The sequence below is a fragment of the Lactuca saligna genome, chromosome 7 (assembly GCF_052625555.1).
Source record: "Lactuca saligna cultivar CGN05327 chromosome 7, ASM5262555v1, whole genome shotgun sequence".
In the NCBI taxonomy this organism is placed as follows: Eukaryota; Viridiplantae; Streptophyta; class Magnoliopsida; order Asterales; family Asteraceae; genus Lactuca; species Lactuca saligna.
In genome coordinates, this window is record NC_136423.1 from 87,254,373 (window position 1) to 87,542,730 (window position 288,358).

The window sequence follows — 288,358 nt, forward strand, 5'->3', positions numbered from 1 at the left end:
GATGAGGACGTCCAGAAGACAGCGTTTAGGACGCGGTATGGGCATTACGAGTTCGTGGTGATGCCTTTCGGGCTCACCAATGCCCCGGCAGTGTTCATGGACCTCATGAACAGGGTATGCAGGCCGATGCTGGATCGGTCTGTGATCGTATTTATCGACGACATCCTAGTGTATTCTCGAACTAGAGAGCAGCATGAGGGACATTTGAGGGAGGTCCTTGAGGTACTGAGGTCGGAGAAGCTATATGCAAAATTCTCCAAATGTGACTTCTGGTTGCGGGAGGTCCAATTTCTTGGACATGTTGTTAATCAGGCAGGGATATTGGTCGATCCGGCCAAGGTGGAAGCGGTGATGAGTTGGGAGGCACCGAAGTCACCTTCCGAGATCAGGAGTTTCCTTGGGTTGGCGGGGTACTATCGGAGGTTTATTAGGGACTTCTCCAAGATCGCGGTACCGCTCACCAGGTTCACCCGGAAGGGTGTTACATTCTCATGGGGATCCGAGCAGCAAACTTCCTTCGAGACACTTCGTCAGAGACTGTGCGAAGCCCCGGTATTAGCTCTCCCGGAAGGGATGGAGGATTTTGTCGTATATTGCGACGCGTCGATTTCGGGACTGGGTGCAGTGTTGATGCAGAAGGGCCATGTGATAGCTTATGCATCAAGGTAGCTAAAGCCTCACGAGGCGAGGTATCCCACTCATGACTTAGAGTTGGGGGCAGTAGTGTTCGCTCTCAAAATTTGGCGTCACTACCTGTACGGGGTTCGTTGTACTATATACACGGACCATAAGAGTTTGAAGTATTTGATGGATCAACCCAACCTAAATATGCGTCAGAGGAGATGGTTGGACGTGGTTAAGGATTATGACTATGAGATCCTATACCACCCAGGCAAGGCTAATGTGGTAGCCGATGCATTGAGTCGTAGGGCGGAGAGCACTCCATTGCGAGACGTATGTCTGAGACGGTGATGGCTCCGGTATTGGATGCTATTCGGGGGGGCACAGGCCGAGGTTGTGAGATCCGAAATACAGAAGAAAGAGCGGGTCGCTGGGTTAGTTTTGGAGTTCGTTAAGGATGGACGAGGACTTCTGACGTTTCAGGGCCGGATTTGGGTACCATTCGTGGGCGGTATGCGTGCTACTTTGATGGAGGAGGCTCATAGATCGAAATTCTCGATCCATCCCGGTGCTACGAAGATGTATTTGGACTTGAGAAAGGAATATTGGTGGCCTTGCATGAAGAGAGACGTCGCTTGGTTCGTTGAGAGGTGTTTGACCTGCCGTAGGGTTAAGGCCGAGCACCAGAGACCGCATGGTAAGTTGCAGCCCTTGGAGATTCCTGAGTGGAAGTAGGAACATATTACGATGGATTTCATCACCAAATTGCCGAGAACTGCCAGAGGAGTCGATGCAATTTGGGTGATTGTGGATAGGTTGACGAAGAGTGCACACTTCCTTGCCGTTAGCGAGAGTTCATCAGCGGAGAAGTTGGCGGAGTTATACGTGAGAGAGATAGTATCTCGGCATGGAGTGCCGATCTCGATTGTTTCAGACCGTGATGTAAGCTTCACTTCCAGGTTCTGGAAGAAATTCCATGAGGAGCTGGGTACTAAACTGCATTTTAGTACCGCATACCATCCCCAGACAGAAGGTCAGAGCGAGCGGACGATTCAGACATTGGAAGACATGCTTAGAGCGTGTGTGTTAGACTTCGGGGGTAGCTGGGATGCGCCTTTGCCTTTGGCTGAGTTTTCCTACAACAACAACCATCATTCGAGCATTGGTATGCCACCTTTTGAGTTGTTGTTGTTGGATTAATGTCTAAGTCCATAAGTATAATTGGTAAGACTTGACCCGACCCGGCATGGTCCATTTGGGTTGCATGGCATCATGCACTTGGATAGACTATAATGAGAGAAATAAGACACTTACGGTTATTAATATATTATAAGTTCTAGTATATTAATAATAAGAATAATGAGATTATTTAATTAGTATTGATCAAGAATTAATCTAGAATTAATTAAGTGATCAAAAGAAGACTAATTAAATATATGGGTTGATTGTGTAAATCATTCATTCTTATATATGTAGGCTTGTGATCCAAGATTCCTTATGTTGGACTAAGTCCATGGGGTGACCCATGGATACTCCATGGAGGTTAAAATCCATGGAGCATAAGGAATGGGTAAAGTCATGAGTTACATGGTGTAACCCTAATAGCCACCGTATAAAAGAAACCCATGGCTCAAGAAATCGTTACACTATGTGTATGTATGAGGGCTACACGATTTCATGAAGTGTTCTAATTTCTCTCTAAGTTATTCCAAGTGCTTATGGTGTTGTGTGAACCATTTGAGCTGTCATACTTGGGGCACTAAGCACTCAAGCTTCATGAAGACAAGCACTATCAAAGAGGTATGTATTCTATCTTGTTATATCCATTATTTTGTATGCTAGATTAGGATAATACCTTGGATGTTCATATTTGCATGTATAATAGAGAAAACATAGATCCAAGGTATTTAGGGTTGCATGTACACTTAGGAGTGTTAGAATGCTCATAACCCAATAGTGGTATCAGAGACTAGGCTTGTTTTCTTGTTATACCTGCAATAGAAGCTGAAAAATCGAGTTTTGATGCTGTCAGCCCAGCTGACTCGCCGAGTCCATGAAGGGACTCGACGAGTCCAAGGCAAAATGCATCCAACTCGCCGAGTTGTGTTCATGCACTCGACGAGTTGGACCCCAGACAGCATATCTTCGAGGTTTTTGGCTAGAAATGGACTAGGAACATTACCCTAAGTTGTTTTGAACTTATAAACTTGTTTTTTAATGTGGTAATGTTCATGCTAATCCATTTTCAAAGATAATTGTCAATAGATTCATGTTTTGTATTAGTTTAAAGGTTAAACTAATTACATGAAAAAGTTTGATTTGAATTATCTTGTTCTTATGAGTTGCTTAGATTAATAGAAAAGTTGAGTGAAAAAGTTGTTTTCAATCCAAATTAATCTAAGAGTTGATTCTAAAATGTGTTTTTGTAACTTGTCCTCAAGTTATATGAAAAGTCACATTTAAGTTTCATAAAAACTCATAAAAGTTGGCAATGGTTACAAAAGATGAAGAGTCTTCTCCTTAAGTTATGGAGGTTCAAGAGTCACTTCATTAATAAATAAATAAATAAAATTTGTAACCTTAATTAATTCCATAAGTTATAAAATAAAGAAAAAGTTAATTCCTTATTAGTTTAAAGTCTTCCATAATTTGTCCACAAGTTATGGAACTTGAAGAGTTTTTGGATTAAAACTACTTTAAATACATAAGTTATGGAATTAATTAGTTTTGAATAGTTTCAAAACTTGCCCTCAAGTTTTGGAATTTGTAAAGTTTTCTCTTATGAATACTTTAATTCCAAGTTAGCCCTTAGAATTTTAAAAGTTAAAATTCAACCCTTATACTTTATAATATTATAAGTTAATAATATTTATATGTATAAGAGTAAAGTCGGTCTTACCGCTAGTACGCCTCATTCACGAAGCCGGTCTATAAGGTGGGTATAAGGTTGTTGCCTATAAAATGGCAACTTAATGGGTGTTCACTCTCACCCACCGCTCGCTTGACTGGTGGAGGGTCGTTAGCCGAACGGGTTTGACATGACTATAATTCTCCCTTCATTAAAAGTATTAATGATAAATAATAAGTAACTAAACTTTTAATAATACCCAATCTTAGTTACTTAGAAAAATGTGAATAAGGTGCTAATCCACGAAATTACAATTTGCACTTTGTTTGAGTCGGTTAGTGGAGCGCGTGTGGTTAACCGGCACACTAACTCGTATTTAACAAGGTAGGCAAAGGGTAACTTAATGTTTATCATAGTATCGATGGAGCGTGTGTGGTTAACCGGCACATCGATTGAGGGATAAACACTTAAGGGTACCCAGTAATTTGCATGGTTACTTCACACCTTGTTTTGTGATCCTCGGCATCCCAGTCACAAAACCTGAAGGGCACACTCGAGATTGAAACATGCCATTGAATAGTTCAATGAATCTCAAAAGATCTAGGAGTTTCAAAACCAATTAAAACCTAATAATACATTTCGTTTATCTTGGTGGAAATTGGTGAATCGTCATTCACCTACCTTCAAATTGTTTTACAGCTTGGATTACGGCATACCTCTTCTAAGTTATAAAATAGTTTGTTGGGTCCTAGCCTTAATATTTTCATATTGGGTGTCATATTAAGGACTCAAAGATCAACTATCTTGAATATCTCCCAAAACATGTCTGGTTTAGACATTTATGATCTTCCCAAATCTCTTGAAACAAGCATTCCTAATGAAGATGATGTCCCATGGATACCATACTTCTTTCTCCTCCTCCAATTATTCTCCCTACCCCACAAGTTCTTAAAAAGTTTAAGGTCACTCAAGCCCTAATGGCAAGGCAAGGTCTAGGTGTGATCACATCTTGGAGATGTAGTCACATATTGACAAGCCGGGAGAGTTGGGTGTCAAAGTCTTGAGAAAGTTAGTGGCTCAATTACTTTCTAAGTCACATAGTGAGTTCTTTTGGAACACCTATGAAACAGACTATGATAAGACCCTTAATGATCTTATCTATTTGCTAAGATCAACTTCCTGAAACTTTATGGACATTGACAATGGTGACACTGGAAATACAGAAAAAACATTCTCTTCCCAAGGAAAGGGATTGACCATAGTCAACTAGGTTGACCAAATGGTAAAGAGGAAAAAAGGCTAAGTCTGTAATAGTCTTGTGTACCATTATCAAAGGGTCCATATGTTTATATTACCAAAGGAAGGGTCATTAGTTGCGAAGCTGCCAAGTTTACCTAAGGATGTTAAAGTCAATAAGATTGACTCTACTTCAGGTAAAGTCCACTAATCTAACTCTGTTAAGTTTCTATTATGAGATTCTGGATACATGATGTGACTGGGTCACATGGTAATGTTTTAAGAATCAAAGAAAAGTAAAGGAACTTAAAGAAAGAATAGGTTGAATCTGATCGCATAGATGGATTTCTATCGCGTAGTTTGAAGATCGGATTCTTGAGCTACTTCTTAGGAGTTATGAGATATTGCTAAGGAATAGACAACAACAAGTTTTCGTATGGATTGTAAGGATAAGTTTTTCCGCATAGTTTTTAAAATAAAAGAAAATTTTGATTATTTTAAAAAAAATATCCTTACAATGGCATTTGAGGAAAAATTGTTGCTTATATGATTCCATTAATAGCAAGAGTGGAAATATGAAATTGATTCTTTCATTTGTGGTAATGTCTAAATTTATCAAATAAAGGAAAGATTCTCATCACCCAAGTTTTCAGTTGGACCGGAACTTGGAATCATGCAAGTTGTATAACATGATGGATGAGAACTTTCAAGTATTGAAAAAATTAAGACTAATTACTTATTCACATGGATGTGTGAGTCAAGTAATGGACTAAGGGATCGAGTACATAGTCATGTGCACTGATTAAGTCCACCAGAAAAGATATAAGGCTATTCGTCATATTTTACTAGAGTTCAGTAAATATGATTATACTTACAAGGTTAAGTGTAACTCTGAGACATTGGAAAAGGTTTCAATGCATAGCAAAGAGAATAAGAAGAATCAAATTAGGCAGAAGAATAAAAGTTTCTCAAATCTGAAAAGATGGGAGAGTACTTTAGTATCAGCTTTGTGATCATCTTAATGATTAAGAAACCATATCAAAATTTGTTCTCTAAGGAAGTCTTAGTGCATTCTTATGACTAAGAAGAAGGGATCTTGAAATTGTTGAAATGGTTAAATCAAGAAGATGAGTCATACTTTGTTCCAATACAAGTCTTAGAGTCATACTCCGAGATTGTAATTTGAGTGACATGTCTTAAAGAAGGTTTAAAACACTTGACAAATGTAAGAGTAAAAGTTTTCTACTCTTGTACATTTGAAATTGGTAAGTTGTGATGTTTTGGATAAAACAAAGACCAATTTCGGCCAATTGTGTGAAGTGTTTGTCATGATTAGAATCCACACTATCTCTTGGATGTTTGACAAGGGAGTCTTATAGGTCAAGAGGACAGTGGGAGTCTTAAAGGTCTTGAAAGTCTCAAGAACTAATCAAGAATAAAACCTAAAGTTCTTCACTAGCACACGACTTAAGGTTTATAACCTGTCGTGTTGACATATTCTGTGCCCATTCCAGTTAGAGTTGGCTTAGCATATGAGTTCTTAGAGTTCTCAATGTGTTGCACAACAACTTGGAATCAATGGTAGGCCCTTGAGCTACCAGGTGGCAAGAAATTAAGATTGAGTTCAGTCTATATGAGTTTGGATTTGTCATTATCCTTGTCTTGTGACTATGGTTTTGACAATTCACATGGATATGAACACATACACCATTAAATCTAAGTGTCATAAAGTTTCTCTCCGATTCATGAAAATGATGGTGAGGAAACACTTTCACTAAGTAGATTTTAGTTAGATAGCAATTGTGATATTTGCATTCTCAAAGTCGTTAGTGGAGCGTGTGTGTGTTTACCGACACACTAACCTGGACTTGTGAGAAATGGCAAAGGTCAAAATAATCAAGACTGTGATTACGGCATCCCTTTTCATAGTTCTTAAAATTGTTTTGACACACCCATGAGCTATCTAAGGGAAGGTGTATGTTTTTGATAAAGTCTTATCAAAACAATCTAGTATCAGAAATCTGAACTTTGGTAAGAAAGTCAATAAAGTATTGATTTCTAGAAGTCGAGCTTTCTGAGTATATGTCAAAGCTAGTGGGAGCATAAGTGTTATGCTAATAATCATCATGTTAGTGGGAGCATGATAATTACGATAAGTATTGCAAGCTAGCAATGTTAATTATAGAAAACAAAAGGTTTCAATTGGGAAAAAGTTGTTTTGCTATAACTAAGGGAGAGGAAATTATACTTCATCTCAAATCTATAAGCTTAGATCGTGAGGTTTTAATCATTTAGTCAAGGATATATATGAATTTCATGTTGGAATGGCTCAACATAAGGAAATTCTGTATGTGGGTCCATTATTTGCGTTCTTAAATTCGATTATGATTACGGCATCCCTTTTCATAATCTGAATTATGAGAACTTGGCAAATTGAAATGGAAATGTTATAGCAAAAGACTGGTTTAGTCTTTATGTGAGACATCATGAATCGTGTCCCATATGCTTCGGATATAGGACCGATTACATGTGCTATATTCATCCTTTCTAAAATTTTCCGAATGCCTGGGGCATTAAGAGTGGAAAAGGTTTAGAACTGGATATGACTAAAAAGGATTAAACAATTGTCGAGGACAATATAAGGTTTACCAAAGACTGGTTTCTCAAGGACAATTGGAAGTTTAGTGATAATTCTGGAAGGACCATATTGATATAATCTGTAAGGAGGCAACTCTTGTTCAGAAGTGATAGTCAAAATGAATTCGAAAATGTTTCAAAGTTAGAATTTTCAATCTGTGTAAGATTAAGGAAACTTAATGCAAGAAGGATGGTTCCAAGGACTTGATCTCCTTTGGAATGCTCTGTAATGATTGTTGTTAAGTCTTTCTAACTTTGTGCATAATCATTACAAGAGGATCGATGCATATAAGTTTAGAATCTAACAGATTTCAGGAAATGACATGAATTTGGAATTCTTGCATTTGCAGTAAGGATTTGGGAGTGTGAAAAGAGAATCATTGAAGTTATGTTCATTTGATCTAGTTCACAAAATAAAGATCATAGACAAACATATTATGCATACTTGGTGTATGGCATGACTATTGTTTAGAAAACATAGTGTGCATGCTTGGAGCATGGGACAACTATTGTTTTAAATTCAAGAATAATGTTGATAGTTGAAACAATATACAATGAATAATGTGTAATCATATGGTGATAAATAAAAGGAGTTTTATTTATATTCATAAGTTCTGAGACCATATTGGATTCAATTATTATTGTGTTTCACTTTCCATGTTTTGACTTCCCGAATAAACTAGGTTATTCTTCCGGAATGACTAAGTTATTCAAACCATCCACAGTCGGTCATATGTTGGAAGTAGATACCAAATTGCCGAGAACTGCCAGAGGAGTCGATGCAATTTGGGTGATTGTGGATAGGTTGACGAAGAGTGCACACTTCCTTGCCGTTAGCGAGAGTTCATCAGCGGAGAAGTTGGCGGAGTTATACGTGAGAGAGATAGTATCTCGGCATGGAGTGCCGATCTCGATTGTTTCAGACCGTGATGTAAGCTTCACTTCCAGGTTCTGGAAGAAATTCCATGAGGAGCTGGGTACTAAACTGCATTTTAGTACCGCATACCATCCCCAGACAGACGGTCAGAGCGAGCGGACGATTCAGACATTGGTAGACATGCTTAGAGCGTGTGTGTTAGACTTCGGGGGTAGCTGGGATGTGCCTTTGCCTTTGGCTGAGTTTTCCTACAACAACAGCCATCATTCGAGCATTGGTATGCCACCTTTTGAGTTGTTGTTGTTGGATTAATGTCTAATTCCATAACTATAATTGGTAAGACTTGACCCGACCCGGCATGGTCCATTTGGGTTGCATGGCATCATGCACGTGGATAGACTATAATGAGAGAAATAAGACACTTACGGTTATTAATATATTATAAGTTCTAGTATATTAATAATAAGAATAATGAGATTATTTAATTAGTATTGATCAAGAATTAATCTAGAATTAATTAAGTGATCAAAAGAAGACTAATTAAATATATGGGTTGATTGTGTAAATCATTCATTCTTATATATGTGGGCTTGTGATCCAAGATTCCTTATGTTGGACTAAGTCCATGGGGTGACCCATGGATACTCCATGGAGGTTAAAATCCATGGAGCATAAGGAATGGGTAAATTCACGAGTTACATGGTGTAACCCTAATAGCCACCATATAAAAGAAACCCATGGCTCAAGAAATCGTTACACTATGTGTATGTATGAGGGCTACACGATTTCATGAAGTGTTCTAATTTCTCTCTAAGTTATTCCAAGTGCTTATGGTGTTGTGTGAACCATTTGAGGTGTCACACTTGGGGCACTAAGCACTCAAGCTTCATGAAGACAAGCACTATCAAAGAGGTATGTATTCTATCTTGTTTTATCCATTATTTTGTATGCTAGATTAGGATAATACCTTGGATGTTCATATTTGCATGTATAATAGAGAAAACATAGATCCAAGGTATTTAGGGTTGCATGTACACTTAGGAGTGTTAGAATGCTCATAACCCAACAGTTGTATGGTAGGAGGTGTCGGACTCCCATTTGCTGGGGAGAGGTGGGACAGAGAGTGATGGGCAGTACCGAGATCGTACTCCAGACGACAAAGCAGATTCAGCAGGTTAGGCAGAGGTTATTGACCGCCCAGAGCCGACAGAAGAGTTATGCGGACAGACGCCGGTCCGAGCTAGAATTCCAGGTTGGCGACTTCGTTTTCCTAAAGGTTTCTCCTTGGAAGGGAGTGATCCGGTACAGAAAGAGGGGCAAGTTGGGGCCCCGGTTCATAGGCCCATTTCGTGTAATTGTAAGGGTAGGTCGGGTAGCTTATCGGTTGGAGTTGCCAGCAGAGTTGGGACAGATTCACAATACCTTTCACGTATCATAGTTGAGGAAGTGTATAGCCGATGAATCGGCAGTGGTTCCGTTAGAGGATATTCAGGTGGATGCGAGCCTGAATTACGCCGAGAGACCGGTAGCTATCAGGGATCGGAAGATCAAGGTTCTGCGGAACAAGGAGGTACCTCTGGTGTTGGTTCAGTGGCAACACCGGAAGGGATCGGAGATGACTTGGGAGCCAGAGCGTGAAATGCGGGAGCAACATCCGGAGTTATTCGCAGAGTGAGACTTCGTGGGCGAAGTCTAGTTCTAGTGGGGGAGAGTTGTAACAGCCCGGAATTTCAGGTATTGTTTTAAAACTATTTTTGGGACATTTTAGGAAGGGACTCGGCGAGTGCAAGCCTGACTCGCCGAGTAGGACCACAGGCTTGGTCGCGGATGCGCGACTGGACTCGACGAGTCCAGATATGGACTCGGCGAATCGACGCTGTTCAGCAGAAACCCTAGCCGTTTAGTTTGGAACATATTTAATGCCTCTTAGGCCGTCATTGTACGTTTTTTTTGGCCGATTGTGAAGAACCTAATCATCTGTGGACGACTAGAGGAGAAAGGAAGGCTATTGGGACCTTGAGGAGATTGTTAGGCAAGAAGAGGCAAGGTTTTGGTCAAAGGAAGATCAAGAGGATTGAGTTCTGAAGGTTGGGGACACAGAGAACACGTTTTTCAGGTAATACTCGGACCATTTCTGTTGTTTTGGTGGTGTACACGAATCCAGGGTTTATGAGACCCATTTGGGGATTAGATAGATTATTATGTTTTTACCAAATCGTTTATACCCCAGTAATAGGATGCTTAGAGGTCCAGAAAGTCCCATGATTGCATGTCTCGGGACCATGCGTATTCAGGAGGCAGATGATCGACTGCATGGCATGGACTCGCCGAGTCCAATGATCAGACTCGGCGAGTAGCTTGAAGATTTACTAGGACTCGCCGAGTTGTTCTTCAGACTCGGTGAGTAGCTTGAGGATTCATTGGAACTCGTCGAGTTGTTCTTCAGACTCGGCGAGTGGAGTCGGGGTGGCCCCGCGATTCTTCCACGGGGATCTCGTCGAGTCAGGAGGGATACTCGACGAGTAGAAAGGGGAACAACAGGGAAGTTGGGGAGGACGTCTAGACTCGTTGAGTCGCCTTTGCACTCGACGAGTCCGGTCAAGTTGACCGTTGACTAGAGTTGACCTGCATGTAATTTCGTAGGGTCAGTTGTCTTGTTTGATAAGATTATTAATAAGGGTATATGGTATTATAGGGACTCTGCAGATCGGCGGACCGAGTGCGAGTGGTTTCAAGAGTTTATAGTTTACATACTACGAGGTGAGTCTTCTCACTATACTGCACCCGGAAGGGTATCTATGTGTGACCGGAAGGTCGAATATGTTATGTGTTATATATATGCTATAATTGAAAAGGTAGTTGCTATGCATGCTATGTATGTTCTATGGGCCGGAAGGCAAAGTATTATGTGACAGAAAGGTCAGGTATGATATATGATATATGTGCTATATGTGTTTAAGTAATTGTACTATGTGTTGCATATGTTCATGGGCCGGAAGGCAATATGTTACGGGCCGGAAGGCAATATGTTACGGGCCGGAAGGCAATATGTTACGGGCCGGAAGGCAATATGTTACAGGTCGGAAGGCGTTGTACTGTGGACCGTAAGGTTCGGGCCTGGAAAGGCGTATATGTGTAGTGGTATACTGGGGAACTCACTAAGCATTTATGCTTACAAGTTGTTATGTATGTGTTTCAGGTACTAGCGAGGACCGTGGGAAGGCGCCGGCATGATGCATACACACTGCTGCTAATTGAGATCTTGGGGATTTTATATTTGTATTTGATATGAAACATGAAATGAATACTATTGGTTGAATGAAATCACTTTGTTTTAAATGAAAATTTTATTTGAAAATTTTGCGTTGTTACATAAACCCACTACTTAGCGATAAAGTATAAACTCCAATCTTGGTAACAGGTAAAACATTCCTATTCCCCATGATCAAGTTTATTCTTCCTTGCTCCACATTCTCACTTCTTCTTAGTCCCTGCAAGTCACAACAAATATGAATACCACAACCGGTATCAAGGACCCAAGATTTAGAATGGGGTGAGTTATTAGAAATGATAGTGTAAATACCTGCATGGTTGGGTTTAACTTTCCCATCCTTCACATCTTGCTGGTATTTTGGGCAGTTCCGCTTCCAATGTGATTTTTCATGGCAATAGAAGCATTCAGCCTCTTTTGGGTCAGAAGAAGGAGTGATGTAACCTCTCTTGGTTCCACTTGAAGAAGAGCCATCAAGGGTCCGAGCCTTGGTACCCTTCGAAGAGCTCTTTCTTTTCTTCCCTCGATTTTTCCCGATTGCCAAAACCGAAGTAGAGTTTGGAGTAGGAGTGTTAACAACCGATTTCCCCTTAAGACCTGTTTCTGCGGTCTTGAGAAGTCCCTGAAGTTTTCTGAGTGTGACCTCTTCCTTATTCATGTGATATGTTATGCGGAATTGATCATAGCACGATGGTAAGGAGTGCAAAATGATATCTATTACAAGCTCCTCCGGGAAGTTCACATTAAGTTTCAGCAAACAATCCACATACCTTTGCATTTTCTGCATGTGGCTCGTGACGGATTCCCCGTCCTTCATCATGGCTGTTATCATGGAGCAGATGATTTCATACCTCTCTTGTCGTGCACTTTGATGGTATCTTTCCATCAAATCTTGGTGCATTTCATAAGGGTAGAACTCCTCATAAGACTTTTGGAGTTCCGCTGTCAACGTGGCCATCATGATGCATGCCACTTTTGTAGCATCCCTTTCATGTGCCTGAAAGTCAGCGATCTCCTGAGGAGTTGCAGTGGTCTCATTAATCTCCTTAAGCTCCTTGTCAAGGACATATTCTTTGTCCTCGTAGCGGGTAATCATCCTGATGTTTCTGATCCACTCATTGAAGTTGGATCCATCAAAGGTGACTTTCCCACACAAGTTCATAAGGGTAAAGGAGATATTAGGGTTTGAGCCAAAAGCAGCATTGTTTGAAGACATCTGAAAGAAGAGGACAAGATTAGTTTACATATTAAGAGAGTCCTTAATAAAACACCCAAATGTAATATTAAGGCTAGGATCCAATCACAATATATTATAACTTGGAAGAGGTATGCCGTAATCCAAGCTATAACATATTTGAAAGGTAGGTGAATGACGATTCACCAATTTCCACCACGAAAAACGAAATATTAAATATTAGGTTTTTGATTGGTTCTTAGAAATTGCTAAATTCTTTGAGATTCAATGAACTTTTCAAAGGCATGTTTCAATTTCGAGTGTGCCCTCCAAGTTTTGTGACTGGGATACCGAGGATCACAAAACGAGGTGTGAAGTAACCATGCAAATCACTTGGTACCCTTAAAATTTATCACTCAATCGATGTGCCGGTAAACCACACACGCTCCATCGATACTATAATAAACCTTAAGTCACCCTTTACCTTCCTTGTTAAGTCCAAGTTAGTGTGCCGGTTAACCACACACGCTCCACCAATGACTTAAACAAAGTGTAAAGTGTAATTTCATGGATTAGCACCTTATTCACATTTTTCCTAAAGTAACTAAGATTGGGAATTTAATAAAACATTTAGTTACTTTATAATATTCATCATACTTTTAATGAGAATTTATAAGTCCTTGTCTTACCCGTTCGGCTAACGACCCTCCACCGATCAAGCAAGCGGTGGGTGAGAGTGGACACCCATTAAGTTGCCATTTTATAGGCAACAACCTTATACCCACCTTATAGACCGGTTTCGTGAATGAGGGAATTAGCGGTAAGACGACTTTGTTCTTATACATATATATATATATATATATATATATATATATATATATATATATATATATATATATATATATATATATAATTATTAAATCATAATAATATAAGTATAAGGATTGAATTTTAACTTTTAAAATTCTAAGGGTTGGAACTAAAGTGTTAAATTGACTTTACTTGTTCCAAAACTTGAGGGCAAGTTTTGTAAACTTTCAAAACTTTTAATTTCTTGTAACTTATGAGTTTAATAGAGTAATAAAATGAAGACTCTTCATTTTTTCTAACTCTTGTGTTCTTTTAATGGTTTTTAACTCAAGTGACTTTTGGTTTTCCATAATTTGAGGACAAGTTATGGACTCCATTAAAACACATTATGATCAAGAATTAAACTACCACATAGGTTACAAATAATTCCTATGATCATCTAAACATCATAAGATCAACAACATGAACATAAGCACTTTCATGAATCAAAACTACACTTAAAACTTTGTAATTTTGATAACTAGTTGTTGTAAATGAATTAGCAAGACATTACACCATCTAAAACAAGTTTTCAAGTACCAAAACAGTTTAGGGTAATGTTTCTAATCCATTTCCAGCAACTAAAGTCGAAAATCTGCACTCTGTCGACCCTACTCGCCGAGTGCATGAACCTACTCGACGAGTAGGTTGAAGATACAAGTGAACTCGACGAGTCCCCCCATGGACTCGATGAGTCCAACAGTCAGACAGTAAGTTTTTCGACTTTCTTCAACTTTTAAGCACAAATAACAAACAAACAAGCCTAGGCTCTGATACCACTGATGGGTTTTGAGCATTCTAACACTTCCTAAGTGTACATGCAACCCTAATAACCTTGGATCTATGTTTGTCTAGTTATCATGCAAAGTTGAATTTCCAAGGTTATATTCCTATCTAGCATACATCGGGAACAATTTTAACTTGAATGAAAGATAGAATAACTTACCTTGTTGTTGCTTATGTTCCTTGAAACCTTGTGAGCCTAGCACCCCAAGTGTGATGCGTCAAATGCTTCACACAACACCAAATGCTCTTGGAAAGACTCTTGAGATAATACACACTTCTTCAAATCGGCCAAGCCCTCTAGTTTCTTATGTCTAGCCGATTTTAGTGGAGAATGGGATCCTTATATAGTGTTGACACATCTGGGGTTACACCATGTAAACCCTAATGTGTCATGACTCTTCATTTCCATGACCCATGGGTTTGTAACTCCCATGGAGCATCCATGGAGCATCCTATGGGTAGAACCCAACTTGATAATCCATGGAGCCTCTTAGCCCACTATACAAGATATGAATGATTTACATAATCAACCCATATATTTAATTACTTATCTTTTGACCACTTAATTAATTCCAAATTAATTCTTTGATCAAACTAATCAAATAATATTATTAATATATTAGAACTTATAATATATTAATAATCTCCAAGTGTTATTTCTCTCATTTAGTCTATCCAATTGCATGGTGCCATGCAACCCAAATGGACCATACTGGGTCGGGTCAAGTACACACCCGAAATAGTTATGGACTTAGACACCTTATCCAACACATCCCTCTTCATAATTCAAATTATAAAAATATAGCACATAAAATATTATGGCAGAAGATTGATAAAGTATTAAATCTTCATGTAAGACATTATGCATCGTGTTCAATACGCTTCGGGTATAGGATCGATTGCAAATGCTATAATATTTGACCATTCTAAAATTTTCCAAATGTCTAGCAGATTTAGAGGGAAAAAGAACAAGAATCGATTTTGACTAAGATAATGAAACAACTATCAAAGGACGATCCAAAGCTTGCTAAGGATTGGTCGCTTGTGAGTAGTTGGAAGTATGATATTGGATGGAGCATATCGACATTATTATGAATAGATAAGATTCTATTAATAATGAGTTGTCATATGGTAAGTATGGAATGGTTTCCATATTGGGAGTTAGATATTGAGAATCAATGTCTAGATTAGAAACTTTTACGCAAAAGGATGTTCAAAGGAATGTACTTTGAGTGAGAGACATCACATCTATGGAATTGTCTTGTAACAATTTCTGATAGAGGACTTTGTAATTTCATTGGCAATAGTCCTTGTGACTTTAGTGGAGTAGTATTACGAAAGGATCATTGCATAAAACGTTAGAATCTAGCATTGTAACAACGCAAATTTTCAAATAAAATTTTCATTTAAAATAAAGTGATTTCATTCAACCAATGATATTTATTCCATGTTTCATATCAAATACATATATAAAATCCCCAAGATCTCAAATAGCAGCAGTGTGTATGCATCATGCTGGCGCCTTCCCACGGTCCTCGCTAGTACATGAAACACATACATAACAACTTGTAAGCATAAATGCTTAGTGAGTTCCCCAGTATACGACTTACACATATGCGCCTTTCCAGGCCCTGACCTTCCGGTCCACAACACTTCGCCTTCCGGCTCGTAACATAATCGCCTTCCGGCCCATAACATATTGCCTTCCGGCCCGTATCATATTGCCTTCCAGCCCATAGCATTTACAACACATAATACATTTAATCTAACACACATAGCACATATATCATACATCATACCTGACCTTTCTGTCACATAACATATCGCCTTCCGGCCCGTATAAACATACATATCATGCATAGCAACTACCTTTCTATTTGTAGCATAAATAACACATATCATATACGACCTTCCGGTCTCGCAGTCAAACCCTTCCGGGTGTAGTATAGTGAGAAGACTCACTTCGTGGTAATGTAAACTATTAACTCTTGAAACCACTCGCACTCGATCCGCCAATCTGCAGACTCCCTATAATACCATATACCCTTATTAATACTCTTATCATTCAAGACAACTGACCCTAAGCAAATACATGCAGGTCAACTCTGGTCAACGGTCAACTGGACCGGACTCGTCGAGTGCAAAGGTGACTCGACGAGTCGAGACGTCCTTTCCAACTTCCCTGATGTTCCCTTTCTACTCGTCGAGTATCCCCCTTGACTCGACGAGATCCACGTGGAAGAATCGCGGGGCCACCCCGACTCCACTCGCCGAGTCTGAAGAACAACTCGGCGAGTCCCAGTGAATCTTCAAGCTACTCGCCGAGTCTGTTCATTGGACTCGGTGAGTCCATGCCATGCAGTCGATCAACTGCTTCCTGAAATACGTATGGTCCCGAGATATACAATCATGGGACTTTCTGGACTTCTAAACATCTTATTACTGGGGTATAAACGTCTGGGTAATAACATAATAACCCATCTAATCACCAAATGGGTTTCATAAACCCTGGATTCGTGTACACATCAAAATAACAGGAATGGTCCAAGTATTACCTGAAAACGCTCTCTCTGTGTCCCCAAACCTCAGGACTTGATCCTCCTTGATATTCCTTTGGCCAAAACCCTCTTCTTCTTGCCTAACAATTCCTCAAAGTTCCAATAGCTTTCCCCTCCTGCTCTAGACGTCCACAAACGCTTAGGGTTCTTCTCAATCGGCCAAAAGACGGACAATGACGGCCTAAAAGGCGTTATATACGATCCAAAACCAAACGGCTAAGGTTTCTACTGAACATCGTCGACTCGCCGAGTCCATATCTGGACTCGCCGAGTCCAGTCGCGAACCCGCGACCAAGTCTGCGGTCCTACTCGGCGAGTCTGGCTCCAACTCGCCGAGTCCCTTCCTAAAATGCCCCAAAAATAGTTTTAAAGCAATACCTGAAATTCCGGGCTGTTATAACTCTCCCCCACTAGAACTAGACTTTGCCCTCGAAGTCTCACTCTGCGAATAACTCCGGATGTTGCTCCCGCATCGCCCACTCCGGCTCCCAAGTCATCTCCGATCCTTTCCGATGTTGCCACTGAACCAACACCAGAGGTACTTCCTTGTTCCGCAGAACCTTGATCTTCCGATCCCTGATAGCTACCGGTCTCTCAGCGTAATTCAGGCTCGCATCCACCTGAATATCCTCTAACGGAAACACTGCCGATTCATCGGCTATACACTTCCTCAACTGTGATACATGAAAGGTATTGTGAATCTGTCCCAACTCTGCTGGCAACTCCAACCGATAAGCTACCCGACCTACCCTTGCAATTACACGAAATGGACCTATGAACCGGGGCCCCAACTTGCCCCTCTTTCTGAACCGGATCACTCCCTTCCAAGGAGAAACCTTCAGGAGAACAAAGTCACCAACCTGGAATTCCAGCTCGGACCAGCGTCTGTCCGCATAACTCTTCTGTCGGCTCTGGGCGGTCAATAACATCTATCTAACCTGCTGAATCGGCTATGTCGTCTGGAGTATGATCTCTGTACTGCCCATCACTCTCTGTCCCACCTCCCCCCAGCAAATGGGAGTCCGACACCTCCTACCATACAACAACTCAAAAGGTGGCATACCAATGCTCGAATGATGGCCGTTGTTGTAGGAAAACTCAGCCAAAGGCAAATGCGCATCCGAACTACCCCTGAAGTCTAACACACACGCTCTAAGCGTGTCTTCTAATGTCTGAATCATCCGCTCGCTCTGACCGTCTGTCTGGGGATGGTATGCGGTACTAAAATGCAGTTTAGTACCCAGCTCCTCATGGAATTTTTTCCAGAACCTGGAAGTGAAGCGTACATCACGGTCTGAAACAATCGAGATCAGCACTCCATGCCGAGATACTACCTCTCTCACGTATAACTCCGCCAACTTCTCCGCTGATGAACTCTCGCTAATGGCAAGGAAGTGTGCACTCTTCGTCAATCTATCCACAATCACCCAAATTGCATCGACTCCTCTGGCAGTTCTCGGAAATTTGGTGATGAAATCCATAGTAATTTGTTCCCACTTCCACTCAGGAATCTCCAAGGGCTGCAACTTACCATGCGGCCTCTGGTGCTCGGCCTTAACCCTACGGCAGGTCAAACACCTCTCAACGAACCATGCGACGTCTCTCTTCATACAAGGCCACCAATATTCCTTCCTCAAATCCAAATACATCTTCGTAGCACCGGGATGGATCGAGAATTTCGATCTATGAGCCTCCGCCATCAAAGTAGCACGCGCACCGCCCACGAATGGTACCCAAATCCGACCCTGAAACGTCAGAAATCCTCGTCCATCCTTAACGAACTCTGAAATTAACCCAACGACCCGCTCTTTCTTCTGCATCTCGGATCTCATAACCTCGGCCTGTGCCCCACGAATAACATCCAATACCGGAGTCATCACCGTCAGTCTCAGACATACGTCTCGCAATGGAGTGCTCTCCGCCCTACGACTCAATGCATCGGCTACCACATTAGCCTTGCCTGGGTGGTATAGGATCTCACAGTCATAATCCTTAACCACGTCCAACCATCTCCTCGGACGCATATTTAGGTTGGGTTGATCCATCAAATACTTCAAACTCTTATGGTCCGTGTATATAGTACAACAAACCCCGTACAGGTAGTGCCGCCAAATCTTGAGAGCGAACACTACTGCCCCCAGCTCTAAGTCATGCGTGGGATATCTCTCCTCGTGAGGCTTTAATTGCCTCGATGCATAAGCTATCACATGGCCTCTCTGCATCAACACTGCACCCAGTCCCGAAATCGATGCGTCGCAATATACGACAAAATCCTCCATCCCCTCCGGGAGGGCTAATACCGGGGCTTCGCACAGTCTCTGACGTAGTGTCTCGAAGGAAGTCTGTTGCTCGGGTCCCCATGAGAATGTAACACCCTTCCGGGTCAATCTGGTGAGCTGTACCGCGATCTTGGAGAAGTCCCTAATAAACCTCCGATAGTACCCCGCCAACCCAAGGAAACTCCTGATCTCGGAAGGTGACTTCGGTGCCTCCCAACTCATCACTGCTTCCACCTTGGCCGGATCGACCAATATCCCTACCTTATTAACAACATGTCCAAGAAATTGGACCTCCCGCAACCAGAAGTCACATTTGGAAAATTTTGCATATAGCTTCTCCGACCTCAATACCTCAAGGACCTCCCTCAAATGTCCCTCATGCTGCTCTCTAGTTCGCGAATACACTAGGATGTCGTCGATAAATACGATCACAGACCGATCCAGCATCGGCCTGCTTACCCTGTTCATGAGGTCCATGAACACTGCCGGGGCATTGGTGAGCCCGAAAGGCATCACCACGAACTCGTAATGCCCATACCGCGTCCTGAATGCTGTCTTCTGGACGTCCCCATCCCGCACTCTTACCTGATGGTACCCTGATCTCAGATCGATCTTGGAAAACCAAGATGCCCCTTGCAACTGATCAAATAAATCATCGATCCTCGGTAACGGATAGCGGTTCTTGACCGTTATCTTGTTCAACTCCCGGTAATCAATGCACATCCGGTGTGAACCATCCTTCTTCTTGACGAACAGAATCGGTGCTCCCCACGGCAAGCTACTTGGCCGAATAAATCCCTTCCCCAGCAACTCCTGGAGTTGCGAGGACAACTCTTGCATCTCTGGAGGTGCAAGACGATAAGGCACCTTCGCAATAGGCGCAGCCCCCGGAATCAGATCGATACCAAACTCTACTTGCCTCGCAGGAGGTACTCCCGGCAACTCCTCGGGAAAAACATCTGGAAACTCGCGCACCACTGGAACCTCCTCCACTGTTCTCGGTCTCTCGGAAGCCTCCCGCGTATCCATCACATACGCCACAAAACCTTTACATCCCTGCTGTAGGCATTGCCTCGCCCTAGCGGCCGAACAAAAAGCTGATCCCGAACGGGTACCCTCGCCATATACCGTAAGAACTCCCCCACTAGGGTCTCATACAGTCACCAGTTGGCGCTCACAGTCGATGACAGCGCTGAATCGGCTCAACCAGTCCATGCCCACGATGACACAGACATCCCCCATCGCAATAGGAATTAGGTCAATCGGAAGCGCAACCCCGAAAATCTCTAGTACGCATCCCCGAAGAACCTCCGTGGCACAAACCATCCTCTCGGCCGCTATAGAAACGCTCAGAGGCCGACTTAACGGCTCACGGCTAATGCTGATATGCTGACTAAAAGCTAAAGATACAAAGGATCTACTCGCACCCGAATCAAATAACACTATAGCAGGCATAGAGTTCACAAGAAAAGTACCTACACATACATTAACATAAGCATAACATTTCGACTTTAAAGTAAATACGTGAATTACAGCATACCTGCCACAACATCGGGCGCAGCGCGGACCTCCTCCGCAGTCAGCTGAAAGGCTCTCCCTCGAGTGTAACACCGTGATTTTCAAGGCAAAATTTTCATTTAATTAATCAAATTAATATTAAATCACTTGTTTAAAATCTCATACACATTTGAATTACAAAAACATAGTTCCATTTTCACTTAGTAGAAAACCAGGATCCTCCAGAATACAACTATTTCTTTGGTGTGTACAATCGAGCCGGTGCCATCCCGCGTTACTGAAAGAACCTGAAACAACATACATAAAACACTGTAAGCACGAAGCTTAGTGAGTTCCCCAATATACACCTTACGCACATACGCCTTTCCAGGCCCTGACCTTCCGGTCCACTGCACAATGCCTTCCGGCCCATGAGATAATCGCCTTCCGGCCCATAACGTGTTGCCTTCCGGCCCATAGTACATTGCCTTCCGGTCCATAACATATTGCCTTCCGGCCCATAACATATTGCCTTCCGGCCCAAAAACATATATGGCACATAATACATTTACTCTAACACATAAAGCACATATATCATATATCATACCTGACCTTTCTGTCACATAACACTTTGCCTTCCGGCCCATATAAACATGCATATCACACGTAGCAACTAACTTTCCATTTATAGCATATATGCATAACACATAACATACTCGACCTTCTGGTCACACCATCAAACCCATCCGGGTACAGTATAGTGAGAAGACTCACCTCGTGGATGCTGGAAGTTAGCAACCCCTGAAATCACTTGCACCTGATCTGCCGAGCTACAAGCTCCCTATAACAATATATCTCTTATTAATACTTTTATCTTCCACGTTAACTGACCCTAAGAAATCACACACACAGGTCAACTCTGGACAACGGTCATCTCGACTGGACTCGGCGAGTACCCTAGCGACTCGGCGAGTCTAGTCGTCCTCACAAATTCCTGGATATTCCCTTTCTACTCGTCGAGTATCTCTCTTGACTCGACGAGTTCCTCGTGGAAGAATCGCGGGGCCACCCCGACTCCACTCGCCGAGTCTGAAGAACAACTCGACGAGTCCCAGCTATTCTTCAAGCTACTCGCCGAGTCTGCTCATCCGACTCGGCGAGTCCATGCCATGCAGTCGATCAAACTACTTCCTAAGATCAGAATCGTCCCGACCAATCATAGGTCTGGTCCTCCTAAGCTGGTCCATCACAAAAGGCCTTCATTTAGGTGCTCATGCTACACCCCAAGACTCATAATTCCCATGTTAACCTAAGGCATAAGGATTTCAATCCAAAACCTTCACCAATTCCCGAAATGCACAGACCTGGGATCTTCTGGACCTCCAAGGGTCCCAACACAGGGTTACAATCGTTTGGGGGACAAGGGTAACCATTAATCTAATCACAAAAGGGTTCCTTAAACCCTAATCCATGCACACATTCACATAACAGAATATAATCCGGAATGTTACCTGAATAATGCCCTCTCTGTGTCCCCAAGCCTCAGAACATGATTCCCTTGTTGTTCCTTTACCCAAAACCTTCCCCTTCTTGAACAATAACTTGTTCAATATCACCAATAGCCTTCAATCCTTGCTCTAGATGCCCCCAACCGATTTAGGGTTCTTCTCAGCAGCTAAAAGGGAACAACGACGGCCAATGATCCCATTTATACGTCCCCAAACCTGAACGGCTAGGGTTTACGCTAAACAGCGCAGACTCGCCGAGTCCCTATCTGGACTCGTCGAGTCCAGTCGCGAACCCGCGACCAAATCTGCGATCCTACTAGGCGAGTCAGGCTCGAACTCGCCGAGTCCCCCCTTTAAAACACCCCAAAATGTGATTTAACAATACTTTGAGATTTCGGGCTGTTACATCGAGCCCTCGGGGTCTCGACCTTCACCGGTCGGGCCTCAGTAGTCCTGGTAGTCGGTGTAGATCCCTGACGAAGCTGCGGGCACTCGGCCTTCCGATGGCCTGTCTGGTTGCAGTGAAAGCAAACCATAAACCCCTTAGGACAATCCCTGGCAATGTGTCCCTCCTTGCCACACTTGTAGCAACCACCAGCTCGACACGCCCCCTCATGACCCTTGCCCCACTTTCCACAAGTGCGGCCCTTCGGACCTCCCATCCTCGAATCAGCGGACTTGATCCGCTTGGCTGCCGGCTGAGACTGAGCCGACCGCTGATCCACCTGCCGAGACTCGGCCTCTTCCCTGGCCTGGGTCTCCAACTCGATCTCGCGCTTCCAGGCGTTCGCCTGAAGCTCGGTGAAGGTACGATAGGTGGAGTTTGACACAAACTCCCGGATATCCCTCCTCAAAACGCCTAAATACCGGCTCATCTATGACTGCTCTGTAGACACCAGCTCGGGGCAGAACATCGCCCTATCATGAAACTTCCGTGTGACCACCGCAACGGAATCAGTACCCTGCTTGAGGGTCAAGAACTCATGAATCAATCATTCCCTCTCCACTGGGGGAACGTACTCATCCCTGAACATCTCCGTAAATCTCTCCCATGTCACCGCTCTAATCTCTGCCAGAGTGAAGTTCGCCGTCACGAACTTCCACCAATCCTTTGCTCCCAGATGGAGCTGGTTCAAGGCGAACCGTACCCTCAGGTGCTCCGGGCATGAGAAAGTGTAGAAGCACCCCTCAATGTCGACGATCCACCTCATCGCAGCAATCGGATCCTGCGTCCCATTGAACTCAGGGGGTTTCGTGTTGCTGAATTCCCGGAACAGCAACGAATCGCCCCCTTGCGGCCTGGCAGCGGCCACGGTTGTGGTAGCGGCAGCGGTTGCAGCCTCAGTCAGTGCAGTGTACCGCTCCTCGAACATCTCCATCAGTGTGGTCTTAATAGACCCAAACATCTCCGGGATCTCAGCTCGGATCGCTGCAGCTACCTCCTCCTGAATCATCTGACGGATATCCTCGTCGCTCACACTGCTCGAATTCGCCCCATGACGTGTGGTAACCATGATGTCTCTGAGATACAACATAAAATTATCAGAGACTCCATCAAGTACAATTGTACTCGATGACGCAAACCTACTCAGTCTCCGATATCCAGGGATTCTTACTTGGGTCTCCCACCGACCCGGTGTCTTCGGTAGTACGGGCCCAATACTACCGACCACACCGTATCAGTATTCGTCCCAAATCTTCCTCCCCAAACCCCGAATAGTGAGTACTCTACTTCTAGTATGCACTATCTACCTGCACGCTACCGAACATCTCATATAAGCAAACTCCCTAGACTAAGGCATCACAAAACAGGCCATTCTAGTCCTATCATGAATACCTAGTCTTCTAGCATGCATAACAATTCATAATTCAGTGTAGAACATAACATTGTAAGGTATTCTGGGGATCTTTACCGTTCGGGCGCTGGCTGATCGTACACACTGCTCCGTTCTTGTTTACCACTTTACCATTTATAAAAATTTATGTCATTGTTATTTTTTTAAAAGATTTTTCCTCAAATCCTTAGTTTGAGTTCAGTTACACCCGAAGGTACACCTGAATCCCTCAAACCAAGGCTCTGATACCAATTGTAACAACGCAAATTTTCAAATAAAATTTTCATTTAAAATAAAGTGATTTCATTCAACCAATGATATTTATTCCATGTTTCATATCAAATACATATATAAAATCCCCAAGATCTCAAATAGCAGCAGTGTGTATGCATCATGCCGGCGCCTTCCCACGGTCCTCGCTAGTACCTGAAACACATACATAACAACTTGTAAGCATAAATGCTTAGTCAGTTCCCCAGTATACGACTTACACATATGCGCCTTTCCAGGCCCTGACCTTCCGGTCCACAACACTTCGCCTTCCGGCCCGTAACATAATCGCCTTCCGGCCCATAACATATTGCCTTCTGGCCCGTATCATATTGCCTTCCGGCCCATAGCATTTACAACACATAATACATTTAATCTAACACACATAGCACATATATCATACATCATACCTGACCTTTCTGTCACATAACATATCGCCTTCCGGCCCGTATAAACATACATATCATGCATAGCAACTACCTTTCTATTTGTAGCATAAATAACACACATCATATACGACCTTCCGGTCTCGCAGTCAAACCCTTCCGGGTGTAGTATAGTGAGAAGACTCACCTCGTGGTAATGTAAACTATTAACTCTTGAAACCACTCACACTCGATCCGCCAATCTGTAGACTCCCAATAATACCATATACCCTTATTAATACTCTTATCATTCAAGACAACTGACCCTAAGCAAATACATGCAGGTCAACTCTGGTCAACGGTCAACTGGACCGGACTCGTCGAGTGCAAAGGTGACTTGACGAGTCGAGACGTCCTTTCCAACTTCCCTGATGTTCCCTTTCTACTCGTCGAGTATCCCCCTTGACTCGACGAGATCCACGTGGAAGAATCGCGGGGCCACCCCGACTCCACTCGCCGAGTCTGAAGAACAACTCAGCGAGTCCCAGTGAATCTTCAAGCTACTCGCCGAGTCTGTTCATTGGACTCGGCGAGTCCATGCCATGCAGTCGATCAACTGCTTCCTGAAATACGTATGGTCCTGAGATATACAATCATGGGACTTTCTGGACTTCTAAACATCTTATTACTAGGGTATAAACGTCTGGGTAATAACATAATAACCCATCTAATCACCAAATGGGTTTCATAAACCCTAGATTCGTGTACACATCCAAATAACAGGAATGGTCCGAGTATTACCTGAAAACGCTCTCTCTGTGTCCCCAAACCTCAGGACTCGATCCTCCTTGGTATTCCTTTGGATAAAACCCTCTTCTTCTTGCCTAACAATTCCTCAAAGTTCCAATCGCTTTCCCCTCCTGCTCTAGACGTCCACAAACGCTTAGGGTTCTTCTCAATCGGCCAAAAGACAGACAATGACGGCCTAAAAGGTGTTATATATGATCCAAAACCAAACGGCTAGGGTTTTTGCTGAACAGCGTCGACTCGCCGAGTCCATATCTGGACTCGTCGAGTCCAGTCGCGAACCCGCGACCAAGTCTGCGGTCCTACTCGGCGAGTCTGGCTCCAACTCGCCGAGTCCCTTCCTAAAATGCCCCAAAAATAGTTTTAAAGCAATACCTGAAATTCCGGGCTGTTACAAGCATATTCTATAAGTGGCAAGAATTGATATTCTTTCACTTGTAGAAAGGATTGGGAGTTCTGAAATGAGTATGATTGGTAATGTGTTCATTTGATCTATTTCACAAAGTAAGAACCATAGGAAAACATTGTGTGCATGCTAAGAGCATGGGACAAGTATAGTTATAATTCAAGTAAGAAGTTGATTACCCGAAACAACAAATAATGAGTAATCAATATGGTGATAAATAAAAGGTGTTTTATTTATACTCAAAGGTTTGAGACCATATGGGATTAGTATTATTCTTGAGTTTCACTTTGCATGTTTTGACTTCCTGAATAATTTAATTGGTTAACAACAATCAAATTATTCGAACGGACCACAATCGTTCATATGTTGGAAGTAGGTATGAATAAAGATTGTCGTGAATTGGTGTGTGGATTGTCTAAAGTGTATTAGACATAAGCAATTGTTTGCTGCAACGTTCACGAGTGCTTATGAATATGATTTGAGCATTGGATTAAACCCATGCTCATTTGGATCACTTCATGGATTTTATCACGAGTGATTGGTGAGACGATAACATCTTATATTCTTGAAACAGAGATGTGTGAGTTGTATCTTGCGAGTCGGTTGCACATTGATAATATGTAAACTGTCGGGCTGAAGATTATTTTGATGTTGCGTCTTTTGGGCTCGTTAGTTTAGCCTTGTACAATCCGGTTTGGGCCTGTCCAACCGTGATCCTTTTATGCATTGTATATAAGTTAATGCTTGCATGCATATTAGGTAAACGATTATAGAGATTATCGATATAGCGATTCATCTAGAGTACAACAGTTTTCTTTAATCGTTCTTGTAATCTTCTAATCCTCTACAGTTGATGTTCTTAATCAAGCTCTTCTGAGGATTTTGTTTAATCATTCGACATGTTTGATTCAATCTTTTCTTGTTCTTATCATTGTGTTCTTACTATTTTATATTCATATACTTGTTCAAGATCTAATCGATCTTCATAGATTAAAGGTTTTAATCACAACAATTGGTATCAGAGCAGTAGGCTGTGTAATCGATACACATCTTTTCTGTGAAAAAGATTTCCATTAGGGTTTTCCGCAACTATCGATATTTATTGAGCCGTCATCTAATTATTGACGTATCTTGATATTTATTGTTTTTCCCTAATCTGCTTTATTACAAGTCTGATCTTTGAACAGGTTTTTACGATCATAATGGACGCGACGCAATCAAACCCTATTAATATTTCCAACAGCATCAGTTCGACGACAAAGATTCCAATCTTATACACCCATGACTATGAAGTATGGGCGCATCACTTTGAAGACTACGTGATTGGATCGGAGGATAATGGATACCTCATATGGGAAGCCATCATCAATGGACCGTTTTCTCATTCTGCTACATCTAGAATCATTAAGACACAAAAGGAGTACAATGATCTGCTAAAGGACGTGAAGGACATTGCATAAGATGAAAAGGACAAATTCCAGTGCAATATTAAGGCGTTAAGGTTGATAAGATTCGCCCTTCAGTCCGACACATTCAGATTGGTCAGCTCATGCACGATGGTGAAGGAAGTTTGGGATAGACTTCATGAACTATATTCTACAGACGAGGATCTTGAACATTCTATCCAAACTTTGCTTCTATCTGAGTTTGGAGAATTCAGGCAAGGGGCCGAAGAAACGGTGACCCAGACATTTGATCGCTTCAATCATCTTCTCAGCAAGATGATCAAACACGATATTGAAAGGAAGCTTATCGAATAGAAGGTTACTTTCTTGAATGGACTGAGGTCAGAATGGAGAGCAATGGTTTCCACAGTCAAAGCCCATGAGCAGTTTAAATCATACTCTTTGGCGAAACTGGTGGGTATTCTAAAGTCCCAAGAGAAGATCGTGGTACAAGAGAAGGATTCCGTTTCTAGTCTTGCTTCGTTGGCCCTCCTATCCAAAAGTAAAGCTGTGATGGAGGATAAAGACCTCAACCTGGAGGAGTATGACCTCACATCTGAGAATTATGCCATGATGGTGTCCAATCCTAAGAGGTTCATAAAGAAGAGATTCCCCAGCAACAAAAACCGAAACTGGCAGGGGAGTTACAGCTCTGAAAAAGTGAACTATGAACCGAAGGCTGAGGAGCCCAAAAAGGAACCGAAGGTGGATGGCGATTCCGGAGTAAGCTGTTTCTACTGTGGTGGGAAGAACCACTATGCTAAGGTTTGTGTTCTTAAGAAGATGGCTGAAAAGGATGATGGAAATGATGAGGAAGCTGTGTTGCAGAAGAGACTGGATGAGTTGAGAAAGAAGAAGTCTACCGCTAACCCTTCTATTAATGCTCTTATTGTGCAGGGTTCGGTTAATGATGACGAGTTCGGTAGCACAGAAGTTTGGTCTACTGACTTAGAAGACGATGAAGTGAGGAAGCCTACCCATGGAAAGGCTTATGTGGCTAAGGAGGAAAGCAGTGGAGGAAAATGCTTCATGGTGACTGATGTATCTCAAATGAGAGGATACAACACCGATGGTGGAAGCGATGGACCAAAGGTGCAGGAAGACATGTGCTTTACGGCAAAACCCCTCAGCCAGCAGTTCAATGAGCTCGATGAACTCATAAAGAAGGTACAATCGGTTTTTATTTCATCTAAAGTACCACCATCCTCATATGAGAAAGAACTAAAAAACGTTAATACAAGAATTTCTCATCTAGATATTAGCTTAACTCAAACTCGAGTCACCAATTCTAACCTAACTGATCAATTAAGCAGGGTGGCGTCGAAGAGTGAGGAGCGGAGAATGTGGATCGAGTTAAAAGAGTCGGAATTAGTTAAAGTTAAAGACGAAAACATTTATTTGCAAAGAGACAATTTAAAATTGTTCAAACAACGGAATGTTTTTTGTTTAATTGCTAAACGTCTGTATTCTAATATTACTCAGCTTCACCTAGATTGTGAAATAAGCCAAAAGATCCATCGCATGATTTTGCCCTTCCTAGAGTTTAAGGAGGATGAAATCGATGTAGAAGCCTACAATTGTGAGAGTGTGATATCGTCTGATGATGTCAATCCGACCTATATGTATGGACTGGACAAAATTGAGTCCTTCATTAAATCCAAGGACCACAAGGACATGCTCAAAAATCTTTTAGATGAAAATGACAGACTCAAACTGAGAACCGAAACCATGCAAAAATTTGACTCCTTAAACGCCAACGTAAGCTCAGAAAACAAAATCAATGTTGAAAATTCATCTAAGCTTAACGAGGACGACAACATGAGTGAAATTTCTGTAGAGGACACGGTTGACTGCTCAGAATTTGTTAAAAGCAAACCTGAAATGTAACAGCCTGGAATTTCAGGTATTGTTTTAAAACCATTTTTGGGGACATTTTAGGAAGGGACTCGGCGAGTTGGTGCCTGACTCGCCGAGTAGGACCACAGGCTTGGTCGCGGATGCGCGACTGGACTCGACGAGTCCAGATATGGACTCGGCGAGTCGACGCTGTTCAGCAGAAACCCTAGCCGTTTAGTTGGAACGTATATAATGCCTCTTAGGCCGTCACTATGCGTTTTTTTGGCCGATTGTGAAGAACCTAGCATCTGTGGACGACTAGAGGAGAAGGGAAGGCTATTGGGACTTTGAGGAGATTGTTAGGCAAGAAGAGGCAAGGTTTTAGTCAAAGGAAGATCAAGAGGATTGAGTTCTGAAGGTTGGGGACACAGAGATCACGTTTTCTAGGTAATACTCGGTCCATTTCTGTTGTTTTGGTGGTGAGCACGAATCTAGGATTTATGAAACCCATTTAGTGATTAGATAGATTATAATGTTGTTACCAAGCGTTTAAATCCCAGTAATAGTAATTTTAGAGGTCCAGGAAGTCCCATGTTTATATATTCGGAACCATGCGGATTACAGGAGGCAATTGATCGACTGGATGGCACGGACTCGCCGAGTCCAATGATCGGACTCGGCGAGTAGCTTGAAGATCCGCTGGGACTCGTCGAGTTGTTCTTCAGACTCGGCGAGTAGCTTGAAGGTTCACTGGGACTCGCCGAGTTGTTCCTCAGACTCGGCGATTAGCTTGAAGGTTCACTGGTACTCGCCGAGTTGTTCTTTAGACTCGGCGAGTGGAGTCGGGGTGGCCCCGCGATTCTTCCACGAGGATCTCGTCGAGTCAGGAGGGATACTCGACGGGTAGAAAGGGGAACAACAGGGAAGTTGGGGAGGACGTCTAGACTCGCCGAGTCGCCTTTGCACTCGACGAGTCCGGTCAAGTTGACTGTTGACCAGAGTTGACCTGCATGTAATTTCGTAGGGTCAGTTGTCTTGTTTGATAAGATTATTGATAAGGGTATATGGTATTATAGGGAGTCTGCAGATTGGCGGATCGAGTGCGAGTGGTTTCAAGAGTTTATAGTTTACATACTATGAGGTGAGTTTTCTCACTATACTTCACCCGGAAGGGTTTGACTATGAGACCGGAAGGTCGTATATGATATGTGTTATTTATGCTATAAATAGAAAGATAGATGCTATGCATGATATGTATGTTTATACGGGCCAGAAGGCGATATATTATGTGACAGAAAGGTCAGGTATGATGTATGATGTATGTGCTATGTGTGTTATGTTATATGTATTATGTGTTGTAAATATTATGGGCCGGAAGGCAATATACTATGGGCCGGAAGGCAATATGATACGGGCCGGAAGGCGATATGTTATGGGCCGGAAGGCGATTATGTTACGGGCCGGAAGGCAATGTATTGTGGACCGGAAGGTCAGGGCCTGGAAAGGCGTATGTGTGTAAGTCGTATACTGGGGAACTCACTAACCATCTATGCTTACAACCTGTATGTATGTGTTTCAGGTACTAGCGAGGACCGTGGGAAGGTGCCGGCGTGACGCGTACACACTACCATTGTTGGAGATCTTGGGGATTCTTTTAATTGTATTTTGAAATGAAACTTGGAATAAATACTTTTGCTTGAATGAAATTGTTTTATTTTAAATGAAAAATTTATTTGAAAATTTGAGCTGTTACAATTGGTATCAGAGCCTTGGTTTGAGGGATTTGGGTGTACCTTCGGGTGCAACTGAACTCAAACCAAGGATTTGAGGAAAAATCTTTTAAAAATAATAAAGACATAAAATTTTATAAATGGTAAATCGGTAAACAAGAACGGAGCAGTGTGTACGATCAGCCAGCACCCGAACGGTAAAGATCCCTAGAATACCTTACAATGTTATGTTATGCACTGAATTATGAATTGTTATGCATGCTAGAAGACTAGGTATACATGATAGGACTAGAATGGCCTGTTTTGTGATGCCTTAGTCTAGGGAGATTGCTTATATGAGATATTTGGTAGCGTGCAAGTAGATAGTGCATACTAGAGGTAGAGTACTCATTATTCGGGGTTTGGGGAGGAAGATTTGGGACGAATACTGATACGGTGTGGTCGGTAGTATTGGGCCCGTACTACCGAAGACACCGGGTCGGTGGAAGACCCAAGTAAGAATCCCTGGATATCGGAGACTGAGTAGGGTGCGTTATCGAGTACAATTGTACTTGGTGGAGTCTCTGATAATTTTATGTTGTATTTCAGAGACATCATGGTTATCACACGCAATGGGGCGAGTTCGAGCACTGTGATGATCCAGGAGGAGGTGGCTGCAGCGATCCGGGCCGAGATCCCGGAGATGTTTGGGTCTATTAAGACCACGCTGATGGAGACATTCGAGGAGCGGTACGCCGCACTGACTAAGGCTGCAGCTGCTGCCGCTACCGCTGCCAGGCCGCAAGGGGGCGATTCGTTGCTCTTCCGAGAATTCAGCAACACGAAACCCCCTGAGTTCGATGGGACACAGGATCCGATTGCGGCGATGAGGTGGATCGCCGATATTGAGGGGTGCTTCTATACTTGCTCATGCCCGGAGCACCTGAGGGTACGGTTCGCCTTGAACCAGCTCCGACTGGGAGCGAAGGATTGGTGGAAGTTCGTGATGGCGAACTTCACTCTGGCGGAGATTATAGCGGTGACATGGGAGAGGTTTACTGAGATATTTAGGGACGAGTACGTTCCCCCGGTGGAGAGGGAACGATTGATTCAGGAGTTCTTGACCCTTAAACAGGGTACTGATTCCGTTGCAGTGATCACACGGAAGTTTAATGAGAGGGCGATGTTCTGCCCCGAGCTGGTATCTACAGAGCAGTCACGGATGAGCCGGTATTTGGGCGTTCTGAAGAGGGATATCCGGGAGTTTGTGTCAAACTCCACCTATCGTACTTTCACTGAGCTTCAGGCGAACGCCAGGAAGCGCGAGATCGAGTTGGAGACTCAGGCGAGGGAGGAGGCCGAGTCTCGGCAGGTGGATCAATGGCCGGCTCAGTCTCAGCTGGTAGCCAAGCGGATCAAGTCCGCTGATTCGAGGATGGGAGGTCCGAAGGGCCGCACTTGCGCGAAGTGCGGCAAGGGTCATGAGGGGGCGTGTCGAGCTGGTGGTTGCTACAAGTGTGGTAAGGAGGGACACATTGCCAGGGATTGACCTAAGGGGTTTATGGTTTGCTTTCACTGCAACCAGACAAGCCATCGGAAGGCCGAGTGCCCGCAGCTTCGTCAGGGAGCTACACCTACTACCAGGACTACTGAGATCCGACCGGCGAAGGTCGAGGCCCCGAGGGCTCGCGGGAGAGCCTTTCAGCTGACTGCGGAGGAGGTCCGTGCTGCGCCCGGTGTTGTGGTAGGTATGTTATCATTCACGTATTTACTTTAAAGTCGAAATGTTATGCTTATGTTAATGTATGTGTAGATACTTTTCTTGTGAACTCTATGCCTGCTCTAGTGTTATTTGATTCGGGTGTGAGTCGATCTTTTGTATCGTTAGCTTTTAGTCAGCATATCGGCATTAGTCGTGAGCCGTTAAGTCGGCCTTTGAGCGTTTCTATTGCGGCCGAGAGGGTGGTTTGTGCTACGAAGGTTCTTCGGGGATGCGTGCTAGAGATTTTCGGGGTTGCGTTTCTGATTGACCTAACTCCTATTGCGATGGGGGATGTCTGTGTCATCGTAGGCATGGACTGGTTGAGCCGATTCAGCGCCGTCATTGACTGCGAGCGTCAGCTGGTGACTATACGAGACCCTAGTGGGGGAGTTCTTACGGTATACGGCGAGGGTACCCGTTCGGGATCAGCTTTTTGTTCGGCCGCTAGGGCGAGCCAATGCCTACAGCAGGGATGTAAAGGTTTTGTGGCGTATGTGATGGATACGCGGGAGACTTCCGAGAGACCGAAGACAGTGGAGGAGATTCCAGTGGTGCGCGAGTTTCCAGATGTTTTTCCCGAGGATTTGCCGGGAGTACCTCCTGCGAGACAAGTAGAGTTTGGTATCGATCTGGTTCTGGGGGCTGCGCCTATTGCGAAGGTGCCTTATCGTCTTGCACCTCCAGAGATGCAAGAGTTGTCCTCGCAACTCCAGGAGTTGCTGGGAAAGGGATTTATTCGGCCGAGTAGCTCGCCGTGGGGAGCACCGATTCTGTTCGTCAAGAAGAAGGATGGTTCACACCGGATGTGTATCGATTACCGGGAGTTGAACAAGGTGACGGTCAAGAACCGCTATTCGTTACCGAGGATCGATGATCTATTCGATCAGTTGCAAGGGGCATCTTGGTTTTCCAAGATCGATTTGAGATCAGGGTACCATCAGGTAAGAGTGCGGGATGAGGACGTCCAGAAGACAGCATTTAGGATGCGGTATGGGCATTACGAGTTCGTGGTGATGCCTTTTGGGCTCACCAATGCCCCGACAGTGTTCATGGACCTCATGAACAGGGTATGCAGGCCGATGCTAGATCGGTCTGTGATTGTATTTATCGACAATATACTGGTGTATTCGCGGTCTAGAGAACAGCATGAGGGACATTTGATGGAGGTCCTTGAGGTACTGAGGTTGGAGAAGCTATATGCAAAATTCTCCAAATGTGACTTCTGGTTGCGGGAGGTCCAATTTATGGGACATGTTGTTAATTAGGCAGGGATATTGGTTGATCCGGCCAAGGTGGAAGCAGTGATGAGTTGGGAGGCACCGAAGTCACCTTCCGTGATCAGGAGTTTCCTTGGGTTGGCGGGGTACTATTGGAGGTTTATTATGGATTTCTCCAAGATCACAGTACCACTCACCAGATTGACCCGGAAGGGTGTTACATTTTCATGGGAACCCGAGCAGCAGACTTCCTTCGAGACACTTCGTCAGAGACTGTGCGAAGCCCCGGTATTAGCTCTCCCGGAAGGGATGGAGGACTTTGTCGTATATTGCGACACATCGATTTTGGGATTGGGTGCAGTGTTGATGTAGAGGGGCCATGTGATAGCTTATGCATCGAGGCAGCTGAAGCCTCACGAGGCGAGGTATCCCACGCATGACTTAGAGTTGGGGGCAGTGGTGTTCGCTCTCAAAATTTGGCATCACTACCTGTACGGGGTTCGTTGTACTATATACACGGACCATAAGAGTTTGAAGTATTTGATGGATCAACCCAACCTAAATATGCGTCAGAGGAGATGGTTGGACGTGGTTAAGGATTATGACTGTGAGATCCTATACCACCCAGGCAAGGCTAATGTGGTAGCCGATGCATTGAGTCGTAGGGCGGAGAGCACTCCATTGCGGGACGTATATCTGAGGTTGACGGTGATGACTCCGGTATTAGATGCTATTCGTGGGGCACAGGCCGAAGTTGTGAAATCCGAGATGCAGAAGAAGGAGTGGGTTGTCGGGTTAATTTCAGAGTTCGTTAAGGATGGACGAGGACTTCTGACGTTTCAGGGTCGGATTTGGGTACCATTCGTGGGCGGTACGCGTGCTACTTTGATGGAGGAGGCTCATAGATCGAAATTCTCGATCCATCCCGGTGCTACGAAGATGTATTTGGATTTGAGAAAGGAATATTGGTGGCCTTGCATGAAGAGAGACGTCGCTTGGTTCGTTGAGAGGTGTTTGACCTGCCGTAGGGTTAAGGCCGAGCACCAGAGACCGCATGGTAAGTTGCAGCCCTTGGAGATTCCTGAGTGGAAGTGGGAACAGATTACGATGGATTTCATCACCAAATTGCCGAGAACTGCCAGAGGAGTCGATGCAATTTGGGTGATTGTGGATAGGTTGACAAAGAGTGCACACTTCCTTGCCATTAGCGAAAGTTCATCAGCAGAGAAGTTGGCGGAGTTATACATGAGAGAGATAGTACCTCGACATGGAGTGCCGATCTCCATTGTTTCGGACCGCGATGTACGTTTCACTTCCAGGTTCTGGAAGAAATTCCATGAGGAGCTGGGTACTAAACTGCATTTTAGTACCGCATACCATCCCCAGACAGACGGTCAGAGCAAGCGGACGATTCAGACATTGGAAGACATGCTTAGAGCGTGTGTGTTAGACTTCGGGGGTAGCTGGGATGCGCATTTGTCTTTGGCTGAGTTTTCCTATAACAACAGCCATCATTCGAGCATTGGTATGCCACCTTTTGAGTTGTTGTATGGTAGGAGGTGTCGGACTCCCATTTGCTGGGGAGAGGTGGGACAGAGAGTGATGGGCAGTACAGAGATCGTACTTCAGACGACCGAGCAGATTCAGCAGGTTAGGCAGAGGTTATTGACCGCCCAGAGCCGACAGAAGAGTTATGCGGACAGACGCCGGTCCGAGCTCGAATTCCAGGTTGGCGACTTCGTTCTCCTAAAGGTTTCTCCTTGGAAAGGAGTGATCCGGTTCAGAAAGAGGGGCAAGTTGGGGCCCCGGTTCATAGGTCCATTTCGTGTAATTGCAAGGGTAGGTCAGGTAGCTTATCGGTTGGAGTTGCCAGCAGAGTTGGGTCAGGTTCACAATACCTTTCACGTATCACAGTTGAGGAAGTGTATAGCCGATGAATCGGCAGTGGTTCCGTTAGAGGATATTCAGGTGGATGCGAGCCTGAATTACGCCGAGATACCAGTAGCTATCAGAGATCGGAAGATCAAGGTTCTGCGGAACAAGGAGATACCTCTGGTGTTGGTTCAGTGGCAACATCGGAAGGGATCGGAGATGACTTGGGAGCCGGAGCGTGAAATGCGGGAGCAACATCCGGAGTTATTTGCAAAGTGAGACTTCGAGGGCGAAGTCTAGTTCTAGTGGGGGAGAGTTGTAACAGCCCGGAATTTCAGGTATTGTTTTAAAACCATTTTTGGGGACATTTTAGGAAGGGACTCGGCGAGTTGGTGCCTGACTCGCCGAGTAGGACCACAGGCTTGGTCGCGGATGCGCGACTGGACTCGACGAGTCCAGATATGGACTCGGCGAGTCGACGCTGTTCAGCAGAAACCCTACCCGTTTAGTTGGAACATATATAATGCCTCTTAGGCCGTCACTGTGCGTTTTTTTGGCCGATTGTGAAGAACCTAGCATCTGTGGACGACTAGAGGAGAAGGGAAGGCTATTGGGACTTTGAGGATATTGTTAGGCAAGAAGAGGCAAGGTTTTAGTCAAAGGAAGATCAAGAGGATTGAGTTCTGAAGGTTGGGGACACAGAGATCACGTTTTCCAGGTAATACTCGGTCCATTTCTGTTGTTTTGGTGGTGAGCACGAATCTAGGGTTTATGAAACCCATTTAGTGATTAGATAGATTATAATGTTGTTACCAAGCGTTTAAATCCCAGTAATAGTATGTTTAGAGGTCCAGGAAGTCCCATGTTTATATATTCGGAACCATGCGGATTACAGGAGGCAGTTGATCGACTGCATGGCATGGACTCGCAGAGTCCAATGATAAGACTCGGCGAGTAGCTTGAAGATCCGCTGGGACTCGCCGAGTTGTTCTTCAGACTCGGCGAGTAGCTTGAAGGTTCACTGGGACTCGCCGATTTGTTCTTTAGACTCGGCGAGTGGAGTCGGGGTGGCCCCGCGATTCTTCCACGAGGATCTCATCGAGTCAGGAGGGATACTCGACGGGTAGAAAGGGGAACAACAGGGAAGTTGGGGAGGACGTCTAGACTCGCCGAGTCGCCTTTGCACTCGACGAGTCCGGTCAAGTTGACCGTTGACCAGAGTTGACCTGAATGTAATTTCGTAGGGTCAGTTGTCTTGTTTGATAAGATTATTAATAAGGGTATATGGTATTATAGGGAGTCTGCAGATTGGCGGATCGAGTGCGAGTGGTTTCAAGAGTTTATAGTTTACATACTACGAGGTGAGTTTTCTCACTATACTTCACCCGGAAGGGTTTGACTGTGAGACCGGAAGGTCGTATATGATATGTGTTATTTATGCTATAAATAGAAAGATAGATGCTATGCATGATATGTATGTTTATACGGGCCGGAAGGCGATATATTATGTGACAGAAAGGTCAGGTATGATGTATGATGTATGTGCTATGTGTGTTATGTTATATGTATTATGTGTTGTAAATGTTATGGGCCGGAAGGCAATATACTATGGGCCGGAAGGCAATATACTATGGGCCGGAAGGCAATATGATACGGGCCGGAAGGCGATATGTTATAGGCCGGAAGGCGATTATGTTACTGGCCGGAAGGCAATGTATTGTGGACCGGAAGGTCAGGGCCTGGAAAGGCGTATGTGTGTAAGTCGTATACTGGGGAACTCACTAAACATTTATGCTTACAAGTTGTATGTATGTGTTTCAGGTACTAGCGAGGACCGTGGGAAGGCGCCGGCATGACGCGTACACACTGCCATTGTTGGAGATCTTGGGGATTCTTTTAATTGTATTTTGAAATGAAACTTGGAATAAATACTTTTGTTTGAATGAAATTGTTTTATTTTAAATGAAAATTTTATTTGAAAATTTGAGCTGTTACATGAAAACCACAAAAATCTCATTTCTGAAAATTCTGTGGACTTCGCTCGATTGTCCCAACAAAAGTCCTCGAAACTAGTAGAGAAAGCCATTGTGTATCAAAAGGTCAGGACCACTCCGAATCAAGTATTCAAGGTGATTGGAGTAACCGAACATCAAACAGCCGAACTCACAGCTATTGTGAACGAAGACAATGTTGATGGCTGTGATGAGTACTTTTGGGAAGCTCCAATAGATAATGCAAACGAAACTGTTGGCTTATCTGAAAGAACCTCCTGGATGAGTAAAGGAAGATACATACCTGAACCCTTGAATAAACCGGATAACTTCAATGAGCCTAGCACCAGTGGTACGAAAGACATTCCTCAAGGGGATGATAGTTCGACAAAAGAAGACACTCCCTCTACTCCCTCTGCTCCTTCGGCTCAAGGTAAAATTCCTTTAGTTCAAAAGGAACCAGCCAAAGAAAAACCGAAAACGAATGCTAACGTTCATCATCAACCAAAGCAGATGAGGAATAAGAAGAGAGAAAGGAACCAAAGATACAGGAAGAACCTCTCTGAAAGGAAACAATTCTGGCAATCCCAGAATGCATACTTCTCACACCAAGATAAAAATCTGAAGTATGAAAACAATCCTGTTGGAAAGCCTGAAAATCACAATAACCGAAAGCCAAGGTTCGGTTCACAAGCAAACACCAACCGAAAACAAACGTTCGGTTCTGAGAAAGACTTCAACCGAAAGCCAAGGTTTGGTTCACAAGACGATTCCAACCGAAAGCAAAGGCTCGGTTCTGAAGTCAAAAATGATCAAAACTCTAAGGTCAGTCCTTCCAACGATCAAAAGCAAAAGGATCACCTAGAGTCTGCAGCCAAGAAGTCTTCTTCATCTAAACCCACTTCTTCTACTTCTTCTAATTCATCAACTGAACCATCTTCTTATAATTCTTCTGATTCTTCTACTTCCACCAATTCTTCTCCATCTAGCTCTAAAGCTAATTCTGTTCGTTCTCAAAAATCTCATCCATCCGCTGAACAAAAGTGCAAACAGAAGATCAATGAATCTAAACCAGAGTCCAAACCAAACACATCCAATCCTAATAAGATAAAAGTGTTTACAATTCAAAGGAAAGATGAAACAACTCTTATAAAACGAACATATCTAGTTGACATCACTCTTACTGTTCCTGTTCCCATGAAAAGCTCACGTGGACCCAAGAAACTTTGGGTTCCTAAATCTGCTTAATTTTTGCAGGTTATAAGTGACGAGCAGTTCGACGAAGAATGGTACATCGATAGTGGCTGCTCACGTCACATGACAGGGAGGAAAGAGGAGCTTAGGGAATACCGATCTCTTGCAAATGGTGGCAACGTCAAGTTTGGAAATAATTCTTTCGACACCATAAAGGGATACGGGATGATAACAAATGGTGACTTTACAATAAGGAAGGTTGCCTATGTGGAAGGACTACAACACAACCTCATCAGTGTATCTCAGCTTGTTGGAGGTACAGGTCTCAAAGTCTCATTTGCTGATGAAGGTTCTGAAATCATAGAGAAAAAGACAAAGAAAGTGATTCTCAAGTCAGAGCGAAAGGGTGAAATGTTTCCTCTAAACATGAAACCTATAAAAGGAAACCCAACCATATGCCTGTTATCTAAAGCTCAATCCGACGAAAGCTGGTTGTGGCACCAAAGACTCTCTCATCTCAACTTTAAAGATATCAACCGATTTGTCACTAGAGGTCACGTTAGGGGTCTTCCATTGCTCAAGTTCGACAGAGAGCATTTGTGTGCTGCATGCGAAATGGGGAAGCAGAGTCGTCAAAGTCACCCATCTGTAATCAACACAAAATTTGTTGAACCACTCGAATTACTTCATATCGATTTGTGTGGTCCTTCATCTATCAAAAGCATCGGTGGTAGCAAGTACATTCTTGTTATTGTTGATGACTTTTCACGATTTACATGGGTGTTCTTTCTACAGCTCAAATTTGAAGCGACTCAAAAGCTGAAAGTGTTTATCAAGCAAATTGAAGTACAACTCAAGAAGGTTGTTCGCAACATCAGGAGTGACAATGGTCTTGAATTCAAGAATAGGGAGTTTGAAGAGTTTCTTGCAGAAAAGGGAATTAGTCACAATTTCTCAGCTCCCTACACACCACAACAGAACGGAATAGTCGAAAGACGAAACCGATCGTTGTGTGAAGCTGCCCGAACTATGCTAAGTTTCGCTTCCTTACCTCTTTATTTTTGGGCTGACGCTAGTTCTGCTGCTTGTTTTACACAGAACAGGTCCTATCTGAACAAGCGATTCACGCTCACACCATATGAGATACTAAACAACAGAAAGCCCAATGTGAAATTTTTCCATGTGTTCGGCTCAAGGTGTTTCATCTTTAACTCTAAAGAACACCGCAACAAGTTTGATGTCAAAGCCGACGAGGGAATTTTTCTGGGTTACTCGCTCACATCCAAGGCGTACAGGGTTCTAAACAAGCGTTCGAGAAAGATTGAAGAGACATACTATGTGACCTTTGACGATAACTATGTCAAGAAGCTACAGGCCAAAGAAGACACTGCCGGGGAAATCTTTCCTCAAACTGGCCAAGTCACAGTCTCGATCGCCAATTTGTATGAGAAATTTCTGGAACTCTTTGATGAACCGGAAAAAGCTTCTCTCTCAGAAGCAAGTGCAGCTGACAACAAAGTTGATCATATGAAGCGAATTGTCGAAGATGCTGCAAGAAGAATGCATGAAGGAGAATCGCCCACCGATGACTCTCCATCCAACAATGCTTCCGTCGAGGGGGAGCCAAGTTCTCATGTCGAGGGGGAGCCAAGCTCACAAGTCCAAGGGGAGCCAAGTTCCACCTCTCCAACCGAAGGTGCTTCTCCAACCGAAGATACCTCTTCATCCGAAGGTGCTTCATCGCCTGAAAGTCCAGCACCACAAGACACCCCTGAACCTCAAGTTACTCAAAGCTCATCAATTGAGGGGGAGCATGATGATATGACGCTTGATTACGATAGCAAATCTGAACTAGAAGAGATGATCAATGCTGAACTGGATCCAACCTTTGATCCGAATTACCCTCCTCTTACAAAATGGACCAGAGATCATCCTATCTCTCAAGTAGTTGGTGAAGTATCAGAAAAGGTTCTGACCCGATCACAACTGAAGGCAAAACAGACATCCTTATTTTCAAAGGTTGAGTTTTGTATGTTTAACTCATTCGTATCAAAAGTTGAACCGAAGACAGTTAACACTGCCCTCGATCACTCAGATTGGGTTCAAGCAATGCAAGACGAACTGAACGAATTTGAAAGGAACCAAGTCTAGCGCCTCATTCCAACTCCACCAGATGCTTCGGTTGTTGGTCTCAAGTGGGTCTTCAGGAACAAAGTGGAGAAGGAAGGCAATGTAATAAGGAACAAGGCTCGTCTGGTTGTAAAGGGATACTATCAGGAGGAAGGGATAGATTACGACGAGATGTTCGCTCCAGTAGCTAGGCTAGAATCTGTTAGAATATTTCTGGCCTATGCTGCTCACAAAAACTTTGAGGTTTTCCAAATGGACGTCAAGTGTGCATTTCTCAATGGAGAACTCGAAGAAACTGTGTATGTGGAGCAACCACCGGGCTTCGTGAACGAAAAGTATCCAAATCATTGCTATATTCTGGATAAAGCTGTGTACGGCCTCAAACAAGCTCCGAGAGCCTGGTATGAAACGCTTACAAAATTTTTAAAGATGTCCAAATTTAAACAAGGTTCGGTTGACCCAACCTTCTTTCGCAAAAAGGAAGGTAACCACCTTATGATAGTTCAAATTTATGTCGATGACATCATCTTTGGCTCCACGAATCCCAGCTTAACAGCTGAATTCAGAAAGTTGATGGAGACTAAGTTTGAAATGAGCTCAATGGGTCCTATTAACTTTCTCCTTGGTTTAAACATAAGACAGGGACCCGAAGGCATCTTTATCAATCAGGAAGCTTACACGAAGACTCTCCTAGCGAAGTTTGGAATGATGGGAGACTCAAAAGTCAAAGTCCCAATGGCATTTGGCACCAAGCTTAACCCTTCTCTAGACAAACCGACTGTCGATATCACGCTCTATCGTCAAATAATAGTTTCACTGATGTATCTAACTGCTAGCAGGCCTGATATCATGTTCTCTGTGTGTTATTGTGCTCGATTTCAGGCTAAGCCACGCGAACCTCATATGCTGGCAGTAAAGAACATCTTACGCTATCTCAAGCGAACCACCTCCTTAGGTCTATGGTACCCATCCAACTCAGGCTTCTTCGTTCAAGCCTATTCTGATGCTGACCTTGGAGGATGTGGACTCGACAGAAAAAGCACAACTGGTGGCTGTCAATTCCTTGATGGGAAGTTGGTCAGCTGGCAATCCAAGAAACAAACGTGTGTGTCGTTGTCTACTACCAAAGCGGAATACATTGACGCTGCATCCTGCACATCACAAGTGATTTGGATCCAGAGTCAACTTCGAGACTATGGACTCAATATGAAGAAGATCCCTCTATATTGTGAGTCTGAAAGTGCAATTAGGATCTGTCATAACCCAGTGCAACACTCTAAAACCAAACACATAGCACTGAGGTATCACTACATCAATGATCATGTGGAAGATGGAAATGTTGAAGTTCACTTCGTAAGAACCACTGATCAACTGGCTAACGTCTTTACCAAAGCTCTTCCAGAAGCTTCATTCAATAAAATATTGCAAGGGCTAGGTATGATGGAATCAGAGTCAGTGCCTCACACTACCTCTCCACCTCAAACGTAAGATTCAGGTTCGGGTCAACCATCTGACTCGCTCATTACTTCAAAGGTAGTTTTTATATGTTGTATATTTCTTGTACAAAATTGTTTTTCTTTGTGTAAAAAGTTTTTCCAAATTGCATGTCTAAAGTTCTTGGTTTCTTAAAATTTTTCAAAACCGAAACCTAACGAAGGTTCGGGTTCGGTTTTCCAAAATTTTGTTGAACCGAAACCAACAGAAGGTTCGGGTTCGGTTTTTCAAAATTTTCCTGAACCGAAACCAACCGAACGCTCGGGTTCGGTTTTTCAAAATTTTCTGGAACCGAGACCAACCGAACGTTCGGGTTCGGTTTTTCAATTTTTTTCCCAAAGTTTTTTTTACGTGTTTTTTTTTCTTTTTCTTTCTACTTGTTTTTAACTTGTTTTAATTTTTTTAATTTCTTTCATATTTCAAAAACTCCAAAAATATTTTTTTACTTTTTCTTGTGTGTTTGTTTGATTATGGGGATATCATTGATGAATTACTAAAGTGTCCTTAGAAGCATGCTGCTATATGCGTCCCAAGCCTCATAAGATTTTGAATAATAGCCTTCATGACCTGGTATACACAAACCTTGTCTTCCCAATAAGGCTAACACATTAATTCTAATCGCGAGCTACCTCACTCTCTTCTCACATGAGTTAAGAGTTTCCTGCTTGGTCCTTACTTTCGCAGCAGAGGTACCATGTTTTCTTACACCATCCCCATTACACTTCTCCATTACATTCGTTTCATCAACGTAACCCTTGAGACTCTCAGACACTACCACTGAGGTTTATGGTTACACAACATCTGTGTTTATGATCTTAGTTTCGTGTCACTACGAGCTGAGTGAAACCCAAAATTCAACACCAAAGAATTGACGGTGAACAATTAATTTGCTCAAGTTTTCACCAAAGAATTAACGAATGTACCCTTATAAAATCTCAAAGGGATCCAATTTTTAATTTTTGACATCACAGACTATCCTTAAAAGAGTTGCTTTATTTCCTTTTCTTTTACACTCTTTGCATGAAGATCCTTGATTTTCCAAAAATCCGTTACTAATTATTTATAGGCTGTAATTATGGTGTTGTGGTCAGAAATAATCCACGTGGGTGTTTTTATTCAAAAAGATGCCGTTTAAAAAGGATAAGACGAAAGGTTGCTGACTCGGCGGGAGTTAAAGAGATAGAAATTCAAACGACAGTAAAAAGGAAGGCGTGTGTGAATTTGAAACGGCCGCGCTTTTACTGACACTTATGGACGCGTGTGCGAAATCCAAGCGTCATCTCTCTGGCAATTAATGGCGCGTGCGGATTTGAAGCGATTTTCTTCTGAAACGGCGCTTGTTGGGTAGCGTGATCCTTGGATTCTGATAATCTCTCTCCTACATGATCATCGCATAGAAGATATGAAACGATCTTTCTCTCTCCAATCCCTCACTATAAAAGGCAGTCCACAAAACCTTTTACCTCTTTACTGCCTCCGAAATTTCTCAAGAGCAAAAACTCATAAACCGTCTACTATTCATCCTCTTCTCCAACCTGCAACAATGGCTGAATCTTCTTCCGTTCATGCTACTTCTCAGATCCTCCCCATCCGTCCTCAGCAATGTCTGGTCATTGATCTCAACCCACTGGCGTACGACTCCTACATGTCGCCGGTCATTGAATGCTTGAAGTACTCCCAGCTTGCTCCTGCTCTCTCAAGAATTGAAACTGTACCGATGGTGGCCCTATCGCAGGTTTATGCGACTGCTTACTATGACAAGGCAGTCGACCGGGTGTTCTTCGAAGTTGCAGAACACAAGACTTCCATATCTCGCCCCCGTTTCTGCACTATGCTAGGGTTTGATGCTGACCCATCGAGAGTTAACCCTGAGACTATTCCGGTTGGTTTTCTGTATACTATGTTTTACAACATGGGATATACAGAGGCTCTCATCTCTGTCGCTAATTTTAAGAAGTCTTGCATGCCGCCATAGTGGAATGGCCTCTTTACAGTCCTTTTCAAGGGCTTGTCAGAAAGGAGCTCATGGTCTGACGGTGCCAGTCGTCTTTTCCTGTCGATAATGTACGGGGTCTACAACGGGATTAACTTGGATTATGGGTTGGTCCTATGGCAACAGCTCATCCAGAGCCTCTCTTCATCATCACGACACTCTGAGGTGTCGTTGGCCCGGTTCTGGATCTTGATTACAAGATGGGCCATGGACAAGTTCAATGTTCCCACTGCTGATGGTGCATCGATGTCTTCTGTTGGTACGTTCCATACCAAGAAGATCATCGTCTCAGATGCATCGAAATTTTCCTTCATTGGCTCCATCCCGGAGACAATGTATGCAGACGTGCCCTCTGACAGCAGACTGATCCGAACGATCAAGGAGTTCAGGCCAACTGGTCCCAGGGAACTGACACCGGATATGCTCAGATCGATCCATGATGCTGACAAACCGACCAACAGGGGCAAAAAGGGTGACAAAGGGAAGCAAGCGGCCAAAGCACCAAAGGGCCTTTCTCCTAAAAAGAGGAAACAACCGAAGGCTGCACAGTCCCCACAGCCGAAGAGGAGGAAGACACAACCAAAGCGCAAGCTTCTAATTCCCTCTTCTTCAAGCGATTCTGAGGGAGGGAGTTCAGATTCTGAAGGTTCTCAAGGAGACGAATCTCCTCAACGAGGCAACACACCACCTCGATCCCCAACCCCAGAGATGGAACTTCACCAATCCCCGGTTCCTTCACCTCCACCAACCATTCCTACTTCCATTCCGACCATAATCCCCAACACCACTATTCCCCCAACCTCTTTCCCTATACCACCACCCATTTTCACCACCTCAACCGAAACACCACCAATTACCGAAACCCCACCTATAACCGAACCACAAACTGAAACCCATACAACCGAACCTACCCATACTCAACCACCACCCGAAACTAATCCCACACCCACACAACCTGAACCTACAAACCCCACAACACCCCCAGCTTCACCACCCCCTCCGATGGCGAAAACCAATACCTTGATGGTGATCACATGAACTTCGATTCGGTCTACTATAGTCTGTTTCAGGTTCAGAGTGATGAGGAGGATGATGCTCCAGTGACAAAGAAGCATCTCAAAGAGCTTCACGAGAAGGTTGACCTACTTCTCGCCTCCTCTTCCAACCAGCAGTCCTCTCTTTCTGAAGCTGCCCTTCAAAAAATTGTTGATGCCTTCTCCAGGGCTCAACACGATTCGGTGGCCTCAGCAACTGCTGCGATTGATGCCTCCACTAGAGCCTGTGAGGCTGCGACCGCAAAAGTCGATAAACTATTCTCCGACGCTTCTGTCCTACTGAAGTCCTTGCAGGAAAGCGCCGATGCCACCAAGACAACTCTGGAACCAATTGTTCAACAATTGGCCAAGTTCGTCTCAACGGAGTTGAATTCGTTCGCTACCCTCCGCCAACATATAAGCGATGACAACTCGGCACTTCGTGCCTCCATCGATGCCCGCCTAGCTAAACTACAAGAGGATCTTGCAGCTGAGAATTCTCTGATGGTCGACTTGGCGAGTAAAACAACCGCCCTAAAGGTCAAGAGCACACAACTATCCAATTCTCAAGAACAACTGGAAGCTCTTCGATCCGAAAGGGAAGTGATCAAGACGTGTGTTTCGGATGTCCACGCAACATTATCAAACATCCTGGAAGCACACGACCCCATCCTAAACCATTCAGTGAGGCGCACCCTCGCAAAAAGCTCTCTCCGGCCATGGCCCTTCTCAGCAAAATCGAAGGCCTACCGAGTTTCGTGTCCATTCCGAAACAAGGGGGAGATGAGCAAACCGGATCGAAACCACCTCCTTCCTCCAAAGCTACTCACACAACCGAACCACCTCCAACTGGCCATTCTTCGGGTTCGGGTGTGAAGAACAAGGGCAAAAACATAGCTGAGGGAGGAGAAGATGATGAAGATGAAGATGAAGACAAGGAGACCATTGCTGACATGTTAAAGCAAAAGAACAGTCGCAATGCTGACGATGATGCCAGTCGTGTGGCGCGAGAGGCTGAAGAAGCCGAACGCAAGCAAAAGGAAGCCCACGATCTCCTTGAGAGCCGAAAGACGCTCTTCCCTGCCTGGACCAGGGAACGTATGATTAAAGAGGCCATAGAAACTCCAAGCATATTATGGCTCGAGCCGGTTATATCATTTGACTGCAACAACACTATCGATTCGCAGTTTGATATGCCGCTGACTCGAAAGGCATTCATCTTCCACGCCTTCTCTAACATATTCGAAATCCCGCATCCGAACGATCAGCTTGATAGGGAGCTCATTGACTTCTATCTGGAGGCTGCTCGCCCTCAAAACCTCACTTGGGGCGCCCAGAAGATTGTTAACGTTCGGGTGCTGAAGCCTTATGCCGTGGGGAGATTCACAAACATTAAGTTCAAGCTCATTCGTGGATCAGCAAGAACTGCTCATCTTATCTCCCTGGCAGATCTGCCAAATCTAAATCCTCATGACTGGATTGTCCTGTACAATATCCTTCTGACAGATGAAGCCGAATATGGTCCCATCATAGACCATGTCAAAAGGATGTTGGCCTGCTACATCATGGAGGTTGCCCTAATGGATCAGGAGGTCGCCACAGTTTTTAAGAAGAAACCAAAGATAGTGTTGGGTTATGAGCATTCTAACACTCCTAAGTGTACATGCAACCCTAAATACCTTGGATCTATGTTTTCTCTATTATACATGCAAATATGAACATCCAAGGTATTATCCTAATCTAGCATACAAAATAATGGATATAACAAGATAGAAAACATACCTCTTTGATAGTGCTTGTCTTCATGAAGCTTGAGTGCTTAGTGCCCCAAGTGTGACACCTCAAATGGTTCACACAACACCAAATACACTTGGAATAACTTGAGAGAAACTAGAACACTTCATGAAATCGGTTAGCCCTCCCTAGAATAATCTAGTGACCGATTTTGGGAAGAATAATATCTTTATATAGTGTTACAATTAGGGTAAACCCTAATTGTCATGACTTTCCATTTCCTTGGATCCATGGGTTCAAATACTCCATGGAGCATCCATGGAGCATCATATGGGTTTTGGCCCAACTAGATAATCCATGGAGCATTAGCCCACTATATAAGTATGGATGATTTACACAATCAACCCATATATTTAATTAGTCTTCTTTTGATCACTTAATTAATCCTAGATTAATTCTTGATCAATACTAATTAAATAATCTTATTATTCTTATTATTAATATACTAGAACTTATAATATATTAATAACCATAAGTGTCTTATTTCTCTCATTATAGTCTATCCAAGTGCATGATGCCATGCAACCCAAATGGACCATGCCGGGTCGGGTCAAGTCTTACCAATTATAGTTATGGACTTAGACATTAATCCAACAGTCTCCCACTTGGATAAGTCTAAAACTATTATTGCGTATGACTTCAGGAACCAACTGGCAATCGTAGCTCTCAAAAGCTTCTGTCGAACTCTGACCTTGTAGATGAACTCTGATCTTTGTCAACGACTTGTCCATTTAGATAAGGGATCATCTATTCCTCCATTCTAGATATCATATGGACTGAGACATGGATTATAATCATTCTCTCTGTCCATTTGTTGTTTCCCGATTTCCGATTTATGATGACTGACTAATTGAACAAATCAAATCAGTCCTGGCCCGGCCGAGCACTTCCATTTGTCATCATCAAATCATCGAGGGGCCCACAGATATCGCTTTCATCCCGAAGGTAAAAGGAATGGATAAACTTCGACTCATATGGCTTGTTCTACTACTTGTTGAATCATACACAAAGGCACGTTTTATAGCACCGAGTTACCAAATGCAGTTTCGTGCAATCAATGTACAACCAACTCATAGTAACAACTCATATCTCTAGGTTTGAAGAATATAAGATATTATCGTCTCATGATCACTCGTGATAAAATCCATGAAGTGATTCCAATGAGCACGGGTTGAATCCAATACTCAGAACTTATGAGCACTCATGAGTGTTGTAGCCCTTTGTCCAACAACTTAGACCTCTACAAGCCAACCCATGACAGTCTTAATTCATATCTACTTCCAACATATGACCGACTGTGGATGGTTTGAATAACTTAGTCATTCCGGAAGAATAACCTAGTTTATTCGGGAAGTCAAAACATGCAAAGTGAAACACAATAATAATTGAATCCAATATGGTCTCAGAACTTATGAATATAAATAAAACTCCTTTTATTTATCACCATGTGATTACACATTATTCATTGTATATTGTTTCAGCTATCAACATGATTCTTGAATTTAAAACAATAGTTGTCCCATGCTCCAAGCATGCACACTATGTTTTTTCTAAACAATAGTCATTCCATACACCAAGTATGCATAATATGTTTGACTATGATCTTTATTTTGTGAACTAGATCAAATGAACATAACTTCAATGATTCTCTTTTCACACTCCCAAATCCTTACTGCAAATGCAAGAATTCCAAATTCATGCCATTTATTGAAATCTGTTAGATTCTAAACTTATATGCATCGATCCTCTTGTAATGATTATGCACAAAGTCAGAAAGACTTAACGACAATCATTACAGAGCATTCCAAAAGAGATCAAGTCCTTGGAACCATCCTTCTTGCATTAAGTTTCCTTAATCTTAAACAGATTGAAAATTCTAACTTTGAAACATTTCCAGATTCCATTTCGACTATCACTTCTGAACAAGAGTTGCCTCCTTACAGATTATGTCAATATGGTCCTTCCAGAATTATCACTATACTTCCAATTTTCCTTGAGAAACTAGTCTTTGGTAAACCTTAGATTGTCCTCGACAATTGTTTAATCCTTTTTAGTCATATCCAGTTCTAAACCTTTTCCATTCTTAACGCCCTAGGCATTTGGAAAATTTTAGAAAGGATGAATATAGCACATGTAATCGATCCTATATCCGAAGCATATGGGACACGATTCATGATGTCTCACATAAAGACTACACCAGTCTTTTGCTATAACATTTCCATTTCAATTTGCCAAGTTCTCATAATTCAGATTATGAAAAGGGATGCCGTAATCATAATTGAATTTAAGAACGCAAATAATGGACCCATATACAGAATTTCCTTATGTTGAGCCATTCCAACATGAAATTCATATATATCCTTGACTAAATGATTAAAACCTCACGATCTAAGCTTATAGATTTGAGATGAAGTATAATTTCCTCTCCCTTAATTATAGCAAAACAACTTTTTCCCAATTGAAACCTTTTGTTTTCTATAATTAACATTGCTAGCTTGCAATACTTATTGTAATTATCATGCTCCCACTAACATGATGATTATTAGCATAACACTTATGCTCCCACTAGCTTTGACATATACTCAGAAAGCTCGACTTCTAGAAATCAATACTTTATTGACTTTCTTACCAAAGTTCAGATTTCTGATACTAGATTGTTTTGATAAGACTTTATCAAAAACATACACCTTCCCTTAGATAGCTCATGGGTGTGTCAAAACAATTTTAAGAACTATGAAAAGGGATGCCGTAATCATAGTCTTGATCGTTTTGACCTTTGCCATTTCTCACAAGTCCAAGTTAGTGTGCCGGTAAACCACACACGCTCCACTAACGACTTTGAGAATGCAAATATCACAATTGTTATCTAACTAAAATCTACATAGTCAAAGTGTTTCCTCACCATCATTTTCATGAATCGGAGAGAAACCTTATGACACTTAGATTTAATGGTGTATGTGTTCTTATCCATGTGAATTGTCATAACCATAGTCACAAGACAAGGATAATGACAAATCCAAACTCATATGGACTGAACTCAATCTTAATTTCTTGCCACCTGGCAGCTCAAGGGCCTACCATTGCTTCCAAGTTATTGTGCAACACATTGAGAACTCTAAGAACTCATATGCAAAGCCAACTTTAACTAGAATGGGCACAGAATATGTCAACACGATAGGTTATAAACCTCAAGTCGTGTGCTAGTGAAGAACTTCAGGTTTTATTCTTGATTAGTTCTTGAGACTTTCAAGACCTTTAAGACTCCCACTGTCCTCTTGACATATAAGACTTCTCTTGTCAGATATTCAAGAGATAGTGTGGATTCTAATCAAGACAAACACTTCATACAATTGGCCTTAGTTGGTCTTTGTTTTATCCAAAACATCACAACTTACCAATTTCAAATGTACAAGAGTAGAAAACTTTTACTCTTACATTTGATAAGTGTTTTAAACCTTCTTAAAGACATGTCACTCAAATTACAATCTTGGAGTATGACTCTAAGACTTGTATTGGAACGAAGTATGACTCATCTTCTTGATTTAACCATTTCAACAATTCAAGATCCCTTCTTCTTAGTCATAAAAATGAACTAAGACTTCCTTAGAGAACAAATTTTGATATGGTTTCTTAATCATTAAGATAATCACAAAGCTGATACTAAAGTACTCTCCCATCTTTTCAGATTTGAGAAACTTTTATCCTTCTGCCTAATTTGATTCTTCTTATCCGCTCTGCTATGCATTGAAACTTTTCCAATGTCTCAGAGTTACACTTAAGCTTGTAAGTATAATCATTTTTACTGAGCTTTAGTAAACTATGACGAATAGCCTTACATCTTGTGTGGTGGACTTAATCAGTGCACATGACTATGTGCTCGATCCCTTAGTCCATTACTTGACTCACACATCCATGTGAACAAGTAATTAGTCTTAATTTTTCCAATACTTGAAAGTTCTCATTCATCATGCTATACAACTTGCATGATTCCAAGTCCCGGTCCAATTGAGACTTGGGTGATGAGAATCTTTCCTTATTTGGTAAATTTAGACATTACCACAAATGAAGGAATCAATTTCATATTTCCACTCTTGCTATTAATGGAATCATATAAGCAACAATTTGTCCTCAAATGCCATTGTAAGGATATTTTTAAAATAAATAAAATCAAAAATTTTCTTTTATTTTAAAACTATGCGGAAAACTTATCCTTACAATCCATATGAAAACTTGTTGCTATCTATTCCTAAGCAATACCTCATAACTCCTAAGAAGTAGCTCAAGAATCCGATCTTCAAACTATGCGATAGAAATCCATCTACGTGATCAGATTCAGCATATTGTTTCTTTAAGTTTCTTTACTTTTCTTTGATTCTTAAAACATTACCATGTGACCCAGTCACATCATGTATCCGGAATCTCAGAATAGAAACTTAACAGAGTTAGATTAGTGGACTTTACCTGAAGTAGAGTCAATCTTATTGACTTTAACATCCTTAGGTAAACTTGGCAACTTCGCAACTAATGACCCTTACTTTGGCAATATAAACATATGGAACCTTTGATAATGGTACATAGGACTATCACAGACTTAGCTTTTCTCTTTACCATTTGTTCAACCGAGTTGACTATGGCCGATCCCTTTCCATTGGGAAGAGAATGCTTTTCTGGATTTCCTATGTCACTATTGTCAATGTCCATCAAGTTTTTGAGGAAGTTGATCTTAACAAATAGATAAGATCATTAAGGGTCTTGTCATAGTCTGTTTCATAGGTGTTCCAAAAGAACTCACTATGTGACTTAGAAAGTAGTTGAACCACCATCTTTCTCAAGACTTTGACACCCAACTCTCCCGGCTTGTCAATATGTGACTACATCTCCAAGATGTGATCACACCTAGACCTTGTCTTGCCAATAGGGCTCGAGTGACTTTAAACTTTTAAAGAACTTGTGGGTTAGGGAGAATAATTGGAAGAGGAGAGAGAAGTATGATATCCATGGGACATCATCTTCATTTAGGAAAGCTTGTTTCAAGAGATTTGGGAAGATCATAAATGTCTAATCCATACATGTTATGGGAGATATTCAAGATAGTTGATCTTTGAGTCCTTAATATGACACCCAATATGAAAATATTAAGGCTAGGACCCAACAAACTATTTTATAACTTAGAAGAGGTATGCCGTAATCCAAGCTATAAAACAATTTGAAGGTAGGTGAATGACGATTCACCAATTTCCACCAAGATAAACGAAATGTATTATTAGGTTTTAATTGGTTTTGAAACTCCTAGATCTTTTGAGATTCATTGAACTGTTCAATGGCATGTTTCAATCTCGAGTGTGCCCTTCAGGTTTTGTGACTGGGATGCCGAGGATCACAAAACAAGGTGTGAAGTAACCATGCAAATTACTGGGTACCCTTAAGTGTTTATCCCTCAATCGATGTGCCGGTTAACCACACACGCTCCATCGATACTATGATAAACATTAAGTTACCCTTTGCCTACCTTGTTAAATACGAGTTAGTGTGCCGGTTAACCACACGCGCTCCACTAACTGACTCAAACAAAGTGCAAAGTGTAATTTCGTGGATTAGCACCTTATTCACATTTTTCTAAGTAACTAAGATTGGGTATTATTAAAAGTTTAGTTACTTAGTATTTATCATTAATACTTTTAATGAAGGGAGAATTATAGTCATGTCAAACCCGTTCGGCTAACGACCCTCCACCAGTCAAGCGAGCGGTGGGTGAGAGTGAACACCCATTAAGTTGCCATTTTATAGGCAACAACCTTATACCCACCATATAGACCGGCTTCGTGAATGAGGCGTACTAGCGGTAAGACCGACTTTACTCTTATACATATAAATATTATTAACTTATAATATTATAAAGTATAAGGGTTGAATTTTTACTTTTAAAATTCTAAGGGCTAACTTGGAATTAAAGTATTCATAAGAGAAAACTTTACAAATTCCAAAACTTGAGGGCAAGTTTTGAAACTATTCAAAACTAATTAATTCCATAACTTATGTATTTAAAGTAGTTTTAATCCAAAAACTCTTCAAGTTCCATAACTTGTGGACAAATTATGGAAGACTTTAAACTAATAAAGAATTAATCTTTTCTTTATTTTATAACTTATGGAATTAATTAAGGTTACATATTTTATTTATTTATTTATTAATGAAGTGACTCTTGAACCTCCATAACTTAAGGACAAGACTCTTCATCTTTTTTGTAACCTTTGCCAACTTTATGAGTTTTATGAGTCTTTAATGTGACTATTCATGTAACTTAAGGATAAGTTACACAAACACATTTTATACTCAACTCTTAGATTAATTTGGATTGAAAACAACTTTTTCACTCAACTTTTCTATTAATCTAAGCAACTCATAAGAACAAGATAATTCAAATCAAACTTTTTCATGTAATTAGTCTAACCTTTAAACTAATACAAAACATGAATCTATTGACAATTATCTTGAAAATGGATTAGCATGAACATTACCACATTTAAAAACAAGTTTATAAGTTCAAAACAACTTAGGGTAATGTTCCTAGTCCATTTCTAGCCAAAAACCTCGAAGATATGCTGTCTGGGGTCCAACTCGTCGAGTGCATGAACTCAACTCGGCGAGTTGGATGCATTTTGCCTTGGACTCGTCGAGTCCCTTCATGGACTCGGCGAGTCAGCTGGGCTGACAGCATCAAAACTCGATTTTTCAGCTTCTATTGCAGGTATAACAAGAAAACAAGCCTAGGCTCTGATACCACTGTTGGGTTATGAGCATTCTAACACTCCTAAGTGTACATGCAACCCTAAATACCTTGGATCTATGTTTTCTCTATTATACATGCAAATATGAACATCCAAGGTATTATCCTAATCTAGCATACAAAATAATGGATATAACAAGATAGAAAACATACCTCTTTGATAGTGCTTGTCTTCATGAAGCTTGAGTGCTTAGTGCCCCAAGTGTGACACCTCAAATGGTTCACACAACACCAAATACACTTGGAATAACTTGATAGAAACTAGAACACTTCATGAAATCGGTTAGCCCTCCCTAGAATAATCTAGTGACCGATTTTGGGAAGAATAATATCTTTATATAGTGTTACAATTAGGGTAAACCCTAATTGTCATGACTTTCCATTTCCTTGGATCCATGGGTTCAAATACACCATGGAGCATCCATGGAGCATCATATGGGTTTTGGCCCAACTAGATAATCCATGGAGCATTAGCCCACTATATAAGTATGGATGATTTACACAATCAACCCATATATTTAATTAGTCTTCTTTTGATCACTTAATTAATCCTAGATTAATTCTTGATCAATACTAATTAAATAATCTTATTATTCTTATTATTAATATACTAGAACTTATAATATATTAATAACCATAAGTGTCTTATTTCTCTCATTATAGTCTATCCAAGTGCATGATGCCATGCAACCCAAATGGACCATGCTGGGTCGGGTCAAGTCTTACCAATTATAGTTATGGACTTAGACATTAATCCAACAGATAGCACCTGTGGGATCGGCCAGTGATCTAAACCAAATGCAAATGGGCAAGATTGATCCATGGCGAAACTCTGTAATGTTCACTAGAGCCGAAGGACAGAAATGTCTCTTCGCTTTAGCTGACAAGCATCTTTACACCACAGCTTGCTTGGAGCACATCTTATCAATTATCAAGCGGTGTAAAGAGAACTCGGCTGATGACATCAAGTACTTCAATGATATGATCAATTGGTACATCCGGTTTAGACAGACCATTCTTTCCATAACCAAATGTCTGTTTAACACCGTAAAGAAGAAGGTACCAGCTTCAGCTGCCGGCCCAAGTAAAAAATGAAGGTCTCGCTCCAAATTGATGCAAAGGGGGAGATTGTTGGGCTGAAGATTATTTTGATGTTGCGTCTTTTGGGCTCGTTAGTTTAGCCTTGTACAATCTGGTTTGGGCCTGTCCAACCGTGATCCTTTTATGCATTGTATATAAGTTAATGCTTGCATGCATATTAGGTAAACGATTATAGAGATTATCGATATAGCGATTCATCTAGAGTACAACAGTTTTCTTTAATTGTTCTTGTAATCTTCTAATCCTCTACAGTTGATGTTCTTAATCGAGCTCTTCTGAGGATTTTGTTTAATCATTCGACACGTTTAATTCAATCTTTTCTTGTTCTTATCATTGTGTTGTTACTGTTTTATATTCATATACTTGTTCAAGATCTAATCGATCTTCATAGATTAAAGGTTTTAATCACAACATAAACGTACCAGTAACTTGGTGTTATAAAACATATTATTGTGTGTGATTTGGTGAGTGAGTGCAAGCGAGCATTGATTCAAAGTTTATCCGTTCCTTTTATCCAAAGTAGGATAAAAGTGATATATGTGGGCCCCTCGTTGATTTAGTGATGGCACCTAAGCGCTTGGCCAAGCCAGGACTAAATTGATGTGTTCAATTGTAGTCTGTTGTCAGTCGTCATAAATCTGAATTCGGGAAACAGCACATAGACAGAGAGAATGATTTAGATCCATGTCTCAGTCTATAAGATAATATCTAGAATTGAGGAATATATGATTCCTTGTCTAAAGGACACACGTATCTGATAAGATCAGAGTTGACAGTGGCTTTAGAAAGCTACGATTGCAGATCAGGATCTGAAGTCGTACGCAGAATAGTTATTATACTTATCCAAGTGGGAGACTATTGGATTAGTGTCTAAGTCCATAACTATTTTGGTATGTACTTGACCCGATGGTGCATGGTCCTTTTGGGTTGCCATCACCAAAGCAACTTGATAGGATGAATTATGGAGAGAAAGGATTAAATATGATTTATTAATATATTATGAGAATAATATATTAAAGGAGAAATCATATTTTTTTAATTAATATTAGTCAATAGAGGAACTTGGCGAGTTCGAGCGTTAGAAGGAGGCAGTTTCAGGATTTCTTGTTGTTTTACTCAAAGTATACTTGCCTTAACTGTTTTGGGTCATTAAAATCCGATTTTAAACATATTTTTTGAGTATATCCTTGATTAAACAAAAGATAATTAGCAATTGATTAGATAATAACTTCCTTATATGATTAAAGTTTGATTATTTGTATTAATTGGGTAACTTATCTTGCAAGAAATTGATTTTAGGTCAAATTTAGATAATCATTAAATTAATTGCTTAATTTAAATTATTTTCTATTTGATCCTGTGTGTTTTGAAAAGTTTCGAAACTTGCCCTCAAGTCTTGGAATATAAATTTTTGATTAAAAAATATTTTTTTTGAAATGTGAAATTCTAAAACCCTAGTATTGTTTTGAAAAGTTCAAATCACACCCTTATGGCTTTATTAATTAATTAAGGTGTATAATTAAAAGAGATTTAATAAACCCATAAAGTTTTGATTTACATTTAAATCAAATTAAAGGTATAATTTATTAAATTAGACCAACTAGTATTTTAAAAGTGTAAAATATACCCTATACTATATATAACATTGAAAGTCTAATCTTATATATATATATATATATATATATATATATATATATATATATATATATATATATATATATATATGAGTAAAAGTCAGACTTGCCGTTAGTAGGCCTCATTCACGAAGCTGGTCTATAAGGGGTGTTTAAGGAAATTGCCTATAAAATGGCGATTGAATGGGTATCCACTCTTACCCACCGCACTCTTGTCGAGTGGAGGGTCGTTAGCCGAACGGGTAGGATAGGACAGAATCATTTCCATTAAAAGTATACTGAAGTACAAAAGTAACTAAATTCTTTTACAAAAATCCCAATCTTAGTTACTTTAGGCAAAAGTGAATTGATGCAATTCCATGAAATTACACTTTGTGCCCTTGCAAAGTCGTTAGTGGAGCATGTGTGGTTAACCGGCACACTAAATGGTTGTAAGCAAAGGTTGCAAAGGGTGATTCATTTTTTATCATAGTTCGGTGGAGCGTGTGTGGTTTACCGGCACATCAAATAGGTGATTATCACAATGAAGGCACCAAGTAGATTTGCATGGTTATACACACCCACTTTGTGATCCTTGGCATCCCAGTCACAAACTAGAGGGGTATATCGACATTTAAACATGCCATTGAAAAGTTCAGTGAATCTCAAAGGATCTAGGAGTTTTCAATACTTTTAAAACTTAATCTGTTTTTCGTTTTTCATGGTGGAAAATTAGTGAATCGTCATTAACTTACCTTCAGATGCTCTGCAATTTGGGATACGGCATCCCTCTCCCGAGTTGTAGAATATTGTGTTGGGTCCTAGCCTTAGTATCTCATTTGGGTGATTTACTAAGGACTCAATCAATCAACTAACTTGAATTTATTTTTCTCCCGTTTTGTAGATGCCAAAGTATGACAATCATGGTCTTCCCAAATTTCAAGGAAAAGGTGTTCCTGCTGAAAATAACATGTTCCGCTATTCAAGTGAAGAATCAAGGTGGACTAGCTTGATTTCACTTCCTCCTCCTCCTCCTCCTCCTGTTGTTCTCCCTAACCCACAAGATCGAAGAATTGAAAGGTTCAATGTCACTAAAGCCCTGTTGGCAATGAAACATTAAGATGGTAAACCCGTGTGTGCCCACGTTCTAGGAATGAAATCACACATCGATAGGTTGATATTGTTGGGTGCATCATTCCCTGATAAGTTGGCTGTAGACTGGGTTCTGCAGTCACTCCCTGAATCATATAATGAGTTCAAAAGAAAGTATTATATGACGGATCATGACACAAGCCTCATTGACTTAAATTACACGCTCATTGTTGCTTAATCATAAATGATTTGGCAAAGAAATGAAGCATATTTGTTGGGGAAAGTCAACCAACCCTGCTTCCGAGGATGTTCTAGGAGAACCCACCTGCATTTGCTGCCAAGAGAAAGGGCGTTGGATACAAGTCTGCCCTAACAACCTGAAGAGTCCAGAAGATAGGATAGTCAAAGAGTATGGTTGTGCTTCAGGTAAAATCCACTATCTAACTCCATTAAGTTCCTATTCGTTGATTCTTGATACATAATGTGATAAGATTGCATTTGAATGTTTTGCAGGATCAGTGAAAACAGAGGAAGCTTGATGAAAGAGCAAGATGAGTCTAATCACGAAGAAATGGATCTCGATCGCATGGATTTGAAGATTAGATTTTGAGCTTAGAAAGTTATGATAGAGTTGTTAGGAATATTTGACTACATAGTTTTCAGTTGATTTTGCATTGTAAGGACAAATGTTTTCCGCTGCTTTTATGAATAAAATAAATTTTGGTTTGACTTATTTATTTATTTATTTATTTCCTTGCAATGAAATCATTATGAAAATATTGATGTTCGCATATTTCTACAATGAATGGATGTGATTCTTAATTATGTTATTTCTGGAAATGTCAAGAATTTACGAAACAGGGAGAGTTTCACATCGCCCAATTTTCAATTGGACAGAAATTGGAATTATGGAACTTAGTTACATGATGAATGAGAAATTTCATATTTAGAAATTAGACTAACTTGTTGACAAAGTGTCAAGTGAAAGGACTAAGAGATTAAGTACACAAAGTTGTGTGTTGATCAAGTCCACCACAAGAGTGACAAAGATATTCGTCATAATTTACTAAAAATTTAGTAAATATGATTATACTTATAAGATTAAGTGTAATTCTGAATTGATTGAAAGAGTTTCAATCACTAGCAGAACGAATCAGAAGAATCAAGTAGGCAGAAAGATAAAAGTTTCTCTATTCTAAGAAGAAGAGAGAGTACCTTTTATTATGTGTTATGATAGGTCTTAATGATTAAGAACCATATCTCAATTGATCCTCTAAGTGAGTCTTAGTGCAATTGTATGTCTGAGAAGAGGAATCAAGAATTGAAGAAATGGTTAAATAAAAAAGTCAATCATACTTCGTTCCAAAACAAGTCTTAGAGTTAAGATTATGACATTGAGTGACAAGTCTTAAGAAGGTTTATAACATTCATCAAATGTAGAATTTAGAAAAAGTTTTTCTTATTCTTGCACATTTGGAATTGGTAAGTTATGATGTCTTGGATAAGACAAAGACCAACTATGACCAATTTTGTGAAGTGTTTTGTCTTGATAAAAACTACACTAACTCTTGAATATTTGTTTGTCGAGAAATGTTTATTGACAAGAGAATCTTATATGTTAAGGAGTCAGTGGGAGTCTTAATGGTCTTGAAAAGTTTTAAGAGGTAATCAAGAATAAACCTTATCGATCATCACTAGCACACGAGTTGAGGTTTACGACCTATCGTGTTGACACTATCTTGTTTCTGTGCCATTCCAATTGAGTTAATTATGCATATGAGTTCTATGAATTCTCATTTGAATGAATAAAAGGCAAGCTCCTTGATCAATGAAAAGTACATTGATAGGAAAGGGTGAGCTGCTTAACTGCTTGGAAGACATGGTGGGCACTCATGTTACCATAAGGCAAAAAATCAAGATTGAGAAAGTTCGGTCCATATGAGTTTGGATTTGTTGCAAACTTTGGTTTCGACAAATTCACATGGATAGGAACACATACACCATTAAAATCTAAGTTTCATAAGATTACCTCCATCATGAAAATGATTGTGAGGAAATGCTTTCACTAAGAGAGATTTTAAGAAGATAGTGATTGTAAAATTGTATTCTCGAATTCGATTATGGTTACGATATCCCTTTCCATAATTTGAATTGTGAGATTTGGCAATTAGTCTGAATTGTTTAGACACACATATGAGCTATCTAAAGCAAAGGTGTATAAGTTTGAGAAGCTTAGATAAAGGATTATCAAAGCAATAGGTATTAGAAATATGAACTTAAGAAATTTAATAGGTATTGTTCTTCTAGAAGTTAAGTTGTTTTCTGAATACATCTCAAAGCTACTGGGAGCATAAGTGTTATGCTTATATGATAATAATCATCCTGATAGTGGGAGCATAAATGTCGTGCTTGTATGATTATTAAGGAAAGTATTGTAAGTTAGCAATATTAATTATAGAAAACAAGAGTCTTGCTTTGCAAAGTTGTAAAGGTTGAATAGTTGTTTTGCTATAATTAAGGGATATAATATTATGCTTCATTTCAAATCTAAAGGCTTAGGTTGTGGAGTGTTAATAAATTTAGTCAAGGATACATAGTGTGTTCTTAAATTTCGATTATGATTACGCCTTTCCTCTTCATAGTTCGAATTGTAAGAACGTAACACATAAAATATTATGGCAAAAGATTGATAAAGTATCAAATTGTTATGTAAAGACATTATGCATCGTGTCCCATGCACTTCGGGTACAGGATCGATTGCGGATGCTATAATATTTGACCATTCTAAAATTTTCCAAATGTCTGGCGCATTTAGAAGGAAAAAGGACAAGAATCGCTTTTTGAGTAACATAATTAAACAGACTATCAAAGGACGATCCAAAGCTTGCTGAGAATTGGTCACTTGTGAATAGTTGGAGGTATGATATTGGATGGAGCATATCAACATTATTATGAATAGATAAGATTCTATTAAGAATGAGGTGTCATATGGTAAGTATGGAAAGGTTTCCATATTGGGAGTTGGATATTGAGAATATATGTCTAGATTAGAAACTTTTATGTAAAAGGATGTTCAAAGGAATGTACTCTGAGTGAGAGACATCACATCTATGGAATTATCTTGTAACAATCTCTGATAGAGGACTTTGTAAATTCATTGGGAATAGTCATTTTGACTTTAGTGCAATGACATTACGAAAGGATCATTACATAAAATGTTAGAATCTAGCATATTCTATAAGTGGCAAGAATTTCATATTCTTACACTTGTGATAAGGATTAGGAGTTGTGAAATGAGTATGACTGGAAATGTGTTCATTTGATCTATTTCACAAAGTAAGGACTGTAGGTTAACATTGTGTGCATGCTGAGAGCATGGGACAAGTGTAGTTATAATTCAAGTAATAAGTTGATTACTCGAAACAACAAATAATGAGTAATCGATATGATGATAAATAAAAGATGTTTTATTTATACTCAAAGGTTTGAGGCCATATGGGATTAGTATGATTCTTGTGTTTCAATTAGCATGTTTTGACTTCCTGGATAATTTAATTGGTTCAGAATAGTCAAATTATTCGAATGGGCCATAGTCGTTCATATGTTGGAAGTAGGTATGAATGAAGACTGTCGTGAATTGGTGTGTGGATTGTCTAATGAGTATTTGACATAAGCAAATTTTTGCTGCAACGTTCATGAGTGCTTATGAATATTATTTGAGCATTGGATTAAACCTAGGTTCTAAATGGCGTGAGGCGTGGCGTGGCGGCAAGGCCAAGCCTCAAGCTTAACGAGCCATGGCGAGCCATGGCGTTTTTCAAGGCGTGATGTAAGGCGGCGATTTTGTATTAATTTAAAATTATATTACCACATAAATATAAATTTATATTAAATATAACTACTTTTTAGAAGTGTTAGATCAATAACTAATAACAAAAAGTTAACAAAAACCACAATACTAGTATCTCCGATTTGAAAAGACATAACAAAGAGCAAAAAACTGTGTCTCAAACGAAAAAACATGTGCCATAACACGCCATAACGCGCCATGGCGCGCCATATCACGACTTGCCACGCGTCACGCCTAACAGCAACGTTATGAAGCTTTATGTAACGGCGAAGCCACGCCTCACGCCATGGCGCGCCATGGCGTGCCTTTTAGAACACTGGATTAAACCCACGCTCACTTGGATCACTTCATGGATTTTATCAAGAGTGATTAGTGAGACGATAGCATCTTATATTCTTGAAACCGAGATGTGTGAGTTGTATCCAAGGACGTAAAGTCATGAATGAGGTCCTTTTTCATAGATTAAACTCAGATTTTAAGGCTAATGATGCTATACTATGAGTTAGGGAAGTTACCTTAATGATTTGATGCCTTAAATTGATGTTTTTGGACCTTAAGTTGGATTGAGGAGAGAGGTTAGAGAGAGAGTAGTGAGAGAGAGAAAAAGCTTTAAATGGGAGCGTAAACCACTTTAAATAGGGTTCAAGATTTGTACACAGTGGAATTCTGCCCGATACCGACGTTAAACGCGGCTTTTGGTCACACCCAATCAAGTTGCCGTAACCCGATATGGTTGATTCTAAAAATCTTTCGATTACTAAAATGGGGTGTTAATATGAGTTCTAATCACGTTGGGACACCCATTAAGTCATAATAGCAAATCTCAATTTAATGACTTAATTAAATGACGTAAACGGAAACGAAATTTGTCACACCCCAGAACCAAGAACGACGGAAACGTTCTGGGGCGGAGGACGTCATGTATAATATCAACAACAGTGTAAAGTAGTAAACAAGCAACAACATCATCCATTGCATTAATAATATAATTATTATACAAATATGTTCTGTCAAATTTTGATAAACACTAAAGCATAAATCAAAATGAAAGATAAGTCTTGAACAAGCTCCATCTTCCTTTCTCCTTGCATCAGTACCTATCTATGATGACCTGAGGATACAAGTAATTTTGAAAGTGAGTATCAACTTTGAAGCTGGTGAGATCATAAGTATTTAGTGTCTTAATTTGAATGTAAGTATTTGTATGTCTATGTATTGTAAGTATTGAAAGTGTATATGAACTACAAGTGTTTAAAAAACCCTAGAATCCCTATGATTCCTACTAGTATATGAAAGTATCTTCTACCAAGACCTAACAGTTCTGAATGTTCGTTTCTTGTAAGAGTGTGTAATTTTCCCAAGTGTAACTATTATTAACAAAATATAGTTTGTACATTAATGTTTAAGTGAGGTTATCACTAAAAATATGTAATGGGTAAATCATTGTAGTACTAAAACGTAGCTCTAAAAGGACTATTACCGTACTAACTACCTTAAACCGAATTTTAGGCTAAGGCATTATGTGATAAATTGTACCATACTATCGACTGGTAACAACGACATACGAATGGTCGTAATAAAGAATGACGTTTGGCACCCGCAAATCTGTAGATCCCACTATAGCTAGCAGTAAGGTGTAGGATAGTCAATCCAGTATAGATCTATACACAAACTCATACTATAGACTGGTTACAATGACATAAGAATGGTCGAAAATAATGTATGACGTTTGGCACCCGCAGACCTGCAGGTCCCACTGTAGCTAGCAGCAAGGTGTAGGATAGTCAATCCATTATAGAATCTATACGCAAACTCACGCTCTCCCTTCAAGAGACTCTGGCTACAACTCGGGCCATGTCATTTAAGTCATGCTCTGATTTAAATCACAATAATTAACGTATTCTTGTATATGTAATGTAATGTTTCTCGTTCTAGTATAGTTTTATATGTTCTCCTCCTAGTATAGTTGTATATGTTCTCTTTCTAGTATAGTTGTATATGTTCTCCTCCTAGTATAGTTGTATATGTTCTCTTTCTAATATAGTTGTATATGTTCTCCTCCTAGTATAGTTGTATATGTAATGTACTGTAATGTTCTAGAAAGTATTGACTCATGAATGAACTGACTCATTGTATGATATCGCGTTCTATTAATGGTTCTAGTATCTTCCTAAACTACCCACATGTTAGTTTACTAGTAATCTAACTGGTACGTATGGTCATGGATGTATACCCTTGCTACCCAAGGGCATGGGATGAACTGGAAGGACCTTTTATGACTATATATGTACACATGATATATAACTAATATTTAAACGACCTTCGGACGAGTACCTGATATCCCACCAGACCACATCTCAAGCGCGAAAAGGAAATAGGGTGGATAGCCTTCCTAAGTCTTTTAAGCATTTCCTATATAACTATACATTTAGAGGCATGTAATTTATAATATAAAAGCATAAATAAGTTTTGTAAGACATGTGAAACAGAAATATTATTTTAAGAAAGATCGACTTGATGTCAATCTATAAAACAATTTGAAGGCATAAGTTTGATAAAACAGTTTAAGTATAAGGAAACATTTGTTTGAAACACAGTTGTAAATAAGTTTGAAAGGTAATGTACAGAGTAAGATGTACAGTGTAATAAGGAGTTTAAAACATATAAAATGTTTATAAAAATCATTTGAAGGAAACTGTTTGGTAAAATGGCTAATGAGTAGCCAAATCATTTGAATGTTGTGTATTAATCACATGTGATTGATATAATGACTAGCGTAATTCTACTTATTAATCGCATGTGATTGATATAATAACTAGCATGATTCTACTTGTATCCCCCCATAAAACATTTAAAAGTAGTTTAAAACATTAGTTAAGGGTATGAACTCACCTGCAGTAAGTGACTGGAATTGAACGGACTGTTATCGTACGGAAGGATCAGACAAGTGCTTGGTGTCAAGTGAAGACTTAGACACACACAATGATCCTAAATACATATGAAAACATATGTATATAAATAATTAGTGATTAAAACACTAATTATACAAGTAATAACATTTAAGCGCGAGGAAAACACTTTTGGTCAAGTGCTAGGAGGCTAATGGGTTGCAACAAAGGAGTGCAAAGCCCTAATGGGAGTTTAAGGTCTAATGACCATATTCATTGGATTTTACGGCCCAGGGGAGTAAACTCCTGGCCGTAAACTCTCAACCAATGCTCTAAATGGTGCTTAGAATTACTACAACTCTAGTGGTGAATTGTTTCATGGCTATACAAGTGTTTGGGCACCATATTGACTCCTTTGGGGAGTTTACGGCCCATAGACCATATTCCCTTGGAGTTTATGGCTGTAAACTCCCTTGAGAGGGTGATTATGGTGTTTTCTAACCTCTAAATTAACTAGGAACAAATCTAGGCTTTGGTACTTGGCTTTAGAAGAGTTTATGGCACATTTGGCACCATTTTATGGAGTTCACGGCCCTAGAACCTTTCGGGCTGTAAAATCCCTTACTATTGGAGTTCTAGGTGTTTTAATTAGTCCAAAACTCATTTAGGTACATGCCCAAATTGTCTCTTGGATTAAGGAAGGATTTAGGGTGTCCTTTGACCCCTTTAAAGGTGTTTACGGCCCAAGAGTTTGTCTTGGCCGTAAACTCCTTTTTCCTTGTGATTTCTTGTGTTTGCTAGGCTATAAACACTTTAGGGTACTTTTCCTAATTTAATATAAGCCTTAGGAAGTGTTTCAAAGCATTTTGGCACTTAAAACTTCGAGTTTACGGCCTAAGAAGCTTCTTGGCCGTAAACTCCCTTCTAGCCATGATTCCTAATTGTTTTGTGGTATAAGGCATGAATTGGAGGCCTCTAGTTCGAGTTCTAAAGCTTTGAGGGTCATTGGAACCCTTTAGGACCTTAAAATGGAGTTTACTCCCCAAGAACGTTCTTGGGCGGTAAACTCCCGGATCTCACATATTTGGCATGTAATCTATGTTATTAAGCTTATAACAAGTATTATAAAACAACTAGAGAAGTATACTCATGATTTGGGATAAAAACCCGAAGATCCGTGAGAGAGAATTTGGCTTTTCTCTAATTGGAATTCAACTAATGAACCAATTTGGTTCAGAATTCTATTTATAGTCCTGAGATTTTTGGCAGAAAATATTTCTATTCTCAGAATGAATTCTAATGTCCTAGAGTATTGGAATTATAGTGTTTCACAAAACCTTAGTGCATCCACTCTCCTAATATATCCTTAGGTGTAAAACCCTGAAAACTGCCAAACTTATACTCGAAATCTGAATTTTCACTGTAACTGCTCTACTTCTATTGGCTTGGTGTGGTTTGTTCAGAATGGAACTTTTGGGTTGTTACAAAATTGAAAACGACGAATGGATTAACGAAAAGGGTTATGAAAAGGATTACAAATGATTGTACGAACTTCGGGTTGTTACATTATCCCCCCGTTATAGGGAATTTCGTCCCGAAATTCATAATTAAGATACAAAGCATGGATCTGGAAAGAGATGCGGATACTTCTGCTTCATTGAGTCTTCACGCTCCCAAATGAATTCCGGTCCCCGCTTGGCATTCCAGCGAACCTTCACTATCGGGATGCGGCTTTGTTTCGTACATTTGATCCCTCGATCCATGATTTCGATTAATTCCTCCACGAAGTTCAGGTTTTCATTCATCTCGATCTCGTCTAAGGGAATCACTAGGGTTTCATCGGATAAGCACTTCTTGAGATTTGAAACATGGAAGACGGGATGGATGTTGCTGAGTTCATGGGGTAATCGAAGTTTATAGGCCACAGGACCTATCCTGGCGAGGATCTCGAAGGGTCCAATGTACCTCGAATTAAGTTTCCCATGCTTTCCGAAGCGTACCATGCCTTTCAACAGTGAGACCTTCAACAGGACACGATCTCCAACCTGGAACTCCAGAGGTTTCCGTCTGTTATCAGCGTAACTCTTTTGGTGATCTTGTGAAGCTTTCAATCGTTCCCGAATTTGGATGATCTTCTCGGTGGTTTCACGAATGATTTCAGAACCAGTGAGGGTGCTACCGGGGAATCGACTCTTGGCTAGGTACGTGTCTGTCACACCCCAAAACCAAGAACGGCGGAAACATTCTGGGGCAGAGGACGTCATGTACAGTATCACAACAATGAAAAGTAGTAAACAAGCAACAACATCATCCATTGCATTAATAATATAATTATTATACAAGTGTGTTCTGTCAAATTTTGATAAACACTAAAGCATAAATCAAAATAAAAGATGAGTCTTGAACGAGCTCCGTCTTCTCTAAACCTTGCATCGGTACCTATCTATGTTTGACTGAGGATACAAGTTATTTTAAAAGAGAGTATCAGCTTTAAAGCTGGTGAGATCTTAAGTATTTTAGTGGCTTAATTTGTATGTATATGAATTGTAAGTATTGAAAATGTTTGTAAAACAACTGTAAACATTTGAAAAACCCTAGAAATCCCTATGATTCCTACTATCATTAACCAAAAATATAGTTTCTACATTTCCGTGCGTCGTGTGTGTGTTCACGAAGTGAATGTAATGGGAAAATGAAATAGTACTATGGTGTAGTGCCGAACTACAGCCATACCAATTACCTTAAGTCTAGGGTAATTCTTCTAAGTACTGTAGCATTTGAAATAAATAACTACATCGGTACTCAACTGCCTTATTTGAGGGATAAGGTATAATGTGATGTCTAGATCCCAGGCTATACGCTCCCCTGTCAAAGGGATTTTGAGACCTACCCACGACGCCTGCATGTATGCAAGCCGTGAGCATCCACATTACTATGATCATGTATACCCGATATGACTATCACAATGTGTTGCGATTCATCGCTATAGGTAGATCCTGAACTTGTTCTATGCTACAGCACCTAATGATGTTTGTCCTATCAAAGTATATGTAACCGCACTCATGTAAATGAATATATGTAACGTACTCATGTAAGCATAATCATGTAAAACATATCTATGTAATAGTATAGTAATGTATTGTAATGTTTTGTGTGTGCTAGCTGTAACGTGTGTTCTCTCTCTGTCTAGCATGTATAGTAATGTATTGTGTGTACTAGCTGTAATGTATGTTCTCTCTATCTAGCAAGTATTGACTCATGAATGAACTGACTCACTGTATGATATCGTGTTCTAATAATAGTTCTAGTATTTTCCTAAACTACCCCTATGGTAGCTTACTAGTAATATAACTGGTACATATGAACATGGGCGTATACCCTTGCTACCCAAGGGTATTGAATGAACTGGAAGAACCTTTATGACTATATATGTACACATGAGATATAAATAATATTTAAACGACCTTCGGACGGGTACCCAATATCCCACCAGACCACATCTCAAGCGCGAAAAGGAAATAGGGTTGATAGCCTTCCTAAGTCTTTTAAACATTTCTTATATAACTATACATATATAGGCATGCAATTGATAATATAAAAGCATAAAATAAGTTTAGTAAAACCTTTGAACATGATTATTATCTAAGAAATGATCAACTTGATGTCAATCTATAAAATGGTTTGAAAGCGTGGGTTTGATAAAACAGTTTAACTATAAAAGAACATTTGTTTAAAACACAATTATAAATGAGTTTGAAATGAAGCGTAAAGAGTAAAGTGTACAACTTAATAAGGAGTTTTAACCATATAAAATGTTTAGGAAAATCATTTGAAGGAAACTTGTTACACCCCCAAACCAGACGGCGGAAATGTCCGGGGGTGGAGGACTTCATTTGTAGTATCACAACACATGCATCATAGTAATCAAAGTACAAACAACCATTGTATTTAAAAGTATAATATTTACATGTGTTCAATCATTGTATATTGAAACCAAACTAGTTATACAAAAGAAGAAGATAAAACTCATAATGGCTCCATCTTCTCAAAAAGCTCGGGGAGTACCTGTTATTATTTCCCTGAGAATACAAGTAATTTGAAAAGAGAGTATCAACAATAAGTTGAGTGAGTACACAAGTCTTTATGTTTGAATGGGTGTATTTGTATTTTGAATATGAAAACACTCCTAGAAAATCCCATATTTTCTGTGGTGTGTGAAAAGTAGTTTTATTCCCATAAAACCGTCTTATTTGTAAACCATTGTATTTGTAAAACTTGTATCTGAGAGTGTACCTGGCTTCACCAGCTATTATTGAAAACTATAGTATAGCATTGTACTTTGCATTTTGTAAACTGGTACTTTGAAGATATACTTACGTTTAGTTGTTTATACACTAACGTGTTGTTAATATCTTTTTAATGAGTTATTATAACCATACTCAGACATGAACGCCTGAAACAAACACCTGATGAGCGCTTAAACTGTTGATAACAATTGCCACTCATTGGCGTGTATGCCTGACTGTAGCTAGCAGTCTGAGTGCGGGGTTGCCAATCCCGATATAGATCTACACACAACTTGTTTCGATCCCCGGACGGGAGATTCTGGTTATAATGTCAGGGCTTTACCTTGGTTGTCTAAACTGAATCTAAACAACCTGAATTGAATGTCTCATAAAAAGCATATAAACGTTACATGTATATTAGTTATGAAAACCCAATCATTCTGAAATAAATGATTGACAGTATGTTCTTGACTTAGTATCCTGAACATGTATTTGATAAGTGTAAACCCTTGATTTGTTTTGAATTAAAACCCTTGTTGCATGTAAAATAGTGTATTCATATGAATTATCGCTCTATGTATCATAAATTATACCCATTATAATTTATATGTACTTTATGAATTGGTAACTAACTATTTTTGCATGTAATCCTTTGCTCAACATGTTACAAAGGGTGATTAAGCTGATGAAATAACTTTTAATTTTATATACATATACAATTTTAAATATAAGTAAAATTTGAACGACCTTCGGACAAATAACTGGTACTACAAGTCCACATCCAAACAAGGAAAAGGACCTAGAATGAATTATTAGTCCTAAGGCTTTTAAATCTTATTTATATTAAATTATATATACAAATATGTATATTTGGGAAAAATATAAGTTTATAAAAGAGTTCAATATTTGAAGTATTTTTGATGCCTTAAAATCATTTTATCGTGATTTGAAATCATTTATTTATAACACAAAGTTGTTGTGTTATACTTGTATTTCCCCCCTTAAAACAGTAGAAATTATGAAAATACGGGGGTATGAACTCACTTGGTAGGTGGTTATTCGGACAGGGTTTCGTTTCACGAAAAGGAGTTTATTTGTCGAGAAACCGGCTCAAATCGGGCAGAGTTTTGACAGGAGAGAGGATGAATTCTCGAGAATTCCGGGGCTTCACGGCTTACTTCGGGCTCGAGTCTTGATATCGGGGCTTTAAGGGTTGTATATAAGCTTAAGGGTGTGGAAAAAGTGAAAGAGAGTAAAATTTGGGGTGAAAAGTGTAAAAAATTCGGAAACCCTCGCATGCCTTATATAGGCCGAAGCCTCGGATCCGAAGCTTGTGCGAGGCTATGCGAGGTTGATATTCTGTGAAGGGAAGCAGCTTTGGTTCGGAGGTGTAGGCTCGGATTGGTCTAGCCCTCGGTCCAATGCAAAGAAGCCACGTGCGAAGGGGTGTCCGAGGGTGGTGCGAGGAGCATCCCCGGTGTGTCTCCTTGCGAGGTTGTCCGAGTGGGATTGGACCACAGAGGTGGCCGAATCAGGAGGTGACACGCGAGATTCGGTCCACTCAGCAGCCGACACGTGGAGGCTCGCATGCGAGGGGTGAGGTGGTGCTACTGTTCATGCGAATTTTCCCGGGTATTTCTATTTTTCTTTATTTTTTTGCCAAAACATGTAAAATTCATAACTTTTGCATACAAACTCCGTTTTTGACGTTCTTTATATGCACGCGTAGCTAAAATTATACTCTACGACTTTCGTTTTGACTTCGTCGGCTAATTTTGAATTTATTTTTAATATTATTATTTTAAACAGACCGGGACGTGAATCCGTTATAAATTCATAACTTCTTCATACGACGTCCGTTTTTGTCTGTCTTTTTACCGTTGTACTACTAATGACGAGACCTTCAATTCTCGTTTAGGTCGTGTTGGCTAAAAACCACTCGATCTTTATTTCGAGTTTTTAGCTGTACACTGCTATACTGAAACTTCGAAAAATCATAACTTCCTGATATGAAGTCAAATTTTGGCGTTCTTTTTAAGAAAGTTCTTGGTTTAACATAAACTATAACTTTCATTTAGATTGTTAAGGCTAGAAAGCCTTTTATCAAAAATTCAGTTTTTACACTGAACAATGTTTTGCCGGTTTTGTCGCAGATTTTCGATTGGTCATAACTTCTTCGTTATAACTCGGATTTTAGTGTTCCTTATATTTTTGGAAACCTTGTTACAATCTCTATCACTTGGTTCAACCCAATTGAGATTATTTAATAATTTATTTTTGAGGGTCAATTATGTAAATATACATAGTATGCCAAAATTTCTCTTTATTTAATTAAAAAGAAGAACAATTTGACCTACACTATTACATAAGTTTGAAATAACGGTTTGTTACATTATCCCCCCGTTAGATAGAATTTCGTCCCGAAATTTACTTTACAGATAGACTAGGGAAAAAGATGTGGGTATTTTTGTTGCATTTGATCCTCCCGCCCCCAAGTGAATTCAGGTCCTCGTCTTGCATTCCAGCGAACCTTCACTATCGGGATGCAGCTTTGTTTGGTTTTCTTAACTTCCCTGTCTAGTATCTCTATGGGTTCTTCCACAAAATTGAGGCTCTTGTTTAACTCGATTTCCTCGAGTGGTATCACAAGAGTCTCGTCGGAAAGACACTTTTTCAAGTTCGAAACGTGGAAGGTAGAATGAATGTTACTTAGTTCTTCGGGTAATCGAAGTTTGTAAGCTACAGGGCTGATTCGGGCAAGAATCTCAAATGGTCCTATATACCTTGGGTTCAGTTTGCCACGCTTTCCAAAGCGTATGATGCCTTTCCAGGGTGAGACCTTTAACAAAGCTCGGTCGCCAACCTGGAATTCCAAGGGTTTTCTCCTTTTGTGTGCGTAGCTTTTCTGTCTATCTCTGGAAGCTTTAAGTCATTCCCGAATTTGTACGATCTTTTCGGTAGTTTCTCGAATAATTTCTGGACCAGTGAGAGCACTGTCAGGAGTTTGACCTCTAGCTAGCTGCGTGTCACCCACTTCAGCCCAGCACAGAGGGGATCTGCACTTACGACCATAGAGGGCTTCGAATGGAGCAGCTTTTATGCTAGTGTGATAACTGTTGTTATAAGAGAACTCAGCAAGGGGTAAATGAATATCCCATGCTTTTCCAAAGTCTATCACGCAAGCTCGTAACATATCTTCTAACGTTTGAATGGTCCTTTCACTTTGTCCATCAGTTTGCGGATGGTAGGCTGTGCTCATGTCTAGCCTAGTTCCCAGAGCGTTTTGTAAAGATTGCCAAAAACGAGAGGTGAATCTACTATCTCGGTCTGAAATAATAAATATTGGTACACCATGTAATCCTTGAGGTACAATCTGGTTAGCTTTTCCATCTTGTCGGTCTCCTTGATTGGTAAGAAGTGTGCGGATTTGGTTAATCTATCGACGATTACCCAAATAGTATCATAACCACTTGATGTCTTGGGTAACTTGGTTATGAAATCCGTTGTAATCCGCTACCACTTCCATTCAGGGATTTCAGGTTGTTGTAATAAGCCTGAAGGTTTCTGGTACTCTACCTTAATTTTGGCGCAAGTAAGGCACTTGCCCACAAAGGTAGCGATTTCGGCCTTCATGTTAGGCCACCAATATAACTTCTTAAGGTCCAGATACATCTTGTCTGAACCTGGGTGGATGGAGTATCGGGTTTTGTGTGCTTCATTCATAACCACATCTCTATAACCACCAAACTTTGGTGTCCACATCCGGTTCATGAAATAATAGACTCCGTCATCCCTAACTTCGAAGTTCTTATCCATTCCTCTTAGAGTTTCACCTGCTACGTTTTCGGGTTTCAAGGCTTCAAGTTGAGCTTCCTTGATCTGCGTGGACAGATGCGAATGGATTGTCATGGTCAACGACTTTACTCGGCGTCTCGAGTATTCTTTTCTACTAAGGGCGTCAGCTACTACGTTTGCTTTACCAGTGTGATAACGAATTTCACACTCGTAATCGTTCAGTAGCTCCACCCATCGTCGTTGTCTCATATTCAGCTCTTTCTGGTCGAAGATGTGTTGGAGACTTTTATGGTCCGTGAATATTGTGCATTTCGTGCCATATAAGTAATGTCTCCAAATCTTCAGAGCAAACACCACTGCTCCTAGTTCAAGGTCATGTGTTGTATAGTTGACTTCATGTGTCTTTAGCTGTCTTGAGGCGTAGGATATAACCTTTCCTCTTTGCATAAGAACACATCCAAGCCCTTGATTAGAAGCATCACAGTACACTACGAAATCCTCTGTCCCTTCAGGGAGAGACAGGATTGGTGCACTACACAAGGCTCGCTTTAGCATTTGGAATGCTATTTCTTGCTTTTCTCCCCAGCTAAAAGTTGCACCCTTTTGGGTCAGAGTAGTAAGAGGCTTAGCTATTCGAGAGAAATTTTGAATGAATCTGCGATAATAGCCAGCAAGACCTAAGAATTGACGTATTTCTGTAGGTGTTTTGGGTGCTGACCAGTTTTCAATTGCCTTTATTTTGGAAGGTTCGACGTGTATTCCTTCTGAACTAACCACGTGACCTAGGAAATCTACCTTCCTGATCCAAAATTCACACTTTGAAAACTTCGCATAGAGCTTCTCCAACCTAAGTGTTTGTAATATTTGACGAAGATGTTGGCCATGTTCCTCTCTGCTCTTTGAGTAGATGAGGATATCGTCAATGAAGACTATAACGAATTTGTCCAAGAATGGACGACACACTCTGTTCATTAGGTACATGAACACTGCCGGTGCATTCGTCAATCGGAATGGCATCACTATAAACTCGTAATGACCGTAACAAGTTTTGAACGCGGTTTTGGGAACGTCTTCCTCCAAAATTCGTAACTGGTGATACCCGGATCTTAAGTCTATCTTTGAGAAGTAGTTCGCCCCTTGAAGTTTGTCAAACAGATCGTCAATGCGAGGCAGAGGGTATCGATTCTTAATGGTAAGTTTATTCAGCTCGCGGTAGTCTATACACATGCGAAATGATCCATCCTTCTTCTTTACTAACAAAACCGGTGCTCCCCAAGGTGAGAAGCTCGGTCTTATGAAACATTTGCATAGGAGTTCGTTAAGTTGGCTGGATAATTCCTGCATTTCAGAAGGTGCAAGACGATAGGGGGATTTGGCTACAGGGGTAGCTCCAGGGATTAAGTCGATTCGGAATTCGACTTGTCGTTCGGGAGGCACTCCTCAAAGATCATCGGGAAATACATCGGGAAAGTTGCAGACTTTAGGAATGCTTGCGATGTCTTTCACTTCTTGCTTTTTATCTACCACATGAGCTAGGAATGCATAATACTCCTTGCGAAGGTATTTCTGTGCCTTGATGCTTGAAATGATCTGAAGGTTTGTTCCGGGTTTGTCACCATAGATAATAAGAGTTTCGTTAGTTGGTAAGTTCAAACGAATACCTCTTTCATAGCATAGGATGTCGGCATGGTTGGGGCACAACCAATCCATACCTATTATGATGTCAAAACTTTTGATAGAGACCGGCATAAGGTCTATTGGGAAACACAAGTCATTTAACATAAGGGTACATCCTATGTATATATCATTGGTGGATTCGGATTTCCCGTTAGCCATTTCTACTGTGAAGGTTTTATTTAGTGGTTGGGAGTTCTGATTTAGTAGATGTTTAAAGTTATGGCTCACGAAGATCCTCTCGGCACCACAATCAAAAAGAATGCATGCATAAGTATTGTTGAGAAGGAACGTACCCGTGACCACAGTAGGGTCTGCCACCGCTTCTTCGTGACCTAGTGCTAGAATTCTCCCAACCCCACCGGCATTTCCAGCTTTTGGACAATCTTTCTTGAAATGCCCCACATCACCGCATTGGTAGCATGCTCGACTTACTCCAGCGGCAGGTACTTAGTTAAGGGGTTGAGGCGGTGTTCTACAGAATCGGGTAGTATTCCCTTTCCTGTTGCAGTTACGGCACTGCATTTCAGGGCAATTTCCGGTATGGTGAAAATTACACTTGTTGCATTTGGGGAGGCTACCGGCATAGGGCTTAGTTGGTGCTGAGTAGTTAAGGGCAACAGCAGGTGTAATAGTAGGTATGGTAGCAGGCACAGTAGTAGCATGGATTGCCACTATTTGTTGCTTCTTTGAAGGTTCCGGAGGAGATTTTCCCTTCCTTTTGTTCCAACCCTTCTTCTTGTTGTTGTTGTTGTTCTCCCTAGGTTGTTCTGGGGCGGTAACCACAGAGTTTTGACGGTTTCCGTGGTCAATAAGTGACTGTGCCAGTTCCTTGGCACTGTCAAAGGTGACAGGTTTTGATGCAATGACACTTGCTTGTATCTGGGGCGACAGTCCCCAAATATACCTTTCAATCTTTTTGCTCTCTGGAGCAACCTTATCCGGACACAGAATCGCCAAGTCACAGAATCGATTCGTGTAAGTCGTTATGTCGGCACCGGCCATAGTAATACTCCAGAGTTCTTGTTCCAGTTTCTGGATTTCCCCTCGCGGGCAGTATTCACGCATCAACATGGTTTTTAGGTTCTCCCAGCTTATAGTATTAGCCACCACCAAAGTTAGTGACTTAACATTGCCATTCCACCATGTTAGTGCCCTATCTAAGAAAGTAAAGGCAGCAAATTTAACTTTGCTACCCTCTGGATAGGAGCAGATTTCAAAGACTGCTTCTATCTTCTCAATCCACTGCCTTAAAACCATCACTCCTCCAGTTCCATTAAAGGTCCTGGGTTTGGCATTCGAGAAGTCTTTATAAGTGCACTCCCTCGAGCGCTCATGACCCTCGACAAGGTTAGAAGGACGTGGATCAGCTCCCGACCCACTAGTACCGCCAGCATTGATATGAGATAAGGCAGCCGCTACAGCTGCCATGACTGCCGCTTGGAACATGGCAGCATCGAATTGAGGGGGTGGTGGTGGAGGTGGTGTCGTTGCTTCCATTTCATTGTTACGTCTAGGATTCCTACGAGGAGGCATCTTTTTCTATAAAAGTCAATAGATAAAAAGATAGTGAGATATCAAGAATGAATATGAATTTGATATCTCTGAACTTAAACACTTAATTCAACAAGAATCTTGTAAAGAATTGAAAATAGATGTCCACTGCAAGTATAACTTGCAATAGGATAATATAAATTGGAGTGGTTATTTTTCGAAGAATATCTAAATACATGTCGATTGTGTTGATATCTATGTAATCTGTATATGTGACCTTCAAGTAGGTCCATAATACTATGAAAGTATTGACATTAAACCGACCTACCGAAAATAAAATTTTTCGCGGCCGTATCAAAAAGTATGAAAAACAACACTGGAACATATCCTTAATCCCAAAACTTTGGAATGGAATGTTTGTGAAAATTGTAATAGCTCTTGTTGAAGTAAGGTGCTTATTATTTTATTGATACTTAATTTTGTACATGTCCTGAAAGTAGTCTATACATTCAGTATATTAAACTAGAAAAGTAGTGTAAACACTACTTGCGACGGTTGCTTCGACGGTTACTGGGTTCCGCTTCGTCTTGCGATTTCCAGCGCCTTTCTTGGGCAGCTTGATGCTCCCTCAGTCCTCTGATCTCTGATTCGGCAGCATTAAGTTGCCTTTGAAGGGCTTCAGTATGGTGTTGGGTATCATCTTGCATCTCGTCAAGACGAAGGATATCGGCAGCGTTAGCCTGTGCAGCCGCATTCACTTCTAGGATACGATTGATTGACATCCTTGATTGATCGAATTGTCGGGCAATTTGATTCACTATAACTGGAAGAGCTCTATCGGCTGCTCCTCCTTCTGAGACGTTATAGAAACCCTGTTGCATTCTGTAGGGAGGGTGTTGGTCGCCTTGTCGACTCCAATGGTTTATGTATTGGCCCCACTCGGGTATAGGTATTGCTTCCTCTTGTCTCAGGGGACGTATCCCCGGGTTGCAGACTTGTGGCTCTGTATCGGTACCGCTTGATTCGCTGTCCTCAAATGGTTCTACATCTGAGTCTTCTTCTGGATCTTCCACTATCCATTCCTGATTGCCATGATTTGGAAAACAAGGGTCCCCTGGTGGATGATGTCCTGCCATTGTGTCTGTACAAGAATAAGGTTATGAGAAATGCTTGAAAAGAAAACTAAAGCATATCGATGTTTATAATATTCTTATAGTATTTTATGTTCTGTTCTTAGAGTTTCTTTGGTAGTTGGTAAGTTTTAGATACGTCACAACACTACTATCACTCCCAAACACATGTTGGTCATGTCTAAAATCAATATAGTTGATCAGGCTATATTAATTCTAGACATGATTACATAACTGCCCGGGTTTAACTGTAATGTTCAACATCCAAATACTTTTAAGTTCTTATGACTATGTACTTGTAGGGATGAGGGTTAGTATATTTATTGTAAAAATACTTAAAATTCTTAAAAGTATACTTGTAGTCAGAGCTCTTAGCCCCAATGTATTTATAGTTTGTATATCTTTTATGGATTGATATACTAAGTTCACTATAAACAATGCTCTGATACCAATCTGTCACACCCCCAAACCAGACGGCGGAAACGTCCAGGGGTGGAGGACTTCATTTGTGGTATCACAACACATGCATCATAGTAATCAAAGTACAAACAACCATTGTATTTAAAAGTATAATATTTACATGTGTACAATCATTGTTTATTGAAACCAAACTAGTTATACAAAAGAAGAAGATAAGACTCATAATGGCTCCATCTTCTCAAAAAGCTCGGGGAGTACGTGTTATTATTTCCCTGAGAATACAAGTAATTTGAAAAGAGAGTATCAACAATAAGTTGAGTGAGTACATAAGTCTTTATGTTTGAATGCGTGTATTTGTATTTTGAATACGAAAACACTCCTAGAAAATCCCATATTTTCTGTGGTGTGTGAAAAGTAGTTTTATTCCCATAAAACCGTCTTATTTGTAAACCATTGTGTTTGTAAAACTATTATTTGAGAGTGTACCTGGCTTCACCAACTATTATTGAAAACTATAGTATAGCATTGTACTTTGCATTTTGTAAACTGGTACTTTGAAGATATACTTACGTTTAGTTGTTTATTCACTAACGTGTTATTAATATCTTTTTAATGAGTTATTATAACCATACTAAGACATGAACGCTTGAAACAAACGCCTGATGAGCGCTTAAAATGTTGATAACAATTGCCACTCATTGGCGTGTATGCCTGACTGTAGCTAGCAGTCTGAGTGCGGGGTTGTCAATCCCGATATAGATCTACACACAACTTGTTTCGATCCCCAGACTGGAGATTCTGGTTATAATGTCAGGGCTTTACCTTAGTTGTCTAAACTGAATCTAAACAACCTGAATTGAATGTCTCATCAAAAGCATATAAACGTTACATGTATATTAGTTATGAAAACCCAATCATTCTGAAATAAATGATTGACAGTATGTTCTTGACTTAGTATTCTGAACATGTATTTGATAAGTGTAAACCCTTGATTTGTTTTGAATTAAAACCCTTGTTGCATGTAAAACAGTGTATTCATATGAATTATTGCTCTATGTATCATAAATTATACCTATTATAATTTATATGTACTTTATGAATTGGTAACTAACTATTTTTGCATGTAATCCTTTGCTCAACATGTTACAAAGGGTGATTAAGATGATGAAATAACTTTTAATTTTATATACATATACAATTTTAAATATAAGTAAAATTTGAACGACCTTCGGACAAATAACTGGTACTACAAGTCCACATCCAAACAAGGAAAAGGACCTAGAATGAATTATTAGTCCTAAGGCTTTTAAATCTTATTTATATTAAATTATATATACAAATATGTATATTTGGGAAAAATATAAGTTTATAAAAGAGTTCAATATTTGAAGTATTCTTGATGCCTTAAAATCATTTTATCATGATTTCAAATCATTTATTTATAACACAAAGTTGGTGTGTTATACTTGTATTTCCCCCCTTAAAACAGTAGAAATTATGAAAATACGGGGGTATGAACTCACTTGGTAGGTGGTAATTCGGACAGGGTTTCGTTTCACGAAACGGAGTTTACTTGTCGAGAAACCGGCTCAAATCGGGCAGAGTTTTGACAGGAGAGAGGATGAATTCTCGAGAATTTCGGGGCTTCACGGCTTACTTGGGCTCGAGTCTTGATACCGGGGCTTTAAGGGTTGTATATAAGCTTAAGGGTGTGGAAAAAGTGAAAGAGAGTAAAATTTGGGGTGAAAAGTGTAAAAAATCCGGAAACCCTCGCATGCCTTATATAGGCCGAAGCCTCAGATCCGAAGCTTGTGCGAGGCTACGCGAGGCTGACATTCTGCGAAGGGAAGCAGCTTTGGTTCAGAGGTGGTAGGCTCGGATTGGTCTAGCCCACGGTCCAATGCAAAGAAGCCACGTGCGAAGGGGTGTCCGAGGGTGGTGCGAGGCGTGTGCGAGGAGCATCCCCGGTGTGTCTCTTTGCGAGGTTGTCCGAGTGGGATTGGAAGAGGTGGCCGAATCAGGAGGTGACACGCGAGATTTGGTCCCCTCAGCAGCCGACACGTGGAGGCTTGCATGCGAGGGGTGAGGTGGTGCTACTGTTCATGCGAATTTTCCCGGGTATTTCTATTTTTCTTTATTTTTTTGCCAAAACTTGTAAAATTCATAACTTTTGCATAAGAACTCCGTTTTTGACGTTCTTTATATGCACGCGTAGCAAAAATTATACTCTACGACTTTCGTTTTGACTTCGTCGGCTAATTTTGAATTTATTTTTAATATTCTTATTTTAAATAGACCGGGACGTGAATCCGTTATAAATTCATAACTTCTTCATACGACGTCCGTTTTTGTCTGTCTTTTTACCGTTGTACTACTAATGACAAGACCTTCAATTCTCGTTTAGGTCGTGTTGGCTAAAAACCACTCGATCTTTATTTTGAGTTTTTAGCTGTACACTGCTATACTGAAACTTCGAAAAATCATAACTTCCTCATACGAAGTCAGATTTTGGCGTTCTTTTTAAGAAAGTTCTCGGTTTAACATAAACTATAACTTTCATTTAGATTCTTAAGGCTAGAAATCCTTTTATCAAAATTCAGTTTTTACACTGAACAATGTTTTGCCGGTTTTGTCGCGGATTTTCGATTGGTCATAACTTCTTCGTTATAACTCGGATTTTAGTGTTCGTTCTATTTTTGGAAACCTTGTTACAATATCTATCACTTGGTTCAACCCAATTGAGATTATTTAATAATTTATTTTTGAGGGTCAATTATGTAAATATACATAGTATGCCAAAATTTCTCTTTAGTTAATTAAAAAGAAGAACAATTTGACCTACACTATTACATAAGTTTGAAATAATGGTTTGTCACAAAACTATTTGGTAAAATGGCTAATGAGTAGCCAATCATTTGAATGTTACTTACTAATCACATGTGATTGATATTGTAACTAGCATAATTCTACTTGTATCCCCCCATAAAACATTTAAAAATAGTTAAAACTTTGATTAACAGGTATGAATTCACCTGTTGTGGGTGATACGGATGAACTGCAGAGATAGGACTCCTAGGTGTCAACTAAAGACTTTAGACACACACAATGATCCTAATTATATATGAAGACATATGCATATAAACAATTAGTGATTATGACACTAATTAAAGATGTATAAACATCCTAATGCGAGAAAAAAACTTTTGGTCAAGTGCTAGGAGGCTAATGGGTTGCAACAAAGGAGTGCAAGACCTCATATGGAATTTTATGGTCAAATGACCATGTGTGTTGGAGTTAACGGCCCAGGGGAGTAAACTCTTGGCCGTAATCTCTCAATAGAGTCACTAAATGAAGCCTAACTTGATTACAACTCAAGTGGTGAAGTGCTTCAAGGCTTAAACAAGTGTTTGGGTGGGTTTAAGGCCTTAAAATGGCCTTGCTTGATGTTCACGGCCCTGAGACCATATCCCTTGGAGATTACGACCGTAATCTCCATTGGGGGGATGTTTATGGTGTTTTGAGGTTCCTAGCTCATTGGTGATTTGTTCTAGGATAAGTTCTAGCCATGTGGAAACATTAGGGGCACAATATCACCCCTTTATAGAGTTTTCAGCCTAAGGACCAATCCTTATGAGCTTACGGCCGTAAACTCTATGGGAACATGGTTTCTTGGGAGCTTTAGGTCCTTAACATTTCAAGGATATTATCCAAGCTAGGTTCTAGGCATAAGGAAGGAGTTAGGGTGTCATTTGCCCCATTTATAGGGGTTTACGACCCAAGAACTTGTCTTGGCCATAAACTCCTTTTTCCTTGTGTTTCCTTATGATTTCTAGGCAATTAGGGTACTTGCCAAAATTAGTCCCTTGGCTTAAGAAATGCTTTTATGGTATTTTGGCACAAAAACATGGAGTTCACGGCCCAAGAACTTCCTTGGCCGTGAACTCACTTCTATCTTTGATTCTAAATTGTTTTGTGGTCTAAAACATGTAATGGTGGCTTCTAGTTTGAGTTCCAAGGCTTTGATGGACATTGGGCACTCTTTTAGCCTTTAAAGAGGACTTTACTCTTCAAGTGTTCTTGGGCGGTAAACTCACGAATCTTGGGGTTTTGATCCAATTTTGATGTTATAAACTACATTCTAAGCTATATAATATAACTAGATAGAAGTACTCACGATTTGGGATAAAAACCCGAAGATCCGTGAGAGAGAATTCGACTCTTCTCTAGTTGGAAATGCAACTAATGAATGAATATGGTTCAGATTTCTATATATAGTCCTAAGATTTTTGGCAGAAAATATTTTATTTCTGAAATGAACTCTCATATCATAGAGTATTGGAATAACAGTGTTGCACAAAACCCTAGTCCATCCACTCTCCTGATATCTCCTTAAGTGCTAAACCTGAGATACTCAAACTTATACCCAAAGTCTGGAATTTCACTGTAACTGTTCTAACTTCTATTGGCTTGATATGGTTTGTTCATAATGGAAATTTATGGTTTTCACATCATCCCCCTGTTAAAGGGAATTTGGTCCCGAAATTAGAATTTAGATAAGGAAGTAGGTATGAATGATCGAGTCATGAGGAGGAAACTTCCTAATCGATTGGTTCTAGCGCTCCTTAGTGAAATCGGGTTCCCGGTTGGTATCCCAACGAACCTTCATTAACTGGCGATGACGTTGCTTCGTCCGCTTGACCTCTCGATCGAGGGTCACTACGGTTCTAATACACAGGCGAGGATCTCGACAAGTGGACTTACAAGAGTCCTAACGGAAAGGTATGGTTTCACGAGCGAAACGCGAAGAGTACAATGTGCGTTACTGAGTTCGCGGAGTAGGTCTAGTCTGTGAGATACAGGACCGATTCTGGTAAGAATCTAGGAGGTCCTATCTATCTTGGATTTAGCTTTCCACGCAATACGAAGCATATTAAGCCATTCACAAAGTGAGTTCTCCTATAGAACTTGGTCACTCATTTAGAATCTCCAAGGTTTCTTTTTCTTGTTTAACTTCCCAGTCAAGGACCACCCCTTGCTGGGTCAGAGTCATAAAGGTTTTTGTATTTCGTGAGGGGTTCTAAATGAACTATGACAGTAGGTCGGTAAGACGTAGAATTTGGCAAATGACTGTAGGCGTCTCTGGTGTCGACAAATTCTCAACGGTTTTGACAAATTGTAAGAGTACTCAAAATTTCCCACATCACTAACAGTGTGTCATATAAATTTGACTCTTCAATTTCAAAACTCGTGCCTAGGGAACTTCGCGAAAAGTATCTCTAAAGGTAATGTTCCCATGGTTTTCTTCTTACTATGAGGGTAGATAAGTAGGTCGTTACATGGAGTAATGACGAACTAATCCAAGTAACAAACACGTTCCCTACTAATTTAGCTCATGAATACTATGGGCATATTGGTCCTATCCGAGGGGTATCACTACGGACTCGAAGTGTCCGCATCGAGTTCGGAAGGTAGTCTTCCGGACATCCTACCCTAACACTCAAACTGGTGATATTCGGATCTTAGATCCATTTCTGAAAGTAATTATCTCCCTGCGTTTGCTCAACCGCTTCATCTATGCGTGGCAGAGACAATGATTTCTAATGGAAAAATCTTGACGGAGTCCTCGATGTCTGAGGTACATATGATGCAATCCGTCGTTCTCTGGAAGAATAAGATCAGCTTTATCAAGGGTGAGAAGCCTAGTCTTCTAATTCGATTCCTGTGTAGTTCGCTAAGTTGTCCGGGCTGTACTTGTATCTTCGTAGATGTTTAGACCGTAGGGTGATCGGTTTACAGGAGTCGTGATGGGTTCTAAGTTTGTTCACATGCCGATGCGATTACTCGTACTCTTGGGCAGTCTCCGTCCTGAAGTTCATATTTAGAATTCATACATGTTTTCACCATCACAATATCATGTATACGAGTCATATATAATTAAGACTAAAAAGGTAGTCGAATAACTGATTCTTCTTTAAGCTCACATCTTATCGAGGAAAAAGAAGTTAAAGCGGAATCATCAATTCTAAACCTGTAGAACCTTGATTACATATCGCCCCTATGTATACATTCTTCATCGATAGATTTACCGTATGGATCTTTGGATTGAACTTGACGTACTGTACGAGTGGTACTTCGGGGATTTCTTTGGAAAAAGAAAAGAACTATGAGGTACTCCATGCATGCGTACTTCGGTGTTCTGATATGATGGCTACGCTAAAACGACGTTTACTGACAACGAGATGTACGTATGAAGCTGTTTTCGTGAGGATCAAATTGAATCGAGTCGTATGATAATGTCGGAATCATACAGAAACTTCAAGACATTAGATTTGAACACAAGGCGCTTACAGACAAAACACAACCGTGCAACCATGAACAGAGTTACAGTGCTTTAGACTTACTACAAGACTATTGCTACGAATAAGGTATACTACAAAAGACAAGTATCCGCAGCACGAGCATCCCTATACAGATAGGATATCGCAAAAGGTAAGACTCTAGTTGCACTAGTTTCGGATAGTTTATAAGTCTGTTACAACGAAACGCCTAAATTACATTAACGTGGGTTCTGGAGCAGGTTCTCCTGCAGCTGTGATCCTGAGAATCTTCCCATCTGCGCCAGAGTTCCTTGTTATAGGGAAATCCTTCTGGAAGTGCCCTATCTCACTGCATTGGTGGCATGACTGGCTAGTACTGGCATTGTTGGTGGGAGTGCGGTATTTAGCCAGTGTTATGTGGACACAAGTGCCTTCCTCATTACTCCACCTTGGAAATTGCTTTTTAAAGCGTTCTGCAGGAGTTGCCACTTGTGGCTGTGGCATGGCAAGTCTTTGGGCTCTCTTGCGCTCCTTTAGGGCTTTATGATATCGTCTCTTCCTTTCGGTCTTACGGCTTCGAAAGTCCATGACTATTGCCATTTGTTGGTTTCCCGGTTTGGCATTACCATCGGAAATCTCGACTCCTTTGTCAGTCTTGCTTGTCTTGCCTGAGTTGATGTGCGTAAGGAAAGTTGTCACAGCAGCTGCTACTGCAGCTTGTAATGTAGCGGCGTCGATATGGAGGATAGGGGTTTTGTTGTTCGACGGATTGTTTCCGGATGACAACATGATTCTGTATCACGAAAGATAAGGGTTTTGTGAGCGATTCTGGTTGACCCTAGATGTACTTCGATTGTCTAAGTAAAGAGCAAGACTATGTTCTCGAAAGTTTGACCTACATCCCTAAGACACAGTCTTAGTGCGGATTGGAAGTATGTTCACGATGGTTTGACCTACATCTCTACGATGCAATCCTAGTACTGAGTGGAGGTGTGTTCATGCAGTCCGAGTACAATTTCTCTCTCTAGTCTAACACTCCAAAATGGACTCTTACATAATGGGAGTCACTGACTTCCTATTTATAGGAAAGACTCGACCCATTTACACATACAAAGAGGAAAGCCTAAACACTACATCCAAGCATGACTTTGCACCCTAACATTCTCCCCCTCAAAGTTAGGATTGGATGTCCGGCTTTAATCTCCAACGAGCTAGCGCGATCAAGACCAAACTCCCCCTCGAAGTAACACCGATCTTCAAATCCGTAAATGAATATTCGATAAACCCGAGAAGCTTCGAATACCCATCATTCTCCCCCTTTTTATAATCAGAAAAATGATTATAAAACCCACTAAGGATGAGAAGCGCCCGAGGAATAGTCTTCACGATACTCCCCCTTGATGTGTACCAAAAATGAATCACCAAAAATCTTGCACGGAAAAACAATCACGAAAAAGCCACAAAAATTTTCCAATTTATGAAAATTTTTGACTTTTTGAGTGAAAGTTGCAAGATTTTTCAAAAATCGGGTAGAAATTGTCACTTTCTGAAACTTGCAGGGACTCGTTGCGCCAAAAACAGTCAAATATGCGAAACTCTAGCCCATTTGCGAAACCGGGTATAAAGCGTAAATTCGCACAAACTACAGGGACCAGAACAGAAAATTCTGCAATTTCTCAGTTTTTATTACTCATATTTCGAAGTTGGGTATAAACTGTCAAAAATGCGAAACTGCAGGTACTCATTTTGAAATTTTCTACATTTTCTTCAAACTTGCGAAGCTGGGCTACTTTTGTCATTTCGTGAAAATATAAGGGACCAATTCTGAAACTATTTGCTTTCTTCTTTCCCAATTCACGTTATACTGTAAAAGACTTCGCACGTTCCTTACTTTGCATGTGAAACATGAATGCGAATCATTATCTCCTTCGCATTCTATAGATGCGAACACAATCAAAATCTTCAACTCCAAAATTGAACACAACACCAAATGTGAATTCTATTCACACAAATGCGAATTGAACAAACATGGCAGATGCGAACCCAAACAAGATCAATATGCGAACTTAATTTTTTTTCATTACATCAACTCGATTCCCAAATCATTCTTCACAATATCGGCTCCCAGTAAACCCAAAATCACAAAATCGAACTTGTTATCCATCGACCTTTCGCTTTTCAATTATGATCGACTCCAAACTTGCGAAATCAAAATCAATTAACCAGATGAGAACACATGATAAACTGTAATCGATGAACACCAAATCGATTTTGAATCCATTCACTATTACCAACCCTTCGATTGTTCGCATTTCATTCCCAATCTAAGTTTTCTTCGTCCCCAGATTATCAAAAATTAATGCATCACAGACTTTGTTTTCGTGTAACCCAACTCATCAAACTATCGACTATGTAATCAAATCGATAACTTCAAAATTGACATCACAATCCGCTTAACTGTTCGAACATTAACACCAAAATCGATTTTAATATCAACCCAATAACAAGACGTCGTTCTTTGACATTCGAATCATCCAATATTTAGAGTTCGCATTTATCATTCAAATCACGAACGCAGCTAATAATCGACTCCAAACATCACAAATCCACAAGTATCGACCATCACCAGTTCGACTATCGAAACCATCGATTCATCGCAAATCATCGATTATCCATTCCAAGCATACCCTTCGAATTCAAATCCTTCAATCATCGATTCATCTCCTAAACTCCATTTTGTTCACAGTTTGACTTTTTAGAGTCAACGATCCATAAACACAAAATCGATGAATCTGATGTTCTATTTCAGATCAAAAAGTGTTTTTCAATTGCTCTTCATCGATTTCAGTTGTTCTTTGTACAAGTTCATCAAAATCAAGATCCAATTTGATGATTCCTTCACATGAACTTGTATAGAATCGATTTCATCATGTTCCAAATCACACGAAATCAAAACATATTAATAGATTATCAATCGACATGAACCAAAAGAAAGAGAGCAAAAAAAACTTTCGAGAAAACGAGATGAACAATCAGATGCGATCGATTAAGGAGAAATAATAGATTCGTATGAGTTCTATGGTACAACCATTGGAAGCGAATGAGAAAATCAGTGACAAATTCAATGAATCATTCATTGTAAACGATTTTGGGCTTGAATTCAATGAACAATATTCGAATCTTATGTTTGGACTCAATCGATTTTGTGGATGAATAGCAGCATTCGACATTTTGCGCTTCTAATTATGAGTTAGATGAACAACAATGGATTATGTGATTTGGGCCCAGGTTAAATCAAAAAAAAATTCATGTTTGTCTTGTGCTTGATCTAAACAAATAATAATTGGATCAACAATGGGTTTGAAACGGATTAGATCCGATGAGGCAAATCGATCAAAAATGAAAAACGAAAAACACGAATCGAAATTATGGACGTTTTGGAATCCATTTGAGAATTTGAGATACCTTTTTGACGAATCGAATTCCATTTTCAACGAACGAATCAAATTTGGAAGATCTTGGTTCTTTTGTCGAAATGAGAAAATCTCCAAATCGAACATTGTACCACCCACCATGCGAGATGTACAACTCGTTCTTCGTGTTCTTCGTGTTCTTCAATGATCCAAGAACAACTTGAAAAGAACCACCAACACTTTTGGGTTTTGACTTCAAATTCAATGCAACCTTTGGAGATTGTTGCTTTGGAACCCAAATTTGCTTCACGGATTTTGGCTTCACAACATTTGACGATTTTTGTGAGTAAACCCGCTTATTCTTCCGATTCATCTTCTTCTTCTTTTTCTTTCTCATATTTTTGCATCTTGAAGACTTGACTTCATGAACAAACCCACTTTCAACAACATAAACATTTTGAGTTTGAATCAAATCTTTTGGAGTTTGATACTTGTGATTTTCTTGGATCACCGGCTTCCGATAAGGAATCATTCCTTCAAACGAATCACAAGAACACAAAACATCATCGGTTTGAACTCCAATTGAGCAAAAAACTTTTTCATCTTGAAAATCAACTTGAACTCCTTTTTCGTGAACATCATCATCATCAAGAACACCATCCCGAGCTTCACGATAATCTGCATAAAATTCAAGTTTATTTCTTCCATATTTGCATTCAGCACGAGAAATCCCTTTTATGACTTCTCCATCTCTTCTATTTCTTCGTCTCTTTTGATATGTTGTAACCAAACGATCAAACAAATGTTTGGTTCGAAAAATTGGACAACTAATTAATTCTCCAACTTCATTCTTTTCTCCATTTACAACCATATCATATTCACTTTTCAATCCAACAGTTAAACTATAAAGAAGATATTCAAATGAGCATTCAATTTGAACATCTTCACTACGTATCATCCATTTCTCCATGATTACAAGAACATGAAATTTTCTAGAGAGAGAAAGTGATTTTGAATGGGTTTTCTAGAAAGAGAAAGTGATACAAACAAGTATTCTAGAGAGAGAAAGTCGAATTATGGATCAAATAAAAAAAAAATCGACTTCAAGAACACAAAAACACTCTAATCACGAAGATCCATGATCAAAAATGAATCACTAATCAAAATAGACATCAAGGATAAATTCTTGATGAAAATCAAGAACACCCGCTCTGATACAAATAGTAAAGGTGTTGATTATGATGGCATGTGCGGAATTAGAAAGATCTAGTGATTCATCATACAAAATCAAGAACACAAGGAGTAAATAAATCTTTGTAAGCTCTTATTAGATCTAGAAAGATTATACAAATAGGTTTGCATACAATTTCTCTCTCTAGTCTAACACTCCAAAATGGACTCTTACATAATGGGAGTCACTCACTTCCTATTTATAGGAAAGACTCAACCCTGTTACACATACAAAGAGGAAAGCCTAAACACTACATCCAAGCATGAATTTGCACCCTAACATTCTCCCCCTCAAAGTTAGGATTAGATGTCCGGCTTTAATCTCCAACGAGCTAGCGCGATCAAGACCAAACTCCCCCTCGAAGTAATGGAATGGAAGGGTTGACCTACATCCCTATGATGCAGTCCTAGTAATGGAATGGAAGTGAGTTTGTAGAATGTTCTTAAGACGTTTGTCGTTCAAGCCAAGGTATTGTTGGTTGGTGAATAGCATGATCTAACCATTAAAAGAGACTTGGAGATGTCTCCAGAGCTAAATTACTATAGTCCAATGACTTTGACTAAAGCATGAATTCAGATAGACTCCAATGAAAGTATGATAAAAGTACTTGAATGAAGAATGACATAGAAGTTAGCCGACTGTCAAAATCATTGGTATTCATGACGTAATATTTTGGGAAAACGACCTTGTAAAGGTCTTACATCATATCCAGAGAAGATAGTTCTTGACAGCATAAAGACCTAACCAAAAGTATTTACAGTACAAGGTAATTTCACAGAAAATGCCACATCGGGCATAGACAGAAAAACGATTCCTTTTTAACAAGGAAAATAAAGTAAAGCGTCTACTACCGGCGACGGTCATCCCTCTGGTGAACTCTCATTTCAGCCAGTTGACGTTCCATATCAAGAAGGTATCTTTCGTATACCCTCTGACGTACTCGGAGCTCAATGACTTTGGCTCGAGTTTCAGCTAGTGCTTGTAGTAGGGTTTCGTGGTTTCTATAAGATCTCTCGCGAGCATGTTCAAGGCTGTTGGTGCGAAGGATATGCATCCCTCCATTGGTGTCAATTTCCGCGATCCGACGTAGAGCTGTCCTGCCCTGAATTTCGTTTCGGGCAACTCTACGGATCAGGATTGGTAGAACTCTATCTGTTGTGCTACCTTCATTTACGTTGTAGAAGATTCGGTCGCCATTAAACGGCATAGTTTGGTCTTGATCTTCGCCCCATGCTTCCAAACATTCAACCCATGGAGGCGTTGGGCCATGAAAAGTCGGACGAGGGTTAGGAATTGGAACGGGAGCTGCCTTGGGTAGGTTCTCGACCTCGGGTTCAGAGTTAGCATCATCTGAAAGGTCTTCATCATGGTGATCATTCAAAGGAATCAGATGATCATTCTCTGGTTCTACTCCAAATCATCCAGCAATGACTACGTTCGGAAGGTACTGGTTGTCGTGGGGATGGAGTCCAGCCATGTTATCTACGCGATAATTGGGGTAAGAAAATGATTATTAAATGAAACTATCTAGATAATTATTTAGAAAATCATCATTAGTTACATCGCTATTTGTGAAGTGCATACCAGTTATATGTAATCGAAACAGGATAGGCCTTCAAATAAGTGATATTAACTCCAAATTCACACAGAATAAGGATAAAGTAAAAATTTCACAGATTCTAAGTCTATAACATCCTAACTACATATAGCCTTAGTGTATCCACTTAGAAACTATCAACTTAGTAATGAAGAATCTCGGTTTAGTTCTCAAGTATAAAGTACTTATAGTAACACCAAATACTCCTATAGTATTTTAAGTTTAATGTTATTTTCTACTGTTCTCATTGTGGTAGGGTTGGTAAGATTTTAGACTTGTTGCAACCACACAACTACACTTAGGCACATGCTAGTCAACCCTCGGATAATATAGGTGATCAGGCTATATCTTCCCAGTTTTGACTATATGTCTCTAAGTCCACCTGTGTTGCCCAACAATCGTAATTCTTTTGTACTGTCCTAGTGACATGGATTTTAGTATGAATGCAGGCACGTATACTTAATTAAATATTTTATTATTTAAATTATAAACTTTTGTTCAGAGTATTTTTAATCCCTTATGTATTTATAGTTAGTATATCCTTTATGGGTTGATATACTTAATTCACTATAAACAATGCTTTGATACCAATCTGTCACACCCCAAAACCAAGAACGGCGGAAACATTCTGGGGCGGAGGACGTCATGTACAGTATCACAACAATGAAAAGCAGTAAACAAGCAACAACATCATCCATTGAATTAATAATATAATTATTATACAAGTGTGTTCTGTCAAATTTTGATAAACACTAAAGCATAAATCAAAATGAAAGATGAGTCTTGAACGAGGAATAGTCTTCACGATACTCCCCCTTGATGTGTACCAAAAATGAATCACCAAAAATCTTGCACGGAAAAACAATCACGAAAAATCCACAAAAATTTTCCAATTTATGAAAATTGTTGACTTTTTGAGTGAAAGTTGCAAGATTTTTCAAAAACCGGGTAGAAATTGTCACTTTCTGAAACTTGCAGGGACCCGTTGCGCCAAAAACAGTCAAATATGTGAAACTCTAGCCCATTTGCGAAACCTGGTATAAAGCGTAAATTCGCACAAACTACAGGGACCATAACTGAAAATTCTACAATTTCTCAGTTTTTATTACCCATATTGCGAAGTTGGGTATAAACTGTCAAAAATGCGAAACTGCAGGTACTCATTTTGAAATTTTCTACATTTTCTTCAAACTTGCGAAGTTGGGCTACTTTTGTCATTTCGTGAAAATATAAGGGACCAATTTTGAAACTATTTGCTTTCTTCTTTCCCAATTCATGTTATACTGTAAAAGACTTCGCACGTTCCTTACTTCGCACGTGAAACATGAATGCGAATCATTATCTCCTTCGCATTCTATAGATGCGAACACAATCAAAATCTTCAACTCCAAAATTGAACAAAACACCAAATGCGAATTCTATTCACACAAATGCGAATTGAACAAACATGGCAGATGCGAACCCAAAGAAGATCAATATGCGAACTTAATGTTTTATTTTCATTACAGCAACTCGATTCCCAAATCATTCTTCGCAATATCGACTCCTAGTAAACCCAAAATCACAAAATCGAACTTGTTATCCGTCGACCTTTCGCTTTTCAATTATGATCGACTCCAAACTTGCGAAATCAAAATCAATTAACCAGATGCGAACACATGATAAACTGTAATCGATGAACACCAAATCGATTTTGAATCCATTCACTATTACCAACCCTTCGATTGTTCGCATTTCATTCCCAATCTAAGTTTTCTTCGTCCCCAGATTATCAAAAATTAATGCATCACAGACTTTGTTTTCGTGTAACCCAACTCATCAAACTATCGACTATGTAATCAAATCGATAACTTCAAAATTGACATCAAAATCTGCTTAACTGTTCGAACATTAACACCAAAATCGATTTTAATATCAACCTAATAACAAGATGTCGTTCTTTGACATTCGAATCATCCAATATTTAGAGTTCGCATTTATCATTCAAATCACGAACGCAGCCAATAATCGACTCCAAACGTCACAAATCCACAAGTGTCGACCATCACCAGTTCGACTATCGAAACCATCGATTCATCGCAAATCATCGATTATCCATTCCAAGCATACCCTTCGAATTCAAATCCTTCAATCATCGATCCATCTCCTAAACTCCATTTTGTTCACAGTTTGACTTTTTAGAGTCAACGATCCATAAACACAAAATCGATGAATCTGATGTTCTATTTCAGATCAAAAAGTGTTTTTCAACTGCTCTTCATCGATTTCAGTTGTTCTTTGTACAAGTTCATCAAAATCAAGAACCAATTTAATGATTTCTTCACATGAACTTGTATAGAATCGATTTCATCATGTTCCAAATCACACGAAATCAAAACATATTAACAGATTATCAATCGACATGAACCGAAAGAAAGAGAGAAAAAATAACTTTCGAGAAAACGAGATGAACAATCAGATGCGATCGATTAAGGAGAAATAATAGATTCGTATGAGTTCTATGGTACAACCATTGGAAGCGAATGAGAAAATCAGTGACAAATTCAATGAATTATTCATTGTAAATGATTTTCGGCTTGAATTCAATGAACAATATTCGAATCTTATGTTTGGACTCAATCAATTTTGTGGATGAATAGCAGCATTCGACATTTTGGGCTTCTAATTATGAGTTAGATGAACAACAATGGATTATGTGATTTGGGCCCAGGTTAAATCAAAACAAAATTCATGTTTGTATTGTGCTTGATCTAAACAAATAATAATTGGATCAACAATGGGTTTGAAACGGATTAGATCCAATGAGGCAAATCGATCAAAAATGAAAAACGAAAAACACGAATCGAAATTATGGACGTTTTGGAATCCATTTGAGAATTTGAGATACCTTTTTGACGAATCGAGTTCCGTTTTCAACGAACGAATCAAATTTGGAAGATCTTGGTTCTTTTTTCGGAATGAGAAAATCTCCAAATCAAACATTGTACCACCCACCATGTGAGATGTACAACTCGTTCTTCGTGTTCTTCAACGATCCAAGAACATCTTCAAAAGAACCACCAACACTTTTGGGTTTTGACTTCAAATTCAATGCAACCTTTGGAGATTGTTGCTTTGGAACCCAAATTTACTTCACGGATTTTGGCTTCACAACATTTGATGATTTTTGTGAGTAAACCCGCTTATTCTTTTGATTCATCTTCTTCTTCTTTTTCTTTCTCATCTTTTTGCATCTTGAAGACTTGACTTCATGAACAAACCCACTTTCAACAACATGAACATTTTGAGTTTGAATCAAATCTTTTGGAGTTTGATAGTTGTGATTTTCTTGGATCACCGGCTTCCGATAAGGAATCATTCCTTCAAACGAATCACAAGAACACAAAACATCATCGGTTTGAACTCCAATTGAGCAAAAAACTTTTTCATCTTGAAAATCAACTTGAACTCCTTTTTCTTGAACATCATCATCATCAAGAACACCATCCCGAGCTTCACAATAATCTGCATAAAATTCAAGTTTATTTCTTCCATATTTGCATTCAGCACGAGAAATTCCTTTTATGACTTATCCATCTCTTCTATTTCTTCGTCTCTTTTGATATGTTGTAACCAAACGATCAAACAAATGTTTGGTTCGAAAAATTGGACAACTAATTAATTCTCCAACTTCATTCTTTTCTCCATTTACAACAATATCATATTCACTTTTCAATCCAACAGTTAAGCTATAAAGAAGATATTCAAATGAGCATTCAATTTGAACATCTTCACTACGTATTATCCATTTCTCCATGATTACAAGAACTTGAAATTTTCTAGAGAGAGAAAGAGGTTTTGAATGGGTTTTCTAGAAAGAGAAAGTGATACAAACAAGTATTCTAGAGAGAGAAAGTTGAATTATGGATCAAATCAAAAAAAATCAACTTCAAGAACACAAAAACACTCTAATCACGAAGATCCATGATCAAAAATGAATCACTAATCAAAATAGCCATCAAGGATCAATTCTTGATGAAAATCAAGAACACCTTCTCTGATACCAATTGTAGAGGTGTTGATTATGATGACATGTGCGGAATTAGAAAGATCTAGTGATTCATCATACAAACTCAAGAACACAAGGGGTAAATAAATCTCTGTAAGCTCTTATTAGATCTAGAAATGTTATACAAATGGGTTTGTATACAATTTCTCTCTCTAGTCTAACACTCCAAAATGGACTCTTACATAATGGGAGTCACTCACTTCCTATTTATAGGAAAGACTCAACCCATTTACACATACAAAGAGGAAAGCCTAAGCACTACATCCAAGCATGACTTTGCACCCTAACATACCTATATCCCTATGATGCAGTCCTAGTAATGGAATGGAAGTGAGTTTTTAGAACGGTCTTAAGATGTTTGTCGTTCAAGCCGAGGTATTGTTGGTTGGTGAATAATATGATCTAACCATTAAAAGAGACTTGGAGATATCCCTGGAGCTAAATTACTATAGTCCAAGTATGACTATCATTAACCAAAAATATAGTTTCTACATTGTCGTGCATCGTGTGTGTGTTCACGAAGTGAATGTAATGGGAAAATGAAATAGTACTATGGTGTAGTGCCGAACTACAGTCGTACCAATTACATTAAGTCTAGGGTAATTCTTCTAAGTACTATAGCATTTGAAATAAATAACTACATCGGTACTCAACTGCTTTATTTGAGGGATAAGGTATAATGTGATGTCTAGATCCCAAGCTATACGCTCCCCTGTCAAAGGGATTTTGAGACCTACCCACAACGCCTGCATGTATGGAAGCCGTGAGCATCCACATTACTATGATCATGTATACCCGATATAACTATCACAATGCGTTGCGATTCATCGGTATAGTTAGATCCTGAACTTGTTCTATGCTATAGCACCTAATGATGTCTGTCCTATCAAAGTATATGTAACCGCACTCATGTAAACGCATATATGTAAAAGTACTCATGTAAGGGTAATCATGTAAAACATATCTATGTAATAGTATAGTTATATACTGTAATGTTTTGCGTGTGCTAGCTGTAACGTGTGTTCTCTCTCTATCTAGCATGTATAGTAATGTATTGTGTGTACTAGCTGTAATGTATGTTCTTTCTATCTAGCAACTATTGACTCATGAATGAACTGACTCATTGTATGATATCGTGTTCTAATAATAGTTCTAGTATCTTCCTAAACTACCCCTATGCTAGCTTACTAGTAATATAACTGGTACGTATGAACATGGGTGTATACCCTTGCTACCCAAGGGTATTGAATGAATTGGAAGAACCTTTATGACTATATACGTACACATGAGATATAACTAATATTTAAACGACCTTCGGACGGGTACCCGATATCCCACCAGACCACATCTCAAGCACGAAAAGAAAATAGGGTGGATAGCCTTCCTAAGTCTTTTAAACATTTCTTATATAACTATACATATATAGGCATGCAATTGATAATATAAAAGCATAAAATAAGTTTGGTAAAACCTTTGAACATGATTATTATCTAAGAAATGATCAACTTGATGTCAATCTGTAAAATGGTTTGAAAGCGTGGGTTTGATAAAACAGTTTAAGTATAAAAGAACATTTGTTTGAAACACAATTATAAATGAGTTTGAAATGAAGCGTACAGAGTAAAGTGTACAACTTAATAAGGAGTTTTAATCATATAAAATGTTTATGAAAATCATTTGAAGGAAACTGTTTGGTAAAATGGCTAATGAGTAGCCAATCATTTGAATGCTGCTTACTAATCACATGTGATTGATATAGTAACTAGCATAATTCTACTTGTACCCCCCCCCCGGTAAAACATTTAAAAACAGTTAAAACATTGATTAAGGGGTATGAACTCACCTGTTGTGGGTGATACAGATGAACTGCAGAGGTAGGACTGCTAGGTGTCAAGTGAAGACTTTAGACACACACAATGATCCTAATTACATATGAAGACATATGCATATAAACAATTAGTGATTATAACACTAATTAAAGATGTATAAACATCCTAATGCGAGAAAAAAACTTTTGGTCAAGTGCTAGGAGGCTAATGGGTTGCAACAAAGGAGTGCAAGACCTCATATGGAATTTTATTGTCAAATGACCATGTGTGTTGGAGTTAACGGCCCAGGGGAGTAAAATCCTGGCCGTAAACTCTCAATAGAGTCACTAAATGAAGCCTAACTTGATTACAACTCAAGTGGTGAAGCGCTTCAAGGCTTAAACATGTGTTTGGGTGGGTTTAAGGCCTTAAAATGGCCTTGCTTGATGTTCACGGGCCTGAGACCATATCCCTTGGAGATTACGACCATAATCTCCATTGGGGGAATGTTTATGGTGTTTTGAGCTTCCTAGCTCATTGGTGATTTATTCTAGGATAAGTTCTAACCATGTGGAAACATTAGGGGCACAATATCACCCCTTTATAGAGTTTTCAGCCTAAGGACCAATCCTTATGAGCTTACGGCCGTAAACTCTATGGGAACATGGTTTCTTGGGAGCTTTAGGTCCTTAACATTTCAAGGATATTATCCAAGCTAGGTTCTAGGCATAAGGAAGGAGTTAGGGTGTCATTTGCCCCATTTATAGGGGTTTACGACCCAAGAACTTGTCTTGGCCATAAACTCCTTTTTCCTTGTGTTTCCTTATGATTTCTAGGCTATAAACCCATTAGGTTACTTGCCAAAATTATTCCCTTGGCTTAAGAAAGGCTTTTAGGGCATTTTGGCACAAAAACATGGAGTTCACGGCCCAAGAACTTCCTTGGCCGTGAACTCACTTCTAGCTTTGATTCTAAATTGTTTTGTGGTCTAAAACATGTAATGGTGGCTTCTAGTTTGAGTTCCAAGGGTTTGAGGGACATTGGGCACTCTTTTGGCCTTTAAAAAGGAGTTTACTCTCCAAGTGTTCTTGGGCGGTAAACTCCCGAATCTTGGGGTTTTGATCCGATTTTGATGTTATAAACTACAATCTAAGCTATATAATATAACTAGATAGAAGTACTCACGATTTGGGATAAAAACCCGAAGATCCGTGAGAGAGAATTCGGCTTTTCTCTAGTTGGAAATGCAACTAATGAATGAATATGGTTCAGATTTCTATATCTCGCAAAAGGTAAGACTCTAGTTGCACTAGCTAGCAGCCAGGTGTGGGGAAGTCAGCCCCGTATAGATCTATACACTCAAGTCATGCTCCCTTTCTAAGAGATTCTGGTTACGGGTGTGGTCCTCCACTCGCGTATCTATGTGGAGTGTTCACCGAGAACGTGTCTCCAATTTATAGGAATAACAAATTTACTAGTAATAATACAGAAAGTTCCTGTTATAAACAGTAATCCTCCACTCGCGTATCTCTGTGGAGTGTTACCGTGGATAAAACAGTGTACTAAGTTTCATGTTCAAAGTTCAAATGTCATGCTTTTAACTGATATAATGTGGGAAAACCATTTGTGAAATATAAAACATAACAGTTTATAAAGTATTTCACAAATAATGGGTATAAGTGTTCTGCAAGTTCAAACGGTTGTTTGTTACGATCATCAGTATTAAAAGCATATGTAATATGAAACACAACACATGTAAAACAAGTTTTGAGTACAAGTATCCCTTATACTTTTCTTGTATTCCCCCCCCCCCCCCTGAAAACAGTGAAAAACAATGAAAAATGGTAGGGGTATGAACTCACCAGACGAGAAAATGTGACGGTTTGGATGCTAAGCATCGGTTCGGGGCTTGATAACATGCGAGGTTCCTATGTAATATGAAATGATATCCAAATCTATCTAATTAGACTTTAAAACACTAATTAGATATGATAATACACTCTAATAAGCAAAAACACTTCAAATCAAGTGTTTGGAGTGACCCGGGTGACATCTACGGACATATATGGCTTAGGAATGGAGTTTACTCTTCAAGAGTAAACTCTTAGAAGATTTTACAGCCATAAGACTATGACCACATGAGTTCACGGTCGTGAACTCATTGTTGATGGGTTTTAAGGTGCTAAATGGTCAAATATCACTTGATGAATATTAGTATGGTTTAATCTAAGGCATGGAAATGAATTAAACCACCAATGGAACCATCAAAGGGATTTTACGGCCCTACACTAGGATTTTACGGCCGTAAGCTCCTATACCTTCTTAAATTGGTACTTTAGTGGCCTTAGATTAATCACATGTGATTCAAACAATTTTTACAAGCCTTAGAATGAATTTAAAGCACCATTTGACTAGTTTATGTGAGTTTATGGCCCTGGAACCCATCCTTGGGGGTTATGGCCGTGAACTCTCAAATGGAGGGTTTTCATCATGTTTAAGGTCCCCAAATCGATTTTGGTTGGTTCTAGAATTTATTCCAAGGCTATTGGTGTGTTTAAATGGCTTTTAAACACTTGATTTTGAGTTTACTCCTCATGAAGGTGAGTTTACGGCCCAAGCATGTTCTTGGGCAGTAAACTCATGTTTACTCCTCAAAAATTATGTTTAAGGTGTTCTAAGTCCGAATTGGCAAGCCATAAAGTCATATCTAAGTCCCAAAGGTGATTTGGAGGGGTTTTAAGGCTCAAAAACACTCTTAATATGTGTTTACGGCCCAAGCATGCTCCAGGACTGTAAACTCGTGAATGAGGTCCTTTTTCATAGATTAAACTCAGATTTGAAGGCTAATGATGCTATACTATGAGTTAGGGAAGTTACCTTAATGATTTGAAGCCTTAAATTGATGTTTTTGGACCTTAAGTTGGATTGAGGAGAGAGGTTAGAGAGAGAGTCATGAGAGAGAGCAAAAGCTTCAAATGGGAGCTTAAATCACTTTAAATAGGGTTCAAGATTTTGACACGGTGGAATTCTACCCGATACCGACGTTAAACGTGGCTTTTGGTCACACCCGATCAAGTTGCCGTAACCCGATATGGTTGATTCTAAAAATCTTCCGATTACTAAAATGGGGTGTTAATATGAGTTCTAATCGCGTTGGGACACCCATTAAGTCATAATAGCAAATCTCAATTTAATGACTTAATTAAATGATGTAAACAGAAACGAAATTGAAAACGACGAATAGATTAACGAAAAGGGTTACGAAAAGGATTACAAATGATTGTACAAACTTCAGGTTGTTACAATGTTAAATTCTAAAACCCTAGTATTGTTTTGATAAATCCATAAAGTTTTATTAATTAATTAAGGTGTATAATTAAAAGAGATTTAATAAATCCATAAAGTTTTGGTTTACATTTAAATTAAATTAAAGGTATAATTTATTAAATTAGACCAACTAGTATTTTAAAAGTGTAAAATATACCCTATACTATATATAACATTGAAAGTCTAATCTTATATATATATATATATATATATATATATATATATATATATATGAGTAAAAGTCAGTTTTACCGTTAGTAGGCCTCATTTACGAAGCTGGTCTATAAGGGGTGTTTAAGGAAATCGCCTATAAAATGGCGATTGAATGGGTATCCAATCTTACCCACCGCACTCTTGACTAGTGGAGGGTCGTTAGCCGAACGGGTAGGATAGGACAGAATCCTTTCCATTAAAAGTATAATGAAGTACAAAAGTAACTAAATGCTTTTACAAAATTCCCAATCTTAGTTACTTTAGGAAAAAGTGAATTGATGCAATTCCATGAAATTCCACTTTGCGCCCTTGCAAAGACGTTAGTGGAGCGTGTGTGGTTAACCGGAACACTAAATGGTTCTAAGCAAAGGTTGAAAAGGGTGATTCATTGTTTGTCATAGTTCGGTGGAGCGTGTGTGGTTTACCGGCACAGCGAATAGGTGATTGTAACAATGAAGGCACCATGTAGATTTGCATGGTTATTCACACTCGCTTTGTGATCCTCGGTATCCCAGTCACAAACTAGAGGGGCATATTGACATTTAAACGTGCCATTGAAAAGTTCAATGAATCTCAAAGGATCTAGGAGTTTTCAATACTTTTAAAACTTAATCTATTTTTCGTTTTTCATGGTGGAAAATTAGTGAATCGTCATTCACTTACCTTCAAATGCTCTGCAATTTGGGTTACGACATCCCTCTCCCGAGTTGTAGAATATTGTGTTGGGTCCTAGCCTTAGTATCTCATTTGGGTGATTTACTAAGGACTCAATCAATCAACTAACTTGAATTTATTTTTCTCCTGTTTTGTAGATGCCAAAGTATGACAATCATGGTCTTCCCAAATTTCAAGGGAAAGGTGTTCCTGCTGAAAATAGCCTGTTCTGCTATTCAAGAGAAGAATCAAGGTGGACTAGCTTGATTTCACTTCCTCCTCCTCCTCCTCCCGTTGTTCTCCCTAACCCACAAGATCGAAGAATTGAAAGGCTCAATGTCCCTAAAGCCCTGTTGGCAATGAAACATGAAGATGGTAAACCCGTGTGTGCCCACGTTCTAGGATTGAAATCACACATCGATAGGTTGATAATGTTAGGTGCGTCATTCCCTGATAAGTTGGCTGTAGACTGGGTTCTGCAGTCACTCCCTGAATCATATATTGAGTTCAAAAGAAAGTATTATATGATGGATCATGACGCAAGCCTCATTGACTTAACTTACATGATCATTGCTGCTGAATCAGAAATGATTTGGCAAAGCAATGGAGCATATTTGTTGGGAAAGTCAACAAACCATGCTTCCGAGGACGTTCTAGGAGAACCCACCTGCATTTGTTGCCAAGAGAAAGGGCGTTGGATACAAGTCTGCCCTAAGAGCCTGAAGAGTCTAAAAGATGGGAGATTCAATGAGTATGGCTGTGCTTCAGGTAAAATCCACTATCTAACTCTATTAAGTTCCTATTCGTTGATTCTTGATACATAATGTGATAAGATTGCATTTGAATGTTTTGTAGGATCAGTGAAAACAGAGGAAGCTTGATGAAAGAGCAAGATGAGTGTAATCACGAAGAAATGGATCTCGATCGCATAGATTTGAAGATTAGATTTTGAGCTTAGAAAGTTATGATAGTGTTGTTAGGAATATTTGACTACATAGTTTTCAGTTGATTTTGCATTGTAAGGACAAATGTTTTCCGTTGCTTTTATGAATAAAATAAATTTTGGTTTGACTTATTTATTTATTTATTTCCTTGCAATGAAATCGTTATGAAAATATTGATATTCGCATATTTCTACAACGAATGGATGTGATTCTTAATTATGTTATTTGTGGAAATGTCAAAGTTTCACATCGTCCAAGTTTCAATTGGACAGAAACTTGGAATCATAGAACTTAGTTACATGATGAATGAGAAATTTCATATTTACAAATTAGACTAACCTGTTGACAAAGTGTCAACTGAAAGGACTAAGAGATCGAGTACACAAAGTTATGTGTTGATCAAGTCCACCACAAGAGTGACAATGATATTCGTCATAATTTACTAAAAGTTTAGTAAATATGATTATACTTATAAGATTAATTGTAATTCTGAATTGATTGAAAGAGTTTCAATCACTAGCAGAACGAATAAGAAGAATCAAGTAAGCAGAAAGATAAAAGTTTCTCTATTCTAAGAAGAAGGGAGAGTACCTTTTATTACGTGTTATGATAGGTGTTAATGATTAAGAACCATATCTCAATTGATCCTCTAAGTGAGTCTTAGTGCGATTGTATGTCTAAGAAGAGGAATCAAGAATTGAAGAAATGGTTAAATCAAAAAGTCAATCATACTTCGTTCCAAAACAAGTCTTAGAGTTAAGATTATGACATTGAGTGACATGTCTTAAGAAGGTTTATAACATTCATCAAATGTAGAATTTAGAAAAAGTTTTTCTTATTCTTGCACATTTGGAATTGGTAAGTTGTGATGTCTTGGATAAGACAAAGACCAACTATGACCAATTTTTTGAAGTGTTTTGTCTTGATAAAACCTACACTAACTCTTGAATATTTGTTTCTCGAGAAATGTTTATTGACAAGAGAATCTTATATGTCAAGAAGTCAGTGGGAGTCTTAACGGTGTTGAAAAGTTTTAAGAACTAATCAAGAATAAACCATATCGATCATCACTAGCACACGAGTTGAGGTTTACGACCTATCGTGTTGACACTGTCTTGTTTCTGTGTCATTCCAATTGAGTTAATTATGCATATGAGTTCTATGAGTTCTCATTTGAATGCATAAAAGGCAAGCACCTTGATCAATGAAAAGTACATTGATAGGAAAGGGTGAGCTGTTGTGACAACCGTCAAAATTCGAGTCGGTTCAAGATTTGACTAGACTTAGTTGCACATATAGGCACTACACGTACTAGACTTAGTAACTAGAAGCTAAGTTATAACCTACTAGAAACTTGGAAACAATTAGAATCAATGGATAGTGTACCGAAATTTCACATTGATATGTGAATTTTACTACTACTTAACTTTAGTGACTATCTATATTAGGGTCACTCTTTGACTTGAACACCATTTCATGAATCATATACACACATCATTTACTTGACCTAGAAGTAAAAGTTAGGTCAGAGTCTCATAGAAACTTAAGTCAAAGTTGAAGAGTATGACTAGTATACTTGATTCCTCAATTTCGCTTGAATCTCGGAATCACTACATAGAATGCCAATAAACCGATAAAAAAATATTACAAACATTATTTCTATCTTGAATAAGAGTTATGAAACTCTAAAATAGTTTGAAGTCTCAAAATTTAATTACTTTTGATATCCAAAGACTTACAAACTCTCAAAAACCCTAAATGCCCTAAAACTCAAATTTATAAACTTTAACACCTAAAAATCCATAAATTTGGTATGGACTATAACATATCAACTTAAAATAACTCAATTTAGTAAAATATAACCAAGGAAAAAAAAATTAAGTCATTAGTATTTAACCTTATTTTCTATGCCAAAAATCAAGGTTTTGTGAAGGAAAATTTAGAATAAGGTGCATGTTTTATAAAAACTTGATATTTTTATAAAATAAAGTTATATTTTATAAAATTTAAAAGAGGGAGACCCTCTCTTCATTAAAAGTCGGATCTCTCCTCTCTCTCCTCTTCCCAACACATAATCAATTCACTCTACCACTCCATCTTCTCTCTCTCACTCTACCCCTCATTCTCTCTCACACTCCACCATTTACCACACTCAAACTCTCTCTTTCCCTCTCTAAAACCACGAAATTATCCAGACAAGAACAACTCTTAAACTTCAAATCTTCATCTTCTAGTGTTCTTCTCCATGGTAATCACGAAAATCCATCAATCTCCTTCACTTTTCTTTCTAGTTTTAAAGGTTTTTCTTGCATTTTCTTATTCTTCTACACCATTCTCTTAGAAAATTTGTGTGAATGTTCATTCACTTAAGTTTTGATGATGATGGTGATAGATTTTCACCAAAAGCATCTTGCATGTTACAAAATGGTGAAGATCCATGACCTAAACCTAAGTCAAAACCATGAAAATGCACTTTTCTACACATTTTGGTAGAAAATCACCACATGCATCCAAAGTTTTCTATCAAAAACTATTTTTGAACATTTTAAACCCATTAATGGTCTTCAAAACAACATGCATGTGATACTCTTCAAGCTTAGATGCTTGATGATCAAAGTTGTTGTTAAAAAGCTTTCAAATATGTTAATGAAAGATTTATTTCAAAATAAATATCTAAAAATAATTTTCTGACCAAATCCGATTTTTCCCAGATTCTCATCAACAAAATAAGATACTCTGTAAATTTCCAGAAGATAATTCATTTTTCTCGAATTATTATAATTAATGCAACAAAATAGGGCAATAAATCATATAGAATAATTCCAGAGGCCTATAAATCTGTAATAAATTCTTGAATTACCCCTATGGTGAATAATGACCTCGGAATAAATTTCATTGATTTATGTTTCTGTTTAGTATGATTTTCCATTTTCTTTTTGTTTGGGTATAATAAATCACAAAACCACTTTAGGAAGTATGAAAATTGTATCTAACAATTTTCACATCTTTTACCTATCGTGGGAGACTCAGAAAAATAAGTTCAGAATCTTTCATGATGCCTTCCTATTTTTCCCAATTTTTGGTAAATATAATGGCCTAAAAATAGGAAAAATAGTTCTGATTATCCAAAATTCATGAAATTTTACCATAGCATCATGTTGTAGAGTAGCAGGTTACAGAAAAATATTGATTATTTTTATCTACTGTACACTATTTTTCACCTATTTTCTAAGGTTAAATACACTTAAATACACTTAAATACACATAAATACCCAAAACCGGATTATAAAATATGAAAACCACTTTTGGTATTTTTTCCAGATTATTTACACTGTAAATGATGTTACAAAAATTTTTGGTAATTTATTTTAACATTTTATTATTTATTCTTCAATTAATGATTATTTAAGGGGATAAAACATGGAAAAATAGAAATACCCAATGAAAAATATCTTTTATATTTTTCCCAGCCTAGATATGTATAATAAAAGTTAAATAAAAAGTTTCGATAATTTTGAAAACTTTTTACTATTTATTTCAATTTTTATTAGAATAAATGCTCAAAAATCATAAAATTGGGTTAAACAGTTTAGAAATAGATTTTTATATTTTTCCCAGCTCAAAAATATCTAATAACAGTAATAAAAAAATTGTGGGTAATTTTGGAAACTTTTTTCTATTTATTTCTACTTTTATTAGAATAAATGCATTAAAATCATAAAAATTGGTTAAACAGTTTAGAAACCCATTTTTATATTTTTCAAAGATTAAGTATGTGCAATGAATTTACTATAAAAAGTTTGGGGCATTTTATTAACCGATTTATATTTTTCATGAATTTTTATATATTTAGAGAATTAAATATATGAAAAATGGTTATGCATATCCATAATCTATGAAAAATTATCTAGTAGTCTTTTAACACATTTAGAACCAAAATCTAAATTTTGGTAATTTTTATTAACTGTTTATTATTTTTCATAATTTTATGGTTATTCAAGAAACTAAAGTGGTGAAAAATAGTTAGACAAATAAAAAATTCAAGAAAATTTATCTTGAGGTCTTTGACTTCAATTAAAACTAAAATGCAAAGTTTGGGAAATTTTAGAACTAAATTGATTTAGTTTTGAATATTTAATCAATTGAACACCTCTAAAATGTTAAATATTAACATTTCAATAATGGAAATTTTCCACTTAAATTGTTATATAACAATTGATTCTTTGAAACCTAATTTCCATAGAAAAATATTTATAATTTATCAATATTCAATTGTGACTCAGTATTGGCATAATTCTATTGTAGTAGTAAGTATACTAGTGTTACATTTCGATTAGAGACTCACTAGTGAATACCAATATTGTAGGAATCGGTAGTGGTACACGTGGAACATAGTCAAGGCACCATTTGCATCATCTCAATGTATTGTGAGTATTCATGCACTCCCCTATTTTCAGTTTTTATGTTTTGGGGTGGAAAAGAATGTCCAGAAAAACTATTATTTGCATGTTGTATTTAAATTGATTTGTATCAAACATGATTGCTATTGTATTGCTATGTCTCTCTATGTATGTCTATGCAACACGGAACATGAGAACTTATCGTACTAAGGCCCTTCCCTTATCTCTAACCATTAACTCTTTGAGCCAATGGTCATTATGGATAGCGCTATTAGGAATTGACAACTCCTCACTCGCCTATTGCTAGAGGGCATGATACCATATTCATCTATGGAACGATAATCATAGATCTTGATAGGGATTCAGTCATAGGTTTGGTTGAGAACTCATTGTTTGCTTATACACATACAAACTCGTTACTCATTATAGCAATAAACTTGTTATTTATTATGGCAATAAACTTGTTTATCAAATATACCAATCAAGTTTGTTTCTCATTATAGCAATGAACTCTATTTCTCATTACAACAATGAACTTTTACTAGTGGAAACTTATATACATGTTTTAGCAATGAAATTTTTTCTCCTTGTAGCAACGAAATTGAAAGCTCATTTTAGCAATGAAACTTGTTTACTCGTTTGAGTAACGAACTTTATCTTCCATGTGAATATGAATATCGCATCTTATTCGGGCAATATACTTTATCTCTCATGATGAGAAAGAACTTTGCTTTTACAAACTTATTTACTCATTTTAACAATATACTTGTATTATTGGAAACTTTTATCAAAACTTTGATTTCAACCCATAGAACCAAGATTATTTTGTTTATTTGTGAGTACTCACCAACTATTTTTATAGTTGACGCTCGTTTTACATGCTTTTTCAGGAATTATCGAGTAAGTGGCACTTAGGGACACTTCACTTTTAGGAGCATTCGCATGTGTTGTATTTCTATTTTCATTGTAATTTCTTGTAAAAGTTGTTCAAACCCATTGTAAATTTGTAATGATTTTTAATACTATGGTTGGTGTTGTCTTTTAACGTTTGCTATAAAACCCTTTATACTGCCACACCTCGTGTTTCCGCTTTAGCGGGGTGTGACAGCTGCTTAACTGCTTGGAAGACATGGTGGGCACTCATGTTACCATAAGGCAAGAAATCAAGATTGAGAAAGTTCGGTCCATATGAGTTTGGATTTGTCGCAAACTTTGGTTTAGACAAATTCGCATGGATAGGAACATATACACCATTAAAATCTAAGTGTCATGAGATTACCTCCTTCATGAAAATGACTGTGAGGAAATGCTTTCACTAAGAGAGATTTTAAGAAGATAGTGATCGTAAAATTGTATTCTCGAATTCGATTATGGTTACGATATCCCTTTCCATAATTCGAATTGTGAGATTTGGCAATTAGTCTGAATTGTTTAGACACACATATGAGCTATCTAAAGAAAACGTGTATAAGTTTGAGAAGCTTAGATAAAGGATTATCAAAGCAATAGGTATTAGAAATATGAACTTAAGAAATTCAATAGGTATTGTTCTTCTAGAAGTTAAGCTGTTTTCTGAATACATGTCAAAGCTAGTGGGAGCATAAGTGTTATGCTTATATGATAATAATCATCATGATAGTGGGAGCATAAATGTTGTTCTTGTATGATTATTATGGCAAGTATTGTAAGTTAGCAATATTAATTATAGAAAACAAGAGTCTTGCTTCGCAAAGTTGTAAAGGTTGAATAGTTGTTTTGCTATAATTAAGGGAAAGAATATTATGCTTCATTTCAAATGTAAAGGCTTAGGTTGTGGAATGTTAATAAATTTAGTCAAGGATACATAGTGTGTTCTTAAATTTCGATTATGATTATGGCTTTCCTCTTCATAGTTCGAATTGTAAGAACATAACACATAAAATATTATGGCAGAAGATTGATAAAGTATCAAATCGTTATGTAAAGACATTATGCATCGTGTCCCATACGCTTTGGGTAAAGGATCGATTGCGGATGCTATAATATTTGACCATTCTAAAATTTTCCAAGTGTCTGGTGCATTTAGAAGGAAAAAGGACAAGAATCGGTTTTTGACTAAGATAATTAAACAGACTATCAAAGGACGATCCAAAGCTCGCTGAGAATTGGTCACTTGTGAATAGTTGGAAGTATGATATTGGATGGAGCATATCAACATTATTATGAATAGATAAGATTCTATTAAGAATGATTTGTCATATGGTAAGTATGGCAAGGTTTCCATATTGGGAGTTGGATATTAAGAATATATGTCTAGATTAGAAACTTTTATGCAAAAGGATGTTCAAAGGAATGTACTTTGAGTGAGAGACATCACATTTATGGAATTGTCATGTAACAATCTCTGATAGAGGACTTTGTAATTTCATTGGGAATAGTCATTTTGACTTTAGTGCAGTGACATTACGAAAGGATCGTTACATGAAATGTTAGAATCTAGCATATTCTATAAGTGGCAAGAATTTGATATTCTTACACATGTGATAAGGATTGGGAGTTGTGAAATGAGTATGATTGGAAATGTGTTCATTTGATCTATTTCACAAAGTAAGGACCATAGGTTAACATTGTATGCATGCTGAGAGCATGGGACAAGTGTAGTTATAATTCAAGTAATAAGTTGATTACCCAAAACAACAAATAATGAGTAATCGATATGGTGATAAATAAAAGGTGTTTTATTTATACTCAAAGGTTTGAGGCCATATAGGATTAGTATTATTCTTGTGTTTCAATTTGCATGTTTTGACTTCCTGAATAATTTAATTGGTTCAGAACAGTCAAATTATCCGAACGGGCCACAGTCGTTCATATGTTGGAAGTAGGTATGAATGAAGACTGTCGTGAATTGGTGTGTGGATTGTCTAAAGAGTATTTGACATAAGCAAATGTTTGCTCCAACGTTCATGAGTGCTTATGAATATGATTTGAGCATTGGATTAAACCCACGCTCACTTGGATCACTTCATGGATTTTATCACGAGTGATTAGTGAGACGATAACATTTTATATTCTTGAAACCGAGATGTGTGAGTAGTATCTGGCAAGTCGGTTGCAAATTGATAATATGTAAACACACCAGTAATTTGGTGTTATAAAACATATTGTTGTGTGTGATTCGGTGAGTGAGTGCAAGCGAGCATTGAATCAATGTTTATCCATTCCTTTTATCCAAATTAGGATAAAAGCGATATCTTTGGGCCCCTCGATGATTTAGTGATGGCACCTAAGCGCTTGGCCAAGCCGAGACTAGTTTGATGTGATCAATTGTAGTCTGATGTCAGTCGTCATAAATCGGAAGTCGGGAAATAGTATAGAGAGAATGATTAAAATTCATGAACAATATCTATACGATATCTAGAATGGAGGAATATATGATCCCTTATCTAAAGGATACGCTTCTGATAGGACCAGAGTTGACAGCGGCTTTTGGAAGCTACGATTGTAGATCAGGATCTGAAGTCATACGCATAATAGTTATTAGACTTATCCAAGTGGGAGACTGTTGGATTAGTGTCTAAGTCCATAACTATTTTGGTATGTACTTGACCCGATGGTGCATGGTCCTTTTGGGTTGCCTTCACCAAAGCAACTTGATAGGATGAATTATGGAGAGAAAGGATTAATTACGATTTATGAAATATTATGAGAATAATATATTAAAGGAGAAATCATATTGTTTAATTAATATTAGTCAAGAATTATTTGATAATTAATTTTGTGGCTAAAGGAGATTAATTAAACTTAAGGGACTAGAACTGTAATTATAAGATAATTGCAATTGCTCTATGGATTACCTTATAATATAAAGGTTGGACGAATTCTATGGGGAAACCCATTAGAAATCGTCCAAGGGTTATTCAAGAGGGGTCCATGGGCTGCTTAGGGATTAAGCAGTTATTTTAGGGTTTCCTAGTTCAAAACCATAATAGCCTACATGTATATATAGTGTCCCTAAGCCCCAAAAACGTAAGGAAGGTATTCCTTAGGGTTTTCACACGTTTTGGGCAGCCTCGACTCTCATTATTCTTCATCCTCTTGCTCTTGGTGTTTGTGAGCCATTAGAGGAGTGACACTTGTGACTCTAAGCTTTCTAAAGTCAATACAAGAAGGATTTGATATTGTTATTGCTACATAACAATCAAGGTAAGATCTAAACCCTATTATTATGTTAATATGATTAATGGTGTGCTAGATCTAGGGTTGAAAGTCTTGGATGAATTGCATGTACAATAGAGAAACCTGATGGGTTTTAGCCATAAGAACTTTCCTATGTACGCATGCAAAACCCTATTGCTTGGATCTAGGCTTTCTAATAAACATGCTTTTGAATCCAAGACTTCTAATGGCTAATTAGATTAAACAACAATATTAAAACAGATCTAGAATCATACCTTTGAATTCCTTGTTGATCTTGTTTGTCTTGGAGCTTCTAGAGTCAGAATTGTCACTCCTCTAATGGCTTACAAACACCAATAGCAAGCAAGATGATTTAGGAGAGAGGAGAGGGGAGGAGTTCGACCAGAGGTTCCTTGCTTAAGGTTGTGTGTCGAATTCCCTCATCCATAGGGTCTATTTATACTATTAGACTCCTTAAGGGTTTCACCCTAAACCCTAATTGGATAATCTTCTCTTAAGGCTATCCAAATCCATTCCATAGATAACCCTATGGACGATTTGAGCTATGCTAAAGCTCTTAGAATCCGTCCAAGGTATATCCTAATGGATTTACAGTCTAAAGTCTAACTATCAAACAATTGACAATTTATACCCTCTTATTTAATTAATCTCTTTAAGTCACCAAATTAATACCAATTAATTTATGACTTATATTAATCAAATAGCTAAATATTATTCCTTATAATATTTACTCTCTCTTAGTAAATCATACTTCAAGTTTCTATGGTGAAGGCAACCCAAAAGGACCATGCACCACCGAATATAGTTATAGCCTTAGACACTATTCCAACAGTCTCCCACTTGGATAAGTCTAGTAACTATACAAGTACAATACGGTTTGCAATCGTAGCTCTCAAAGACGCTGTCAACTCTGATCTAATCAATCTTGTCCTTTAGATAAGGGATCGTACAGTCCTCTGTTAGATATCATGCTGACAATCCTATGGAATGGTTAGTCTAGCATTTAGATTTCTCGATCTCCGATTTATTTGACATAGAACTTAATCGAACACATCAATTCAGTTCTGACCGGGCCCGGCACATAAGTCAAATCAAATCATCGAGTGGCCAAGATATCTCTTCTATCCTCTTAGGATAAAATTACAGATAAACTTCGACTTATATGCATTTACTTATTCATTAATCAACTATACACAACAATGCGTTTTATAACATCAAGTTACTGATGCGTTTTCGCATTATCAATGCACAATCAACTAAAAAATAATAAACCATATATCTAGGTTTTAAGACCATATGATATTATCGTCTTGCGATCACCTTTTTATATGGTATTCCATAAGGTGATTCCAGCAAGCACGGGTTTATTCCAATGCTCAAAACCAGTTCATAAGCACTCATGAACGTTGCAGCAACTCTTGCTATGTCTAACACCATTTAGACATTCTACACACCAATTCATGACAATCTTCATTCATATCTACTCCCAACATATGAACGATTGTGGACCATTTGAATAATTCGATTATTCCTAATAAACTCACTTATTCTGGAAGTCAAAACATGCAAAGTGAAACAATAGTTAAACAACTAACATGTGACAGTAACTTTACTCATAAATAAAACTCCTTTATTTAATCATCAAATGTTAATTACATTTATCTATTATACGTTTCTAATACTATCTAATCTATACTAATATCATCCTTCAGCCCAATACTCCTAGCATGCTGCAAGTGCTTAACCCTACTCAGTCCCTTCGTAAGCGGATCTGCTGGGTTATCTTCTGATGATATCCTCTTCACTACGAGTTGTCCTTCTTCTACACGATGTCTAATGAAGTGATATTTTCTGTCGATATGTCGAGATCTACCATGATCCCTCGGTTCATTGGTCAAGGCAACCGCACCTTCGTTATCACAGAAAATCTCCATGGGCTCCTTTATGGCCGGCACAACTCCAAGATCACCGATGAAGTTCTTCAGCCATATTGCCTCCTTCGACGCTTCGCTCGCTGCGATGTACTCTAATTCGCACGTTGAATCAGCTACAGTTTCCTGCTTGGAACTTTTCCATGTCACTGCTCCTCCATTTAGGGTAAAGACCCAGCCCGACTGCGAACGGTAGTTGTCCCTGTCGGTCTGAAAGCTGGCGTCACTATACCCTCGCACCTTCAAGTCATCACTCCCTCCAAGGACTAAGAACCATTCTTTCATCCTCCGAAGGTACTTAAGGATGTTCTTCACCGCAATCCAATGTGCTTTGCCAGGGTTCCCTTGATATCTGCTAACCATGCTCAAAGGGAAGGCTACATCAGGGCGAGTACAAGTCATAGCGTACATGATTGAGCCAACTGCGGAAGCGTATGGTACTCGGCTCATTTCTGCTATCTCAGCTTCGGTACTCGGACTTTGAGTCTTACTCAACTTGGCATTTCCTTGTATCGGTAGTTCTCCCTTCTTTGAGTTTTCCATACTAAAACGTTTTAGTACCTTCTCCAAGTAAGTATTCTGACTAAGTCCAATTAGTCTCTTACTTCTTTCTCTTACTATCCTTATTCCCAAAATGTAAGAAGCCTCTCCGAGGTCCTTCATAGCGAAGCACTTCTCGATCCAGGACTTAACCTCCTGCAGAGTCGGGATGTCGTTTCCTATGAGTAATATGTCATCGACATATAGAACGAGGAAGCTTACTATACTCCCACTGGCTTTGACATATACACAAGATTCGTCTTCGCTTCGTACAAATCCAAACTCTTTGAATTTCTCATCGAAGCAAAGATTCCATCTGCGAGACGCTTGCTTAAGTCCATAAATGGACTTCTCAAGCATACACACTCTATTCGGATGCTTCGGATCCACAAACCCCTCTGGCTGAGCCATGTAAACATCCTCAGCCAACTTTCCGTTAAGGAAAGCGGTCTTGACATCCATTTGCCAAATCTCATAATCATGAAATGCGGCAATTGCTAGCATCACTCTAATAGATTTAATCTTCGCAACTGGTGAGAAGTCTCATCATAGTCAACTCCGGGAGTTTGAGTAAAGCCCTTTGCAACCAATCGCGCTTTATATGTGTGTACGTTCCCATCCACGTCGGTCTTCTTCTTGAAGATCCACTTGCACCCTACGGTCTTACGTTCGGGCACGTAATCAACCAAGTTCCAAACTTGGTTATCGTACATGGATTGGATCTCGCTATCCATCGCCTCTTTCCATTTCGCAGACTCCGGGCCTGCCATGGCTTCCTTATAGCTATTAGGTTCATCAAGATTTACTAGTGTACCATCACTAATATATGTGTCCCCTTCGGTGGTAATATGAAAACCATAAAACTGGGGTTGAACTCTAATTCTATCGGAACGTCTAAGAGGTAAGGATTCGTCAATCGGTTCAACCGGAGTTTCCTCCTCGGGTTGAATGCCAGCAGTAGAGGTTTAGACTAATTACATGAAAAAATTGTCAATCCAATTTCAAAGATAATTGTCAATAGATTCATGTTTATGTATTAGTTTAAGGTTTAGACTAATTACATGAAAAAATTTGATTTGAATTATCTTATTCCTATGAGGTTCTTAGATTAATAGAAATGTTGAGTGAAATAGTTGTTTTCAATCCAAATTAATCTAAGAGTTGATTCTAAAATGTGTTTTTGTAACTTGTCCTCAAGTTATATGAAAAGTGACATTTAAGATTCATAAAACTCATAAAAGTTGGCAAAAGGTTACAAAATGAAGAGTCTTGTGTCATTGAATAGTTTTATGACTCCATAACTTGTCTTCAAGTTATAGAAGTTCAAGAGTCACTTCATTAAGTAATAAAAGTGTAACCTTAATTAATTCCATAAGTTATAAAATAAAGAATAGTTAATTCTTTTATTAGTTTAAAGTCTTCCTTAACTTGTCCTCAAGTTATGGAACTTGAAGAGTTTTTTGGATTAAAACTACTTTAAACACATAAGTTATGGAATTAATTAGTTTTGAATAGTTTCAAAACTTGCCCTCAAGTTTTGGAATTTGAAAAGTTTTCACTTATGAATACTTTAATTCCAAGTTACCCCTTACAATTTTAAAAGTTAAAATTAAACCCTTATACTTTATAATATTATAAGTTAATAATATTTATATATATGTATAAGAGTAAAGCCAGTCTTACCGTTAGTATGCCTCATTCACGAAGTCGGTCTATAAGGGGGGTATAAGGTTACTGCCTATAAAATGGCAGTTTAATGGGTGTCCACTCTCACCGACCGCTTCCTTGACTGGTGGAGGGTCGTTAGCTGAACGGGTAGGACAAGGACTAGAATTCTCCCTTCATTAAAAGTATTAATGATAAATACTAAGTACCTAAACCATTTTAAATACCCAATCTTAGTTACTTAAGAAAATGTGAATAAGGTGCTAATCCATGAAATTACACTTTGCACTTTGTTTAAGTTGGTTAGTGGAGCGTGTGTGGTTAACCAACACACTAACTCGTATTTAACAAGGTAGGCAAAGGGTAACTTAATGTTTGTCATAGTATCGATGGAGCATGTGTGGTTAACCGTCACATCGATTGAGGGGTAAACACTTAAGGGTACCAAGTAATTTGCATGGTTACTTCACACCTTGTTTTGTGATCCTCGGCATCCCAGTCACAAAACCTGAAGGGCACACTCGAGATTGAAACATGCCATTGAACAATTCAATGAATCTCAAAGATCTAGGAGTTTCAAAACCAATTAAAACCTAATAATACATTTCGTTTATCTTGGTGGAAATTGGTGAATCGTCATTCACCTACCTTCAAATATTTTATAGCTTGGATTACGGCATCCCTCTTCTAAGTTATAAAATAGTTTGTTGGGTCCTAGCCTTAATATTTCATATTGGGTGTCATATTAAGGACTTAAAATCAACTATCTTGAATATCTCCCAAAAGATGTCTAGTTTAGACATCTATGATCTTCCCAAATCTCTTGAAATAAGCTTTCCTAAATGAAGATGATGTCCCATGGATATCAAACTTCTTTCACCTCCTCTAATTATTCTCCCTAACCCATAAGTTCCTGAAAAGTTTAAGGTCACTCAAGCCCTATTGGCAAGAAAAGGTCTATGTGTGATCACATCTTGGAGATGTAGTCACATATTGACAAGCCGGGAGAGTTGGGTGTCAAAGTTTTGAGAAAGTTGGTGGTTCAATCACTTTCTAAGTCACATAATGAGCTCCTTTGGGACTCTTATGAACTAGACTATGACAAGACCCTTAGTGATCTTATCTATTTACTAACATCAACTTCCTAAAAATTTATGGACATTGACAATGGTGACATTGGATATCCAGTAAAGCTCTCTCTTCCCAATGGAAAGGGATTGGCCATAGTCAACTGGGTTGACCAAATGGTAAAGAGAAAGGCTAAGTCTGTGACAATCCCATGTATCATTACCAAAGTGTCCATATGTTCAATTGCCAAAGTAAGGGGCATTGGTTGCGAAGCGGCCAAATTTACCTAAGGATGTTAAAGTCAATAAGTTTGGCTCTACTTTAGGTAAAGTCCATTGTCTAACTCTATTAAGTGCATGTTGATTCTAATCGCGAACATGGATTTCAATCGCATGGTTCGGTGATCAGAATTTTGGGCTATTACTTAAGAGTTATGATATTTATATTGCTTAGCAATAGATAACAACAAGGTTTTCATATGGATTTTAAGGATAAGTTTTTCGCAAAGTTTTAAAATAAAAGAAAAAGGTTTTGATTTTATTATTTTAAGTATCTTTACAATGGCATTTGTGAAAAGTTGTTGCTTATAAGATTCCACTGATAGCAATATTGGAAAGTGAATTTGATTCTTTCATTTGTGGTAGTGTCTAAATTTACCAAATAAGCAAAGATTCTCATCACCCAAGTTTCAGTTGGATATAAACTTGGAATCATGCAAGTTGTATAGCATGATGAATGAGAACTTTCAAGCAATGAAAAAAATTAAGACTAACTACTTGTTCACATGGATGTGTGAGTCAAGTGAAGGACTAAGGGATCGAGTACACATTCTTGTGCACTGGTCAAGTCCACCACAAAAGATCGATAAGACTATTCGTCATGGTTTACTAAAGCTCAGTAAATATGATTATACTTACAAGCTTAAGTGTAACTCTAAGACATTGGAAAAGGTTCCAAGGTATGGCAGAGCGAATAAGAAGAATCAACTTAGGCAGAAAGATAAAAGTTTCTCAAATCTGAAAAGATGGGAGAGTACTTTAATATCAGTTTTGTGATCATCTTAAGGACGCGTCAGAGCTCAACAACGGCTTTTAAGAGCTACGATTTCTAGTCGGGATTTGAAGTCGTACTTACAGTTATAGCTATTAGACATATCCAAGTGAGAGGCTGTTGGATTAGGTGTCTAAGCCCATAACTATAATTGTTATGTACTTAACTCGAGAGTAGCATGGTCCTTTTGGGTTGCATTCACCAGGGTAATTTGATAGGATGCATATTTGAGAAAGAGGTTATTTGTTATTTATTAATATATTATATGTATAATATATTAATTGAGAAATCATATTATTTAATTAGTATTGATCAAGAATTAATTTGGAACTAATTTAGTGATGAAAAGAGACTAATTAAATCAATGGGGACTGATTATGTAAATTAGTGATACATATGGTTTGGGCTATTGATCCATGATGGACCAAGTTTATGTGAGAGTCCATGAAGAGTTAGTCCATATAAGTTACTGGATCATAAGCCTAAGTGTAAGAATTAGGGTTTACATATGACTCTTGGAATTCTACAATATATATGTATTCCCTAAACCCTAAATCATGACTAGGGTATTCCATGGAGGATATAGCCGATATTTGGTGTGCCTAACCTCTCTCTCAAAGTCCTCCATTTGTTCATGGTGTGTTGTGATTCCATTAGAGGTGCAACATTTGAGGCACTAAGCTCTTGAAGGGCCAAATTCTACATGCTACAACTAAGAGGTATTCTTCTAACTAGTTTATATGTTTCAAGTATCAAAGTTGTATGCTAGTTATAGGTTTCATGCTTTGGATAATTTTTGTTGCATGTATAACTAGAGAAAACTTAGATCCAAATCATTAGGGTTGTATGTGCACCATAGGAGTGTTATAGTACATAAAAACCAACAAAAAGATCTAACAGATCACTAAGCATAGCAACATCCTATCTACCAGGATACAGATCTAACAGATCATGACAACATAGCAATATCCTATCTACCAGGATACCGAACTAACAGATCATGACAGCATAACAACATCCTATCTACCAGGATATCGATCTAATAGATCATAACAATACTCAATCATATGATAAATCAATATAAGAATCCAAAGGGCCGGCCTTGGTGCCTTAAACTCTTAAGTACAGTGAGGAAAACTCACCTCACAAGCTGAACAAAACTGATAAGGCCGGACTCCAATATTATCGTCTCACAGTCACTCGTGATAAATTCCATGAAGTGATTCTGTGAGCGTGGGTTTAATCCAATACTCAAATCTTATTTCAAGAGCACTCATGACCATTGTAGCAAACACTTGCTATGTCTAACACCTTAGACCAATCTACAAACTAATTCATGACAGTCTAGCCTCATTACCTACTTCCAAAGTATGATTGATTGTGGATAATTTGAATACTCCTATTATTCTGGAAGTCAAAACATGCAAAAGTGAAACAATATTAAACAATTGACACAAGATAGTAACTTTACTCATAAATAAAACTCCTTTATTCAATCATCAAATGTCGATTACATTTTATCTATTACAAGTTTCTAAATAACTATCTAATCACTAAAACTAATATCGTCTTTCAACCTGATACTCCTAGCATGCTACAAGTGCTTAACCCTACTCAGACCCTTCGTAAGGGGATCCGTTGGGTTCTCCTCTGACGATACCCTATTCACTACGAGGAGTGCTTCTTCTACTCGATGTCTTATGAAGTGATATTTTCTATCGATGTGCTTGGATCTGACATGATCCCTTGGTTCGTTGGTTAAGGCGACCGCACCCTCGTTATCATAAAAAATCTCCATAGGCTCCTTTATAGCTGCTAAAACTCCAAGGTCTCCAATGAATTTCTTTAGCCATATTACCTCCTTCGATGCTTCGCTCGCTTCTATGTACTCTGATTCGCATGTTGAATCATCTACGGTCTCCTGCTTGGAACTTTTCCAAGTCACTGCTCCTCCATTCAGGGTAAACGCGGAAATTATCTCGGTCGGTTTGAAAGCTAGCGTCACTATACCCTGTCACTCTCAAGTCATCACTCTCACCAAGGGTAAGGAACCGGTCCTTAGTCCTTTGTACGTACTTAAGAATGTTCTTTACTGCAATCCAGTGAGCTTTACCATGATTCCCTTGATATCGACTAACCATGCTCAAAGCCAAAGCCACATCAGGGCAAGTACATGTCATAGCATACATGATCGAGCCAGCGGCAGAATCATATGGCAATCAACTTAAATCTACTATCTCATCATTTGTATTCGGACTCTGAGTCTTACTCGGTTTCGTAATGCTCTAGATAGGCAATTCTCCTTTCTTGGAATTCTCCATGTTGAAACATTTCAACATCTTGTCCAAGTAGGTACTTTGACTAAGTCCTATTAGTCTCTTACTCCTATTTCTCAATATCCTTATCCCCAGAATGTAAGCAGCTTCCCTGAGGTCCTTCATAGTGAAACACTTCCCAAGCCATGACTTAACCTCCTACAAGGTTGGAACGTCGTTTCCTATGAGAAGTATGTCATTCATATACAACACTAGAAACCTAACTATACTCCCACTAGATTTGACATATATGCAGGACTCATCCTCGCTTCTCGAAAAACCAAACTCTTTGACTATCTCATCGAAATAAAGATTCCATCTGCGAGACGCTTGCTTCAAACCATAAATGGATTTCTCAAGCTTACACACTCTATTAGGGTATTTCGCATCTATAGACACCCTTTGGCTGACTCATGTAAACATCATCAGCCAACTTCCCATTAAGGAAAGTAATTTTGACATCCATCTGCCATATTTCATAATCATGAAACGCAGCTATGACTAGCATAACCCTTATAGACTTGATCTTCACTACTGGTGCGATGGTCTCGTCATAGTCAACTCCATGAGTTTGAGTAAAACCCTTTGCAACCAATCGCGCCTTATAAGTGTGTACTTTCCCATCCATGTCGGTCTTCTTCTTGAAGATGCATTTGCACCCGACCGTCTTACGACCTGGTACATTTTCAACCAAGTTCCAAACTTGATTGTAGTACATGGACAGAATCTCACTGTCCATCACCTCTTTCCACTTTGCAGACTCTTGGCCCGCCATGGATTCCTTGTAGTTGTTAGGTTCATCCAAATTTACCAGTGTACTATCACTAATAAATGTATCACCTTCAGTTTTTATATGGAAACCATACAACACAAGTGGAACACTAACCCTACTGTAACGTCTTAGAGGTAAGGACTCGTCAACTGGTGCAATATGAGTCTTATCCTAAGGTTGAGTGCTAGTGTTATAGGTTCCTTCATCACTTAATTCTTGAAGCTCTTCATGGTCAATTTGCCTCCCACTGTCCTCTTGGCATATGATTTCTCTCCCTCGGAAAACTCCTTTCCTTGCAACGAAGACAACATTGTTACTCAGTCTGTAGAAGAGATATCCAAAAGACTTCTATGGATAGCCGATGTGTCACACCCCGAAAACCGAAGGCGGAAACATTTTCGGGGCGGACTCCACGTTGAGTATCAAATCCAATGTACATGGTAAAACAGTAAACACAAAACATTACATTACATAGAATTGTTTACATCTGTTTGAAAGAAAAGTTATACAAGTGTTATACATATATATCATATGAACAAAAGCAAAGACGAGTCTTCTAACGCCCCGTCTTCTCCAAAAGATGGAGGTGTACCTGTCTAATGCTGACCTGAGAATACAAGCAGTTTGAAAATCAGCATAAAGCTGGTGAGTTCATAAGCGGTTTAGTTTTGAAAAGAATGAGTTTCCTTTGGTTTTTTTGAAAAAGTTGTGAATCAAGAAAATCCCATATTTCTTATGAAAACAATTTAGTTATCTTTTGTTACCAATTTGATTACGAGTTGTTAGGTTATCCCAGGAAAATCCCATATTTTCCTAAGTGTTTAATTGTCCATTCGTTACTTAATTGGTTTACAAGTTGTTACGTTCTCCTAGGAAAATCCTATGTTTTCCTGATAGTTTAGTCATCCATTTGTTACTTTATTCGTTTACGAGTTGTTATGTTATCCCAGAAAAATCCCATATTTTCCTAAGTGTTTAGCTGTCCATTCGTTCCTTAATTCGTTTACAAGTTGTTACGTTATCCCAGGAAAATCCCATATTTTCCTATGTGTTGTGGTTAGTTCTTAGTTTAGATTTCGATGTACTAGTAACTACCATACTTATAGTATTAGTTAAGTATTCTGATATCTTAGTTATCCTACATTCGAATGTCAATTATCTGCTATACTTAGTTGTATTTTCGGATATTTGGATTCACTTAGAAACGTACATTAACAGTATTTTTGATGTTCTGGTGATTTCCAAAAGAGTACATTAGACGTATCTTCGAAACTCTGTCGACATCCTAAGGCGTATGTATTCGAAACTCAGTCGATGTCCATAGGCGTACTTTCGAATTATTTTTGAAACTCTGGTGACACTCAAGGCGTACATTAACTGTATATTCGAAGTCTTGGCAGCATCCAAAGGCATGCTTTCGTATTCGTATTCGTATTCCTATTCCTATTCGCATTCTCATTCGTATTCGTATTAGTATACCTATTCCTATTTGAATTCGTATTCATATTCGTATTCGTATTCGTATACCTATTCCTATTTGTATTCATATTCGTATTCGTATTAGTATACCTATTCCTATTTGTATTCGTATTCGTATTCGTATTCACATTCGTATTCGTATTCGTACTCGTATTCATATTCACATTTGTATTCGTATTCGTATTCGTATTCACATTCGTATTCGTATTCGTTCTATTCTATTGCTTATCTTCGTATTCGTATTCGTATTCACATTCATATTAGTATTCGTATTCGTTTTTGTATTTTATTAGTATTAATCTTAGTTTATGATTAGTATGATTTCTTTTGCAAAAATGTAATATAGTTTATAACACTTTTTAAAGAAATCTGCATTTAATATGACAATTTACTCTGCAATTCGAACCATCGATTAGTAAAATTTTCGGTATTAAAAGCATACATAATATAAAACATTTGAAATGAAAATAACAAGTTTAAGTACAAGATTTCCTTGTACTTTTTGCTTATATTCCCCCCTGAAAACATTTGAAAAACACGGAAAAAGGGTAGGGGTATGAACTCACCGGTTGAGGAACGCATCGGTTTGGATCCTAAATGTCAGATCAGGGCTTGCAAACACACAAGATTCCTATGTTTTATGAAAAGATACACATTTGTATCTAATTAGGACTTGAATTATTTATTAGTTAGGGACAAACACTTCAAGTTGCGAAAACACTCCATTACAAGTGTTTGGAAGGATCCAGGTGACACCTATGGACACATAAAGCTTGGATATGGAGTTTACTCTTCAAGAGTAAACTAACACAAGAGTTTTCGGACCTAATGTCCTATTACCCATGAGTTTACGGCCGTAAACTCATGGTGGAGTGTTCTATGGTGCAAAATGGCTTTAAGGAGTTTACGGCAGTAAACTATGAGTTTATGGTTGTAGGCTCATGAATACATAACCAATATGTGTTTTGGTGGTCCTTAATTAATCACATGTGATTTCAAGCCATTTTACAAGCCAAGGGGTAAAGTTTGGCACCATTTGACATTGTTTTAGGAGCTTACGGCCCAGGACCCCATCTTTGGAGGGTTTACGGCCATGAACTCCTTAGGGGGTTTTTTTCCTCTTGTTTAAGGTCGTTAAATCGATTGTGGTTGCTTCTAGATTTTTGTTCAAGGCTTAGGAGGTGTGTAAATGGCAATTTAACACCTTAGAAGGAGTTTACTCCCCATGAAGATGAGTTTATGGCCCAATCATGTTCTTGGGCAGTAAACTCATGTTTACTCCTAAAAAATGATGTTCAAGGTGTTCTAAGTCCAATCCCATAAGTCTATAAGCCATATCTAAGCTTCAATGGTGTTTTGGAAGGGTTTTAAGGCACAAAAACCCACTTTATGTGTGTTTACGGCCCAAGCATGTTCCAGGGCCGTAAACACATGAACATGGTCCTAAATCATAAATAAATCACGAATTTGAAGGCTAAGGATGATATACTAGGAGTTAGGGTAGTTACCTTGTTGATTTGAAGCCTTAATATGGTGATTTTGGACCCTTAGATTTGATTTGAGGAGAGAGGTTAGAGAGAGAGTAGTGAGAGAGAGCAAAAGCTTCAAATGGAAGCTTAATCCCCTTTAAATAGGTTCCAAGATTGGGACACGGTGGAATTCTACCCGATACCGACGTTAAACGGGGCTTTTGGTCGCACCCGATTAAATTATCGTAATCCGGCGAGATTGAATTTAGAAATTTTCAAATTAATGATTTGGGCCATTTTCATGAGTTTCTAAGGGATTTGAACACTCATGAGATTAAAATAAACTTATGAATTCAAATAATCTTAGCCCAAAAATGAAATTGGAACGAATTGCTAAAGACGGTTTTTACGGACGAAATGGGTTTCGGCGATGGACAACTTCGGGTTGTCACACGATGAAAATACACCGCTCACTACAAGGTTCAGTCTTGTCGTGAGTCTCTCTTCTGACGAAAGTCTCTTATCCCAGACCTTGATATGTGCTAACAAGGGAACTTCCCTGACCACATCTCGATAGGTGTTTTGGAAACCTTCTTAGTTGGGACTAGATTAAGGATATGGGTGGCAGTCTCTAAGGCATACCCCCAGAATGAGATAGGTAATTAAGCACGACTCATCATGGAATGAACCATGTCCAACAAGGTTCGATTGTGCCTCTCAGCTACACCATTAAGTTGTGGTGTCCTAGGTGGCGTCAATTGTGAAACAATTCCACATTCCTTAAGATACTCGTGGAAGTCGATACTAAGATACTCACCACCTCTATCGGATCTGAGTATTTTTATCTTCCTGCCCAATTGATTCTCTACTTCTTGTTTAAACTCTTTGAACTTTTCAAAGGTTTCTAATGTATGCTTGATTAAGTAGATATACTCATATCTGCTATAGTCATCAGTAAAAGTCACGTAGAAGCGATTCACGTCCCTTGTGGTGGATCTAAAGGGCCCAGATACATCAGTATGTATGAGATCCAACAAATCCTCACCTCTTTCATAAGAACCAGTGAAGGGTGACTAGGTCATCTTTCCAAGCAAACAAGATTGCATGTGTCATCTGACCTAAGGTCAAATGACTCCAACACTCCATCCTTTTGGAGTTGGGCTATGTGACAACCCAAGATTTTTATCATGTGCAATAGATCAACTCAATCAAAGTTAGACTCGTTCTGCTACCTTTTAGCATTGTACAGGGTCTAATGGAGTGTTCTAAACATAGTACAATCAAGGTAGGATCCTAGAAATGGGATAATTCGATGCATATCAAGCAAAATCGAGTCAAACACTCCAACATATGGAGTGTGCGGCCACACACACATCCCAACCGCACACTCCCACCTATTTAAGTGATACTTAGTTATTTTGAACACTTTTTCCACTTCTTCAAGCTAGAACTCAAAATCCTCTCAAGTATCATCCAACCTTTCTCTTCAAATCTTCAAATCAAGTAAGTTTTGCTTCTTTGAATCGTTAATACAAGGCCTTAACTAGCCTTTCCCTTTAAATCTATCCATGAAGACATGCATTTAGAGCAAAGAACACCAAGAACACACACTAAGTTTTGGACCATAATCACCCCTTTCAAGCCTCTATAACGTGTATATAGTAATCACAATTTGCTATATGCTAAGAGCACTTGAAATTATACATGAAAAACATCATTTACGTATGATCTTCAAGTGTGTGCGGCCACACACACCCTTTTTAGGTCCCATAATAGCGACAAACTTCATATTAGGCTAAGGCATGAAGTAAGAAACATTCCTAGATGAGTCCTATAGCTTGAAATCATGTTTTAGCACATTCCATAAGGAGTGTGTGGCTGCACACACATCCTGGCCGCACACCCTGGTCGTACACACACAAAGGTAGTGCATTTTGACCATACACTACCTTGTATAGCCATACACCCCTCATATACAATCCTATATGATTGTAACACTTCAATATAAGTGTTTTCTAGTCCCTAAGGTGGTCCCAAGTCAATAATTAGTAGTTATATACACTAATTGTGTACATATATATGTCATCATATCTTAAATAGGATTCATTTGTGTGCAAGTCTTCAATTGACATTCAACTTCCTATATCGATCTTTCTTTCGGCTTACTCACAAACAGGTGAGTTCATACCCCTTAATCTACCTTTTAAATAATTTTAAATGCTTTTATGGGGGGATACAAGTAGAACACATATAGTTATACAATCAATCACATGTGATTTATAACTATATTTCAAACAAAGGACTTCATTTACTTCAAACTATGTTTTAAACAAAAGGATTTTATTATACTTTACATCGAGTTATTAAACAAACTGTTTTCAAACTGTTTTACAAACTAACATCAAGTCATCTATGTTTATTATTAAACCCTTTAAATGTTTTACAAACTGACATCAAGTCATCTATGTTTATTATTAAACCCTTTAAATGTTTTACAAACTGACATCAAGTCATCTATGTTTATTATTAAGCCCATTAAATGTTTTACAAAAACTTCCTTTTAAACTTATATATATTGTTAATTGCATGTCTATATATGTATAGTCATATAAATAATGTTTGAAGGACTTAGAACTGCTAACTCACTTTATTTTCTTTTCCTTGTTTGGATGTGTACTTAGGGTAATCGGTTAGTTGTTCGAAGGTCTTCTAAACATTAGTTATATATTATTTATACATATGTAGATATAAAAGTACCATTCAATCATTCAAATACTACAAGAAGATTACTATAAAAGAAATTACTAATAAGCTATTATAGGTATAGCTTAGGGGAATACTATCATATACAAATACTATTATGAGAAACAAAGAGAACTACGAAAACAATAACATAAAGAACATAATAAGATGTTATAGCATGTAACGGATCTAATTATACCAATGATCACTAACACAATGTTTTAAACAAAAGGTGATAACATATTGGGTATACATGATTACATAACTATAATGTGGATTATTCGACCTAGAAATTCGTTGCGGAAGTCACCTTTCGCTCCCAGAATCTCTTATATGGAGAACGTTTAGTATGGGGACTATCAATCACATTATGATCTTACTTTCAGCGGGTCTCGTTAGAAGACTACATTCTTACTTTCATTCGGGTCTCGGTAGAAGACTCCTTTTTATACAAATAGAAAAGATAATATTTTCTAAGAAGTTCAAACGTTCAAAATTACTTACAAACATTTTTCATTCAAACTTATACAAACATTTTGATTCAAATACTTTCAAACAATGACATTAAGTACTTATGAACTCACCAGCTTAAATGCTGATCTACGCTTTGAAAATAACTTGTATTCTCATGTCACCAGTAGATAGGTACGATGACCAGGTTTTGAGAAGACGGAGCGTTCAAGACTCGTCTTTTATTTTGATTCATGTTTTGGTGTCATATTACTTTTAAAGAACACACATGTATTAAACTATACTATTAATGCAACAGATGATGTTGTTGCTTGTTTATTGCATTGGACTGTTGTGATACTACATATGACGTCCTCCACCCCAGAACGTTTCCGCCGTTCCAGTTTTGGGGTCTGACAGATTGGTACCAAAGCATTGTTTATAGTGAATCGAGTGTATCAAGCCATAAAAGATATACAAACTATAAACATATTGGGATTAAAATATTCTGACTAGGAGTTTATACTTTATAAGTACTAAAATACTTAAACTAAAAGTATACATAATCACATACCTACATACTTACTACAATACAATGTTATACTAAGAACATAATAAAAGTATTTAATTGTTGGACACAACAGTCAAACCAGGGCAGTTATGTAATCGTATATGGGACGAATATAGCATGATCAACTATATTTGTTCGAGATACGATGAACGTGTGTTCGGGAGTGATAGTGGTGTTGCAACAAACCTAAAACTTACCAAATACTAGTTCCAAATATATCGTTAGAACAAAACTTAAAGTAAAATACTATATGAGTATTTTAGATACTATCCATTCAAAGAACGAACTTAATAAGAATAGAAGACTTTTGCTGATAGTTCTATGAGTACTAAGTGCATGCTTATTGGTTATATATTATTAAGTTGCATAGACTGAGAATGAGTGATCTAAGCTTTATTTCCTTTTCCTTGTTTGGATGTGGGCTTAGAGTAGGATCACTTATTCGAAGGTCCATTCAACTCAAGTGATATATAATTAGTATGCACTATGTTCGCATAGAAGGAACCAGCCAGAGTCTTATTGACATATATGTAAGTTTCTCTTATAGAAACTTTTTAGTTGTTTATCGCTTTAATTTAGAATTGCTAATTTCTTCATTCCATTATTTTTCGCTTAGATATAAAAATGGTTGGATTCCATTTCCCCGGTGACCCTTACTTTCCCGGCCAAGAGAATGAAGGAGGGCTAAATGTAGAACCAAAAGCAGAACCTGCAATACCCCTTAATGTTGAACTTGCTGAAGACATCCCAGAGGATCTTGAACCCGAAACTGAAGTCGAGGATTTACCTCTAGAAGCCCCAATCCCAACGCAGAACCCTCTTCAAGACTTTCATGGCCCGACACCTCTATGGGTGGAAAGCTTAGAGAGATGGAGTCAAAAACAAGATCAACCTATACCGTACAATGGAGACAGAAGCTTCTACAATGTAAACGAAGGGGGCACTACGGATAGAGTCCTGCCAATCATGGTCTGTAGGATTGATCGCAATGAAATACAAGGTAGGACAGCCATCAACCGAATCGCAAAACTCGATGCCAATACTAGGATGAATACACTTCACATCCGTCGACTGGAAGATGCCCGTGACCAAGCATTGAGAGACAACAAAACTTTACTACAAGGATTATTTGAATATCAAGCTAAAGTTATAGAACTCCGAGTACGTTTAACAGTGTACGAGAGACATCTACTCCCAGTAGAATGTCGGCTGGCTGAACTTAAAGCTTGTCCGAATGATACCTGTCGTCAATAAAAAGATGCTTTATCTTTCCTCCTTTGGTTAAAGGAATAGTTTTCTAACCTATGCTCTAAGTAGCACTTTAAAATGTAACTATTCCAGTACTGTAGGTACTATTTCACTTAGACTTTATGCTGTCAAAGTTTTCCTACTCTTGATATGATGTAAAACCTACTCCTAGGTCAAATTTTCCCGAACTTATTACATCTTGAATATCAAGGATATTGACGGTTGGATAGTTCCCAGCAATACTTGTCCAAATACTTTCATTCTACTATCGTTTGGACTTTATCTAAATCTCACCCTAGTCAAGATTATTGATCTATGGTAACTTAGCTCATGGATCACTTCTAATTCTTTTCGAAAGTTGGATCATATTATCCACCAACCAATGATAGCCTTGTTTGGACGGAAATCGTCTTGTAACCATTCTATGAACCTTATTCTACCCCTTTACCAGTACTGCATCATAGGGATGTAGGTCAAACCATCGAGAACAGATTAACAAAGCGAAAAAGTCAGCCAAACGACGAAACCCCAATTCTACACATAGATGCCGCTACATTCCAAGCCGCGGTACCAGCTGTCGTGACAGTTGTACTAGCACAATTTCACACTAGTAACACGAACAAATATTGAAACGGAGTCGAAAATTCAAATCGCTGTGAAAATATGGGAAATCAACAAATGATAACAGTCGTGAACACCCAAAGCCACAACTCTGAATTTAAGAAACGAAAGCGTCAAGCCCAAAAGGAGTGCAAGCGATTTCAAAGGCTTGCCATGCAACAGCAACAGATGGCGACCGCTGCCACCTCAGCACCGATCAAACGATATGACAGAACACTCCCGAAGTGTGACAAGTGTAACTATCATCATATAGGAGCTTGTCGTGAATTGCAATGTAGCAATTGCAACAAAATGGGGCACACTGCTCGTGTCTGTAGAACCACCCCCACCACCGGAGCCAGCCAGACTTGATATAGTTGTGGCGAAACCAGACACTATTATAGGGATTGTCCAAAAGGGAAGAACAATGAACGTGCTCATATCCACATGAATCGGCACCTCACTTCCACCACCGACGTAGGTATGAGCCAGATATGTCATATATGTGGAGAGATAGGACATCTCAAGGAGGATTGTTCGATAACAATGAACACTGGCGCTGACGGAAAGATACTTAGGATCACCGCCGCAGGAGAGACTACTCCGGATCCATGTTGAAATTCTTGTACGTTCCGTAGCGTTAATGTTGACTTTTAAACTTCTAAAAACTAGTGCAACTAGAGTCATACCCTTTTTGCGATATCCCATCTATTCTAGGGATTTTCATACTGCTTGTACTTGCTTTTTACAATATACCTTGTTCACAGCAGTAATATCATAGATGAAACTAAATTACTGAAACTATTTCAAAGGTTGCACCGTTGTGTTTTGTAACACCTTTTGATCTAGTCTAACGCCAGTTAATCCAAGTAGTTCGACATTGTCATTTGACTTGAGTCGATTTGATCCACACAGTGCAAGTTTCGTGCGAAAATTCTTTTCCTCGTAATCGACCTTCTAGCGAATCCGTCTTTCTAGAACTCCGAGGCATTCATGTGAAGATTGTCTTATGCTTCGTAGATTTCCTGAAGTAACCTCAGCAAACCTCCCCGGAATACCACTCGTACAGTACGTCAAGTTTGATACCAAAGACCCATACGGTTAATCCATCTCTGAGTAATGTATACACAAGGGTGGTACATAATCAAGGTTCTACAGGCTTAGAATTGATGATTCCGCTCTAACTTCTTTTCCTTGTTTGGATGTGAGCTTAGAGAAGAATCATTTATTCGACTTCCTTTTCAATCTTAATTATATACGAATCGTATACCCAAGACTGTGATTGATGAACCAAGTATGAGTTCTATTACGAACTTTAGGACGGAGACTGTCCCAAGACAACGAGTGATCGTGCTACCATACGAATAAACTTAGAAGCCAAACTAAGACCTTCCCACCGATCAGGACAAGAGATGAAGATGGAAAAAAGGTACCTATCCTTCCCATAATTCATGAGTGTTCACTTTCGAATCTGAATTTCGGGACAAAATTCTATCTAACGGGGGGATGATGTGACAACCTGAAATTTTTATCATGTGCAATAGATTAATTCAATCAAAGCTAGACTCGTTTTGCTACCTTTTATGTAACAACCCGAATATTTCCCGAGAATTCTTTCCAAACGTCTAGTCAAGTCTCGTCTCAACCTAATCCTTGGAATTACCTCGTAGCCAAACCTCAGTGAGGATGATGTGTCCAAAACAGGGACCAGGGCTTGATATGATCACTACGAGTTAGTAGTGGTGCCCTTCGGTCAAATCATTTTCCTTAGTCATGTAGATAAGCAAAGCAGTCATACCCGTGGACCTTTCCAAAAAAAACTAAGGCGATAGAGAATTAGTCGACATCGGAGATACCTATAGAAACCTGTCAATTCTTGGGTCCCGCCGGCTATTATCGCAGACCCACCTAGAAATTTCCTTTAGAATCATCAAACCCTTAGCTACTTTGCCACATGAGGATGTACCTTCCTATTGAATACCTTATCCCAGAAAAGCATGATATGCTTTGGGAAACTCAAAATACTTCACCCGTGATACATCGTACTTTTCGAAATCCCCACCAGAATCGGAACCGTGAACTACAAACTTCGACTATCTCAAGGACATGGTAGTAGTATCCATCTTGTCTTTTCTGCCTCGAATCTTTAGAAGCGCCTGCCAAACGAAACCTTAGAAATTCCTTTGATGAGACTGAAATCAGCGATAGACCGAACCTCCATGGAAGAACCAATTGAGATCATGGATTGATAGGTTAAACGTACGAAACAAAGCCGCATCCCGGTAGTGAGGGTTCGCTGGAATGTCAAGCGGAGACCCGATTCCACTTAGGAGCGTGAAGACCCGAAGTAGTAGAATTATCCTCATCTCTCTTTTCATTTCATGATCTGTATCTTAATCTTTGAATTTCGGGACGAAATTCCCTATAACGGGGGGATAATGTAACAACCCGAAGTTGTCCATCGCCGAAACCCATTTCGTCCGTAAAACCCGTCTATAGCGATTCGTTCCGATTTCGTTTTTGGGTTAAATTAATTAAATTTATATGTTTATTTTAATCTCATGAGTGTCCAAACAGCTTAGGAAATCATGGAACTGACCCAAATTGTTTATTTTAAAGTTTTAAAATCGTTCCCGCCGAGTTACGACAATTTAATCGGGTGCGACCAAAAGCACCGTTTAACGTCGGTATCGGGTAGAATTCCACCGTGTCCCGAACTTGGACCCTATTTTAAGAGGATTAAGCTTCCATTTGAAGCTTTTTCCCTCTCTCACTACTCTCTCTCTAACCTCTCTCCTCAAATCCAAACATAAGGTCCAAGATTATGAACACTTTACACTTAATTATTAGTTTTATATATGTAATGTAATGGTTGTTTACTTTGCTTACTATGTGCATTGGATTTGATACTCAACGTGGAGTCAACCCCGGAAATCTTTCCGCCTTCGGTTTTCGGGGTGTGTCAGGTTGGTATCAGAGCCCTTGTTTATAGTGAATAAAGTATACCAAACCTTACATGGTATAAGACTATAAACATTAAGGGGCCTAAGTGCTCTGATACCAATCTGTCAGACCTCGAAAACCGAAGGTGGAAACATTTCTGGGGTTGACTCCACGTTGAGTATCAAATCCAATGCACATAGTAAGCAAAGTAAACAACCATTACATTACATATATAAAAGTTTACATTTGTTTGAAAGTAAAATTGTACAGGTGTGATACATATATATATATATATATATATATATATATATATATATGGACAAAAGTAAGACGTGTCTTCAACGCACTCCGTCTTCGACAAAAGGGATCATCGGGTACCTGTCTAATGTGGACCTGAGAATACAAGCAGTTTGAAAATCAGCATAAATTTGGTGAGTTCATAAGCGGTTTGTTTTGTGAAAATGAACAAGATTCCTTTAGTTTTCTGAAAAAGTGGTTATCCAAGAAAATCCCATATTTTCTTAAAAGTTGGTTATCAAATCCAAAATGTAATGTAAAAGATGTACACTGCAAACATAATTGCCCCTGTGAAATGTAAAGTTTAGTTATCTAAATTGTTACACGTTTCTGGTTATGTACAGATGTTATCCCAGGAAAATCCTATATTTTCCTAAAAAGTTGGTTACCAATCTGAAATGTAATGTAAACGATGTATACTGAAAACCTGATTATCCTTGTTAAGTGTATGTTAGTTTTAACACATATATAAAACTATCAACATAGTAAACTAATTTGAAAGGTTATTAATTTACTATATTCATTATTACTAACAAGTAAAATTCTATTATCCAAATTGTGAGTTCCATAACCATACGATAGACTAGATATGGCAATAAGAAGTCCAAATCATTTTATGACTTTCGTCACCCTTGAACCTTTCGGTTCGGCTGTATCTAGCAGCCAAGTGCGGGGTAGTTAGCCCCGTATAGATCTATACACTTAAGTCACGCTCCATATCTAAGAGATTCTGGTTACGGAGGCGGTCCTCCACTCGCGTATCTCAGTGGAGTGTTCTCCGAGGACGTGTCTCCAATTTATAGGAATAACAAATCTACAAGTAATAATGCGGAAAATCCTGTTTTAAGTTCTACTTACAAAGACAATCCTCCACTCGCGTATCTTTGTGGAGTGTTACCGAGGACAAAACAAATATACTAATCTAAAGCTTTTAACAATAATGATATGGAACAAATCTTTTGTATAATATATAATATAACATTATATAATAAAATATGAACTTGGTTTGTAACTGATTCTGCAAGTCAAACAGTTGGTTAATATGGTTTCAATTGTTAAAAGCAAGTGAAATATGAAACATTTCAAATGAAATAATAATCTTTAAGCACAAGATATTCTTATACTTTTGCTTGTATTCCCCCCCCCCCCCTGAAAACATTGAAAAACCATTGAAAAAGGGTAGGGGTATGAACTCACCGGACGCAGAATGTGTCGACTAGGATGCTAAACGTCGAATCGAGGCTTGAATACGTGCGAGGTTCCTATGTAATATTAAATAATACAAAAATATATCTAATTAGATTTTAATTCACTGATTAGATACGATTTTACACTCCAAGATGCGAAAACACTTCAAATCAAGTGTTTGGAGTGACCCGGATGACATCTAATGAAGTATAATGCTTGGATATGGAGTTTACTCTTCAAGAGTAAACTCCCAAAGGAGTTCACGGCCCTATTGACCATTCCCCATTAGTTTACCTAGGGTCGTAAACTCATATAAAATGGGTTTTTGAGCCATAACCCTTCCAAACCTCATTTGGAGCATAGATATTAGGGAATTACCAAATTGGACTTAGAACACCTTGAACATCATTTTTGAGGAGTAAACATGATTTTACTGCCCAAGAACATGCTTGGGCCGTAAACTCATGTTTACTCCTCAAAAATGATGTTCAAGGTGTTCTAAGTCCAATTTGGTAATTCCCTAAGTCATATCTAAGCTCCAAATGAGGTTTGGAAGGGTTTTATGGCTCAAAAACCCATTTTATATGACTTCACGGCCTAGGACTGTTCTAGGTCGTAACCTCATGATAATGGTCCTATTCCTCATATAATTCACGAATTTGAAGGCCAAAGGTGATATACTAGGAGCTAAGATAGTTACCTTGATGATTTGAAGCTTGAAATGAGTGATTTTGGATCAACAAGTTTGATTTGAGGAGAGAGGTTAGAGAGAGAGTGAAAAAGGCTTCAAATGAGGCTTAAACAACTTTAAATATGGTTTGAAATTTAGGCACGGTGGAATTCTACCGGATACCGACGTTAACCGAGGCTTTTGGTCGCACCCGATTAAGTTGTCGTAATCCCGATATGGTCAAAACTAAAATTTTTCTAATTATTAGTTTGAGGTGTTTACTTGAGTTTCAAATGTGTTTTTGAACTTACGAGGTCAAAATAAATTCCTTAAATTAATTGACCTAATAAAAAATGAACTTGGAACAAATTGCTACCGGCGAGTTTTATTGATGAAACAATTACGGTGATGGAACAATTTCGGGTTGTTACATTATCCCCCCGTTAGAGGGAATTTCGTCCCAAAATTCACAAATTAAGGTACAAATTATGGATACAGGTGCGTATATATCTACTACATCGACTCTTCCATGATCCCAAGTGATTTCAGGTCTCCGCATGTCATTCCAGCGAACCTTCACTATCGGGATGCGGCTTGGTTTCATACGTTTGATTACTTGGTCTATGATCTTAGTTTGTTCGTCCGGAATGTTTAGGTATATCATGGTTCTTGGTCACATCAGGATAGATTTCTATGGTTTTATCAGACAGGTATTCATTAAGAATAGAGGCGCAAGGTACAGGATGAACGTTGCTAAGTACTGAAGGTACTCGGAGTTTGAAGGCTATGGAATCAATCCTAACAGGGATCTCGAAGGGTCTAATGTACCACGAGTTAAGTTCTCCATGCTTTCCAAAGTGTAGTATGTCTTTCCAGGGTGAGACCATTAGCAGGACACAATCTCCAGCCCTGAATTCTAGAGGTTTACGTTGTATATCAGCGCAACTCTTCTATCGATCTAATGAAGTTTTCAATCGATCTCGGGTCTGGATGATCTTCTCAATGGTTTCGTGGGTGATTTCAAAACCAGAGAGGGTACTACCAGGGAATCGAATCTTGTCTAACTGCATTTCTCCTACCTCGGCCTAATACGAAGGAATCTGTACTTTTGACTGTAGAAGGTTCCCAAATGGTGCAGTCTGGATACTGCTACGATAATTGGTGTTATACAAAGGCTCGATCATAGGTAAGTGGGTATCCCAAGTCGCTCGGCAATTTATGACACATACTCCCAGTATGTTTCCATGATCTGAATAACTTTCTCACTCTATCCAATTGTCTGAGGATGATAAGTTGTACTCATGATCAGCTTGGTTCCGTGAGTTTTCTGGAGGGACTTGCCAAGACCTTGACGTAAACTTGCTATCTCAACAAAAGATAATGGACGTAGATATACTATGCAGTCGGACTACTTCTTGGATGGGGGTTCACGTGAGTATTTTCATCATGAATGATTCTTTGATCGGAAGGAAGTGAGCGGATTTTTATCGAAGGATCGACAATTATCCTAAATGGTATCGTACTCATTCGGGAAAACTGGGTAACTTGATGGTGAATCCATGTTGGCTATTTACCATTTCCAGTCGGGTATCTAGGTTTCTGGAGTAGTCCTAGGGGTTTCTGACTAGGCTTCTCAGGTCTGAGCGAGTAAACGGGGACAGGTGGTCATTGCCAATGTCTTAGTCTTGCTGTCTAAGTTTTCCTATCGGTTAAGGGCTCCTCATGTTTATGTCTTTCTGATCGAAGATATGCTGTAGTCTCTTATGGTCTATGAAATTTGCGTGCTCGATTCCATTGAGATCATGTCTCTCATTCTTCAGTGCAGGAATTGCTGCTCCAAATTCCAAGTCATGAGTTGTGTAGTTAACTTCGTGTGCCTTTTGTTTGTCTCAAAGCGTGAACGATAACTTTTCCTTCCTGCCTAAGCACATAATCTAAAATCTGATTGGATGTACTGCAAAGGACAACGAAGTCCTCTGTTTCTTCTGGAAGGGACAAGATAGGTGTGATGCATAAGTCTTACTTCAATGCTTGGAATAATGTATCTCGCTTTTCACTCCAATGAAAAAGGGTAAGCCTTTCTGTGTCGGAGTGGTTAAGGGTTTGGTGGTTTTGGAAAAAATTTCGGAATGGTTCTTCGGTAATAGCAGGCGAAACCCAAGAATTGATGGGTTTTCTATGGATGTCTTCAGTACCGACCAATTATCTGCTTCGACCTAATCCCTGGAATTACCTCGTAGCCAAAACTCAGTGAGGATGATGTTTCCAAAAAATTTTACCAGGGCTTGATATGATCACTAAGAGTTCATATTGATACCCTTCGGTCAAATCATTTTTCCCTGGTCATGTAGTAGGCAATAAAGACATACGTGTAAATACGGCAGTAAACTATGTGTTTACAGCCGTAAACTCTAGAGTACCATTCACAAAATGTTTTGGTGGTTCTAATTCAATCACATGTGATTCCAATTCATTTTACAAGCCAAGGAGTGAATTTTGGGCATCATTTGATCCATGTATATGAGTTTACGGCCCAGGAACCCATTCTTGGGGGGGTTATGGCCGTAAACACTCAAATGGAGGGTTTTCATCATGTTTAAGGTCCCCAAATCGATTGTGGTTGGTTCCAATCTGTCACACCCCGAAAATCGAAGGCGGAAACATTTCCGGGGTGGACTCCATGTTGAGTATCAAATCCAATGTACATAGTAAGCAAAGTAAACAACCATTACATTACATATAAAAGTTTACATTTGTTCAGAAGTAAATTGTACAAGTGTGATACATATGTATTTATGAACAAAAGTAAGATGTGTCTTCTACGCACTCTGTCTTCGCCAAAAGGGATCATTGGGTACCTGTCTAATGCGTACCTGAGAATACAAGCAGACACATTCCTCGTCCGGTGAGTTCATACCCCTACCCTTTTTCAATGGTTTTTCAATGGTTTCAGGGGGGAATACAAGCAAAATAGAAATGTTTTCAAAACCTAAAATTGATGTATTTCAATAAATATCTGGCAAACTTATAGATATCTTTACCCCTTATGTATTATGCTGAGCATAAGGGATGTTTTATCAATCATAACTATATGGATTTCAGTAAAGGAAATAATCAAATCAATCAAATTATTATGGGAATAATTTGGGATCTTTAGTTCTTGTTTAACGCGTACTGATGTATGTAAAGTTATTAGATAAACTATGTCTGATTCAGTTTATCTCTGTTTAATTTAGAATATATTGCCAGAAAATTCCATTGTATTTAACTGTTTTTCACTGTATTATGTTTCATAACGATTAGTATGTTTGATAACGTCTGAAAACACCGTGAATGATTTAATACTAGCTTGTGAGATTCGTCATTACCCTTTGGGTTATCAGTAAATCCTCCCCAGAAGTGTAACTAGAGTCTCTTGGAGGGAGAGCGTGGAAATTGTGAATAGATCTATTCGGGACTGACAATCCCACACCTTAACTGCTAGCTACAATTAGGCGGGCACTGGGGTGACAAATTCTGGATATCGTCCGACGTCTGACGAATGTCAAGGAGGTCTCGTTGTCATATCATCATGGTTACCCGACTCACAATTCTTGTACTTTTGCTTGTAGTGCCCCCTGAAAACATTGAAAAACCATTGAAAAAGGGTAGGGGTATGAACTCACCAAACGAGAAAACGTGTTGGTTCGGATGCTGAGTTTCGGTTCGGGGCTTGATAGCGTGCGAGGTTCCTATGTAATATGAAATGATAGACAAATATATCTAATTAGATTATAAATCACTAATTAGATATGATAATACACTCCAAGGTGCGAAAACACTTCAAATCAAGTGTTTGGAGTGACCCGGTGACATCTAAGGACGTGTATGGCTTAGGAATGGAGTTTACTCTTCAAGAGTAAACTCCTAGAGGATTTTTTGGCCCTAAACACCATATACACATGAGTTCACGACCGTGAACTCATTGGTGGTGCTTTTGGGTGCTAAATGGCCTTGAAACACTTGGGGATTTAATTCTAGATTTGAGTTTAGGGCATGGGGAAAATGATTTGAGGAATTTTAAGGACTTTTGAGGAGTTTATGGCAGTAAACTATGTGTTTGCGGCCGTAAACTCTAGAGTACCATTCACAAAATGTTTTGGTGGTCCTAATTCAATCACATGTGATTCCAATTAATTTTACAAGCCAAGGAGTGAATTTTGGGCATCATTTGATCCATGTATATGAGTTTACGGACCAGAAACCCATTCTTGGGGGGGTTATGGTTGTAAACACTCAAATGGAGGGTTTTCATCATGTTTAAGGTCCCCAAATTGATTGTGGTTGGTTCTAGAATTTATTCCAAGGCTATTGGTGTGTTTAAGTGGCATCTTAACACATTAAAATGAGTTTACTCCCCATGAATATGATTTTACGGCCCAAGCATGTTCTTGGGCAGTAAACTCATGTTTACTCCTCAAAAATGATGTTCAAGGTGTTCTAAGTCCAATTTGGTAATTCCCTAAGTCATATCTAAGCTCCAAATGAGGTTTGGAAGAGTTTTATGGCTCAAAAACCCATTTTATATGAGTTCACGGCCTAGGACTGTTCTAGGGCCGTAAACTCATGATAATGGTCGTATTCCTCATATAATTCACGAATTTGAAGGCCAAAGGTCATATACTAGGAGCTAAGTGTTGGGTAGCAGATTTGTTTTGTATTACGTCATTGGGCTCGGTTAATAGTCCAAGTTTTGTACTCCGGTTTGGGCCTGTCCAACCGTGAGCTGATAGGGTTTAGTATATAATAATGTGCTTGCATGCATATTAGGTTAACGATTGATTGATAGAGTAACAATTGATAGCTTTACAGATTTCCTTCATCATTCTTGTAAACCTTAATCCTCTACAGTAGAAGTTCTTTATCGAGCTCTTCTGAGGATTGTTTATTAATCATTCGACATCTTTGATCCATTATTGTGTTCTTGCTGTTTACTCATTTATTTCTTTACCTATTTTATAGATCTAATCGATCTTCAAGTTAATTTTTAACTTATCAATTGGTATCAGAACAGGAGGCTGTGTAATCGATACACTTCTTTTCTGTGAAAAAGGTTTCGATTAGGGTTATTCCGCATTTATTGATATTTATTGAGCCGTCATCTCATAATTGACGTATCTCGATATTTATTGTTTTGCCCTAATTTGATATATTACAAGTCTGATCTTTGAACAGGTTATTCGATCAATTATGGACGAGTCGCAATCCAATCCCATTAATATTTCAAATAGCATTGGATCAACAACGAAGATTCCCATCCTGTACACCCATGATTATGAAGTCTGGGCGCATCACTTTGAAGATTATGTTATAGGATCTGAGGATAATGGATACCTCATCTGGGAAGCAATCGTTTCTGGACCCTTTTCTCATTCAGCAACTTCAAGGGTTATTAAAACTCAAAAGGAGTACAATGATCTTCTGAAAGACGTTAAAGATATTGCGCAACACGAAAAAGATAAATTTCAGTGCAATATCAAAGCGTTAAGGTTGATCAGATTCGCTCTTCAATTCGATACTTTCAGGCTGGTGAGTTCATGCACGACTGCTAAAGAGATATGGGACAGGCTACGTGAATTGTACTCTACAGACGAAGATCTTGAACACTCCATTCAAACCTTACTCTTGTCTGAGTTTGGTGAATTCAAGAAAGGAGCCGAAGAAACTGTGACCCAAACGTTCGATCGCTTCAATCATCTTCTTAGCAAGATGATCAAACACGACATCGAAAGAAAGCTTATTAAGCAGAAGGTTACGTTTTTGAATGGTCTCAGATCTGAGTGGAGAGAAGTTGTGTCCACAGTCAAAGCACACGAGCAATTTAAAACCTACTCTTTGGCGAAAATGGTGGGCATCCTAAAGTCTCAAGAAAAGATCGTGCTACAGGAGAAAAATGTGGTTTCAAGCCTAGGTTCGTTGGCTCTCCTGTCCAAAAAGAAAGCGGTGATGGAGGACGAAGACCTCAACTTGGATGACTATGACCTCACTTCTGAGGACTATGCTATGATGGTGTCAAACCCCAAGAGGTTCATCAAGAAGAGATTCCCCACTAATAAGAACCGAAACTGGCACGGGAATTACAGTTCTGAAAAGGTCAAAGATGAACCGAAGGCTGAAGAATCAAAGAAGGAACCGAAGGCTGAAAGAGATTCGGGAGTGAGCTGGTATTATTGTGGTGGAAAGAACCACTATGCAAAGGATCGTGTCCTCAAAAAGATGGCAGAAAAGGATGAGGAAAAGGATGAAGAAGCTTTGTTGCAGAAAAAGCTAGATGAAATCAGGAAGAAGAAATCTACTGCTAACCCTTCTATGAATGCGTTAATTGTGCAGGGTTCAGTTGCTGATGATGAGTTCGGTGGCGTGGAGGTTTGGTCAACCGACTCTGAAGATGATGAAGTGAGGAAGCCTTCTCATGGAAAGGCTTATGTGGCGAAAGAAGAAAGCAGTGATGGTGGGAATACAACACTGATGGTGGGAATGATGACACGAAGGAGCAACAGAACTTGTGCTTTACAGCCAAACCGCTCAGCGTGCAGTTCAACGAGCTCGATGAACTGATCAAGAAGGTACAATCAGTTTTTCTCTCATTTAAAGTCCCACAATGCTCATATGAAAAAGAATTAAAAAGTGTTAATTCAAGAATCTCTCATCTAGATAGTAGTCTAACTATAACTCGAGTCACCAATTCTAACCTAACTGACCAATTAAGCAGGGTGTCTTCGAAGAGTGAGGAACGGCGGATGTGGATCGAACTGAAGGAGTCGGAATTAATCAAAATAAAAGATGAAAACATTTATTTGCAAAGAGACAATTTAAAGCTTTTGAAACAGCGAAATGTCTTTTGTTTGATTGCCAAACGTCTTTACTCTAATATTACTCAGCTTCATTTGAATTGTGAAATAGGACAAAAGATTCATCGTATGATTTTGCCCTTCCTTGAGTTTAAGGAGGATGAAATTGATGCTGAAGCGTATAATTGTGAAAGTATTATTTCATCTGAGGAAGTTAATCCGACGTACATGTATGGACTGGACAAAATCGAATCTTTTATTAAGTCCAAGGACCATAAGGACATGCTTAAAAACCTTTTGGATGAGAATGATAAACTGAAACTGAGAACCGAAACCATACAAAAATTTGACTCTTTAAACGCCAACTTGAGCTCAGAAAATAAAATTGATGTTGAAAATGCATCTGAGCTTAATGAGGACGACAACATGAGTGAAATTTCTGTAGAGGATACAGTTGACTGTTCAGAATTTGTCAAGAGTGAACCCAAAAACCACAAGAATCTTATTTCAGAAAATTCAGTGGAGTTCGCTCGTATGTCCCAACAAAAGTCCCCGACTTGCTATTGTAAACGAAGACAATGCTGATGGCTGTGATGAATTCTTCTGGTCAGCTCCCATTGACAATGCTGATGAAACAGTAGGTTTGTCTGAAAGAACTTCATGGAAAAGCAAAGGCAGATATGTGCCAGAACCTTTAAATAAACCTGATAGTTTCGATGTGCCAAGTACTAGTGGTACGAAAGAGGTTCCTCAGGAAAATGAAACTCCTACAAAAGAAGTCACATCCCCAAGTGAAACTTCATCCGTTCAGAGTGAACTAGCTAAAGAAAAACAGAAACCGAAAGCTAACATCCATCATCAACCGAAGCAGATGAGAAATCAAAAACGTCAAAGGAATCAGAGATACAGGAAGAATCTCTCTGAAAGAAAACAGTTTTGGCAATCTCAGAATGCCTATTTCTCACATCAAGACAAGAACTTAAAGTCAAAGAAAAGTCCTGTTGGATCGAAAGAGAGCAACAACAACCGAAAGCAGAGGTTCGGTTCGAAGAAAAACATCAACCGAAAGCAAGGGTTCGGTTCAGAAAATGATTCCAACCGAAAGCAAAGGTTTGGTTCTGAGAATGATTATAACCGAAAGCAGAAGTTCGGTTCAGAGAACTACATCAACCAAAAACAAAGGCTCGGCTCGGAAATCAAAAGAGATCAAAACTCTAAGGTCGGTCCCACTGATGATCAAAAGCAAAAGGGTCACCTAGAGTCTCCAGCCAAGAAGTCATCTCAATCTAAGCTCTCTCATTCTAATTCTTCAAACCTTTCTAACTCTTCTCCACCTCGTTCTAAATTCCATTCTGTTTCCTCTCAAAAATCTCAATCATCAGCTGAACAAAAAGGAAAACAGAAGGTTTCATCAGTTAAACCTGAATCTGAACCGAAAGCATCAAAAAGAATGATGAAACAACACTAATAAAAAGAACATATTGAGTTGACATCTCTATTACTATTGATAGTACATTGATAGTGGCTGCTCGCGTCACATGACAGGAAGGAAGGAAGAGCTAAGGGAATACAGGTCTCTTTCAAATGGTGGAAACGTCAAGTTCGGGAACAACTCCTTCGGCACCATAAAAGGCTATGGAATGATTACAAATGGTGATTTCACGATAAGGAAGGTTGCATACGTGGAAGGGCTACAACACAACCTCATCAGTGTATCTCAGCTTGTTGGAGGTACCGGTCTCAAAGTCTGATTCGACGATGAGGGTTCTGAAATAATTGAGAAGAAGACGAAAAGAGTTATTCTCAAATCGGAGCGTAAAGGTGAAATGCTTCCTCTAAACCTCAAACCCATCAAAGGAAACCCAGCTATCTGCTTGTTATCAAAAGCACAATCTGACGAAAGCTGGTTGTGGCACCGAAGGCTCTCTCATCTCAACTTTAAAGATATCAACAAACTTGTTACTGGAGGTCATGTTCGAGGTCTTCCATTGCTCAAGTACGATAAAGATCATTTGTGTGCTGCATGTGAAATGGGGAAGCAGAGTCGTTAAAGTCATCCATCTATAATAAACACTAAAGTTATTGAACCACTAGAATTACTTCATATTAATCTGTGTGGTCCATCATCTATCGAAAGCATCGGTGGTAGCAAGTATATTCTTGTTATTGTTGATGACTTTTCGCGTTTTACATGGGTGTTCTTTCTGAAGCTTAAATCTGAAGCGACTCATAAGCTAAAGGTGTTCATCAAGCAGATTGAAGTACAGCTGAAGAAGGTCGTTCGCAACATCAGGAGCGACAATGTTCTGGAATTCAAAAGTAGAGAATTTGAAGAATTTCTGGCAGAAAAGTGAATTAGTCACAACTTCTCAGCTCCCTACACACCTCAACAAAACGGGATTGTCGAAAGACGAAACCGATCTTTGTGTGAAGCATCCCGAACCATGCTAAGTTTCGCTTCCTTACCTCTTTATTTTTGGGCTGATACTATTTCTACTGCTTGTTTGACACAGAACAGGTCATATCTCAACAAACGCTTCTCTCTCACTCCTTATGAGATCATCAACAACAGGAAGCCAAACGTGAAGTTTTTCCATGTGTTCGGTTCACGATGTTTTATCTTCAATTCTAAAGAAAACTGCAACAAGTTCGATGTCAAAGCTGACGAAGGGATATTTTTGGGCTATTCTCTCACTTCTAAAGCCTACAGGGTATTAAACAAGCGTTCGAGGAGAATAGAAGAAACTTACTACATGACTTTTGATGATAGCTATGTCAAAAAGCTAAAGGCCAAAGAAGACACAGCTGGGGAAATCCTTCCTCAAACTGGCCAAGTCACAGCCTCGATCGCTAATCTATTCGAGCAGTTCATGGAGCTATTCGATGAACCAGAGAAGGCCATTCTCTCTGAAGCCAGTGCAGCAGACAACAAGGTAGATCACATGAAACAAATTGTTGAAGACGCTGCAAGCAGAATGAATGAAGGAGGATCAAGCTCTGACGAGCCTCAATCACCCAATGCTTCAGTCGAGGGGGAGGATCCACCATCATCATCCCAGCCGAGCTCACAAGTTGAGGGGGAGCTAAGGTCTCAAACTACAACCGAAAGCACTTTGCCAACCGAAAGCACTTCGCCAACCGAAAGTGCCTCACCATCCGAAGGTGCATCAACACCCGAAAGCTCAACACCACAAGAAACCACTGTAGCTCAAGATTCTCAAGACATTCTTGTAAGATCATCTATCGAGGGGGAGCATGCTAATATGTCTTACGACTACGAAAGCCAGTCATAACCAAAAGAAATGATAAACGCTGAATTAGATCCAACCTTTGATCCTAACTACCCTCCTCTCACCAAATGGACAAGAGATCATCCTGTCTCTCAAGTTGTTGGTGATGTATCTGAAAAAGTTCTGACTCGATCACAACTTAAGGCAAAACAGACTTCCTTGTTCTCTAAAGTCGAATTCTGCATGTTTAACTCATTCGTATTAAAAGTTGAACCAAAGACAGTTAACACTGCTCTTGATCACTCCGATTGGGTTCAAGCTATGCAAGACGGACTGAATGAATTTGAAAGGAACAAAGTTTGGCGACTTATTCCAACTCCTCCAGATGCCTCGGTTGTTGGTCTCAAACGGGTCTTTAGGAACAAAATGGACAAGGAAGGGAACATTATAAGGAACAAAGCACGTCTAGTAGTGAAAGGATACTGTCAGGAGGAAGGCATTGACTATGAAGAAACTTTCGCTCCTGTAGCTAGGCTGGAATCTGTTAGAATATTTCTAGCCTATGCTGCCCACAAAAACTTTGAAGTTTACCAAATGGACGTCAAGTGTGCATTCCTCAATGGTGAACTCGAAGAAACAGTGTACGTGGAGCAACCTCCTGGATTCGTGAATGAAAAATACCCAAATCATTATTACATTTTGGATAAAGCCGTGTATGGACTGAAACAAGCTCCGAGAGCCTGCTATGAAACGCTGACTAAATTCTTAAAGATGTCCAAATTCAAACAAGGTTCGGTTGACCCAACCTTCTTTCTCAAGAAGGAAGGTAACCACCTTATGATCGTTCAAATTTATGTCGATGATATCATCTTTGGCTCAACGAATCCTAGCCTAACAGCTGAATTCAGAAAGCTGATGGAGACTAAATTTGAAATGAGCTCAATAGGTCCTATTAACTTTTTCCTTGGTTTAAATATTACACAGGGACCCGAAGGCATCTTTATTAATCAGGAAGCTTACACGAAGACTCTCCTAGCAAAATTTGGCATGATGGGAGATTCCAAAGTCAAAGTTCCAATGGCGTTCGGCACCAAGCTCACCCCATCCTTGGATAAACCGGCTGTTGATATTACGCTTTATCGTCAGATGATAGGCTCACTGATGTATCTCACTGCTAGCAGACCTGACATAATGTTTTCTATTTGTTACTGTGCTAGATTTCAGGCAAACCCATGCGAACCTCACATGCTTGCAGTCAAGAACATTCTACGATATATCAAGCGAACTACCTCTTTAGGTCTATGGTATCCTTCCAACTCAGGCTTCTTCGTTCAAGCCTACTCAGATGCAGACCTTGGAGGTTGTGGACTCAACAGAAAAAAGCACCACTGGTGGCTGCCAATTCCTTGACGGGAAGTTGGTTAGCTGGCAGTCAAAGAAACAAACGTGCGTGTGTTTGTCTACTGCTAAAGCAGAATATATTGCAGCTGCATCTTGCACCTCTCAAGTGATTTGGATCCAGAGTCAACTCCGAGACTATGGACTCAATATGAAAAAGATCCCACTATATTGTGACTCTGAAAGTGCAATTAGGATCTGTCATAACCCAGTGCAACACTCCAAGACCAAGCACATAGCACTGAGGTATCACTTCATCAAAGATCATGTAGAAGATGGAAACGTTGAAGTACACTTTGTTAGAACCACTGATCAACTAGCTGATGTCTTTACCAAAGCTCTTCCTGAAGCATCATTCAACAAAATTTTACAAGGGCTAGGTATGATGGAATCAGAGTCAGTACCACAAACAACCTCTCAACCTCAAACATTAGAAGCGAAATAGACCGAACGTTCGGGTTCGGTTGAATCATCTGCACTCGCTCATCATTTCAAAGGTAGTTTTCTTGGTTGTAAATTTCATGTACAAAGTTGTTTTTCTTATTGTCAAAAATATTTCCTTTTTGAAAGTCTAAAATTCCTTGGTTTTTCAAAATTTTTCAAAACCGAAATCAACCGTAGGTTCGGGTTCGGTTTTTCAAAATTTTTCAAAACCGAAACCAACCGAAGGTTCGGGTTCGGTTTTTCAAAATTTTTCAAAAACGAAACCATCCGAACGCTCCGGTTCGGATTTTCAAAATTTTTCAAAACCGAAATCAACCAAGGGTTCGGGTTCGGTTTTTCAAAATTTTTCAAAACCGAAACCATCCGAACGCTCGGGTTCGGTTTTTCAAAAATTTTCAAAACCGAAACCAACCGAACGCTCGGGTTCGGTTTTTCAAAATTTTTCAAAACCAAAACCAACCGAACGCTCGGGTTCGGTTCCAAAGTTTTTTTCTCCAATGTTTTTCTTCTCTTTTCCAAAGTTTTTTTTACTCTTTTTATTTTCTTTCTGAGTTATTTTTTTTACTTTCTTATTTTTATTTATTTATTTTTATATCAAAAACTCCAAAAATATTTTTTCTTCTATTTATTTACTTTTTGTCTTTCATTTTATTTGTTTGTTCGTTCGTTTATGGGGAAATTGTTGAATTAGTTAAGTGTCCCTAGAAGCATGCTGCTGTATGTGCCCAAAGCCTCATCGGATTCTGAATAATAGCCTTAATGACTTGGTATACACAAACCTTGTCTTCCCAATTAGGCTACTACTCTCTTATTCTAATCGTGAGCTACCTAACTCTCTTCTCACATGAGATAAGAGTTTTCTGCTTGGTCCTACTTTTCACAGCAGAGGTACTTTTTCTTCTTACACCGTCACCATTACATTTCTCCATTAAATTCGTTTCATCAACGTAACCCTTGAGACTCTCAGAAATTACCACTGAGGTTTATGGTTACTCAAAAATTGTGTTTATGATCTTAGTTTCATGCCACTACGAGCTGAGTGAAACCCAAAATTCAATACCAAATCTGAATTGACGGTGAACAATTAATTTGCTCAAGTTTTCACTAATGAATTGACGGATGTACCCTAATGAAATCTCAAGTTTTTATTTTGTGTGATTCCTATGAAATTGTTAAACACCATAACATTTCTTCCCTTGGGATCCAGTTTTATTTTTTTTGAGATTTTATATTTTCCAAGCCACCTTAAAATCATTTTCTACCTACTTGTTCAACAGACTACACCGGTCTCACAAGTACTTTGTTCACTTTCTATCTTATTTCAAGATTAGGACTGTTGAATCAAAGCTAAAGCCACCCTAAGGAGCCTAATTAAAAGAAGCCTTTCAACACTTCTTAATAAGTGTTTGATCGTTATTCAACGGGAAACCACACTAACACTTTAAGGTCTCTCTTGACTTTGAAGGAAGAGATTCGTGCCCGGGATCATTTGTTTCATGTCTTTATTGACATCACATTTATTCCTAAAAAGATTTGTTTTATTTCTTTTTTTTTACACTCTTAGCACGAAAATCTTTGATTTTCCAAAATTCTGGTACTAATAATTACATGCTATTTCTTTGGATCGGTGATTAATTATAAAGATGTGGTCAAAAATTAATCCATGTGGGTGTGTTATTCAAAACATGCCGTTACACATTAAAGGGATAAGATGAAGCGTTACTGACTCAGGCGGGAGTTAATTGATTTGATTTCAAACGGTGGGACAGGGAAAGCATGCGAATTTGAAGCGTCTAATCTTTAATTGACGTCGCAGACGCGTGTGCGAATTTGAAACGATTCCTCTCTGGCACAGAAAGGCACGTGTGAATTTGAAACGGTTTAGCAGAAACGCCGCTTGATGGGAGTCGTGTTCTCCGGAATCTGACACTCTCTCTTATGCGTGATCATCGGTTCCCTAACTGTCACGCATCAGTCACCTTCGGAAAACCCTTGGTATTTCGATAGAAGATTTGGGCAGATCTTTCTCTCTCCTTAAACCCCAGTATAAAAGGACGTTAGCATCCACCATTTACCTCTTTACTGCAATCAAAATTCCCATAGCAAAAGACTTTCCTGCAACCTTAATGTTCATCATCTTCTTCCCATCTTCTCCAATGGCAGATTCATCCTCCGTTCACGCTACTTCTCACATCCTTCCCATTCGCCCTCAACAGTGTCTCGTAATCGATTTAACCCCTCAGGCATATGACTCCTACATGTTCCCAATCATCGAGTGCCTGAAGTATTTGCCCATAGCTCCTGCACTTTCGAGGGTGGAATCAGTGCCCATGGAGCTCTTATCGCAGATTTATGCGACTGCACATTATGATAAAGCGGTCGATAGGATCTTCTTCGAGGTTTCTGATCACAAAGCCTCTATTTCCAAGCAATGATTTGGCTCACTGCTAGGGTTTGCAGCTGACCCTTCAAGGGTTAATCCGGAGACTATTCCGATGGGGCATCTCTTCAGTATGTTCTACAATATGGGGTACACGGAGGCGCTCACCTCCGTCGCAAAGTTCAAAAAGTCTTGTTTACCACCACAGTGGAACGGAATGTTCACTGTGCTTTTCAAGGGTCTCTCAGAAAGGAGCTCAGGTTCAGATGGCTCCAGTCGACTCTTCCTGTGCATCATGTACGGAGTTTACAACGGCGTCAACGTCGACTATGGGTTGGTTCTCTGGCATCAACTCATCCAGAGTTTATCTTCTTCTTCACGACATTCTGAGGTGTCGTATGCCAGGTTTTGGACCTTAACCACTAAGTGGGCGATGGATAAGCACGATGTCCCCACTGTTGCCGGCGCATCGATGTCTTCGATTGGTACATTCCATACCACGAAGATTATCGTCTCAGATGCATTGAAATTTCCTTTCAATGGTTCCATCCCGGAAACCATGTACGCTGATGTTCCAGCTGACAGTAGGATCATCCGGACCTACAAGGAGTTCAAGCAGTCTGGTCCAAGGGATCTCACGTCGGAGATGCTCAAGTCCATTCATGATGCCGATAAGCCTGCTTCGAGAGGCAAAAAGGCAGACAAAGGGAAGCAAGTGGCGAAAGGGGCTAAAGGCCCTTCTCCTAAAAAGCGGAAAGCTACTAAAGCTGCTCAGTCCCCGCAACAGAAGAGGCAAAAGACTCAACCAAAGCGAAAGCTCATTATCGCTTCCTCTTCAGGTGAGTCGGAGGGTGTGAGTTCGGATTCGGACGACTCTCCAAGAGGCAACACACCTCCAAGGGGCAACACACCACCCAGATCACCTACCCCTGATATGCGAATCCATACCTCTCTACTTCCCTCTCCTACTCAAACAATTCCTACTTCCATTCCCACCATAAACCCCACTACCCATATTCCCAAAACCTCATTCCCTATACCACCACCCATTTTCACCAATGCAACAACAACATCTACTGCAAAAGTTACAACCAACGTATCTGATACGGGGGTTCATACCGATGCAACCGAACCACCGCCAGCAACCGAACCCATACACACAACCGAAACCCAACAACCACCCGAACCTACACCCAATCAAACATAACCCGAACCTACCCCTGCTCAGACTCAACCTGAGCCTACTCATACCACAACACCACCAGCTTCACCACCACCACCATCTCCCGGTCATGCCTCTGACGGAGATAACCCTTTCCTTGGCAGGGAGAACATGACATTTGATTCGGTCTATTACAGTCCGTTTCAGGTGCAAAGCGACGATGATGAGGATGCTCCGGTAACAAAGAAGCACCTTAAGGAGCTGCATGAGAAGGTAGACTTGCTCATTGCTTCCTCCTCTAATTCTCAATCATCTCTCTCTGAAGCTGCTCTTCAGAAGATTGTTGATGCCTTCTCCAGGGCTCAGCAAGACTCGGTCGCTTCTGCCACCGCCGCCATAGAAGCCTCGACGAAAGCTTGTGAGGCTGCAACCAAAAAAGTCAATAAACTATTCTCTGACGCCTCTACCCTGTTACAATCTTTACAGGAGAGTGCCACTGCTACCAAGACAACGTTGGAACCAATTGTTCAACAGTTGGCCACGTTTGTCTCCACGGAGCTGAAGTCCTTTGCTGCACTTCGCCAATCGCTCAGTGATGACAATTCAGCCCTCCATACTTCCATTGACGAGCGCCTCTCTAAACTCCAAGAGGATCTGGCCGCTGAAAACTCGTTGATGGACGTTCTAGGAAGAAAGACCACTGCCCTCAAGGTCAAGAGTGCTCAGCTTTCCAACTCTCAGCAACAAATTGACGCTCTTCAATCCGAACGGGAGGTCATCAAGACGTGTGTTTCGGGTGTACACTCAGCTATATCCAACATCCTTGAAGCGCACGATCCGATCCTGAACCACTCTATGAGGCATACCCTTGCAGAGAAACTTGCTCCTGCCCTGGATCTGCTAAGTAAAATTGAAGGGCTACCCAGTTTCGTGTCCTCTCCTAAACAAGGGGGAGAAAAGGAGTCCGGATCGCAACCTCCTCATTCCTCAAAAGCTGCTCACACAACCGAACCTCCTCCTACAGGTCAAGCCTCTGGTTCGGGTGTGAAGGATAAAGGAAAGAAGATAGCTGAGGATGAAGAGGAAGATGATCAAGAAACCATTACCGACTTGCTTAAACGCAAAAGTCATTGCAATGTTGAAGATGATAATGTTCGTGTGGCGCGAGAAGCTGAAGAAGTTGAACGCAAACAGAAGGAAGCCCACGACCTTCTCGAGAGCAGGAAGACTCTTTTCCCTGCTTGGACTCTCGAAAGAATGATAAAGGAGGAAATGGATACTCCGAGTATCTTATGGCTACAACTCCGTCGACTCTCAGTTCGACATGCCCTTAACCCGAAAGGCGTTCATCTTTCACGCCTTCGCTAACGTTGCTGAGTTCCCTCATCTTCATCCGGAGGTTGATCGGGAATTGATTGAGTTCTATCTGAAGGCCGCTCAACCCCAGTATCAAACCTGGAGCGCTCAGAAGATCATCAACGTTCGGGTTCTGAAGCCATATACTGAAGGGAGATTTATCAACGTTCGGTTCAAAGTGCTCAGAGGGTCTGCAAAAACCGAACATGCCATATCCTTAGCAGATTTACCGAACCTCAACCCCCATGACTGGATCTTTCTACACAACATCCTTCTGACTAATGAAGCTGAATATGGTCCGATCATTGACCATCTCAAAAGGATGTTGGTGTGCTATATCATGGAGGTCGCCCTGATGGATCAGGAGATTGCAACTGTCTTCAAGAAGAAACCGAAGATCTCTCCTGTTGGCTCGGCCAGTGATCTAAACCAGATGAAGATGGGAAAGATTGACCCAAGGCGAAACTCAGTCATGTTCATTAGGAGTGAAGGACAGAAATGTCTCTTTGCCTTAGCGGATAAACATCTTTATACCACTGCTAGTCTTTAGCATGTGCTGGGGATCATCCACAGGTGCAAAGAAAATACAGCGGATGATATCAAATACTTTGACGACATGATTCAGTGGTACATCCGATTCAGAAAGACGATCCTCGCCCTTATCTCGCGTCTGTTTGAGACCGTAAAGAAGAAGGTTCCTGCTGCTGCTGGCCCAAGCAAGAAGACAAAGTGATCTCGCTCCAATTTGATGCAAAGGGGGAGATTGTTGGGTAGCAGATTTGTTTTGTATTGCGTCATTTGGCTCGGTTAATAATCCAAGTTGTGTACTCCGGTTTGGGCCTGTCCAACCGTGAGCTGATAGGGTTTAGTATATAATAATGTGCTTGCATGCATATTAGGTTAATGATTGATTGATAGAGTAACGATTGATTGATAGAGTAACAATTGATAGCTTTACAGATTTCCTTCATCGTTCTTGTAAACCCTAATCCTCTACAGTAGAATTTCTTTATCGAGCTCTTCTGAGGATTGTTTATTAATCATTCGACATCTTTGATCCATTATTGTGTTCTGGCTGTTTACTCGTTTATTTCTTTACCTGTTTTATAGATCTAATCGATCTTCAAGTTAATTTTTAACTTATCACTAAGATAGTTACCTTGATGATTTGAAGCTTGTTTTGGATGATTTTGGACCATAAGTTTGGATTTGAGGAGAGAGGTTAGAGAGAGAGTAGTGAGAGAGGGCAAAAGCTTCAAATGGAAGCTTAATCCTCTTAAAATAGGGTCCAAGTTGGGGACACGATGGAATTCTACCCGATACAGACGTTAAACGGGGCTTTTGGTCGCACCCGATTAAATTGTCGTAACTCGGCGGGAACGATTTTAAAACTTTAAAATAAAAAATTTGGGTCAGTTCCATTATTTCCTAAGGGGTTTGGACACTCATGAGATTAAAATAAACATATACATTTAACTAATTTAACCCAAAAACGAAATCGGAACGAATCGCTATAGACGGGTTTTACGGACGAAATGGGTTTCGGCGATGGACAACTTCGGGTTGTTACATTAATCTGTCACACCCTGAAAACCGAAGGTGGAAACATTTCCGGGGCAGACTCCTCGTTGAGTATCAAATCCAATGTACATAGTAAGCAAAGTAAACAATCATTACATTACATATAAAAGTTTACATTTGTTTGAAAGTAAAGTTGTACAAGTGTGAAACTATATATATATATATATATATATATATATATATATATATATATATATATATATATATATATATATATATATATATATATATATGTGAACAAAAGTAAGACGTGTCTTCAACGCACTCCGTCTTCGACAAAAGGGATCATCGGGTACGTGTCTAATGCGGACCTGAGAATACAAGCAGTTTCAAAATCAGCATAAAGCTGGTGAGTTCATAAGAGGTTTTGTTTTTTGAAAATGATCAAGTTTCCTTCCGGTTTTCTGAAAAAGTTACGAACCTAAGAAAATCCCATATTTTTTTAAAAGTAATGTTTAGTTATCTGTTATATTACAATTCTGGTTATGAACAGTTGTTACACCAGGAAAATCCTATATTTTCCTAAAAGTTGGTTACCAAATCCGAAATGTAATGTAAAAGATGTATACTGAAAACATGTTTACCCTTGTGTATTGTATAGTTTAGTTATCCGAATTGTTACACGTTTCTGATTATGTACAAATGTTATCCCAGTAAAAACCCTTATTTTCCTAAAATGTTTGTGAAGTGTTACCGAACCTGAAAATAATGTAGAAGTATCTACCATACTTAAAGTGTGTGTGTGGAGTCTCCTGAAAGTCTGATTATCCTTAAAATTACATTAGTTTTACACACATATATAAAACTAATAATTAAGTGTAAAGTGTTCATAATCTTGATTGCGAGTCCTTAACCATACTTCAGACTAGATATGACTCGGATCGGGGCCAGTATCTTTTTATGACTTTCGTCACCCTTGAACCTTTCGGTTCGGCTGTAGCTAGCAGCCAGGTGCGGGATAGTCAGTCCCGTATAGATCTATACACTCAAGTCATGCTCTCCCTTTTCGGAGATTCTAGTTATAGGGCTAGTCCTCCACTCTCATGCCTAGGGGAAGTGTTACAAAGGACGTGTCTCCAATCATAAGATTAGTGAATTTAAAACTGAAATTATCAATATGGAAACCCTGTTTTTATTAGTCCTTTACTCACGTATCTAGGAGGAGTACTATCAAGGATCTTACTAAACTTCTAATGATACCCGTCTTTCACACTCGAATCTAGGGGGCGTTTAATTAAGGACAATACTAAAGATCTATGATTTCAACTGTAAAAGTGTGAACAATCAATTGTGAAGTACAAAGTATAACACTATATAATAAGAATTGAAATCGGTTTGAACAACAACTCTGCAAGTCAAAACAGTTTGTTAATATCTTTTTAATTCTTAAAAGTGTAAGAATTATGAAACCATTTAAATCAAATAATGAATTTAAGTACAAATATTCTTGTACTTTTGCTTGTATTCCCCCCCCCCCCCCCCCACCCCCTGAAAACAGTGAAAAACCATTGAAAAAGGGTAGGGGTTTGAAGTCACCAGATGAGAAAACGTGTTGGTTCGGATGCTAAGTGTCGGTTCGGGGCTTGATAACGCGCGAGGTTCCTATGTAATATTTAATGATATACAAATATATCGAATTATATTATAAATCACTAATTAGATATGATAATACACTCCAAGGCGCGAAAACACTTCAAATCAAGAGTTTGGAGTGACCCGGTGACATCTAAGGACGTGTATGGCTTAGGAAAGGAGTTTACTCTTCAAGAGTAAACTCTTAGAGGATTTTTCGGCCCTAAACACCATATACACATGAGTTCACGGCCGTGAACTCATTGGTGGTGCTTTTGGGTGCTAAATGGCCTTGAAACACTTGGGGATTTAATTCTAGATTTGAGTTTAGGGCATGGGGAAAATGATTTGAGGAATTTTAAGGACTTTTGAGGAGTTTACAGTAGTAAACTATGTGTTTGAGGCCGTAAACTCTAGAGTACCATTCACAAAATGTTTTGGTGGTCCTAATTCAATCACATGTGATTCCAATTAATTTTACATGCCAAGGAGTGAATTTTGGGCATCATTTGATCCATGTATATGAGTTTACGGCCCAGGAACCCATTCTTGGGGGGTTATGGCCGTAAACACTGAAATGGAGGGTTTTCATCATGTTTAATGTCCCCAAATCGATTGTGGTTGGTTCTAGAATTTATTTCAAGGCTATTGGTGTGTTTAAGTGGCATCTTAACACATTAAAATGAGTTTACTCCCCATTAATATGAGTTTACAGCCCAAGCATGTTCTTGGGCAGTAAACTCATGTTTACGCCTCAAAAATGATGTTCAAGGTGTTCTAAGTCCAATTTGGTAATTCCCTAAGTCATATCTTAGCTCCAATTGAGGTTTGGAAGGGTTTTATGGCTCAAAAACCCATTTTATATGAGATCAAGGCCTAGCACTGTTCTAGGGCCATAAACTCATGATAATGGTCCTATTCCTCATATAATTCACAAATTTGAAGGCCAAAGGTGATATACTAGGAGCTAAGATAGTTACCTTGATGATTTGAAGCTTGTTTTGGATGATTTTGGACCTTAAGTTTGGATTTGAGGAGAGAGGTTGGAGAAAGAGTAGCGAGAGAGGGCAAAAGCTTCAAATGGAAGCTTAATCCTCTTAAAATAGGGTCCAAGTTCGGGACACGGTGGAATTCAACCCGACACCGACGTTAAACGAGGCTTTTGATCGCACCCTATTAAATTGTCGTAACTCGGCGGGAACGATTTTAAAACTTTAAAATAAACAATTTGGGTCAGTTCCATGATTTCCTAAGGGGTTTGGACACTCATGAGATTAAAATAAACATATAAATTTAATTAATTTAACCCAAAAACGAAATCGGAACGAATCACTATAGACGGGTTTTACGGACGAAATGGGTTTCCGCGATGGACAACTTCGGGTTGTTACATTAATCTGTCACACCCCAAAAACCGAAGGCGGAAACATTTCCAGGGCGGACTCCACGTTGAGTATCAAATCCAATGTACATAGTAAGCAAAGTAAACAACCATTACACTACATATAAAAGTTTACATTTGTTTGAGAGTAAAGTTGTACAAGTGTGATACAATACATATATATATATATATATATATATATATATATATATATATATATATGTATATATGAACAAAAGTAAGACGTGTCTTCAACGCACTCCGTCTTTGACAAAAGGGATCATCGGGTACCTTTCTAATGCGGACCTGAGAATACAAGCAGTTTGAAAATCAGCATAAAGCTGGTAAGTTCATAAGCGGTTTTGTTTTTTGAAAATGATCAAATTTCCTTCCGGTTTTCTGAAAAAGTTACGAACCCAAGAAAATCCCATATTTTCTTAAAAGTAATGTTTAGTTATCTGTTATATTACAATTTTGTTTATGAACAGTTGTTACACCAGGAAAATCCTATATTTTCCTAAAAGTTGGTTACCAAATCCGAAATGTAACGTAAAAGATGTATACTGAAAACATGTTTACCCTTGTGTATTGTATAGTTTAATTATCCGAATTGTTACACGTTTCTGATTATGTACAAATGTTATCCCAGTAAAAACCCTTATTTTCCTAAAATGTTTGTTAAGTGTTACCGAACCTGAAAATAATGTACAAGTATCTACCATACTTAAAGCGTGTGTGTGGAGTCTCCTGAAAGTCTAATTATCCTTAAAATTACATTAGTTTTAACACATATATAAAACTAATAATTAAGTGTAAAGTGTTCATAATCTTGATTGCGAGTCCTTAACCATAATTCAGACTAGATATGACTCGGATCGGGGCCAGTATCTTTGTATGACTTTCGTCACCCTTGAGCCTTTCGGTTCGGCTGTAGCTAGCAGCCAGGTGCGGGATAGTCAGTCACGTATAGATCTATACACTCAAGTCACGCTCTCCCTTTTCGGAGATTCTGGTTATAGGGTTAGTCCTCCATTCTCGTTCCTAGGGGAAGTGTTACAAAGGACGTGTCTCCAATCATAAGATTAATGAATTTAAAACTGAAATTATCAATATGGAAACCCTGTTTTTATTAGTCCTTTACTCTCATATCTAGGAAGAGTACTATTAAGGACCTGACTAAACTTCTAATGATACCCGTCCCTCACACTCGAATCTAGGGGGTGTTTTATTAAGGACAATACTAAAGATCTATGATTTCAACTGTAAAAGTGTGAACAATCAATTGTGAGGTACAAAGTATAACACTATATAATAAGAATTGAAATCGGTTTGAACAACAACTCTGCAAGTCAAAACAGTTTGTTAATATGTTTTCAATTCATAAAAGTGTAAGAATTATGAAACCATTTAAATGAAATAATGAATTTAAGTACAAGATATTCTTGTACTTTTGCTTGTATTTCCCCCCCGAAAATATTGAAAAACCATTGAAAAAGGGTAGGGGTATGAACTCACCAGATGAGAAAACGTGTTGGTTCGGATACTAAGTGTAGGTTCGGGGCTTGATAACGCGCGAGGTTCCTATGTAATATTTAATAATATACAAATATATATATATATATATATATAATTAGATTATAAATCACTAATTAGATATGATAATACACTCCAAGGCGCGAAAACACTTCAAATCAAGTGTGTGGAGTGACCCGGTGACATCTAAGGACGTGTATGGCTTAGGAATGGAGTTTACTCTTCAAGAGTAAACTCTTAGAGGAGTTTTCGTCCCTAAACACCATATACACATGAGTTCACGGCTGTGAACTCATTGGTGGTGCTTTTGGGTGCTAAATGGCCTTGAAACACTTGGGGATTTAATTCTAGATTTGAGTTTAGGGCATGGGGAAAATGATTTGAGGAATTTTAAGGACTTTTGAGGCGTTTACGGTAGTAAACTATGTGTTTACGGCCTTAAACTCTAGAGTACCATTCACAAAATGTTGTGGTGGTCCTAATTCAATCACATGTGATTCCAATTAATTTTACAAGCCAAATAGTGAATTTTGGGCATCATTTGATCCATGTATATGAGTTTACGGCCCAAGAACCCATTCTTGGGGGGATATGGCTGTAAACACTCAAATAGAGGGTTTTCATCATGTTTAAGGTCCCCAAATCGATTTTGGTTGGTTCTAGAATTTATTCCAAGGCTATTGGTGTGTTTAAGTGGCGTCTTAACACATTAAAATGAGTTTACTCCCCATGAATATGAGTTTATGGCCCAAGCATGTACTTAGGTAGTAAATTCATGTTTACTCCTCAAAAATGATGTTCAAGGTGTTCTAAGTCCAATTTGGTAATTCCCTAAGTCATATCTAAGCTCCAAATGAGGTTTGGAAGGGTTTTATGGCTCAAAAACCCATTTTATATGAGTTCACGGCCTAGGACTGTTCTAAGGCCGTAAGCTCATGATAATGGTCCTATTCCTCATATAATTCACGAAATTGATGGCCAAAGGTGATATACTAGGAGCTAATATATTTACCTTGATGATTTGAAGCTTGTTTTGGTTGATTTTGGACCTTAAGTTTAGATTTGAGGAGAGAGGTTGGAGAAAGAGTAGTGAGAGAGGGCAAAGGCTTCAAATGGAAGCTTAATCCTCTTAAAATAGGGTCCAAGTTCGGGACACGGTGGAATTCTACCCGATACCGACGTTAAACGGGGCTTTTGATCGCACCCGATTATATTGTCGTAACTCAGCGGGAACGATTTTAAACATTAAAATAAACAATTTGGGCCAGTTCCATGATTTCCTAAGGGGTTTGGACACTCATGAGATTAAAATAAACATATAAATTTATTTAATTTAACCCAAAAATGAAATCGGAACTAATTGCTATAGATGGGTTTTACGGACGAAATGGGTTTCGGTGATGGACAACTTCGGGTTGTAACATTAATCTGTCACACCCCGAAAACCGAAGGCGGAATCATTTCCGGGGCGGACTCCACGTTGAGTATCAAATCCAATGTACAAAGTAAGCAAAGTAAACAACCATTACATTACATATAAAAGTTTACATTTGTTTCAAAGTAAAGTTGTACAAGTGTGATACAATATATATATATATATATATATATATATATATATATATATATATATATATATGAACAAAAGTAAGACGTGTCTTCAACGCACTCCGTCAACGACAAAAGCGATCATCGGGTACCTGTCTAATGCGGACCAGAGAATACAAGCAGTTTGAAAATCAACGTAAAGCTGGTGAGTTCATACGCGGTTTTGTTTTTTGAAAATGATCAAGTTTCCCTCCGGTTTTCTGAAAAAGTTACGAACCCAAGAAAATCTCATATTTTCTTAAAAGTAATGTTTAGTTATCTGTTATATTACAATTCTGGTTATGAACAGTTGTTACACCAGGAAAATCCTATATTTTCCTAACAGTTGGTTACCAAATCCGAAATGTAATGTAAAAGATGTATACTGAAAACATGTTTACCCTTGTGTATTGTATAGTTTAGTTATCCGAATTGTTACACGTTTCTGATTATGTACAAATGTTATCCTAGTAAAAACCCTTATTTTCCTAAAATGTTTGTGAAGTGTTACCGAACCTGGAAATAATGTACAAGTATCTACCATACTTAACGTGTGTGTGGAGTCTCCTGAAAGTCTGATTATCCTTAAAAGTACATTAGTTTTAACACATATATAAAAATAATAATTAAGTGTAAAGTCTTCATAATCTTGATTGCGAGTCCTTACCCATACTTCAGACTAGATATGACTCGGATCGGGGCCAGTATCTTTTTATGACTTTCGTCACCCTTGAACCTTTCGGTTCGGCTGTAGCTAGTAGCCAGGTGCGGGATAGTCAGTCTCGTATAGATCTATACACTCAAGTCCCCCTCTCCCTTTCCGGAGATTCTGGTTATAGGGCTAGTCCTCCACTCTCGTGTCTAGGGGAAGTGTTACAAAGGACGTGTCTCCAATATTAAGATTAATGAATTTAAAACTGAAATTATCAATATGGAAACCCTGTTTTTATTAGTCCTTTACTCTCGTATCTAGGAGGAGTACTATCAAGGACTTGACTAAACTTGTAATGATACTCGTCCTTCACACTCGAATCTAGGGGGTGTTTTATTAAGGACAATACTAAAGATCTAAGATTTCAACTGTAAAAGTGTGAACAATCAATTGTGAAGTACAAAGTATAACACTATATAATAAGAATTGAAATCGGTTTGAACAACAACTCTGCAAGTCAAAACAGTTTGTTAATATCTTTTCAATTCTTAAAAGTGTAAAAATTATGAAACCATTTAAATGAAATAATGAATTTAAGTACAAGATATTCTTGTACTTTTGCTTGTATTCCCCCCCCCCCCTTGAAAACATTGAAAAACCATTGAAAAAGGGTAGGGGTATGTAGTCACCAGACGAGAAAACGTGTTGGTTCGGATGCTAAGTGTCGGTTCGGGGCTTGATAACGCACGAGGTTCCAATGTAATATTTAATGATATACAAATATATCTAATTATATTATAAATCACTAATTAGATATGATAATACACTCCAAGGTGCGAAAACACTTCAAATCAAGAGTTTGGAGTGACCCGGTGACATCTAAGGACATGTATGGCTTAGGAATGGAGTTTACTCTTCAAGAGTAAACTCTTAGAGGATTTTTCAGCCCTAAACACCATATACACATGAGTTCACGGCCGTGAACTCATTGGTGGTGCTTTTGGGTGCTAAATGGCCTTGAAACACTTGGGGATTTAATTCTAGATTTGAGTTTAGGGCATAGGGAAAATGATTTGAGGAATTTTAAGGACTTTTGAGGAGTCTTATTCCTCATATAATTCATGAAATTGATCGCCTGTTTTAAGGACTGTTCTAAGGCTGTAAACTCATGATAATGGTCCTATTCCTCATATAATTCACGAAATTGATGGCCAAAGGTGATATACTAGGAGCTAAGATAGTTACCTTGATGATTTGAAGCTTGTTTTGGATGATTTTGGACCTTAAGTTTGGATTTGAGGAGAGAGGTTGGAGAAAGAGTAGTGAGAGAGGGCACAGGCTTCAAATGGAAGCTTAATCCTCTTAAAATAGGGTCTAAGTTCGGGACACGGTGGAATTCTACCCGATACCGACGTTAAACGGGGCTTTTGATCGCACCCGATTATATTGTCGTAACTCGGCGGGAACGATTTGAAACATTAAAATAAACAATTTGGGCCAGTTCCATGATTTCCTAAGGGGTTTGGACACTCATGAGATTAAAATAAACATATAAATTTAATTAGTTTAACCCAAAACCAAAATCGGAACGAATCACTATAGATGGGTTTTACGGACGAAATGGGTTTCGGTGATGGACAACTTCGGGTTGTTACATTAATCTGTCACACCCCGAAAACCGAAGGCGGAAACATTTCCAGGGCGGACTCCACGTTGAGTATCAAATCCAATGTACATAGTAAGCAAAGTAAACAACCATTACATTACATATAAAAGTTTACATTTGTTTGAAAGTAAAGTTGTACAAGTGTGATACAATATATATATATATATATATATATATATATATATATATATATATATATATATATATATATATACGAAAAAAAGTAAGACGTGTCTTCAACGCACTCCGTCTTCGACAAAAGGGATCATCGGGTACCTGTCTAATGCGGACCTGAGAATACAAGCAGTTTGAAAATCAGCATAAAGCTGGTGAGTTCATACGCGGTTTTGTTTTTTGAAAATGATCAAGTTTCCTTCCGGTTTTCTGAAAAAGTTACGAACCCAAGAAAATCCCATATTTTCTTAAAAGTAATGTTTAGTTATCTGTTATATTAAAATTCTAGTTATGAACAGTTGTTACACCAGGAAAATCCTATATTTTCCTAAATGTTGGTTACCAAATCCGAAATGTAATGTAAAAGATGTATACTGAAAACATGTTTACCCTTGTGTATTGTATAGTTTAGTTATCTGAATTGTTATACGTTTCTGATTATGTACAAATGTTATCCTAGGTAAAACCGTTATTTTCCTAAAATGTTTGTGAAGTGTTACCGAACCTGAAAATAATGTACAAGTATCTATTATACTTAAAGTGTGTGTGTGTGGAGACGCTGAAAGTCTGATTATCCTTAAAATTACAATAGTTTTAACACATATATAAAACTAATAATTAAGTGTAAAGTGTTCATATTCTATATTGCGAGTCCTTAACCATACTTCAGAGTAGATATGACTCGGATCGGGGCCAGTATCTTTTTATGACTTTCGTCACCCTTGAACCTTTCGTTTCGGCTGTAGCTAGCAGCCTGGTGCGGGATAGTCAGTCCCGTATAGATCTATACACTCAAGTCACCCTCTCCCTTTCTGGAGATTTTGGTTATAGGGCTAGTCCTCCACTCTCGTGTCTAGGGGAAGTGTTACAAACGACGTATCTCCAATCTTAAGATTAATGAATTTAAAACTGAAATTATCAATATGGAAACCCTGTTTTTATTAGTCCTTTACTCTCGTATCTAGGAGGAGTACTATCAAGGAACTGACTAAGCTTCTAATGATACCCGTCCTTCACACTCGAATCTAGGGGGTGTTTTATTAAGGACAATACTAAAGATCTATGATTTCAACTGTAAAAGTGTGAACAATCAATTGTGAAGTACAAAGTATAACACTATAGAATAAGAATTGAAATCGGTTTGAACAACAACTCTGCAAGTCAAAACAGTTTGTTAATATGTTTTCAATTCTTAAAAGTGTAAGAATTATGAAACCATTTAAAAGAAATAATGAATTTAAGTACAAGATATTCTTGTACTTTTGCTTGTATTCCCCCCCACTGAAAACATTGAAAAACCATTGAAAAAGGGTAGGGGTATGAAGTCACCAGACGAGAAAACGTGTTGTTTCGGATGCTAAGTGTCGGTTCGGGGCTTGATAACGTGCGAGGTTCATATGTAATATTTAATGATATACAAATATATCTAATTAGATTATAAATCACTAATTAGATATGATAATCCACTCCAAGGCGCAAAAACACTTCAAATCAAGTGTTTGGAGTGACCCGGTGACATCTAAGGACGTGTATGACTTAGGAATGGAGTTTACTCTTCAAGAGTAAACTCTTAGAGGACTTTTCAGCCCCAAACACCATATACACATGAGTTCACGGCCGTGAACTCATTGGTGCTGCTTTTGGGTGCTAAATGGCCTTGAAACACTTGGGGATTTAATTCTAGATTTGAGTTTAGGGCATGGGGAAAATCATTTGAGGAATTTTAAGGAATTTTGAGGAGTTTACGGCAGTAAACTATGTGTTTACGGCCGTAAACTCTAGATTACCATTCACAAAATGTTTTGGTGGTCGTAATTCAATCACATGTGATTCTAATTAATTTTACAAGCCAAAGAGTGAATTTTGGGCATCATTTGATCCATGTATATGAGTTTACGGCCCAGGAACCCATTCTTGGGGGGGTTATGGCCGTAAACACTCAAATAGAGGGTTTTCATCATTTTTAAGGTCCCCAAATCGATTGTGGTTGGTTCTAGAATTTATTCCAACGCTATTGGTGTGTCTAAGTGGCATCTTAACACATTAAAATGAGTTTACTCCCCATGAATATGAGTTTACGGCCCAAGCATGTTCTTGGGCAGTAAATTCATGTTTACTCCTCAAAAATGATGTTCAATGTGTTCTAAGTCCAATTTGGTAATTCCCTAAGTCATATCTAAGCTCCAAATGAGGTTTGGAAGGGTTTTATGGCTCAAAAACTTCAAATGGAAGCTTAATCCTCTTAAAATAGGGTCCAAGTTCGGGACACGGTGGAATTCTACCTGTTACCGACGTTAAACGGGGCTTTTGGTCGCACCCGATTAAATTGTCGTAACTCGGCGGGAACGATTTTAAAACTTTAAAATAAACAATTTAAGCCAGTTTCATGATTTCCTAAGGGGTTTGGACTCTCATGAGATTAAAATAAACATATAAATTTAATTAATTTAACCCAAAAACGAAATCGGAACGAATCGCTATAGACGGGTTTTACGGACGAAATGGGTTTCGGCGATGGACAACTTGGGGTTGTTACATTAATTTGTTTCCATCTAAAAAATATTACAAAACCAAAAACAAATCATTTTGAACCTTTCAAATCTAAAAAGCAATGTCATGCATATTTACAACCATTCATCAAATTATTTAAACTTTGCTAATTATACTTATAAAAATAAATTAGGAACATATATGTATAATAAAAATAAATTAGGAACATATAGTATCATTGGTGGTATCTTTTGGAATAATTTTATATTTTAACTAAAAAGCACAAAATTTAAATAATTATATAGTTTTGACATATGCACATTAAACAAAACCGAAAATAATCAACATAAACATTCTTCTATATCTTCTTAGACTCTTAATATCTTCTGCAAAATGGCTTTTGCAGATCTACCTACTTACACAAACGTACAAGCATATATAGCTGTTAGAAAAACCAAAAAAAAACAATATGAAAAAAGCAAAACCATTATTGTTCTCAATGACGTACATGATCTGATTAATGTTGTTGGAAGACTCGAAATCGATTCACCTTCATGTTTATTTATCCGTCTCTCACTCTTACTTTTTCTCAAGTTTGACACCAGTATGATATTCGATAGTGGTGGTGAACAAAAACACCAAGATCTATCATCCTTAGTATCTAAACCTGTGAGGAAACAAACCGGAATTCAAACATACAAACTGAAAACCTGTTGAGAAACTGTAAGATAAATAGCCAACAGTGATGGAGGTGACAATATACAAACCCATGAAACCCATCAAACATACAAACCGAAAATCAGGGTATAGATTTGGATACAAACCCCTAAAATCGACACATGGATGCAATGTCCGATCATTCTAGAGATATCTAGAAAGAGAGTGAATGATGAGGAAACAGGAGTTGTTGATGGTAGAAGGAGGCGGTGACAATTATAGATCGAGGGTTTGGTGGAAGGCAGAGGTAATGAAGGCTGAGGTGGCAGAGTTGGTAGCGCAGTGGTGTAAGTGGTGTTGGTGCGACGATTGAGGTGTCGCAGAGGATTGCTTGGTTGTGATATTGGGAGTTCGACGAAGGTGCACTAGTGGCAGCTCGACGAATATGTGCTGGTGTTAGTCGATGTAAAATAGTTGGTGTTGTGTGTATCTTTTCTTAAGAAGAAAAATGAGGAGTTAAAAGAAAAAACCAAATGACTTTAAAATCTTTGGCATTCCTATTATATATATATATATATATATATATATATATATATATATATATATATATATATATATATATATATATATATATAAGGTTAGGTTCATGTGAGACGGCCTAATTTTGTGAGACCGTGAAAACGCAATCCTAGCCACACATTTAGTAGATAAAACAAAAACATTTTTAAAATGCAAAATAATTGAAATTTTTCGAATTTTTTTTTTTCCAATATTATTTTCGAAATATATATTTCCAAAAAAAAAATACCAAAAAAAAATTTTAAAAAAATACATTTTTTACATATTCTAGTAATATTCTATTAGAATATTTCACGTATTTTTCAAAAAAAAAAAAACATGATTTTTTATTTATTTTTTTTATTTTTTTAGTTAATTAAAGTTCTAAAAATAATATTAAAAAAAAAGAATTTTTGGATTTTTCTATTTATTTTGCATTTTAAAATTATTTTTTAGAATATGTACAGTGTAATATTCTATTAGAATATTTCACGTATTTAAAAAAAAACGAGATTTTTTTTATTTTTTTTAATTTATTTATTTATTTTTATTTTTTTTAGTTAATTCAAGTTCCGAAAATAATATTTAAAAAAAAAAGAATTTTTGGATTTTTCCATTTATTTTTTGCATTTTAAAATTATTTTTAGATTTGCTTTCACAGTCTCACAAAATTAACATGGTCTCAAATGAACCTGAACCTATATATATATATATATATATATATATATATATATATATATATATATACATATATATATATATATATATATATATATATATATATATATATATATATATGATTATAAGTTTAATATATTATCTATATTAGACAAATTCAGTCAAATCAATAGCAGGCCTCATTCACGAAGTCATACTTTAAGGGGAGTTTGAGGAAGCGGCCTATAAAATGATCGACATTGGATGTCCACTTTCACTCACCGCTCTCTTGTATGGTGGGGGGTTATTAGCCGAACGGATTTGATAGGATATATTATCATTAATAAGTATAATGATATAAAGTAACTAAACGTTTTTTAAAAATCCCACTCATAGTTACTTTAGGAAAAATATGAAAAGTATGCTAATCCATGAAAACACATATCATGTTTTATATGTCGTTTGTGTAGCGTGTGAGGTTAACCGATACACTAGTAGGGAATATAAAGAGATATGATAGGCATCTTCAAAATTAGCATTGTTGATGAAGCGTGTGTGGTTAACTGACACATCAATGTGAGATGATAAATGACATCAAGGTTGTCAAGTGGGTTTGCATGGTTATTTACATCTCGTTTGTGATCCTCGGCATCCCAGTCACAAAAGTGAAAGCATGATCCAAGATTAAAAATGCCATTGATAAGATTCAATGAATCTCAAAAGATATACGAGTTTCATAAGATTAGAATTGGTAAAATCCTTACCTACCTAAAATAAATTCAAATTTGATTATGACACCCCTCTTCAAAGTTCGAATCAAAAATATGGATTCTAGCCTTAATTTAAATTTACGGGTTAATAATTAAGGGTTTAAATCAAGTAACTTGAATTCTCCTTTCGCCTATTTTTGTTTTAAATATCTTATGAAGATAGAAATGGTCTTCCTCATTCTTATGGAAATGGTTTTCCTCAATCTTCTAGAGATGGTCTTCCAATTTAAAGTCAAGGTAAAATTGTTTTCCATTCCTTAGGAAATGATGGAACTAGACATCATCTTTCTTCCACCTCCTCCTCCCGTAACTCTCCCAACGTCATGCTTTCTCTAAGTTGAATGATATGAGACTACTTAATCCCTATTGGCATGTAAACATCAAGATGAAAACTTTGTATGTACGCATGTTCTGAAAAGAAATCATACATTGACAAGTTGGATAGACTGGGTGTTGTTTTTCCAAGGGAGCAAAATATTGACTTGGTTCTTCTCTTCGCTTCCAAAGTCATATGATTAGTTCATTGAGAACTTTTATATGAGGAATATTGACATGACCTTAATTGATCTGACTAATAGTTGCTAAAGAAGAAATGCTTAAGAGCACATCTAAAGCAAAAATGGTTATTGGGTCTATTTCTAAGGTTTCCATGGATATTGATGATGGGTTTTATGCATAAGAAACAATCCTATGTGCTCATACAAACCCTAATGCTTGGATCTAGGTTTCTCTATTGTACATGCTTTGAATCCAAGACTAATAAACTTAGATCTAACATGTTATAAACTGAATTAGGGTTTAGAGAATTACCTTTGATTGTTATATAGCAATAACAATCAATTCCTTGCTTGGATTGGCTTCAAAAGCTTAGTGCCTCAAGTGCTGCACCTCTAATGGAGTCACAAACACCATATACAACTTGGATGAAGAGGAGAAGGAAAGAGGCTGCCCAAAAATGACTAGAAACCCTAGAGAATCAGTTGTCCACGTTTTGAGAGCCTAAGGGGTCCTTTATATACTTGTGTGGGCTGCTAGGGTTTCTGTCAAAACCCTAATGGACAGCTTAAACTCTAAGCAGCCCATGGAACCTTCTGGACAAGGCCATGGACGAAAATATGATGGGCTTCCATCATAATTTTGTTCACCCCTTATTCCTTTAGCATTCCTTAGCCCAATAACTCAATTATCCAATAATTGCAGTCCAGTCCCCTAAATTTAATTAATCTCTTTTAGCCACAAAATAAATTCATAATTAATTATTGACTAATATTAATTAAACAATATGATTTCTCCTTTAATATATTATTCTCATAATATATTAATAAATCATATTTAAACCTTTCTCTCCTTAATTCATCCTACATATTGCTATGGTGAAGGCAACCCAAAAGGATCATGCTCATAATTGGGTCAAGTACATACCAAAATAGTTATGGACTTAGACACTAATCCAACAGTCTCCCACTTGGATAAGGCTAATAACTATTTTCCGTATGACTTCAGAACCTTATCAGCAATCGTAGCTTTCAAAAGCCGCTGTCAACTCTGATCTTATCAGATAGCGTGTCCTCTAGATAAGGGATTATATATTCCTCCATTCTCAAGATATCGTATAGACAAAAGACATGAATTTCAATCATTCTCTCTATACTGTTTCCCGACTTCCGATTTATGACGACTGACAACAGACTACAATTGAACACATCAACTTAGTCCCGGCTTGGCCAAGCTCTTAGGTGTCATCACTAAATCATCGAGAGGCCCACATATATCGCTTTTATCTAACTTTGAGTAAAAGGAATGGATAAACTTTGACTCATATGCTTGCTTGCATTTACTGATCAAATCATACACAACAATAAGTTTTATAACACCAAGTTACTGGTGCGTTTACTTATTATCAATGTGCAACCGACCAACAAATAACAACTCACATGTCTCGGTTTCAAGAATATACAATATTATCGTCTCACTAATCACTCGTGATAAATCTATGAAGTGATCCAAGTGAGCGTGGGTTTAATCCAATACTCTAATCTTATCAAAGCACTCATGAACTCTGCAGCAAACTTGTGCTATGTCTAAACACTTTAGACAATCTACAGACAGATTCATGACAGTCTTTATTCATACCTACTCCCAACGTATGACCGACTGTGGATGTTTGAATAACCTAGTTATTATGGAAGTCAAAACATGCAAATTGAAACATAACAATAATACTTAATCCTATATGGCCTCAAACTTGTGAGAGTAAATAAAACACTTCTATTTAACCACCATATTGATTACTCATTATTATCATTTACTGTTTCAGAAAATCAACTTATTACTTAAATTACAACAATAGCTGTCCCATGAATAAAGCATGCACACTATGTTTCCTATGGTCCTTACTTTGTGAAATAGATCAATTGAAAAACCTTTTCAATGATGCTCATTTCACAATTCCCAATCCTTATCATTAGTGTAAGAACACAAGGTTCTTTGCTACTATTAGAATATGCTAGATTCTAACATCTTATGCAACGATCCTTTCATAAAGTCATAGCACAAAAGTCACCAAGACTTGGCTAATGAAATTTTGAAGTACTCTATCGGACATTGTTACAAGACAATTCCATAGACGTGAAGTCTCACATTCAAAGTACATTCATTTGAACATCCTTCCTGCATAAAAACATTCAACATACAATCGACCAAGAAGAGTTATCACCCCAGAAAAGTCAAACGACAGAAGCAAAGTCGTATCCCGATAGTGAAAGATTCACTGGAATGCCAAGCAAGGACCAGAGTTCACCTGAGAATACGAGGATCAAATAAAACTTCTATCCGTAGCATGATCATAAATCAAGCTTAAACTCGAATTTCGGGACGAAATTCCCTCTAACAGGGGGATGATGTGACAACCCGACATTTTGAGTCAATATAACGAAACACCAGTCAAACTTAAGCCAAAATTTAACTTTCCTAAAATCATATCTGGGTTAAATAAAGTGGTAGGAATCGTCTCAAGGTTTTCGTACATATAAAGAACACTAAAATCCGAGTTATAACGGAGAAGCTATGACCAACTGAAGATTCTCGGCAAAACTAGGCAACACCGATTAAGCGAAAAACGCGAAGTTTCAGTACAATAACATTTAGCCTTAGGTATCTAAACGATAGTCGTAGATTACGTTAAACCATGATCATGCATAAAAAGAACGCCCAAATCTGACTTCGTATGAGGAAGTTATGATTTTTCGAAGTTTCTAACCTAGCAGTAGACAACTAAAAACTCGAAATAGAGATCGAGCGATCTTTAGCCGACACAACCTAAACAAAAGTTGGAGAGCCTGACAATAGGAGTATAACAATAAAAAGTCTGACGAAAACGGACGTCGGATGAAGAAATTATGGATTTTTAACGAGGATATCGTGTCCCGACCTATTAATTAAAATATAATTAAAAATAAAGTCAAAATTAGCCGACGGAGTCTAAATGAAAGTTGTAGAGTATTTCTCACCTTCGCGTGGATATAAAGAACGTCAAAAACGGAGCTCGTATGCGAAAGTTACACATTTTAGAAGTTCTTGGCATGCACTTCAAAGCCTTATCCGAAGGAGTACGCCCTGTGTACCCTCGTACGCCCCGCGTACTCGGATACTAGGCTCCGGATAGTCCACGTCGACCAGACACTTCGCCCGAGGATGTGGTAAGCAGTGACGCAAGAGAACATCCTGCGTACCTTCGGAGTACGCCCCGCGTAAGTTCGAAGTACGCCCAGCGTACCGAGGACCTCCAGATTCTATAAATAGATTGCGAGGGTGCCGGCTGTTTTCACTAAATTCCCTCATTTCTCTCACATTTTCGCCTCGTTTTTCGTACCGACAACATCCCGACTTCCCGGTTTCATATCCAAGCCCCGACGAAAGTCCGAAGCCCCGAGATTCCCGAGAATCTCCTCACTTTCTGCTCGAGGTGCCGCACGGGAAAATCTCGTTTTCTTCAAATCACGCACTTTCTTCGATGAGTTCATACCCCTATAATCTACATTTTTAAATGTGTTATCAATACTTTTTATATACACTTTTAAGGGGGGGGGGGGGGGGGATACATGTAAACACACGATTATTATCGTGTGTAACTCAAAGTTTCACTAAATAATCATTTTTATCAAGTAAATCATAACCATTATATGGAATCCTTCGTACGGAAAACATAACACGATATCATCTTATCTGTTGAAATTAAATATGTTGTTATACTCATACGAATCAAACAGTTTATTTATACCTTGAGTACAGGTGTTCATTTATGTCACCACAAAAAGTTACACATTTCATAACAAGTGAGCATTACACTAGGATTACTATACAAACGAAACGAACTTTTGGAAAAACTATAATAGTTTACGACAAATATTTTTACATGTTAAAAACTCTTTATCAAACTGTCTTACATACTTTATGTTTCCTTTCAAACACCGTTAGAATCGTATTTCAAACAAAGGTCTTCTTATACTTAAAATTGTTTTTATCAAACAAACTACTTTCCAACCATTTTATAAACTGACATCAAGTCATCACTTCTTATTATTTATTAAACTTCTCAAAGGTTATACAAAACTTCTTTTATATTTTATTTGTCAAATGCACGCCTAAACATGTATGGTTATATATATATATATATATATATATATATATATATATATATATATATATATATATATATATATAACATGTATATAGGTATAGACATAAAAGTTTTCTATTCAGTTGGTTCAGTACCTTTGGTAGCAAAGGCATATTTCGATTATACACACACACACTACTAGTAACTATAATAGGTATAGTTAAGATATACTATTTACCATTCCAAGTACCAAGAATCATACAAGATTCAGTCTATTCATGAGTCCATATAAATACATTACATACTATGCGAAGAGATACAATTATATACAATTAAAAGGCATACAATCTTAAGACATACAATCACAAAAGCATACAACTTCAAGATGTACCATTTCAAGGAATACAATTACATGAGATAGTATACTAAATATTCATATACTACAAGTACCATATCAAGAAGGTATTTTCATATAAAAACAAATGGACATTTTCATATGTAAATCTGTTTTATACTAGGTTGTGAGACGCTTCACGTACTTTCGAGTATGCATTATTAAGTCCTGTATTATATACCATAATCCCTTGTAGGGGGAGCGTGATACTTGTGTATAGATCTATACGGGATTGACAATCCCGCACCTAAACTGTTAGCTACAGTTGGACCGGCAAGTCTGGGGTGACAAATGTCATAACATTCCAACGCCTGAAGAACGTTGTTACAGGCCATCAGTGTCAATAGCATGGTTATAAAAATCACATGGAGTATTAAAAACACGTTGATTTACGGAGTTATCATATACCTTAGCAGTTATAACTGTACACAAATCTACTGTTTTAGACATGAAAAAATATCATGGTAGTACGTCTTTGGGTCTTTTAAACTACCACCCACTTATAAACAAATATGGGATTTCTGAAGCAAACATTCAAAACAGTCGAGTCTTGGTAGAAGACTATAATTTATACTAGTAGAAAATATGGGATTTTCTAGGGTTTTCAAACGTTTACAATTACTTACAAACATGTTCGTTGGTACAAACTTTCCTTCATATATTTATAGGTCTTTCTTTACAGCTTTACAAATCAAAGTCACATAAATACTTATGAACTCACCAGCATTATTGTTGATACTTGCTTTCAAAATAACTTGTATTCCCAGGATACGGATAGACAGGTACGACTACCAGGTTCTGTGAAGACGGAGCGATCAAGACTTGTCTTTTATTTTTGAATATTCATTTTTGTAGAATTTTACTATGAAAGAACTCAAATGTAATTAAAATTATACTATTAATGCAATGGATGATGTTGTTGCTTGTTTACTACTTTACATTTGTTGTGATACAAACATGACGTCCTCCGCCCCAGAACATTTCCGCCGTTCTCGGTTTTAGGGTGTGACAGATTGGTATCAGAGCATTGTTTATAGTGAATTAAGTATATCAACCCATAAAAGATATACAAACTATAAATACAATAGGGATTAAAATACTCTGATAAAGAGTCTATACTTTTAAAATATTTAAGTAAGTATACATGTCTGCATTCATACTAAAATCAGTGTCACTAAGACAGAACAAAAGTATTACGATTGTTGGGCAGCACAAGTAGACTTAGAGACATATAGTCAAAACTGGGATGATATAGCCTGATCAACTATATTTTCCAAGGGTTGACTAGCATGTGCCTAAGTGTGGTTGTGGGTTGCAACAAGTCTAAAAACTTACCCACAATACCACAATGGGAACAATAGAACGTAAACCTAAAATACTATAGGAGTATTTTGTGTATTCTATAAACTACTTATGTGTTAGATTCTTATACCCCAAATTACCGTATAGATAACATAGCTAGACCCCATCCCCACGACGACCCGTACTTCCCGAACAAAGGCAATGCTGGATGGTTCAGAGAAGAACCAGAGAATGATCATCCAATCCCTTTTGAATGACCGCCATACTGAATACCTTTCGGATGATGATAACTCCGAACCTGAGGAGGAGAACCTACCCTCGGTAACTCCCAATTCAAATACTAACCCTCGTCTAGATCTCCATAGCTCGACGCTTCCTTGGGTAGAATACCTAGAAGCATGGAGTGAATAGCAAGATCAACCTATGTCGTTTAAAGGAGACCGAAGCTGCTACAATGTAAGGGAGCTCAGCAGACAAAGTTCTACAAATCCTAATCCGTAGAGTTGCTCGAAACGAAATTCAGGGCAGGACGGCTCTCCATTGTATCAAAGAGGTTAAATACCAATGCAAGGATGCACGCCGTCTACACCAATCATCTTGAAAACACTCGTGAGAGATCTGAGAAAGACCATGAGACCCTGCTGCAAGCATTAGCTAAAACACGAGCCAAAGTCATAAAGATACAAGTACGCCAGAGAGCTTAAGAAAGACACCTTCTTCATAATGGAACGCTAATTGGCTGAACTGAGAGTTCACCGGAAGGATGACCGCCGCCAGAAAGAAAGGCTTTATTTCCCTTCCTTGTTTAAAGGAATTGTTGTTCTTGTGTATGTCCTATATAGCATTTTCTGTGTAACTATCTTGTACTGCAAGTACTGATTAGTTAGGCCTTTATGCGGCCAAAACCTTTCTACTCATGATATGATGTAAGACCGTCTTCAAGATAAAATTTTCCTAAACTTATTCCATCTTAAACATCGATGATATTGACAATCAGCTAACTCCCGTGTTGCTCTTTGTTCAAAACCCCCATCATACCTTCGTTAGAGCCTATCCGAAAACATGCTTTAGTCAAGTCATCAGACTATAGTAATTTAACTCCAAAAAAATTTCCAAGTCTCTGTAGTGGTAAGATCATGTTATTCACCAACTAACGATACCTCGGCTTGAACAACAAACATACTTCTACACTATACTAGGACTGCATCATAGGTATGTAGGTCAAACTTTCGAGAACATACTCTTACTCTTTACTTAAAGCGATCGAAATACATCTAGGTTCAACCATAATATCTCACGAACTCCTTTTTCCTTCGTATTACAGAATCATGTCGCCAATGAAAAGTAATCAACTCATCAGCCCCACACCAACACTGCTAGTATTCCAATTATCCCTAACCCGGCCAGACAGTATGCTGGAAACCTACCAAAGTGCAATAAGTGCAACTTCCATCACTTAGGTAGTTGTCGTCTGTTACACTGCAAGACCTGCAACAAGAACGGACACACTACCCGCTTCTGCAGGACTCGGGTCAAACACATTACTTCAACCACCAATGTCAAAACTTCTCCGATATGCCATCTATGTGGTTTAATGGGACACTTCAAGAGGGATTGCCCAACAGAGAAGAACGACAGTAGAACAGGGGGAGTTTGACCTCAGAATGGAAAAAGGCAATGAAGGACCCGACTATAATAGGGGCTCACTTCCAATCGTCAGCATTAAGTATGTCGTTAAACTCGCTTAAAACTAGTGCAACTCGAGTCTTACTTTCGAGAGATCCCGTCAGTATAAGGGACCCTCGTGTGGCGTATACTTGCCTTTTTGTAGTATACCTTGTTCGCAACAATAGTCTAGTAGTAAAACCAAAGTACAGTAACTCTATTAAAAGTTGCACGGTTGTGTTTTGTCTGTAACACCCTTATGATCAAATATAATACTTTATTCCCAAGTAAGTCCGATATCATCATACAATTTGACTCAATACGATCCTCGCAATATCAGTTTCGTGCGTACTTCTCCTTCTCCGAAAACGTCTTTCTAGCGAAACCGTCATTCCAGAACACCGAATTACTCATGCATGGAGTACCTCATGTTTCTTATCCTTTCCAAAGAAACCCCAGAAAACCTCCCCCAAAGTGTCACTCGTACAGTACGTCAAGTTCAATCTAAAGACCCATACGGTCGATCTATCGCTGAAGAATCTATACATAGGGGTGGTATATAATCAAGGTGCTACAGGTTTAGAATTGATGATTCCACTTTAACTTCTTTTCCTCGTTGGGATGTGGGCTTAAAGAAGAATCATTTATTCGACTACCTTTTCAATATTAATTATAAACGACTCGTATGCCCGAGACTGTGATAGATGAACTAGGTATGAGTTCTACTATGAACTTCAGGACGAAGACTGCCCAAGACTGCGAGTGATCGTGCTTCCGTGAGAATAAACTTAGAAATACCAATCCTTTTCCCAAATTCATGAGTAGTCATACTATCTTTTAAACCTTCACGACAGCTAATAAACCCCCAGGTTTTGACATCATAACCAGTAGGAGTTGATTCAGTCTACATCGAGCCAACATCAGGTGCTTTGATAAAGCAGTTCGTCCTAACCTCCCTAAACAACAAAGCCCTAGTTATTTACAGCCACGAACCAAGTACGAACCCTCTCATCTTTTCGTGAATGCAAGCTTAGAAATAGCTTACGAAAGGAATATCATGAATTCCTTGCACACATCGCCGAGACGTTCCGAAAAGTGAAGGACATTCAGAACATCCAAGAAGTACGCGGCTTTTTCCGAAACCTTTCCGGAAGGACATCCGAGACTACCACCACAGCGTCAAGTCGAATCCAGAATCGACTTAATTCCACGGGCTACCCCAGTAGCCAAAATCACCTTACTGTATAGCTACAACCGAGATGCAAGAATTTCCTAGCAAGATTAACAAACTCCTCAAAAGGGGATTCTTTAGGACAAGTTTCTCACTTGGAAGAGCACCGGATTTGTTTGTAAACAAGAAAGAGCGTTCCAAACGCTAAAATAAGTCTGATGCATCGCACCAATATTATCCCTCCCAAAAAGGGAATAGAATATTGCATGGTGTAATGCAATACATCCAACCAAGGGCTTGGCTGCGTTCTTAAGCAAGAAGAAAAGTCACTACCTATACCTCAAGACAGCTTAAGACACAAGAATTTGACTGTTCAACACATAACCCTAATTCAGGAGCAGCGGGGATTGCTATGAAGATCTAGAGACACTATTTGTAGAGTACAAGGTATACTATGTTCACAGACCACAAAAACATTCAACATACATTCGACCAAGAAGAGTTATCACCCCAGAAAAGTCAAACGACAGAAGCAAAGTCGTATCCCGATAGTGAAAGATTCGCTTGAATGCCAAGCAAGGACCAGAGTTCACCTGAGAACATGAGGATCAAATAAAACTTCTATCCGTAGCATGATCATAAATCAAGCATAAACTCGAATTTCGGGACGAAATTCCCTCTAACAGGGGGATGATGTGACAACCCGACATTTTGAGTCAATATAACGAAACACCAATCAAACTTAAGCCAAAATTTAACTTTCCTAAAATCGTATCTGGGTTAAATAAAGTGGTAGGAATCGTATCAAGGTTTTCGTACATATAAAGAACACTAAAATCCGAGTTATAACGGAGAAGTTATGACCAACCGAAGATTCTCGGCAAAACCAGGCAACACCGATTAAGCGAAAAACGCAAAGTTTCAATACAATAACATTTAGCCTTAGGTATCTAAACGATAGTCGTAGATTACGTTAAACGATGATCATGCATAAAAAGAACGCCCAAATCTGACTTCGTATGAGGAAGTTATGATTTTTCGAAGTTTCTAACCTAGCAGTAGACAGCTAAAAACTCGAAATAGAGATCGAGCGATCTTTAGCCGACACAACCTAAACCAAAGTTGGAGAGCCTGACAATAGGAGTATAACAATAAAAAGTCTGACGAAAACAGATGTCGGATGAAGAAATTATGGATTTCTAACGAGGATATCGTGTCCCGACCTATTAATTAAAATATAATTAAAAATAAAGTCAAAATCAGCCGACGGAGTCTAAATTAAAGTTGTAGAGTATATTCTCACCTTCGCGTGGATATAAAGAACGTCAAAAACGGAGCTCGTATGCGAAAGTTACGCATTTTAGAAGTTCTTGGCACGCACTTCAAAGCCTTATCCGAAGGAGTACGCCCTGCGTACCCTCGTACGCCCCGCGTACTCGGATACTAGGCTCCGGATAGTCCACGGCGACCAGACACTTCGCTCGAGGATGCGGTAAGCAGTAACGCAAGAGAACGTCCTGCGTACCTTCGGAGTACGCCCCGCGTAAGTCCGAAGTACGCCCAGCGTACGGAGGACCTCCAGCTTCTATAAATAGATTGCGAGGGTGCCGGCTGTTTTCACTAAATTCCCTCATTTCTCTCACATTTTCGCCTTGTTTTTCGTGCCGACAACATCCCGACTTCCCGGTTTCATATCCAAGCCCCGACGAAAGTCCGAAGCCCCGAGATTCCCGAGAATCTCGTCACTTTCCGCTCGAGGTGCCGCACGGGAAAATCTCGTTTTCTTCAAATCACGCCCTTTCTTTGGTGAGTTCATACCTCTATAATCTACATTTTTAAATGTGTTATCAATACTTTTTATATACACTTTTAGGGGGGGGGGGATACAAGTAAACACACGATTATTATCGTGTGTAACTCAAAGTTTCACTAAATGAGATACGAGCCCACACTCACCTTTCTCCTATCTTGGGCCTCGCCCCTGTTCTGCTACTAATGAGATACGAAACCCCGTCCATACTCTACTAGTGGTGAGATACTGGACCTCGGCCACACTCACCCACCTACGAGGCACATACAAGTATCACGTGGACAATAAATATAATCTAACATGCAATCATTCCCCGGGATCTCACCCGACATCGAAACTTGGTCCGGAATAACATACTAGCATACAGTGCCTAGGGCTAACCCCCGACCGGCATTATGGCCTTAGACCCATTCACACAGTGAGGAGACTCACCTTGCACTGCTGAAGCCTTGTTGATATCCCTCTGGCTGCTATTTGATAAATTCCTGAACTGTTGATCCTTCGACTCCCCGAGCTACTAATACCAAAACATCACTTAGCCCAATTCAATAATCCTTCTTAGGGTAGAATGACCATTCTACCCCTCCTAGTCCAACTTGATACATATCCAAGGTCCACTACGATGATATACAAGGCCCAATACTAAGTAAGCTTCCCAAGCCCATTAGTGGTCCACCCATGGCTCAATTTGCTACATTGGGCCCAATCCTTTTATTGGTCTTACCCCGCGTAAGTCCGAAGTACGCCCAGCGTACCCAGGACCTCCAGCTTCTATAAATAGATTGCGAGGGTGCCGGCTGTTTTCACTAAATTCCATCATTTCTCTCACATTTTCGCCTCGTTTTTCGTGCCGACAACATCCCGACTTCCCGGTTTCATATCCAAGCCCCGACGAAAGTCCGAAGCCCCGAGATTCCCGAGAATCTCGTCACTTTCCGGTCGAGGTGCCGCACGGGAAAATCTCATTTTCTTCAAATCACGCACTTTCTTCGGATTAGTTCATACCCTTATAATCTACATTTTTAAATGTGTTATCAATACTTTTTATATACACTTTTAAGGGGGGGGGGGGTGGGATACATGTAAACACACGATTATTATCGTGTGTAACTCAAAGTTTCACTAAATACTCATTTTTATCAAGTAAATCATATGTGATTCATAACCATTATATGGAATCCTTCGTACAGAAAACATAACACGATATCATCTTATCTGTTGAAATTAAATATGTTGTTATACTCATACGAATCAAACAGTTTATTTATACCTTGAGTACAGGTGTTCATTTATGTCACCACAAAAAGTTACACATTTCATAACAAGTGAACATTACACTAGGATTACTATACAAATGAAACGAACTTTTGGAAAAACTATAATAGTTTACGACAAATATTTTTACATGTTAAAAACTCTTTATCAAACTGTCTTAAATACTTTATGTTTCCTTTCAAACACCATTAGAATCGTATTTCAAACAAAGGTCTTCTTATACTTAAAATTGTTTTTATCAAACAAACTACTTTCCAACCATTTTATAAACTGACATCAAGTCATCACTTCTTATTATTTATTAAACTTCTCAAAGGTTATACAAAACTTCTTTTTATATTTTATTTTTCAAATGCACGCCTAAACATGTATGGGTATATATATATATATATATATATATATATATATATATATAACATGTATATAGGTATAGACATAAAAGTTTTCTATTCAGTTGGTTCAGTACCTTTGGTAGCAAAGGCATATTTCAATTATACACACACACACTACTAGTAACTATAATAGGTATAGTTAAGATATACTATTTACCATTCCAAGTACCAAGAATCATACAAGATTCAGTCTATTCATGAGTCCATATAAATACATTACATACTATGCGAAGAGATACAATTATATACAATTAAAAGGCATACAATCTTAAGACATACAATCACAAAAGCATACAACTTTAAGACGTACCATTTCAAGGAATACAATTACATGAGATAGTATAATAAATATTCATATACTACAAGTACCATATCAAGAAGGTATTTTCATATAAAAACAAATGGACATTTTCATACGTAAATCTGTTTTATACTAGGTTGTGAGACGTTTCACGTACTTTCGAGTATGCATTATTAAGTCCTGTATTATATACCATAATCCCTTGTAGGGGGAGCGTGATACTTGTGTATAGATCTATACGGGATTGACAATCCCGCACCTAAACTGTTAGCTACAGTTAGACCGGCAGGTCTGGGGTGACAAATGTCATAACATTCCAACGCCTGAAGAACGTTGTTACAGGCCATCATTGTCAATAGCATGGTTATAAAACTCACATGGAGTATTAAAAACACGTTGATTTACGGAGTTATCATATACCTTAGCAGTTATAACTGTACACAAATCTACTGTTTTAGACATGAAAAAATATCATGGTAGTACGTCTTTGGGTCTTTTAAACTACCACCCACTTATAAACAAATATGGGATTTCTGAAGCAAACATTCAAAACAGTCGAGTTTTGGTAGAAGACTACAATTTATACTAGTAGAAAATATGGGATTTTCTAGGGTTTTCAAACGTTTACAATTACTTACAAACATGTTCGTTGGTACAAACTTTCCTTCATATATTTACAGGTCTTTCTTTACAGCTTTACAAATCAAAGTCACATAAATACTTATGAACTCACTAGCATTATTGCTGATACTCGCTTTCAAAATAACTTGTATTCCCAGGATACGGATAGACAGGTACGACTACCAGGTTCTGTGAAGATGGAGCGATCAAGACTCGTCTTTTATTTTTGAATATTCATTTTTGTAGAATTTTACTATGAAAGAACTCAAATGTAATTAAAATTATACTATTAATGCAATGGATGATGTTGTTGCTTGTTTACTACTTTACATTTGTTGTGATACATACATGACGTCCTCCGCCCCAGAACGTTTCCGCCGTTCTCGGTTTTGGGGTGTGACAGATTGGTATGAGAGCATTGTTTATAGTGAATTAAGTATATCAACCCATAAAAGATATACAAACTATAAATACAATAGGGATTAAAATACTCTGATAAAGAGTCTATACTTTTAAAATATTTAAGTAAGTATACATGTCTGCATTCATACTAAAATCAGTGTCACTAAGACAGAACAAAAGTATTACGATTGTTGGGCAGCACAAGTAGACTTAGAGACATATAGTCAAAACTGGGATGATATAGCCTGATCAACTATATTTTCCAAGGGTTGACTAGCATGTGCCTAAGTGTGGTTGTGGGTTGCAACAAGTCTAAAAACTTACCCACAATACCACAATGGGAACAATAGAACGTAAACCTAAAATACTATAGGAGTATTTTGTGTATTCTATAAACTACTTATGTGTTAGATTCTTATACCCCAAATTACCGTATAGATAACATAGCTAGACCCCATCCCCACGACGACCCGTACTTCCCGAACAAAGGCAATGCTGGATGGTTCAGAGAAGAACCAGAGAATGATCATCCAATCCCTTTTGAATGACCGCCATACTGAATACCTTTCGGATGATGATAACTCCGAACCTGAGGAGGAGAACCTACCCTCGGTAACTCCCAATTCAAATACTAACCCTCGTCTAGATCTCCATAGCTCGACGCTTCCTTGGGTAGAATACCTGGAAGCATGGAGTGAATAGCAAGATCAACCTATGTCGTTTAAAGGAGACCGAAGCTGCTACAATGTAAGGGAGCTCAGCAGACAAAGTTCTACAAATCCTAATCCGTAGAGTTGCTCGAAACGAAATTCAGGGCAGGACGGCTCTCCATTGTATCAAAGAGGTTAAATACCAATGCAAGGATGCACGCCGTCTACACCAATCATCTTGAAAACACTCGTGAGAGATCTGAGAAAGACCATGAGACCCTGCTGCAAGCATTAGCTAAAACACGAGCCAAAGTCATAAAGATACAAGTACGCCAGAGAGCTTAAGAAAGACACCTTCTTCATAATGGAACGCTAATTGGCTGAACTGAGAGTTCACCGGAAGGATGACCGCCGCCAGAAAGAAAGGCTTTATTTCCCTTCCTTGTTTAAAGGAATCGTTGTTCCTGTGTATGTCCTATATAGCATTTTCTGTGTAACTATTTTGTACTGCAAGTACTGATTAGTTAGGCCTTTATGCGGCCAAAACCTTTCTACTCATGATATGATGTAAGACCGTCTTCAAGATAAAATTTTCCTAAACTTATTCCATCTTAAACATCGATGATATTGACAATCAGCTAACTCCCGTGTCGCTCTTTGTTCAAAACCCCCATCATACCTTCGTTAGAGCCTATCCGAAAACATGCTTTAGTCAAGTCATCAGACTATAGTAATTTAACTCCAAAAACATTTCCAAGTCTCTGTAGTGGTAAGATCATGTTATTCACCAACTAACGATACCTCGGCTTGAACAACAAACATACTTCTACACTATACTAGGACTGCATCATAGGTATGTAGGTCAAACTTTCGAGAACATACTCTTACTCTTTACTTAAAGCGATCGAAATACATCTAGGTTCAACCATAATATCTCACGAACTCCTTTTTCCTTCGTATTACAGAATCATGTCGCCAATGAAAAGTAATCAACTCATCAGCCCCACACCAACACTGCTAGTATTCCAATTATCCCTAACCCGGCCAGACAGTATGCTGGAAACCTACCGAAGTGCAATAAGTGCAACTTCCATCACTTAGGTAGTTGTCGTCTGTTACACTGCAAGACCTGCAACAAGAACGGACACACTACCCGCTTCTGCAGGACTCGGGTCAAACACATTACTTCAACCACCAATGTCGAAACTTCTCCGATATACCATCTATGTGGTTTAATGGGACACTTCAAGAGGGATTGCCCAACAGAGAAGAACGACAGTAGAACAGGGGGAGTTTGACCTCAGAATGGAAAAAGGCAATGAAGGACCCGACTATAATAGGGGCTCACTTCTAATCGTCAGCATTAAGTATGTCGTTAAACTCGCTTAAAACTAGTGCAAGTCGAGTCTTACTTTCGATAGATCCCGTCAGTATAAGGGACCCTCGTGTGGCGTATACTTGCCTTTTTGTAGTATACCGTGTTCGCAACAATAGTCTAGTAGTAAAACCAAAGTACAGTAACTCTATTAAAAGTTGCACTGTTGTGTTTTGTCTGTAACACCCTTATGATCAAATATAATACTTTATTCCCAAGTAAGTCCGATATCATCATACAATTTGACTCAATACGATCCTCGCAATATCAGTTTCGTGCGTACTTCTCCTTCTCCGAAAACGTCTTTCTAGCGAAACCGTCATTCCAGAACACCGAATTACTCATGCATGGAGTACCTCATGTTTCTTATCCTTTCTAAAGAAACCCTAGAAAACCTCCCCCAAAGTGTCACTCGTACAGTACGTCAAGTTCAATCTAAAGACCCATACGGTCGATCTATCGCTGAAGAATGTATACATAGGGGTGGTATATAATCAAGGTGCTACAGGTTTAGAATTGATGATTCCACTTTAACTTCTTTTCCTCGTTGGGATGTGGGCTTAAAGAAGAATCATTTATTCGACTACCTTTTCAATATTAATTATAAACGACTCGTATGCCCGAGACTGTGATAGACGAACCAGGTATGAGTTCTACTATGAACTTCAGGACGAAGACTGCCCAAGACTGCGAGTGATCGTGCTTCCGTGAGAATAAACTTAGAAATACCAATCCTTTTCCCAAATTCATGAGTAGTCATACTATCTTTTAAACCTTCACGACAGCTAATAAACCCCCAGGTTTTGACATCATAACCAGTAGGAGTTGATTCAGTCTACATCGAGCCAACATCAGGTGCTTTGATAAAGCAGTTCGTCCTAACCTCCCTAAACAACAAAGCCCTACTTATTTACAGCCACGAACCAAGTACGAACCCTCTCATCTTTTCGTGAATGCAAGCTTAGAAATAGCTTACGAAAGGAATATCATGAATTCCTTGTACACATCGCCGAGACGTTCCGAAAAGTGAAGGACATTCAGAACATCCAAGAAGTACGCGGCTTTTTCCGACACCTTTTCGGAAGGACATCCGAGACTACCACCACAGCGTCAAGTCGAATCCAGAATCGACTTAATTCCACGGGCTACCCTAGTAGCCAAAATCACCTTACTGTATAGCTACAACCGAGATGCAAGAATTTCCTAGCAAGATTAACAAACTCCTCAGAAGGGGATTCTTTAGGACAAGTTTCTCACTTGGAAGAGCACCGGATTTGTTTGTAAACAAGAAAGAGCGTTCCAAACGCTAAAATAAGTCTGATGCATCGCACCAATATTATCCCTCCCAAAAAGGGAATAGAATATTGCATGGTGTAATGCAATACATCCAACCAAGGGCTTGGCTGCGTTCTTAAGCAAGAAGAAAAGTCACTACCTATACCTCAAGACAGCTTAAGACACAAGAATTTGACTGTTCAACACATAACCCTAATTCAGGAGCAGCGGGGATTGCTATGAAGATCTAGACACAGTATTTGTAGAGTACAAGGTATACTATGTTCACAGACCACAAAAACATTCAACATACATTCGACCAAGAAGAGTTATCACCCCAGAAAAGTCAAACGACAGAAGCAAAGTCGTATCCCGATAGTGAAAGATTCGCTTGAATGCCAAGCAAGGACCAGAGTTCACCTGAGAACACGAGGATCAACTAAAAACTTCTATCCGTAGCATGATCATAAATCAAGCTTAAACTTGAATTTCGGGACGAAATTCCCTCTAACAGGGGGATGATGTGACAACCCGACATTTTGAGTCAATATAACGAAACACCAGTCAAACTTAAGCCAAAATTTAACTTTCCTAAAATCGTATATGGGTTAAATAAAGTGGTAGGAATCGTATCAAGGTTTTCGTACATATAAAGAACACTAAAATCCGAGTTATAACGGAGAAGTTATGACCAACCGAAGATTCTCGGCAAAACCAGGCAACACCGATTAAGAGAAAAACGCAAAGTTTCAATACAATAACATTTAGCCTTAGGTATCTAAACGATAGTCGTAGATTACGTTAAACGATGATCATGCATAAAAAGAACGCCCAAATGTGACTTCGTATGAGGAAGTTATGATTTTTCGAAGTTTCTAACCTAGCAGTACACAGCTAAAAACTCGAAATAGAGATCGAGCGATCTTTAGCCGACACAACCTAAACAAAAGTTGGAGAGCCTGACAATAGGAGTATAACAATAAAAAGTCTGACGAAAACGGACGTCGGATGAAGAAATTATGGATTTTTAACGAGGATATCGTGTCCCGACCTATTAATTAAAATATAATTAAAAATAAAGTCAAAATCAGCCGACGGAGTCTAAATTAAAGTTGTAGAGTATATTCTCACCTTCGCGTGGATATAAAGAACGTCAAAAACGGAGCTCGTATGCGAAAGTTACGCATTTTAGAAGTTCTCGGCACGCACTTCAAAGCCTTATCCGAAGGAGTACGCCCTGCGTACCCTCGTACGCCCCGCGTACTCGGATACTAGGCTCCGGATAGTCCACGTCGACCAGACACTTCGCTCGAGGATGCAGTAAGCAGTAACGCAAGCGAACGTCCTGCGTACCTTCGGAGTACGCCCCGCGTAAGTCCGAAGTACGCCCAGCGTACCGAGGACCTCCAGCTTCTATAAATAGATTGCGAGGGTGCCGGCTGTTTTCACTAAATTCCCTCATTTCTCTCACATTTTCGCCTTGTTTTTCGTGCCGACAACATCCCGACTTCCCGGTTTCATATCCAAGCCCCGACGAAAGTCCGAAGCCCCGAGATTCCTGAGAATCTCGTCACTTTCTGCTCGAGGTGCCGCACGGGAAAATCTCGTTTTCTTCAAATCACGCCCTTTCTTTGGTGAGTTCATACCCCTATAATCTACATTTTTAAATGTGGTATCAATACTTTTTATATACACTTTTAAGGGGGGGGGGGGGATACAAGTAAACACACGATTATTATCGTGTGTAACTCAAAGTTTCACTAAATGAGATACGAGCCCACACTCACCTTTCTCCTATCTTGGGCCTCGCCCCTGTTCTGCTACTAATGAGATACGAAACCCCGTCCATACTCTACTAGTGGTGAGATACTGGACCTCGGCCACACTCACCCACCTACGAGGCACATACAAGTATCACGTGGACAATAAATATAATCTAACATGCAATCATTCCCCGGGATCTCACCCGACATCGAAACTTGGTCCGGAATAACATAGTAGCATACAGTGCCTAGGGCTAACCCCCGACCGGCATTATGGCCTTAGACCCATTCACACAGTGAGGAGACTCACCTTGCACTGCTGAAGCCTTGTTGATATCCCTCTGGCTGCTATTTGATAAATTCCTGAACTGTTGATCCTTCGACTCCCCGAGCTACTAATACCAAAACATCACTTAGCCCAATTCAATAATCCTTCTTAGGGTAGAATGACCATTCTACCCCTCCTAGTCCAACTTGATACATATCCAAGGTCCAGTACGATGATATACAAGGCCCAATACTAAGTAAGCTTCCCAAGCCCATTAGTGGCCCACCCATGGCTCAATTTGCTACATTGGGCCCAATCCTTTTATTGGTCTTACCCTATGCCCCAAAACATATTCATTGGCCTAAACAATCTGACTTCTGGTAACCCACTAAGACCTAAAGACCCGAAGTTCAACGCTTGGCCCAAACCGAGGCCCAAAATGCACAAGGCCTAACTCTGCTCAGTACGTTGGGCGTACTCTTATGTATGCTATGCGTACATGATAGCTGATGTGTATGCTGGGCGTACCTGCACGTACGCTCAGCGTAATACCTCTTTTAAGTTCTTTTTCCCATTAAGTGCTTAATACTCTGATCTAGAAGCTACCATTGCAGATCCTGGTCCTTTTCGACATCTTAACCCATTATGTCACTAACTTGGTGACTTGAAACCCACCAATTAAGCCGAACTCAAAAAGGTGACAACATACTTCCATAACAAGGGTTAGATCTCATGCATGAGCTTATTAGGACCATCAAGACTGAAACTTTACTACTTATGGGACACTTTTAGCTCTGAGGGTGGCAATCCCAAGCTCAAAGACGAAGTTGTATCATAAAGGTCCATGCTTTGGACCCAAAAAGGCCCAAGCTCCATAAACCTAGATCTAAGCTTCTATGAGGAGAGTTGGAAACTTTATACCTTCAAAGTGTCTCAAATGATGATTCTATCCTAGATCTATGAGCTCCATCCACCAAAATCCTTCCTTGCCAACTACTTCTTTCTTCTTCTAAGCTCTTCTTTGCCAAACTAAGCTTCACAAGGTTAAACACACCCAACAATGAAGGAAAGGATGGCTATCTAGGGTTTCTAAGGGTAAGGTACGGATAAGGAGGCTAGGGTTTGAGCCATTATGTTCCTTATATAGTGGCATGCCCTAAAAATTAGGGTTTTGAGGCTCTGAGCGAGAGCTGGGCGTACGCCCTTCCGCACCCGCGACCAGTCTTCTTCATACGCTGGGCGTACCCAGCCAAACACGTGCATGCATCCCTTGCATGCATGGGACTTACTTACCAAATATTTCCTTTAAGGACCATTTATGTCAATAGCTTCAAAGTGATATAACTCATTCATTCTAAGTCCGTTTCCGATGAACTTTATACTCATGAAAAGGTGGCGAGAAGCCTTACGCTTCGATTAACACACCTCGACCCAAAACTTCTCAAATAACAACTTCAAGACCCATAAAAGACCGAAACGCCCCTAGCCATGGACTCTGAAATCCATATACAAATACTTTTAAGAACATGGTGTTACAGACTAGGCCGCGTTTTGCAACATGGATCATAACTTTCTCACCTGATCATCAACAGATGCACCATTTCTTCTCAGCATCGGTGCACTCCTGCTCCATCTTATCCGTTTTCTATGGACGGCTAAAAGTCTCAATCAGTTAAAAAAAACCTTTTATTTATTCTCCTTTTGATCTTCTTATTCCAACAGAAACCTTCCCACCAGATGTTAAGTTGATCGAAATAGAAATATCCTTTTTTAAACCACAAAAGACCAAATTGCCCTTTACCAATTTTACTGCTCCAATCCCAGGTAAAACTAAGCCACAATCTTATACTTTCATGTCTAGAATTATTTTTAGCCTCCAGAAGAATCACCATAAAATCACAGATCATAAGACACACAAAAGACCAAAATGCCCCTCTTTTTTGGCCGAGGCGTTCAATTGTTGGAAAATGGTACTATAAAGACTTATACTTCAAATTCAATTGCACATTCGCTTTTCAATGCAAGAATTAGAAATGCACTTTATATTCTAAAAAAATTGCATAATCTACTCAATTATGGCAATGTATTTAATTTTTTTCCTATTTAGACAATGTACTTCTTCAATGATTTTATAAGAAGAGATGAAAGTAACAAATAAATGGAAGTACATTGATATTCCTTACATTTAACCCTTTCTTATCAACAGGCAAATAAGCAGGATGACCATTTCTTTACCCGAAGTACATTGATATTCCTTACATGTAACCCTTTCTTATCAACAACTATTGAAATAGATGGATGAGTATCATCAGCCATTCCCATAAACATTTCATCAGAGTCAAAGCACAAGAGAAAATGATAACACATATCAAGTCTTTTTTGTATGCCCAATCACTCGACATGTTTTCAAAAATCTTGCATCTTTCTCCTACAATCTTGAATTTGTCTTCAATTTTTCATTGACTGGTTTGTTGTTTGCTTTAATGAGGCCTCTAATGTGTTATGCATCCTTGTAGGAGAAATCAATTTCTTATAGTTGAAGATGAAGAACAGGGCTTGGAAAAAAGGCAAAAAGATAAAGGTTTTTGTTTTAACTATTCATGATATTCCTTACCGTATGAATTTATAATTCCGTTTTTAACAATATAACAAATGGATTGTTATACCCTTTTTACAAAGAGTTCCTTGACTTTCTTATCTGCATTAGAGCAGAACTTGAACTTGATATAGAATCATAATTTCATCTGAAATTAAACATTTTTAAAGGCTACATGTTCTTTATAAACAAAATGAATGCTTATTCACGATAGAAAATCATATACTATGTTCCAAAAAGTTCATCACTTACTTAAATATCAAACATATAAATGACCTTTCTGTCCTTGATCAACTTCTTTTCTAGCTCTGCTTTTGCATGTGATTGTCTTCTATTGTTTGGCATTCACAGAAACATTCTCTTGTGTGTCATTTATAAGGGTAAAGGAATCCTTGCTTGGTGCATATCAAGAAATTAAGGATGAACCTACAAAACACACATCATTGACTTGGAAGGACATTTGGTAAGTTTTTGATATTAAACCATCCAAAAATACTTGTATATTTTTATGATAAAGTAAACCATATAATTATACTTATAATATTCAATATCCATGTTTCATTTAAGTTTCTGATCATATTTTGATTCAATACAATTCTATTTGTATTATTATTAGAAGAAAAATAACCTATGATTTATAACAGTTATTACTAGGGATGAGAGTGGGTCCAAACCCGGACTGTTAGACCCGGACCCGGAAAACCTGGGAACCGGTTAACGAGATTTTTTAGGACCGGAAATCGGACCGGTATATAGGAACCGGTTCCGGTTCGGTTCCGGGTATGTACCGGGTAAAGTGGGTGTAGAACCTGAAAACCCGGAAATATCAAAGTGGGTCGAGTGGAACCGGATAAAGTGGGTCTAAAACCGAAAAACCCGGAGAACCGCATAAAGTGGGTCGAATGCATGTTTTAAATTTTCACAAAATACAAAAATAAAGCTGAGAAAAAAATCATAGCTTTGATATCCCAACTTTGGGAGACTATAAATCAATGAATATGAAAACAAAAATGACAAAATTATAGTCTGAAATCATTTACAAACTCTATACTACACTTTGGAAAAACCGCATGCTAGACTTCAAACGAATTAGATATGCATGTTTTAAATCTATCAAAAAATACAAAGGAAAGCTAAAAAAGCATAAAATTTTCAGCTTTAAAATAACAAAATTATAGTTTAAAATCATGTACAAACTAAAAAATACACTCTGGAAAAAACCTCATGCCAATATGACTTCAAACGAATGAGATATTCATGTTTTAAAACTATCACATAATATAAAAAAAGTTGAAAAATCATTGATATCCCGGCTTTGAGAGACTATAAGTCAAAGAGTATAAACCCAAAAATGACAAAATTATAGTCTAAAATCATGTAAAAACTATAAAATATACAATGGAAAAAACCTCATGCCAATCCGACTTTAAACGAATGCGATATGCATGTTTTAAAACTATCACAGAATACAAAAAAAAGCTGAAAAATATATAATTTCCAGCTTTGATATCCCGACTTTGAGAGACTATAAGTCAATGAATATAAACCCAAAAACTGACAAAATTATAGTCTAAAATCATGTAAAAACTATAAACTATACTATGGAAAAAACCTCATGCCAAACCGACTTCAAACGAATGAGATATGCATGTCTTAAACTTTCCATAGAAACCAGTTTCGGCCCCTAAAACCGGTTCCGTTTCCTAACACGATTATGGTTCTTAAACTTGGTTTACTCAGACCCAAAGGACCCGAAACCCGGATAGAGCCATTATTTAAACCTAGGACCCGTACCAGTTTTACATATTCCGGTTCTAACAGTTCCAGTTCTGATCCGGTTTTGCGGTTCTAAATCTCATCCCTAGTTCTTACATTAACTGCATTTTGTTATTGACCATCATTTTGATACACACGGGTAAAATGGTCATTTATGTTGGGTAATATATGCATCGACTACACTCTATAGCTAGGTAGCAGAAGAATCGAAACAACAAACGATATACCTAAGTGTACATGCAACCTATGGATCTATGATTTCATACTATTACTTCTACCCTATGAAATCCGAAATTACAAGGAAGAAAACTAACCTCTTTAGCAGCTAATGATCTTCGAGCTTGACTCCTTGTGCATGCTACCTTGTTTGGATGATAAGGATCCAAACTAGAATCCCTTTCTTGGTTCACACCCAATGAACTCAAAGGAGTAGAATCAAAAATATTAAACTAGGAGGGACAAACTATATGGAAAGTTCATCCACAATGAGGGAGAAAGAAGGTGGCGAATACTCCTAGGGTTTAATCCTCCAACCCATGTGGGATGGGATAGGCTAAGAACGAAATTCCCTTTATCTAAAGGGAAATTCCGTCCATCCCCCTTCCTTCTAGGGTTCTGGAATGATCCTGATTAACCAATTATTGATTAACTCACATTCAACCCTTCTATGAATTAAACTATTAATTAATTCTCAAATTGTTTTCCAAATAGTTTCTAATTAATTATTAAACCATAATAATTAATTAACTAATTTGTCCTATTATTTATTCTATTCATTTTGAGTCTTGAGGGAAACCCACGAGGACCCTGCTATTATTAGAAATATCACCAATTAGTTAATGACCTTGGACACACTTCCAACAGTCTCCCACTTGGACAAGTCATCAACTATATATATGGTCCTATATATGTCTAATAATCAGCAGAGAGAATGTCATCCAATGCATCTGCCAAACTCTGATCTAATCAGTTTCAGCCCTCAGATAAGCGATCAACTATTCCTTCATCCTCATGATATCTATATGAATTTGAGACATGGATGATGGTCAATCTCAAAATTCAAGATTATGTTTCCCGATAAAGACTTGTGATGACTACATCTGACTATTAAATCGGACACATCAATTCTAGTCAGCACCCACCCGACCATGTATTTAAGATGTCAGCACCAAATCATCGAGGGGCCCATATATATCGCTTCTTATTTTAAGGCAGAAGGGACGAATAAACTTTGACTATATAGTCTTTGTCTATTTCATCATGTCACACATGAATATACCCGTTATATCCACTAGTTACAGATAGCGTTGGAGTACACCAATGCATAACAAAATCTTAGAGAAAAGCTCCACATGTATCTCGGTTTGAAGAACAGAAGATATTGTCATCTTAGAATTACTTGTGACTTAATCAATGAAGTAATCTCTAAGTGTGGGTTGTTCCAATACTTAAATCACTATTAAGCACTCACAAGTGTTGACACAATCACTATGTTATGGCCAATCAAAATGGTCAATCCACCAAAAACTCATGACAATCTTGAATCACTACTCACTTCCAAGAGTATGACCGATTGTGGAGGTCTAAGTAAATTAATACTCGGGAAGTGGGTTCTAAACATGCAAGAGTGAAACACAGTAATAAATTAATATAAATGATAGCAACACCAGCACTTTATTAAGTCTCCACAAAATAAACATCAATTCTATTACAAATTTATACTGCTAAATGTTTCAAAAATTTATCAAACTAAATAACTACACCATATCTTTAGCAAATCTAATGCCTATAGATCTAGTATGACTATCATGCTTGATCCTTGATAATGTTTTAGTGAACGGATTGGTTGGATTCTCTTCCGATAACACTCTGCTCACGCCAATATCCCCATCCTCGACTTGATGTCTCACATAGTGGAACTTTTTAAGTATATGTCTTGAGTTACCATGGTCTTTGGGTTCTTTAGTCAAAGAGACTACAACCTCATTATCACAGAAGATTTCCAAAGGATCCTTGATGCTCGGAATAACACCAAGATCATCAATGAAATGCTTTAGCCATGTACCTTCTTTCACAGCTTCACTAGCCGCTATATACTCTGAATCGCACGTAGAGTCTGCCACTGTCGGCTGCTTGGAACTTTTCCAAGTGACCGCTCCTCCATTGAGCAAGAATACCCATCCTGATTGTGAACATGAGTTGTCTCTATCAGTCTGGAAATTGGCATCTATATAACCTGTGACTCTCAACTCATCTTTACCCCCATGTACCAAGAAGATATCCTTTGTTCTTCTTAGGTATTTCAAAATCTTCTTTACTACCATCCAATGACTTTCCCCTAGGTTGTCTTGAAAACGACTCACCATGCTCAAAGCAAATGAGACGTCAGGACAAGTACATGTCATGGGATACATGATTGATCCTATAGCAGAAGCATATAGGACTCGAATCATGCTTTCATGTTCATCACTAGAACTAGGACATTGAGTCTTACTCAATTTCATGCCATGTTGCATAGGTAGATAACCTTTCTTGGACTCTTGCATCTTGAATTTCTTCAAGATCTTATCCAAGTATGTACTTTGGCTTAGTCCTATCAGACGTTTCGATCTATCTCTATAGATCCTTATGCCAAGTATGTATGCAGCCTCTCCCAGATCCTTCATCGAGAAACAACTTCCTAGCCAAATTTTAACACCTTGCAACGTCCAAATATCTTTTCCTATAAGGAGTATGTCATCCACATACAACACTAGGAAGACTACATTACTCCCACTAGCTTTGATATATACGTAGGACTCACCTTCACTTCTTGAAAAAGCAAACTCTTTGATCTTTTCGTGAAAGCAAAGGTTCCAACTGCGAGACGCTTGTTTAGTCCATATATTGACCTTTCAAGCTTACACACTCTATTTGGATATTTTGGATCTATAAAACCCTCATGTTGTGCTATATACACTTCCTCTGTGAGTTTTCCATTAAGGAAAGCGGTTTTCACATCCATTTGCCATACTTCATAATCATGAAAATTTGCTATGGAAGGTAATAAGCTAATAGACTTGATCTTGGCTACTGGTGAAAAAGTTTCCTCATAATCAACTCCTTGAGTTTGAGTGTAACCCTTTGCAACCAACCTATCCTTGAACGTGTACCCAACATTTTTAGTGGCATGTGCAGGATCAACCAAATTCCAAGCTTGGTTGTCATGCATGGACTGAATCTTGCTCTCCATACTTTCCTTCCACTTAGCAGCCTCTGTGTCTGCCGTCGCTTCCTTATATTTGGATGGCTCATCCATATCAACCAGTGTACGATCATTGATCAATTCGTCTCCTTCGATGCTCACATGGAAACCATAGAACTCAGGAGGAAGACGAACTCTACTGAATCTACGAAGGGGAGGTGGAGATATATCATTTTGCTCAACAGCTGGCTCTGCCAAAGGTTGTGGCTCCTCACCAGTTTGAGGCACCTTAGGTTGAGTGCTAGTGTCTACTAAAGGTTCTTCTTCATTTGAATCTTGAAGCTCTTCAAGGTCAATATGGCTCCCACTGTCCTCTTTGGAAATGAGATCCTTCTCAAGGAATAATCCCCTTCGAGCAACAAACACTTTATTTTCAAAAGGCTTGTAGAACAAGTATCCAAATGACTTTTGTGGATAACCAATGAAGTAACACTTCTTTAGCACATATAAAGGTTTGGGGATGCAAAGCTTTTGTTCGTTGCGAGGCGAATGAAAAGCTCGAACCCCGATCTTCCGCCTCGCGACGAACAAAATCTTCGCATCCCCAAACCTTTATATATGCTAAAGAAGGACGTGTCCCACTCCACATTACAGAGGGTGTTTTAGCAACCTTCTTAGTAGTTATGAGGTTTAGGATGTGGGCGGATGTCTCTAAGGCATACCCCCCAAAAGATATCAGAAGTGTAGCTCGACTCATCATAGATCGAACCATGTCCAAAATGGTTCGATTTCTTCTTTCAGCCACACCATTCAACTGCGGTGTTCTGGGAGGAGACAGTTGTGAAACCATTCCACAATTCTTTAGATGATCGTAGAGTTCAAGACTTAAATATTGTCCACCCCTATCGGACCGGAGCATCTTGATCTTTCCGCCTAATTGCTTCTTTACTTCGTTTTGAAACTCTTTGAGCACTTCAAAAGTTTTTGACATATGCTTGATCAGATAGATATATCCATATCTACTAAAATCGTCAGTAAAAGTCACAAAGTATCTTTCTCCATGTCTTGTGGCAGATTTGAAGGGTCCACAAACATCTGTGTGGATAAGGTCCAACAAATCCTTGCCTCTTTCACAGAGGCTTGTGATTGGCGCTTTTGTCATCTTGCCTAGTAAGCAAGATTCACATACATCATCCGACTTGAGGTCAAATGATTCCAAGATTCCATCAGATTGGAACTTGGCAATGTGTTTCTTGTTTATATGGCCAAGTCGACAATGCCACAAACATGATTTATATAATTCACTATTAGACGAACCAACATTCATTATTAGTTTATCAACATAACCATCACAAACAACACTTTCATACACACCTTTACAAGGACTAGCTTTAAAAATAAAACAACCATTCTTATAAACCAAAATGTCACCATTATCATTATCAAAAGAAAAACGACAACCATCCTTATAAAGTGCATGAAAAGAAATAATGTTTCATGCCATATCAGGCAAGTAGCAACAATTTAATAAACTAAGATAAACACCACCACTAAGCATGAGCTCATAGTTCCCAATCCTAGTAACAGCTGACTTGTGCCTGTTTCTTATGATTAGGTTTAGCTCACCATGATTCAACTTCCTACTTTGTCTTAGTCCCTGCATATCAGAGCAAATGTGACTACCACACCCTGTATCAAGAATCCTAGAATTAGAAGTAGACGTTCTATGGAGTTCTATCATGAACATACCTAAGGTGCTAGCCACTTTAACTTTTCCCTTCTTAAGGTCCTCGAGGCATTTAGGGCAGCTACGCTTTCACTCCCCCTTTTCCTGGCAGTAAAAACAAATGGCTTCACTTAGATCAGCAGAAGGAGCTATTTTAGCTTGGGCCCTTTTCTTAGGAGCAGGATCAGACTGTCCAATCTTTCCTTTACCCTTTCCTTTGGGATGAGGGGGCCTTTTCCTTTTAGCAGAACTACGATCAACATCTAATACTGGAGCAGTAGGGTTAGAGTTGTTGGGCTTCTTCATGCTCGCTTCAGCAGTTTTGAGCATGCCATGCAACTCCATCAAGGTCTTGTCAAGGCTGTTCATATTGAAGTTCATGATAAACTTCGAATATGAACTGGTAAGCGAGTTCAAGACCATGTCAATGGCCAACTCCTTAGGTAGCTCGACACCTAGATTCCTAAGTCTGTCTATGTAAGACTTCATCTTTTGGACGTGTGCACACACAGAAGCTCCCTCTTATAGTTTACATACCATGAGGGATTTAACAATCTCGAATCGTTCTTGCCTAGCTTGCTCTTGGAACATTTCCTCGAGCTGCTGGTTTATGTCAAATGTGCCCCATGTTTTAAAGCTCTTCTGGAGACCAGAAGCCATGGTCGCTAACATAAGGCAAGCCACTTTGGTAGATTCATCGTAATGCTTGTTGTAGGCAGTAACTTCATCTAGGGTAGGGTTCTCTCCAAGTACGGGAACATCTTCGTCGAGAACATACTCTTTGTTCTCATATCTTATCATGATTCTCAAGGTCGATCCTGATCCAATCAAGATAGTTGGATCAATCCTCCTTGAGTTTCTCCTTATTAAGAACCGACATTAGAAAGAAGCTTGAGTTTTAAGTTAGAGGAGGAGGAGGAGGAAGAGGAAGATTGTTGTTGTTGTTGTTGTTGTTGGCTTGGTTCGACATCTACAAAAGATGAGATTCCAATTAGTTTGATACAAATCCTTAATTAGTAAACACCCTAACACAAATTACTAGAATAAGGCTAGGATCCATATTTTGCTTCATGATGTGTAAAGGGATGCCGTAAAAACACCAGGAAGTTATTTAAGTAGACAAATGTCACACCCCTAAACCTGAATGACGAAAACGTTCGGGGGCGGAGGACGTCATGTGCAGTACCATAACAATTGAATAGTAAAGAAAGTACACACCACCATAACATATATTTGAAAAGTTTACATGATTGTATTTATTACATGTTTAAATTCAAATACAGTATGATGAATTCCAAAAGATGATATTAACGCCAGAGCGTTAATCCTCAAAAGTAGTTGCTAACCTTGTTTAGTGGTTTCCTAAGAATACAAGTTATTTCAAGAAAAAGTGTCAACAATTAAGTTAGTGAGTCATAAGTAGTGATTTGAGTAAATGTATGCCATTCGAAAGTTCACGTTAGTTTTCTAGAAAATCCGATATTTTCTTTATAAAGTGTGTTATGAATTGTTGTTGTATAAAGCGAATGCATTGTAACAGGAAAATCCTATATTTTCCTAAAAGTGAAAAGCAGTCTTAAATGCCCAAGACTGTAGCTTGTAAGCGAATACGCCATGCTTAAATTGGAGATGTAAAATTTTATTATTATAATTCTAGCACCTGGTTCCTGGTATGTATTTTTATTTAAGTAATTGCATTTTTGTCCTGAGACTCGGCGAGTTGAAGGCCCAACTCATCGAGTAGGAGCGGGATTGGACATGGGATTTAAGTGATGGACTCGTCGAGTCGGCGACCAGACTCAACAAGTAGACTCTGACTTGACAAAACCCTAATCTAAGGGTTTGCACCCTATTTAATCATCTCATTCAGCCTCCACTAGTCCCTATTGCTTCCAGAGAACCCCCATAGCAAACCCTAATCGTGTGAGTGAAGAGCTAAGGCCTTTTGAGTGAGTTTGGTGCTTTTGTGTTCTAAGAAAGGAAGGAAAAGCTTGAAGAAACAAGAAGAGGCTAGAGGGATCCGAGTTTGAGCATCTTCCACAGTCCATTTGAGGTATAAAATCTATACCTTGCTCCTTCTTGTATTAGATACATTCTTGGAGAGATTTAGGGCTTGTATAAGCCATTTTTGGCAACCAGCCATGATTGCAAGCATGGTTGGGGACTAAGCGGAGGTTTCGGATCCAGGGTCTTTAAAGGATCATAAGGCAAAAAGCAATTGTTTTAGAACCTATGGAAAGCCTCATGCATGTTAGGAGCCCCCTTTTGAGCCATTTGAGCTCATTCTTTGATACATGCACGTAAAGTTTGTAAATTTACGTGCTATATCGAGCTTAGGGACCTAGATCTACCATTTGGGAAAGGATTGGACATCAGAAATCGAAGAAATAGACTTGGACATTATCGACTCGACGAGTTCGAGGTTAGACTCCCCTTTTCTGTTATGGGTCAAAGAGACTCAGTTGAATGTTGGAAAGGTTTTAGAGGGTCCAGGGGAGTGACCCAACGTACTGGGCTAAGCCATATTTCCTGGAGTTCATGGGAATCGACGAGTGTTAGAACAGACTCGACGAGTCCAAGGCAATCTCCCAACATATGAGGATGAACGAGTGGTTCATACAACTCGGCGAGTCAAGGACAGGACGTGCTCATCAGATGAAGATGAACTCGACGAGTTGTTCATACAACTCGACGAGTCGGATGAAGGATCATTGGATGTTCGTTTAAAAGGAGAACACGTCGAGTCATTGCCTCTCTCGACGAGTAAGGACGGGAATGAGGACAATCGAATAGATATGGACTCGACGAGTTGACGGCCCAACTCGGCGAGTCAGGTCAACTGGAAGTTGACTTTGACTTTGAGTTGGACTTGATCAGGGGTAAAATGGTCATTTTACCCAAAGAGTAGATATCAGTTTATGATTAAGTGTTTTGTGGGAATTATAGCTGGAGGATTTTCGGTGCAGCAGCAACAGACAGAGGATTCCCGCACAGATCAACAGCTACTATGAGGTGTGTTACCTTCCAGTAGCCGTGGGTCTAGGGCCACAATGCCGGCCCACCAGTAGGGATCGTATGATAGATGTTTGTCTTTGTGATATTCATCTGTGTTTGTTACTACCTGATATGTTATATGCTAGCATGATATGATATGATAGTGGTAGAGTTCGGTTGTTAGGACCGAAGGGTAGGTTAGGCACCCCAAATATGCCTAACAGTATGTTATTATATGTTTAGCTGCTAGCATGATATGTTATATGAGATAAAGGTAGTAGGAGGGGGAATAGTCCCAGAGATTCAGTCGTTAGGACCGAAGGGTAGGTCCGACACCCTAGATATGTCTGACAATAGATTATGCTATGATATATGCAATAGTAGTAGTAGGGGTGAAATAGTCCCCGAGGTTCGGTTGTTAGGACCGAAGGGTAGTCAGCACCCCAGAATGGCTTGACATGGGTAGGTCAGCACCCCACAATGGCTTGACACGGGTAGGACGGCACCCCAGAATGGCCGCATGGGTAGGTCGGTACCCCAAAATGGCCGTACGGGTAGGTCGGCACCCCAGAATGGCCGTACCGGGTAGGCCGGGCACCCAAGAAATGCCTGGCAGTATGTATGTTATATGATTGTATGGTATGTGGACAATGGGGGAAATCACTAAGCTTCGTGCTTACAGTTTACAGTTTTGGTTTTAGGTACCTCTTCAACGAAGGAGAAGGAGCTGGCGCGGTAGCGGCACATCATACACACATTCATTGTTTTCTGCACTAGGAGTTATTCTTGGATTTGTACTCTGACATGATATTGTTTTTATGATTGGGTTTTCAGACACGAGATATATTTTTATGATATGATATGGTCGGATGATTTTTTACTATAAATGTTTTATAAATCAATTAATCAAAAAGGAAATTTTTGGACGTGAAAATTGGGTCGTTACAAGTTGGTATCAGAGCCTTGGTTTGAGGGTTTCGGACACACCTTCGGGGGTGTCTGGACTCAAATCGAGGGATTAAAAGATTTTTATAAAGAAAATGATTTTCTAAAAGCCAAGTAAAAGAGTTTTGAGAAAGAACAAGGTGTATGATGTGTGCAACCGGCCGAGCTCTAGTAAGTATTCCTCAGAGTACCCATTCAAGTTTATTTTATGTTTATCAGTTTTAGTAGAACAACATGATAGAATAGGACTATGGATCGAGGAATGATGCCTTATGTGCTTGCTTTATGTGTTTCAGCTTATGAGAACTACAAGCTAGAATTGAGTAGACAACAGTAGGATAGCCTGTTTAGGTTATGCCTCATAGTATGAGCTTAGCATCGTATGCTAGCACAGTTTCTTGTTATGAGGATAAAGTTGCTTGAGATTGTTCCTTTTTGTCTGAATGCTGCTTGCTTTGTGCTTTGTGGACCTTGAGTGATGGGAGTTAGCTATTAGGTGAATAAGTTAAAGTCACATGTGATCAGGGTTGAATAATCTTAGAGGATTGGATTTGACCCTATTGCGTAGCTCTTGTCTGAGTCCTAACCATTGTAGGGATGAGTCCCTTACTTGAAGGATTATCCGAGCCTTGTTGCATGTGATTGTATTCAGATAATAGCTAATTGGCATTACAAAGAGACCTTCAGCAGCTGAGGACTGGTTTGGGTAGGGTCAGATGTTCCCTAGGGTAAGCCTGGGATGAGAGTAGCAGAGATCAGTAGTAGTAGAAGTGACTTGGTGGAGTCAAGAAAGTTCTCGAGGAAAGTACGAATAGATGTGGAAGGCAGTATGGGCCCGTACTACTGAAAGCAGAGGATCCGTACTTGAATCGAGGAAGGCTAAGACGAGACTAGGGAACTTGTGGTAGAGGTGAACCCTCTAGATGTATCAGTATCACTGACAGTTGTCATTATGCATTGCAGAATGGTGGTACTACATTCGAGGCCAGCAGTTGGCAGCTCAGGAGAGGTATCGGGTTCGGGATCAGGTTCCGAGCTAGTAGATGAGAGGCTACGTGAGTTCATCGCGTCAGAGATCACCAGTGGCATCCTTGATGCAACCCCGGTTATCTTCGGGTCGATCAAGGAAGGGATTATGGAGTTGATGGAGGATCGCCTCCGGGCGTTCAGGAGTGACATGGAGGCCAGCCAGTCAGGTTCACGCACACTGTCCCTTAAGGACTTCAAGAGCAGTGGTGAGCTAGATTTTCATGGGGAGAAGGACCCCATAGCCGCCAGGAGATGGATCGCAGACATTGAGTCTGCGCAGTTGACTAGCTTCTGCCCTGCGGGGTAGATGGTGAGATATGTAGCGGGATGTTTGAGAGACTGGACTAGGGATTGGTGGGAGTCTGTTGGTGACTCATTGGGAGCCTCGACTGTTGAGGCTGTGACATAGCCGGACTTTGTGACCCAGTTCAGAACGGAGTTCGCACCTGCGGTGGAGCTCTAGTAGTTAGCCAGAGAGTTCTTGGACATGAGACAGACGACGAAGACTGTGGCAGAGATCACCACCAAGTTCCGGGAGAGGGCGTTACTGGTGCCCCAGTATGTGGGTGATGGGGATATAAGGAGGACCCGATATCATGACATGCTGTGAGCCGACATTCGGGAGTATGTCAGTTTTTCGGCTTGCCCTACTCTGGATTCTATGATTGCCAAGGCGAGGGAGGGGGAGATTGATCTGGAGCACATCCGGAAGAGGAAGGCAGAGGAGGAACAGATGATGGGGGCTTCGGGGAAGAAATCCAAGGGATCTGATGGTAGGCCAAAAGGCCAGTCAGGACAGGGCCGCTGCAGGAAATGCGGTCGGCCACATGAAGGGGAATGTAGATTGGGATCGTCAGGCTGCTACAAGTGCGGCAAGATGGGGCACTTCAGCAGGGATTTTACCATCCCTGCACCCGTTATTCAGACGTCTGAGTTGCTGTGTTTCCACTGCAACCAGATGGGCCACAAGAAGGCCAACTGCCCCCAGTTGACAGCAGCAGCGCCTATGAAGGCGCTAGCCCCAGCGACCCTACGGATTACTGATGGCTGACAGGGCAAGTCAGAGGCTCCAGTGGTGAGGAGTCGGGCCTTCCAGTTGACTACTGAGGAGGCACGCGCCGCACCCGATGTGATGACGGGTATGATTCTTTCCCTCTGATAATTTATATGATGCTTATGATATTGATATGTGCTCTGTGTATATACGTTTAGGATCGTTCCATGTGAATGGTATCCCAATACAGGTGTTGTTTGACTCGGGTGCCACCCGATCGTTTGTTTCCCTTGCGCTTAGCAAGAGGTTCGCTGAGTCTTCGGGCATGTTGGATTGCCCTTTAGAGGTGGAGATTGTCGATGATCGATCGGTGCGAGCATCAAAAGTGTACAGAGATTGCATCCTGAGGTTATTTGAGGAGCGCTACCTGGTAGAATTGGTTCCCATTCCGTTGCGTGGGAACAAGGTGATTATAGGCATGGATTGGCTCAGTCCCAACAGGGTGGTGTTAGATTGTGCATAACAGCTAGTGTGAGTCAGGACCTAGGTGGGGCAGAGTTGGTGATCCATGGCGAGAGGCCACAGTGTGGACCCACAATATGTTCAGCAGCGAGGGCTAGGCGCTACCTTCAGCAGGGCGGCGTCGGGTATGTCGCGTATGTTATGGATACCCGAGAGGCGGGTAAGGTGACTGTGAGAGAGGTTCTGGTAGTGCGAAACTACGCAGATGTGTTCCCAGAGGAGCTTCCTGGGATATCTCCGGAGCGACATGTAGAGTTCAGGATCGACCTAGTTCCTGGTGCGGCTTCGATAGCCAAGGCACCATATCGGTTGGCTCCTCCCAAGATGCAGGAGTTGTCTACGCAACTGCAGGAGCTGATAGACAAGGGATTTATCAGGCCAAGTAGTTTGCCTTGGGAAGCCCCAATTCTTTTTGTCAGGAAGAAGGACGGGTCGCATCGTATGTGTATAGACTACCGGTAGCTGAACAAGGTAACGGTGAAGAACCGTTACCCACTCCCGAGGATTGACGACCTCTTTGACCAGCTACAGGGAGAATCATGGTTCTCCAAGATCGATTTGCGCTCGGGTTATCATCAGATGAGGGTTAGAGAGGAGGATGTGCAGAAGACTGCGTTTCGGACCCACTATGGCCACTACGAGTTCGTGGTGATGCCCTTCGGGCTCACCAATGCTCCTACCGCGTTCATGGACCTCATGAACCGCTTGTGTAGACCGATGTTAGACCAGTCAGTGATAGTGTTTATTGATGACATATTGGTTTACTCCAACACACAGGAGGAGCACGAGGAGCATTTGTGAGAGGTGTTGGATATCCTGAGGAGGGAGAGCTTGTACGCCATGTTCTACAAGTGCGAGTTCTGGTTGCGCGAGGTGTAGTTTCTTAGGCACCTTGTCAACCAGAATGGAATTATGGTCGACCCGGCCAAGGTAGAGGCCGTGATGAGATGGGAGGTTCCGAAGTCTCCATATGAGATTCGGAGTTTCCTGGGATTAGCAGGCTATTATCAGAGATTCGTTCAGGATTTCTCCAAGATAGTCGTACCCTTGACGCGAATGAAAAAGAAGGTCGTAGTCTTTTGATGGGGGCCTGAGCAGCAGGCAACATTTGAGACATTGAGGCAGAGACTGTGTGAGGCGCCGATTCTCGCCCTGCCTGAGGGCGTGGAGGATTTTGTAGTGTACTGTGACGCGTCCATTTTAGGTTTGGGCGCGGTGCTGATGCAGAGAGGGCATGTCGTCGCCTACGCTTCAAGGCAGCTGAAGCCTCACAAGGAGAACTACCCAACGTACGATTTAGAGTTGGGGCGGTCGTCTTCACTCTCAAGATTTGGCAGCATTACCTCTATGCGGTCCGCTATACCATTTACACGGACCATAAAAGTTTGAGGTACCTCATGGATCAGCCGAATATGAACATGAGGCAGCGTTGGTGGTTGGACATGGTGAAAGATTATGATTGCAAGATCCTTTACCACCCGGGAAAAGCCAATGTGGTGGCCGATACACTTAGCCGCAAGGCAGCGCCGATCAGAGACGTGTACATGAGGATGACAGTGGTGACTCCACTGTTGGAGCAGATTCGAGAGGCTATGAAGGAGGAACATCGGACGAGCGAGCGTATAGTGGGTCAGGTTTCCTCCTTCGATTATGATACCCGAGGGTTATTAACACTACACCGTAGGGTGTGGGTACTGTACCACGGGGGTGTGTGCCAAGTTCGGATGGAGGAAACGCACAAGTCCCGATTCTCCATTCATTTCGGGGCGACGAAGATGTATAGAGATCTTCGTCTAGACTATTGGTGGCCCTGCATGAAGCAGGATGTAGCATGGTACGTGGAGTGGTGCTTGACATGCAGGAAGGTCAAGGCCAAGCACTAGAGGCCACACGGAAAGATGCAGCCGTTGGATATTCCCCTGTGGAAGTGGGAAGATATTACTATGGACTTCATCACTAAACTTCCCAGGACTGCACTATATGGGTCATCGTGGATCGGCCGACCAAGAGCACCCACTTCATACCGATCCAGGAGAGTATCTCGGTCGAGAAATTGGCCGACATCTACATTTGAGAGGTGGTGGCACGACACGGAGTGCCAGTCTCCGTGATTTCAGACAGAGATGTACGGTTCACTTCCAGGTTTTGGAAGAAGTTTCATGATGAGCTGGGTACTCGTCTACATTTTAGCACCTCCTTTCACCCGCAGATAGATGGTCATAGCGAGCGAACCATCCAAAATCTGGAGGATATGCTGCGGGCGTGCGTGTTGGACTTCGGTGGTAGCTGGGATACTTATCTTCCATTGGCCGAGTTCATGTACAAGAACAACTATCACGCGAGTATTAACCGTCCTCCCTTCGAGATGTTGTACGGGAAGAGGTGCAGGACCCCGATATGTTAGGGTGAGGTAGGCCAGAGGGTCATGGGGAGCACCGAAGTGGTGCTCAAGACGACAGAGAGGATTCAGAAGGTCCGGAGCAGGCTTCAGACTGCACAAAGTCGGCAGAAAAGTTATGCCAACAAGCACCGATCGGACCTGGAGTTCTAGGTCGGGGATATGGTTCTCCTGAAGGTGTCGCCATGGAAGGGCGTCATTCGATTCAGGAAACGGGGCAAGTTGGGCCCCAAGTACATTGGACCCTTCAGGGTTCTAGCCCGGGTGGGCAAGGTGGCGTACAAGCTGGATCTGCCAGCAGAACTCAGTCAGATCCACAACACTTTCCACGTATCCCAGCTGCGGAAGTGCCTGGTGGATGACTCAGCAGTGGTTCCCTTAGAGGATATTCAGGTCGATGACAACCTGAATTACATCGAGAGACCAGTGGAAATCCTCGACCGGAAGTCAAAGGATCTGAGGAACAAGAGGGTTGAGCTAGTGAAGGTGCAATGGCAGCACCAGAAGGGCTCAGAGTGGACTTGGGAGCCGATGGATGAGATGGTGGAGCATTATCCGGAGCTTTTCCAGAAACAAGCAGCAGACTTCGAGGACGAAGTCTAAAATAAGTAGGGGAGATTTGTAGCACCTGGTTCCTGGTATGTATTTTTATTTAAGTAATTGCATTTTTGACCTGGGACTCGGCGAGTTGAAGGCCCAACTCGTCAAGTAGGAGCGAGATTGGACGTGGGATTTAAATGATGGACTTGTCAAGTCGGCGGCCAGACTCGACGAGTAGACTCTGACTGGACAAAACCCTAATCTAAGGGTTTGCACCCTATTTAATCATCTCATTCAGCCTCCACTAGTCCCTATTGCTTCCAGAGAACCCCTATAGCAAACCCTAATCGTGTGAGTGAAGAGCTAAGGCCTTTTGAGTGAGTTTGGTGCTTTTGTGTTCTAAGAAAGGAAGGAAAATCTTGAAGAAACAAGAAGAGGCTTGAGGGATCCGAGTTTGAGCATCTTCCACAGTCCATTTGAGGTATAAAATCTATACATTGCTCCTTCTTGTTTTAGATCCATTCTTGGAGAGATTTAGGGATTGTATAAGCCATTTTTGGCAACCAACCATGATTGCAAGCATGGTTGGGGATTAAGGTTTCGGATCCAGGGTCTTTAAAGGACCCTCAGGCAGAAAGCAACTGTTTTAGAACCCATGGAAAGCCTCATGCATGTTAGGAGCCCCTTTTTGAGCTATTTGAGCTCATTCTTCCATACATATACGTAAAGTTTGTAACTTTACATGCTATATCGAGCTTAGGGACCTAGATCTACCATTTGGGAATGGATTGGACATCAGAAATCGAAGAAATAGACTTGGACATTATTGACTCGACGAGTCGTTCTTGGGACTCGGCGAGTTCGAGGTTAGACTCCCCTTTTCTGTTATGGGTCAAAGAGACTCAGTTGAGTGTTGGAAAGGTTTTAGAGGGTCTAGGGGGGTGACCCAACGTACTGGTTCTAAGCCATAGTCTTGGAGTTTATGGGACTCGACGAGTGTTAGAACAGACTCGGCGAGTTCAAGGCAATCTCCCAGCATATGAGGATGAACTTGACGAGTGGTTCATACAACTCGGCGAGTCAAGGACAGGACGTGCTCATCAGATGAAGATGAACTCGATGAGTTATTCATACAACTCGACAAGTCGGATGAAGGATCTTTGGATGTTGTTTAATAGGAGAACACGTCGAGTCATTGCCTCACTCAACGAGTAAGGACAGAAATGAGGACAATCGAATAGATGTGGACTCGACGAGTTGACGGCCCAACTCGGCGAGTCAAGTCAACTGGAAGTTGACTTTGACTTTGAGTTGGACTTGATCAGGGGTAAAATGGTCATTTTACCCAAAGAGTAGATATCAGTTTATGATTAAGTGTTTTGTGGGAATTATAGCCGGAGGATTTCCGGAGCAGCAGCAGCAGCAGACAGAGGATTCCCGCACAGATCAGCAACTACTACGAGGTGAGTTACCTTCCAGTAGCGGTGGGTCTACGGCCACAACGCCGGCCCACCAGTAGGGATCGTATGATAGATGTTTGTCTTTGTGATATTCATCTGTGTTTGCTACTACCTGATATGTTATATGCTAGCATGATATGATATGTGATAGTCGTAGAGTTCGGTTGTTAGGACCGAAGGGTAGGTTAGGCACCCCAGATATACCTAACAGTATGTTATGATATGTTTAGCTGCTAGCATGATATGTTATATGAGATAGAGGTAGTAGGATGGGGAATAGTCCCTGAGATTCGGTCGTTAGGACCGAAAGGTAGGTCGGATACCCCAAATATGTCTGATAGTAGATTATGCTATGATATATGCAATAGTAGTAGTAGGGGGTGAAATAGTCCCCGAGGTTCAGTTGTTAGGACCGAAGGCTAGTCCGCACCCCAGAATGGCTTGACATGGGTAGGTCAGTATGCCAGAATGGCTTGCTGGCCGTACGGGTAGGTCGGCACCCCAGAATGGCCATACCGGGTAGGTATGGCACCCCAGACATGCCTAGAAGTATGTATGTTATATGATTTTATGGTATGTGGACAATGGGGGAACTCACTAAGCTTCGTGCTTACAGTTTACAGTTTTGGTTTCAGGTACCTATTCAGCAAAGAGGAAGGAGCTGGCGTGGTAGCGGCACATCATACACACAATCATTGTTTTCCGTACTATGAGTTATTCTGGGATTTGTACTCTGACATGATATTGTTTTTATGATTGGGTTTTCGGACACGAGATATATTTTTATGATATGATATGGTCGGATGATGTTTTACTCTAAATGTTTTATAAATCAATTAATCAAAAAGAAAATTTTTGAACGTGAAAATTAGGTCGTAACAAAAATAATAAAATCACCGAAGATGTGTTTAAAATCAGATACCGAACGTGACAGTAATATCCTAACCTGATTTCTTAATACAAACTAGTTATATATAAGCAATCGTAAAGATACTACTCCATGGATTTGTTCGAAAAGCTTATTACTACGTGCATGAGTCATTGTTTCTGCGTTGCGAGTCTCTCATAACCATAATAGACGGTAGTACCAATGTTGACATTTGTCACCCCGCGGACTGTAGCTAACAGTCAGGGTGCAGAGTCGTCAGCCCCGTATAGATCTATACACAAATTCACGCTCTCCCTCCAGGAGACTTTGGTTATAGAAGGGACTTTCGTTTGATACTAAACAAAGCCATTAGCCTCACATGTTTGTTAACAATAAGTTCACAAGTAATATGTTGAAAATCTTTTGTATGAAATGATTACCCTTTCTACAGTGTTAAAAAAGGCGTAATAATGAGTTGTATTTTCTTGTAAAGACAAAATGTTATAGTTGAAATGGTTACCCAAGAGGGTAAAGATGTGTTTGTGAGGTGTTTTGCATGAAAACAACTTCATATGATAGTCAAAACAACAGTATGAAAAGTATAGCAAAGATTTTTGTTTCACATGGTGTTAGTCGTGTGTTTACTAGTATTCCACCCCCCCCCCCCCCCCCCCCGGTAAAAGTGTCTTAAAGTAGTTAAAAAACATTTAAAAGCGTAATGATAGGGGTATGAACTCACCAGATAGAAGTGGTGAGTTGATGAAAACGATTCTTTGTTCGGGCAGCACTTTGACTGGAGAAAGTCGATTTCTCGGGAATCTCGGGGGCATCGGGACTTCCGATAGAGCTTAGATATGAAAACCGGGGCTTCGGGATGGCTTCGAGAGGTTAAACGCAAAGCAAAAGTAGGAGAGTGAATAGAATTGAGCAACTAAACCCTGAACCCCTTGAGTTCTATTTATAGTGCCATTTTTGGGTCTCACGACGTGAGAATTAAGTGCTCACATCGTGAGCTCAGTCGTCACTGTGTTCGTCATTCGTCCACTTTCTCTGGAGGGTGTCCAGTCTGTGCTCACGTCGTGAGCTCTGACACAGCCTCGAAATTTGTGTTCCGAGCTTCAGAAATTCATAGCTTTCGCATACGAGCTCCATTTTCGATGTTCTTTATATCCACGCGTAGATGAGAATATGCTCAACAACTCTCGTTTAGACTCCATCGGCTAGTTTTGAATTTATTTTTAATATTATATTTTTAACAGGCCGGGACTGGAAAAGTCCGTTAAAAATCCATAACTTCTTCATCTGACATTCATTTTCGTCTGTCTTTTTACCATTGTACTACTATTGTTGAGGCCTTCGACTCTCGTTCAGGTTGTGTCGGCTAAAAGTCTCTTGATCTCTATTTCGAGTTTTTAGCTGTCTACTGCTATATCCGAAACTTAGAAAAATCATAACTTCCTCATATGAAGTCAGATTTGGGCGTTCTTTTTATGTATGTTTACGGTTTAACGATATCTATGACTTTCATATACATACCTAAGGCTAAAATGTATTTTATTGGAATTTCGTGTTTTGTGCTTTAACAGTGTTTTACCGGTTTTGTTGCGGATCTTCGATTGGTCATAACTTCTTCGTTATAACTCGGATTTTAGTGTTCCTTATATATTTGGAAACTTAATTACGATCTCTACCACTTTATTTATCCCAATTAAGGTTATTTAACAATTTATTTTTGACCTAAATTTTGCTGGTGTTACAACAAAGCTCTTTGTTAATTTCAATCACTATGAAATTCCTAGATCTTTGAGATTCATTGACTATCAATGGCATGTTAATCTCAGATTATGTTCATCTCAAATTCAATGACAAGGATGCTGCGGATCATTGAATAAATGGTGAATCACCCATACAAAATTGCGTGGTCCCCGACTCAAGTTAAGCTTGAGATTCACAAGTCTCACATCATTCTCTACCTATACTCTCAAAATGACATGCCGGTTAACCACACGAGCTCCATAAACAAGTTACAAAGAGAATGTGCAATTTTCATGGATAACATAAGATTCACTTTTTAAATAAAACGGGATTTCGTTCTATACTTGTATTTAGAATACTTTTAGATTGACTATCATCACTATTAAACCCTTTCGGTACATTCTCAAAATGCAATAGGGTGGTAAGGGTGGTAAACACGAAGCATATTAAAACCGACCTCATTAGGAATCATAGAGACCTCCTTAAACCCCTACATTAGAACGAGTGAGCCTAGTTGAGGTAAGACTAACTATGTCAATATTTAAAATATGCAAGGATGCATATTGTAATTCTCGTATACATATAATAGATAGGAATCTAACATATATATATATATATATATATATATATATATATATATATATATAGATATATATATATGGGTTAAATATATATATATATATATATATATATATATATATACATATATATATATATACATATGGGTTAAATTTAAAACCTTTATATTTAGTTATCTATTTATTCATTCAAATTAATTACAAGGATGCAATGTCTGACAACCCGATATTTTCGAATCTATGTAATGACCTAAATAGTCAATAATTGTAAACTCTTTTAATATAATGAAATTAGCTTCAAAAATAGAATGTTCAAAAGTCTCTATTGGGTTACTTACAATGCTAGATATTGTGTCAAGGTTTACAAAAATATTCAGAACACTCAAATATGAGTTATAATGAAGAAGTTATGACCAATCTAAGATTTCACGACAAAACCGACAATACAGTTAAACGTAAAACGCGAAGTTTCAATACAATGATTTTTGGCCTTAAGTATCTAAATGAAAGTTGTAGATATCATTACACCGTAAACGTACGTAAAAAGAACGTCCAAATCTGACTTCGTATGAGGAATTTATGATTTTTCCAAGTTCCGGATATAGTAGTAGATAGCTAAAAACTCGAAATAGAGATCGAGAGATTTTTGGCCGATACAACCTAAATGAGAATCGAAGACCTCAACAATAGTACCGTAACGGTGAAAAGTCTGATGAAAACGGACATCAGATGAGGAAGTTATGATTTTTCCAAGTTCCGGATATAGCAAGATGACCACAACGTGACACAATGGTCACGGCGTGGGGCCATGACTGATGGTGTCTTGTCAATGGAAGAGGATAGAATCCAATCAAATCACGACGTGGCCATCTCTTTGCCACGACGTGACACCTAAAAATAAGGACTATAAATAGAACTCAAGGGGTGCCGGGTTTTATTACTCAATTCTCCTATTTCTCGAGCCAAAGCTCTGTGTTTAAGCTCCCGAAGTGTAACATCTCAAAATACGACCCATAAATTTTTGTTTGAAAACATAACTGAAACCATAACATATAAATGTCATATAATAAACCATGAAAACATGTGTCTCAAAATGTCATATCCAAAAGAGATCAAATCAAAAACTGTGTCAACATGCCAAATATCAGAGTGAACTCCCAGGGTAAAAAAAAGCTGAAGCTGTGGGGTGTGTGATGCGATCATCCCGAACTCTTCCCCTTGCTAGAGGAAGTACCTGAAACCAACACTGAAACCGTAAGCACGAAGCTTAGTGAGCTCCCCTAAACTACCACATACCATACAATAACATATAAACAACTATTGGGCCTTGCCCACTGCATCGGACCAGAGTCCGGAAGCTGCATCGGACCGACATCCGGAACTAACCAGGGCCTTGCCCTCTGCATTGAAACGAAGTCCGAAAACTGATTGGGACCTTGTCCCCTGCATCGGAACGAAGTCCGGAACTAACTGCATCAGACCGAAGTCTGGAACTGACTGAACATAGCATAGCATAAACATATCAACTAACATGAACACATATACTGCATATTGCATCGGACCGTAGCCCGGAACACATAGCACATAATCTTGTCTGAGTCACGAAGACATCAGACATACTAACTACTACATCGGACCGAAGTCCAGAAATTACTGCTAACTAAATGGGCTGGTGTTGTGGCCTTAGACCCATTCGTACTGGAAGGAAACTCACCCCGCAATGCTGTCTACTGAGATGCTAGCTCTAAAAGTGGCTGACTGCTGCTCCGGAACTGACCGGCTACAAAACCCAAAAACACTAGATCAGATATTGATAAGTTCCTTCAGGGTAAAATGACTATTCTACCCTTGGTCAAAGTCAACTCCCAGTTGATCGGACTCACCGAGTCAGGGCGCAAACTCGCCGAGTCCCTCCATTACTAACCCTGACTTTAACTCACAGAGTCACCTCCCCACTCACAGATTCACCCTGAACTCACAGGTCGAAGAAAGACGGGGGACTCGCGACACGACTCGTCGGGGCCGAAGAACAACTCGCCGAGTCCTATCGCACAGATTCCATACAATCTATTCTAATCCTTTCCAGAGTATCTAACTTGTAGATCTAAGCTTCTGAGACCATCTGAACAAGTAATGTTGCTAACCTTATGTGTAACTAAGGAGAATGAATCTATTTCACTCGAACTCTACTTTAATGGGGGAAAACTCATCTGGCTCGCCGAGTTGTTCATACAACTCGTCGAGTCTAAGGCAAACTTCATTGGACTTGCGGAGTTGCTCATCCAAATCGTTGAGTCCACGACTATCTTCATATGACTCGCCGAGTCAATCTCGCGACTCGTCGAGTCCATTTAGTCCTCTTTCCATACAGACCCGATTTTGAGCCATGCAACGGCTCCAAATCATAGATCCAAGCTTCTAAGGCATTCTTATCGTAAAGTTGCAAACTTTACGTGCAGGCATGGCTTAAAAGGCTTCAAATGACAATTCTAAGCTCTTAATGGGGTTCCAAGCTCAAGGGGGGCCTTAATCACGACCACAACTGCAACTTTACACTTCTAGAATGCAAAGAGGGTCCAGATCTAAAGCTTCCATCCCAAAGGAGAGTCCATATCTCAAGTTTGAATCATAAAAGGCTCCAAAGAAGGCATAACAAGCATAAAGGAGGTTTTAAATGTTGGAATACAAAGGTCATAACTTCGTTACCTAAATGAGAAACAGATGGAAACTAACTCTTGGATCTCCTTCCTCTTCTATGGGCCTTCTTTCCTTCCTTCTCTTCCCAAAGCTTCCAAGCTAGCACAAACACACTCAAACTCAACAATGGGGGCTAGGGTTTACAGGGGAAATGTTCTGAGAGTGATAAAGGTGAGGTTGGGGCGCATAAGTGTGTTTAAATAGGGTGCAAACCCTTAAAATTAGGGCTTCATCCAGACAAACGAACTCGCCGAGTCCCAGCATATGGACTCGTCGAATAGCCGACTCCAATCGCATGATCAACCCGTCTCTACTCGATGAGTCAGGCTACAGACTCGTCGAGTACCCCTTAAGAAATGAAATACTTTATTTAAATTACAAACCAGAAATGGGGCGTTACACGAAGTCATCCCGAAGCCCCGATTTTCACATTCAAGTTCCCAAGGAAGGCTTTGCTTTCCCGAGATTTCCAACTATCCCGAAATTCCCATGAATCCCGAGAAAATCAACTTTTCCAAGTCGAAGTTCTGCTCGATTTTTTTCTCACTTTCTTCAATCAATCAAGTGATTTCATACCCCTATAACTACGTTTTCAAATGCTTTGTAAATGCTTTTACACACTTTAACCGGGGGGGGATACAAGTAAACACACGGTTATACTAGTGTGAAAAACATCAATCTCTTGTTATACTATTTTGTTATATAATCAATCATATGTGATTTATAACTAAACATACGAAAATGTTCTTAAGCAACATGTTACGACAACTTCTTGTCCTTTTGGATTAACGCATGTTGTTATATAAATGTCAAACGCTTTATTTATATTTTGAGTATAATTGTTCAATCATGTTATTACAAAGGTTATTCTCACATACAAAGTTGACAGTACACTAGGGTTTTATCATACATACGAAACGTAAATTTGAAAAAACTATAATAGGTACAGTTTACGACGTAATCATGAGCTTTTACAAACTACAATTACTATAACAAGGGTATGCTTTCATATACAAAGGACAAATGGACTGTTCATTTCGTAAATCAATTTTTATACTAAGTTTGTGAGACTTTAAAGCAAGTCAGGCATTTTCCCACTTAAGTGGCTATCTCAGCCTTCATATTAGGCCACCAATATAATTTCTTCAGATCTAGATACAACTTGTCGGAGCCAAGATGTACATAATACCTTGATCTGTGAGCTTCATCCATGACCAAGCTTCTAATGTTACCAAACCTTGGTGTCCAAATTCTGTTCATGAAATAACGAGTTCCATCATCTTTAAACTCGAAATGTTTATCCATTCCCTGTAAAGCTTCTTCCTCAACATTTTCCTCTTTCAGATCATCTAGTTGAGCTTCACGAATCTGGGTTTTAAGGTTGGAATGGTTGGTCATAGTGAGTGCCTTTACTCGTCGGGGTTTCGATAATTAGTAATGTATTTTCATGGTACATGAACCCTGTCTTGTACTTCTAAAATCATCTTGTGCATACACGTCGTATAAAAATCAAGACAGAATAAACATTCGAATAAGTGATTCTACCTTAAGCCCACATCCAAACAAGGAAAAGGAAGTAAAGCGGAGTCACAAATTCTAAATCTATAGAATCTTAATTATATACAACCTTAACGTATGCACCTAGCAAGCAGAAATTACCAACAAGGGTACTTAGTTTCTATATGAATGACGTGCCTATTTAGGGTGAGAAGATAATTGGTGAACCCTATCTGGTCCTTCTACAATTGCCTCGTGCATACACATCGTATATAATCAAGATCGAATAGACGGTCGAATAAGTGATTCTACCTTAAGCCCACATCCAAACAAGGAAAAGGAAGTAAAGAGGAGTCACAAATCCTAAGTCTTTAGAACCTTAATTATCTACAACCCTAACTTATACACTTATCAAACATAAATTACCAGCAAGGGTATTTCTAAAGTGCTTTCCATTTTTAATATTATATTTTTAACAGGCCGAGACTGTAAAAGTCCGTTAAAAATCCATAACTTCTTCATCTGACATTCATTTTCGTCTGTCTTTTTACCATTGTACTCCTATTGTTGAGGCCTTCGACTCTCGTTTAGGTTGCGTCGGCTAAAAGTCTCTTGATCTCTATTTCGAGTTTTTATTTGTCTACTGCTATATCCGAAACTTAGAAAAATCATAACTTCCTCATACGAAGTCAGATTTGGGCGTTCTTTTTATGTATGTTTATGGTTTAACGATATCTACGACTTTCATATACATACCTAAGGCTAAAAAGTATTATATTGGAATTTCGTGTTTTGTGCTTTAATAGTGTTTTACCGGTTTTGTTGCGGATCTTCGATTGGTCATAACTTCTTCGTTATAACTCGGATTTTAGTGTTCCTTATATATTTGGAAACCTAATTATGATCTCTACCACTTTATTTATCCCAATTAAAGTTATTGAACAATTTATTTTTGACCTAAATTTTGCTGGTGTTACAACAAAGCTCTTTGTCAATTTCAATCACTATGAAATTCCTAGATCTTTGAGATTCGTTGACTATCAATGGCATGTTAATCTCGGATTATGTTCATCTCAAATTCAATGACAAGGATGCCGCGGATCATTGAACAAATGGTGAATCACCCATACAAAATTGTGTGGTCCCTGACTCAAGTTCAGCTTGAGATTCACAAGTTGGCGTTTCTGAAGTCACAATCGGCCTTCTGGTTGGTAAACCTTTATGGGTTCATACCATAGCTGGTTCGGTAGCTGGTGTTACTTCGAGGTGAAATCTGGTGTTCCTTCTTAGAGGCATTTTGATTTCTTTTGTTGTTAGTAATAGAGGTTTAGTTTGTGATGTTTTTGGTTAGTTCTCTTATAATGTTTTTATTCACGATTTTGATCCATATAACGGTTCAAAAAGGTTTTTAAACATATTAACATATGCTTCATTATACTAAGCATTAACATCTTAGTACATTAGTCCTTACCGTTTTCAGAATGTAAAGACTTACAAGTAGTGGTACAAAGACCAACAAACAAACAAATAAAGTTTACTTATTCTTACGTATCGTAATACTTATCCAAAAAGTTTGTCACCAAAACTTTTAGTATCTCAAATATGCTACACAAAATTTACACATATAAATAAAAGAAAGTCCTATCGACTTTTATTAACCGGTGATCATACTTTTTACTTGTAAAACACCAAGTTTTTTGTTTATCAACTACTTCGCTCAGGTTGGATAATCCATGAGGCCCGACCAAAATAAAACTTACGGTGCACATCTAGGTTTAGTTGTGGTATGATCCATGTTTTAAGAAAGCTAATTGAGTATTTGATCTAAATCTTTGTGTTTAAGTTTATTAGATTCTTAACTTTTAAGTGTTGTAGGATAAGGATATTTCCTAAACCTACTAGAGTAAGCCCTAGACTATAGTTGTATTTTTTTTAAAAGATAATACTAAGTTCTCTATAGTCGTTAGCTCTGATACCAATCTGTCACACCCCGACCGGCGGCGGAAATCGTTGGGGTTGCGACTTTATACAATTGGATCACAAGTCAACCTCATATATCGAATACTTAATATATTTAAATCAATATATTACAAACCTTAAAGTGTTGGAATTGAAATTACATATTCATTGTTTAAACACACAACAGTAAATAAAAAAAAGTTCAAGATTATTCCCAAAAGAAAGGAACTATAATTTACTTTGAACCGATGTCCTACCTCCAGTTCCTTAGTTACCTGAGAATACACATTTTTAAAATACGTCAACAAAAATTGTTGGTGAGTTCCACAGGTTTTGACTCCGTAAGTTTTATAACATGAACTCTTTATAAAACGTGGGATGTTTAATGAATAAGTTGTGCAAAACATGGTCAACTATGTTATCAGTATGCTTCGTGTGAGAACCGATACTTGAAATCTAGTACGAGTACCCATGTTACTTACTTACAATAAAAGTGAATTTTAACATATTTTTGAGAAGCAAAATATTTAGTGTTTGTATAGGTAGACAATAACAATCGTTTTAACAATCTACAAACAATATTTGTACTACATACAACCTCATCCCAGTGTGTCTTAGTATATTTATTTCGAGACTTTGTTATAATTCCCAATTGTTTGGATTTAAAGACTTTTGGTTGTAATGCTTAAAAATGTAAAGCTACCAAAGTTCTAACATGACAATAATCGTATGTATCCCTATACGAGTCTAAACAGTACGTCGACTGTAGGTGACCATATATTTATTTAGACAGTACTCCGACTGTAAGTGACCCTATATTTGTTTAGACAGTACTCCGACTGTAAGTGAATAACAAGGTTTATACATCACCCCAGCTGTGAGTGACCAAGATTGACATAGTCCAAATCATATTATCTTATGTAACGCCTGTGTTTCCGGGCTTGCCAGTTTTAGCAATGTAATAGTCTAGGTTAACCTTTGTAACCCGTTTTGAAATAATAAGAGTATATTATTTGAGTATTATGTGTTTTGTGCTTAATTGCTTAATTATGTGGTTTGATTAATTAAGAATAAAAATAAGCTTCAAAATTTAAGTGTAAAATAAACTTGATATCTTTGGATAATGTTGTAGTAGTTGAAACGAGGTTTCCAAATATATATAGAACGCCCAAATCTGACTTCGTATGAGGAAGTTATGATTTATCGAAGTTTCGGCTTAGCGGTATGCAGCCTGAAATACTCGATTTGAGATCGAGCGGTTTTTAGCCGAAACAATCTAAACGAGAATCGAAGATCTCATTGTTAGTATCGAAACGATGAAAAGTTAGGCGAGAACGGACGCCAAACGAAGAAGTTATGAATTTATAACGAAGTTTTTCTGTCCCGGCCTATTAAAAATAAATAATAAAAATAAATTTAAAATTAGCCGACGGAGTCTAAATGAAAGTTGTAGAGCGTAGTCTCACCTACGCGTGGATATAGAGAACGTCGAAACCGGAGTTCGTATGAAGAAGGTATGAATTTCCGAAGTTTATTAAATAATTTGTATTTAAATTTAATTGGAAAATCCGGCCTTATCCGAAGAGGAGTCATTGGACTCATCCGAAGTACGCCCCGCGTACTAGTGTACGCCCTGCGTACACCGAGGTATGTCGAAATTCGCACTCGAGCACTTCGGATACGTAAGCAATGATGATTTCGGACCAGTACGCCCCGCGTACTCCGAGGCTCCAGCCTCCTATAAATAGGATGCGAGGGTAGCCGGCTCCTTTGCTATTTTTCTCTCTTCTGTCTCCTGTTTTGCATCGATTTGCGTGCCAGAAATACCCCGAAGCCCCGGTATTATTCTCGAGCCCCGAAGCAAGTCCCGGGATCCCGAAGATCCCGAGAAGTGCGGTTCCCGAGCCGAAGCGTTAAGGATTACTACTTTCGCAAGCCGTAGTGTTGTCTGATCATCTTCTGATCAAGTGAGTGTATACTACCTTTCATAAACACGATAATAATACAAGTATTGTTTGAGTGTATTAAGTATATTGTTGTTTATATGTGTGAATGTGTATTCACTTTCTTATATCTCATAGATATGATTTATTCTCTATGAAATATGTGTTATGTGTGTGTGCCTCATCTGTTATGTGAAATATGTGTTGATTAAAGCATGCTATACAGGTTTTTAAACTATGTATAAAAATGTATATTTTTATCTACTAATATGTTGGGTAGAACATGGGTAGATAGTTGGTGTGTAATAAACAGATGAGAGGCCTCGTTGTTGTTTGATTAGTCATCTAGCGGAGTTTAGATGACGACCACGGACTTTTCTAGATAGTCTTGTGGAACATTAGCAAGTTCGCCACCTGTAGGTGTTAATGAACTTGGGTGTTCATTCGCTGTACTCCATCCCCCTCATGGTTGCCTTATTTGACTTATATTGCTGAGGAACCCCAAAAGCATGTGTAGTCGCCCCGATGAAATATTCTTAGACTAGGTCCCTTATGTTAGTTGTCTTAGGGACATAAAGTGAGAATAACGGGAATGGGTAATTGGGTTATTGTTGGTTGGTGAAAATTAAATATGATTATTTATTGTGGGTTGAAAACCCTATATGCTCACCAGGCTCCCAAGCCTGACCCACTCAGTTTTATTTGTATTACAGGAAGTGGCGCAAGGGAATAAGATGGATGAACCATCAAGTTGTTTTGTTTACAAGTCTGTATATGTATATATTTGTTGGATGACTTGTAATGTTATCGTTTATGCTTATTGGTCTGTATCGGAACATGACACCCCGAGTTTTGATTATATAATGAAAATACATTTCTTTTATGAAATGCGTTGGTAAACATTGTTTTATCATGTTTTGTTTTTGGGAACAAATTCCGCAACTCTTTCAAATCAAAAGGATTTACTCTGAAATTATTTTAAAAGCATAAATGAAAATCGGTCTTTTCTATCCGAGATTTTGGGGATGTCACATCTTATAACGTTGTCAACATGATCATGTTAGAAATACTTGTTATAATTTACACTTTTGTAACTATTAAAGTATGTGTGATTTAAACAATATCATTATTTGTGTATTTCTCGTTTACAACAAAACTTTATATATGCATTTGAAAGTCCAAACAGCAAAATAAATCAAAAGGGCAATTTTGTGCATGTTTTTAGAAAATCATAGAAAAATCATCGTAAGTCGAAATCTAGATCCGTAAACTCTAAAAGTTTAGAAAATGAGTCTAATTTGTCGATAATTTTTACCCTGACCTTAAGTGGTTCCTAACCTGAGTGAAAATGTTCATTTTTACGGACAGGTCCGAAAATGTTCTGAAATGATAGGCAGTTTTGTAAAAATCATTATAAATTGTAGAAAAATCGTATGAATGCGTGAAAGTAGTCCTTGGAAAGGTAAAAAACTGAAATATTTCCATATTGTACAGTTTTGAAATCCATTGAGTTTAAGGAGGGAAAAACAGTCCGTGAACAGACCACAACTTTTCTGTGAAAAGCTGAAATTTAAGCTTAGATATGTTTAGTGACATAACTTGCATTTTTAGTTAGAAAAGCCTTTAAATCATTCAAATATAATTTATTTAGTGTGTATTCTCCCCCAAATCTTGTAAAACATAAAAGAGGGGCTGTAGAAAACACACTTTGAGAGTTATTCGGGTTGAGAATGGTTCGTGCGGTTTCTGGTTCCACTCAAGTTTGTGATTCGAGTATTCTTTTGGATGTCTTAACACAAAAAGACATGTATTTACATGTATGTTAGACTTTTATCATGTCATAAATCATTTAAAATCAGTGGGTTTGATGATAAAAAGAAAGAGTATAAATCAAGAATATACCTAGCTTCAACTTGGATCAAAAGTATGTTGCCAAAAAGTGGTGGAATAACACAAGCTTTTAGAGAGGTAAAGGGTAACTTTCTCAGGGGTTTTAAGTTTTTGAAAGTAGCTACATATGGTGGACTTTAAATCTCGAAAATGGGCAGAAAGATGAAGAACTTTTGGGTGTTTGTTAGATGCTCCAAAACAGCCACTGTTTTGGCTATGTTGCTGTCACGAAATCTTCAAAGCAAAAGGGTAAGAAAAAGGTAGTTTACTCACGGTTTTGAATCTATAATTTTGAGTAGCATAACAACTAACTTCCAGGGGTATTTGGTGGTAAAAATATCAAGCAAAAGGAAGGTGTAGATGGATGAAATGGTGGCTGAAACACAAAAGGGACAGCAACCCTTTAGTTCATGGTTTTGATGGCTTTGGAAGGAAGTTCTTGTGGTTGAAAATGAGATGAAGGTTGAGAGTAATTCCCTGGAGTATTGGCTGGTGAATTGAGGGTAAAATGAAGAGTAAATTTTGTGGTTATGATGGAGGAAAGAGTGGAAGAGGATAAGGGGACAAAACCTAGACTAGCTTGTAATGGGATGTGAGTTTAAGTGATGTGATCTTGTCTAGCCACTTGCTTGGGTGGTTGCTTAGGGATATGGTTAGTTAACTAACTAAATACTTGTTAGTTAGTTAACTAGGAGTTCTAGAAGGTCTTAATCTCGAAATTTTAGAAGAGGGATTAAGAAGCATTCTTAGTAAAATGTCTTAAGTGATTAAGCACTTAATAGTTAAGTTGGCACTTCTCTCAACCATTTTTCTTATCTTAATTAATTTAGACACCATATTCCTTACGTGAAATCACTTTAAGTCGTAACCCATAACTAGTAATCCACTAGATAATAATACATATGTACAAATACATACATATATACTTAGTATAAAATAACAATGTAGTTTTTGTGTATTTGAACTTAAATGTTTATGTTTTAATCTTTTTATTCAAAAACACTTAAATACATTTTAATTATGCCTCATAATAATTCATTTATATTTTTATTTATTTAAATATAAAATTTATTGACCAAGGTATAATTTCGTGACATGTAACCGGTTAACCATATCGTTAAACACGTTCTGTCACTTTGGTTCGTATATTTGTCAAATTCACACTACTAGAAAAAAGGCCTTTTACGACGCTCATTGCGTGTCGTAAAACGCTTAGACGACGCGCAAATGCGCGTCAAGGAAGGCCCTGTCATAAAGAGAGACGAAGCGCATTTACGACGCGCAGTTATGACACGCAATGCGTATCAAGGAAGGCCCTATCATAAAGGAAGACGACACGCATTTGCGTGTCGTAACCTTACGAAGCGCGTGTTTATGACACGCAATGCGTATCAAGGAAGCCCCAGTCAAGAAAGGCCATGTCATAAATGAAGACGACACACATATTTGCGTATCGTAATTTTAATTTTTTTTTTTAAAAAATATATTTATATATTTATTAATTTATAAATTAAATTTCCATTTAATCTCTCATAATAGAAATAAAATACCATATACAAAAAATACAATCCATTGCATAATATAAAATAAAATACCATATACAAAAAATACAATCCATTGCATTTAATCTGTATGTATAACAAAGACACATGTGTTAAACTTGTTACCATTAACATCTAATCGTATGGACTCGAGTGTTAAACTTGTTACTATTAACATCTTATTCATAAGTCCTTTCAACAAGATTGTTACCTGCATAAATGAAAACAAACAGGAACATTAACAGCCCAGCTATGAACAATTTCACAAGATGCGCCAAAAATGATGATCATTAATAACTCCTTTCAAGGATAATTTGGTTTGGATAGAAGATTAAACTAAATACAAATCATAAAGAATCTAAAAAAAGTCAAATGGGAGACTGCTATATATTACTCAACTTTATGATCAATTTGAAGCGTACTCTTGTGGTCTAATAAACTGTGTTTGCAAGTAAAACTTACACATGGCTGCTTTAGCAATTGATTTTGACATGTTATGATAGTTTTTTTTTGTTTTGGTAGCAACAATTCATTACCAAATGGGAGACTGTTATATATTGTACATATAATTCTAGTAAATTCTACCAGAACAGTGCATGTGCAGTTCAATCCTAGACACAAATATCCTAGTATTCATCAGATTTTATCTATCTACGATACAAAATAATCAACATGCCATTGAATTTATAACAGGGGTAAAGTCGGAAAAACTCCAACAAACTATAGCTATTGTCCCAGATTAGTCAGGAACTTTTTTTTGTCCACATTAGGTCCTTGAACAAGTATTTTTGTGGCTATAGAAGAGTCAACATTTTAAAGTTGACTTAGTTAACATAAAATGTTAATTTAGTGATTTAATAGGCAATAAAAACAGTTTTTTAGCCAAATTAATGAAAATGAGACATTTGGTTGCTATACTAGAGCATTGTACTTTCAAATAAATGAAAGCACATTGCTATTTCTTGCATATTACCTACAATATAACAGTGAGTAGGATGCTATACTTACATTGTCATGGACCAACACTTCAATTCCTTCATCAATTATCTCCTTCATTGCAAAGAATTAGCCACCAATAATATTTCAAGCAAATCTAGGTTTCAGGACATGATCAATTATGGTTGTGATAGTTTGAATGAATTTATATGAAAATGATTCAGTAGTTACGTACCTAGAGTGTATATGTATAAACCAGCAATTATGTTTACCTAAATAACTAGAATACAAAGGACATCACCTCGCAAAGTCATAATAAGAGAACTAACAACCATCGTTTCTACTACAAACCTCAATAGCATCCCAAAGGCAGTTAGAGTCACGCCACAATTAATTATCTTGGGCTATAATCCTCCTGAAAAAGATCAAGTAAAGTTTGTAAAATAGTTCATATATAGTACTTAAAAGGGTAAAAATGGAATTAATTTATTTATATTATAAAAAATTAATAATCACCTTATGTAAAGCTTCAACTTTCAACTAAAGTTGTTTTATATAAAGCTTCAACTTTGTAAAATAGTTCATATAAAGTTGTTGTATATAAAATCCATCACGACCCTTTGCAAGCCCTTTCTCTATAGCTAATTTAGCATATCTTAAAAGTATAGGAATTGCTAAAAAAGAATAAATAAAAAAATAAGCATTTTTTATTAAAATTTGTAATGTTTTTTGTGAACAGGATAGACAATAAACAATTAAATCTGAAACAACATCATCTTGATCACCCATCTCCTATCATAAATAAAAAAAAACGTTATTGAAAGATGGAGAAGATAAATAAAAACATCAGTTATTTTCTCCTAATAGAAGGGAAGAGGGTAAGTAAGAGCTACCATCCAAAATGTTACCTATGGCTCCAAGCTTGCTCGCTTTTTGGTGAATATGAAAGAACAAAACTTGAAAGTGAAAGCTTATCTTAACCATCTTTTTAAACTTGGGAGTTGGGATTTTTTAATTAAATAAAATTTATATGTTTAATACAAACAAAGTGTGTTCAAGCCCATAAAAAACATGCGCCCATCTAAAAATTCCATACAATCTCTAAAAAATCTCAGATTCTTTAGTGTGTATGGACTATGGACAATAACATGGTATAAAATCGTGTCATGGCCTTATAATTCAAGAGGTTACTCATAGGTATAATGGGTAAAAAAATTAAAGTAAAACTCCCTAATAGCTTGGCTCTAATATTAGGCACACAGGGGCATTTTTGTCCGCAAAAAAAGTCTTATGATTTGAAGGACTAACAGTAATAGCCTCTAATCGAGCATTCAATGAGCTTTGACTTTTCTTCTCATCTTCCGATGGAAAGCTGATAGCTTTATAACATTCTAACATTTCTGTAAGGTTTGCCAACATATATAAAACAGAATTTTAATCGAAATTAATGTTTAATTATAAAACCAAAATTAAGGTGCTAAAATATTTATTCTTACCTTGCTCATTAGCCATGTCAAAGAAAGCTTGAAGCTTCAACGCCCTTTTGTAGTACATCATTTCTCTAACTGAACTAGTGGATAAAGGAAAATGTGGTGTTTTACCTAGTGTGCCTATCAGATCCCACCACAACAGCTCCGCCAAGTTAATAGTCGTCCCCGACTAGCACCTCTTGGATAAAACTGAAATAACACAACAAAATCTCCATAACACAAAAGCCAAAAGAAAGCTCTGCATTTAAGCAGTACAGACACCAACATCTAAATCTGTAAAAACCAACCGCTTGGGAAAAAAATTAAAAAAATAAAAAAGACGACACAACTTTTAATATAAAAAGAAAAGAAAAACTTGTGAAACTGATAAGCGTGACTACCTTAAATCCCTAATGAACAAGAAAAAAGACACGAGGTTACAAGCTGAGTGTATATTTAAGAATTTACCCCTTCTGGATATATCACTTGGATTTTTCATGAGTCTTTTGGTTCTATATTCACTGTCATCATGAATAAAGCTCCACCAGATATAAGGAACAGGAACCACAATGGCATGTGAAATAGCATGGGCATCAAAAAAACCCTTGTAGGGTGGAAAATCATAAATTTGAAATAAAATAATTAATCCTTCACCAATTTTCACAACCCAAATCTTCCATTCAGATGGATGATTCGAAATTCCAGCCCATACCCCCCAAATCAGTACCTTTGCTAATCCCATTATAGCACAAGCCTTCATATTTAAATCTATATATAAAAGGTTTAAAAAGTCAAAAAGCTTAAAAAGGTCTTTTCCTTTTTGTATTATGAGGGGAAATGAACGCTTACCATAGTCAAATTGGTAGCATTTTAAATAAAGAATGAAGGGTAAAGTGGTCATTACTTAGATTCAGACAGTTCAATAACAATATTAAGAGAAGAGAGTGCCACAGACACAGCTTCCTGAAATCTAGATTCAAGAATCAAGAATGAATAATTATCAAAGAGTTGATGTAAAGTAGAAGAATTTGATGCACCTCAATCCTAAAGGCACGTCTGAGTGGCCATTTTCCATGATATTTGACAGTTGTATCGCCTGTTGTCTCTCTTTCTTCTTCCGTAACAAGCATACATTGGAATCTGCAGCCACTGAGACAATCCCAATTTATCCATTTTATGTATAGTGGCTCTTGTAGATACCATGAATCCTCACCAATCAGGCATATAACTTGAATGCTATTCCGTATATCATTTTAGTTATATTTAACGAATTTATTTTTTATAAAATAAGAAACTGAACATAAAAGTTGTTAAAAATCCAAGTAAATCATCATAACTATGATATTTTTATTACTTTTATTTAAAAAAAATGTCATTAAAAATTACACAGATAGAAATGTAGTATTTTTGCAATTTTTGCATTCCATTCCGTGATTAACTTAATCAAAGGTAAGGTATGAGCATAGTTCCACCACCAACTGTAAATTGAGAAAATAAATATGAATAAAGCTTTCAAACCTTCAATTGAGCTGTACTTACATGGTACTGGTTAAGAAGATGGATCAGCTTTTTGACCACAAAAATGCAGGGGATGTAGCTGAGAAGGTAAGCCCAAGTAGCAGTTCAGATAAAACAAGCAAGACTACTACAAAAACAGTAAACTGTAACATAGATAGGTCAAAATTGAACTTCTAAAACGTTTCATCCTGCAAACTATAACATAGATAGGTCAAAATCTTACCTACATCAACTTTAAGGTTGCCTTGTTAGAGAGAACGACTAGAATAGATTTCACTTTTTAACCATAAAACGTTTTATCCGCATTGTCAATGATCACATCTGAACAGGTGATTCTTCAGAGGTTAATTCATGTCTCACAATAACACATAAAAGAATAGTACATGAAATCTACCTCAATGTTATTGCTATTGTACATTACACTTCAGATTTAATAAAAAACATGTGTAGTTCCTTGCTCAAAATATATAAGATAGCATTAAAACACAAGAGTCACTCATTGGGGCATTTTATCAAATAGTTGGTGTTCACGACAAAGTATCCCTAAACAGGCGGTCATTAATTATTCAAAGACTACCAGGTTGTTTTCTTATATAGTAACAAAGCAACCAAAAATAACAAGTAGTAGCCCAAGTTGTAGGAGCGTAGAGAAATAAAACATCTATTGTGTTTAGAAGATTCAAAAGATTTACAAACAGCGTAATGAAGAAAAAAAGGTGTTTACTGATGACTATACTAAGATTTGATTACTCACTTGTATATATAAATGTCTAATGGTTCCATCATTGGTAGTGGGTAACAAGTTCACGAAATCAACCACTTTGTAGTCATGAAACCTTGTGGTGAGATTCTTGAGGGTTTAACGACTGTTGTAGGCTCGAGAGTAACCAAGTCGCAGGGTTGTGTTGCCATACCGGGAATCCGTAGCCAAGCTGGGTGAAGGAGTAAGACGATTTAATAAGATAATTCTAAAATAGGAGATAGAAACCTAAATTGCCTTTTAGGTTTTGAAAACGTGAATTCAAGGAGAGGAGGAAACCTTGTTGGGCTTAAAATCCCTAGTTCTGCATCATAAAGCCCTCGATCGTAATGATTTTATAAGGTCTATTTTTGGGAGCAAAAAAGCCTCAATCTCAACAGTCTTATTCCGCCTTAAGATTTGACGAAGGTGAAAGCTAAACTCTATCATCTCCATTCCATACGATTTCAACCCTTTGTAATAGCCTCTTAAGTTGTTCTATTATGTCTCGTACCCGTCGATCACCACCAAAAACCCTAGCACGTACTAAGTTGATAGAAAAATGAGAGAATCGGAATTTTAGGAGAAAATAAAAGACCTCCCGCTACCTAATAAGAAGAAAGACGCACGTTAGGGTTCTTCGTTGTGTATTGTTTTGATTTATCTATGGGAAATCAGAAACAAACGAGAATCAAGCTTTGCATTCCAGACTTCATAGTGATAACTCTTGGAATTCATAGAGCTTCGTTAAGCCAAACCATGGAAAAGAGAAAATTAGAAACGAAAGAAGATGAGAACAAAGCGGGGTTTTCTAATTTTTGGGGACTTCGTTCCTGCTTAGCTATTAAAGGTCGGAAAACGCGCGTTCCATTAAAACTTATAAAGCGACATCCTTAGACGATACGCATTTTACTATAGGTGCCCTCCGTGTTTTTTTCTTTTTTTATTTAGACACTAATTTAAGGGCACGCAATAATGCGTGACATAAATCCTTAAATTTTTTGAAGAGGTGACACTTTTTTAATGTCACACGCTTTTACGTAACATAAATCAAGGGGTGTCGTGGTTTGTGCGTCGTAAAAGGCCTTTTTTTTAGTAGTGTCAGATCCTTCACAACTATTAAGCACAAATTTTACATAGAACTTAACTTATTCATCAATCGGAGACATGTTGATACAAAAATTAAGTTTGTTGCATTCAATTGACGTTATATGCTAATTTTCACAAAATTGTAATGGTTCGTAGTCATATGTCGTAACGAAATTTATCATTTGTTACTTGTTTTATATTTCACCAGAACTTATCTAAATAAGACAAGTTAAATTCCTTCAACCATTTTTGATAAAATATTCATATTAGTATTGTACGATCATTTCTATTTTTACCAATTGTTACATTCTCCCCCCGTTAAAAGAATTTCGCCCTGAAATTCAACTTGTAGACGGAATATCCCTAAACAATTGGGGGTATTTCTTTTTCATTTGATCCTCGCATTCCTGGGTGAATTCTGGTCCTCACTGAGAGTTCCAACGAACTTTCACGATAGGAATACAGCTTTGTTTTAAATGCTTCACTTCTCGATCCATAATTTCCATAGGTTCTTCAACAAAGTGGAGTTTTGTGTTTAGTTGTATCTTGTCAAGAGGAACTATTTTGGTGTCGTCAGAAAAACATTTTTTTTAGGTTGGATACATGGAATACATCGTGTACCTTGCTATGTTCTTGAGGTAGCTTTAGTCAAAACGCAACAGGACCAATTCTGTCAAGAATTCGAAAGGTCCATTGTATCTTGGGTTAAGCTTTCCTCTTTTGCCAAAACGAATCATACCCTTCCAAGGCAAGACTTTTAGCATCACTCGATCTCCAACTTGGAATTCTAGTGGTTTACACCTTATATCAACATACATAACTTTTCTGACGGTCACATGCTGCCTTAAGCCGATCCTTGATTTAAATGATCTTCTTGGTCGTTTCATGGATTATCTCTGGCCCAGTAAGCAGCGTGTCATTTGTGTGTGCTCGGGTCAGTTGGGTATCCCCGACCTCTTCCCAACATATAGGCAATCGACATTTGCATCCGTATAAAGCTTCGAATGGTGCTGCATTGAGGCTGGTATGATAACTATTATTATAGGAAAAATCAATCAACTGAAGATGAAAATCCCAAGAATTTCCAAAGTCAATTACACAAGACCGTAGCATATCCTTTTGGGTTTGAATGGTTCGTTCACTTTGACCACCTGTCTTTGGATGGTAAGTTGTGCTCATATCCAAGCGGGTTCCCAGGGATTTGTTAAGTGATTTCCAGAACGTTGATGTGAACCTACTATCCCTATCCTAGATAATAGAGGTTGACACTCCATGAAGCTTGGCAATTTCCTTGAGATATATTCTCGTCATATTTTCCCATTTTGTTGGTTTCCTTGATTGATAGGAAATGGGCAGACTTAGTGAATCTATCAACCACTACCCAAATAGTGTCATAACCACTAGGAGTCCTGGGCAGCTTTTGATAAAGTCCATTGCAATTTGCTCCCATTTCCATTCGGGAATCTCACGCTGTTGAAGTAATCCCGAGGGCTTTTGGTGTTCTGCATTGACTTTAAATCAAGTCAGGCATTTGCCCACTTAAGTGGTTATCTCAACCTTCATATTAGGCCACCAATATAATTTCTTCAGATCTAGATACAACTTGTCGGAGCCAGGATGTACATAATACCTTGATCTGTGAGCTTCATCCACGACCAAGCTTCTAATGTTACCAAACCTTGGTGTCCAAATTCTGTTCATGAAATAACGAGTTCCATCATCTTTAAGCTCGAAATGTTTATCCATTCCCCGTAAAGCTTCTTCCTCAACATTTTCCTCTTTCAGAGCATCTAGTTGAGCTTCACGAATATGGGTATTAAGGTTGGAATGGTTGGTCATAGTTAGTGCCTTTACTCGTCGGGGTTTCCATAATTAGTAATGCATTTTCGTGGTACATGAACCCTGTCTGGTCTTGCTATAATCGTCTTGTGCATACACGTCGTATAAAAATCAAGACCAAATAGACATTCGAATAAGTGATTCTACCTTAAGCCCACATCCAAACAAGGAAGAGGAAGTAAAGCGGAGTTGAAAATTCTAAATCTATAGAATCTTAATTATATACAACCTTAACGTATGCACCTAGCAAGCATAAATTACCAACAAGGGTACTTAGTTTCTATATGAATGACGTGCCTATTTAGGGTGAGAAGATAATCGGTGAACCCTATCTGGTCCTTCTACAATCACCTCGTGCATACACGTTGTATATAATCAAGATCGAATAGACGGTCGAATAAGTGATTCTACCTTAAGCCTACATCCAAACACGGTAAAGGAAGTAAAGCGGAGTCACAAATCTTAAGTCTTTAGAACCTTAATTATATACAACCCTAACGTATACACTTAGCAAACATAAATTGCCAGCAAGGGTATTTCTAAAGTGCTTTCCATTTGGTTGATTGCCATATCTATAGTGTAAGATGCAGAATTTATGTTTTTTTTCATGTTTTGAAACCTATGGTTAATAAATCTTTTATCGGTACTAGTATCAATTAATACCAAAGTCTAAACATTTTTTTATATGAAATGTACCAATAACCATAGGTGGTTCCTGGAGAGTATTTCCAACAGTGATCATAAGTTCTCTTCCATTGCCACCCTGATTCTTCAGTTTTGGGCAGTCCTTCCTAAAATGCCCTGGTTGATTGCATTTATAACAGTTACGACTTCCTCCTGTCATAGTGGTTGAGGTTTTTATGTAGTACCTCGATATGTGACCTCTCATGTTACACTTGTTGCAGATTATCTCCCTTTTATTTGTGGAGCCAAACCCCATATGTATCGCTCGACTTTCTTGCTTTCCGGTTTCACCATGCTTGGACAAAGGTGTGCAAGTTCATTAAACCTCATCGTGTAAGTCTTGACATCAGAACCTTTCATTTTTAGGTTCCAAAGCTCATGTTCTAGGCTTTGTACTTCTTCTCGGGGTCAGTACTCCTCTATTAAAAGTTCCTTCATGTTTTCCCATAAGATTGAGTTGGCAACTGAGACACCCAAAGTTTTTACATGGTCAGCCCATCATGTTAGAGCTCCACCCATCAAGGTGCATGTGGCAAAACACAATTTTCTACCCTCTGCGCAGTATCACATGTCAAAAACAACTTCAAAAATTTTAAACCAACGAGTTAAAGCCACAATGCCTTCGTTGCCATAAAATTTTCTTGGCTTGCAATTTATGAAGTCCCTGTAGGAACAAGTTCTTCTAGGCTCTTCTGGATGCGAGTGAAGAGTGCTTCCAGCTCCCTTTGCCAGTCCGTTCACTTCCACAGGTCACCTTCCATCATTCAAGCTCCTTATAGTTTCCATTGCAATTGTAATGTGTTCCGAAACTAGTCGTTCCAATTCTGTCGTAGTTTGAGGAAGTCCTGACTCGGGAGGTGGTTGAATTAGAGTGCAAAAAGTTGGCTTTTCTGGAGTCACAACCGGCCTTCTGGTAGGTAAACCTTTCTGGGTTCGTACCATAGCTGGTTCGGTATGTAGCACCTGGTTCCTGGTATGTATTCTTGGTTATTAAATCTCCTTATATTGCATGATTAACCTTGGACTCGGCGAGTTGAAGGACTAACTCGCCGAGTAGAAGCGGGACTAGATGCGGGATCTACTCGGTCTACTCGACGAGTAGGTCCGAGGGACTCGGCGAGTAGACCTTGTCTGGACTTAAATCCAAACCTGGGTGTTTGCACCCTATATAAACAATCTAACCCAACCTCCATTTCCCCTAGCACTCCCAGAGATCTGTAGAACGAAACCCTAGCCCCTTTTGTGTCCTTGTGGGTGATTTTTTTAGTGTTTTGAAGGTGGTTTGGAGCTTGGGAGAAGAAGGAGAAGGTTGAAGAGTGCAAGAAGGGAAGAAGATCCAGAATCTACTCTGTGAAGGGCTTCTATTCAGGTAGAAAAGTTCCTACCTTGATCTTTAATTCATTGAGTCCTCTTTTTGTCCCTAAAAAGAGGTTTTAAGCCCTAAGAACCTAAATCTCTATGTGTCTATGGTTAATGTTCTGCAAGGACTTCATGTTTGGACCTTTTGGTCATCCTAATAGCATAAAGTCTCTGTGGTTGAGGTGATTGAGGTCCCCATTGAGTATAGGACCTCTTAAAGAGCTTGGAATTGCATGTTTGAGCTTATAGGGTCATGCATGCACGTATAGTTTGCAACTTTACGTGGTAAATGAGCCCTAGGACCTTGGATCTATGGTTTTGAAGTGTTGCATGTCCCAGATCTGGCCTACTCAGGGAATGGGTCGAAGGACTCGGCGAGTCCCAAAGTGGAACTCGACGAGTTCTATGAAGATGGTCGTCGACTCGGCGAGTTTGAAGAACAACTCGGCGAGTCCTATGAAGATTGCCTGGAGCTCGCCGAGTAGTTCCTCAAACTCGGCGAGTCATATGAACATCCACAGATCACGAGGGGTTTAAGCATCGAAGGCTCAACCCTTCGTACCTGTGCGTGGAATTAACTGTGTAACTTAGTCCCGAAACCCCAAACCCTCGTATGGGGTGTTCTGGTGTGGATTGAAAGCGAGCAGGGGATCTGCTCGAGGAACTCGGCGAGTTGGGACTCGAGTCGGCCCCATAGTCCCGGGTAGCGAGTCAAGGGTGACTCAGTGAGTGGGGAGAGGGACCTGGTGAGTGGGACCGGATCAGTGAGGGATGGACTCTGCGAGTTGCTCACGGACTCGGCGAGTCCAGTCAACTGGAAGTTGACTTTGACCTGGACTTGGCTTGGTAAGGGGTAAAAGGGTCATTTTACCCTAAGAACATCTAGCGGTGTTTGACTGATCGTTTTGTGGGAATTATAGCTGGGGAACGTCCGGAGCAGCAGCAGTAGACAGTCAATTCCCACACAGACCAGCAGCCTTTTCGAGGTGAGTTACCTTCCAGTAGCGGTGGGTCTACGGCCACAATGCCGGCCCACCAGTAGGAGTTGTTAGAAGATTGTCTTTGTGATATCATTTTGTTTTGCTACTACCTGGTATGTTATGTGCTAGCATGATCTATTTTATGTGACAGTATAGAGATCGGTTGTTAGGACCGAAGGGTTGTCCAGACACCCCAGAAATGTCTGATAGTATATGATGATTTGTTTGCATGCTGGCTTGTTATGTTATATGCGATAGAGGTAGTGGGAGGGGACTAGTCCCCGGGGATCGGTTGTCAGGACCGACGGGTAGTCAGCACCCCAGAATGGCTTGACACGGGTAGGACGACACCCCAAAATGGCCGCACGGGTAGTCGGTGCCCCAGAATGGGCGTACCGAGTAATCAGGCGCCCCAGAATAGCCTGGCAGCATTTGTGTTATGTGTTTGCATGGTATGTGGTAGGTTGGGGGAACTCACTATGCTTTGTGCTTACGGTTTTCAGATATTGTTTTAGGTACTTCCTCAGCTAAGGGAAAGGAGTAGGTGCGGTAGCGGCTCATCACACACGCGCTTCTTGGTTCCGCAATTATGTGTTTTACCTGGGATTGATACTCTGCTATTTTGAATGTTTATCTGTTATGGATTTTAAACTTGGTTGTCGATGTGAACTGGTTTAACTAATCACTGTTTTAATTGTTAATGTTTCCTAAAGTAATGTTTTAAAAACGAAATTTTTAGACGTGAAATTTGGGACGTTACAAGTTGGTATCAGAGCCCTGGTTTGCGGGATTCGGACACACCTTCGGGGGTGTCTGAACTCAAATCGAGGGATTAGCAGATTTTCTAAAAGAAAATGTTTTCTAAAAATTGAGAAAAGAGTTTTGAGAAAGAACGAAGTGTGTGATGTGCGCGACCGGCCGAGCTCAAGTAAGTATTCCGCAAATTACCCATACAAGTTAATGTTATGTTTATCCGCTTTTGTAGAACAGCATGCTAGAATAGGACTAAGGATCTAGGAGTGATGCCTTATGTGCCTGCTTTATGTGTCTCAGCTGTATGAGAATTGCATGCTATTATTGAGTAGACAGCAAGTAGGATAGCCTGATTAGGTTATGCCTGATGGTATGAGCTTAGCATTGCATGCTGGTACAGTTCCTGTAAGCCGATAGAGTTGAATGGGTTTGTTCCCTTGGTTCGAATGCTGCTTGCTTTGTGCTTTGTGGGACTCTGAGTGGTGGGAGTTAGCCATTAGGTGAATACGTCACGTCACATGTGAACATGGTTGAATAATCTTAGAGTGCTGGATTTGGCCCTATTGCGCAACTCTCGTTTGAGTCTAACCGTTGTAGGGGTGATCCTGTTACTCGAAGGATTATCCGAACCTCACCACATGTGATGGTGTTCAGGTAATGGTTAATTGGCACTACTAAGAGGCCTTCAGCAGCTGAGGACCTAGTAGGGTGGAGTCTGAGATTTTCCTAGGGCAAGCCTAGGATGAGTATAGTAGTGATCAGCCATAGTGGAAGGGATCTGGTGGAGTCAAGGCAGTCCTTGAAGAAGGTACAGATAGATGTGGAAGGTAGTATGGGCCCGTACTACTGAAAGCAGAGGATCCGTACCCTAACCAAGGAAGGCCAAGATAAGACCAGGGAACTTGTAAGTAGTTGTGATCCCTCAGGAAGTATCAGTATCACTAATGTGTGTTATTATGTATTGCAAAATGGTGGTACTTCGATCGAGGCCGATAGATGGCGGTTCAGGAGAGGGGTCAGTTTCGGGATCAGGTTCCGAGCAGGTAGATGAGGGACTACGCGAGTTGATCGCGTCAGAGATCACCAGGGGTATCCTTGAGTCGACTCCCATTATCTTCGGGTCGATCAAGGAAGGGATCATTGAGTTGATGGAGGATCGCCTCAGGGCGTTTAGGAGCGACATGGCATCTGGCCAGTCGGGTCCTCGCACACTGTCCTTTAAGGACTTCAGGGGCAGTGGTGCGCCAGATTTCCACGGGGTGAAAGACCCCATTGTTGCTAGGCGATGGATTGCATACATCGAATCTGCACAGTTGACTAGATTCTGCCCCGAGGGGTTGAAGGTGAGGTATGCAGCAGGGTGCTTGCGAGACCGAGCTCGTGACTGGTGGGAGTCAGTGGGTGACTCGTTGGGAGCCCCCGCTATCGAGGCTATGACCTGGTCGAACTTTGTGACTAGATTCAGGGCGGAGTTTACGCCGGCTGTCGAGCTTCAGCAGCTGGCCAGGGAGTTCCTAGACATGAGACAGACGACGGAGACTGTGGCGGAGATCACCGCCAAGTTCCGGGAGAGGGCATTGCTGGTGCCCCAGTATGCGGGCGATGAGGACATGAGGAGGACCCGCTACCATGACATGCTTCGGGCTGATATCCGGGAGCACATCAGTTTTTCAGCTTGCCCTACCCTGGACTCCATGATTTCCAGGGCAAGGGAGAGGGATATAGATTTGGAGCACATCCGGAAATGGAAGTCAGAGGAGGTACACACAGAGGGGCTTCGGGGAAGAAGCCCAAGGGATCAGATGGGAGGCCGAAGGGCCAGTCAGGACCGAGCCGCTGCAGGAAATGCGGCAGGCCGCACGAGGGGGCGTGCAGGTTGGGATCATCAGGCTGCTACAAGTGCGGCAAGTCTGGGCACTTCAGCAGGGATTGCACTGCTCCGGCAACAGTTATTCAGACATCCGAGTTGCTGTGTTTCCACTGCAACCAGAGGGGCCACAAGAAGGCCAATTGCCCTCAGTTGACAGTTTTAGCGCCAGTGAAGGCGCCAACTCCAGCGACCCTGCGAATCACGGATGGCCGGCAGGGCAAGGAAGAGGCTCCAGTGGTGAGGATCCGGGCATTTCAGCTGACTACCGAGGAGGCATGCGCCGCACCCGATGTGGTGACGGGTATGATTCTTTTCCTCTATTTTATTTTTATGATGCTATGTGGTGACGGGTATGATTCTTTCCCTTGCGCTTAGTAGGAAGTTTCATGAGTCATCGGGCGAGTTAGATTGCCCTTTGTAGGTAGAGATTGCTGATGATCGATCGGTGTGAGCATCGATGGTATTTCGAGATTGCGTGTTGCGTTTGTTCGAGGAGCGCTACTTGGTAGATTTGGTTCCCATTCCGTTGCGTGGGAACAAGGTGATTATAGGCATGGATTGGTTGAGCCCTAATGGGGCAGTGATAGATTATGCACAGTAGCTAGTGCGAGTCAGGACCCTTGGTGGAGGAGAGTTAGTGATTAATGGCGAGAGGCCACCTTGCGGACCCACTGTATGTTCAGCAGCAAGGGCTAGGCGCTATCTTCAGCAGGGATGCGCAGGATATGCCGCATATGTGATGGATACCCGGGAGGTGGGTAAGGCGATAGTGAGCGAGGTTTCGGTGGTTCGAGATTTTGCAGATGTTTTCCCGGAGGAGCTTCCTGGGGTACCTCCGGAACGACAGGTGGAGTTCAGGATTGACCTCGTTCCTGGTGCGGCTCCGATAGCCAAGGCACCGTATTGGTTGGCTCCTCCCGAGATGCAGGAGTTGTCTACGCAGCTGCAGGAGCTGCTAGACAAGGGATTTATGTGACATCCCCAAAATCTCGGCCAGAAAAGACCGTTTTTCATTTATGCTTTTAAAATATTTTCAGAGTAAATCCTTTTGATTTGAAAGAGTTGCGGAATTTGTTCCCAAAAACAAAACATGATAAAACAATGTTTATCAAAGCATTTCATAAAAGAAATGTATTTTCATTATAATCAAAACTCGGGGTGTCATGTTCCGATACAGACCAATAAGCATAAACGAATACATTAAAAGTCATTCAACAAATATAAACATATACAGACTTGCAATCAAAACAACTGATGGTTCATCCATCTCATGCCCTCGTGCCACTTCCTGTAATACAAATAAAACTGAGTGGGTCAGGCTTGGGAGCCTGGTGAGCCTATAGGGTTTTCAACCCACAATAAATAATCATATTTAATTTTCACCAACCAACAATAACCCAATTACCCATTCCCGTTATTCTCACTTTATGTCCCTAAAACAACTAACACAAGGGACCTAGTCTAAGAATATTTCATCGGGGCGACAACACATGCTTCGGAGGTACCTCAGCAATATATGTCAAATAAGGGAACCACGAGGGGGATGGAGTACAGCAAATGAACACCTGAGTTCATTAACACCTACATGTGGCGAACCTGCTAATGTTTCCACAAGACTGTCTAGAATAGCCAGTGGTCGTCATCTAAACTCTACTAGATGACTAAATCAAACAACAACGAGGCCTCTCATCTATTTATTACTCACCAACTATCTACCCATGTTCTACCCAACATATTAGTAGATAAAATATACATTTTTATACATAGTTTTGAAAACCTGTATAGCATGCTTTAATCAACACATAATCCACATAACAGATGAGGCACACACACACATAGCACATATCTCATATAGAATAAATCATATCTATGAGATAGAAGAGAGTGAATACACATTCACACATATAAACAACAATATACTATACACATAGCACGTATTTTATAGAAAATACTTAATATTTATGTGTTAGAAGAAGGTAACTACACACTCACACTTATAAACAACAATATACTTAATACACTTGAACCAAACTTGTATTATTATCGTGTTTATGAAAGGTAGTATACACTCACTTGATCAGAAGATGATCGGATAGCACTACGACTTGCAGAAGTAGTAATCCTCAGCAGATCTGAAAGATCTTCACAAAAATCGACTTCTCGCGGGCAGAGCTTCGGCTCGGGAACCGCACTTCTCGGGATCTTCGGGATCTTCGGGATCTCGGGACTTGCCTCGGGGCTTGAGTATAATACCAGGGCTTCGGGATATTTCTGGCACGCAAAACGATGCAAAACGGGAGAGAGAAGAGAGGAAATTGGCAAAAGACTCGGCTGCCTTCGGATCCTATTTATAGGAGGCTGGAGCCTCGGAGTATGCGGGGCGTACTGCAGTACGCAGCGCGTACTGCTTCCGAAATCGTCACTGCATGCGTCATCTGAAATGTCGACACTCTTCAGAGTACGTGGGGCGTACGTCGGATCGGACCGGTGACTCGTCTTCGGATAATGCTGGATTAAAAGATTAATTTGAATTACAAAATATTTAATAAACTTCGGAAATTCATAACTTTCGCATACGAACTCCGTTTTCGACGTTCTTTATATCCACATGAAGGTGAGACCACACTCTACAACTTTCGTTTAGACTCCGCTGGCTAATTTTGACTTTATTTTTATTATTTATTTTTAATAGGCCGCAACAGAAAAACTTCGTTATAAATTCATAACTCCTTCGTTTGACGTCCGTTCTCGCCTAACTTTTTATCGCTTTGATACCAACAATGAGATCTTCGATTCTCATTTAGATTGCTTCGGCTAAAAACCACTCGATCTCAAATCGAGTATTTCGGGCTGCACACCGCTAAGCCGAAACTTCGATAAATCTTAACTTCCTCATACGAAGTCAGATTTGGGCGTTCTATGTATATTCGGAAACCTCGTTTCAACTACTACAACATTATTCAAATATATTAAGTTTATTTTACACTTAAATTTTGACGCTTATTTTTATTCTTAATTAATCAAACCACATAATTAAGCAATTAAGCACAAAACACATAATACTCAAATAACACAATCTTATTATTTCAAAACGGGTTACAAAGGTTAACCTAGACTATTACATTGCTAAAAATGGCAAGCCCGGAAACACAGGCGTTACAATTCTCTCCACCTTAGAGCGATTCCGTCCCCAGAATCACACATCAACAAACAAATGCGGATAGCGACTCAACATGTCACTCTTCGTCTCCCATGTGAGATTCGGCCCATTCGTGTGTTTCCATCGGACAAGCACTAACCCAACCATTTTGCGTCACAACTTCTTAGTCTTTCGGTCAACAATTGCCTCTGGTTCTTCAATCAACCTTTTGTTCTCATCAATTCTCAATTCAGAAATTAGAATTATATCGGGAACTTCTCCCGTGAACTTCCTCAAATAACACACATGAAAAGTGGTGTGAATTCCATTCAGTTCTTCGGGTAATTCGAGCTTGTAAGCTTGGTTCCCAATCCTCTGAAGAACTTTAAACGTTCCAATAAACCTTGGACTCAACTTTCCCCTTTTACCAAATCTTATAAGTCCCTTCCACGGCGAGACTTTAAGCAAAACCGAATCTCCAATTTCAAAAGTCATCGGTCTTCGCTTCTTGTTAGCATAGCTCTTTTGATGATCTTGAGCTGCTAACATTCTTTCCCTAATTATTTTCAACTTTTCAGCAGTTTGATGAACCATCTCCGATCCCATAAACTGCTTTTCCCCAGCCTCAAGCCAACAAGACAGCGTACGACACTTCTGTCCATACAAAGCTTGATAAGGTGCCATCTTAATGCTCGAGTGAAAACTATTATTGTAGGAAAATTCTACCAAAGGTAAATGTTCATCCCAATTACCTAGGAATTCCAAGGTACATGCTCTCACAATATCATCAAGTGTTTGTATTGTTCTTTCACTCTGACCATTAGTCTGCGGATGGTAAGCTGTGCTTAAACATAACTTGGTACCCAATTCCTCTTGTAGACTTTTCCAAAACCTTGAGGTGAAACGGCTATCACGATCCGATACAATCGTTAACGGAACACCGTGAAGCCTCACAATTTCCTTCACGTAAGAATTCGCAAGCTTTTCCATAGACCACTTCTCCTTGGCCGCTATGAAATGCGCACTCTTAGTGAATCGATCAACGACCACCTAAATCATGTCGTGACCATTCTTTGTTCTGGGCAGTTTGGTGACAAAATCCATAGCAATGTCTTCCCACTTACCCATAGGCACAAGCAATGGTTCTAAACTCCCGTACGGTTTCTGATGTTGTGTCTTGACTCTCGCACAAGTCACACACTCAGCCACATACTTTGCAACATCAAGCTTCATCGTTGGCCACCAGTAGTAGGGTTTCAGGTCCCTATACATTTTAGTGCTACCAGGATGAATTGAGTACATGGTTTTGTGAGCTTCTTCCATCAGAAGATCCCTAATTCCTCCTGACTTAGGTACCCAAATACGATCTTGGAATACCTTCAGTCCATGACCGTTAGTACCAAACACCAACGTTTTACCCAAACGTTCCTACTTTCGGTCATTTTTCTCAGAAGCTTCGCTTTGAGCTTTCTTTATACTCTCCACAATTGTCGAGACAACTTCAATTCTCAACGCTCTTGGCCTTTTCCTTTCAAGATTGACCTTCCGACTGAGAGCATCAGCAACAACATTAGCTTTACCGGGGTGGTAAAGTATCTCACAGTCGTGGTCTTTAAGTAATTCTAGCCAGCGTCGTTGCCTCATATTCAATTCCTTCTGATTAAAGAGATATTGGAGACTCTTATGATCAGTAAAAAGTTTGCACTTCGTGCCATAGAGGTAATGCCTCCATATTTTCAGAGCGAAAACTACCGCTGCCAACTCCAAATCGTGAGTCGGGTAATTCTTTTCATGCTCTTTCAGCTGTCGAGACGCATATGCTATCACGTTTTCTCTTTGGGTCAAAACACAACCCAATCCAACCCCAGACGCATCGCTATAAACAGCGAAGTCTTCAACTCCATCGGGTAAAGAAAGTATCGGTGCCTCGCGTAGCTTCTTCTTTAGCTTCTCGAATGCTTCTTTATGCTTATCCCTCCAAGCATAAGTAGCTCCTTTGTGGGTCAAAGCTGTCAATGGACTAGCAATCGAAGAAAAGCCTTGGATAAACCTGTGGTAATATCCGGCTAATCCTAAAAAGCTTCGAATCTCTGTGGGACTTTTCGGTTGTTCCCACTTCATCACAGCTTCGATCTTCGCTGGATCAACCATTATCCATTCCTTGTTGACCACGTGACCCAAGAATTGGACTTCATGAATCCAAAAATCACATTTGGAGAACTTCGCATACAGCTTCTCCTACTTCAAAACTTCTAACACTTCTCACAAGTGTCTGCCATGCTCCTCCTGGCTTTTCGAGAAAATCAGAATGTCGTCTATGAACACTATCACGGATTTATCAAGGAACGGATTACAAACCCTATTCATCAAATCCATGAACGCTGCCGGAGCATTGGTTAGTCCAAACGACATAACCAAGAACTCGTAGTGTCCATATCTAGTTCTGAATGCAGTCTTCTCGATATCTTGCTCTCTTACTTTTAGCTGATGATATCCTGACCTTAGATCGATCTTCGAGAAATAGCTCGAACCTTGCAATTGATCAAATAGGCCATCAATCCTCGGCAACGGATATCTATTCTTTATTGTTGCCTTATTCAGCTCTCTGTAATCGATGCACATTTTCATACTTCCATCTTTCTTCTTCACGAACAACACCGGACCTCCCCAGGGCGATGAACTAGGTCTAATGAAACCTTTGTCCAATAACTCCTGAAGTTGCATCATCAGTTCCCTTATCTCCGTCGGTGCTAATCGATAGGGTGCTTTTGCTATTGGCGTGGTTCCTGGTAACAAGTCTATTCTGAACTCCACTTGTCTATCAGGTGGTAATCCAGGAAGATCTTTGGGAAATACTTCCGAATAATCACACACCACTGGAATACTCTGCATCACCTTCTTTTCCTTCTTAGCATCAATCACGAATGCTAAATATGATGTACATCCCTTGGTCAAACACTTTCTGGCTTTCATTAGAGAAATGATTCCAGAATTCACTCTGCGTTTGTCCCCATACACCATAAACGAATCTTTCCCAGGCGGGTTTACTTTAACTATCTTCTTCTTGCATAAAATTTCGGCATCATTAGCGCTAAGCCAATCCATTCCCAACACGGCAATAATTCCTCGTGAAACTTGTTCCCATTAAGGTCGATTAAGATGTTTTTCATACGATGGCTAACAGGTACAAACTTGCCACTAGCTACTTCGACTAATAAAGCATCATCTAGTCTATCAATAGGCAAAGCTAGCTTTCTACCAAACTCATGCGAAATAAAGGAGTAGTTGGCTCCAGAATCAAACAAAATTTGAGCAGGTAATTCATTTACGAGAAAGGTACCTGAAGCGACATCAGCTTCATCTTTAGCAGCCTCAAGTGTCATCTGGAAGGCTCTCGCCTTCGGCTTTGGTGGGATGTTGGGCCTAGCTGCCTCCTTCTTCTTCGGACAGTCTTTCAAAATATGCCCCTCTTCATTGCAACCAAAACACATCCTTTTGTTGTTCGGACATTCATTAGCAAAATGTCCAACCTTTCCACACTTGTAGCAGGTCACATCCTCGCTACATTTTCCAAAGTGATTTTTCTTACACTTATCACACCACTTCGCTTCGCCTCCTTTTCCTCCAAACATTTTCGAATCAGATTTCGAAAATTTGCCCTTCTTACCGGAACCAGATGTTCCTTCAAACTTTCTTTTCTCACCAACCTCAACCTTGTCGGTAGTTCTTCCCTTTATCATGTTCTCAACAGACTTGGCAGCCCAGATAGCTGCCTCTAGAGTAAGTGCCTGACGTACTGGCACCTTGTACTCCCATGGAGTCCCTTTGCATACCGGTCCACCTTTGTCAACTCATCTGGGACGATACGCAAGGCAAACTCCATCTTATCGGTGAAGCTATTGGTGTAGTCATCAACTGACATGCTGCCTTTTGTTAATGTCAGGAACTTGTTCTCCAACTCCAACAAATTTTGAGCCGAGCAGAATCTGCGCTTGAACTGCACCAAGAACTTTGCCCATGACAATTGCAGTGGCTCATTAGGGCTCAACGTCTTCCCTAGAGTGTTGCACCAACGAACGGCTCCACCTCGGAATTGTCGCACGGCATAGATAGTCTGCAACTTGCCTCTGCAGCCACATGTCATAAAGGCTAACTCCATTTCGGAGATCCAATCCATAACCCCAATCGGATTCTCCTTTCCATTGAAGGTCGATGGTTTGCAAGTTAGAAAGTCCTTGTACTTGCATCCCATTCCATCATTCCTTCCATCATGGTTATCTTGCCTAACTATCGGTGGGTTGGCTTGACCAATAGACCCACTGAAGTTTCCCCCTTCCGAGTGCCCTTCATTTAATTCAGGATCCTCCACACGAATTGACAGTTCTTCACGATTCTGTTGAAGCAACCGTCTAGTTTCATCCATCTGACGATCCAACATCGTCTGAATCATCATTTGCACACCAGCCATGGTTATTGGCTCAGGTGTTGCTGCTCCGACAGGTACTTGTTCAATCACTGGTGGTTGATTCCTGTTTTCATCAGCATTTCCAACTCCACTTCTTGTTCTCACCATTTTGATCTACACACCGAATAAGGTGAAATTAGATCCTCAATCATGATAGATATTCAAATCTTCCTTATCACACCGAAACGTTTACATGCTAGTTCTAATACCGTAGACGTACGCTTAGAATCCTACACACATAAGGTTTCTAGATCCGGTCGGCAACAGACCATAGATCCAAACAAATAATATCATATATGGCAACATATAACATTTAGCACATAAAGCATTTCAGGCAACTTTCCTAAAATAAGCATTGCTCGTGTCTAAAACACAACAGACACACATCTCAAAACTTCACTTAGCATTCTAAGTTTAAGTATAGAAATCCTACAAATTCCTAGTTCGCTTAAACTAATGCTTTGATACCAACTGTGACATCCCCAAAATCTCGGCCAGAAAAGACCGTTTTTCATTTATGCTTTTAAAATATTTTCAGAGTAAATCCTTTTGATTTGAAAGAGTTGCGGAATTTGTTCCCAAAAACAAAACATGATAAAACAATGTTTACCAAAGCATTTCATAAAAGAAATGTATTTTCATTATAATCAAAACTCGGGGTGTCATGTTACGATACAGACCAATAAGCATAAACGAATACATTAAAAGTCATTCAACAAATATAAACATATACAGACTTGCAATCAAAACAACTGATGGTTCATCCATCTCATGCCCTCGTGCCACTTCCTGTAATACAAATAAAACTGAGTGGGTCAGGCTTGGGAGCCTGGTGAGCATATAGGGTTTTCAACCCATAATAAATAATCATATTTAATTTTCACCAACCAACAATAACCCAATTACCCATTCCCGTTATTCTCACTTTATGTCCCTAAAACAACTAACACAAGGGACCTAGTCTAAGAATATTTCATCGGGGCGACAACACATGCTTCGGGGGTACCTCAGCAATATATGTCAAATAAGGCAACCATGAGGGGGATGGAGTACAGCAAATGAACACCCGAGTTCATTAACACCTACAGGTGGCGAACCTGCTAATGTTTCCACAAGACTGTCTAGAATAGCCAGTGGTCCTCATCTAAACTCCGCTAGATGACTAAATCAAACAACAACGAGGCCTCTCATCTGTTTATTACTTACCAACTATCTACCCATGTTCCACCCAACATATTAGTAGATAAAATATACATTTTTATACATAGTTTTGAAAACCTGTATAGCATGCTTTAATCAACACATAATCCACATAACAGATGAGGCACACACACATAGCACATATCTCATAGAGAATAAATCATATCTATGAGATAGAAGAGAGTGAATACACATTCACACATATAAACAACAATATACTATACACATAGCACGTATTTTATTGAAAATACTTAATATTTATGTGTTAGAAGAAGGTAACTACACACTCACACTTATAAACAACAATATACTTAATACACTTGAACCAAACTTGTATTATTATCGTGTTTATGAAAGGTAGTATACACTCACTTGATCAGAAGATGATCGGACAACACTACAACTTGCAGAAGTAGTAATCCTCAGCAGATCTGAAAGATCTTCACAAAAATCGACTTCTCGCGGGCAGAGCTTCGGCTCGGGAACCGCACTTCTCGAGATCTTCGGGATCTTTGGGATCTCGGGACTTGCCTCGGGGCTTGAGTATAATATCGGGGATTCGGGATATTTCTGGCACGCAAAACGATGCAAAACGGGAGAGAGAAGAGAGGAAATTGGCAAAAGACTCGGCTGCCTTCGGATCCTATTTATAGGAGGCTGGAGCCTCGGAGTATGCGGGGCATACTGCAGTACGCAGCGCGTACTGCTTCCGAAATCGTCACTACATGCGTCATCCGAAATATCGACACTCTTCAGAGTACGCGGGGCGTACTCGCGTACGCGGGGCGTACGTCGGATCGGACCGGTGACTCGTCTTCGGATAATGTCGGATTAAAAGATTAATTTTAATTACAAAATATTTAATAAACTTCGGAAATTCATAACTTTTGCATACGAACTCCGTTTTCGACGTTCTTTATATCCACACGAAGGTGAGACCACGCTCTACAACTTTCGTTTAGACTCCGCTGGCTAATTTTGACTTTATTTTTATTATTTATTTTTAATAGGCTGCGACAGAAAAACTTCGTTATAAATTCATAACTCCTTCGTTTGACGTCCGTTCTCACCTAACTTTTTATCGCTTTGATACCAACAATGAGATCTTCGATTCTCATTTAGATTGCTTCAGCTAAAAACCGCTCGATCTCAAATCGAGTATTTCGGGCTGCACACCGCTAAGCCGAAACTTCGATAAATCATAACTTCCTCATACGAAGTCAGATTTGGGCGTTCTATATATATTCGGAAACCTCGTTTCAACTACTACAACATTATTCAAAGATATTAAGTTTATTTTACACTTAAATTTTGACGCTTATTTTTATTCTTAATTAATCAAACCACATAATTAAGCAATTAAGCACAAAACACATAATACTCAAATAACACAATCTTATTATTTCAAAACGGGTTACAAAGGTTAACCTAGACTATTACATTGCTAAAAATGGCAAGCCCGGAAACAAAGGCGTTACAATTTATTCGTCCCAACAGTTCACCCTGGGGAGCCCCGATTCTGTTTGTGAAAAAGAAGGACGGGTCACATCGGATGTGTATAGATTACCGGGAGCTGAATAAGGTAATGGTGAAGAACCGTTACCCACTCCCGAGTATTGATGATCTCTTTGACCAACTTCAGGGAGCGTCTTGGTTTTCCAAGATCGATTTGCGTTTGGGATACCATCATATGAGGGTCAGGGAGGAGGATGCGCCGAAGACCGCGTTTCGGACGCGCTATGGCCACTATGAGTTCGTGGTGATGCCGTTTGGGCTCACCAATGCTCCTGCCGCGTTCATGGACCTCATGAACCGCATATGCAGACCGATGCTAGATCGGTCTGTGATAGTCTTTATCGATGACATCTTGGTTTATTCCAAGACCCAGGAGGAGCATGAGGAGCATCTGAGAGAGGTGTTGGAGGCCCTGAGGAGAGAGATCTTGTATGCCAAGTTCTCCAAGTGTGACTTTTGGTTGCGCGAGGTGCAATTTCTCGGACACCTCATCAACCAGAATGGGATTCTGGTCGATCCGGCCAAGGTCGAGGCCATGATCAGGTGGGAGGTTCTGAAGTCTCCATCTGAGATTCGGAGTTTCCTGGGATTAGCAGGCTACTATCGGATGTTTATTTAGGATTTCTCCAAGATAGCCATAACCCAAGTCGGATCCTTAAGCCGATCCTTGATTTAAATGATCTTCTTGGTCGTTTCATGGATTATCTCTGGCCTAGTAAGCATCGTGTCATTTGTGTGTGCTCGGGTCAGTTGGGTATCCCCGACCTCTGCCCAACATATAGGCGATCGACATTTGCGTCCGTATAAAGCTTCGAATGGTGCTGCATTGAGGCTGGTATGTTAACTATTATTATAGGAAAAATCAATCAACTGGAGATGAAAATCCCAAGAATTTCCAAAGTCAATTACACAAGACCATAGCATATCCTTTTGGGTTTGAATGGTTCGTTCACTTTGACCACCTGTCTGTGGATGGTAAGCTGTGCTCATATCCAAGCGGGTTCCCAGGGATTTGTGAAGTGATTTCCAGAACGTTGATGTGAACCTACTATCCCTATCCTAGATAATAGAGGTTGACACTCCATGAAGCTTGGCAATTTCCCTGAGATATATTCTCGTCATATTTTCCCATTTTGTTGGTTTCCTTGATTGATAGGAAATGGGCAGACTTAGTGAATCTATCAACCACTACCCAAATAGTGTCATAACCACTAGGAGTCCTGGGCAGCTTTTGATAAAGTCCATTGCAATTTGCTCCCATTTCCATTCGGGAATCTCACGCTGTTGAAGTAATCCCGAGGGCTTTTGGTGTTTTGCATTGACTTTAAAGCAAGTCAGGCATTTGCCCACTTAAGTGGCTATCTCAACCTTCATATTAGGCCACCAATATAATTTCTTCAGATCTAGATACAACTTGTCGGAGCCAGGATGTACATAATACCTTGATCTGTGAGCTTCATCCACGACCAAGCTTCTAATGTTACCAAACCTTGGTGTCCAAATTATGTTCATGAAATAACGAGTTCCATCATCTTTAAGCTCGAAATGTTTATCCATTCCCCGTAAAGCTTCTTCCTCAACATTTTCCTCTTTCAGAGCATCTAGTTGAGCTTCACGAATCTGGGTATTCAGGTTGGAATGGTTGGTCATAGTTAGTGCCTTTACTCGTCGGGGTTTCCATAATTAGTAATGCATTTTCGTGGTACATGAACCTTGTCTGGTCCTGCTATAATCGTCTTGTGCATACACGTCGTATAAAAATCAAGACCAAATAGACATTCGAATAAGTGATTCTACCTTAAGCCCACATCCAAACAAGGAAGAGGAAGTAAAGCGGAGTTGAAAATTCTAAATCTATAGAATCTTAATTATATACAACCTTAACGTATGCACCTAGCAAGCATAAATTACCAACAAGGGTACTTAGTTTCTATATGAATGACTTGCCTATTTAGGGTGAGAAGATAATCGGTGAACCCTATCTGGTCCTTCTACAATCACCTCGTGCATACACGTCGTATATAATCAAGATCGAATAGACGGTCGAATAAGTGTTTCTACCTTAAGCCTACATCCAAACAAGGTAAAGGAAGCAAAGCGGAGTCACAAATCCTAAGTCTTTAGAACCTTAATTATATACAACCCTAACGTATACACTTAGCAAACATAAATTACCAGTAAGGGTATTTCTAAAGTGCTTTCCATTTGGTTGATTGCCATATCTATAGTGTAAGATGCAGAATTTATGTTTTTTTTCATGTTTCGAAACCTATGGTTAATAAATCTTTTATCGGTACTAGTATCAATTAATACCAAAGTCTAAACATTTTTTTATATGAAATGTACCAATAACCATAGGTGGTTCCTGGAGAGTATTTCCAACAGTGATCATAAGTTCTCTTCCATTGCCACCCTGATTCTTCAGTTTTGGGCAGTCCTTCCTAAAATGCCCTGGTTGATTGCATTTATAACAGTTACGACTTCCTCCTGTCATAGTGGTTGAGGTTTTTATGTAGTACCTCGAGATGTGACCTCTCATGTTACACTTGTTGCAGATTATCTCCCTTTTATTTGTGGAGCCAAACCCCATATGTATCGCTCCACTTTCTTGCTTTCCGGTTTCACCATGCTTGGACAAAGGTGTGCAAGTTCATTAAACCTCGTCGTGTAAGTCTTGACATCAGAACCTTTCATTTTTAGGTTCCAAAGCTCATGTTCTAGGCTTTGTAATTCTTCTCGGGGTCAGTACTCCTCTATTAAAAGTTCCTTCATGTTTTCCCATAAGATTGAGTTGGCAACTGAGACACCCAAAGTTTTTACATGGTTAGCCCATCATGTTAGAGCTCCACCCATCAAGGTGCATGTGGCAAAACGCAATTTTCTACCCTCTGCGCAGTATCACATGTCAAAAACAACTTCAAAAATTTTAAACCAACGAGTTAAACCCACAATGCCTTCGTTGCCATAAAATTTTCTTGGCTTGCAATTTATGAAGTCCCTGTAGGAACAAGTTCTTCTAGGCTCTTCTGGATGCGAGTGAAGAGTGCTTCCAGCTCCCTTTGCCAGTCCGTTCACTTCCACGGGTCGCCTTCCATCATTCAAGCTCCTTATAGTTTCCATTGCAATTGTAATGTGTTCCGAAACTAGTCATTCCAATTCTGTCGTAGTTTGAGGAAGTCCTGACTCGGGAGGTGGTTGAATTAGAGTGCAAAAAGTTGGCTTTTCTGGAGTCACAACCGGCCTTCTGGTAGGTAAACCTTTCTGGGTTCGTACCATAGCTGGTTCGGTATGTAGCACCTGGTTCCTAGTATGTATTCTTGGTTATTAAATCTCCTTATATTGCATGATTAACCTTGGACTCGGCGAGTTGAAGGACTAACTCGCCGAGTAGAAGCGGGACTAGACGCGGGATCTACTTGGTCTACTCGACGAGTAGGTCCGAGGGACTCGGCGAGTAGACCTTGTCTGGACTTAAATCCAAACCCGGGTGTTTGCACCCTATTTAAACGATCTAACCCAACCTCCATTTCCCCTATCACTCCCAGAGATCTGTAGAACGAAACCCTAGCCCCTTTTGTGTCCTTGTGGGTGATTTTTTTAGTATTTTGAAGGTGTTTTGGAGCTTGGGAGAAGAAGGAGAAGGTTGAAGAGTGCAAGAAGGGAAGAAGATCCGGAATCTACTCTGTGAAGGGCTTCTATTCAGGTAGAAAAGTTCCTACCTTGATCTTTAATTCATTGAGTCCTCTTTTTGTCCCTAAAAAGAGGTTTTAAGCCCTAAGAACCTAAATCTCTATGTGTCTATGGTTAATGTTCTGCAAGGACTTCATGTTTGGACCTTTTGGTCATCCTAATAGCATAAAGTCTCTGTGGTTGAGGTGATTGAGGTCCCCATTGAGTATAGGACCTCTTAAAGAGCTTGGAATTGCATGTTTGAGATTATAGGGTCATGCATGCACGTAAAGTTTGCAACTTTACGTGGTAAATGAGCCCTAGGATCTTGGATCTGTGGTTTTGAAGTGTTGCATGTCCCAGATCTGGCCTACTCAGGGAATGGGTCGAAGGACTCGGCGAGTCCCAAAGTGGAACTCGGCGAGTTCTATGAAGATGGTCGTCGACTCGGCGAGTTTGAAGAACAACTCGGCGAGTCCTATGAAGATTGCCTGGAGCTCGCCGAGTAGTTCCTCAAACTCGGCGAGTCATATGAACATCCACAGATCACGAGGGGTTTAAGCATCGAAGGCTCAACCCTTCGTACATGTGCGCGGAATTAACTGTGTAACGTAGTCCCGAAACCCCAAACCCTCGTATGGGGTGTTCTGGTGTGGATTGAAAGCAAGCAGGGGATCTGCTCGAGGAACTCGGCGAGTTGGGACTCGAGTCGGCCCCAAGTCCCGGGTAGCAAGTCAAGGGTGACTCAGTGAGTGGGGAGAGGGACCTGGTGAGTGGGACCGGATCAGTGAGGGATGGACTCTGCGAGTTGCTCATAGACTCGGCGAGTCCAGTCAACTGGAAGTTGACTTTGACCTGGACTTGGCTTGGTAAGGGGTAAAAGGGTCATTTTACCCTAAGAACATCTAGCGGTGTTTGACTGATCGTTTTGTGGGAATTATAGCTGGGGAACGTCTGGAGCAGCAGCAGTAGACAGTCAATTCCCACACAGACCAGCAACCTTTTCGAGGTGAGTTACCTTCCAGTAGCGGTGGGTCTACGGCCACAATGCCGGCCCACCAGTAGGAGTTGTTAGAAGATTGTCTTTGTGATATCATTTTGGTTTGCTACTACCTGGTATGTTATGTGCTAGCATGATCTGTTTTATGTGACAGTATAGAGATCGGTTGTTAGGACCGAAGGGTTGTGCAAACACCCCAGAAATGTCTGACAGTATATGATGATGTGTTTGCATGCTGGCTTGTTATGTTATATGCGATAGAGGTAGTGGGAGGGGACTAGTCCCCGAGGATCGGTTGTCAGGACCGATGGGTAGTCAGCACCCCAGAATGGCTTGACACGGGTAGGACGGCACCCCAAAATGGCCGCACGGGTAGTCGGCGCCCCAGAATGGCCGTACCGGGTAGTCAGGCGCCCCAGAATAACTTGGCAGCATTTGTGTTATGTGTTTGCATGGTATGTGGTAGGTTGGGGGAACTCACTAAGATTTGTGCTTACGGTTTTCAGATATTTTTTCAGGTACTTCCTCAGCTAAGGGAAAGGAGTAGGCGCGGTAGCGGCTCATCACACACGCACTTCTTGGTTCCGCAATTATGTGTTTTACCTGGGATTGATACTCTGATATTTTGAATGTTTATCTGTTATGGATTTTAAACTTGGTTGTCGATGTGAACTGGTTTAACTAATCAATGTTTTAATTGTTAATGTTTCCTAAAGTAATGTTTTAAAAACGAAACGTGAAATTTGTGACATTACACGGTAGCTGGTGTTACTTCGGGGTGAAATCTGGTGTTCCTTCTTAGAGGCATTTTGATTTCTTTTGTTGTTAGTAATAGAGGTTTAGTTTGTGATGTTTTTGGTTAGTTCTCTTATAATGTTTTTATTCACGATTTTGATCTATATAACGGTTCAAAAAGGTTTTTAAACATATTAACATATGCTTCATTATACTAAGCATTAACATCCGAGTACATTAGTCCTTACCGTTTTCAGAATGTAAAGACTTACAAGTAGTGGTACAAAGACCAACAAACAAACAAATAAAGTTTACTTATTCTTGCATATCGTAATACTTATCCAAAAAGTTTGTCACCAAAACTTTTATTATCTCAAATATGCTACACAAAATTTACACATATAAATAAAAGAAAGTCCTATCGACTTTTATTGACTGGTGATCATACTTTTACTTGTAAAACACTAAGTTTTTAGTTTATCAACTACTTCACTCAGGTTAGATAATCCATGAGGCCCAACCAAAACAAAACTTAGGTGCACATCTAGGTTTAGTTGTGGTATGACCCATGTTTTAAGAAAGCTAATTAAGTATTTGATCTAAATCCTTGTGTTTAAGTTTATTAGACTCTTAACTTTTAAGTGTTGTAGGATAAGGATATTTCCTAAACCTACTAGAGTAAGCCCTAGACTATAGTTGTATTTTTTTTTAAAGATAATACTAAGTTCTCTATAGTCGTTAGCTCTGATACCAATCTGCCACACCCCGACCGGCGGCGGAAATCGTCGGGGTTGCGACGTTATACAATTGGATCACAAGTCCACCACGTATATCGAATACTTAATATATTTAAATCAATATATTACAAACCTTAAAGTGTTGGAATTGAACTTACATATTCATTATTTAAACACACAAGAGTAAATAAAAACAGTTCAAGATTATTCCCAAAAGAAAGGAACTATAATTTACTTAGAACCGATGTCCTACCTCCAGTTCCTTAGTTACCTGAGAGTACACATTTTTAAAATACGTCAACAAAAATTGTTAGTGAGTTCCACAGGTTTTGACTCCGTAAGTTTTATAACATGAATCTTTATAAAACATTGGATGTTTAACGAATAAGTTGTGCAAAACATGGTCAACAATGTTACCAGTGTGCTTCGTGTGAGAACCGATACTTGAAATCTAGTACGAGTACCCATGTTACTTACTTACAATAAAAGTGAATTTTAACATATTTTTGAGAAGCAAAATATTTAGTGTTTGTATAGGTAGACAATAACAATCGTTTTAACAATCTACAAACAATATTCGTACTACATACAACCTCATCCCAGTGTGTCTTAGTATATTTGTACATCTGTCGGGTTGTAATCTTGGGGCCGGAGGGTTTACGAATCATCAAAAATGGTAGGCCGCGTTGTATTTGTACATCCGTCGTCTCGTGAGTTATTCTACTTACGTCATCTACTGCTTTTCTGTGAGGTTAGCAATCCACTTTTGCTGTGGAACACTGCATGCGAGAGGATGAAAGATGACTACTTACATACCCTAAGAGGCGAACTACCAGATACCACAGTTACCTCTGCTGCTAAGATTGTTGAACAGCAACTCCTTAATGATTTAGATTACACGCTCCGATCTGCTGTCCCATCTAAATCAATGGCAGACTTTGGTCTTCTGGTTCCGTCAGCCAATCTGATTGGTGTTTTACGAAACCGACTGCTATTGGAAGAAATGTGTTATGATAGGGAAGAACTACTAAACAAGCACAATGACTAACTTCCAAAGCTCAACAATGACCAACGATCAGTGTACAACAAAGTTATTACTTCCATTGAGAGTGAAACAAAATTACTGATATTTTTCTATGGACACGGTGGTACCGGTAAAACATTCCTATGGACGACTATTCTTTCCTATCTGAGGTCGATAGGGAAAATCGTTTTGGCTGTTGCTGCATCTGGAATCGCATTGCTTTTGTTACCCTCTGGGACAACTGCACACTCAAAGTTCAAAATACCAATTGAATTAAGCCACAAAAAAATCATGTGATATAAAAAAACGCACCTTCCTTGGAGATCTTTTGCAGCGTACATCACTCATTATCTGGGACGAGGCGCCAATGAGTGACAGAAGATGCTTTGAATTTTTGGACCGTTCGCTTAGAGATGTATTAAACTGTGACGAAAAACCGTTTGGGGGAATATCAGTGCTCCTTGGTGGTGATTTCTGCCAAACTCTTCCTGTACTTCCAAAAAGCACACGTTCTGAAATTATGGCGCTAACTCTACCAAGTTCGTGTCTATGGTCACATTTTATAGTTCACTACTTACACACGAACATGGGGCTAGAGTTGTCTAACACAGTATCCCGTGGTTCAATGGCTTTATCAGATTTTGCCACATGGTTGCTAGCTATTGGTGATGGACATATAAGTGTACCTGACAAAGATGATCCACGGGACTCAACTTGGATACAAATTCCACTCTCACTCCTAATATCTCCTTCCTCCGATTATCTACAGAGCTCAGTAGATTTTGTCTATGGGGATGGTATACTTAATGAACCTACTGCCACACTGCTTTCAGCAAGAGCAATAGTTTGTCCGACAAATGATTCAGCTGACGAGATAAAAATTCACGTTTTAAAAATGGTTACAACAACCGTCATGGTATACAATAGCACAGACAGCATGCAGCCAAATGGAAAACACACCTCAGATTTGGAAGGACTTTATCCAACAGAATATCTAAACCAACTAATCTTTCCAGGAATACCACCACATGAGCTTCTTCTTAAGGTACTCTGTCCGATAATGCTGCTAAGAAACATAAATCAGAGAGAGCCTATGTAACGGTACGCGGATGATTGTTTCACAATTGTTACCAAGTGTTATTGAAGCAACAATCATAACTGGCACTTCCATTGGAAAACGTTTATACATACCGCACATAAAGTTCATACATAATTCATCTGATCTACCATTCATCTTCTCACGAAAGCAGTTCCCAGTTAAAGTTTGTTATGCAATGACTATCAATAAGAGTCAAGGGCAATCACTATGTAAAATTGGAATCTATTTGTCACAGCCCGTCTTTGCACACGGCCAGCTTTATGTTGCCCTATCGTGAGCAACATCACCAGATTCCATAAAGATACTAATAAACACCATTGACACAACTAAAGACAACGAAACAAAAAATGTTGTCTTCAAGGATTTACTGCACAAAGTTACTTCAACCGAGGTCTACAGTATCACTGCCACTTATAGCCCTCATCAGCATCACTAGTTTCTATTTTATTCATATGTTCTTAACTATTTCAACACTTTTAGATGTTTATAGAATTTTCATTTATTATTAAAATATTTTCCTTACCTTCACACATATGTTTATAATAAAGAAGACAAACGGCTAATGACGAGTATCTCAAAACTGAAAGATGAGGGTATCGGAGGCCCCTTACAGGTTAGAATATTATGTAAATGGAAACACGACGTCCGACAACATGAGACCTAGTATTTGGCTATTGAAAGATTTGTAAGTTCTCACCAAAATATATTAGAATTAAAACACGTTTCTGTTTCCTTTTTTTTCAACAAATGAAAACCGAATTCCAAATTTCAAACTCATTTCAAATTTCTAAGAAGCAAATTCTTAATTATCACTCTTTAATATTCACAAAAACAACTGCTTTCTTGCTTAAAAAAACAGATATGATTACCGGACGATACAATTCTATAATAGTAAAAGCACATGTTATACCAATCAATGTAATCTTATGGTGGTTCGTTTCCACAGGCAGATGCAATCAATCTATGGAAAGAATGCATAACCAATCCACACAAATTCAACTGTGCTTCCCTAGATCACTCATCTACGCCAACAGTTGTTGTAGTAACAAACCTAAAACCATCAAAATCCAATGGTAAGTTATTTTACATACCCCCTATATATATATATATATATATATATATATATATATATATATATATATATATATATATATGTGTGTGTGTGTGTGTGTATATATATATATATATATACATTATATCTTCTAATGTTTTTAATCACCAAATGCCTTCTGTGTAGGAGCATTACGTCATGGGTCATCACACGCAACTCATATCTATGTCAATCCAGATATACCCGAGACAACATCACTGATAAACCTGTAAATCACATAAATTACAAAAATTACATTATGTTTTATTCAAATATATACCAACAACAAAATGGTTTCAGATTCACAGGACCCTCAAGGCCAATACCAGCACTATCTAGAGCTCCCTTAACCCTATATATACAACATGAAACTGAAAAACAGAATTGATCTACTGCTAACATGATTTGAATAATATCATCATCTACAAATAGAATCTCTTTTATACCCTCACAACATATTTCTCTTTATGTATAGGATAAAACATTCATAGTAGAAGCTTCAATCAAGGAATTTCACTTCCAAAACACCTGGTACCAAACAACATGTCCAATCTGTAAAGATCTGATTTTTAGAAGAGGCGAACAATGGTATTGCAGTGCACATGGACTCATTGAAAACCCAACCTACACGTAAGCAACTTCCTAAGCATACAAATAGCCATTATTCACTAGCCATATTACTTACAACTTCCTTATATCAATAGATACAAGTGATGGGTTATGAGCAAAACATCATTCCTATGGTGTACATGCAAACCCTAATAGCTTTTGGATCTAGTTTGTCTAATGAACATGCAATTGAATATCCAAAGCTATAAACCCTAGATCTAGCATACAATTAATCATATTAACATAAGAATGGGGTTTAGATCTTACCTTGATTGTTATGTAGCAATAACAATCTCAAATCCACCTTGTAATAGCTTTAGAAAGCTTAGAGTCACAAGTGTCACTCCTCTAATGGCTCGCAAACACCAAGAGCAAGAGGATGAAGAATGAGAAGAGAGGAGGCACCCAAAAATGTGTAGAAACCCTAAGGAATAAGTTAGCCACGTTTTTGGTGCCCTAGGGATCCTTAAATAGTGAGGCTATTAGGGTTATCTAACAAGGAAACCCTAATTTGACTGCTTAGGCCCTAAGCAACCCATGGACTCCCTCCTTAGAGGCCTTGGACGATTTCTAATGGGTTTCCCCATAGAATTCATCCACTCCATCCTCTATGGAGTCCATTAGCCCAATATTCAACTATCACACAATTGACAGTTCTAGCCCCCTTTATTTAATTAATGTCTTTTAGCCACAAAGTTAATTCTTATTAATTCTTGACTAATATTAATTAAACAATATGATTTCTCCTTTAATATATTATTCTCATAATATATTAATAAGTCATAATTCATCCTATCAAGTTGCTTTGGTGAAGGCAACCCAAAAGGACCATGCACCATCGGGTCAAGTACATACCAAAAATAGTTATGGAATTAGACACTAATCCAACAGTCTCCCACTTGGATAAATCTAATAACTATTCTGCGTATGAGTTCAGATCCCGATCTGCAATCGTAGCTTTCAAAAGCTGCTGTCAACTCTGATCTTATCAGAAGCGTGTCCTTTAGATAAGGGATCATATATTACTCCATCCTATATATCGTATAGACTGAGACATGGATTTAAACCATTTTCTCTATACTGTTTCCCGACTTCCGATTTATGACGACTGACAACAGACTACAATTGAACACATCAAATTAGTCCCGGCTTGGCCAAGTTCTTATGTGCCATCACTAAATCATCGAGGGGCCCACATATATCGCTTTCATCCTACTTTGGATAAAAGGAACGGATAAACTTTGATTCAATGCTTGCTTGCACTCACTTACCGAATCACACACAACAATATGTTTTATAACACCAAGTTACTGGTGCGTTTACATATTATCAATGTGTAACCGACTCGCAAGATACAACTCACACATCTCGGTTTCAAGAATATAAGATGTTATCGTCTCACCAATCACTCGTGATAAAATTCATGAAGTGATCCAAGTGAGCGTGGGTTTAATCCAATGCTCAAATCATATTCATAAGCACTCATGAACGTTGCAGAAAACATTTGCTTATGTCTAATACACTTTAGACAATCCACACACCAATTCACGACAGTCTTCATTCATACCTACTTCCAACATATGAACGACTGTGGTCCGTTCAAATAATTTGATTATTCTAAAATAATTAATTATTCAGGAAGTCAAAACATGCAAACTGAAACACAAGAATAATACTAATCCCGTATGGCCCCAAACTCTGGGTATAAATAAAACATTTTATTTAATCACCATATTGATTACTCATTATTTGTTGTTTCGGGTAATCAACTTCTTACTTGAATTATAATTACAATTGTCCCATGCTCTTAGCATGCACACAATGTTTACCTACGGTCCTTACTTTGTGAAATAGATCAAATGAACACATTTCCAATCATACTCATTTCACAACTCCCAATCCTTATTACAAGTGTAAGAATATCAGATTCTTGCCACTTATAGAATATGCTAGATTCTAACATTTTATGCAATGATCCTTTCGTAAAGTCATAGCTCAAAATCATCAAGACTTGGCCAATCTCTATCAGAAACAATTCTATAGATATGATGTCTCTCACTCAAAGTACATTCCTTTGAACATCCTTCTTGCATAAAAGTTTCTAATCTAGACATAGATTCTCAATATTCAGCTCCTAATATGGAAACATTTCCATATTTTCCATATGACAACTCATTCTTAATAGAATCTTATCTATTCATAATAATGTCGATATGGTCCATCCAATACCATACTTCCAATTACTCACAAGCGACCAATCCTCAGCGAGCTTTGGATCGTCCTTTGATAGTTGTTTAATTATCGTAGTCAAAACCGATTCTTGTCCTTTTTCCCTCTAAATGCGCTAGACATTTGGAAAATTTTAGAATGGTCAAATATAATAGCACTGGCAATCAATTCTATACCAGAAGCGTATGGGATACGATGCATAATGTCTTACATAAAGATATGATACTTTATCAATCTTCTGCCATAATATTTAATGTGTCACGTTCTCACAATTTGAACTATGAAGAGGGATGCCATAATCATAATCGAAATTTTGAGAACGCTCTATGTATCCTTGACTAAATTTATTAACATTCCACAACCTAAGCCTTTAGATTTGAAATGAAGCATAATATTCTCTCCCTTAATTATAGCAAAACAACTATTCAACCCTTACGACTTTGCACAGTATAAGTCTTGTTTTCTATAATTAATATTGCTAACTTGCAATACTTGCCTTACTAATCATACAAGCACAACATTTATGCTTCCACTATCATGATGATTATTATCATATAAGCATAACACTTATGCTCCCACTAGCTTTGACATGTATTCAGAAAACAGCTTAACTTCTAGAAAACAATACCTATTGAATTTTTTAAGTTCATATTTCTATTACCTAATGCTTTGATAATCCTTTATCTAAGCTTCTTAATCTTATACACCTTTGCCTTAGATAGCTCATATGTGTGTCTAAACAATTCAGACTAATTGCCAAATCTCACAATTCGAATTATGGAAAGGGATACCGTAACCATAATCAAATTCGAGAATACAATTTCATAATCACTATCTTCTTAAAATCTCTCTTAGTGAAAGCATTTACTCACAGTCATCTTCATGAAGGAGGGAATCTTATGACACTTAGATTTTAATGGTGTATGTGTTCCTATCCATGCAAATTTGTCAAAACCAAAGTTTGCGACAAATCCAAACTCATATGGACCGAACTTTTTTTAATCTTGATTTCTTGCCTTATGGTAACACGAGTGCCCACCATGTCTTCCATGTAATTAAGCAGCTCACCCTTTCCTATCAATGTACTTTCCATTGATCAAGGTGCTTGCCTTTTATGCGTTCAAATGATAACTCATAGAACTCACATGCATAATTAACTCAATTGGAACGACACAGAAACAAGATAGTGTCAACACGATAGGTTGTGAACCTCAAGTCGTGTGCTAGTGATGATTGATAAGGTTTATTCTTGATTAGTTCTTGAAATTTTCAAGACCATTAAGACTCCCACTGACTCCTTGACATCTAAGATTCTCTTGTCAATAAACATTTCTCGACAAACAAATATTCAAGAGTTAGTGTAGCTTTTATCAAGACAAAACACTTCACAAAATTGGTCCTAGTTGGTCTTTGTCTTATACAAGACATCAAAACTTTCCAATTTCAAATGTGCAAGAATAAGAAAACCTTTTCAAATTCCACATTTGATGAATGTTATAAACCTTCTTAAGACTTGTCACTCAATGTCACAATCTTAACTTTGTAACACTCTAAAAATTCAAACCAATTTAAACTTTTCAAAAACAACCCACTTTCATTAATTCATTACAAAAAGGTTTTCAATTCATTAATTATCAGAGTATTTCCCAGAACCACATCACAAGTACATAAAACATGAGGAGCGGTACGATCATGCCTTCGCCTTGCCACGATCTCCTGAAGTACCTAAAACAATACACTGAGAACTATAAGCCCGAAAGCTTAGTGAGTTACCCCCAAAATACCAATCGCAATACCATACACATATCATAACATAAACACAGAACAGAACAACCATGCATTTCGGGTCTACTATGTGACTGGTCCACCGCACTGGGCCTACAGTCCACCTGGTCCACCCTCCGAGTCCAGCCATATACATCGAGTCTGTAGTGTGGTCTGTCCGCCTGCACCGAGCCTTCAACCCACCTGGTCCACTCTCTGAGTCTACAGTATGGCTGGTCCGCCCGCACCGGGCCTTCAGTCAGCCTGGTCCACTCTCCGAGCCTCGGCACGTCTGGTCCGCCCTCTTGGGGCCTACAGCCTATCCGGACTGCTCACTGGGCCTTCGGAACATCCGATCCGCCCTGGGTATGTTGGCCTATTGCACAAAGCAGGACCGGCCTCAACCCAACCCCAGTCAAACAACCATGTGCACATAACATATAATCATATAGCGATTCATACCCCATCAGTCAAACTAATATCACATAACATAGCACATCCCTACCAGGTGTAACACCGTAAAAATTAAAACGATTTTTAACTTTTGAAAACACATTTTTAATTAAACCATTCATTCACAAAATGTCATAACATCAAGTTTTCAAATCACAAATGTCTCCCAAGATCAAAATACATCCAATCCCATATGTGTGTACGAATCAAGTCGGCGCCTTCCCGCGGTCATCACTGGTACCTGAAACACATAACACTGAACACTGTAAGCATAAGCTTAGTGAGTTCCCCAAAATACCACACTAATCACATAATAGCCACTCAAGGTTGTAACTCTGTTGATCCTCTGGTCAAAGTGTCTCAGTAGGGCCCTCCAGCCCCAACTCTCTGTGGACCCTCTGGCCCTAACTCTAGGGACCCGAAAGTCCCAACTCTGTAACTCTGAATCATGCATATCACATATCAAATCACAACACATGATAACATGCAATCACACTGGCATATAACTCTATAATACTCTGTCTCTGAACTCTATTACCACACTAGGTAAAGTATAGTGAGAAGACTCACCTCGGTTATCTCGGTAAATCTCTGACTCGGTAAACACTGGCCTAGCCTCCGCCTAATCACATGGAATAATACTCTATTTAATATAACTCTCAAAGGCTAGACTATGTTCTCTTATGACACTCTCAGAAGGGTAAAAGACCATTTTACCCCTCCCATAGCTCAAAGGCCCCACAATAGACCATACCCTAAAAGTCAACCAAAAGTCAACTCTCCAGGTTACACTGCGCCTACCAGATGTGTACGCTGGGCGTACCCGGCTGCATCACAGAATCGGGGAGCGCCACCCAGTACGCGGCGCGTACTGGGGATTAAGCCCGGCGTACTCCCTGCTTCAGCCTTTTTTGCTCTTGAGGTCTTAAACAGTTAAGACCTACGTCCATATTTTAGATCTGACCCCTTCTAAGCCCCATAACCCATAAAGTTGATGACTTTAAGTCTTTGCATGGCTGAACAAGTCACTAACTCCCAAAATGATCCAACCTTCAACTCTAGAAGGCTTAAAACACATACATGGCTCCAAGGTGACATCCAAGATGGGAACTTTATGGCTCTACATCACTATTAACACTGAAATGGGACAGATCTCGGACCATGGAGCACTTTACACTCATAAAGCCTCCACCTTTGGGGTTTCTAGCCCTAAAAAGGTCACATACCACAACAACCAAAAGAAGAGGAAAGTTTTGAACTTTATACCTCCAAGAGTAGCTCTTTCCTCTGTAGATCCCAGATCCAAAGTGGCACCTCAAGCTTTAGCATCCAAGATCTCCTTTCTTCCTTCTTCTCCAAGCCACTAAAGCACCAACAAGCTCAAATCAACACTCTCTCACTCTAAGAACGATGGGGGCTCTCTTTAGGGTTCACTCACTCATATGGAGGCTAAGGAATGAGCCATAACCCCCCTTTAAATAGAGCACAAGGAGGATTAGGGTTTTTGCACCTGGGCCGGGTACGCCCGTCGTAACTCTAGGTACGCCTAGCGTACCTTGGCGACTCCGCGTCCAAATTAAGCGCGTGAGTACGCCCAGCGTACTCACTTGCTACACAACATCCACTCAAGGACTAAATATGACAATTCAATAAAGAACAAGGATGAAAGAAATGCACCTGAATCTCGGGATGTTACAATTCTCCCCCACTAGAACTAGCCTTCGCCCTCGAAGGCTCATTCCTCGAACAACTCTGGATGCTGCCCTCGCATCTCCGGCTCTGACTCCCAAGTCATCTCGGACCCCTTCTGATGTTGCCACTGAACCAAAACCAAAGGTACCTCCTTGTTCCTTAAAACATTGATTTTCCGATCTCTGATTGCCACTAGTCTCTCAGCATAATTCAGGCTCGCATCCACCTGAATATCCTCTAATGGTACTACTGCCGACTCATCGGCTATACACTTCCGCAATTGAGACACGTGGAAAGTGTCGTGAATACGACCCAACTCTGCTGGCAATTCCAAACGATAGGCTACCCTGCCTACCCTCGCGATCACCCTGAATGGACCGATATATCGGGGCTCCAACTTTCCCCTCTTCCTGAATCGAATCACTCCTTTCCAAGGAGAGACCTTTAGGAGCACAAAGTCGCCAACCTGAAACTCAAGCTCGGACCGGCGTCTGTCTGCATAACTCTTCTGACGACTCTAAGCGGTCAACAACCTCTGTCTGACCTGCTGGATCTGCTCTGTCGTCTGAAGCACAATCTCAGTACTACCCATAACACGCTGCCCGACCTCTCCCCAGCAAATGGGGGTCCGACACCTCCTCCCATACAACAACTCAAAGCGTGGCATACCAATGCTCGAATGATGGCTGTTGTTGTAGGAAAACTCTGCCAAGGGCAAATACGTGTCCCAACTCCCCCCCCCCCCTCGAAATCCAACACACATGCCCGAAACATGTCCTCGAGCATCTGAATCGTCTGCTCACTCTGTCCGTCAGTCTGGGGGTGATATGCGGTACTAAAATGCAGCCTAGTACCCAACTCCTCGTGAAACTTCTTCCAGAATCTGGAAGTGAAACGCACATCTCGGTCTGAGACAATCGAGATCGGCACTCCATGTCGTGATACCACTTCCCTCACGTACAACTCTGCTAACTTCTCTGCGGAAGATCTCTCACTGATGGCAAGGAATTGGGCGCTCTTTGTCAACCTGTCTACAATCACCCAAATTGCATCGACTCCCCTAGCAGTCCTTGGCAATTTTGTGATAAAATCCATGGTAATCTGCTCCCACTTCCATTCAGGAACCTCCAAGGGCTGCAACTTACCATGCGGTCTCTGGTGCTCGGCCTTAAACCTACGGCAGGTTAAGCACCTCTCAACAAACCACACGACATCCTTCTTCATACAGGGCCACCAATACTCTCTCCTCAGGTCTAAATACATGTTAGTGGCCCCAGGATGGATCGAGAATTTCGACCGATAAGCCTCTTCCATCAAAATGGTACGCGTCCTTCCCACCAACGGTACCCAGATATGACCCTGGAATGTCATAAGCCCCCGACCATCGGTAACGAACTCCGAAACCAACCCAACAACTCGCTCTTTCTTCTGCATCTCAGGCTGCACAGCCTCAGCCTGTGCCCCACGAATGGCATCCAACACTGGAGCTATCACAGTCAATCTCAAACATACGTCACGCAATGGGGTGCTCTCCGCCCTGCGGCTCAGTGCATCGGCTACAACATTAGCCTTGTCCGGGTGGTACAAGATCTCACAATCATAATCCTTGACCACATCCAACCACCTCCTCTGTCTCATGTTTAGGTTGGGCTGATCCGTCAGATACTTCAGGCTCTTGTGGTCCGTGTATATCGTACATCGAACCCCGTACAGATAGTGACGCCAAATCTTGAGGGCGAACACCACTGCCCCCAACTCTAGATCTTGGGTGGGATACCTCGTCTCATGAGGCTTCAGCTGCCTCGATGTGTATGCTATCACATGCCCTATCTGCATCAGCATCGCTCCCAATCCCAAGATCGACGCATCGCAATACACCACAAAGTCCTCCATCTCCTCTGGGAGGGCTAACACTGGGGCTTCACATAGCCTCTGGCGAAGCGTCTCAAAAGAGGTCTGCTGCTCTGGTCCCCATGAAAAAGCGACACCCTTCCGGGTTAACCTGGTGAGTGGCATAGCAATCTTGGAGAAATCCCTGATAAATCTCCGATAATAGCCTGCAAACCCCAAGAAACTCCTGATCTCGGACTGTGACCTCGGCACCTCCCAACTCATCACTGTCTCCACTTTGTCCGGGTCAACCAAAATCCCCTTCTGGTTAACGAGGTGCCCTAGGAATTGAACCTCTCGCAACCAGAAATCACACTTGGAGAATTTGGCATAAAGCTTCTCCGATCTCAGAACTCCAAGGATCTCCCTCATATGCTCCTCATACTGCTCTCTGGATCTCGAATACACCAAAATATCATCGATGAATACGATCACCGACCGATCCAACATCGGCCTGCACACTCTGTTCATGAGATCCATGAACACTGTCGGGGCATTGGTGAGTCCGAAAGGCATCACCACAAACTCATAATGCCCATAACGAGTCCTGAATGTTGTCTTCTGGATATCCTCATCTCGCACCCTTACCTGATGATACCCCGACCTCAAATCGATCTTGGAGAACCAAGATGCTCCCTGCAACTGATCGAACAAATCATCGATCGTCGGCAACGGGTAACGGTTCTTGACCGTCAGCTTGTTCAACTCCCGGTAATCAATGCACATCCGGTGTGAACCATCCTTCTTCTTGACAAAAAGGATAGGCGCTCCCCACAGCAAGCTGCTCGGCCTAATAAACTCCTTCCCCAACAGCTCCTGAAGCTGCGAGGATAACTCTTGCATCTCTGGAGGTGCAAGGCGATAGGGCACCTTGGCAATAGGCGCGGCCCCCGTAACCAAATCGATACTGAACTCCACTTGCCTCACAGGAGGCACACCCGGCAACTCCTCTGGAAATACATCCAGGAACTCACACACAATCGGAACCTCCTCAACTGACCTCGGTCTCTCTGAATCAACCCGCGTATCCATCACATACGCCACAAAGCCCTTACAACCCTGCTGTAGACACTGCCTCACCCTAGCGGCCGAACAAAACGCTGACCCAGAACGTGTGCCCTCACCGTACACCGTAAGAACTCCCCCACTAGGGTCTCGTATGGTTACCAGCTGTCGCTCGCAGTCGATAACCACACCGAATCTGCTCAACCAGTCCATGCCCACAATGACACAGACATCACCCATTGCAATAGGAACCAAATCAATCGGGAACTCAACACCGAAAATCTCAAACACGCACCCACGGATCACCTCCGTGGCATATATCACTCTCTCGTCAGCTATGGAAACTCTCAGAGGCCGACTCAACGCCTCACGACTAACACTGATATGCTGACTAAAAGCCAAAGATACAAAAGACCGACTCGCACCCGAGTCAAATAACACCAAGGAAGGTATAGAATTCACAAGGAAAGTACCAGCCAAGACATCGGCTGCTGCGCGGACCTCCTCCGCGGTCAACTGAAAAGCCCTCCCTCATGCCCTCGGCGCCTCGGCCTTCACTGGCCGACTCTTGGTAGCTCTGATAGCGGCAGGGGCAGATCCCTGAGGTGCTCCCTGAGTTGATCCCCGCAACTGCGGACACTCTGCCTTCCGGTGTCCGGTCTGGTTGCAGTGAAAACATACCGCAAACCCCTTGGGGGCAGTCCTTGGCCATATGCCCCTCCTTGCCACATTTGTAGCAAGACCCTGCTCTGCACACACCGTCGTGGCCCCACAAGTGCGGCCCCACTGGCTCCCTGATCTCGAATCGGCGGGCTTGGCCCGCTTGGCTACCAGCTGAGACTACACCGGTCGCTGATCCCTCCCCTATGACTCAACCTCCTCCCTAGCCTGAGTCTCCAGCTCTATCTTCCTCTTCCGGGCATTTTCCTGAAGCTCGGCAAACGTCCGATACGCCGAGTTTGCCACGAACTCACGTATATCCCTCCTCAGAATGCTCAAATATCGACTCATACGTGCCTGCTCGGAGGACACGTGCTCTTGGCAGAACATCGCCCGCTCATGAAACATCCTCGTAATCACCGTAACAGACTCAGTACCCTGCTTGAGGGTCAAAAACTCTTGGGCCAAACGCTCCCTTTCCACCTGGGGAACGTACTCATCTCGGAACATAGCAGTGAACCTCTCCCAGGTCACTGCTGCAAGCTCAGCAGGCGTATAGTGCGCCGTCACAAATTTCCACCAGTCCTTCGCTCCCAAGCGAAGCTGGTTCAGCGCGAACCGGACTTTCAAAGCTCAGGAGATGAGCAAGTGAAGAAACACCCCTCTATGTCTGAAATCCACCTCATCGCCGCAATCGGGTCCTAGGTCCCGTCAAACTCTGGTGGTTTTGTGTTGCTGAACTCTCGGAACAGCAACGCATCACCACCCTGCGGCCTCATCGCAGCTATAGCTGCAGTGGCTGCAGCAACAGCAGCCTCGAAAAGAGCAGCCTACTTCTCATCGAATGTCTCTATCAATGTGGTCTTGATAGACCCGAACATCTCTGGTATCTCTGCCCTGATGGCCGCAGCCACCTCCTCCTGGTTGATCCTACGGATCTCCTCATCCCTCGTATCACTGGTCCCTGGCGTGTGGCGAGTCCCAACCATGATCTCTCTCTCTCTCGGAAATACAATACAAGAATAATATCAGGGACTCGCTCGAGTATACTCACACTTGAGTACTCCATCCTACATGTTCCTTGGTACTCCAAAGATTCTTACTTGGGCTGTGCACTGACCCGGTGTCTTCAGTAGTACGGGCCCAATACTACCATCCACACCGCATCAGCACCCACCCCAAGTCCTCCTCCCAGAGTCCCAAGCCCCAAGCACTCTACTCTCTTTAATCATATGATACTCGCAACAGATCTCTCAAAGTCTCCTCGCTGCTACCTAATCACTCTGAAATATTCATAGCAACAGGACTCCTAGACTCAGGCATCACATAACAGGCCATTCTAGTCCTAATATGAATACCTAGTCTACACTAGCATGCATATCATAGCTCATCAGATAACATATCGCATCATATATTATAACACTTATAATGATGGTACTTTGGGAAATCACAGTTCGGGCGCTGGCTGTTCGTACACACGACTCTGCTCTGTTTATCTCGCAAGTTCTTCTTTTGAAATCTTGTTTTATTATCAATTTTTTTCTCAAATCCTCGGTTTGAGTTCAGATACGCCCAAAGGTGCACCCGAATCCCTCAAACCTAGGCTCTTATACCAACTTGTAACACCGTAAAAATTAAAACGATTTTTCACTTTTGAAAACACATTTTTAATTAAACCATTCATTCACAAAATGTCATAACATCAAGTTTTCAAATCACAAATGTCTCCCAAGATCAAAATACATCCAATCCCATATGTGTGTACGAATCAAGCCGACGCCTTCCCGCCGTCATCACTGGTACCTGAAACACATAACACTGAACACTGTAAGCATAAGCTTAATGAGTTCCCCAAAACACCACACTAATCACATAATAGCCACTCGAGGCTGTAACTCTGTTGACCCTCTGGTCAAAGTGTCTCAGTGGGGCCCTCCAGCCCCAACTCTCTGTGGGCCCTCTGGCCCTAACTCTAGGGACCTGAAAGTCCCAACTCTGTAACTATGAATCATGCATATCACATATCAAATCACAACACATAATAACATGCAATCAAACTGTCATATAACTCTATAATACTCTGTCTCTGAACTCTATTACCACACTAGGTAAAGTATAGTGAGAAGACTCACCTCGGTTATCTCGGTAAATCTCTGACTCGGTAAACGCTGGCCTAGCCTCCGCCTAATCACATGGAATAATACTCTATTTAATATAACTCTCAAAGGCTAGACTATGTTCTCTTATGACACTCTTAGAAGGGTAAAAGACCATTTTACCCCTCCCATAGCTCAAAGGCCCCACAATAGACCATACCTTAAAAGTCAACCAAAAGTCAACTCTTCGGGTTACGCTGCGCGTACTAGATGTGTACGTTGGGCGTACCCGACTGCATCACAAAATCGGGGAGCGCCACCCAGTACGCGGCGCGTACTGGGGATTACGCCCATCGTACTACCTGCTTCAGCCCTTTTTGCTCCTGAGGTCTTAAACAGTTAAGACCTACGTCCATATTTTAGATCTGACCCCTTCTAAGCCCCTTAACCCATAAAGTTGATGACTTTAAGCCTTTGCATGGCTGAACAAGTCACTAACTCCCAAAATGATCCAACCTTCAACTCTAGAAGGCTTAAAACACATACATGGCTCCAAGGTGACATCCAAGATGGGAACTTTATGGCTCTACATCACTATTAACACTGAAATGGGACAGATCTCGGACCATGGAGCACTTTACACTCATAAAGCCTCCACCTTTGGGGTTTCTAGACCTAAAAAGGACACATACCACAACAACCAAAAGAAGAGGAAAGTTTTGAATTTTATACCTCCAAGAGTAGCTCTTTCCTTTGTAGATCCCAGATCCAAAGTGGCACCTCAAGCTTTAGCCTCCAAGATCTTATTTCTTCCTTCTTCTCCAAGCCACTAAAGCACCAACAAGCTCAAATCAACACTCTCTCACTCTAAGAACGATGGGGGCTCTCTTTAGGGTTCACTCACTGATATGGAGGCTAAGGAATGAGCCATAACCCCCCTTTAAATAGAGCACAAGGAGGATTAGGGTTTTTGCACCTGGGCCGGGTATGCCCGGTGTAACTCTAGGTACGCCTGGCATACCTTGGCGACTCCGCGTCCAAATTAAGCGCGTGAGTACGCGCAGCGTACCTCTCTGGTACGCCCAGCGTACTCACTTCCTACACAACATCCACTCAAGGACTAAATATGACAATTCGATAAAGAACAAGGATGAAAGAAATGCACCTGAATCTCGGGATGTTACACCAGGATACCGACCTAACCGGTCACTAGCATAACATCATCCTAAAACCAGGATACCGAACCTAACCAGGTCTCTAACATATACCATCCTAACTACCAGGATGCAAACATAGCAAAGCAATAACACAACAAACAACTATCCGGATTTCCATCCGATGAAGTGTCGGCCTTGGTGTCGTAGACCCTGTCGATATAGTGAGGATAACTCACCTCGCAATTGCTGACTGAAGAGATAAGATCACGCTGCTCCAACCTTCGACACGAACTTCACTGGCCAATACTAAATAACCAAAAACAATAATTACCAAAATACCCCTGGAAGTCAAACTAGTCAACTCTTGGTCAAAGTCAAAGTCCTCAGTCAAAGTCAAACTTCCTGACTGACTATACTCGTCGAGTCTACCCGCGGACTCATCGAGACCCTATGCTCTGAGAACCCCCACATCGCGACTCAACTCGTCGAGTCAACCCGATGACTCGTCGAGTTCCTATGCTCTGAAAACTCTCATGTCTCGACTCAACTCGCTGAGTCGCCCCAAGACTCGCCGAGTTCAAGGATCTTCGAGTCCTTTCCTGTTCAACACACCGAGTCATCCCTCGACTCACCGATTCACGAGTTAACCAGAAAAGTCAGGGTTCCACGACCAAACTCGCCGAGTCTAAGAACTGACTTGTCGAGTTCTAGGTAATCTTCAACATACTTGCCGAGTTGTTCTTCCAACTCGTCGAGTTCATGCACGTATTCATACTACTCGACGGGTTCACCCATGTGACTTGCCGAGTCCAAACGTGACATCTTCATACAGACGATTCCAGGCCATTCCATTGCTTCCAATACATTGATTTGGACTCCTAGGGCCAGATTCACACATAAAGTTTCCAACTTTACATGCATGCAAGGCTCAACAAGCACAAACCAAGCTCTAGAAAGGTTTTGGGACAAGGACACTCCAAATCATACCCATTGGCTGATGCTTTATGCTCTCATATCATCATAACAACCTAGATCTGAAGTTGCAACCTCAGATCTAGTCTCTATACTCAAATTAGATCACAAACCCAATAAGGAACTTCACACCAACCACCATGGATGAATCAAAAAGGAAGATAGCTCAAGGGTTCTGGTCTCTTACCTCAGAAATGAACCCAAATCTGATATGGATTCTTGATCCCCAAGACTTCTTTGATGCTAGCCTCTAGATCCTTGAGTTCTTCACTCCAAATTCTTCTTCCAAGCTTCCAATCCCCTCAACAATGGAGTGTTTCATGAAATAGGGTTTAATGGGAGTCTCTGGAATGATAGGAGGCTGAAATGGGGACATAAGGTCCCTTAAATAGGACACAACCCCGAAGATTAGGGTTTTTCTCCACCCAGCACCAACTCGCCGAGTCACCCCTTCGACTCGCCGAGTTGGTCACTTTACACGTGACCAGATCCGCGACCCGACTCGCCGAGTCTACCCACTGACTCGCCGAGTCGGTCTTCCATTTTTACACTAAACACCATGTACTTTTCACTTCCGAACTCGGGGTGTTACAAACTCTAAGACTTGTTTTGGAACGAAGTATGATTGACTTTTTGATTTAACCATTTCTTCAATTCTTGATTCCTCTTCTCAGACATACAATTGTACTAAGACTCATTTAGAGGATTAATTGAGTTATGGTTCTTAATCATTAAGACCTATCATAAAACATAATAAAATGTAATCTCCCTTCTTCTTAGAATAGAGAAACTTTTATCTTTCTGCTTACTTGATTCTTCTTATCCGTTCTGCTATTGATTAAAACTCTTTCAATCAATTCAAAATTACACTTAATCTTATAAGTATAATCATATTTACTAAACCTTTAGTAAACCATGACGAATATCTTTGTCACTCTTGTGGTGGACTTGATCAACACACAACCTTGTGTACTCGATCTCCTTGTCCTTCACTTGACACTTTGTCAACGAATTAGTCTAATTTCCAAATATGAAATTTCTCATTCATCATGAAACCAAGTTGCATGATTTCAAGTTTCTGTCCAATTGAAACTTGGGCGATGAGAAACTCTCCCTATTTGGTAAATTCTTGACATTTCCACAAATAACATAATCCATTATTGCTAATAACAGAAACATTCAAACATCAATTTTTCATACATGCCATTGCAAGGATAAATAAATAAATAATATAAAATCAAAATTTATTTTATTGCGGAAAAAATTTGTCTTTACAATGCAATTCAATTGAAAACTATGTTAATACATATTTCTTAGCAATCTATTCTAAATCCAAGTAGTAGCTCAAAATTCTAATTTTCAAGCAATGTGATTGAAATCCATTTCTTCACGATTAGATTCAGCTCGCTTCTTCCCTTAAGCTTCCTTTCTTTTCTTCGATCCTACAAAACATCAAAATGTAATCTTATCACATCATGTATTAAGAATCTAGAATAGGAACTTAAAAGAGTTAGTTAATGAATTTTACCTAAAGCAGAGCCATACGTTTTGACTCTACCATCTCTTAGATCTCTTAGGTAAATAGGACAGCTTCATCTCCAATGCCCTTTCTCTTGGCAATAGAAGCAAATTGACTCTTTTGGAACAGCACACGGAACTACTTCAGACTTTGCCTTTCTCTTATGATCAAACTTTTTGATCATGGCATGCCTTTTGTTGCCATTGCCTATATCCATAGAGGTCTGGAAGGCAGATTCATCAATTAACTTTGCTTTTCCAGTGCACCAAACCATTGCTGATTCAGCAACAATAAGCATATAGGTGAGATCGATGAGGGTCACATCGTGGTTCATCATATAGTACTCTATTACGAACTTACTATATGAGTCAGTAAGCGACTAAAGAACCCAGTCAACAGCCAGCTCCTCACAGACAACGTATCCCAACATTCTTAACCTATCAATGTGTGACTTCATCTCTAGGACGTGTGCACACACTGACTTTCCTTCATGTTTACTTGCCAAAAGGGCTTGAGTGAGCTTGAAATTTTCAAGCCTTCGAACTTGTGGGTTAGGGAGAATAATTGGAAGAGGTGGAGGAAGTGAAGCATGATCTCATGTTCCTCGATCGAATTGTGGAATATCATCTTCATGTGGAAAGCTTGTTCCACGAGATTTGGGAAGACCATCGTTGTTGTACTTTGACATCTACAAAACGAGAGAAAAAAATTCAAGTTAAGTTTATTAGAATCCTCGATGCGACACCCAAATGAAACATCGAGGCTAGGATCCAATGACGATTTGAAGGTAGGTAAATGACGTAATCTAGTTGCAGAATATTTGAAGGTAGGTAAATGACGATTTACCAATTTCCACCATGAAAAACGAAAAAGAAATTTAAGTTTTAAATCTATTGAAATTCCTATATCTTTTGAGATTCATTGAAGTTTTCAATGGCATGTTTAAATCTCGATATTGTTGGGTTTTGAGCATTCTAACACTCCTAAGTGTACATGCAACCCTAAATACCTTGGATCTATGTTTTCTCAACTATACATGCAAATATGAACATCTAAGGTATTATCCTAATCTAAGCTATAAAACAATGAATATAACAAGATAGAATACATACCTCTTTGATGTAGAATGTCTTCATGAAGCTTGAGTTCCTAGTACCCCAAGTGTGACACCTCAAATGGTTCACACAACACCAAATACACTTGGAATAACTTGAGAGAATTATACACTTCATGAAAACCAGCTAGCCCTTCTATTACACACACTAGTGGCCCCCGATTTTGGTCAAGAATAAGATGCATATATAGTTAGGGTTACACCATGTAAACCCTAATTGTCATGGCCTTTCATTTCCATGATCCATGGGTACAAATACACCATGGAGCATCATATGGGTTTTAGCCCAACTAGATAATCCATGCAGTATTAGCCCACTATATAAGTATGGATGATTTGCACAATCAACCCATATATTTAATTAGTCTTCTTTTGATCACTTAATTAATCCTAGATTAATTCTTGATCAATACTAATTAAATAATCTTATTATTCTTATTATTAATATACTAGAACTTATAATATATTAATAACCATAAGTGTCTTATTTCTCTCATTATAGTCTATCCAAATGCATGATGCCATGCAACCCAAATGGATCACGCCGAGTCGGGTCAAGTCTTACCAATTATAGTTATGGACTTAGACATTAATCCAACAGTCTCCCACTTGGATAAGTCTAAAACTATTATTGTGTATGACTTCAGGAACCGATCAGCAATCGTAGCTCTCAAAAGCTTATGTCCAACTCTGACCTTGTAGATGAACTCTGACCTTTGTCAATGACTTGTCCATTAGATAAGTGATCATATATTCCTCCATTCTAGATATTATATGGACTGAGACATGGATTATAATCATTCTCTTTGTCCATTTGTTGTTTCCCGATTTCCGATTTATGACGACTGACTAATTGAACAAATCAAATCAGTCCTGGCCCGGCCGAGCACTTCCATTTGTCATCATCAAATCATCGAGGGGCCCACAGATATCGCTTTTATCCCAAAGGTAAAAGGAATGGATAAACTTTGACTCATATGCCTTGTTCTACTACTTGTTGAATCATACACAAAGGCACGTTTTATAGCACCGAGTTACCGAATGCATTTTCGTGCAATCAATGTACAACCAACTCATAGTAACAACTCATATCTCTAGGTTTGAAGAATATAAGATATTATCGTCTCATGATCACTCATGATAAAATCCATGAAGTGATTCCAATGAGCGCGGGTTGAATCCAATACTCAAAACTTATGAGCACTTATAAGTGTTGTGGCCCTTTGTCCAACACCTTAGACCTCTACAAGCTAACCCATGACAGTCTTAATTCATATCTACTTCCAACATATGACCGACTATGGATGGTTTGAATAACTTAGTCATCCAGAACAATGACCTAGTTTATTCTGGAAGTCAAAACATGCAAAATGAAACACAATAATAATCGAATCCAATATGGCCTCAGAACTTATGAATATAAATAAAACACCTTTTATTTATCACCATAAGATTACAAATTATTCAATGTATACTGTTTCAGCTATCAACTTTATTCTTGAATTTAAAACAATAGTTATCCCATTCTCCAAGCATGTACACTATGTTTTCTAAACACTAGTCATGCCACACACCAAGTATGCATACTATGTTTGTTTATGATCTTTACTTTGTGAAATAGATCAATTGAACATAACTCCAATGATCCTCTTTTCACAGTCCCAAATCCTTACTGCAAATGCCAGAATTCCAAATTCATGCCATTTACTGAAATCTGTTAGATTCTAAACTTATATGCATTGATCCTCTTGTAATGATTATGCACAAAGGCAGAGAGACTTGACAACAACCATTACAGATCATTCCAAAGGAGATCAGCTCCTTGGAAACATCCTTCTTGAATTAAGTTTCCTAATCTTACACAGATTGAATAATTTCTAACTTTGAAACATTTCCATATTCCATTTTGACTATCACTTCTGAACAAGAGTTGCCTCCATACAGATTATGTCAATATGGTCCTTCCAGAATTATCACTATACTTCCAACTGTCCTTGAGCAACCAATCTTTGGTAAACCTTAGATTGTCCTCGACAATTGTTTAATCCTTTTAGTCATATCCAGTTCTAAACCTTTTCCCTTCTTAATGCCCCAGGCATTTGGAAAATTTTAGAAAGGATGAATATAACACATGTAATCGATCCTATATCCGAAGCATCTGGGACACGATTCATGATGTCTCACATAAAGACTAAACTAGTCTTTTGCTATAATATTTCCATTTCTATTTGCCAAGCTCTCATAATTCAGATTATGAAAAGGGATCTCGTAATCATAATCGAATTTTAGAACGCAAATAATGGACTCATACACAAAATTTCCTTATGTTGAGCCATTCCAACATGAAATTGATATATATATCCTTGACTAAATGATTAAAACCTCACGATCTAAGCTTATAGATTTGAGATGAAGTATAATTTCCTCTCCCTTAATTATAGCAAAACAACCTTTTCCCAATTGAAACCTTTTGTTTTCAATAATTAACATTGCTAACTTGCAATACTTATCATAATTATCATGCTCCCACTAACATGATGATTATTAGTATAACACTTATGCTCCCACTAGCTTTGACATGTACTCAGAAATCAGCTGACTTTCTTACCAAAGTTCAGATTTCTGATACTAGATTGTATTGATAAAACTTTATCAAAATCATACACCTTATCTTAGATAGCTCACAGGTGTGTCTAAACAATTTCAGAACTATGAAAAGGGATGTCGTAATCATAGTCTCAATTATTTAGACCTTTGCCACTTCTCACAAGTCCATGTTAGTGTGCCGGTTAACCACACAGCTCCACTAACGACTTTGAGAATGCAAATATCAAAATTGCTATCTAGCTAAAATCTACTTAGTGAAAGTGTTTCCTCACCATCATTTTCATGAATCGGAGAGAAACCTTATGACACTTAGATTTAATGGTGTATGTGTTCTTATCCATGTGAATTGTCAAAAACATAGTCACGTGACAAGGATAATGACAAATCCAAGCTCATATGGACTGAACTCAATCTTAATTTCTTGCCACCTGGCAGCTCAAGGGCCTGCCATTGCTTCCAAGTTGTTATGCAACCAATTGAGAAATCTAAGAACTCATATGCAAAGCCAACTTTAACTGGAAAGGACACATAATATGTCAACATGATAGGTTATAAACCTCAAGTTGTGTGCTAGTGAAGAACTTTAGGTTTTATTCTTGATTAGTTCTTGAGACTTTCAAGACTTTTAAGACTCCCACTATCCTCTTGACATATAAGACTTTCTTGTCAGTTATTCAAGAGATAGTGTGAATTCTAATCAAGACAAAAACTTCACAAAATTGGCCTAAGTTGGTCTTTGTTTTATCCAAAACATCACAACTTACCAATTTCAAATGTACAAGAGTAGAAAGCTTTTACTCTTACATTTGACAAGTGTTTTAAACCTTCTTTAAGACATGTCACTCAAGTTACAATCTTGGAGTATGACTCTAAGAATTGTTTTTGGAACGAAGTATGAATCATCTTCTTGATTTAACCACTTCAACAATTCATAGCTCCTCTTCTTAGCTATAAGAAGGCACTTAGAGGATTAATTGTGATAAGGTCTCTAAATCATTAAGATAATCATAAAAACTGATACTAAAGTACTCTCCCATCTTTTCAGATTTGAGAAACTTTTATCCTTCTGCCTAAGTTGATTCTTCTTATTCGCTCTACCTTACATTGAAACTTTTCCAATGTTTCAGAATTATACTTTAGCCTGTAAGTATAACCATATTTACTAAGCTTTAGTAAATTATGACGAATAATCTTATCGATCTTTTGTGGTGGACTTGACCAGTGCACAAGAATGTGTACTCGATCCCTTAGTCCTTTACATGACTCACACATCCATGTGAACAAGTAATTCGTCTTAATTTTCCAATACTTGAAAGTTCTCATTCATCATGTTATACAACTTGCATGATTCCAAGTTCCGGTCCAATTGAAACTTGGGTGATGAGAATCTTTCCTTATTTGGTAAATTTAGACATTACCACAAATAAAAGAATCAATTTCATATTTCCACTCTTGCTATTAATAGAATCATATAAGCAACAATTTTTCCTCAAATGCCATTGTAAGGATATTTTAAAATAAATTAAATCAAAAATTTTCTTTTATTTTAAACTTTGTAGAAAAACTTATCCTTACAATCCATATGAAAACTTGTTGTTATCTATTCCGAAGCAATATCTCATAACTCCTAAGAAGTAGCTCAAGAATCCAATCTTCAAACTACGCGATAGAAATCCATCTACGCGATCAGCTTTAGCATATTCTTTCTTTAAGTTTCTGCACTTTTTTTTTATTCTTAAAACATCACCATGTGACCCAGTCACATCATGTATCCAAAATCTCATAATAGAAACTTAGCAGAGTTAGATAGTGGACTTTACCTGAAGTAGAGACAAATTTATTGAATTTAACATCCTTAGGTAAATTTGGCAGCTTCGCAACCAATGCCCCTTTCTTTGGCAATATAAACATATGAACCCTTTGGTAATGGTACACAGGACTATCAAAGACTTAGCTTTTCGATTTACCATTTGGTCAACCGAGTTGACTATGGCCGATCCCTTTCCACTGGGAAGAGAGAGCTTTACTAGATATCCAATATCATCATTGTCAATGTCCATAATGTTTTAGGAAGTTGATCTTAGAAAATAGATAAGATCATTAAGGGTCTTGTCATAGTCTGTTTCATAGGTATTCCAAAAGAACTCACTATGTGACTTAGAAAGTAGTTGAGCCACCAACTTTCTCAAGACTTTGACACCCAACTCTCCCGGCTTGTCAATATGTGACTACATCTCCAAGATGTGACCACACATAGACCTTTACTTGCCAATAGGGCTTGAGTGACCTTAAACTTTTCAATAACTTGTAGGTTAGGGAGAATAATTGGAGGAGGTGAAAGAAGTATGATTTCCAAGGGACATCATCTTCATTTAGGAAAGCTTGTTTCAAGAGATTTGGGAAGATCATAAATGTCTAAACCAGACATGTTTTGGGAGATATTCAAGATAGTTGATCTAAAGTCCTTAATATGACACCCAATATGAAATATTAAGGCTAGGACCCAACAAACTATTTTATAACTTAGAAGAGGGATGTCGTAATCCAAGTTATAAAATATTTGAAGGTAGGTGAATGAAGATTCACCAATTTCCACCATGAAAAACAAAATAATAATTAGGTTTTTAATTGGATTTGAAACTCCTAGATCTGTTGAGATTCATTGAACTGTTCAATGGCATGTTTCAATCTCGAGTGTGCCCTTCAGGTTTTGTGACTGGGATGCCGAGGATCATAAAAAAAGGTGTGAAGTAACCATGCAAATTACTTGGTACCCTTAAGTGTTTACCCCTCAATCGATGTGCCGGTTAACCACACACGCTCCATCGATACTATGATAAACATTAAGTTACCCTTTCCCTACCTTGTTAAATACGAGTTAGTGTGCCGGTTAACCACACACGCTCCACTAACCGACTTAAACAAAGTGCAAAGTGTAATTTCATGGATTAGCACCTTATTCATATTTTCCTAAGTAACTAAGATTGGGTATTATTAAGAGTTTAGTTACTTAGTATTTATCATTAATACTTTTAATGAAGGGAGAATTATAGTCCTTGTCCTACCCGTTCGGCTAACGAACCTCCACCAGTCAAGGAAGCAGTGGGTGAGAGTGGACACCCATTAAACTGCCATTTTATAGGCAGTAACCTTATACCCCCCTTATAGACCGACTTCGTGAATGAGGCCTACTAACGGTAAGACTGACTTTACTCTTATACATATACATATATATATATATATATATATATATATATATATTATTAACTTAAAATATTATAAAGTATAAGGGTTGAATTTTAACTTTTAAAATTCTAAGGGCTAACTTGGAATTAAAGTATTCACAAGAGAAAACTTTACAAGTTCAAAAACTTGAGGGCAAGTTTTGAAATTATTCAAAACTAATTAATTCCATAACTTATGTGTTTAAAGTAGTTTTAATCCAAAAACTCTTCAAGTTCCATATCTTGAGGACAAGTTATGGAAGACTTTAAACTAATAAAAGAATTAACTTATCTTTATTTTATAACTTATGGAATTAATTAAGGTTACACATTTTTTTTTATTTATTATTTAATGAAGAGACTCTTGGTCCTCCATAACTTGAGGACAAGTTATGGAGTCATAAAACCATTTAATTAAAACTAGACTCTTCATTTTGTAACCTTTGCCAACTTTTATGAGTTTTATGAAACTTAAATGTGACTTTTCATATAACTTGAGGACAAGTTACAAAAACACATGTTAGAATCAACTCTTAGATTAAAATGGATTGAAAACACATAATCAATTAACTTTTCTATTAATCTAAGCAACTCATAAGAACAAGATAATTCAAATCAAACTTTTTCATGTAATTAGCCTAATCACTAAACTAATTCAAAACATGAATCTATTGACAATTATCTTTGAAATTGGATTAGCATGAACATTACCACATCAAAAACAAGTTTATAAGTTCAAAAACAACTTAGGGTAATGTTCCTAGTCCATTTCTAGCCAAAAACCGCGAAAATATGCTGTTTGGGGCTCCTACTCATCGAGTGCATGAACCTACTCGACGAGTAGGATGATTTTACTCATGGACTCGGCGAGTTCATCAGTGGACTCGGCGAGTCCAGTGCCCAGAAAGCCAGAAAATCGAGTTTTTCAGCAATTTGCATCAAGTATAAGAGAAAACAAGCCTTGGCTCTGATACCACTGTTGGGTTTTGAGCATTCTAACACTCCTAAGTGTACATGCAACCCTAAATACCTTGGATCTATGTTTTCTCTATTATACATGCAAATATGAACATCCAAGGAATTATCCTAATCTAAGCTATAAAACAATGAATATAACAAGATAGAATACATACCTCTTTGATGTAGAATGTCTTCATGAAGCTTGAGTGCCTAGTGCCCCAAGTGTGACACCTCAAATGGTTTACACAACACCAAATACACTTGGAATAACTTGAGAGAATTCTACACTTCATGAAAATCGGCTAGCCCTTCTATTACACACACTAGTGGCCCCCGATTTTGGTCAAGAATAAGATGCATATATAGTTAGGGTTACACCATGTAAACCCTAATTGTCATGGCCTTTCATTTCCATGATCCATGGGTACAAATACACCATGGAGCATCCATGGAGCATCATATGGGTTTTAGCCCAACTAGATAATCCATGCAGTATTAGCCCACTATATAAGTATGGATGATTTGCACAATCAACCCATATATTTAATTAGTCTTCTTTTGATCACTATTTCATCCTAGATTAATTTTTGATCAATACTAATTAAATAATCTTATTATTCTTATTATTAATATACTAGAACTTATAATATATTAATAACCATAAGTGTCTTATTTCTCTCATTATAGTCTATCCAAATGCATGATGCCATGCAACCCAAATGGATCATGTCGGGTCAGTTCAAGTCTTACCAATTATAGTTATGGACTTAGACATTAATCCAACAGATATGCCCCTCGATTTGTGACTGGGATGCCGAGGATCACAAAACAGGGTGTGAATAACCATGTAAACTTACATGGTGCCCCCAAATGTTACAGTCACCTATTCGATGTGCCGGTTAACCACACACGCTCCACCGAACTATGAAAAACATTGAGTCACCCTTTGCTACCTTTGCTTAGAACCATTTAGTGTGCCAGTTAACCATACACGCTCCACTAACGTCTTCGCAAGGGCACAAAGTGTAATTTCATGGAATTGCATCAATTCACTTTTGCCTAAAGTAACTAAGATTGGGAATTTTGTAAAAGCATTTAGTTACTTTTGTACTTCATTATACTTATAATGGAAGGTTTCTGTCCTATCCTACCTGTTTGGCTAACGACCCTCCACTAGTCAAGAGTGCGGTGGGTAAGAGTGGATACCCATTCAATCGCCAATTTATAGGCAATTTCCTTAAACACCCCTTATAGACCAGCTTCGTGAATGAGGCCTACTAACGGTAAGACTGACTATTTACTCATACATATATAATACTAGACTTTTAATGTTATATATAGTATAGGGTGTATTTTACACTTTTAAATTACCAGGTGGTCTAATTTAATAAATTATACTTTTAATTTAACTAAATGTGAAGCAAAACTTTATGGATTTATTAAATCTCTTTTAATTATACACTTTAATTAATTAATAAAACCATAAGGGTGTGATTTGAACTTTTCAAAACAATACTAGGGTTTTAGAATTTAACATTTCTAAATTAAACTTTTAATCAACTTTTAAATTCCAAAACTTGAGTGCAAGTTTTGAAACATTTCAAAACATTAGGGTTTAACTTATTTAAATTTCAAAAACAAAACTTTTAAGTTCAAATTTAAACTATAAAACCTAAAGGGATTAATTTGAAACTTTTCCAAACTTTATCAAGAATATTCTAGATCACATAATTCAAATAAGGCAATTAACAATTAATTGGTGGTTATCTAATTAGACCTAGTTCAAATTCTTGCAAGATAATTCACCAAATAATTCAAATAATTAAATCTAATCATATAAGGGAATAATTATCTAACTAATATGAAGTTATCTTTAATTTTGGAAAAGATAATCACCAAATATCATAAAAATCTGATTTATATCAATAAAAAACATTTTGGTAACTATCCCACAGCCAAAAGAGCACAAAATCCCGATTTTTCCTCTATCTGACCAGCTGACTCGTCGAGTCAGGCATGGACTCGGCGAGTTCACCATGAACTCGACAAGTTCATTTATGGACTCGGCGAGTTCAGCCCCCAGAAACCCTAAATTTCGATCTTTAAGCAAGGATAACTCACAATAGCATCAAATACATCAAACAAACAGCCATGGTTCTGATACCAATGATGGGTTATGAGCAAAACATCATTCCTATGGTGTACATGCAAACCCTAACAACTTTTGGATCTAGTTTGTCTAATGAACATGCAATTGAATATCCAAAGCTATAAACCCTAGATCTAGCATACAATTAATCATATTAACATAAGAATGGGGTTTAGATCTTACCTTGATTTTTATGTAGCAATAACAATCTCAAATCCACCTTGTAATGGCTTTAGAAAGCTTAGAGTCACAAGTGTCACTCCTCTAATGGCTCGGAAACACCAAGAGCAAGAGGATGAAGAATGAGAAGAGAGGAGGCACCCAAAAACGTGTAGAAACCCTAAGGAATAAGTTAGCCACGTTCTTGGTGCCCTAGGGATCTTTAAATAGTGAGGCTATTAGGGTTATCTAACAAGGGAACCCTAATTTGACTGCTTAGGCCCTAAGCAACCCATGGACTCCCTCCTTAGAGGCCTTGGACGATTTCTAATGGGTTTCCCCATAGAATTCATCCATTCCATACTCTATAGATGTGACATCCCCAATTTCACGGCCAGAAAAGACCGATTTGTTTATGCTTTGTTTTATAAAATCAGAGTAATCTTTTGATTAAAAGAGTTGCAGAATTTGTTCCCAAAATAAAATATGATAAAATTTATCAAAACGTTTCTCAAACAGAATGTATTTTCATTAAATAATAAAACCTCGGGATGTCATGTTCGATACAGACCAAAAGCATAAACAATATAAAATAAACCTTACAATAGTTATTTATAACTACTGATCTATAATCCAAAATCTCTCGTCAAGTCCACCAACTTATACTCTTGTGCCATCACCTGTAATGCAAAGAAAACTGAGTGGGTCAGGCTTGGGAGCCTGGTGAGCGTATAGGGTTTTCAACCCACAATAATACATTTATTATATTCCATTATCAAACAATCAACCCAATTACCCATCCCCATTATCTTCATTTAATCTTCCCAAAAGATATTATCCTAAGGGTCATCTCCTATATCATGTTTACCTCTCATCTCCTTACATCTTATTTCATTATATGTTTGTTCCTGAGAACTTTTCCTAAGGATCATCGCCTGTATCATATAGAAAATACTAATTCGGGGATCACTCCCTCAATATATGTCTAATAAAGGTTAGGGTATCATCGCATGATTACACAGCCACAACATCGTCTGGACTCGTAAATCATAATAAGGGTTAAACTATCATCGCATGAATACGCAGCCCCAACATCGCCTGGACTCGTAAGTCATAATAAGGGATAGACTATCATCGAATGAATACGTAGCCACAACATCGCCTGGACTCGTAAATTCATCACCTATCTATTATCACCTAATTATCATCACCATTATATCCTCACCTTTCTCTTATCACATTCTTTCAACACACATCAACTATTTCATCTACCCATGTTCTACCCAACATATTTGTAGATATAAATTACATATATAGTGTAAATCATTTAACACCCATATAAAAACATCAATTCCAAGACCATCTCATATAGACAATTAATATATAACACATAGCACGTATTTCATGGCAAATACTTCATAATTATGCGTTAGAAGAAAGTAACTACACACTCACTTGATCAGAAGATGATCAGACAACACTACGGCTTACACTAGTAGTAATCCTCAGCAGATCTAGAAGATCTCCACAAAAATCGAACTTCTCGCGGGTAGAGCTTCGGCTCGGGAATCGCACTTCTCGGGATCTTCGGGGCTTCGAAACTTGCTTCAGGGCTCGGGAATATTACGGGGCTTCGGGGTACTTCTTGCACGAAAAACGATGCAAAAACGCGAGAGAAAGAAGAGAAATAAGCAAATGAATCGGCTGCACTCGATTCCCTTTTATAGGGTCTGGATTTGCGATTTATGCAGGGCGTAACCTGGATAAGTCCGGTGACTCCCCCCTTGGATAATATCGAAAATTTATATTTAAATTTAATATCGAAATATTTAATAAACTTCAAAAATTCATATCTTCCTCATACGAACTCTGTTTTCAACGTTCTTTATATCCACGCGTTACGATCTACAACTTTCGTTTAGACTCCGTCGGCTAATTTTGACTTTATTTTTATTATTTATTTTTAGTAGGCCGGGACAGGAAAACTCCGTTATAAAATCATAATTTCTTCATCCGACGTCCATTTTCGCCTATCTTTTTATCGTTTTACTAAAATTAATGAGATCTTCGATTCTCATTTAGATTGTTTCGGCTAAAAACCGTTCGGTCTCAAATCGAGTATTCAGGCTGCATACCGCTAAGTCGAAACTTCGAAAAATCATAACTTCCTCATACGAAGTCATATTTGGGCGTTCTTTTTATGCAGGCTCATGGTTTAACGTATTCTACGACTTTCATTTAGATTGCTAAGGCTAAATATCGCTCTAACGTAAATTCACGTTTTACGTCGCGTTGTGTCGTGCCGGTGCTGTCGCGAAACTTCGACAGGTCATAACTTCTTCGTTATAACTCGGATTTCGGCGTTCTTTATATGTACGGAATCCTTGTAACATATACTACAACTTAGTTAAGATTATTCATTCTAAATAATCTTTTATCAAAAAGTCATTTTTGACGCTTATCGTCTCTAAATTGACTAGCCCTGATCTACGGGCGTTACAATTATCTCCCCCTTAGGATGATTACGTCCCGGAATCATCAACGAAAATAGAACTTGTATAATGATTCCATATGCTATCTCTTCATTCCAGGTAATAATTGTAAATTCTATGTTTCCTCGAAAGAGTATTTAACTCTATGGCTTTCTTGACCGTAGACGATGCCGAATCTTGCATCTGCTTATCGTACTATGTTGTACTTTCAATCATAACCCTTGAGTTACCAAATAAGTCGTTATTATGGACTCCTTCTTCTTCTCGGGATAAATACTTTCCTTTATCTATTGTAACAAACCGATGGGTCGTGCTCTACTAACCTCTCATCGAATGATACAATGCTTAGACTCAGGTCTCTTAGAGTTAAATTCCAAAATGGAATATACCTTCCTTCATATTCTAATGTGATATAATCACATTTCATCATGTAGCATTTCTACCTACAAACTTCCTTCAACAACGAGCGCGACACTATCAATCGCATTAACTTCAACCTTCTGACTTAAGTCAGATGTTACATCTAACTTGGTCCTCTAGACCACGTAACATACTCCTCGTAGTCGAACTCAAATTTAAACATGACCACTAGGGTCGGAACAAGAACCATCTTACTAGTCATTACCGAAACAATGGTAATGACATACCAGAATAAAATGGAATCAATCACTAGCTTCTTGGTCACCTTACGACTTTCCCTGATCCAAGAGCGAGTCCTATGCTTCCGGTAGTATAGATCTCTACTACCATTCACACCTACTCATACTCGTCCCAAGTATTATCTCGCAGTTAACCAAGTCACCATACATAAATCATATAATCATTCAACACATCAGATAACAAAACCAGGGTTTATATTAATTCTTGAAACTATTACACAAAAGTTCAAGTTCACCCTATACTATGCCTCTAATAGGCTACATCATAAGTTACTATTCGCACTGTTACTTCATAACTTGATCGTTGGATATAAAATCCTCATCGTTGATTCACTTCGTCGAGGATCATGTGGAATGCCCTTGGCTGTGGCGGTACTTTTTTCTTTGCAGCTTTGTCCTTCTTTGGGCAGTTCTTCAAAATATGACCACCATCTCCACATTCGTAACACTTCCTATTGTCGAATGTACAATCTCTGGAATAGTGACCGGTCCTACCACACTTATAGCAGGTCACTTATCCATCACATCTTCCGAAGTGCTTCTTCTTGCACTTTTCACACCACTTGGTTTCATCTTTTCCTCCGGATTTCGAGAGTTTGGTTTCTTTGTCGATCATTGAAGATCCCTCGTGTTTCCTTTTCCCTCCAACTTCAACTCTCTCTAGACCCTTTTCCTTTATTTGGGTCTCCACATTCTTGGCTGCCCAGATGGCAGCTTTCAGAGTGGTTGCTTGCTTGACTATCAGACCAAAGTCTGTTGGTAATCCATTGGCAAACTTGTTGACCTTGGAAAGTTCAGTTGGAATTAGGTATGGAATAAGCTTCATCTTCTCCGTAAAGCTTGTAGCGTATTCAGTGACGCTCAATTTTCCCTTCTTTAAATTTTGGAATTCATTGTTGATTTCCAGAAGATCCTGCTCAGAGTAGTATTGCATTTTCATTTGCTCCACGAACTCTTCCCAAGACATCTTGCTAGCTTCCCTCTTGGGCATTGAACCGGCCAGTAACTTCCACCAGCTCAGTACTCCAGATTTTAAAAGAGGGATTGCAAGAGCGGTCTTCTGTCTGTTGCTACACTCGCAACTCTCAAACATTGTCTCCATCTTGGAGATCCAGTCCATGACTTGCACCGGTGTCAGGCTCCCAGAAAGACATGGTGGTTTGGATGCCATGAAATCCTTGTACTTGCATCCACGTCCATCATTGTCTCCATCCTGATTGTTTCGGCGAACTATTGGTGGGTTGGCTTGACCAATGGTCCCACTATAGTTCCCTTCCTCTGACTGCCCCTCATTCAGCTCAGGCTGCTCAACTGGTATTGAGGGTTCACTCCTGTTGTTCGGCAACAATTGTCTCATTTCCTCCTTTTGTTCAGCCATCATGGCTTGAATCATGGTTCGCACTCCAGCCATTGTGATTGGTTCAGGTGTTGCTGCTACCACAGCCACTCGCTCAACCACAGGTGGTTGATTCCTGTTTTCGTTCACGTTTCCAGCTCCACTCCTGGTTCTTGTCATTTTGATCTATACACCGAATAAGGTGAAATTAGATCCTTATTCATGATGGATATTCAAATCATCCTTATCACTCCGAAACGTTTACATGCTAGTTCTAATATCGTAGTCGTACGCTTAGAATCCTACACATATAAGGTTTCCAGATCCGGTCGGCAATAGAACATAGATCCGAACAAATAATATCATATATGGAAACATATAACATTTAGCACATAAAAGCATCTCAGGAAACTTTCCTAAGATAAGCTAGTGCTCATGTCTAAAATTTAACAGACACACATCTCACAATCTCCACTTAGCATCCTAAGTTTAAAGTCTAGAAATCCTACAAATTCCTAGTTCGCTTAAACTAATGCTCTGATACCAACTATGACATCCCCAATTTCACGGCCAGAAAAGACCGATTTGTTTATGCTTTGTTTTATAAAATCAGAGTAATCTTTTGATTAAAAGAGTTGCGGAATTTGTTCCTAAAATAAAATATGATAAAATTTATCAAAACGTTTCTCAAACAGAATGTATTTTCATTAAATAATAAAACCTCGGGATGTCATGTTCGATACAGACCAAAAGCATAAACAATATAAAATAAACCTTACAACAGTTATTTATAACTACTGATCTATAATCCAAAATCTCTCGTCAAGTCCACCAACTTATACTCTTGTGCCATCACCTGTAATGCAAAGAAAACTAAGTGGGTCAGGCTTGGGAGCCTGGTGAGCGTATAGGGTTTTCAACCCACAATAATACATTTATTATATTCCATTATCAAACAATCAACCCAATTACCCATCCCCATTATCTTCATTTAATCTTCCCAAAAGATATTATCCTAAGGGTCATCTCCTATATCATGTTTACCTCTCATCTCCTTACATCTTATTTCATTATATGTTTGTTCCTAAGAACTTTTCCTAAGGATCGTCGCCTGTATCATATAGACAATACTAATTCGGGGATCACTCCCTCAATATATGTCTAGTAAAGGTTAGGGTATCATCGCATGATTACAGCCACAACATCGCCTGGACTCGTAAATCATAATAAGGGTTAGACCATCATCGCATGAATACGCAGCCCCAACATCGCCTGGACTCGTAATTCATAATAAGGGATAGACTATCATCGCATGAATACGTAGCCACAACATCGCCTGGACTCGTAAATTCATCACCTAATTATCATCACCATTATATCCTCACCTTTCTTTTATCACATTCTTTCAACACACATCAACTATTTCATCTACCCATGTTCTACCCAACATATTTGTAGATATAAATTACATATATAGTGTAAATCATTTAACACCCATATAAAAACATCAATTCCAAGCCCATCTCATATAGACAACTAATATATAACACATAACACGTATTTCATAGCAAATACTTCATAATTATGCGTTAGAAGAAAGTAACGACACACTCACTTGATCAAAAGATGATCAGACAGCACTACGGCTTACAGTAGTAGTAATCCTCAGCAGATCTGGAAGATCTCCACAAAAATCGAACTTCTCGCGGGTAGAGCTTCGGCTTGGGAATCGCACTTCTCGGGATCTTCGGGGCTTCGAAACTTGCTTCGGGGCTCGGGAATATTACCGGGGCTTCGGGGTACTTCTTGCACGAAAAACGATGCAAAAACGCGAGAGAAAGAAGAGAAATGAGCAAATGAATCGGCTGCACTCGACTCCCTTTTATAGGGTCTGGATTTGCGATTTACGCGGGGCGTAATCTTAGGTTACGCAGGGCGTAACCTGGATAAGCCCAGTGACTCCCCCCTTGGATAATATCGAAAATTTATATTTAAATTTAATATCGAAAATATTTAATAAACTTCAAAAATTCATATCTTCCTCATACGAACTCCATTTTCGACGTTCTTTATATCCACGCGTAGGTGAGAATACGATCTACAACTTTTGTTTAGACTCTGTCGGCTAATTTTGACTTTAATTTTATTATTTATTTTTAGTAGGCCTGGACAGAAAAACTCCGTTATAAAATCATAACTTCTTCATCCGACGTCCGTTTTCGCCTATCTTTTTATCGTTTTACTACAATTAATGAGATTTCAATTCTCATTTAGATTGTTTCGGCTAAAAACCGCTTGGTCTCAAATCGAGTATTCGGGCTGCATACCGCTAAGTCGAAACTTCGAAAAATCATAACTTCCTCATACGAAGTCAGATTTGGGCATTCTTTTTATGCACGCTCATGGTTTAACATATTCTATGACTTTCATTTAGATTGCTAAGGCTAAATATCACTCTAACGTAAATTCACTTTTTACGTCGCGCTGTGTCGTGCCGGTTCTGTTGTGAAACTTCGACAGGTCATAACTTCTTCGTTATAACTCGGATTTCGGCGTTCTTTATATGTACGGAATCCTTGTAACATATACTACATCTTAGTTAAGATTATTCATTCTAAATAATCTTTTAGCAAAAAGTCATTTTTGACGCTTATCGTCTCTAAATTGACTAGCCCTGATCTACGGGCGTTACAATATATTAATGTCTTTATTTAATTAATGTCTTTTAGCCACAAGTTTAATTCTTATTTCAACTATCACACAATTGACAGTTCTAGCCCCCTTTATTTAATTAATGTCTTTTAGCCACAAGTTTAATTCTTATTAATTCTTGACTAATATTAATTAAACAATATGATTTCTCCCTTAATATATTATTCTCATAATATATTACGAACTCATAATTAATCCTCTCTCTCCATAATTCATCCTATCAAGTTGCTTTGGTGAAGGCAACCCAAAAGGACCATGCACCATCGGGTCAAGTACATACCAAAATAGTTATGGACTTAGACACTAATCCAATAACAAGTTCACAGTGACCATTACCGACACCACGGACACCATACCTGCAGTCGTATCCGAAACAGCATGTCGGAAACTGTTAAAATCACCGCTTGAAAAGTTTATATCCGACACCCTGCTCCCAAACAGGAACACCCTCCCTCCAGTCATCACCGACCAAAAAGACCAAACAAAAACAATGTGTATCAAATGCTCAGAACATCAACAACTGACAACATCTGTTTCATAATAATTGACATCCAAGAATCAACAACACAATCAGAGACACCTATCCCAAAAACACCAGCCCAAGAACAGATGACAAGAATGCGATCAGATGACAGAACACCAGAACCGACAACCTCTACCCGCCCTGTCGCGCGCACTCTCGCCTTCACTCCACCAGGTAAAAGACAACATAATCAAATCAAATTTAGAGTGCAAAATACCAAAACAAATACTAACACCTCTCGATTAGTTATGTCACTGGGCCACCTCCACCAAAAATTCAAAAACGGACCACAAAATAGGAAGTATCATGAAACAGCACTATGAAATCCATCTTTTGTTTCGGACAATATGTTTCTTTTGTAGCAAACACGATAAACAGCTATCCAATGTAATATAAACATTAATAAACGAAGACTCTTTGCATGCTTTCAGTATTCCTAGATTTCACAGGAAAGAACCCATATATTAATTTCAATAAACACATATAAAATAAATAAATTTATATGCAACAACAATTAACAATTTACAAACTACATTAATCAAAAGTGGCGCCATAACGTCATAAGTAGTACACTCAAATAGATATACAAGCTACAAAGCCTATTTAAGACAACCCTGATATTAATATCGATTCTTATATTATCCCATTTTCCAAAACAAATCTACCCCATGCAGTCAAAGATTTACCCAGATATTACCAAATTAAAACCACAATCACATCTATCAAATAAGGGAAGTGATACTTCCACGGTTGTTTTTTTATTCATCCACGATTTTTAAAGTAATTTGTCAATTTTGCCCTTCATTTTTATTTAGGGTGTAATTAATTATTCAAAGATTACTACTCGCTCCCAATCTCTATTCATCCACGATTTTTAAACTAATTTGTCAATTTTGCCCTTCATTTTTATTTAGGGTGTAATTAATTATTCAAAGACTACTACTCTCTCCCAACCTCTCAAACACCGCTTCCCCTATTTCTCGTGTCATCCAATTTGAAATTCTTCTGAGAATACCTTCTCTCCGTAATCAGACATGGGGTTTAAGAAGAATCTCCTCATTACTTCACTAGGTAGCAACAATCACCGGTCACAATTTGTTGCTTGTGCTTGCAGAGCCATCGTCGGCTTATTTTAGTGTCGGCTATTACACCTCATGGGTATTTCGTCATCCATGTTCCAAGTCTTTGGAATTGTGTGTAAAATTTCATGATTTTTATGTAAAACTGAATGTAGAGTAGTAGATCTAGAGTTTTAAATGATGAATTTTATGGAGGTTTGAAGTTTGCTGTTTGGAAATTAGGGCCAGTTCGTAATTTACATCCTAATTTATAGGAATAAGGTATGAACTTGATGTATGATGCTTTGGTTGAATTTATGAAGATTAAGTTTGATTTTGGTAGATTTTGAGATCAAATCGGAAATTAGAAGTGAGAGGTGTAAGCGAGAGGAGTATGGATCCCATGCTTACCATCATCGTTCCGGATGTCGGTAACAACCGGTTCATCCTCATCGTTTACGTTTCTTCTTTTCTTATGTACAGACGATCTATAATGGGCAACTGGAACGGTGTAGCTATTACTAGAAAGGAGCATCACGAAAAAAGCATGTTAAGGTGAAAATAATGGTCCCAGAAGATGAGACTCTGTCGGAGATTGTGGTTGAAGGGAACAACCAACAAGTTGAGAAGATGAATGAGTTGCAGGCTTAAGATTTCCTTTGGTATAATTGTTTGCTAAAAATCAATGTTGTTTTTGAATAATTAATTACGCTCTAAAAATAAATAAAGGGTATAATTGTCAAATGCTTTAAAAATCAGTGGATGTATAAAAAAAAGCCGTGTAAATATCAGCGCCCATCAAATAAAGGCAAAAAAATATGACAGCCACCCTACCTCTATAACTTTCCAGAAAATTAATTAACTGCCTCTAATAAATACAATCCAACAACCACAATTAACCCCTATAAAATCATACCCCAAAGATATGACCCTCTCCACCAAACACGAAACATACAACATGGAGACCATCATCGAGAAACTTCAAAACCAGCTCGAGACAATGATGGAATCATTGGCAATGGTCCAAAACGCATACACCAGCATCTACGAGTCAAGGCAGACTATGATACAGGAAACACCGGTGGAAATGCCATACATGCATGTCATCATCACCGAATCCTTCATCAAAGACCTCGACACCGTCATCATGCTCGACATATTCCAAGCGATGCAGGAGAACATGAATGCAGCAACAGACCTCTACAAGAAGATCATTCAAGACCACAAAGCACCATGACGACCCATACCACTACAACTCTTTTGTAATCAAATGTCCACTGAAAATCCTTTAATGAATGGACAGTTTTGTAATGGAATATCCTATAAGGATCCAGTAGTGAATGATAACTTTTGATGCTTTTCCTGAAATATACTTATAAATTCTATAAATACATTCTTCATATGTTAAAATAGATACCAAATAGCTTGGTCAAAACTTGCAACCGATATCACCTTACGACAATAGGTTCCTCTGCCCCCCGCTTCGCTAGTTAAAAATAAAGTTTTTATTGTTTACAATTTAGTTTTAAAAAAAAAAATCTTAAAAAAGGAATGAAATGTTTTCGTGGTAACAAATCATATTTCCGTGGTAAATACCAGACGCTTAC